Consider the following 236246-nt stretch of genomic DNA (forward strand, 5'->3'; position numbering starts at 1 on the left):
TATTATTATTATTATTATTATTATTATTATTATTATTATTATTATTATTATTATTATTTGTTCAATTTGCCTTAGAACACACGCAGGGGAACTATCAATTAAAGCTATTCCAAAATGTTCCTGTTCCATTTTTGTCACTAGCACTCCACAATTGGTTAAACATTTGTCGGGCCACCCCTACTTCGCCTGTCTGTCACGCTACTTCACGAAACCCACGAAAACTCCCCATCTGATATGACGTGTAGCGATTATGCATGATTACACCGTGCAAAACAAACATAATTATTTCGGGTTCTACGACTTTTTCCCCAGTATTATTCAGCTAATGTTCAAAATTTTCGGCCTGCACAAACTTCTCCTGTGTGTCACGCGACGTCACAAAACCGCGAAAACTCACACGTCAAAGTGCCCCGTCCCAGTGATGGAGGCAGATGCGTACCATAGGCGGAAAGTTTTCATTTTTCCGGGCGGGGGAGGGGGGGGGCGGAGGGGGGGGGGGGCTGGGGCATGACCAGTTTTCCGAAACCTACCAATGTATACCCTCTGCTAACTATTTTCTATTTCTAGCTTTAAGGCGAAAGCAATTATATCGACACTTCAAGCCAATTGTCACGGTTGTGGTCGCCGTGCTGTTCCGCATTAAATCCAAAAGTCATATACATAAGCGACCCATACCCTGTGGGTGCGGAAAAAAGCGCGTAACAGTGAGCCGAAAAGGATGGCGGCTTGATGGGCATTATTTCCCACGCGCTAAATATTCGGGTTAGTTGTAGCTCACGTAATCAAACGCGATCAAATGGGAAGGAGAGCACGCGTCTTCTCCTCTAGCCCTGTCGTAGCTGTGAATGACTGTGCGCGGCTGACGCTTATGCGGCCCGCGTGCCATATCGAATTGTTGGTAATCATTGGTGGGAGCAATGATAAAGGGTGACTAGGGATGGCTGCTAACTTCATGCGTGCTGTCTTCCTTGCCGGACTGTCTGCGCCCCTAGGGTTGCGGATCACTCACATCGCAGATCACTCACAGAGGCCGTCAGTAGTGGACATAAATATAGGCAGACAATGATGATGAATCTAATTTTCAGAGTTGCGGTGAATCGCGCGGGTCTGTACGAACCGTTCGCCTCCGCTGCCGGGGTTCTTCACAAAGCATACGTTGTGAAAGCGTGTGCTCGAGGTCATCCAGTGAGGTATTTACAGGTTTACATGGTCCGTGCTTACTATTGTCCACTACGCTTACTATTTTAATTTTAGGTGAATGTTTACTACAATTTATATGGCCACTATAACTAACGTATAGACTCGTGTAAGGCCACACTTTTCTGTCGCGATTTTGACGAACCTTTCATGGGACCGGGCCATTTGACCTCATTTTTCCAACTACGAGTATGAAATCCGCCGTAAGCCTCCGCGATCGCATCCTCTCAACATCCAGTTGCGACGCGCGAAAGTAAGCTGCGCGCGACAATTCGCTGTTGAGCCCGATCAGAATCAGCGCACGGAACGCGATTGCTTCTCGGTTGGGTGTCTTTCTTTTTATATTGGCTGTCAAGTTACGGGTGCGGCCCTTACACTAGTGCGATCCTTAAACGGATTTACGCGGTAAGAATCTTCCTTTGTGTAATTGTTTTCTACTTCGCTATCACTAATACTGCTTCGCCTTCTCGGCCAAACTGCACTCTTTTATTTTTTTAGTACTTTGAGTCCGAGTATAAGCGCTGCTGCGCATGACTTCTAGACTTCTATTTATTCTGATTTTGAGTGAATCCGGCTAGGCATCATTTCGGTTACTGAGTGAATTCTATATACAAGGTGTTTCAGCTAACAGTTTCCAAAATTTTTAAACGTGGCGTGTGGCAGATAGTACAATTCTAGTTCGTCTACTCGAAGAGGCGGGCATTACTTGCACAAAAAAATGAAATGCATAATCGACTAATTAACAAAATAACTAATTAAGTTTTAGCTAATTACCTTATGGCTCATGTTGCAATTTACAAATTCTAGCCGTGGAGTGCGGATCCACTTTGAACTAAATCTCAGGCTGACACTAGTGTCGAGATATTAATTATTATTCTTCTTTCTTCTTTCTGGGGATTTTACGTGCCAAAACTAGTTCTGCTTATGAGGCACGCCGTAGTGGAGGGCTCCGGATTAATTTTGACCTCCTGAGGTTCTTTAACGTGCACTACAACGCAAGCACACGGGCGTTTTTTTGCATTTCGCCTCCATCGAAATGCGGCCGCCGCGGCCGGGATTCGATCCCGCGATCTCGTGCTCAGCAGCGCAACGCCTTAGCTGACTAAGCCACCGCGGCGGCTGAGACATTAATTCTCTAACATTGCAGCGAAATACATAGGCGTGCCAGTCACTTTCTCGACAAAACGTCGTTTTATGCATCAAAGCACAAAAGTATGAAAAGAACAAATTAGGGAATATTACGTGCCAAAACCACGATCTCATAATGAGTCGCACCGTAGTGGAGGACTCTGGAATAATTTAGACCACCTGGAGTTCTTTAACGAGCACCTCAATCTAAGTATACGGGTATTCTAGCATTTCGCTCCATCGAAATGCAGCCGCCGTGGCCGTGATTTGGTCTCGCGACCTCATGCTTAGTAGTCCAACACCATAGCCACTAAACAACCACGGCGGGTATGCGCAAAAGTAACTGGAACGCCAATGCATTTCTCCGCAATGTTCGGGAATTAATATCTCGAAAATGATGCCATCCTGAGAATTAGTTCCTAGTGCATCCGCGCGCCTTGCGAACTGCACGGCTAGAATTTGTAAATTGCAACACGGACATTAAGTTAATATGTTAAAAACCTAATTGGTGATTTTTTAATTAGTCGATTATGCATTTCAATTTTTTGTGCAAGTAATGTCCGCCTCTTCCAGTAGACCAGCTCATAAATTATAATTGGGCTATCTGCGCCACGCAACTTTTAAAAAATTTTTGAAAGTGTTTGCTGAAACATCCCGTATTTATGGCCTCTGCATGCAAGAGGCGATGTTTCCATCCCTAATGCGTAAATGTTGTAAATAATTAGAAGAGCTTTTTTATTTTATTTTGTCGCCAGTCGTTAGCATTGCCTACTGGAAAGAGAATCGATATTGAGACACATATCACTCACGTGCTTTTCACACGCCGTTGATAGAAGGCTCTGCCGAAGGGGTCACTGAAGTCTGCAGTTTTTTTTTTTCGGGGTCAAAAAACCTCGCAAAGTAATTTGAAGTGAGGTGAACATAAATCAACATATTCATTCTCTAGGTATAGGCTATCCGTTTAGTTGGCTACCTCCTTCTCTTTAAAAAATATAATAAACTTTGTCCTTTGTATATATTTAAATATATTAATTGTGTCTTTGCATGGTGTTCTCAGCGGAAATTTAAAAAAAAATGTTAAAGTGAGGAAACACGGATGAGGTAGCCGCCGCTGGTGCTTCTAATGCGCTTGTCCTCCTATGGTCAGGATTTGCCAAAATAAAGCGAAAGTATAAATTAAAAGCCATGCACGTCCGCGCCAACAATGGTGCCATAAGCTTTTAGCCACAACAAAAGTGAAAATGTGGAGGCAACGCAAGAGAATCCTCAAATTATGTGGGTAACAGAACTCCGGCTATGACGTTTTAGGGGCGGGGGGAGTAGGCTACGGATCTCCGGGAGGGGGGGGGGGGGGGGCTCAGCCCCGCCGGGAAAATTCTGGAGAAGGCTCGAGCCCCGGAGCCCCCTCGTAGTCGGCGCCTATAATGCGTACCACCTAATATGGACATGTACAGGCTTACAATCGGAACGCTCGCGTCTCCTACTGCAAGCCTACCTCCGCTACAGTGCCACAACCTGCTATGGCAGCTGGATACATGATAACAGATCCCACAAAACACTGCTTCAATTCATACACATCACAGGCCTCACAGTACACATATACTACACATATACAGATAAAGAATTATGCCTTAAGGGCAAGTCTTTATTGCAATAAAAAAAGTGAAGTGCGTGCTCTACAAATGCATTAATATGCCGAACAAAACAGATGTTTTTCTATAAAATGCTTCAGTTAACTTCGATTCCCACAGTACTTGGGATCTGCGTAATTTGTTTTATGCAAGAGAATGGATTAGTAAATTGATCACTTTGGCTTTTCTTGCAAATGATGTCCGCCTGCGCAGATAATTCACCTGTAGGGACGTAATTGAAGTTACTTTTGTATACAGGCTTTAAGAAAAGTGTTGAAAGTAAAACGAAAGCACACTGTATAGTGTTCTTTAGGCCTCTGTACATGCTGAAATGACAGTTCAAGGTTAAATAAGCAGGTTGCATTCCGTCTCATGTTTTGTTTTTTTACTGAAATGAAAGTAAAAGAGCGAGTCAAGTTACAATGAGACGTGAGCAGATCCATGAGGGAATGCTCACACACTAATCTGCTCTCACCCTCACCGAGTGAGATGAGCTTGAGAGGTGTGTCGGCGCAACGCCACCTATAGAGCAAGATAAGGCCGCTGCACTGCCTGAAGTCTGCGACCCTACGTCATCAACTGGAGGCCGATCGAAGGAACGCCTGTCGCCTGGCGGTCACGCTTGTCCACGAGTAATATGTTTGCGTGCCATCGCGACCGTGGCTCTATTGGAGTGGCCAGTCAAACACTGCGCACAGCAGCTTTTGTTGAACGTTGTGCGCGTTAGAATGTGCCTGCAGTTGCTTCCCGCGTTAGATGAGCCATGTCACTCCTTGGAACAAATTGTCTGCCACTTCTCATGATTTCAGAAATCGCGCCATTGGCCTTCTTGCAACATGATTTGAAAAGTGCCCGAATTTCAGTAATGGTGTGACATTAACATCGCCATGTATAACACATGTTGTGTTCCGATCTGTAGGGGTAGCATCTTTTCAAACCATCACAGATGCTTATAATATCGAACTTGGTCAACTTCTCAGGCATGCTTACACTTTATAACAAAAATGACTTTTCCCCTCGACATTGAAAACAGAATGTAAAGCAGTAACACTGTTCCCTCTGACTTTAGAGCCATTGCCATGAAGCACAACCTGTCCCATTTTGAACGGCGACGTTTATTGAGTTTATCGTGAAATGGTGAAAGGCTACGAACGCGAACATTCCGCGCAATGTCAATGTAGACCGCCTGAGGGACCAGTATCAAGAACTGGTGTTTTCATTGAACGATGCAAAGACTAACTTCCTCTATAAGCTCCTTGATTTGCTAGAACTGTGGAAGGAAAGAACGATGAGCTACGACAGTGAGAAGCTAACGAAAGGGACCCATGCCGCACTTCATCAAACAACACAGGGTTTCATTGAATTCATCATATACTGCTTTGATGAGCTCAAGTTGTCTTACGTTCTTCTGAAAAAAAAATCCAACGGGCTCATTAGAAGACCGCTTTGGCAAATACAGGCAGCTAGCTGGTGCACATTATCACGTGTGCACCAATCGTCGATAAGGCAGCTTTATGAATGCGAAAAGAAATTACGACTGACGGCCGCCACAGCTGGTACTTATTGTGGGGTTGATGAACGTTAGCAGGACCTTGAGATGGAAACAAGTAACGCAAGTTCTCGCTGCAACGTAGTTGTGACTGCGTAGTTGTGACTGCACCCTCGAAGATCAAAGACATCATACCAGTCTTGTTTTACGTAGCGGAGAGGTATCCCGTTTACAATGCTTTGAAGAAGCTCAAATGCGAATAATGCAGGTAGGCGTAGACACTGAACAAAGCGGCATTGCTTCATTGCTGAAAGGCACTGTGATCTCACCAGAGTGCTACGCCAAGGTCAGCTGGTGCACTGTTTGTAGTCAATCTGGTAGCTCAAAATTACGCTGTTGTTGAATAGCTATCAAAGAAAGAGTACTTTCTAAATCTGCTCAATCAATGTTGGGTAGTGACGAATCTCACCTTAAGGTGCTGATCAGCGACGACTCATCTGATTTTGACGCCTGTGATGACGGGCATACAAGTGAAGTGGCTCTTCAATATGTGCTGTGGTGCAGTACAAGTGTACTAAAACGTTTCTGCCCGAATGAAGAAAAAGAACTCTGGATGCCGCTGCTAAATGATTTAAGGAAAGAAAGATCGAAACGTTGAAAAAATTGCTGGGCAATGCAGTGGCAGGTGGCATACATTACGGGCGGCTTAAGAAGTTCCGCGGTTAAAAATGCACCACTGTTAATACCAAAAAACATAAGCGAAAGAAATGTTGCCTCGCATATGTATAAAGTGCAATATTTACCCTCGCTAGGTACCTTGCTGAAAAACCGAAATGGCCATGTCGTCCACATCCTTCAGCTGTCCTCTGCGTATTTTTCTAGACGAAGTCTTCACCGAAATTTTGTTGATATCGAGAACAAAATAGCATGAATGTGCTTCCTGATGCCGAGTTAATCATCATCATCATCAGCCTATATTTATGTCCACCGCAGGACGAAGGCGATCTCCATGTCCTGCGCTAGCTGATTCCAACTAGCGCCTGCAAATTTCCTAACTTCATCACCCCACCTAGTTTTCGGCCTTCCTCGACTACGCTTCTCTTCTCTTGGCACCCATTCTGACAAAAGTCCACCGGTTATCTACCCTACGCATTACGTGGCATGCCCATTACGTAGCCTGTTCCATTTCTTTCTCTTACTGTCAACTAGGATATCGCCTATCCCCGTTTGCTCTCTGATGCACACCGCTCTCATTCTGTCTCTTAGAGTTAGGCCTAACATTTTCCCTTCCATCGCTCTTTGTGCAGAGCTACGGTGACTGTAATTCCATGCACTTCCTTCCAGCACGACGCTGCCACCGCCACGCCGTGACGTCACGGTGGCAGTGCTGAGGCCTTGTTCTAGGTGGTGTTGGCCGGTGTCGCAATGTCTGTGAGGGCAAGGGTGAGGGATGGAGGGCATTGTGTGGTGAGAGTGGGGCAGGGCGGGGGATTTGGACAAATTAAGGTGTTAAAAGAGGAAGTTGCGATGCACGCCGCATTGATAATCTACATTGCGCGTACTTCCGCGAGCCGCTTTGAATTTGGTACTAACCATCATAACTGCTTGACAAGCGTGGGCATTATTAAACAAGATCAAACGGCACCTTTGATGCTCAAGCACGCGTATTACTGACAAGCATGATCTGCGTGTGACATAGAAGAGAAGCTTAATAATTTTTTGCAGTTATCACTAGATTGCTTGTGTTGTCATTCAGATGACCATTTCAGCATGAATTCAATAAATTTGACTGCAGATTGAATGCTTCAGAAAATAAAAGAATGTGGCAAATACGTTTTTGCAGAAATAAAATACACGTAGGTTTCGACAAACGAGTTCTACAGTGACGGCGTGAGGCGAGTTGCTTGAGTAGACGCTTTCCACCGGCTCGCAATGCGAATGAGCCGTCCCGCTGGAATGCTGTACTCCTGAGCCGTTACACGACCTTGGGGTCAAGCAAGCCATGGTAGGGAACGTAATATCACAGCGGCCAATGTATAACAATTCCTGCCAACGAAAGCTCTTGTAAAATTCGAGAAGAGCCTTAGGTATTTCTAATATTTGTTGATGTTCCTGTACTTGTGACGACTCTAGAACCACAAAAGAACAAGACCTTTACGAAACTGCTTGCTTGGCGCAATGTCGGTTGTTAAGCGATAAACGTTTATAAACTGCGCAAAAAAAAACGAGGACCCAAGAAACACACACGACACCACGAGCGCAGTGGTGCCAACGTATAAAAGCTATGAATCAACTAGCGCGCCAGAACGTCCTACTAAGCGATAAAGGCAGGCCTCTTGAAGCAACAATGCGGAGCAGTTTATTCGTGGCTAATCGTTCAAGACTGCAACCAGGAGCTAGCAGGGATTATCCATGCATTGGGCAAGATCCACTTTGATTTGCATTATATCCGGTGTTTCCACTAAGTATGGTATCAGCCAATCTTCCAAGACTGTAGACTGGAGGCAGCAGGGACAATAGTGCGACAGCGACGGCGTAATGACGAAATTAGTTTCAGAATGACCCATGCTTTAGGCAAGAGCCACCTCGATTCGCACTATACTGTGTGTTTCTTTGCACAGTGTCCGTTACCGGCGAGTCGTCTAAGACTGTATCCAGGGGCCATCAGACATGACTGTGGTACGACGACGGGTTGATGGCGACGATAGAACGACCCCTACAGCACGACGATCATTCGGCTATATTTGGTATTTATATGCACTATGCCGGGTATCGGCCCATCATTGAAGACTGTAGCCAGGAGCCAGCAGGAACGACAAAAATACGGAATAGCCTTTTGGGAACGAAGCGCCGCTTAGCATCGCTCTGGAGGTGAGGCGACCATCTTGAGTCAGTTTCACTCAAGATGGTCCTTTCACTTGTTTCTCTTATTTTAAAGCGGGGCATTCTTTGCCTATGCTTTCGAGGATTTGGAGTGGCAGCCTGGCTGCTGTCTAATGAGTCGGTCAGCATATCGGCAGTTATGCTTCTGAATATATATGCGCAGGATATATGTGCGCCGACTGCTAGTACCAGCGAACGGGCTTATATAACCCTTGTACGGCTCACTGACAAAGTATTGTGTGAGTATTTGCAAGTCTGCACATCTGCAAAAGTCTGCACTGCCAAACGTCTGCAAGTCCAATGCACATGTTGGAATCTATGTAAAACTGGTAAATAAATTCTTCATAAGTAACGACGATACGCACAATTTTGCTTACTTTCATGCTCTACACTATTGGAAAATCCTATTTAAATTCAAACAGGCTTACACAGGACTAAACTGGGTTTAGCAGGGACCTGTTTACAAACAAACAGGTATAAACAGGATCCGCTCACAGACAAACAGGTTTAAACAGGGTCCAGTTTGGCATGCAAACAGGTGGAAACTTAACCCTACGTCTCAGAAATAAGTCTAAACAGGGGCCTGTTTGGCACGCAAATAGGTTTAAACGAGGCTTCTGACACATAATTGGTCTTAACAGGGGCCTGCAAAGCGTAATATGAAATGTTTATGTTCATCCATCACAAAGGTCAAAACATCATTGTGCAATTTTCATGTCTATGCACTACATCGCTCACCGTATGTGCCGGCATGCAAGCACCAAATCAGGTGGATGCACAGTGTGAAACGTGTAAGGACCGACGTCACAAGGACGAAGGGAATGTTTGATGCTTGTCGAGGGAATAATGGTGATGACAGGTGTATGTACGGAAAAGGACGACTGGTATGAAGCAACATTTAGGGATTCTGTACCTCTAGTGCCACAGTAAGAAGCACCCATTCTGGACATGCCCATTTTGTAGGTGTGGCTAAGAACCCAGTGGAATTAAAGTACAGAGTGAATAAATCAGAGAATATAATTGGCCATTTCAGTAACCATTTGGTCTGCTTTAAAGATGCCTGCAAGCCGACATTAGATCTAGAGCTTTTACTTAGTAATTTTTAGTTACGCAGAATAGAGCGAGACATACGTGGTCAGCATACAAGGCTTATCTGTTATATACATCCATGCTTTGTGTAGAAAACGTATGTAGTAGGACATGCCCATTCTTCCAAAGTGGCCAGAAATCCAGTGGCAAATGCCGAGTGAATAAATCAAAGAAAAGGAAGTAAATCAAATAATCCGCTAAATATAACTCACCATTCCATTAACAGATTGGCGTGCTTTAGATCTGCCTGTGACAGCTATTATCTGTATACTTCCAGCATACAAGGGTTGTATAGACTTTTTTCACGGTGATCCCGTGGGTGCCGCCATCTTTGATCCCGTGGGGAAGCGTACATTGCTTGCCTCAGCTGCCTCTGTGGCTTCAATGTTTACAACGGATGTGCATGACGCCCGATGTGATTCAGCAAACCTCTGTTTCGGCGCGGATGCCGTAGACGGGGACTAGGCGGACTAGACGGGGACAAGCCTTGGCCACAGGTTCACAAGATATGTAAGCACTTTCGGAGTACATTACGCCTTGTCCAAACAATGCGAGCAGCGTATGCGGTGCTTGTTCTTGCTTCCTCCAACATTTTGACAGCGAGGTTCCGCGGTCATCATGTGTTCATGTTTGCTTGTGCGCGCGACACCATGCTGGTTCATTGAGTTAGTATGCATATGTTTACAAGTTTATGCGGCCGATAAAACTACTATCCTTACTTCGTATAGCGCTCCACTAAGTTTCTATCGTAATAGACACTTCGCCTTTCGGGCGAAACTGAGAATTTTTTACTAATCTTTTTTTGAGGTTGTCGGTTGCGAGCTGGTCGTGTGCATACTGCGGAACCCGGAATGTTCAGCGAGGATTTTACGAGGACTTCACTGCCTTCAGCATGCCGCAGAAGAAGAAAGGTGGCAGGTGGACGTGCTGCGTGCCCGGCTAGAAGCTTAACAAAGGAGGCGTCGCGGCTAAGGTCTTGTAGGTGTGCGTAATAGCTGTACACGAAACCATTATGTGATGCGGTGAAGCGCAGACGGTGTATTGCAGTGAAAAGTGACCATCGCGCACATACCATTTTGTATGCGAACACCCCCGCCCGGCCTCGGCAGCCCCAATCCGCAGACCACCCCTGAGATCCTGCGCCATTTGATTTCTCATAATCTGAGTTGCTCTCCCGAGACCTTCCTTTGCCCGTATTATTTTTATTTTCGCATAAGTGACCTCACAACAATACATAGCTCTATTGCGGCGAAGCTTAAATCAGGCATTTTGGAACGCGTACAATCGTAGTAAAAGAGATTTGGCACTAACCGCAGCACCCTTCGTGCACAATTTATTTAGAAAGGTAACATTTTATGGCCTAGGGAGGGGAGGGGGGGGGGGGTCGTTGTACGTAAGCCTTGCGTTCGCGCGGGCTTTATCTTGAAAGCCATCTGCACAGTCTAGGTGGGCCGACGGCTCGTAGCTTTGAGTGCGTTGTGTTCTCGCCGCTCAGTTTGCGTTGCAGCGATAGAGAGCACGAAGGCCACTTCACTCGCTGCTGTTGCAGCGATTCCTCACACCAGCGTTTTGACAGTGAGTGTCCGCAGTCATCGAGTGTGATGTGTTTATGTTGGCCTGTGCGCGCTGACACCATGCTTGTTAATTTAGTAAGCGAATGTTTACAAGAGGGCGTTCTACTCCGGCGGCTATAAGACTTACTGCAGTTCCTTGCCTAGTCTGCCAAGAAAAAAACTATAAATTCGCATTCGTCTGCGCACGTCGCAGTGAGAAATGTCTGATAGTGGCTATGTCATTACCGCCGTCTGCAACACGGCAGAGCAGGACCTTCGAGATTCGCTTTCAATAATTTCAATAGTGCATTCGGGAGGTGTAGATTAAGACAAATTCGTAATTTTTTCTTAGCAAACTAGGCAAATAATTACGCCAAGTGTTACAACGAGCGATGCAGGCCAAAAAAAAATCACATCATCTCACCCTACGGGCAACCATGGTGGGATGCGAAAAAGCATCGCGGGGGGTGCGCATCCAGTTTCCGTTTCGTTTCTCTTGGCAACACAGCCCAATGAAAGTTAGAGTGAGAGAGAGAGAGAGAGAGAAATAGAAGAGAGGAAAGGCAGGGAGGTTAACCCGACGCACTTCCGGTTTGCTACCCTGCACTGGGGAAAGGGGGTATAGGGATGAAAAGAGAGAGAAAGAAATAGAGAGAGCACAGTTTCGCGCACAAAGGAACTTCGCACGAAGTCTACAGACGATCGCCAAGACCTGTCGACTTGAGGTAGTGCAACAAGGCTTTCGTGGCTTTCTGTGCCATCGACGCATACGGCCATGGTCCAAGGATCTTCATTTCAGAAAATGGTCGAGAGTCCAGCCGGTTCAATGCTGTCCTGAGGGCTTCACGCTCGACGTCGAACTGGGGACAGAGACATAAGACATGTTCAATTGTTTCTGTAGTTCCACAAGAGTCGCACATGGGCGTATCCCCAATTCCAATGCGGAATGAGTAGGCCTTTGTAAATGCCACCCCGAGCCAGAGGTGGCACAAGACTGTCGCCTCAGAGCGGGAAATGTTTGATGGTACTTGTAGCTTCAAGGATGGGTCAATTTTGTGGAGATGACACTTCGGGAGGTTAAGAGAAGACCAATATTTGTATGTCATAGCTTTGGCCACGATATGAAGTTTTCCTGCAGCGTCGGTCCTGGATAAGGGGATTGGGATTGGTCGGCCTTCCAGATGAGCAGACCGGGCGGCTTCGTCGGCGAGGTCATTACCAGCAATGCTGGTATGTCCCGGTAGCCACTGAAATATAATTTCATGGCCTTTAGCGATAGCTTGATGGTGGTCTTCTCTTATCTCATATACCAGCTGCTCATGAGTCCTGTGATAAATGGCAAAATGCAGACTCTGAAGTGCTGCCTTAGAATCACAAAATATGACCCATTTCTGAGGTGTCTCTTGCAGAAGGTATTGTACAGCAGCACGCAGGGAACCAAGCTCTGCCGCTGTTGATGTGGTCACGTGTGACAGTTTGAACTGTGTGGTTTTCGTAGCCGGAATGACAACGGCACCTGAAGAACTGGTAGATGAGACGGAACCGTCGGTATAGATGTGTATTCGGTCCCAGTAGGTCTCATTCATTAATAGCAGCGTCATCTGTTTAAGAGCTATTCTTGGGTGATTGGCCTTCTTCTTTACTCCCGGAATACTTAGGCGAACCTGAGGCTGTTGCAGGCACCACAAGGGTAATGAAGGCCTTGCTGCTGGGGTGTATCCTGATGGAAGGCAATCTGGATTGGTGACAATAACTTCAGAAGACGTGGAACGAGGTCTCTGCGAAGGCAAGAACGCCAAGTGATGATCGGGGACGCGGGAAAGATGGCGGATATGCGCCCTGAGACAATCCACTGCAACGTATGTTTGGATCTGATGATCTCTGGCGAGGACGATTGTTGCAGGTGTTGACGTGCCGCGAGGAAGTCCTAAGCAAGTGCGCAATGCTTGGCCCTGTAAGCTCTCCAACGAGCGAACATTTGACTTGCACGTATTGGACAACACTGGAAGGCTGTAGCGTAGGTATCCCAGAAATAGAGCTCTGTACAACTGAAGCATGGAGCGTACAGATGTGCCCCATGTTTTCCCGCACATGAATCTCAGTACCTGGGATATCGACGACAGTTTTTTCTTCAGGTACGAGCAATGAGGGCTCCAGGAAAGATTGCGGTCGATTATTACACCTAAAAATCGATGGGTCTTTTGGTAGGCAATAGTGTGTCCATTAATATAGACTGGGTATGGTGTCATAAGTTTCCTTGTGAATGCAACCAATGCGCATTTCTCGGTTGACACAGTCAAGCTTTGTGCTTGAAGATATGCTGATGTCAAGGTTGCTGCCCGTTGCAAACGCGCACGCACCTGAAGCCGAGTAACTGCAGAAGTCCAAAGGCAGATGTCATCTGCGTATATCGAGAGGCAGATAGTCTAGAGTGAGAGGCTGTATTGAGAAGATAGGAGACGTTTGTACGGGGTTGTTGCGTCTTTATTTAGAGATCGTACGTGATTCCTAGCGTCGGTGCACGCGGTATCTTGAAGACGATGGCTTTGTGGTCGGTGAAGTGTAGCGTCAATGGGTCTTGCTGCAGAGGGTCGAGTTTGAAATTTGCGAAGACGAAGTTTATGCACGTTCCCCTGATGGTGGTGGGTTGCTTGTGATCTTGGGAAATGCATCGCAAAGAGTATACGTCCTTCATGTGCTGCACCAGTCAATCGGTTGTCAGTATGTCTATGTTGAATTCCCCTGCGAGTATGAAGGGCGCGTGTCTGTAGGTCTTGGTGTACTCTACCATGCTCTTTGGGAGGTAAAGTTCGATATTTTCTCTTGAGATGTTGGGTTTGAGATACAGCGTCATGATGACGATGTTGTTGTCACCGTGGAAGGATAGTCTCACGGCCGAGTGCTCTTCGTTGTGCCTTTGAGTGGTGACCGGTAGGTCTAGGTCCTTTGCATTGGCGGTGAGAGTGCGTTTCACGTATACGAGTACACGCGTTCCTCATCGCTTCGGGATCGGGAGCTGCCGCTCGACGCTGCTGTTGCGCTTCAACTTTCCGAGCCCGATGTTCGGGGTCCGCTTGCCGACGCTGACGTTTACGTTCGGCTTCCCGAGCCTTCCTCTGCTCCGCGGCGGTGGCGCTGCCGCTGCAACTAGCGCCGACGTTGACGTTCATGGCGTTTCACACATCGTTGTACAGAGAGAGAATGACGGAAGAATAGCGAACGCGCGCTTTATACTGCGCCACGACACTTGCGCCGCCTACCGGCGTACCCTTAGAGAGAGAGGGAGATAGTGAGAGAGAGTTATATGCAATGATTTGCTGCGCCGCACCTGTGGTGGAGAGGGGGACAGTGGAGGAGGAGAGCGCACACCTGGGTAGGAGATGAGAATGAGGGAGAGTTGCGCATGCGCAGTATGGGTGCGGACGCCGCAGAGCGGACACTGCCCCGAGCATAAGATGCTTTCGCATCTAAAAATGCGACCTTTCTGCAAAATTCGATTATAAAAAGTTCCGGGGTGTTACGTACCAAGGCCACGATCTGATTATGAGACACGCCGTAGTGAGGGACTACGGGCGAATTTTGAACACTTAAGGTTCTTTTACGTGCCCCCAATAGACGCTACGCGAGCGTTTTTGCATTTCCCCTTCATCGAAATGCGGCCGCCATGGCCTGGATCGCAACGCCAAAGCCACGGCGGGTCAAAATTTCAACATAAACGGAGGGGGCGGTATGCGCAAAATGTTTTGTCTATGATTTTAAGAGGGAAGCGCATGTCCCCGTATAAGACCCTTGCTGACGGTGCTCTGAGTAACAAGCAACGATGAAAAAAAGAAGCTGACGTACATGATTTTTTTTTGTTCGAACCTTGAAGTACAATGAACAAATATGTGTACAGATAGGAAAAATTCAAGAAGGTTGCACATCCCTTGCTGACCTAAAACAACAACAAAACGTTTCACGATGACTGTGCCCGTCATGACGTCCTTGCATGGCGGTAGCAGATGATAGCGGAGCCGGCGCACTTTCATCGGGGATCCTCAGCTGGCTGCCGCTAGGAGTACGCCCGACTTCTGGAAAGGTCCATTGCGGGGGTGCGATAACTCGAACGCGTATTAACTGGAGGGACAATTAATGTATATATATATATATATATATATATACATATAAAGAGAGAGAGAGACAGAGAGGGTAATCAGAGGGCTTGCGGTTTGCCCACCCACTCGAGAAATAGTTCGTTCGCCACTGCGAAAACTGGGCACACATGTTGCAGGCGCGGACACACAGGTGCATTTGTGGCTATAACCCTATAAACACCAAAATCGATCGAGGACCCAATTCACAAAGCTTTTAGTTCGTATGCTGCTCTTTATTACCTGGCAGCCTTTGCTAATATATGCTATACCAGCACGTTTGGCCGGCGTCTTTTCATGCGAAGCGCTCTGCCGTAGTAAATGCTTTGTGAATGAGGACCAATGATCTGTGGTAGAGAGAACACGAGACTGCAATGGAAACCTTGGAAACAGGGATACTTTATTTCGAGCAATAGAGCCCTTGGGGCGGAGTGCTTACCCCCGCATTCTAGAACGTTCCGCCAGTCAACACTCACGCTACACCCGAGAGAAGACAATGGCCCTCGACAGAAGTGGTCACTGCGCTTCGTCCACCACCGCCATTCTTGAGAAGCGTAGCGTCTTTTTCAGACGGGGGGCGACGCTGTGCCCAACTCGGCGCAGTGGAGCAAGAGCTTGGAGTCGTGGATCGCTTTAGAATACGGCGGTTAGTTGCGTGACAGGCTTGCTCGGTCGAGAAGCCACGCAAAGCAGTCCGCGCCGCCAGGGAATAAATTAGTCGGGGCCGACTCCTCCTCGCATTGCTCTAGATGCGCGAAGGAGCGACCCATAGCGTTGATATGTACATTCGCACTCGGGAGTTCCTGCGCACGAGGAACACTGAAACAGCCTGGGAAAAACGTGCCATAACGACAAAGCCGCGCGCATGACACGTGACTGTCCCTGCGCGGACTGCGATACGCGCACTCTATACGTAAAGAAAGAACCTCCCACGAAAATGGCGGGGAAAGAAGCCCTCAAGGCGAAAAAGTATGCCCCTTCGAAGCGAGCCAGACGACACAAGTTCAAAGCGAGACACGCGAAAAAGGCAACGGAACAAAGATCGGGAGTTTCACCGTTTGTGATTTTTTTTTCTTCGACTAAACGTTTAGATTCGGGCGCTCCACTGTGGTCACCGAACACACAAAGAGCCACTACGTCCACTGATCTTCGCTGCTCAGCGCGCACATCCACGGAAAGGAGTGCTCGCCGGCGTACTTGCGCGAGTCAGAACAAACATGAAGGAGCCAAACTTCCTTCCCCCGGAAAGAAAAAGAACACGCGTTCAAAGTAAAGCTTATTGGCGCTAACTGGATCTAGTAATTGCGGAGACAGCGTGCTAGCGTTGTCACTGCCTCGGTTCAGGTGCTCCGCGATGACCGAAAGCAGCGATGACGGGATCAGGAGTTGACCAGGTTCGTGCCCGACGCAGAACCATTAGTCGAGAGGGTCAATAAGCGCGGAGCTACACCTTCCATTGCTCTCTGTGTAGTATCTCAATGACAAGGGCTCAATTATAATGCGCGAGACTAGACCGACACTCGGCTCTCGCAGTTTGTGACAATTTGCGCCGACTTTAGGCCATCACGGTGAAAGTAAAACGAGTGACGGCATTCCCTGCGTGTTCTCGGTGTTTGAACGCCCCTTCGCAATGACGCAGCAGTTGTGCGCCCGCATCTTCAACAATACACGACAAAACGTCTCGATACAGGATAAACGCTTCCGGCGTTGACGGTCGGGCGCAGTCATACCAACCACAGGCGAGTAACACACGTCTCTCGTTACGTCGCTCGGCCTGAGGTTTCTGAGTGAAGAGCACGCCACTGCGTTTCGGCTCCGAATGAACACTTTTCGCAGTTCCGCGCGTCCTCGCACGTTCCGGCACAGCACGTGGCTCGAGAACCGAGTTCGCGCACTGGACGAGTTCCACCAATTGGCAGTCTGTGCACAGCGTTCACCGGAGGCCACAGGCAGCACCGGCGCAGTTGCCGCACGAGTCCGGGCCCCGGCTGAGCGAGGTGGCCGGGTTCGAACACTCCCGGATGGGCCCCGGCAGGGCGCTGGGTCACGTCACCTGTCCCATGGGCAGGGCCTGGTGCGCGCACAGGCAGTACAGCATGCCACAGCCGGAACAGGCGGGACCGGCGGACACGGCGCCGCTGCTCACCGGGTTCACTGCACAAGAGGGAGCCACCGGTCAGCTTAACGGCTCGGTAATATTAAGGAAGCCCCACGAGCGCGTTCGTTAGTTTTACAATGTTGTCCTCCATGAACACTTTCGTAAAGGTACTTGCAAATTGTTTTTATCTTAGTGCTACTTTCACATTCGTGCTCGACCTATGATCGCAGCGACAAGTTTTGCCTATATAAGTGGCGAGTTTTCCTGGTGTAACTATACAGGCGTGCACTAGCCCTGGTTTAGCCGGCACTAGCTCATTCTCCAATTTTCATCAATTCCCAGGCAAAGGTCTTGCTTTTTACATGAGGCTGGCAGATGAAAAGCTCTTGTTTTGCTGTGTTCAAAGCCTAACCCAAAATGCGTCTGAGTCTCCTAAGAGCGTGATTTGATAGCTATGCCCGAAAACAAGATTTGCCTCACGTCCTGCTCTGGAGATATGGCCACTTCTACAGCCATGCTGTAGCTAAACCAGGGCCACAAACACCCAAAGGGAATTTCACACGAAGCTCAAAGGGTTCTGAGGCTCTAACCTATGCAGAAGAAGCATTTTGAAGTTTTACCCTCCCAGTCTGCTTAAAGACTAGTCCACATTCTGGACAAACTTCATGCAAATTGATCATCAGCAATAGTCATAAGAACGTGTAGAAAATTTCAAATTCATTTTTCTTCTTCTCACTCTTACGCAGCTTTTCCTTCTTGTGCACAAACATTATTGTACTTAATATCACTTATTCTTCGTGAAATTTTGCATGTACATGCATAAGGATTTGCAGAGTGCAAGTATCTAGGCTTTTTTGAAATATGCTGCAATATTGGTTGCGTGCAATTTAGCAAACCAATCATCAATCATTCTCTACAGTCGATATTAACAAGTTTTTCTAAATAGAGGAAATATAAAATAATTTTCGAACTTACTTGAAATGATTCGTGTAAAGGAGCATGATAGGCTATTTTATAACACTCTCCTATGTATGTATAACATAAAGTCCCAACGTTCCACAGGTACTTTTCGCAGTTTCTGGGCCCACAGAAGACGCCATACATCAGATATTAAAAAAACAACTAGAAAGTAGAAAATAGGAGAATAAACTCTATATCCTGCACAAATATGATCGAGCTACCTTTATTATTATCGAAAATACATCTCCGAGGCGCATCTCCACTTAAAAGCCGCACCTGTAGGCGAAAAAAGGAAATTCAGGTGCCCTCGAGCGAATAAGTTAACTAAGCATTCCGTGAAGGGGTGACTAAGTTATTTGTCCTTTTCCAACTACAAACCCACAGGAATTGAGAAAGTAGACTATATCATGCTACGGGGAAAAATATTTTCAAGGTTCTATTTACAGTAGGTCCGCGTAGCGTTATTAGACAGAAACCAGGGTTAATATCAATTCAAGTGCAATATGGATGCCAACGCACTGAGTATCCGATGCACATCACCTCGAAGCTGCTTCAGGGCCAATCAAAGAAACCAGGAGCGGGTTGCTAATGGCTCTCTCCCCGGGGCCACCTGTCTTTTACTCTCAGCGGCTGGGCATGCAGCCCCGTTCCTTCCTACTTGAACGCCGGGATATTAGACCCACCCACACACATATTTCTTATTCATTAAATACGCATGCTATCGTATATAGAAGAACATGCTTCTCAAAACAGGATTCTGCCTACGAAGGCTCTAATTGTGGAGGCATCAACGGATATTTTCGATTCAGCGTAGACCGCTTTTCTCGCTCGCGACGGCCTCCACTACACGGGAAACCACCTGACATAGGGGCCGTATGTTTGCCTATGAGGGCCGTTGTATGTGGACGTACAGCCTTATCCATAGCTAAGAAACAGATGGGGACGTCGGAGATGATGTTTCAAGGTGCCCTCTAAGACCGCTGGCTCAGTGGCCATTGTAACATTCGTCTATCGGCTAAGCAGTCACCGTGTGGGCACACTTGCACCTACGCCTTACCAGTGCATAACCAGGCCGCAACAGTTTGATGTCAGCGCACTCGGTATTTTCTCTGCGGCAACCGAACCAGTTCACATTCACCGGCACTTGTTCTCATCAGCACGAGCTTCCATAAGCGCGTATTCGCAGTTGTTGCTACTGGTACTCGCCGCCACCGACGCTAACATATACTGACTAATGTTTGGACTCCTTTTACTTGTAAGCATTACAAACACTCAATTACAGGCCGCCGTGTCGCGGTCACTTGGGGACGGAACTGTAAAAGCGCTCACTTTACGCCTTGCATCGTTCCGCCATATAGGGAAAAAGCCATGAGCACTGGGAAAAAGCCATCGCTTACCAAACGAACATGTTGCTACAGAGTTCAAAAGTGCTGTCGAATACGTAACCCCGATTCTGTGCGAAAGAGCACTCTCGGTTCTTATTCCTCGATGTCAATGCCTTCGTAGCACCTTTTGTAGAAGACTACGCCAAATCACCACCACAATGGGTCACAGTAGCCCTAACCTGATCAACTTGTCGAGCTGCGACATTGTGATGAAATGTTGGCCCTTGTGAAATCTGTAACTGCAAAGTATGAAACTTGTGCGACGTAAGCTTGCCACTGCGACAATCCTGACCGCTAGTGCGGCAACGTTGGATCGAAGTGGCAGTGCGTGCCGCCTTACTGAATGGAGACACACCTTACCAGTGCACCACATCCCAAGAAGTTTGAGTGCAATCGCCAGTAGCCTAGTGGATTTCGAAGCCGATGCTCCGATTCTATGCTCCGTGAAGGCTATATGTAGGGCTCCGTGTTTTCAGATAATTCCGAAAAAATCTGATAAACACTCGCCGGTAAAATCTTTGACAATTCGGATTTATCCGGTAAACTCCGATTTTAACGGCCAATATGGTCCGCTTCCATTCTATATCGAAAGGGCATGTTCTAAGCAGTCATTGGTACATCGGCCGGTTTGGCCCAACAAACTTTACCTCAAGTCATGCAACCGTATCTCGTAGACCACACCATCGAAGGGCTGCGCGACAAGCCCACCAAAGGGCTTGTCGCGCACGGAGCGACAGACGTATCACCGCTCAACGACTGTCGCAGACCTTCATGGACCTTCGCTGCTGTCGCTGAAAAGTTGAGACAGACAGTTGAGAGGAACCTTTTTGATGCACTCGCAGTACGCCAGTGAATCGTTTTGGTGTAGTGTTCTAATAGCGAATCTAAATGTGAAGCATGAGTTACCCCACGCGTTCGAAACCTATGCGCGGATTTTTAAGTTATAGTGTTTCTTGAAACTGACGACATGAGCCAACTCATGAGTGGTTTTGCGAACTACCAGAGCTAATTAATCGTAACATTGTTGAACCCCTGTCGCTTTGGAGACTTCGCACTGTCCAGTGGCCAGTGCTTTCTCACTGCGCGCTGAGTCTTCTGGCGCAAACGTTGAAAGGACATTTTCAAAGCTGAGGATCTTCAATCGAAAGGAGCGTGCTTCCATCAGTCACAGCAACCTTGTAAAGTATGATCGCGTCTATTGCAACAAGCTTTAAGATTGTAATACGCACAAACGTAGGTGTTTTGTATTGAAGTATTTGTGCTTGTATGTATATGTGTTTGTGCGTTAAAACCTTCCAGAAAACAAAAATACGCTTCGTGTGTTCTGATGTTATCGTGTTCAGATATCATTTCATCTACGATTTTGGAGTATTCATAATAACGCAAACTTTACCTCCGGATTTCGAAAAATTGGGAATTTACGAGAAATAAACTCCGATAAACTCCGAATTTCTGCCAGAAAATAAACTCCGAAAAACACCCTCCGAATTGCAAGAAAAATAAGCTCCAAAAACACGGAGCCCTAGCTATATGGTATTACGCTAATATTGTGTGTTTGTAATAGTATTATTGTGTGCTTGCCAGTACGGTTTCCTTTTTATATAGAGGTGGGATGCCTTAATGCATAGTAAAAAAATTACATAAATGGTTGCAACCTCACATCGTGCAGGAAGTGAAGTAAGGACCGTCATATTAAATCCATTTGCTGAAGTCAGCACGCTGGTTGCAGCAGAGGCCAGACCGCCTCAGCAAGGTCTCCCGGATGTGTCGCACGACATATCCACTATCGGGGCTCAGGCAACATTGGTACCTCCCTCGATTTTTTTCTAAACTTCATCCTTCAGTCTTCCATTGCCCTTGGAGCTCCCATATACGAATGCCGTGTACGAATGTCCTCGTGGCTACTTGTACGAAATTTGTTGCACCTCAGCCTTAGCCGTACACCTGTTTTCGTAACACGGTCTCTCGTTATTGCGCCAGCCTATCAAGCTTCACTCCCACAACTAAACCCTCGCGTCCTGCTTTGTGTCTTGTTCAATCCGAAGTGAACCTCACCATACCAGAAATCATTAAAAAAAGTGAGCTGTCCTTACCTGCTCTTAAATAGCTATCGCTACTCCTTTTGCTCAAGATACACTGGCCATGCATACATATTTATACTGCTGGCTCAGCCACTCTCGATAGCTCTTGTACCACAGAAATACATTGACGCGAGCTTTCAAAAGTTTTGTGGCAAATGTTGCCTGGTTATGTGGCGCCTAGCAAAAAAAAAAAAATAATAAGGGTCATCTGAAGCGTCGGCTCACAAGCTCAGCTGACAACCACGCCACCACAGCACGGCGCTGAGCTGCGTTCACGCTTGAATTCGGGGAGAGTGTAGCAGTCAGACTGAGGGCTATTTACATGTGCGGTATGCACCCGAGTTGAGTGAATAACGAGTGTCGGAAGACAAGCGCAATTAAACCAATTGATTAGACAATACCAAAAGGTTTCAAATTAATCAATGAGTGTACATTGGGCTACATGCAGAGCACTTAGCAGCCGAACAAAATACCGAGAAAAAAAAAGCTCTCGGCTTTCCGACATGAATATACGGTGTTGTGGGCACGGACGGTCGATCAGACTAAAGAGTTCTTTTGTCGCAGCCTTGCCACACTCAGCCGACCCATTAGCGCTCATAAATCGCACGTGCGGCTCGAGTGTATGAGCATGCATGGGGAAACGCGAGCAGCAGGCACACCTTTCTTGGCCTGGTTGTTGAAATACTTCTTCTGGCGGGCGCGCGAATTCTGGAACCAGACCTGGGTGACACGCTTGCTGAGGCCCGTGATCTGCGCGATGCGCTCCAGGTCCTGTCCGTCTGGGTTCGAGTCCAGGTTGAAGTTGGCCTGCAGCACCTGTAGCTGCTCCTCGGTGAAGGTTGTCCGCACTCGCTTCGTCTTGGCCTTGGAGCCGCCCCCTCCCCCGGAGCCGCCGCCCGAACTGCCCGAGCCGCACTCCTGTTCGCTGTTTTCTGCGACACAACCACAGGCATAGATGACCTTTCACCGCGTTAATACATTCATCGGGCTGCACACATACATCACCTTGATATTCCCGCACCTATGATTCCCCAGATTTACATTTTGGCACCGGCTAGGTGGAAGACCGTTCACTGCTTACCAAGTATGGAACGAGCTTATGCATCCTTAAGTGAAAAAAAAATATAATAGAAATGCTTCAATCAGTATATTCAAACCGTTAATATACATACAACAAGGACTGCCATACATTTCACCAGCTCTACTGAACCAGCTCAGCTCAGAACCAGCTCAGACTCTATTTATTGGAGTCATAAGTATACAACACTGGGTCTACCCACGTGATAGTCGTGGATGAACACTTAACTGCTGACAGGGTAAATGAACGCTGCCTCCCGTCCACTCTGCGCTTGTGCTAATAACGCGCTGCGGGTTTTCCGTAATAAACAAACACTCGCGTTAAATTTTTATGACAACGTTGCCTTCACCACTCGGAGTCGTAGTGCTGAGGCCGTGCGTCTGTAGGATCGCCCCGGTTGAGTCACAAAACTCTCCCAAGGGGTGCTTCTAGAGTTCAACAAGAATAACTTTTTCCCCCTTTTCAAACACTCTAGCTGCTCCTACCCAGATTCTGTTAGCGCCACTGAGCTGGAATTACCTCACGGAATGTGCACTATTTTGCATAATTTACATGTGAAACTTGGAAACTGCCTTTGCACAGTGCACTTGCGCGTTTGACGCAGAAGTTTTAGTGTTAACGGCGCACAAATTCCCTGTTCCTTTATCAAAGAGCACTTGCTCATTTCAATATGTGTCACTCCTGTGGAGTGCTTAAATCTAATAAAATAATAATAATAATAATAAAATAAAAAATGAGATACGTGTGACGATTGCCCTCGCAGAAGGGGCTGCGTTCTTTGAACAAACTTTTAGACTGTACAGTATTGGTTGGCGAACATATAACATCCTTCATTCCTCCATCACTGTAGTAAAAAACAACGCCCTGCGCAGCGTCTATACTTTTCGGTGTCAGCTTAGAGCGCAGGATGGCCCCCTGTGAGTGCAAAACCGTAAAATAGGCCACCTCCCGAAGTCGCTTCTCACATGAAGTCGTTTCTCAGTCGATCAGCATGTTGACGGCAGCAAAAAAAAAAAAAAAGTGTGTGGTTCACCCACGGTGAGCCAGCGATGCATTCCGCTGCGGATTAGTGTTGGCAATTTGGCGAATTTTTCGCTAGATCTAGCTGATTGCGGGTGGCGGGCCACGCAAAAACTTTGACCACCTGGGAGTCTTTAACGTGCACACAAACGTATTTGCGCTGTTCCCTTCATACTCCACGTGATACCTGTTGTAGTATGTCTTCCTCTTCACTTCACCTCCTGTATTTTTTTTTTTTACGAGCGGGTGGGCGTGGTGCCCCTTTCAGAAGACAATTGCTAGCCTACTTGTCTTTGAGCGTGCGTATACGTGTGGCGTTTATCTTTGTTTGCATGAATAATCGCGATGGCGCGGAATGCAAAAACGTTCGTGTACCGTGCGTTGGGTGCGCTTCTATAGAATCCAACCCAAGATCTCGTGCTGAACACCGTGTCTCAAGCTTGTTTAGCGGCAAATTGGCGCTTTCGCTGCATAGCCGGTGTTCTTAGAGTGCGTGCGCACAAGTTACGCCTCGTTTTAAATAAAGTCACGCGTTGAAAATCGCGCTTTCCTGTGCCCACTTTCTCGTCCTCTATAGCGCTTGAACGGTCACTAGGTTCTGTAGACCTTGAGTTTGCCGCAACAACCACATATTTAGCGGATTCCAAGAGCGCTTCAATGTTTGTTTAGAGGAAGCCTTGCGAGTAAAAAAAATGGCAACGCTAAATTTTCAGATCTGTCTCTGGCAATAGAGACGGTCTGGTGAAACGTCATAAAAGTCGTTAGACAAACTCGCTTTCGCCATCAATGTAAGCATATGTGAGGTTGTTGAATTTTGCTTGCCTAAGATGTCTTTCGCATCGCATTCTCAATTGATTGATTCTTGAGCTGCCTAAAATTGCACGTTTGCTACTGTTGATCATATCTATCGTTGAAATTTTTCTTCTTGAATTGTTGGTGGATTCGCAAATTATGCAGTGGATTCTCGCGAATTTCCACCGTCATTTTAGAAGACCCTTTGCGAGAAGAGATGTCATCACTACTGCGAACGGCCGGATGATTGCGTCTTCATTTATAGCTACGGTGCCGATTCTCAGCTCGGTTCTGCTCGTGGACTTGATTTCCCACGGATCGTATTTCGAAGGGGGCGGTGTGCGAGACTGCCGGTGTTCCCAGCAGTGGGTGTCCGATAAAGGAACCCTGGTGGTGAAAATTAACACCGAGACCTCCACTACAGCGTAGCGGGTGTACAGTTTTAGGACTTTGAGGTTTGTCCGTACATCTACGGAGGCGACGAGTCAATAGATCTTATACGCGCGCAGCGCATATACCCACCGTCGTTGGACCCGGAGGCCCCGTCGAGCAGTTCGAAGTAGTGGCTCTTGCAGAGCACCCGTCCGTCATGCAGTGCGAACTCCTCGCCGGTGGATAGCTGCCGCTTGCAGGCGTCACAGGCGAAGCAGGCCAAGTGGTAGACCTGCTCGCGCGCCCGGCGGACCCAGTCCGAGGCGCCGATGGCCCGGCTGCACTTGGCACACTTGGCCGCGAACTGGCTGCGCGAAGAAACGGAAAGAGACGCACGCTTTGTGAAGGGTTGCACGCGCGAGGCGACATTTTCGCGTGCGCCCTGCAGCAAGCGGACTCCGCCACTCGGAGATGGTGGCCCCCGAGTTCTTAAGCATTAGCTTTATTTACGATGATCCAATCCTTGATTAAATGGACCACTGGTACGAAGGAGTGCGAAGGGAAATGTACTGACGGCGGTCAAAGGAATAACGGAGATGGTGGCGAAGCGGTTGTAAAGGAGGAATGTGGTACGGTGAAGGATTGAACGAGCCAGTGGAAGACAAGACCACCAATGATGAGGCGTTGACCAGCTCTGTTCTCTACGCAACGAAACAGCAAATGGTACCCTAAATGCCCTCACTGCCACAAATACACGCCTTGAAGCGCATAATTTATTTATGAAAGCGAAGCCTTCTCCGTCTTCCTCCTGGGATTTCCGCACAGCTTCTCGGTCACTTTGTTGCCTACTAAAGTGGGCCGAACCTGGAAACAGTGTATATGACTAGTAAACTGGGTCGATTTGGCAGACGGTGTAATAAAAACTGGGGCGATACCATCGTAAACGAATAAGAGGGGATGTGGTGATGCGATTGTGGAGAAGTGAGAGAAGAAATGTAGAGTGGGGTAGGGGGGTAGCGTGCTAGAGCCACAACTCAACGGACTTGCAGGATATTACAAACGAGCTAACGCTTGAGAATCATTTTCAATTATATTGTTTCTACTAGTTTCATTTTTTGTTTTCGTTTCGTCACGCCCAACTGTATAGTGGTAATGCCTGTTCCATTTCCTCAGCTACTCATAGAGTTTTTTAAATGAACGGAAAGTTGATGACTTATGGGGTCTTATGGCGCAAGGGCTACATATGGCCATGAGTTCCAAGCAATGGTCACGAGGGGTCAGTGAAATGTATCACTAATGGTAGGTGTAACATGGTTGTATAAAGGCCTAAAAAACGTTCGCTGTAAAATACGTAGTAAATACGTAGCATGTAGTAAATGTATGTCAATGAGACGAGTAGGGGACAGACGCCACAAGGTGATGATAGGATTAAGGGGACTTAAACGCACAAAAGCAGCCAGTTTACAGGCAACACTATACTGCCTAATTAGGGCCCTTGAACGCGACGGCCTGGAGGCACGTGCAGTGCTCTAGATGTAACTATCACAAGAACAACCTCTGATCAGAGGCTGTGCTACGTATTTCTTGGACTGATAATGTGCACTGCACTAACAGCGTTTAAAAAGTTGAAAACTTACTTTGTTTCGAATAATGGATCTGTTCCAAGAAACATTGCTGTGTGTAGTGGCACACGCTGCTGATGTGCTTAAAGGATTTTTTTTTCCTCTCAGCTTGCACTTCCGAGACACTCCACAAGCGCGTGAATGATGGTCAGCCTTTCATCACATCTACCACAGGTAGGAGGTTCACCACCGTGTGTGCCGTATGTGCACCCTATTCTGAGCAGACAGAACAGGACATCGATTATTCGTGATTTTGTTATTGGTGGCGAAGCGCCTAGCCGTGTGTTAATTAGGTGGAGGTTATTAGAGGTTTAGGCATCCCACAAGCGTTGTCCGTAGCCTATTCACTTTTTTCCTAATGAAAGGCTTCGTAGCTATGGCAGGGACAGCTGTGGACGAGTTTTTGTTTATTTTTCTTCTTACTATGGACGTGGCGATTTCAGCGGCAAGCATATTACCCTCGATGGCTCCGTGCCCAGGCACCCAGAATATTATGGCGCGCTGCTCAGACACGTATGCATTGCATGGGACCGAGTAAATGTTGTTAATTACAGGATTTTTTACGCTTCTGTAGCGACGCGAAAGCTTTAGCGATGCTTAAAAGGCTGTATAAATTATTGTCTTCTGTATCTTAACATTGGTTATGTACTTTACAACCAAGAACAATGGATAGGCCTCAGCCACAAAAATACTTGTCGCCGGGTGCAGAACATCGGACTCCGCGAACGACGGGCCCACCACTGCATAAGACACGCCAGCCGGTGAATTTGATGTATGGCGAGTTGGTTGGACTTCACATTTAAAGTATAACAAGTGCTAGATAACGGGAGGGGTAAAACGACACCCTTTCGCTGACATATTTAAAGTGCTTTGTGCCGCATGGTATCGGCGGGAATTTCCACGATGCGAGCTCCTTCCTTGTTGAAAATACGAATGCCAGGCCGGGTGATGTCTGTGCCCATTTTCAACCAGTGCACGGGCACCTGCGGTAGCAGAGCTTCGAACCCACGCCCTCCAGCAACCGAGACAGTCACAGAAACATGAATCAGCGGCTTCCAGCTAAAGAGACACTATGACGTCTGCCGTTGCTTAGTGCTGGTCGCTTTATACCTGAATTAACTGAGTTCATTGTTCTTCTGTTCGCAGGTAAATGACTCCTTTCAAGCTTACTCCTGACGCTGAACACGCAACCTCGTTGCGATCACAACAAGTTGACTGGACGACCACTTCAATGGCTCTTAAGTCCACAAAGACTTCGCAATACAGAAGAAGCCCAGTCACAGGGAGGCACACAAATTCAGCCTAAGACGGATATTACACCTTTGAGCAAGCAGCCAAGGAATAAGAGAATTCACCGGAACGGGCACCTTTTCGGGATCGTACACACTGCAAGAAAACTTTTGCAAGACTTTCGCTCGCTACAGGATATCTCCGAAGGGCAACTGTTGAGCCTGCCAGTTTGACCAGCGTTGCAGTACTCCCGTTTGCGCGCTGCCTGATTGAAGCAACCTCAGAGAAACTTGTGACGCGAGACTTTTATTTGTTCATTCTTTCGCATTATTTGCGCTAAATGGCGATACGGTACTGTAGCGTAAAGGATGCCTGCATACCGCTGATAGGCTGAGCAGCGAGGAACCTCTGGTTGATGAGAAACTTTAGCTGTTGAAGAAAACAAGCAGAGGCAAAGATAATGGATGAAAGGAAAGTGTCCTGGGTATCGCAATTGTCTCATCTGTCCGTGTACACTTGAACAGCCTCAATGGCGGCAAATACATCTCCCGCCACCCAATAAAACTAAGGTAATTTAGTAATTTAGTAAATAAACGTATTTCAGTTCTCTACTAAATTAACTAGATGGAACTCTAGCGTTACGATCCTGCAGCTTACATGGGAATTTAGTGAGCACGTGAATTTGTGTGACCTTCGAGCTTACACCTTCAGACGTTCCTGTGTCTTTGTTACTACGATTTATCTGCCCTGATTGGTCTAAATTTCGATGCAACCCTATTTTTTGTATGCAAAAAGAAATAAGACTGTGTACACGCAGAATCGTTGCGAATAGTTCCACTTATAACGCAATATTTTGTTGAGAATGGTCAATTTGCAAAGTCTGAAAGCCATTTGAAGCTAGAAGGACGAAGAATGGACAAATCCCATTCGTCCCTGATACAATCGTTTTCAGGAATGCGCTCCCTGACCGCTTCGATAGTCTAAGAGCCCATCATACACCACTCTCAATAGTCTGCCCTCGTAAACCCTTCCACCTAGTGTATTTCTTTGCGAATGTATGCCGTGTTGCTTCTTTACTTTCGTAATTTTTGTTTGCTTCTCTCAAGTTGTACAAAACCGGCAATGATGTTGTTTTTCCTTGGGGTGGTTGTTAGCTTTATTGGTACGTAACCACTCGTACACATGTTCGTATTCCACGAGAACGGCGTCGCCAATTCGGAGGCCGTTGAGGATTCGGCTCACCAGCAGCGCATGTTGTGGCTGCTGCCGTCTCTTTTGTCGCCGGAGTCGAGGCGCAGTGACGGCCGACTGAAGGACGCCGAGAGCGCGCGTGGGAGACTACGCGAGGGAGCCGAGACTAAATAGCGTGAAAGCCTGCAACGCAGGCGCGAGTATAGTCTGCACCTGAGCCAGAGAAAAGCCCGAGCACGACCTGAAGCGCCCACTACGTGAATGCGGTGCTGGCTGCCATTATTTATACGAATACTTTGCGTTCTGCCGAGCAGTCTCTCATCCGCCCCCCTCCCCCGTAAGAAAATAAAAAAAAATTTTAAAGTTTTTCAGATGCTTATAGAGTGATTGCAGCGTTGCTGGATTATAGAGGCTGCACTGACATTAGCGGTAAGAATACGCGCAATGGTACAAGCCGTGAGGGATATATGCTAGCTGGAAAGACTACTTTAACGAAAGCGAAGCGACGGAGCTTTTCACGGGATGCTGCGATCGGCAAACGGTCAGTCCATTGTATAGACGTTCGCGGCAGCCCAGGTTTCAGTGTAGAACGGTCAGAATAGTCGATGTTACGACGGGGCGGAGCCATCGGGGGATCACGGCGTAAAGCAGAAGCCACGCTTCCAGGCGTGCCGTGACTCGCGAGATAGCCGAGCTGGGACCAAGCACCTTCGAAGCCCCCGGAGCGGTGCTGGCGAGTCGCTACAAGCCTCGCAGCCCCTCGGCGGCCGTGCGGGGATAGCGCTGCCGCGGCGAGGCCTGATTGCGAGGCGGCATTGATCGTGCCCGCTGGCTCGTACACGCGAAGAAGCAGCGAGGCGAGGGCTGGGCCACTGGGCCGGCGCTAACGAACCGCTCCGGGGAGAAAAGTTCCACTGGGCGCGCAGAAAGAGAAAGCCGGCGGGCGCAGAGACACGCAAGCAGCAGCGGGCAAACAGAAGCCAACGAGACGGCGGGGAAGGAACGGACCGAGCTGCGCACGGTTCCCCACTTGGGTGCAGTGCATGCTCCGAGAGTGTCACGGGCGCAAGCGATCGACCCGCCCAGAGAGTCTTTCCGCACCCACCTCCGAGCAGGTTTCCGAGCGGTAGCTTTCAAGTTGCGCCGAGTCGATCTCGACGAAGCTGCGCGAATGCGGGGGCGTTGTGACGTCAGCATGAGAAGTCGCGAGGCGTGCTTCGCGACTGCTGCGCGGAATTGAGCCGACGCACTGCAGAGTTCCCCGCCCATGGAAGCGCGATGGAAGCAGCCGTCCCGAAGAATTCGGCCAGGGCTTCTTCCATGGCCCCGGAATAGCGTTGGTATGCTGACGCTTTCGTTTAGTGCAGGCAGAGATCGTGGAGTCAGAATCAAGCGAGACTGCGATCGCAGGAAAAACGCAGGTCTGGAACGAGACGTCCGAAAATGAAGTACACTGAAGCAGGAATATATTATTTACATAAGCACGAAATCATTTGTGCACAGCATTTGCATTTCACGCGTTTTGATATGGCTAGTCAGCGGCACAGCTCGAAACGTGTTCTGTAAGTGTAGAAAGAATGCGCGCGAATGTGTCGGCTGTTTCGCTTTTTGGTCAGTGGCGCGCGGACGGGGCAATTGTTGTATAAATAGCAAAGAAATGCTGCGTTCGTAGCAACTTTTTCAGTAACACGGACACACAAGCCGAGAAACTATGAAACTATAACGTCTATATTTTTTCCCTTTCAAGGACAAAAGAAAAAAACGGATATTAGACACGAAACAACGAACATAGGACACTAAATAAATGCATACAAGCCTACCCTACAGGCATTGCAACATCATCTTTGCAAATCAGTTGCCCGTTAGCCAACGCGTACATGCAGTTTTCTCATCGTGCCTGTAGCCTTCCCAAATGTCTTGTGTGGACAGCCTCAGTATTAGAGCATGGCCACAGTGCAGATGATCGCAGATGATGAGGTTCTAGACGCACAACTCGCTCGCTATACGGAAACGTTTCAAGGTCTTACTTCACTCATTGTTCTACGGGCACAAGTGACAGAGGTTGTCAGCGACGCCCTAGCCTGAAGTTAGCGAAGGCGTGGTTTCCTTCACCCTGGAAATATTAACTGGAAGCAAGAATGGACGCGCCCTCTGCCGTCTTCCATGGAAAGCACATTCGAAGAAAAGGAGTAGCGCCATAATGTCACTGCTAAGTGCAGGCGCCAGGACTCGCCGCACAGGGCCCTGGCCACTTGATCGAAGACACGAGGCAAATTGACAGACGAGCCAAGTTTAAAGCCACCGATACAATACGACGTAACGCGCGGAGCGGCTAGGCTACGCTGGCGAAAGTAGACCCGCTATAATCTAATGTCGTGGAAGAACCAGCGCGACCGGCGTTCGGGGCGCTCTGACTGCTCTGACGCCGTCGGCGCGGGCCCACAGTATAGTGGGGTCAGCGAACATAACGAGGATCAATTCAGAACTATACAAGTTGTCCTATATACACTAATATATACAAATACATGAAAGAAATGAATAGCGTTTCTACCGTCGTCGAAGAAGGGGTGAACAAGGGGTGTATAACCAGCACATAGCAAATACAACAAGGAAAAGAAAAACCCTCTGAACAATGCAGGTTACAAGGACATACAAAGACATGTAAACACTGCAGAAAAATAACGCGACGTTTCAGCCTGGGTCAAAAAGTAATCCTACTTTATTTCTGAAAATAGGAATGGATCTGCTCACATGTGCAATGTCCACTAAACTAGGATAATTATTGCATAGAGCGACGATTTGATGCGCGAGTGATATATAGTGTCATAATTTGTCCTCGGCCGAGTCAAGTGAGGTTGTATGTACGCCATAATGTTACGTACACTGCGAATAGCGTACATGCTACTAAATGAAGAAACGTATTGCTTATTACGGTGATAAATAAAAACTTCCAGGTTGAGCTTGTAGTATTCACGAAAATACAGCACGTTAAAAACATAGAATAGGTTTTCATCGTTACCAGGACTTCTCATTAAGAGTTTTAATGCTTTCTGTTGCGCAACTAGGCGTCAACTGATGTGCATCGGTTTTATTACACGTGCCCAATGTTAAGTTGCAGTAGGTTAGATACGAGTCAACAAGAAAAAAATAGAACTGTTTTTAGACAGAGTATGGGAGAAGACTGCTTATGGCAATTATTAACGCCTCTTTATCAAGCAATTTTCATTTTAATTTATTACTGACGGGATCAGTCCAGCCTATTTCACTGCGGTAATGCACACCCAAAAAATTGCAGGAATTATTTCGCGTGATTTGCGAATTACTAAATTATAGATGAATACTGTGGTTTATTGCATTGTTTTTGGGACGTAAAATATGAAACTGGTTTTCTTATTATTCAATTTTAGTTGATTAAACACCAATCTAATCTGTAACCTGGTCCAGCCGCGCGCTGCTCAAGCTCTTTCAGGTGAGAGCCAGAGAAAAAAAAAAACGTTAGTATCATCAACGTATATAAAGATATTCTATGCTAAAGGAATGTTCACTGTGTCGTTAATGTACACAGAAAATAGGAAGGGTGCTAATATGGAGCCCTGGGGTATCGCATACTTTATTTTCCCAAGGTCAGAGCACGTATTATGCAGCCTTGTGTACTGTAATTGGCCTGCTAGGCAGCTTTCTATCACACATGTACGCGTTTCAGAAAAAAAGGTAACCGATTAAAATTACAATTACTCCATTCAAAAATGTAATGGATTATGGGTTACCAATTAGTGCCCCACTATAGTAATGGAGGAATTATTTAATATTAATCGATTACTTCAACGTTACTTTCCTCCGAACGTTTATTAGCACTGCATAGAGGTCATGCCAACTCGTTCTGTTTACAGCATAGATGCAGTAAACAGAACGAGTTGGCCTGACCACCCACCCCTTTAAGTGCGTCTTCTGCAGCTCTTCATACATTGCTTATCTGCACTAACAATTGCTTTTAAAAAATTCGTCGGTCATAGTCCCATGTTTTTGTCGTGAAGACATCAGCAGCCAAATTGAAAACTGCATAAGAGATCAGCCAGTTTGCTCGATGTGCGCGCCAAGGGGTAGGGTGTAAGGTATATGGATCTTGAGCACAATATTGTGGTTGCTCAGCATTTGGGTCCTCACTGAAGCGCAGCGCCTCAGTGCTTCGGGGACTTGGAAGACGCTCCCGGTTGGGCCAATGCAAAGCCAATAAAATTGTGATTTCGCTGATCTGATCTCCTGGCATTAGCGTCCTAAGTGGCCTTCGCTATCGAAGCATACCAGCACCTGTTCCAGTCATCGGTCAGCGTCTTATGGAGCGTTAAGATGAGCAAAGAAATACTGAGCACTCGGGTTTGCCTGTCTGAACATGCACATCCGTGAGGCTTCTGCGTGGAACGATCTCGAGCGTTCTGCAGTAGTTTTCGGCAAATTCTGGTTCTCAATCCGGCGTCGTTTGTTACAGCTTGTCCTGTCAATAAAGCAACTGTTGCATGTAATCGATTACTGAAAAAAGTCATTGAATGATTGAATTACAGTTAGCGTTACCGATCAAGCAAAGTAATGGTTAAATAAAAATATTGGGAAAAGATGTAATTGCGAACAATTAATTACACGCAATTCGTTACGAACAAGTCTCCTTTCTATTAGTACTTCCACGTTGCTACAAATTCCATATACTTCCAATTTTCGTAGTAGAATTTTATGTTGAACAGAGCCAAACGCTTTACAGGAATCAAGAAAAAGGGCAATAGTAAAGTTGCAGTTAAATGCTTAAAACCACGACGTTTTTTTTTTTGTTTTTTTTTTTTTTGTTCTTTGCAATGCGGTTTCAGTCGACTTGCCGGGTTGGGAGCCGTCTTGCTGATTAGCAATGAAATTCTTATACTGTAGGAAACGAAGTAAGCGCGTGTAAAGTATTTTCTCAGCAAACTTAGAGAAAATTGGCAGAACTGAAATTGGGCGGTAACTGCGGAGGTCTGTTTTATTGCGATGGCAAATATGTGAACACTCGAGGCGCATTTTTGCCATCCCCGTCGGCGTCATCGTGACGGTCCGTATAAAGTCCAAGGTCGACAACATCGTCGCCGCGCGCCGTATGCTGTATAGTGAAAACGTGCGAGGGTGAGCCGATAATGGTGGCTCAATCTCGCGCGCGCGATGGAGGAAAGCGGGGAGGAAGCGCGCCGTCTTTCGTCAAGGGCCGAGGGGGAGGGGAGGGAGGGGGCGCTATACTCCGGCGCCTGCTGCGTTACGCACGGCCGCGCGGGCCCTATCTTGAAAGCGATCTGCGATGGGGACAGAGTACGCCGAGCGCCGATAGCTTCGTGTGTGCTGTGTTCTCGCCGCTTAGTTGGCGTTGAAGAAAGAGGCAGCACGAAGGTCAATTCGCTCACTCCAGCTACCGCGCTTCCTCACTCCAGCGTTTTGACAGCGAGTTTCCGCGGTCATCGAGTGAGATGTGTTCATGTTTGCTTGCACGCGCCTGACGACATGCTTGTTAATTTAATTAGTAAGCGAATGTTTATACGTTTATACAACCGATAAAACTACTATCCTTACGTCGTATAGCTGTCTACTAAATCGCTATCGCAATCGATGCTACGCCTTTCGGGCGACACTGCAACTTTTTATTTTCGACATTAAATATAACAGCAACACGGGCTAGCTTTACTTTGCTAGGGAGCACTCTAGCAACCAACATCTGAATAAATATGTGAGTGAGGGGCAATGAAACTTATAATTGGAAATGGTGCCATGTTATCATCGCCAGAAGCGCATGCATCTTAAGAGGACCTATGATGGCTGCTGTTTTTGCTTCTGTAATTGGCGTCATAAATACTGAGACAGTATTTGCTACACAGATGCATGACACAAGAGAAGTGCCATCTGACAAAGAATCTGAGGCTGCGAATTCGCCGGCGTCCCAAAATGTGCATTCAATTTGTTTGTTAGCGCAGTGTAATTATAGTGAATACCATTAATCAGCATTTCTAGAGGTTCTAAACTTTTTTCTACATATAAGGATAAAATTACCTGGTAGCAGCGCACCACAGATAAGTCTGTGAACATTTCATTCATGTGCGAGTAGCCCATACACCGCCCGAGCAGTGGCTTTCGTCGCCGTTACCGTGTGGCACGCTTTCAGTACGACACAAGACGTCGTCAAAATGCTTACACAGATACATATTATATACATATTACGCTATTATATATATATATATATATATATATATATTACGCTATTATAACTTATAAGCCGAATTTAAGGTACATAAACAAGCACGTGCGTATGGCAGGCATTACCAAATCCTGACTGGGAGATTTACCAGTGTCGTTAAAAACAAAAGTGTACAATCATTGCATTCTACCGGTGATAACATATGGGGCAGAAACTTGGTGGTTAACAAAGAAGCTCGAGAACAAGTTAAGGACTGCACAAAGAGCGATGGAACGAAACATGTTAGGCCTAACGTTAAGAGACAGGAATAGAGCGGTGTGGATCAGAGAACAAACGGGGATAACCGATATTCTAATTGACATTAAGCGAAAAACGTGAAGCTGGCAGGCCATGTAATGCGTAGGGTGTATAATCGATGCACCATTAGTGTTACAGAATGGACACCAGGAGAAGGGAAGCGCAGTCGAGGACGGCAGGAGACTAGCTGGGGTGATGCAGGTAGGAAATTTGCAGGTGCAAGTTGGAATCAGCTAGCGTAAGACAGGGGTAACGGGAGATCGCAGGGAGAGGCCTTCGTCCTGCAGTGGACATAATTATAGGCTGATGACGAAACAAGCAAGTGAATGTCACTCCACACGAAAGCAGATCCAAACGAACCGATATCCTTCTGTCGGCAGCTTCGGCGTCATATACCTAAGCCATTTCGTGTACTAGATGTACGTGTATATATAGCGACGTCCCTTGTCTGCCTTCCGTAGTCCTTTGTTTTTCAGTTCATTTGTTCAAAACTCGTCTTAGGTACGATGAATCAACTAACTGAGTTAAATACTTTTCTGCTGCTCTTGAATTCCTCTCGGTCGTAAAAAATGATGACATTTAATGTACACGGCCAAAGCGCTCAGCGATTCAAACGCGATACTTGTAGAGCATGGCTGCCGGAGCTTTTTTGCGCCACCGGAGGGCGCTGGGGACACCGAGCTGATGCATTATGGTGTAACCTATAGCTACAGGCTGGCGCACTGGCTCCGATGAATGCCATGCAAATAAATTACGCCTATTTGATATCGGAACCCCCCAAAAAACTACTAAAAAATCAAAATCCAGAGAAAGACACTCCGCAGTGCTCCATGGCCGCCGTGCGCGAAGGGGCGTCTTACCGTCGCGTGGCGCTGCCGGTGCCACTGACAAGGCAAACGGGCACGCGCACCATCATAATTGTTCCTCGAACACAACCTAAATTGATGCAGTGGTTGATGATCGGATTAGATGATCAGGGTAGAACGTCCTGAAGGACGTTCTGCCTCGATGCAAGTTTCCTGTGTACAAGACACCATGCGCACATTGCAAATTTGCAAATTGCAAATTGAAGCGGGAGGGGGGAGGCGGAGGCAAAGTAGACCATTTGCCCTCCCCCCTTCCTCCAGGCACACAATTCCGCCGCTTGCATCATCCCGTGTTTCTTGAGGCCGTCTAACCCATCTTTGAATACACAAAATGAGCGCTGGTTTAAACAGTTTACTGTTTTGTAATGAGTGTTGCTGTTTTAGCGATTTTGTCGCTGCATTTATCGACTTGTTGTCTGTTTAGTGACATGGTTTTCTGTTTAGCTACCGGAAACCATTCTAATGACTTGAATAAACAATTGGCGGCGACATTTTAGCGACTTCAAAATGAGGAAATACAGAAGCTACAGAAATGGCTAGGGCGCTTGGGGGTCCTGATGCGGGTTGGCTGATGCAGCAGCCGCCGTGTGCATCGAAGGCCATGCCGCCTTTTACGTTTCATCCTGATACCGGAAGTCTGTCGCGGGTATCTAGCTATAAACTGCAGTTCGAATGGTGCAATGACAAAGAATAAAACTAAGGAACTTTTACACCCGTGTGTTACAGAAAACATATGTCACACGCATTTAGACACTCATACACGAGGCAGTTTATATACGGGGACTGATTGAAAGCTATATAGCGCATGAAGTTGAGGAGCACCTTCGTATTGCGCTTCGCAGAAACAGCGCATCGCCATATGCCCGATATAGAGAGCAAGATCGTCGTACAACTGACACACATTCAAAGCAGTTTTTTTCAGAAAGTCCTTGGGCTTGCGAAGCGTCTGCATAAGCGGATTTGATCCTCGTGTTCGCTGTCACTCCTCGTGTCACACAGGTCAGTGCTGTATACAACTGAATTTTAAGCAGAAAATGTATGCGAGCGCAAGGTGTAGCCAAATGGAATGCAAACGAACCCGCCACGGTGGCTTAGCGGCTGTGGTGTCGCGCTGGTAAAGCACGAGGTCGCGGGATCAAATCCCGGCCGCGGCGGCCGCATTTAGATGCGGGGCGAAATGCAAAAACGCCCGCGTTCCGTGCATTGGGGACACTTTAAAGAACCCCATGTGGCCAAAATTAATCTGGAGTCCTCCACGACGGCGTGCCTCATAATCAGATCGTGGTTTTCGCACGTAAAACCCCGGAATCTATCTAATGCAAACGCGCCCAATCACGCCAGTCGAGAGCGTGTGACATGCTGAAGCTGCGGCTTATATAGTCAAAGAGCCCAATAGGCCCGTATTGTCGTTCCGCTAGGCATGGCGAGCGATGAACCTTAGTCAAACATGTATTGGAGATATCTGTATGCATGAGTGACACATTCGAAGCTAACGCGTGAACGCTGGAAGGGGCTAGGAATAATCGCTTACATAAGTGTACGGCAATGAAGAAGTTCAAATGAAAGGAAGATAGGGAGAAAATATTACGCAGGCATCGGCAAGGGAGACGCGTTTATGGGACAGCAGATAAGCGGAGTTCTGCGAACATCTCCTAGACAGCGCAAGGCCCATGCATTTCGATCCATGACGTCATGTTACCTTTCCCGACTGCCATTGATAGTTTTAATGTGACGTCACAGACACAGCTACTCCTCGTGCTGGTGCACCAGCATGATACGATGAGGTCTGTGCAAGCCATCTATAGAGTCTAATGGGGATGCTCCCAACTAAGCCGCGCGGCGATTTTAATAGTCACCGCTTTCGTCACGCCAGGCATGACAATGGAAATGTCGGTCCAATAAACATGACGTCATAAAGCAGAGTGCACAGGCCTGCTTTTTCGGATGCGTTGAGTCTGTACACTTCAGCTAAACGTGACGTCACTAGAAGTTATACGCGCTGGTGTTCTCTATAGAAGTGCTGCGACTTCGTCCAGTTGGCTGTACGGCACAGAGCTTCCTAACCGCGCCTGTTTTGGAACACAAAACACAGAACAGGACACAGTCAGGACCCCGCACTAACAGTCGTTTTATTTCGGACACGCTAGCGTTACGTTTCTATGAATAAGCAGGTAGCAGTTTAACACTCGCCCCAGACATCACGCATGTGCATCGCATTCGCTTACTTTCTCCGTGCCGCGCACCGAGAGTGATAGCGCATTGTGAAGTTCAGAGCTAATGCGTCCCTTCCTTTGCTTCTCTTGGCACCGATTCTTTGACACGGGGCCTCTTCGACTTTCCACTTCTGGCTACTCGCGGACTGCCAGAACCAGCGCCGTGCATGCTGTATGCGTCGTGTTGCGTGCAGGTTGTAGACGCTCATTCCCACACGTTGCAATGCCTTTTGGGTCTATTTTTTTCTCTGGCGGTATCCACGTTCACATCTCTCGCGTATATGCGGTGATGTGTCCTTTTCCGGCAGTTAGCCAAGGCGGTAGCAGCCAGCCTGCCTTCGCTCCGCATCTCCGTCGTATGTTTGGGTGGCGTCGAAGCAGATGTCACCGATGTGTTCTAACTACGCCGCTGACGTTAACGGAATAAAAAAATTAAAGTCTGTTGTGTTACGTGCCAAAACCACGATTTGATTGTGAGACACGCCGTAGTGAGGGACTCCGGATTAATTTTGGCCATTTCTTTAACGCGCACCCAATTCACGGTACACGGGCGTTCTTGCATTTCACCCCCATTGAAATGCGGCCGCCGCGGCCGGGCTTTGATCCCGCGCCTCGGCTTTAGTAGAGCAACGCCTTAGCCACCACGGCGGGTGCGTTAATGAAATACACTAATTGAGTAATGGCCAGCCGGTGTATATATCTATACGTATTTACATTCGCTCATCGCTCTCATGATCGCGACCAATACTGCTTTTTCGTGTGACGCTTTTCGTTGGTCACAGACGGCGAGCATTTATTTCCATGCGCCAGCTGCAGCGCCAGCTCCTATAGTACATGGGCAAAAAAAAAAAAAAATAAAGCAGCATCAGCCGAAGCAACTTTATAACATCGAAACCCGAGCAGGTCGGCGCGAAATTTTATGCGTATGAGACGTATATCCAGTATCCTGTTTACCGTATTTTGTTGAATATGATGACTGAACGCCAACTCATCAACACTGGTGGGCAACGTGACCGCTGCAAGCAGTATATCCACGAGCGATAGTTTTCGGGTTTACGATCATTTGCGCGTGCTTTCGCGTCTTGGCATCGGAGGTGTCGGAGGTGGTTTGTTGCGCTGTGCAAGGAGTGAGGTTGGCGCAGTGCGTGTGCTGTGCGAAGTCGCGCGAAATCTCGCAAAAGTTATCGTATCCCCGGATGCGATCGCTTGAGAATACCGCTTCAACTCTGCGGCAAACATAACTACGTATTTCGAAGCTGGCCACGCATAAATGGCCCGGCTACGCCGAGCGCGCGCCAGCCGTGGCTATGCTGATAGCATGTTTACGTTTATCGCACGCAGAGATTTCCCGGCGTTCAACGTTGCAACCTTCGGGCCGTTTCGGGTTCTCGAGGAATTCCAGTCCACGTGACTTCCTATCAGGACCGCAACTAGCTGGCAGCAGTTAAAGTCCCTATATATATATATATATATATATATAATATATATATATATATATATATATATATATATATATGTATATATATATATATATTGCTTTCTTTACGTAGCGACAAGCTTTGAAGCACCGCCGACGAATCTCGTCGGGCGGCGCTCATTCCGGCAGCCATGTTCTTCCTAACGCTGTTCCCCCGCAATCATTTGCATGCTGCTGCGAGCAGCGTAGATATGTAGCAGCGGCCGTTGAAAGTCGCATGCTACCTAGGAAGATAATGGCGGCCGACGGAGTAGATGTCGCTACTTAAAAAAGAGCAGGAAATCTAGGGACTTTAGCTGCAGTCTGGCTGCCAGCGGGCTGCCAGAACTCCGAAAATCGAAGAACCCTACTAATACACCACTGGTTATCTGCTCCAGGCATTGCTACGGTTCGTCTAACTCTATTGCTGCCTCTTATCAACTACAATGTCCGCTGCACCTGTTTGCTCTTTCGTCCAAACCGCTGTCGTATAGTGTCTCATAGCAATACCCCTATCATTTCTCGTTCCATCGCCATAGCGGGGTGATGAAATGAGTATATTTGCAGGCATGCATGGTGTCAGTTGGTGCGGGACAATGGACGTCGCTGGGAGAGGTCATCATCGTGCAGTGGACATAAGGCCAGGCTGATGATGGTGCAGGAGTACACAGGCGTCACAGACTCCATCCAAACGCGACGGCATCCTGGAAGCGTACTCGTGACATTGCGCTCAGCTGCGGGGACGCTGTAGCGGTTCAGGGACGTTGCAGAGCCCTTTCGTATTCGCAGGGCGAGCAAATTAGCCTGAATTAACTGCCCGCGCGCCAGCATGTTGATGCGGTTCAACGCGATCCCTGCTGCGCACGAAGCGGAACGAGAGAAGCCATACCGAAGAGCGATGTGTTGAACAAAGAAGTCACTGTCAACGGTTATCCTTTGTCTCTGGACTTCCGCGTGGGGCTTCAGACATATGCGAACGTTTCTACGGCCAGTTGCACAGAAAGATTACTCGCCCTCGTCTCTAACCGCCGGTTCCTTGGCCACTACGTATATAGTTGATAAACGCCATTTTTTATCAAGGAGCAAGCAAGCAATCGAGCAAGTAGGCAAGAAGTTCCTGCCTTTTAAAGATGCAGCAAATCAGAAAAAAAAAAGCAAGAGACTTCAGCGTAGGCGCTTTGAAACTGTAAATCCAGCTTTCACATTTCGCATTCATCGTCTATTTTCCTTTTTTTTTTTTCTCCCTGTCTCCCCTGCACTTTCTTAGCGTCGGTACACGGGCTGTCGCTGTAGCAGCGCGCCGCTCGGATGAATGGATGTCGAGAGAGCGCCAGCGCGTCGGTGTCGCGACATCGACGCGTTTCGCTGGGCCCACGAGACGCGGGGAGGTGGCGCGGAGGAGGGACGCTGCCAGCCTGACACGCGCCGTTTCTTTTCCGCGTGCAGCGCGCGCTTCCGTCTAGACAGGCCCGGCTGCCAATCGAGTTGCGATGCGAGCTGGATTTGGGAGCGAAGCTAGCGCTGGAAGGCACCGACGAAGGCAGCAAAAGAAAAAAAAAAAAAACAGCGGGTACAAAAAAAAAATCGAGCGCACGTGCGACCGCAATGGAAACGAGGCGCCGATACTTGCCATATCTCACTGGACCTGTCCATTGGGTCGCGTGCTGCGTTCGGGGTGGGAAAGCGAGCAGACGAAACAATGTGGGCAAGGGCGCGCAATGGTGGGGAACGTGAGTGCCACGCCTGTTGCGTAAACGCATGAGCCACATCCAAGTGTTCATTTCTCGTCCCCAGCATTACCGAGACGGTTTCCGTTATTCGGTGTTTAGCGCGTACGTTTGGAAAGGGTTCAACTTCACCGCAACAATAGCTGCGTCAGGTGGGCGCAATAACATTTGAAGATACAAAAAAAAGTAAAGAAGCATCTTATTTTACATATACGGTTGTGCATTTCCAGCAATAAGGAGACTGAAATGGAAGACAAGAGCTTAAACAAACTTACGAAGTAACCAAGCTGGCTGGTTCGCCTGAACGACAACAAAAACGACAGCAGCTCGTGAACTGCATGCGAAGCAAAAAGAGCCAAACGCGTACATCGCTCGGCGCCTGAATCCGCGAGGCAGTAAGAACGAAACAGAATAGCGAGTGAACGAGGAAGCCGAGCAAGGCGCGAAAGAGCGAAGTAAACGAAAAGCAGGCGGCGCTGCTGGATTGAGAAGGGGGAAATGACACATAAGAAATGAATGCCGGCTTATACGTCGGCATGAGAGCAAGAATAAAGTGGCACTGGGAAACAGGCGCGCAGTCGGGAGGGGCAGAAAAGAAAGACCAGACACGCGGCGCATTGTGTCCGCAGGTGCGTATGCTAATGAGGCCGGGCAGCGGCGCCTTGCCAGCCCTGTCAGGCCGCACGCGTTTGAGGCGCAGGTGCAAATGTCTCCGCCACGCCCCCTCCTTCGCCCTCCAAAGCTGCTTCTCTCCGAGGAACGCACCGCGACGCGTCACTACGGGGCCTGGTCCAGCACGTGCTGCGCACTATACGGCATTTGGGAGGCTTCTTTAGTGACCGAGATGCGGCCAGGCACGCCGATGAATAAGAACGTCATTCGAATAACCAGGCCCATATAGGTATACCGTGTTCGGTGTATAAGATGAGGCAATCGGGATGCCTTCAGGGCAGATAATCCCGTATTAGCCAGGGGGCATCGATTTGCAGCTCACCCTTGGTTCCACCGAGTACCCGTGTATGCAGGAACACGGTACTACCACCGAGTGCAGCATGTCGTCGCTCTCGACTGAAGGAGATACTACTTTGAGTATAACGCTCTTGGCGATTCTTGCGACGAGAAAAACATCGCGCAGAAACCATCGACCATGACTGTCAGTGTAACGAACGAATGAACGAACGAACGAACAAATAAGAGAAGAAAGAAAGAAAGAAAGAAAGAAAGAACGATCGAACGAACTAACTAACGGACGTTCTCCATCCCGCCGAGAGCTCCACTACCGCAACTAAACCTTCGGACACATGAAAGCTCGCGCACAATGGCATACGCGTGTCACAGATCTACAGGGTGTTCAAAATTGAGCTTTACGGAATTTTTAGAAATCGCCTCTGGCAGGTACCATAATTCTTATCATTGAGCTGGGTTACTAGATGAGCTGGACATTAGGAGCTCGAGAAATCGAAACACATATTTAACTAATTAGGAAAACTTCACTAATTAATTTCTTAGTCAATTACTTTACGACGCATATTGCAATTTACTAATTGTAGCCGGTGAGCTTGTCAGGCGTATCTACTTGGATAGAATTTCCAGAATGGCACCAGTTTGGAAATATGCGCCATCAAACTCGTCGTAAAAATACACTGTTGTTCCGCTTACTTTTTTACCAAAATGCTGTTTTACCAAACGCTGTTTTACCAAACGCCCATGTATTTCGTCTCAGACTTTGGGAAATGATATCTCGAAACTGGTGTCATCCTGGAAATTCATTTCAAGTGGATGCGTCTTGCAAACTCACCGGCTACAATTCGTAAATTGCAATATGTGTCGTAAAATAATTACCTAGAAGTTAATTAGCCAATTTGTATTAATTAGATGAATATGCGTATCTATTTCACGTGCTACTAATGTTCCCCTCTTCGAATAACCTAGCTCAACGATATGAATTAGGCTACCTGCCACAGGCGAGTTTTAAAAATTCCGTAAACCTTAATTTTGAACACTCGGTATAAAGTTGGCGTTCGGCGGCGAACGCGCCCACAAGTAGGTTGCACGCGGCCTTTGCACCAGTGCCTTATTATAAGTCCAACCACCGACCAATGACCGCCAAACACGTAAACGGGCGAAAGAAGAAACGAAAGCTATTCGCTTTAAAAAGTACAAAAGCACGCCTTTACTCCAGAACATTTGAGTAGACAGCACCGAGAAAAAAAATGTTCACCCGCGAGTCTTCGCGGAGTTTCAGTGAAGCGCCGGTACCACTAGAGTCACGGCACGACGTACCCTCCACTTTCTTGGATCGAGGTGAAGTTCTAGAATACAGGCCTTGCGATGAAATTACTTTGTACCAAGGCGCTGGCCCATTGCAGTGCGACAGTGAAGTGGCCTTCAGTCCAAACGTGGCTATGTATACCCGACTACACGAACATTCAAACTACTTAGCGGTTCAAGCACAGCTTGGCGTTCTCTGAGACCCTGCAGATTGGCCCGATATCAGATGATATTTGAATGAGGACTATCAGCTACACCAGAGGTCACGGTTTAGTCATCATGTGCAGCTACGCAATTTAAAACTATTAAGTTCGAGGGTGATAATTTTTATTAGTCTAATTTTTAGTCAAAACCACTATGCTGTCGGCTTTACGGCTACCATAACGGCTGGCGTGGTTAACACTTGCCGCTTGCAATTATGCCATCAAACTCCGGCAGCCATTTATCAATGGCTTCGACCAGGCCAAGTTGATCGGGGATTACCGCGGCAATGGCTGAACGCATGCTGCAACTATAGCGGTGAGCGCACAATGTGGCACGACGAGCATGTCTTGCTTTTATGAACGAAGAAGCTGCGAGAGGCGATCAGCACGTTTTGCAACTCGTGTATTACGAACACTAGCAGATTTAACTATTGCGCACCACATACGAGGCAAAAGAAGGTAGACATAAGGACAAGTGCCACTCGCAAATAATTACCTGTCTTCTTTGTCTCGGATAGGTGTGCACTTGTTAAACGCACAAGTACGAACCAAACAGGCGGCCAACACATCTATTAAGAACACTAACTGTTGCTCGAAAAGAAAAAAAGTCAACATGATTCCTGCGCACACTAAGACAACCATTTCTCCCATCTGCCTGGTAGACTCCTGATAGCTAGGGAAAAAAATTATCCTGTTTGCGATGCTCTGTGGCAATATGCAGTGTGTTCAGGTCGTCGAACATTGCTCCCTTGATGTTTTTCGATAAATTGTGAAATTAAAGACATCACAAGTGGTCAGACCTGGATTCTATTGGGTGGGTGATCAAGCTCTTCGAAAGTACGCTCTCAAACTGCAGCATGGACAACAGGAGATTTATGAACAGGGGCAATTTCGTGCAGGATGAGGACGTTTCTTGTCACCAATCCTTATCGTTATTTTTTTTCACGATGGCCGCACGCAGTGGAGTGTACATTGGCATAATATTATAATGTGGCTGTGCGGCTATCTTCCAGGTAATTTATCGTCAGTATCCCATCTGCTTCGCAGAAAATCGTCGCCCTCACTTTTCTGATCGTCTCGAACTCTTTGGTAGGGTGGTACTGCGAATGAGCCATTAGTTCGCTGACACGTGTGTTAGTGCACTAATAGTCACAGACGTTGACACAAGCCCGTCGTCCTCAAGAAGCACAAAAGTGCCTTCACCGCTTTATGGGCCGACGAGCGATGTGGGCGGTGTTCCAGCAGCACCTGCACGGAAAGCGTCCGATTGTCCAATTTTTTTAGCGCGTTAGCAAGTTCTTGTCTTTCTTGGGCATATCGTGGACAGTCGCACAGCAGGTGGTCTATAGTTTCGTCGGTGCCGCAGACCTCGCATGCTGCACTGTCGGTCACTCCAATTAATGTAGAGTATGCCTTTGTGAAGGCAACTCCTAACCAAAGGCGACAGAGAAGCGAAGCTTCACGTCGAGGAAGTCCGAATGGAGGTCGGAGTTGCAGTGACGGGTTTAATTGATGCAGTCGTGTTAATCGTAAGTTTGGCGAGTTCCACTCGGCCAGTGAGAGACTGCGTGCCAGGTGTCGAAGCTGCCTTGCAGCGTCTGTCCTCGAAAGTGGAATTGGAACGCGGAGCTCTTCTTGGTGTGATGTGCGAGCAGCGTTGTCTGCGGAATCATTGCCACTGATTCCACAATGACCAGGTACCCATTGAAATACAACCTCGTGGTTATACCAACGCGAGGAGTAACACTGCGGTTCAAGACATCGCATGTAACGACCTCAACGACGGCAGAACTAACGGCTCTGCGTCGTGCAGTAGAATTCATTGATTCTGAAAGACCTAGAAAATGGGCTGTGTTTTCAGACTCAAAACCGGCATTAAAGTGCATGCAGTCAGTTCCCCGACGCGGCTGTCATGAACAGTTGACATACGAAACCGTGAAACTTCACCATCACGTCCGACAAAAAGGAGCAATGAATAGGTTCCTAATACTAGTGACCAGCTACCAATATGGATTTCGGAGAACTCTAAAATATAGTGTATTGCGTGTGGGCTTCTTGACTAAAAGGGCGGATGGCTTCTTGTATTCCGGCCACTTCTGCAGCAATGGAAGAAGTGTGTAGTCCTATAGCGCCGGCTAACGCCACCTCCATAGGTCTTCAGAGCTGCAACAGATGTCGCGCCGTAACCTATCCATCCACAAATATTTGTTCTGTGTGTTTGCACGTACAGTATTACTCGTATGAAACGGCGTTAGTTGCTTCAGGCCGGGCGTAGGCACTTGAGAGTTGTTTAGAGCGCAAGAATTGAGATGCCGCCTCCGGGTCAGTGGCGGAACCAGCTGGTGGCATACAACACCGACCACGTGCCCCCTCCCCACCCACCACTATTTCTGGGTTAGTATGGGATTTGCTCGACCACGCCCCCCCCCCCCCCCCTTCCGCAAAAAAATTCTGGCTGCGGTACTGCTCAGCGTGCCCGACTTTTGTAGCGTATCGCGGCCGCCGTCACGAAAGTGGGCAGCACGACACTCGAATAGTGCACCAGTGACGCCTGCTACGCGCCCCGTCTTACAAGCTTGGGCCCCACCTCGCTCTTTTTTCCTCCTTCCTATTCTTTGCCTGCCATCTAAGTTTCACGTGACCGCTTTAAAATCTCCTTAGGCGTCCCGCCGAAGTGCTATCGAATCTCGGTTCGGGGCACTAATTTAGCCTAATCAAGTCTCACCGCGACACTTGAAACCGCCGTCGAAACACGCGCAGACAATAAAATTGTAAAATCTTCAAATTAAAGCGGTCAGGGAGAGGAAGATGCAGTGCGGACAGGAGGGGGACGGGAGATAACGAAGTCTCTTCTCCGCGGCCCTCGAAGCCGTAGTCGGTTTCAGAGCGGGTGGCATGCAGGGGGGGAGGGCGCGCGGGCCCACCGGGATTCAATAAATGGCACGGGGAACTGTGCCGTAGAGCTCCCGAAGCCGCCAACCCGCTTTCCCGAGCCGCGCAGTACAGCTCACGTCGGCCGCTCCCTAATCCAATCTGTTCCCCGGAGCAGTCGGCAGGGCCGGAGGGGTGAGACTGACCTCGGCTTCACCCGAGGGGGGGGGGGGGGGGGGGGGCGGACCGCGCGGCGCCCAATTAGCGGCGGCCGCGTTGCGCGCGGCTCCCTAACGATTGGCTGTAATTAAGCGTTAAACGCGGCCTGTCGCCACCGCCGCCACAGTTGTGCGGGCTGGGGGCGAAAATCGTGCGGGAACAGACCGGCCTGCCTCATTCACGCACCACCGCAGGCACTTGCGTGCAGCGCGCACTCGAGCTGATCGCCGCTCGGAAGACGACGCCTCGCAAGTGTGTAGCCGAACAACAGCCTGTACACGTATCGCGCGCGGCTGAAAAGTCATGCCGCACGCCTCTTTTGGCGCGTTCTTCCGTAGCCGGCCGTATAGTAAACATTCTTGCTTTCTTTCAGGCACTTCGTCATTTGCTCGGCCACTGTCACACCGTCGTTATCGCTGACATCATGGCACGACACGTGATATGAACCCAAAATGTGTCTCCTTAGCAATCCCTCTCCCCTTTCTTTCTGTTTCAATATTTCTTATTTCTCTTCGGTGCGGATGATCCTCGGAGTATTTTGGCTTATACTCCTGTGGCGCACTACGTCCTGCTGATATAGCGCGCCGAACGACGCAGGGAACAGGAAGCCGGATTCGTTCATCCGAGGCCATTATCCATTATGTAACAATTCCTTTCGTGGATTCTATTCCTTTCTTGCCGTCCTGCGCGTACGGCAGACTGATCCTACTAATCGCTCAGACCATTGAGGAAGCACAAAAAAAAGTTGAAGTAGGATTTTTACGTTACCACGTAGTAAGTGTTGTTTATTTCGAAGTTCTTAGGATAAGGGAGGCCAGTAAATCGCTACTGGCCGCACTGTAACTGTCAAAGTTGGGATGCTGATACCTTGAAGTCGGCTAGCAGCGGGTGTGAGGGTAGGGAGAGAAATGCCACGGAGAGAGGATAGCTCAAATGACAAGAAACGGAAACTATACACACTTATTTGCAAGAGAGCGACTATGTCAACATAAAACAACTTTCTCCCATCTAATATAAGCCGTACAGTACATACTGAGGAGAGACGACAAGTGAAATGCGATTCGGTTTCGCCAGCATCAGGGAACAGGGCCAACACCAGGGACACACAGCAGACGGAAAGCAAAGTTGCGCGTGGTGCGCAGTATACGGTATCGCATCTTCCCTCACCCTACGTCGTTTTCAGCACCCATGCGTGCTTGCTTCGTTTATATAGGGACGGGACGACAAAGAAGCCGCGAGAACACCAAAAACGACCAGATACACTCAACCGACCAGCCTAGCTGTAATTATTGAAAACTAGAACATACAGACGCACAAGGGGCTCAGCGGGTATGCGCACCATTGAACGTGCATAAGAAATTAAATGGCGGCGGCAACTGTCGGTGCTTTTGTTAAGATTACAGACTAGTGATAGTCGAAACGTGGTTAAAACATCAGCAATCGACCAATGAGCCCGAAAACCTCACTATCGACCACGATCCAAACGAATGACGCTCTGTTACCACGATATTCTACGTAAGTCGAGAAATATATTAGTAGATACTCCCAATCTTAGAATAACGCTCATACTTATCAATACTGTGTCTATCAGTGGTTATAGATACAGTAAGGTATGCGACCGGGACAGTTGGAATGTTTGACAGTGCAAACGTATACAGAGTACGGTGACAAACGAAGACAAACGCTGATTTAATCCAACTGATTTTAATTTTCACAAAACAGCACACATAGTATATTTGATATTTGATATTGGCTTTATTTCACCATTTTTTGGCACACCAATACAGAAAAAAATGTACATAAATGGTGAGGATAGCGGGAAAAAAGCTGCTCTTTAGCAGCTTGACTAGCCCCGCCACCCCCTGTTTACAACGACAGCAACGGAAACAAGCACCCGGAGAACAGTTTCAAAGCAATTTTTTTTTTTCTTTTCAGGCTCATACAAACTAATGCAAAATAGTTTTCATGTTTTAAGCACAAAGAGTTCGGGATATCATAATTAAAATAGCGTTTTTTGATAACGTGCGTAAACTTTCATCTGTTAGTTTAAACTTATTTAGTGTGCTCGGAAGACAATACTGCAATAGTTGCAGTCCATAATTTGTTCGCGGCCGGGGGATATACCAATGGTTGGTGTGTCTGGTTAGGCGTGAGGAGGCGATTAAGAGTTAAATTTGCTAAAGTGCGAATGTGGCTGCCTTTCTGAATTAATTCGGACCTAAAAGCTGTCAAGAGGTGATATTCGTATAGGGTTGTAACTTTTAAAACATTGAACTTAGCAAATAATTCGGACGTGTGCGCAGTGTACGGCAAACCTGCAATGCAACGCAAGGCATTTTTTTGCAATGTGATTAAGTTGTGCAAGGAGTTCTTCGTACCGGTAGCCCAAACTAGATGGCAGTAACGCAAATGAGGAGAGAAAAGAGCGTTATATAGCATAAGCTTTTGTGGCACTGGCAGTATGCGCTGACATTTTCGCAGGATACCTACGGTTTTACTCAGTTTATTTCTTATGTAGTCTGTGTGGTGTTCCCAAGACATATACTCGTGAAACACAACTCCCAGTGTCTTTGCAGATGACGAAATTTCTATTCTAAGATTATTTATACTTAGGGAATTAAGCGTTTTGCATGATGTAGATTTGGCCCGAAAAAGAACAGCTTTTGTTTTAGCACAGTTAATACAGAGTGAATTCTTTACTGTCCAAGTGTGTAGTCTGTTTAATGTGTCATTTGCTGATGCTATGATGGTGTCGGCATTCGTTCCTGTAAAAAATAAACTCGTATCGTCTGCATAAATTACGTATTGTGCTGAGGTATCTATACTTACAATATCATTTATGAAAATAATAAACAGAAGTGGACCGAGTATGCTGCCCTGAGGTACACCATATCTAATTTTTTCTAGCTCCGACAGTTCTTTGTTTATGGACACACTTTGGTATCGATTGGTCAAGTAGCTTTTAATAAATTCTAGTACAACACCACGAATTCCGTAGCAACTCAGTTTTTGTAGTAACGTTACATGATTTATGGTATCGAAGGCCTTTGAAAAATCTACGTAAATTCCTAAAGTTATTCTTTTTGCCTCGATATTGTTTAGGATGAGTTCTTTTTGATATAGTAACGCGCTTTGTGTCGAAAGACCAGGTCTAAATCCATACTGTGAAGGCGTTATAACTGAGTGTTCTTCAAAAAATTTTGACAATCTAGTAAATAAAATTTTCTCTAGTCCCTTTGAGAATATTGGTAATATAGAAATCGGCCTATAGTTACTCAAATTATTTTTTTCACCTTTCTTATGTATTACAGTTATCTTGGCAGTCTTCATACGCTGTGGAAAGGTACCGGTACTTAAGGAGAGATTATATATGTGTGTTAAGTATGGACTGAGTAGGTCGATAACAAAATTTATGGGTTGTAGTTTTAAACCATCTATGTCCTCACTCTTGCTCACCTTAAAGCATCTAAACACATTTATTACCTCGTATTCATTAGTTGGTGTGGCGAATAGGGAATTCTGTATGGGAGGGGGTAGGTAGGTGAGAGCGTCGTCATCATGTGTGCTTTCAACTAGTGTAGTGAAGTGCTTATTGAATTTGTCAGCCAATTCTTTACCTTTGTATAATTCGTTGCCTATTTCGAGTTCATCAATAACATTCGCGTGTTTCCTTGCAGATATTACGGCGTTCAGCTTATTCCACATTTCTTTCACGTTTATCACGCCATCAAACATTGTGAAATAATAATTATGTCTCGCTTGCCTCTGAATTTTGTTCAAGTTATTTCGATACTTCTTGAAAGTGGTGAAAGCAACTGAGTCGCGCCGTATTAGAAAGACATTAAAAAGCCTATTTTTTTCTTTAATCATTTTGAGTATGGAGGCATTTATCCATGGCTTACGGGCACGCTTAAGTTTTTTAATAGTTTTATAAGGAAAGTGTTTCTGATAAACTGAGCACACGATCTCCATAAAACGGTTGTATGCTAGATCGGGCGAGGATAAGGACAACACATCTTCCCAGATTACAGAGCTAATTTCTTCTCGGAAAGATAAAAGTGAACGTGGATTAATTTGTTGAAATTTAACCTGTGGCAAAGCTTTGACCTTTTGTTTGCGATTCCGAGCCAAAACAAGGTATATAGGTAAGTGATCGCTGATTGTCATATCAAGAACACCAGAATGTATCTCGTCAGGCGGAGCATTTGTTAAAAACAAATCTATGAGTGTTGCACTTGTCGGCGTAATTCTGGTCGGGGTTGAAATCACATTAGAAAGGTAATTTGAAGCTAAAAGAGCAGATAACTCGGATCGCTTATTTGTGTTCTCTAACATGTCGACATTTAAGTCACCACCCATGACTAATGTGTATTGTAGCTCGTTAATAAATGAGAAATACTTTTCTAAAAATTTTAAGAAACTGTTTATATTTCCGTCCGGTGGCCTGTACACTACAGCAAATACTAATTTCCCGCACCTTACGGAAAGTATTTCGATGTCCGTTGAACAGACTGACCAATCGGTGATACACTCGTAACCAATACCATTTTTAACGTACAGGCAGACGCCACCTCCTCTTCTTTTCTCCCTGTTAACACTGATGAAACTATATTCCTCAATCTGTATTACATCTGCATCAGTACGGTACCAAGTTTCCGTCAGCATAATAACTGAAAACTCGAAACTAAATTTTTCAATAAAAACAAGCAGATCTTCTTCCTTCGAGCAGGCTGACTGCATGTTTATGTGGAGAAATGTTAAAGGTTGATTACACTGCACTGTTACAAGAGAATTTAGTGTGGTCGGGCTTACGTACTTCGCACTCATATTGACATTAATAAAAACAGGTTATCAATACGTACAAAACAAAGCTTCTCTAAGCACAAAATCGTTAGCACTGACCAGTGCAAGCAATCTACATTAAAGGCTACATGCATACGGGAGTGCACCTGCGCGATTTCACACAGACGCTCACTCCTATATCAGTGACACAACACAAAACGTTTGACACCAGTCATTGTCAAATGGCGGGCGCATCCTTTCTCGCGCATCCCGAAAAGGATAGCGGTCGATAGGCTATTGAGGGCTGGCGTACCCCCCTTTTGTCTTCAATTTCTTCAATTGCTTGTAATCGTTTGTCGCCTCTTTCGCCGTCCTTTGTATACGTTCGCGCTGCCAAACATCATAATATAGATGCAATCGTTTGTGTCTCTTTCACTTATAAATATTTCGGGTGGGCTAATACTGCAAGTTTCGAATGCGAATCGAGTATCGTGCCCGAACTATTCGTGTTAGAAAATGAACTATTTCATACTTTCAAATATCGAAACGAACCAGATATTTTACAACAACCCACTCTTAAAGTCTGGTTACAGTTCTCTGTCTGCTAAACCAAGGAAACTATCACAAGTGAAACAACTACAACAGGTTTCGAAGCAATGAAGTGAGAAAATCGACAATTAGGCTTTCTCTCTTTTCGGTTTCACGGCGGGAGCTTCCGTACTTGTCAAAGTGTTGACTTTAGCGAGTTGGTTATGCATTTCGAAATGGTTTTCGCGCTAGAAGACGCGGACAAAGAAAGGGGGTTGTCCTGTACCCGATGTACAACCAACAGGCCCAAATCGCTACAATTCTGTACCCCCCCCCCCCCTTTCTTTGTCGGCGTGTTCTAGCGCAAAAACGTTTTCGAAATTCATGACAACCTGTGATTTTTGCCTGTAGTCTGTCATTCAGTGTATTTCTAAGTGTCGTCATGCAGTAGTTTAATCTTTTATACGACCAGGGATATTTTCCTTACAGCGAGCCCGTATGCATGTGATCGCTGCTACACAAGTCCTTCTGCAGCTTTATCTTTTCCCCCAAATTCTGCTCGTTTTTCGTAACTATTTATTGAGCGGCAACCATTTGTACAGCAGTTATATATATCCTTAGAAGGCTTGCTTGCAATACGGCTCTAGAAATGCTAGGATGTTATTCGTGGAGTCTTGGTAATGACAATTACTAAATTTTATATTTAAAAGTGATCGTAATTATGTCTGATACTGAGCTGTCTTTTTTTTTCAGTAGCCAGTACAAGTGGGGTACGTAATTATACCTTTCTCACTTAATTAGGAAAATTGAATATTTTGACTAGCCGTACTGTCCCGGAAAAAAAGAAAACAGGAAGTAAGAATTAAAGGTGAGAACAGCGAAATTAGACAACGAACGTTACCGCAATTGTCGTAACAGCGTCCTTATCTAAGTGTATAAGCTTCGTGACTTTATGCACCGCTCTTTTAAAAGTGAAGGGTTCGCGTAGTAACGTGACCTCTTTCACGTTAAAACAATTCGGTTTCCTCGAGCTTTGTGCTCGCGTGGTGAGTGCTCGTGCGTCATTTCCACACGATGTATCGCATAAGAAGTTGCGCCCGCTGAAGTTTATCTTATCCGCAACGAATAATCCTCATCTGTCCTTGCGTGCATTAGCTTTCTTTAACGCTGCAGCCTCCCTGTACTTTCATGTGACGTGCGCCATGCACGTATGAACACCACATGGCAGGAAAGTAGCGAGCAGGAAGTGTGCGCAAAATTGATGACGATTATTGTGATCAATAATGATGACAACCACAAAGGGTGCGAAAAATATATATAGTCGTTACGGTCAATATCGATAACGCAAGACCCGGTATGGACTCGCGTGCCGTGATAACATGTATAAGGGCTCGTTGTGAGAAAAATATCCCTGGTAGTAGCGCAAAAGATGTAATTGCTACATGACTTCCAAACACACTAAATGACAGACTACAAGCAAAAGTAACGGGTTGTCATGTACGCAGACTTCCACAGTGAAACAGAGATAAAGGAAGCTTAACTGTGCATTTTGTCATTGCATTGCTTCGAAAACTTTTCTCATTGTTTGACTTGTGTTAATTTCCCATGCAATGATTACCAGACGGAGAACAGTAACCAGGCTTCTACAGTCACTCGTTGCAAAATATCTGGTTAGTTTCGATATTCCCAAATACTCAAGTTCATTTTCTCACACGAATACTTAGTTCGCAATATTCAATTTGTATTGAAAACTTGGAATATTGTCCCGCCCCTAATTTTGGAGGCTCCTTTCGATAGGCATTCAGTCTGCATTTCGCGCTATTGGTGAGCTAGCAGAGGCTCACTTTTGTTCATTTTTCCTCTGGTTGCACCTTTACTGATTCTCAGCTGCGTACGCCCTTTGCCTCGCGACCTCGGCGGCTACAGCGCCGCCCGTGTCTGTCGCCGTGGGTGCGCGCCCAACACGTCACGAGCACGTGGCCTCTTCGTCAGCGCTGCGCCCAACTAAGCCACAACCGTCGGACGCGGGGCCTAAGCTGCGCGCGCGCCTGGCTCGCAATCGAATCAGTCTCGGCGGTCCCCTGCGGCTTGGCACCCCGGCCACTCGGCAAGCCCCACTTTGCAACGCACCCTTCATCGAGTTTCCTCCGGGGGATACTGCGCAGTGCCGGCGTTTCCGGCATCGTTGGTTCGGCCAGCGCACGACCGCTCACACGGGCCCAGACGGCTAGTCGCGCCCGGTGCTCGGCAAAGGAGGTTACACTGGAGTCACGCTCGGTGTACCTCAGAAGGTGAGCGAGCGTAAGGATTCCTGGGGACACTGTACGCGATATAGGACAACACTAAAAAAACGGGCTGAGAACCACAGAACGAGCGATGGAGTGACAAGTAGTATAGGCCTAACTTTAAAGGGACACTAAAAATAAAAATAGTGTCGTCTGTATCAGTAGATTACCTTGCACAATACCAAAAACACCACTCTTGTCGCGAGAAGACGTTTGGTGATCCAGAAAAGAAGCACCAATGTGGCGACGGTGGCGACGCCGCCTCGTAATTCGCCCATCATCCCGCTGTGACGTCGTGGATTTTTACGGCGTCCGCTGGAACCAAGGCAATTTTTTTATTTGTAAAAATGGACTACATTGTGTTCTAAAGGGGCCAAAGACTGAATATGGCAAGTTTCGTTAATTTTGACTGAGCCAACGCCGCCCAAATACGGAACAATACTTTCAAACCCGTGACGTCCCACTGACGTACCAGCGTTGGGTTCGTAGCGCGAAATTTAAAAAATGAGACTTTCACCTTCATTTGCTGTTCTAATATTAAACGTATTGCAGCGAAATTAACAACAGCAGCGTTTTCAAGGACTACTAGTTATCAGGACTAAACTGATTTATTGTTTCGCTTATGTGTCCCTTTAAGATCCAGGTCTGGCTCAGACCTAGCTCACGAGGTCGCGGGATCGCGGGATCGAATCCCGGCCACGGCGGCCGCATTTCGATGGGGGCGAAATACGAAAACACCCGTGTACTTAGATTTAGGTGCACGTTAAAGAACCCCAGGTGGTCCAAATTTCCGGAGTCCCCCACTACGGCGTGCCTCATAATCAGAACTGGTTTTGGCACGTAAAACCCTATAATTTAATTTTTTTCAGACCTAGCTCAGTTTGTTAGAAACAAGTGAGAAGAATCAGGTTAACTGAGGTGCTCTATTTTTATGTGCCACATGAAGCCAAGAGACAAAGCATCGGAGAACGCTTTCTAATTCTAATTTATACGTGTATATCAGACGAGAAAGATGGAAATGAAACAAGACGAAAAAACAAATTGACCCGGGTGAAAGTTGAACCCGCAACCTACGCGTAACAAGTGCGATGCTCTACCACTAAGGCCGTCGTTCTTGCTTATTTGTATGTGTACATTGTAAAGCTAGCACTAGCAGTGTTATCCAACGCGACTTGGAGCATTGTGTCAGATGCGGAACATTCTTTCAAATAGGGACGGCACACAGTACCACGTGATACCCTACGTGATGTAGCACTACGCGACGCAATCACAGGCGCGCACGGCTGTAGTTAAAATACCCCGCCCATTACTTAGTTGACTACAAAATACAGAAACAGATGCTCTAGAGCAGCTCGAGTGTTCAGTCTGCGCAGCATCTTGCTCTTTTTGATCACAGCTTTAAGAACATCGTTATGGTGGTAAATAGCGGAGACAATGTTCACTTGCGATATTCAGAAGGTCTTAACATGGCAGTGCCCTGGTGCATAAATGTGGAACTGTGGTACGAAAACTGTTTACCTAGTCAGAGAAAACACGATTACGCAATATGATAGGCGAATTTCACAAACTTCTTATGAGTGAGAGCTTTAGGACATATTACAGAACACAATTGCCTTACACATGTACACGTACTACAGGGTTTTACGAGAAGTTATCTAATTGGAAGACAACAATAACTGGAATTACACATGACTTTGGCGACATAAAGAAAAACGCATAGACGTCGTATTTATAGACTTTAGCAACGCGTTCAATAACGCCTCACTTAATACATCGCTTCATAAACTAGGCTATATTATAAAAAAGATGCCAGTCATCCGTTGCAAGCTGACTGTGTTTTGTATGACCGGTCTTTACGGTGCATTCTGCGGCTGTCCTTACGTGCCTTTCTGTGACCTGTTTTCGGAGTATCCGTGTGACATGATTTGACATTTGCAACATTATTGTTCCTGTTCCTCTCCCCTCTCTCCCCCCCCCCCAAATTTTTTTTTACTGGAATGAAAGTAACAGAAAGATTTATTCACCTATAATGGCGACAGCTATTCCATTTCACATAATAATAGTAGCAATAACAGGAAAATGATGTTAAATAAGATGTAAAGTGACAGGTTCAGAACATCTGCAAAGGAGTTAAATGAGAGTTAGAGACGCATATAATGGATACTTATCTTTTGTTCTGTGACGCCTCGTGGTTTTGGCTTTATTACGTATTAGTTGCACACATCAAACTGAGCATCCGGCGCTAGAAATCACGCGACATACGAGCGCTACGTCAAGGGACGACCAAGGAAGAAGGCGGGCGTCGCTTACCGTACGTAATCGTGGCGGCAGTAGACGCTTCCGTGTCGCACGAAGCAAGATGGCTGCCGGTCCAGGGGAGCCCCGCACACGCAGCACCGCAGGCAGCGCGCGTGCCACGAGCTGTCGCTCACGCGCAGCAAGAACCGGTCGGCGATCAGCTCGCCGCACGCGCTGCACAGCTCCGCCTCGCTCTGCGACACACCACAGAAACACACGCGCGGGTCAGGCATGCCGGCAAAGTGGGGCCTTCGGGAGCACAGTGGCATAGTTTCGCTTTCGGGAAGTCAGTATCCCCAACTCGATGGTAGGCTTCGAAAGATCGTTGCTTGATGATTTACCTTTGTCTCATCGTGTCATTCGGAGAACTAGCGTACTCTTGGTTCCTTACGTCGCAACGTAGCAATTGTTACGTAAACTTCTTTGGACAGTAAAGTGAAACCGGAAGTCGAGCTTTAATGGTAGATTATCCTATCACGATCACAGTTATACCATTCTTACGGCGAACAGATGTTTAATAAGCGAGAAAATAGCGAAAAACTGAAGGATAGGTGCTGACGCCCCTTCGAATTTCCTGCACTACACGTTCGTGACATCGGAGATTACAAACGCAGTCCGGTCGCGATTGGTCGAGAGCGATTTATCGCTGTTAATAAAACGCAAAATGAAATACACCTTAAACGTACATAAACAGCATTTGCCAACTTTTTCAACCGTTTCAAGCGAGGAGGTGCAAGTTTGGCGCAAAATTAAATAAGAAAAAATGGCTTGACGATACATCCGGTCGTGATAGTTTCGTAGTTTCGTTTTTGGTCCATGCATCGTCGCGCGCGCCTGTTCCGCTCTAGAGTGTTAGGTTGCGTGTTGCGTGGCTCTAAAAACGTTGACTTCGAGGGAAACAGCCAGAAAATGCCTCGTGTGTGTAGTGTTGAGGGCTGTATAAATGGCCCAAGGCGCTTGCTCAAGGGCAGCGGCAGTGTTGTCTCGATTGTGTCCTTTCATGTGGTGCCGCGCGGTGAGCCCCGGCTCCCCGGCGTTCGCAATGGCTCAGTGCTCTGCCGATGATATAACGGCAAAAGAGCCAGAGAAACCCATGGTGTGCTCTCTGCATTCCTCGCCCTCGGATTATGTGTATAATCCTGCCCTCGGAAAGTATCTTGGCGTGCCCCAGAGGCCAGTCCTTTCTCGAGCAGATGTTCCCTCAATGCGGCCTTCATTAAACCCCCTACCGGTGCCCCTGCAGCAGCAAACTCGCGGCTCGGTGAGTGCTGAATGTCATTAAATAAAGCCACGAAATAACCATACCGAGTACGTGCGCAACTTTCTACGCTTGTTCTGTCGAGAACATCGTCGCCTGGCGGACCGGACACACGCCTTCCGTCGACGAAAACGAAGCTCTGCATTCCGCCGGCGCGGCCGGCGGCTCACCGCCATCGCACGCGGAAACACCTACCGCTCGAGCACGGAGGATCATATTGAGCTCGGTTTCACTGAATATCGCTGGAATGCAGTCCTGCTTCCCTGGCGAGCTCTTCGTTGCAAGGTTCAGCGGCACCAACGGTATCCATCGCGGCGAACGCAAACGCAGCGGCCATGCAGCCATGATGCAGCCAGCGCCTCGGCCGTTTACACAAGCGGTGACGTATCATGGCGCATTCTGATTCACTGAGAGCAATGAAATCTGTGACGACACTGCTTCAGCGCCAAATCTGGGGTGAGAGAAATTGAGGAAAAGATATTTGGCCTTTGTTTACGAATTTCTCCGCTAATAACTCATATTTTGCACCCAACAAAAACTGCATGCATTCCTGAAGGTCCCTCTTTTATTCCACCTGAACTTCCTGTTTCTCTTTAGTGTCCCTTTAAAGCTGCTAGCTTAAAAATCCCTCGCAACACTTTAGACTTGAATACACATATACTATCGCGCTCTATATGAGTTGCAACACGACAATAACTAAACTTGGTAACAGTGGCGAAATTAATAACTTGTGCGGCAACCTGCAAGATCGGTGACAAAGTAATTTTTAATTTATTTCAACTTCACTGGAGAGCTTGCGCCAAAGTGTGCCCTTTCCTGCCGAGCTCGTTTGAGCCGCACTTGATGGTGGACGTCACCATATAGAAGTGGAAAGCAGCGCACGAGCTGGTGCCGCTATCCTAGCCAGCATCTCTTCGTCGCTGTTTATTGCAAGCCTACCCTCGACTCAATGTTGCCATGAGCGGGAGGTCGACCATCTTGTGCAAGGCACCGTAATAGTGTGGAAAAGCCTACTTCTAGTGTTTAGTACATCCGTCAGCCCGCACGCAAAGCATATCCAATTTGATGATAACTTCGTGCCCGTATGGTGTCATTTTCGATAACTATGGAGTCAGAATGAGCAGGGAGACTCGTCCCCGCTCGGTTAATGTTTTTTTCCTCAGGTGGCCACCTTTCCTGCATAAGGATGCAGATAAGGAGCGGAGAAAGATAACCCGTGTGCGCGAAGGTGCAGATGAGAAGATACCATCGTCTTCTGTGCGACTGTTCCCGCTTCCATAACCAACGCTAAACTCTCCAGTGTGCCTTGAATAGTCTAGACGATCGACCTTATACAGAGGCAAACGTCTTGGGATTCTGGCTTCACAGGTCATCAGCCCAGAAAGCTACACGTCTTTTCTACAGCACCTGAAGGCTACAGAGTTGAGTACCCGACTGTAGATGCGCTGCACCTGGCGTAGTTTGTGCGTCTTCTCTCTGTCTCATGTCTTATCTCTCTATCTTTCACTTTCCCTGTAGCGTAGCAAACTGGACGAAGTTCGGTTAACCTTCCTTCTCTCTCTCTCTCTCTCTCTCTCTTGGTGGTGCCTGCGACTAATCCGTTTCAAAGGGGATCCAACTGCCGAAAAATGTGAACGCCTTCTACGGGCGTTGGATGACTCTATGGCAGCGCTGAATCGGGGCCCAATATCGCGGCACGGCCTGTGAACTACCGAACAATCTGCTGAATACTATGCTAAACTTCACGTCCGGGGCTCTTATCTGAATACATGGGAATGATGAAATCGTGTTTTCGGCAACCCTTAAGCCAATTTGAATAAAGTTTATTTTAAAAGAAGCTTAAAGTCAGGACGTTACTGTACAGCTGGGACGAGGTTTTTTTAACTTTGTTTAGGCTGTCGGTTTTATTTTTCTTCTTCACAAGAATTGCCGAAAATTAAAAGTTCGCAAAAAGCGATAGATTACGTTTACTCATGTAAGTCGACAATATAAAACGATAACACAATTCTTTAAACTACACCCATGGGGACATGCAAAGCGGACCAAATACCGCTGATACATTATAGTTTGGTAATAATAGTTGCGTAATAATTCGTGAAGAGGCCTTTCGGAAAGCTGCATGTAAACAGTGTAATGTAGTCGCGTAGGCTGTAAACGCGGCTGTAGACTCGACAGCCGCACATTGTTGGGATTGGGGCCCCCTTCAAAACATGCACGAAAATTCTTCGTTCACCTTGGAGTAATTTTTCGTCTCGGAGCGGCGCCGCCACTGCTCGAGCCGAGCGCGAATGACGGCGAGAGGACATGCGGTTATGTTTGCTGCCGTCTTGGAACGCTCTTCGTTGGCTTGTACCGTTGTGCGTGGCCAAACAAAAGTAGCTTAGTGGCTTTTCATGCTTTACTTACTGCGAGTTAAATTAATTTATAAGTGCTATTTTATTTACGTTTGCATCTCGGTGAACGTGTGACAAATACCGGAAACAGTTCGACCCGATCGACGTGCACTGCTGCAGTGACAGTGACAGGAAGCGCAGCACTGGAGGATAGCTGACTGCTAATTGCCTGCGTTTCTTTAACTCTCTTCAGGCATCCTGAAGTAGTAGTGCTTACTCCGAAGCAAGGGTACTTGCAAGGGTACGTCAGGTCAAGCGAGCTTGACCTGACGATCATTAAAACTACCTTAAATTGAATAGAAACAGCCGGTCAAATAGAAGAATAGTTTGAATTTTAAAGTATAAACGTGCTGCGCATTGTTGTAAGTGAGACATATAAAATATGCAGATATTGGAGGGTGCTGTTCAAATGTGCAGTTTTCCGTCCGCATGCTCCTCTCTTCCTTCTTGGTCATTTGCTTCTTCCTTCTTTGTTATGCAGAAACAAACTGTACACATGCATGGCCCGTTGAGCACGCGATTGCTTGTTCCGGCTCCTTTTCGTGAACAAATGTTAGCAAACAAATGTTAACAAAAGCAATCGTTAGGTTTGACGGGGAACTGCCACCAGTTTTGTGATATGTCTTAGAAGGCCCCAGACCAGGTCACACAGCAAATTTTGGTTATGCGCTGGAAGTTGTTACCTGTCCTCTATGGAGTGTTCTACCGCAAGAATATTTGAAATTAGTTCACTAATAGCAGAGATATAAATATTTCAAGTGCCGCGAACCCGTGACTTCAGGGTTATTTCTGTAAACTTTAATTCTTCTATTGAAGCAACAGATTGCATAAATAACAGATGTTGCGTCCACTAATCGGCCGTCACAACACTGCCATGTAAGTATAGGCGCCCTTCTGCGATTGGCGTGGACTCTTCGGCTGGGAGCGCGGCGCCCACGAAGAGGAGGGAAAAGGGCGTTTGGTTTGAAATTTAAGCTCCTTCCGCGGCGCGAAAGGCGCTTAAATACGTCACAGACACGATCGTTAGTGCGCATTATATGCACTTCGCTTGTCAGCTCAAAATGGCCTGACCTGGTGAGGGGCACTTCAAAAAAAATCTAGCAATACTGTCTGGAGTTAAGTTCGTTATTGGGCCTAGCGGTTGACAGACTGTCATTGCAAGACATTGAGAATGACGGGAGCCTTGAATATTCGTTGATGTTTCACGTATTTAACGGCCGTCACGCGAAAATCTGCGTTGCATCCGGGCGATTCGCATGACCGTATACACCTCGCACACTTTACTGCTGGAAACGCTGGAAACCCAACGTTTCCAGGAATAAATTTCACTTTACTACAATCTTACAGTGCCGCTAGCAAGCTATAGGTACACAACTTGCAAGCGACAGCGCAAGCACTAAATTTTCTTCGCTCACTGTATCCTGGGTAATTATAGCGCCCCTTCTTCTCGCGTGCCTTTATGTTAGCTCTACGCTATCCTCGAACAACCGAGCGCATTATACGTTGCTTGGACGCTGCATCCAACCTGCTTCTCGCGAAGTTTTTTCCAGTCCAGTCTCGCGAAGACGTAGCCCGCGCTGTAGCGACGTGACGAAGAGCAATGTGCAGTGCCACGCGAGGAGGCGGCGGTTCGCTCAAAGGCGACGTCACCTCCCCCCGCCTGTCGCGCGCGCGACGCGACGTGTGACACGGCGGCGCTCCTGAAAGAGCACGACGCTCCCTGCATGGTCAGCCTGGCGGCCGTCGTACGTCGTCGGCCTCCGCTGCGGGTCCTGACCACCCAACGGCGGCGGTGAGAGGCGCCTGGTCCCTCTTTTCTATACTGCGGCTGCGATGCCACGTTCGCGTTATGCATGTATACACACAAACTGCACGATCACCGAGTCGTACTCTTTCTACCATTTGCATTTACGTCACTGATCATCGTGCTCGCGGGTACAGTGATATATTCATGTGGATCTATACGCTGCACAATGTTTCCGCCTTTGTCCGATTTACAACCAGTTCCTCAGTGGAGCTCAAGCTCAAGGCGAGTACCAGCTAGTGCTTTCTGCGCATGTTCTTCAGTCCCCGTCACACCTTATAAGCATCGATAGGATTCCCTACGAGTGTTGGCAATCATCTACGTAACGCGATTCACGTGAAAGCAATCAAATAATAACGCGACTGGCCTATAATAGGTCGTTAACTGCACTAGGAAAAGCTTGGAGAACGTAAAGTGTACGTGTTATTGCCGACAAATGCTTTGTTGCAGTATATGGTTAAATCAGTATACTTTGTTTACAAATAAAATGAAGCATGATTTATTTACCCGACGTGCTAACTGACAAACGGGCCAACTCTGGTAACAACGTGCCCACCGCCACTGGAACACGAGTATGCGCGAGGATGCGTTGCAAAAGTGGATAATACGAGACTGTGCCTATACATTCCCCCAGTCCATCTATACCTGTACATACCCGGCTAAATACTACCCTACTTGATTAGACACAGTACTTTGTGCTACCACTGAAGTCGGTGATTGTTCGGCACTATGATTAGCCGAATTACCACTGAATTCCTACACTTATTGGACATCTATATGTCACGGGCCTCTCCTATCAGCAATATGCTCAAAAAGCTTAACTGCCATAACCTGACGTGATTCCGTCCCCCTAAACGCTGGATGCTTGCAGGGAGCCCATCATTTGGAGGGATCCCGTCGACTGCTTGTGAAGTCGCTGTAGTCAGATAAATAAATTACCGAATGAATGAATTTACTGGGTGAACATATTTTCACAAACCAAAGGTACCAAATATCGCGGCGACAGGATAAATGTCACCAAATAGCCACTTGGCTAGGCTTAGACCACCGTGGCGTAGACTCTCGAAGAAGCACTGCATTTGTAGCATATATGCATGAACAATTACGGGTATTTAGGCATGTTCATTGTTGGACCAGCCGAATGGTTGCTGAAAGAAGCCTGAATGCCGTCCAGAGTTGCATGTAGAGTGATTTGATTAGGAAATGAGCTGGTGGGTCAGGTTCACGCAGAATACGGCTAAGTGGAGATCTCTTTAAGAGGCCTTCGTTCTAGGCTGCTGGTGGTGGTGATGTTGATGAGGAGGCACAAAAGAAGAGACAGCACAGCGGTGAAAGCCACTTTCAGGACAAATATTGTATAGCGAAGCATTAGCCGGCCGAATCGATTAGCACGCGGATGCTTCCGACCACGACTGCTTGACTTTTGTTATAACGCCGGCGATTTACCGCTAATTCTGACCGCTGTGGAGCATGTGGTATAGCTCCACAGAAACCATAAGTAACGGTAGTTTTGCAGAATGTTGTAGGCTCGGGTTATTCGCGGATGCATTAGGAATCCAGTGTCCATCTTAAGGTACGTTTCATTGGCGCTTCAAGAAGCTATCGCAGAGACCATGCACTATAAAATCTCCTCGTATATAGCCGCGATCTCACATCATGGGCTCCGCCAGCTAACCTGCGCTTGCTAAATATTGACATGTATAGGTGTTTGTCTTTTGGCGGTGGCCGCTTTTCACCGGCTAGCAGGTGTTGGGCGTTGTCGCTAGGCGCAAGACGCGCCTACATGTATCGGGGGTTTCTAGGGCGTTAACGATGCTTCCATCCGTTGTCTCTTGTCACCGGCGCTCATGTGGTCTGATTGTGTGGGCCGCGCGGGTTGTCTGGAGTGTCTGTCCGTTGTCTAGGTGACTGTGCGCCTGTAATAGGCGCACAGTCCAAGAAATCTACGCACTGCCTTTTTGTCGGCGGGCGGAAGAAAGTCAGTGATGGCCGCCGTTTTCTGTGGGTCAGGGCACACTCCAGACTTGTTGATGACGTGGCCCAAAAACAAGAGGTCCTCGTATGCGAAGCGGCACTTTTCTGGCTTAAACGTGAGTCCGGAGGTCTTGATTGCTTGATGAACTGTTTCAAGGCGCCGTAGGTGTTCCTCGAAGCTTGAGGCAAACACAACGACGTCGTCCAAATAGGCGAGGCAAGTCTGCCACTTCAAGCCTGCCAGTACTGTATCCATGACGCGTTGGAAAGTTTCAGGTGCCGAGCAAAGACCAAACGGCATGACCTTGAACTCGAACAGTCCGTCTGGTGTTGTAAAGGCAGTCTTCTCCCGGTCCCTCTCGTCGACATCGATTTGCCAGTAGCCGGTTTTGAGGTCCATCGACGAAAAATAATTTGCGTTGTAGAGTCGATCCAAGGCATCGTCAATCCGTGGGAGAGGGTATACGTATTTCTTCGTGATTTTGTTGAGGCGACAATAATCGACACAGAAACGTAGGGTTCCATCCTTCTTCTTCACTAACACCACGGGGGATCCCCACTGACTCTTGGACGGCTGGATGATGTCGTCGCGTAGCATTTCGTCGACTTGTTGCCTTATGGCTTCGCGTTCGCGCGCCGAAACTCGGTACGAGCTCTCACGGAGTGGGCGGACATATTCATCAGGTTATGATGCGGTGCTTAGCGACAGGGGTTTGTCGAACTTTTGGCGACGACGAGAAGCAGTCCTTGTATTGCAGGAGCAGAGCTTTTAGCTGTTCTTTGTTACGATTGGGAAGGTTCTGATTGACGTCGAAAGTTGGTTCAGGTACTACAGTCGTCGTTGCAGGTGCACTATAGAATCCGTGAAGGCGAAAGCACTGCTCGCTTGTACTATTTCGTCGATGTAGGCGACCGTGGTGCCTTTGTTATTGTGCTTGTATTCATGGCTGAATTTCGTGAGCATCACTCTTGCTTTCCCTTCACGTAGCTCAGCTATGCCTCTAGCGATGCAAATTTCACGGTCGAGCAGTAAGTGATGATCGCCCTCTATGACGCCCTCCATGCCTGCAGGCACTTCGGTACCGTCGGAAACCATTACGCTGGAGCGAGGCGGAACGGTGAACGTATACGTGTCAATATGCTCCCTTGTAAAAATTCCCCGAAGAGGGATCTGCATAATGATGGTTCTCGCACTGGCCTTTGAGTGCAACTCCATTCTTGATAGCGCTAAATAAGTTCCCTAACTACGACAGAGGCTCCAAGGGTATGGGAGTATACAACTGATGGGAGTAATCGTTCCTATGCGGATAACTGTATTTAACGAACAAGTTAAATACGCCTGCGAGAGACAAGTGCAGGAACTACTATGACCAGATCCGTGATCCCAACCGCGTAGAAGTTACCGCGATACCTCCGTACGGCCTTCTATTGCGTACGGAGGTAACACTGCTCACGACCCATGCTGCCCCGCCGTATAGTTCACGTGGGAAGGCTGCATGAGTGTCTATGCACTGCGAGCGTACACCTGTAGTGCCAGGCAAGGCGATTCGTGCGATCGGTGGACTTTCACCGTTCGAGTCTACTGACAAGCGAGCACCGAATCGCAACCGCAGAGGTGTCGACTTCCAGTGCTCCGAGAGGATACGCGAAAGGAAACAATGCCTGACTGAGCCAGCCTCACGTAATACTCTCGAACACTTGCGTTGCTTTCTGTCGCTGACGAACTCTCGCGCGTTTGCTGTATTCTTCCGTCACCAAATGAAAAAACCAATCTGTATACCTGGAACTGTCGTTTCACCCCAGTGGGCGTTCCATCTCCTCATGCAATAGAACTTTCTCGTTCAATGTTCACCAAGCAATCTTTCACACACATCCCTAAGCCCTGAGTGGTCCACACGCTATATGCCATGGTGAGCGGCAGTCGCAGAACTATACCCGCCGTGGTGGCGTAGTGGCTATGGCGTTGCGCTATACTAAGCCCGAGGGCGCGGGATCGGATCCCGGCCACGACGGACGCATTTCCATAAACACACCCGTGTACTTTAATTTAGGTGCTCGTTAAAGAACCCCAGGTGGTCATAATTACCCCGGAGTCCCCCACTACGACTAATCAAATCGTGGTTTTTGGCACGTAAAACCGCAGAATTAGGTTCGATTCCAGTCGCGCAACTCGAGCCCATATAGAACAGAACCCGAGATGTGCCATCCTGCGCTCCCTCGTACGTAGCATACGCTCTGAAGACCAGCATCACGCCGTCGAAGGCCTCAGGACCGCTGCACGCAACCGACAAGGGACGACCGCCCGCTGGGTGCGGCGGCAGCTACAGCGGCGCGGCATGAACGGGCGTGCAGCCGAAGCGCGGAGACACATGTCACGAGGCCGCCGGAGCGTGTGCGGCCTGTGTAGGAAGACCGCGATAGCCGGCGCGCGCGGCCGCTTTTTGCCGCTGTCATGGGCGACGCCGCTGCCCGCTACTATATATTGACGCACGAGGGAAAAGAAAAACAAAGAAAGAAGAAAATGCGAGGCTGAGTTTCAGCGAATCGCGCGCAAGGACACGCAAGCATCCGCGAACAATTTTTGCATGTCGCGATGGCTTGCGCATATAGTATAACCCAGCTATAACACTTAGCGCTCTCAAAGCACGGGCTGTTCGGTTTTTTTTTTTTCGTTTTTTTTTTTTCGCGTCTGCCCACGTAAGTTTCGAGCGTTATGACAAATGACGTGTACATTTGCACAAAGGCAAGAATCAGATATAGGCCGCTATTTGGTAGCGATGCCTTTCCGATGCTAATGCCTTTTCGCGCTTTTCGCGCTTGGTCAGTCGTCAGACTCCGTCAGAGCGACGGTCCGCTCACGTTATCAACGGGATCAGCCGGCCATGAGCGGTGGATGATAAGACAGTTGGGGCTTTCACGAAACCATCGAGCACGTACGTACCTGTTCTGCATCTGTCTCCGACAAAACGACCAGCGCCTTTACTCCTATATATACCGCGTTCATTTTTTTTTTATTCTAGTACCATGGCCACATCTGGCATTAGCCTCAATTTCGTTGCAAATTGCGGCGAAGTGCATTTGCGTTATTCTGCTTATTATGCACTTGAGTCCCGGCATTACACCATTTTAACTTTGTCAGCCAACCTCTCGCGGATTTTGCTGACCATGGTTGCTGCGCTACGTTCCCGATTTGCTCGCACAGAGAAAACAAACAAATACTCGTCCAATGATGGGATCGCACCTCGGTCTCCCAGCGCATAAGCCAGATGCTCCAAATATTAGACTGCAATCTTTCTTGCTTACCTTTACTGACTGAGCAAACAATTACAAAATGTCGAACTTCATCGCACGGACACACTTACGTGGCAATCTCTCGTGCCAAGTACAACTCTTCGAGAAGACTGGCGCATCTGTCACATCGCGTCGTCGCAGCACCGTCGAACCAGAGCCGGTGACAATTGGTCATCGCGACTATTTGACAACACTGGAGACTGCATAACAAGCTAGTGGAGATTACGTAACAAGGCTGGGTCGAAACTACTTTCAGCCAATTTAACTCCACTCTCGCTCTTTGGACGTGGAAGAAGCGGAGCCTCTGCCCTTGTTCTCAGTATAGAAATGCTCAAACCACCCGTAGCCTCGCATTTCTTTTTCTCAGACTTCCTATCTTCAACTTCTGTTTCTATTCCCTCCTTTCTTAAGAGTAGCCAGAACGTCGTGCCCCTCTCGGTGACAGTTGCCAGCCCGCTATCTATTTCCCTCTTTGTCATTTCCACATGAGTTATTTCATATCGAATATTAATGATACGAACACGAGCACAGCCTTGTCCATGTTCAAAAAAGAAAAGCAATCTCCCTTACGCCGTTGCCATACAGGCCAAGCTTCCGTTTCGAGCTTTAGCCCAATCCGATCCGCTTCATGGCTCCAAACCAGGCCCGCAAGAAAAACTACCGTACATGCCTTAGAAATGTCGTTTCTCAAGTGGTATATCAACCCACATTTATTTACTTACTTACAATGAAACTGCAGCTCCAATAAAACGTTGGAAAATAATCGCTGTTTTTTTTATTTTATCATTCTTATTATCTTTCTTATTTTATTTTTTGTCAGCAGAGCAAGTGCACAATTTAATATGAAAAGGGAGAAAGATGCAAAGGTCAGGTTAAAAATTTCGGCCAGGACATTTTGTTTAACAATACACATTAACAATACCATGTAATGCGCAGGATGGATAACCGGTGGACCATTAGGGTTACAGAATGGATACCAAGAGAAGGCAAGCGCAGTCGAGGACGGCAGAAAACTAGGTGGGGTGATGAAGTTAGGAAATTTGCTGGCGCAAGCTGGAATCAGCTAGCGCAATACAGGAATCATTGGAGATCGCAGGGAGAGGCCTTCGTCCTGCAGTGGACATAAATAGAGGCTGATGATTTATTTATTTATTTATTTATTTATTTATTTATTTATTTATTTATTTATTTATTTATTTATTTATTTATTTATTTTTACATACTGCAGCCCTTTTAGGGCTATGGCAGGAGTGGGGAATTATACAGTTGTAGAGCGTACACAAGTTGCAAATATAAGCAGCACGAAGCAAGAACAAACAACACAAAAGATAAATCAATAATAGTCAAGCTTGAGCAAGAAATCGTCCAGAGGAAGGGAGCGAATGGCACCAGGCAGAGAGTTCCAATAATCAATGGTTAAAGGAAAAAAGCTATATTTAAACGCATCGGTTCGTGACCGATAAGGTACAATATTAAGATGGTGATATCTCCTAGATGAGGAAGGTTCCACAAATGTTATGTATTTGCTAAGGCAAGAATTGTTCGATGAGTTAATTAGTGAATGCAATAGCTTTAGGGATTCCATGATGGTGATGACACATTTTTATATACACTTTATTTTGAAAACACTAAGAATTTTGTAAATTCGTAAAAACGACTGAAGATGAAAAAAATGGTTCACGCAGCAAGAAAAGGTTAATTATTATAAAACAACGAGTTATAAACTTTTTTTTTCCCCATTCCGGGATTAAACGCCCTCCTCCGTGGCTGGGCTGAGCCGCGCCACGCACAGAGCGCACAATACACGCCGTAACCAGAGGTGCACTCGTTCGAATATGCCACCTTTTTTTCGTTGTGCAGAGGCGATGTCCCATTTGCAGCCCACCGCTGATCTCGCACTCTGGTTGGCGGCGCCTTCGGGAGCGCCGGCTCATCTGTGCAGCGCGAGCAGCCGCGCCTTCGTCTATAGCAAACGGCGAGACGGTTCTGACACGCATCGCGCGATAACGACGCGTGCCAGTATCGTGTAGCGAGTCGTGCTCGAGACACGGCTGGTCGACACGCCGCCGCAGACGTGTGTGGGAACTGCCGGCCAAGTCGCCCAGCGTGAAGGCTGCGAGCATGCCGCAGAGGCCGGTCGACAGCGCTGTCCCACGCCGTCAAGCCCAGACGAAAACGGAGACGCCGCGATATGTCGTGCATCCGCGCGCGAGGTCGTCCCCTCGCTAATTTCGCCGTGCTGTCCTCTGTGTTTAGGTTTGATTGGGAGCACGCCTCCTCCTCGCTGCGAAGTGGACTCGTTCGCAAACCATCACGTCGGGGTCCCCTTTTCGGTCGGGAATACCGCTGGAATCCGAAAACTGCCTCACTGGTGTACACGAGCCGACCGGAGCCTCGGCGCCACCGACGAGGCCTAGCGCCGACGTTCGTCTCGAAGCTCGCTGATATCGCGGCGATTCGGACGGCGCTGCACCCAACAACTATTGCCGCCCTCACACGCGCATACGAGAACGCAACACTCGGTCGACCGCGGTGGCGCGGGGCCCCCCGCGGTGCCAGCGTCTCGGCCGCCGACGGGTGTCGGCACGGCGTCGTTGGCGGCGGCGTACTCGGTCGTCCGCCAAGAAGAGCGCGGCGGGGGATCGTCGCTGCGGCCCAAACGTCGCGCGCGTGTCAAACGTGTCAAGTCGGGACGCGCCTCTTCGAACTGCCCTGGGTGGGCCCGCCGCAGTGACATCTCGAGAACGGCGTCGCCCGCTGTCCGGCCCGACGAGCGCCTCCGAAGGATGCGTCCGACGCTGCGCGGCGGCGCGTTTGTGTGTACGCCGGCGCGAACGGGAGGAAAGAGAAAAAGGACAGCGTATATAGGGAGGGGGGGGGATGTTGGCACGCCACCCCCCCTGTTCCACAGGAAGGGCTGCAGAAGGGACCACCGCGCCGCTGTTCGCCGCATTTGCGTATGGGCGTCAGGAGACACGCGAGAGGTGGCGGCGAACGAAGTGCGGGACACGGCGCGTTCCAGAGTCGTCGATGAGACAGGCAGGCACTCGCTGCTGTCGTCCGCCGGCCATCTCGGCAAGAAGTGCCCCGGGCGTATTTGCCCCTTTCTGTAGAAGCGAGCCATGCAAGCAGAAACTCGCCAAGGGTTTCGCATTCGGGGACGCAGCCCGCTTGAACATAGCCCAACGTGGACCAGTCCCAGAGACAGCTGAGAAGCTATGCATATGTACAAAGCGCTTCTACGAAAAAAAAATACACGACTACGTGAGGAACCGCCTTTTGGATCCGTTGGAGTGGCGCAGAAGTCTGGTAAGTGGTTATTATGTCGAGCCGAACTCGGATTACAAGGAAATATGAATTGCGTGGTGGCCGCAACCTCGGCACCGTTCCATGATAGGCTTCTAACATTTGCTATGAACTAGCGTCGACCGTTAGGCCCAAGCGCTATAACCAGGCCTCCATATATCCAGCCGCCGCCCTGGCCCTGGAATACGTGTTGCTGAACAGTCCGCATACGTCACAACTCCGTAATCACCGACGGTCCCCAATCGATCACCTCTACATATGGCCCGCACTTCATTCAGATGAGCTTAACGTAGGTTGTCGGGTGCTTGTATGCACAAAATATCTCTCGACGTTATACGACTGAATTGTGGAGCAATCAAACAGCACTGCCACATATAGCAATTTTGGTGCGCATTTCGGCGCGCAGGCGGTAAGCAGAGGAGACTATCCGCACTCGATGCACGAATACGCTCTCAGTAAGGAGCAACATCTCAGCAGCGAACCAGAATAATGGAGGTACGGAAAAGGCCGCGTCGTGATATGGGAATGGATGGATACCAGTCAGGACCAGGAGGCTTTCAACTGCATATTTATTTGGCAGTATACGAGTATATGCACTCGAAGCCCGACCACAGACGGTTGACTGCATTCCCCCTGTGCATGGGGATTGTGTGCATATAGGACAGAACATAATTTAGTTTCGTTCCATTAGGCACTGCTATCTTGAAAGCAGTGAGCTGACCACACGAGGGTTTTCTCACCCCCTGCTTATAGCGCATTCATGCAACGCTGATGGCATCGGCGTGAATACTCCGCTGCTTTCAAACTGACAGCAACAGCGTCATATTTGGACAGTGCATTATATGTTGGAACCCTGGAAATCTATCGACTGTGCGAGTTATTTGGATTTTCATTTACGTGTGCGTTAGAGCAATGCATTTCCAACAGCGGAACCCATTGGCGGCTGTGCTGTCATTGAAGAAGAAATTCTGCAAGTGGAACAACTAAACAACAAAAACACGCGATACCGGCATGCCAGCGCGCTTGTTCAACCTTTCACCACTTGCAAGCACATGCGATATAGAAAACTGCCGAACCGCCCTCTGGAATAGCCGGCTGAATTCAGCCGGCGAAAAAGGACAATGTGAAGGTGTAGTATATCCCGGTAACATAAAACGTCGCAGAGGGCAACACTCTGCAACTAAGTGCAGTTTTACGGATTCAGGTTACTGTGAAATATATATATATATATATATATATATATATATATATATATATAATCGCGCCCCTGAGCTCAATGCATCATGCGCTTTCCTTTCATTTGATGCACATATGAAAACAGAAAATGACATCGAACACTTTGAACGCAAGCAACAGAAAACACTTATATTTCGGGAACAAGTTGTTACGTCAAAACAAAAGCACGCGATACCAAGGTTGTCGACTTCAAGGACGCAGGACCAGAATTCTCCGGAGTACCAAGATTCGGAGTCCAGAAATCGTCTACACTCAGTGAAACGCAATGATTGCCTTCGCGCTAGTCAACAAGAAAAAAAAAAAGAAGGGTGAAAAACAAGACAAACAAGAAAAAAAGATATAGCGGGCCCCTGTTCAACTTTGCGGAGTCGAAACTGAGTTTCCAGCTAAAGTATATTCGTAGGACTTCGCTGAAACCCGGAACCGACGACTCGAACACCAGGCAATGGTTTCGGCGAGCAGTAAGTGCGACCTTGGTAATATCGCACAGCGCACGTTACTTAACTCTCACCCTTATCACTCCCTCCGCGAGCCCTCTGTACAATGCATGTTTAAACGCGCTGCAATTTTTCTTCCATGGGGGACGGAAAAATACAAGAAGCATGACGTCCGGCTGCCACGGCCTCTGACTCCGCCCCTCTTTCACTTTGGGGCCTATCTGTGCGTTGGCTCTCGGGAAGTAGGCCCTCCAAGGTTGCCGCACTTTTCAAGGCGTTGCTTGTTCCGTGGTAGATCTTAGTGACGCTCTCGTCATGACCGGCTTTTGGCACCCGCTCTACTCTTCCACAAACGCGCTGGATGGCTAGAAATTACCGCTTGTCTGTCGCGTGGCGAACGCCTACTCCCCACGAGCCTTTGCGTTATATTTTTAAAGCGATCAGCATTATTTGCTAACTTTAGCCACTTTGAGTCAACCTATCTAGCCTCTTACACCAACCCGTGATCCAAGCTGCCTATAGCTTGGGCCACTAGTTATCTGCTCGTGGACATAACGCCGTCGTATGGTCATTCCATGGTCGTCATCCCACTCTCGTCATACCGTCGTCTTCTCGCTGTCATCGTACCATCGTCATCATTTCAGAAGCGTCCTTGAATGGTCGTCACGCCGTCGTCGTTCTATCGACGCCATTATTTCTTCGTCATTGCATCGTCGTCGCTGCGTTGTCGTGATACACATAGTCGTCATTTCGTCACTGTCATGACCGACGCTGGCGAGCGAGTACGTGTCGCTGAAAAGAGGCCCGATCCCGGAGACAGTGTATGTCGCATGTATAGCGGAAACAATGGTAATTTCAGAATGGCCACTACGCATTCTAAATAAAGGTGTCTTCAGCCGTAAATGTGTGTTGCTACATTGTTTCAATGCTAATCGCATAATCGTTGACCGTCAATGTGGGTTCGGCCGGAATTTATTTACGACTAGGCTTCAAAGGTGTCACGGGACAAAGCCTCCTGATCCTTTCCCTTCCTCCATGCTCAACTGGTTCCTCAGGTAGATGTGGCCGTGTTTAAAAGTTGCACTTTCGGCGTTTACCTTTCCAGTCGATTCTATATAGTTGCAGTAAGAGAGCTTCCCGCCGAAACGGCCCACAGAGGGCCTCGGCGAGGAAGGTACGAATTCGCGCGAGGCGTGCTCCCGGGACATGGAAGCGTTTTCCCCGTGGTGTCATCCTCCGCCGGGTTGACGAGGCGGAAGCGCCGCCTCTGGCGACCGCTGTGGGGCGCGCACGGACCGCCCGCTGAGGCCGCCCCGACACTCGTGGGTGGTCACGACGACGGCCCGCGTCCCCACTGTGCCAGCCTGTCGGCACGTCGCCGGTTGGCGGCGCGCTGGCACTGCATCGGCGGATGGTTCGCGACCGCGGTCGTGGCGCGGGAGCGAGGCGCCTGCGAGCTGACGACGTAATGCCCGGGCACTCGGATAGCTCTCCCATGTCATCTATCCGGGGCGCTTGGGCGCCAAAACGATCACCAAAACGATCGCATTGGCGGTCCAGCTACTTTTGTACTATACTACATATAACGACGTTCTCTTGAGAAAATTATTGGAGCGCCAATGCATTTCTCCGCAAAGTTCGGGAATTAATAGACAGTTTTAGCAGAGCGTTCGCGGTGCGCTCCGCTCAGACCGTCGTGTCCTAACGATTCGCGCACAGCAGCTCAACGGAACGCTAGCGAGAACGCTAATGCGCGTGCGCACACGCTCATACCGGCAGAGGAACGAAGAACGCTGCCCACGCTCCGCTACGAAGCCATTTCAGCGGAGCATTAGGGTGCGCTGTTTTGGTTGCTTTGTCGTTTTACAGCCACGCTGAGAGCGCGTGGCTGGCGTCTCGGGAAAACGCGCTTGTCAAACAAGCCAAATCAGCGCAGTTCATGCAGTCAGCTCTGTGCGTGAATTGTTAGCGGAGCGGAGCGTAAGCAACGGTCTGGTAAAACAGGTCTACTATCTCGAAACTGGTGCCATCCTGAGAATTCGTTCCAAGTGGATCCGCCTTGCGAACTGCACGGCTAGAGTTTGTAAATTGCAACATGGGTCATAAGGTTATTAGCTAAAAGCTTAATTGGTTAATTTTGTTAATTATACTTGAATATGCATTTCAGTTTTTTGTGCAAATAATGTCCGCCTCTTCGGGTAGACCATGGTAGGCATGAACTAGAATTGTGCTATCTGACACAGACAACCTTTAAAAATTTTTGAAAGTGTTCGCTGAAACACCCTGTATGTCGGTACTCTGCAAAATGTATGTAGAATTGTATGCTGGAAGAGCAATACAGTTCACGACATTTGTTCAGAACGTATTTCTCGAAAATGGTACCACGCACAAAGTTTCTAGCAAAATGGTATATATGCAGTGTACTGGCTTGACTTCCAGTCTGCCATTCACACATTCTGCCTAGTGAATATATTATGCCGTAAAATTCTATTAATTGTTAATACTAGTGCCACACAACATCCAATTCTCTCCATCGTGTTCAGTTATGAATCATCGGTGCACATACTCAACAACGAGTAAACTGGCTCGCCCCACACGCATTTCAGAGACGTGAGATACAGAGCGTTCGCGAGCGTTGAATTGCGTCTGTGGTTGTGAGCAAGAACGGTAGTGAGTACTGATAACTTTGACTGGGCATGAGTGTGAGCAGGAGTGAGTGCCAGTCAGAAGGCGACTTAGAGTGAGCGACTATCGGCGAGTACCGGTGCTCGTGATCAGATGCCGATCAGCGTGACTATGACTAGGCGGGTGAGTGCATACGAGGGGGGATGAGTATAAGAACGTGAGCGAGTGCCGGCGAGTACAGGTGAAGCTAAAGTGGGCGCATAGCCTGCGAAAATATTGGCGACTGAGTACGTGCCAGCATCGGCCTAATCTGCTCACGTACCTATGGGAATAAGCTTTACTGCCATACATTTCTTGCTTCAGCAACTTTGGGTGTCCTCGTGGATATTGCCATAAGTGCATCTTGTATGTCAAGATTACACGACAATTTGGTGTCATGTATCGAAAATACAGATACTGATACACGTCCTGCCGAATGTATCACGATAAAGATACAAGATACCCAAAGAGTATCTTAAGATCTCAAATACATGCATCTTCGATACTGCCCAACTCTGCCAGTGCCCATCATACGAAAATCAGAGGCTCGCCCTGCGGACAGCTTCACGGCAGTTGGATGACAGGTCTTTTCAGAAGAGATCTTGTGACCGTGGCTTCGTGCTTGTGCGACGTGCAAAGCCTCAAAGGCGCTGCTGCTTTTCTTGAGATGAGCCAGCCTGTATGACCTCTTGTGATGAACTGAACGATGAACGCTTCATTGCGTGATTGTCAAACTACTGATCTCATCTTTCAGCCCCCTTTCCCTCTTCCTAGTGTAGGGTAGCCAACCGGGCTCAGCCTGATTAACCTCTGCGCCTTTTCTTCATCACTTCTGTCTCCCTCCTGCAGCCTATTCACACTCCGACGAAACGCTATACTGTCTGCACTCAGTGTGCTCCAGGGATCATCGTCTTGAGGGACACGTACTCGGATCATAGACCACATTGCCGCCTGTGCGTCTCGCGTTATGAAGGTATATTTAACCATGTTGCGAGAACTGGTCCCAGCGAGATACGTTATTATTACTTCTTTGTGCCGTGTTTTGAGTGTATGCTTGTGGTGTGCCATGTGCGTATCTATTAATTTCTCATCGTTTCTCATTACAAGTGGCATGCTGTATGCTTGGCAGAAAACAAACAGCTACCATAGGAGTGCGCAATTTTCGGGCAGAGAAATTTGAGCCACCGAACAAGGGGAGCCCCTAAAGCTGGCTCATCTCGTCCCTGCTTGTCAAAATTGCCGTGTTGCGGCTACCCGGAGAACTCCGCGCTATAAATGGCTTAGAACATGCCATATACGCGGATGACATCACCCTTTGGTCGAGAACGTATACGACTGGCAAGCAGCAACACTCACTGCGAGAAGCAGTCGATCGAACCAAAAGCTACCTCTGAGCGCGCGGCTTGCAGTGCGCTTCTAAAAAGTTCGAGTTGCTGGTTCTTAAAGTCAGAACACGGAGCAGATCACCAGCGCACGAACAACCCGACCCCAATATCACCCTAAATGGGGCAGACATACCGAACGTGTAGTCGGTAATTGTTCTCGGCCTCGTGAAGACGGGTTGGGTGCCGCAACGCTTCCCAAATTGCAGGTCTCACTCATGCAAGTGATGAACCTCATCAAACGGGTCGACAATAGGCGCTACAGCCTCAAAGAGCAAGACACGCTCTGAATCGTGCAGGCACTGGTAACCAGTCGAATAACGTATGGTGATGCCTATCTCGACCTCAAAAAAAAAAAAAAAAAGACTGAAATGGAGAAACTAAACACTCTCTATGTTAGGAAGAGTTGCGCAAACAAAAGGACGAACTCAGACGAAAAATAAAATGAAAAACGAAGTAGACGGAAAGAGCGCTCACATACGAAAAGCAACCAAGCTCGTCATTAGAGTTTCTGAGAAAGCTTCGATGGCCTGCCTAAATAAACTGGGACTCCATAATACGTGGGAATAACTACAAGACGCCCACAAAGCAAATCAAATCCAACACCTGAAACTGACCCAAACGGACCAAACCCTACTGCACCGTCTTGGTTACAGGCCGCCGGTAGAAGAAATTGAAGCAAAACAGCGAATCCCAAATCGCTTACGGGAATCCATTAAGGTGGCGCCCATTCCCCGAAATAAGTATCCCATCCACCACAAAGAGCAAAAACCCGCTGCACGGATGAGGCAAAATATCCGAAACACTCGATCGGCCTTCGCCCTGAGTGCCGCAGACGCCCAGGGCAAGGAACAAGCTGCCACCACGGTAACTGCGAGGAACCCCGACACAGCGGAAGAAGTGGCAATCGCGCTCGCCATTTCCCCTTGCACTGACTCAGCCGTGATAATCAGTGAATGGAACGCGGCGTGTCGCAATTATAAATGAACAAATCTCGAAGAAATCCCTGAGCATCCTTGCCGAAAATTCTAACCGAAGAGGAGAATATCTTCCAGAGACATACATCGTCTGGACTCCGGGACACGAATCCCTGCCGGGGAACGAAGCGGCCGACGCCGCAGCCCGAGAGCATACAAGCCGGGCTTTCCTGCCAGAAACGTGACGAGGCTGAAAGACATCCCGAAGAAATACACCAATATTCAACAGCACCATATACTCGAACGAATAATGTACCCACTGCCTCACCTGAAACTCAACACAGTTATGCTGAGATGACTGCAAACGAACTCCCATGTTAACGGTATCCTATTGCACAGCATGTCTCCAACGCAATCCCCGTACCTCTGCAAGTTTTGCGGAGTACCGGATGCCCTGCGCCACATGGTAATGGAGTGCTGGAACCCGCGATACCCCCGCAAAACCCGAAGCCGGAAGATGAAGAAACAGCTGAAGGGAAGACATAAGAGGACAATGAAGTACTGTGAGAGGTCGTGCTGTCTTGACCAGGGCTAGATGACTTTAGCGAAAGGTGGTGGACCGGGCTAGGGTGGCAGCGATAGCTCACGGATTCCTGGAATGAGGAAGCCGGCCACCAGAGGGCGAAGAGAGATTTCTTTTTCTGTATATCTAGTTCAAAAATAAGCGTTTATTTCGCTCTCTCTCGTGTCACTTTGATATAGTTCGCGCTCCCCACTTTTGAGGTATATTCATACTGTCCTGTCTCCTTAAGCTGATTGATATCCCTTCTTCGCGAAGTGCCCTTCCCCCTAATAAGTCCCCAGCCAGAAACCACACGTGCACCTTCCTTTGTTATATTCGAAATGAACCATCCGCTGGCCTTCGAAAGTGGTGCTTTGTTCAGTCGCAGCAGCTGCAGAACATCAAAGCTTTCAAACCGAAATTGCGTAGGCGCCTTGTTGACGGGCTTAGTGTGTGTGACGTGGGCATTAAGGTCCAGCAAACGCTTACGAAGCATTTGTAACAGCTGTCTTTACTCTTAGATGTCTTTTTATAAGGAATGTCCCAGCTAGCATGCACCAAGTTTTCAAAGAAAGCGAAGTCTTTTATGCGGATGCATAACTACGTGTTGTTAGCAGGAACCTGAAGTAGCGTACAGTGTTGTTTGCATCCTTCGTAATTAGTTAGTCTGAATTGATTTATTAACTAAGATGTTAATTACTATACTTTCGGCAAATATGTCAACACTGTGTTTCATAACAAATTAAAAAAACATCAATTTCGATTGTTCGCGGCGTACTATGTATTCTGCGGCTCTTTTCTCCACGTTCTAAACAAAGCCCGCGAAAAAAAAATGAAATATGATGCACGACCCGGCTTTCAGCTTGTACGCCGCCGTATGGATGCTCCCAAACACGACGCGAGCGACCTGATTTCGCCCGTGTAATGGACCACTCCGGTCATAAATATGGAATGTCGAATTTTACCAGATGTCTAGTTATATCGCTTCTTTAGGGTTACAAACAGGAAAAGATCACGCTCCTCCGTCGACCTCACTCACACACGCGCACGCACGCACATGCTCACAGATACTCCCACACAGCTGGACAGGGAGAGTAACGAAATGACCGAGCCAATGCTGCTCTCCATTGCAGGTACCTATTTCACCTTTGACGGGACAGAGCGGCTGTCGGAAGTGAGCATGCTCGGCCTGACACCCACCGTCACTCCTGCAGTGGACAGACACGTCGGATTATTATTTCTTAACACGGTTCTCGCGGGCGTACATACCGCTCGTACTTTTATGTGCACATGCCACGGATCGTTTTATTTCGTCCTGCGTCCCATGTAGGATCGTGTACGCTTGCCCCCGATTGTACTGCGTAGTTACAACCGAGCGCGGAAACTCAAAAGAGTGAGTAAACCAGCGAAGCAGGCGCCTTCCGCCTTGGCTGCGGTCAACGTGCGAGTATTCAAAACGGACGCCGCTTCGCACCGACAACTTCGCGAGGGGGAGTTCATCGAGAGACGTCGAGTCCGACCACCGCACAAACCCCTTTTTTTTTTCTTTTCTTTTTTTTTTTTTTACCCGCTTTGCTCTCGAAGAAGGGGCAATAAAAACGGGAGGTCGGCTCTTGTGCGAAGCTGGACTCGCACTGCGGTTTGGTGCTCCTCATGCACGCGAGTCGTCGAGAACTGACGGGGAAATTCAAAGCCAGCGACGAAGTTCTGGCCCGCTCCGGAAGTCAGTGAAAACGGAAAGCGAAAAGCAAACTCGCGTAAGCACAGTCGTATGGGTGGGGAGAACCGACGGACACGGGGAGAGTGTATAGATAACCTGATGGCCGCTGTGATCTACAGGGGTAGAGTTCGCGGGAGCCCTCGACCGCAGCACTAGTATATACATATATATGTGCAAAAGAAAGCCAAGGGGTGTTCGGGAATATACATGTCGGGTTGATATGTTCCCGAGCGACGTCCATTCCAACGCACACGGGCGCTTTCTTCTTGCCTTGCCTTTTCGAAATGAATGGTCCTGTAAGAACGTGAAGGGCAACTTGAGTGCAGCGCTGTCTACGCCCGGGTAACCCCTCCTTGTCATCGTGGTCGTTTATTGAAGGAAGCTCTACACAAAAGCCAAGGGCCTCTTCTTGTGCGCCGTCTGACATCTCGGCAAAGCTTAGCGTCGCTGCAGTTGCGTGCAGTAGAGCGAGGCGAGTTAGGGTGTGCATGGTTGCATATACTTTCCCTAAACGATGTCAACCTGACGCCCGTGTCGTGAAGGCAAGTTTAGCTGAACTAAGCACTAAATTATCAATCTCCGCACAAGTGGCGTCTAATGAATAGACTCTACTATTTGCTATCTGCCACACGAAAAATTTCCGGCCCTTTAACTTAAGTTTCACCAGCGTCGTGGACATCTCCGACGCTGCGGCGTGCGTGACATATTTGACTTGGCAGAACTGAAGCCGTCCTCCTCTGTCGCATCCGAACGGTGCCAGTGGAGCGTGGTCGTGCAAGACAGGACGCGCCACCTTTGTGTGTGTGCTGTCGAGATATTGGCAATATATTGACCGTCATTTTTAGAGTGTCCCGAAGTTGACATGGAACGCGAAACATCCCAGACCCAAAAAGCAACCGTCGTTCATTATCTTGAAAAAAAAAATTGGGCTAGATGGCTATAGTGTGGTTAAGGTTTCACCAAAGTATTTTCGTCGAAAAAAAAAATGTTTGATCACGTGAGCGCTCTTTGATGTTTCCGCAAAGAAGCAATAGTGGGTTGGAGGTAAATTTTTTTTATTCAAGTCTGAAACAAGGCACAATAACAAATTTTATATTAGTGCATTCTAGGGGCTTCCTTCTTTCATATAATGTGATAACTGAATGCATTTTAGAATTTTCCACGTTTATTTGGCTCAGTAAAAAAGCAAGAAATTTTGCGTTTTCAGAAATTTTTTCCCTAAACTGCTCAAATATTTAAACTACATATTTTTTCTCCCTTTTCGCCTGTTGCTATAGTGTACGCTAAATTAATTTGAAATGATTACGGCACATATTTCTTGAGAAAAACGTGGCAAAAAATGGATTTTTGCGGGATTCAGGCTACATTGAAGCCTTTCAGGCCCTCCAGATAAAAATGTGTCAGATAACTCAATATACGCACCGACCTCTTAGCTTGTGATTTACAAATTTTTATTCGAGTAAATTTAGTTTGAAGCGAGAAAATTTTTATTGAAGTTAACAACCAATATCACCAGTAGGCACTGCGTACGTGCCGCCGCTCCCCTCGTCGTCTGGTCGTTGTCGGCTGCGCGTTGTCGTCTGCCGCCCAGCAGACGGCGGCTAGTATATGGGATGATCATTTTTAAGATCTGTGGAATTTGTAAAAATCGCCTGTAGCAGATATAATAATTCTAGTCCTTGAGCTGGATTGTTCAGAGGCGGACAATACTTGCACGAGAGATCGAAACGCATATTGAACTAATTAACAAGCAACTGCTAATTACCTTCCTAATTAGTTACTTGCAATTACTTGCGCATATTGCAATTTACGAATTGTAGCCGCCGAGTTTGAAAGACGCATCCACTTGAAATTAATTTCCAGGATGACACCAATTTTGAGACATTTCGTGAAGTGTGGGACGAAATAGGTGGGCGTTCCGGTTACTTTTGTGCTTCAATGCGTAGATGAGCATGTTGTTAAAAAAAGTCGCAGTTTCGCCCAAAAGTCGAAGCATTGATTGCCTTAGCAAATTAGTGGACAGCTATAGGACGTAAGTATAGTAGTTTTATCCGCCGTATAAACTTGTAAACATGGCATACTAAGTAAATTAACAAGCATGGTGTCACGCGTGCACAAGCAAACATGTGCACTTCGCACTCGGCGACCGCGGAAACTCGCTGTCAAAACGCTGGAGTGAGGAAGCGTGGCTGCAGCAGCGAGCGAATTGACCTTCGTGCTGGCACTCGCATCAACGCGAACTAGGCCGCGAAAACACAGCGCAGGGCGGACTCTGTCCCCGACGCAGATCGCTTTCGAGATACAGCGCGCGGCCACCGAGGCCGTCCGGAGTAGAACGGTCCCCTGCCCTCCCTATACTCCACACGCTCCCCCAGGGCGAGTGCAGTTTTGTGCAGTTTATGGGAAAAAAATTATGAAAACGCAGCATTTCTCGCCTTTTTAGTGAACCAAATAAACGCGCAAAATTTTCAAAATGCAGTCAGTTATCACATTATATGAAAGAAGGATGCACCTAGAATGCTCTAAAATAAAACTTGTTATTGCACCTAGTTTCAGACTTGAATAACAAAAAATTTACCTCCAACCAACTACTATTTCTCTGCGGAAAATTCAAAGAGCGCTCACGTGATTAAAACTTTTTTTCCACGAAAATACTTTGGTGAAACCTTATTCACACAATAGCGATCTAGCGCTTTTTTTTCCCAAGAAAATGGTCGCTTTTTGGGCCTGGGACGTTTCGCGTGAAATGACCCAACATAAAGTCTTATTGGATGGACTCAAGCGCATACTTGCCCCGCACGCAAGTCTAAGAGGCATTTTTTTTCCTGCGCGGACACCGGATATTTAAGACCCAAGGGTTTTGGTTCCTCAAGTTACTCCACGATGCACATAGCTGGTTTAGGGTTGGTAACATCGATGAATGATTAATCGATTAATCCATGAAATGTATCCCGCAAAACGATTAATCTTCATCGATGTCCACCTTTCACATAATTCGCTTAATCGATTAGACAAGTTCGATTAATCGTTTTCGAGTTTGACAGGAATGGCGCGAAAATTTTGAATTCGTACTGTAATGGGGGCGCACGAGCAGTGACTGTGTGGCTGTGGTAGAGTGAATGTCGACTGTCATTCCGAGTCCCGAGTGATGCCGAGCCGAGTGCTTCCCCTCTCTTCCCCCACACCTCACACGCCACCACATCACCCGAAGCCAGAGGCTTGAAATGCCCTCGCAATTGAAGGCGTATACTGTAGCAACGCAGTTGTTGATCGTCGTGCCACTGCCAGTCCCCTAAAGGCGTGGGACAGCATGCGCGTCGCTTTGGAGTATGTATATGACATGGCGATCGAGTTGATGTCGATCCAGCAAATCTATATAGCGTCCGAGCGTCTATTCTCACATGCTGGTTTTGTGGCCATTCAAAGAAGGTGTCGGTTTCAACCAAACATCCTTTGTTGACATTCCTTTGCTCTGTGGAAAAGAGCATGTGGTTTAAAATCCTAAAGCAGTTATTTTCTTTTCCCCTGTGCATATTGCAGTTTCTTGCATATTTCAGTTTGATTTCACCTTTCACTTTTGCCATTTTCCTTATTTCTTGTTTACCGGTACTGTATAGGGATTCAGTAGTGCAACGTATCTTATTTAATTCTGCATTACGTGGCTTTTTGCAACATATCTTGTTTATCTGTTCAAAAGCCACTAGTGCGAACTATATTTAGTCTTTAACAAGTTGAATACTACTTTTATCAAACTTTCATGCACTTGTGTTTCAAACTTGGTTCCATGGCACGTCTCCAACATTAAAATAGGGTCCTGCAAAAGTAGATAACTGCGTTTGAACCTTTTTAAAAGTACCCGGCAAAAATTTCGATTAATCAATTGATCGATGAGAAATCCTGCATCGAAAGCGATTAATGAATTAAAGGGTGAAATTATTAATCGTTAATCGAATAAAAAAGTTAATCGACCATCCCTAAGCTGGATGGAGTGAGTCCTGTAGGCGGGCTAGCAAAGCGATGGATGGCGAGCAGCCTCCTGCATCCCAGTTCAAGCCCGTCCTGACCGATAGTTTCCTGCGTGCATTATGACAGATATCATACTCTGCACTTCACTCGATATCTGGCGCTCGGTCGGAGCAGTTTTTGGCCGACAGCTTTTGGAAGGTCCGCCTGCAGCGAGGACCACTCCTCCAATGACGACGACGACGTCAGTGACTGCATGCGTACTCTCCTTGCAGATGTTTCTGGGAAAACACACTGATATGATTGAAAGCTGCTTGTATTCAAACCTAAGGCGAATCAAATCTTCGTCACTAGATGCCGAAGATGAAACTCGGGAGTCGACCTAGATTTGAAGATGCTGTTCCAGCAGCCGTTTAAGTTAAGCACATGTGTAGAATACGCGTCATATGATTCATGGTATGCACCTGACGCTGTAATTGTCAATTGCTTAGGGCGTGCTGCCAGCGGGGACACGGCACCAACTGGCGGACTGAGAAAGAGCGCACGCTTAACCAGACCGGCCTCACCTACCATGACTTGATTTGAGAGGTTACTGGATAAATGGACTGCAGCGGGCGCGAGGAAAGACTTTCCTGCCAAGCTCGCTACGCAAGTTTCCTAAACGTTTGGCGCTTCGAACGCAATGGGCGGATATGAGGGAAGCACAGTGCTCAGCAACTGAAACGCGATGCTCGGACCACATAGCGGCCTGTGCTTTTTGCGCCATCCGTGAGCGCTGGGTGATCGCCGAGAGATCCAGTGGAGACACACTGCTTTGCACAAAGGCTCTCGCTTTCATGTGATACAAAAATGTATCAGCTCGGTACCACCAGCGCCACCGGTGGCGCAAAAAGTGAAGCAGTCACGTACTCCGAGTATCGCGTTTCAATCTCTGAGCACTGTATACATAGTGTCAGGAGAAAAGTGTTGTCGATGTATATATCACAACAATGAGCATTGTCTTTGCTTGCTTTTTCTTTCTTTCTTTCTTTCTTTCTTTCTTTCTTTCTTTCTTTCTTTGCAAATGTCACGCAACCATGCATGTGAAGGACATATAGAACAAATGGCGCATGAAAAAGCACAGCTGATCCCTATCGGCTTTCAGATGGAGATATTTTCTGCTTTCTTTCTCTGTTTGAATTGAATTCCACCCGCCGTGGTTGCTTAGGGGCTATAGTGTTGGGCTGCTAAGCACGAGGTCGCGGGATTGAATCCCGGCCACGGCGGATGCATTTCGATGGGGGCGAAATGCGAAAACACCCGTGTACTTAGGTTTAGGTGCACGTTAAAGAACCCTAGGTGGCCCAAATTGTTCCGGAGTCCCTCACTACGGCGTGCTTCATAATCAGGTCATGGTTTCGGCATGTAAAACGTCATAATTCTTGAATTAAATTCTGGGGTTTTACGTGCCAAGACCACGATTTGATTATGAGGCATTTTTCTTCTGTACGGATCACCCGATTTCAAGTTATCGCCTCAGATTCAAGTCCGGCTTATAATCGAGAAATATAGTATAAAAATAATTGTTTATGTTTGTTAAAAGAAATTGCTTTTGGCGCAATATAAATCATCATGCTTGTTAAAATGTCTGATTCTACGACCGAAAAACTACACGAGCACTCTGCGCGCATGCAATATTTTTCACACTCAACGCCTGCAGCAGCATGCCGTCCTGGTAGCCACGCTAACATTTCAAGCTTCCCACTTAGACTATCTAGAAATGCGCATACCAACACGTTTTCGTGACATTTGTTTGCACGTTTAGGCACTAAGCACGCCATTTAATTCCTAAACTGGCAAGCAATGTTACTAAACGTGCCGACAGGCATATTTCGAAAATAGTTTGTGCGTCGTGAAAGGCTGACTTGTCGAAAACTGCGGCTTGACACATAGTCGCTGCATCAATCGCAACAAGTGTCAACGCGGCCTTTACCTACATTTACAGGAACCGCTCGCGTTTTTCATAAACGCTGCGGCGGCAAACAGCGACTACCGATACTCACTCGGAGCTTGGAATGCGCGAGCATTTCGGCCGGGCATTCCACCCTTCAACGCGGCGACAGGCCAGTAGTGCAGAAAAGACGGTTTAGTTGAAGCGAGAAGACTGCGTTTACGACGCTCTTGCGGTTCACGAGACGACGCACGATCGTTTACGGCTAGTTTGGTGTGCTTCCACGAGATGTCGCGACCTTGGCTTTCGGCGACGCAAGCCAGCTCGCGCGACAGCTGGCTGTGTTCGCGCGTCGTCCGCGCCACTGCGAACAGAGCGCGCAAGTGGCGCTGCCTCGTTCGCACGGAGCAGTTACGTCTTCCTCTGCATAGGCTGGAGGGAGTGCCTGGTCCCCAAAGGTGTCCCAATACCTACCAGAGTTCGTGGCTTGGTATTGACATGTGTCACAGGACTCCCCATTTGATTCCCTTAGCTCAATGCCATGCGAACATCGATCAAAAGCCCCCGAGTCCTGAGTAAGTTCGGATAGCCTCGCGTGATCTCGACAAGAACGCCCCGCAAACCTGGAAACCACTGAGATAACTCCAGTGCCACCGGAATAGTTAAGCCAATTGGTTAGAATGCCCGGCTTGATAAAGCCGGATGATTTGTCCAAGGGACACTTAAGAGAAACACCAAGTGAGTTTCGAGTGTTAGGGCATTTAAAATCTATTTTCATTAATTTCGGGGTAAGAGGTTGATTATTAGAAGAAAAGTCGAAAGTCAAAGTTCTAAGTTTTGAGATGTGCTCCAAAACCACGACGTTTTCTTTTTCTTTTGCATTTTAATTGTCTGATGAAAGGCAGGGCTGGGCGTCGATTAAATATTTTAACCCGCATATTCGCCACCTCTTCATTAATTAATTATTCGATTAATGAGATAATATTCGGTTTCGTGAATTTATGTACATAAGCGAAAAAAAATCAAAGCCGGTGGTCTTAGCTAGGGTTTCTTTCTGTCCTGAAACTGACTGCAGTAAATGCCCGCGGTTGCCTGATTTTTTCTCAAGTGACCCTTGCCGTTTCGGAAAACCTGGATGCTTGACTCACATAGGATAGTCAAACGTAGCGACGCCCCCACCGTATACCAAAATGCCCTTTTGCATACAAGGCGGTAAACTTACCTAGAATTACTAACTTTACCCCTCGAATGTCGAATGAAAACTTTCCTGCGAGATTTCCCCTTTTTTATGCCTACGCATCCATGCTTGCGCCTTGCTGGAAATTTGCAACAACACAGGCACACAGAAAGTTTACAAGCGTCGCGATGAGTTCATCGGCCGCTATGACGTTGTATTGCCAAGCTCAAGGTAGCGGGTTCAAATGCCGGCGCTCTTTGGCCATATCTGGCCATTGCGCCAATAAAATCCACTAATCGTCAATCATTATCAAATACCGACCGCGGAAGCCGCATTTCTGTGGGAGAGAAATGCAAGAACGACTGTGTGCCATGAATTGGGCGCCCGCTAAAGATCCACAGGCGATCAAAATTATTCCAGAGTCTTACACTGCAGCGTGACCCATAATCAGGTCTCACTTATGGTGAGCAAATCCCCAGTATTTAATTTTTAAATGAGTTCAGGCTGGCTTTTTTTTTTTTTTTTTGGGGGGGGGGGGGGGTTTAATTCAGCAACTCTTAAACTCTATAGCTCAAAACGTCAGAAGGGCGGCGTTTGTTTTCGTTTTGAGCCACGCTTCCCCTCTCGTTCATGCATCGAAGGGGAGTAAGATGCCTCTGGTTATCTCCCCCTTTTTCTGGCCAAGGAGAAATTCCGCACACACGTGTGCACACAAGGAGGTACAAGAAAACTGAACAGTTCGACAGATTGTGCCGCAAATGCAGCACGCATGCGCAGTCGGAACTCGTTCCCTTCGTTGTTATTGAGAAACAGAAGCGGGGCCGTCAATGGCGGCGCTTGCCTGATTTTGGTCCTGTGAGCTGAAGCGATTACTCGCGATAAAAAAAAATGTCGCAAATAAAGGTTTAATCGAATAATCGGAAGGTTAAACGATCAATCGCGCATCTAAAGGTTCCTGAAAGTGCGTGAAGCCTTTGGGTCATTTTCAATATAGTCCATGTCTGCTGATCAACTAGCGTAGACCCGAGCGGGCGCTGGCAAAATGGATGACGTCACAGCAAGCTGGCGTGCATCAAGGTCACCTGCCCTTCAATCTCGCGTATTTATTAGCTTCTGTGAAAACCAGAAAAACAGTTCTGCGGGAACCGGCAAGGTGGAGGACGTTTCATGAAAGGGAAAAAAATATCCATCAGATAGTATATCGCACGAAGCAACAAAGGAAGCCCATATACAGGAATATATACAGGTTTCCTAGGAAGCTTCGCAGCTGTAGAAAACTTCTTCCTGATTCGTCGCTCTACCTTCTGAGTTACCGAGGAGGTTAGGAGAACGCACAACGAGGCCCAATTAATCGACACCATGAAGCACTGGGACAGTCAACATGGTCAAATCGAGCCGTGCCGAAAATGTGCAACATGGATGACGGTTCATGAGAACCCTTTCATAGATCAAGTTTCATGAGAGCTCTTTAATGAAACTTGTTTAACACTTGACGTATACATTCGTAGTAAGCTGACCATCGGCTGCATACAGCCACTCGGAAGGGCCGTGTTTCCAGGGCATCGCTTCACTTACCACGCCTTGGTGAAATTGAACGAGCGCTCACGCATGTGACCAATTATCAGCCGTCAGCGAATAGCGATGTGCGCGTTGTTGTGGCAGAGCATTCATCAGCGAACCGTTTATAGCGAGCCGGAAGGAAATAACATTTTGCACTATAACATACACCATTTGCTTATAATTCAAAAAAAGAGAGACACCATCTGTCGCATGCAAATCGATCACTCAGCTGAATCCACAAAATCACAGCAGTCGGGAAGCGAGCGAGGTTTCGGCCCCGCATTGCGTCGGCACACCTCTAAAACGGCCCGCGCAAAAGGCATTTCGAGCCCCGGTGCGTATAAACCGCGACCGCATTCAGTGCGCGAACTGCGTCTGTCGGGCCTAGCCGCAAGCGAACCGCGGGCCGCCGCTCTGCTTCGCGGGGGCCCCTTTTGTGCGCCGGCAACCCAGACGGCGCATCGATGCCGCCATTGACACGACTGGGCCGCCGTTTCTGTATACCACGCTTTCACATCTCTCCGACGGTTGCGGGGCCGCAATGAGAGATGCCAGGGACCGACGAGGGCCACAGGAAATGTGTCATCGTAGTCATCAGCCTATTTCGTGCACAGTGCAGAAACGAAGGCACCGCCCTACGCCTCCCAGTTACTTTTGTCTTGAGTTCTGAGTCCTATGCCCAGTTCTCTGCCGTCCTCCCCTTCTATTGTCGCCAATTCTGTCAAACCCGTTTCACATGCAAGCGACTGCGCGGCGGCAGTCGCGGACGCTGAGCGGCACCGCGGCGCGCAGACGCGGCTTCGTTTCACATTTACTACCCTCTTCACGCGGCGCCCGCCGCTAGGGATGAGTGCCGCTTGCGGAGAGCGCCCGTGAGCAGTGGGTTTCCGGGGTAAACGGTACTGGAGCTTCATGCTTTAACGCGTGTGAGATGCACATTTCCTTGTTTTCCAAGAGCGATCTGAGTTCACTTTCTTGTGTAAAAATACACAGTCATTATTACTAAAGTTCGGTTTCAGTTCCTGTTCTAATGCAATGCATACCTATAGGCGACTAGAAGTGTAGGCGGAGAGCATAGTATAAAAATTTGGCGTGAAACGGTTACAAAACGGGTCTGTCAGCGGCTCTCGCTGTCAAATGCCGCCAGGCATCCCGGGATGCCCGCCCGGACCACAAACATGCAAAAAGCCTTGTTACTAGGCTTTTCCGGATTTTAACGAATCTCTCATTTCATTTTCTCCTCAAGGCATTCGAGCAGCAAGGCAGCAGCCTCTTGGTACTAGCAGATCTGGGGTAAGTTATAACTGAAGAAGCGCAAAACCAAACCTTGAGCACGCACGCCTAAACAGTCAAACACAAGAAAGACAGCTGCGTGTGCCACGAAAGAGAAACGTGGACTGCCGCTTCGTCCCCTGCATCCGTCTCCATATATGGGTCTTATCACACACACTCAAAAAAGCGAAGGTAAGGAAACTATACAACCATCAGTTCGTTCGTCATTCGTTGTCGTCTCCTAGAAAAGCGTCGCCAGCTCGAGCTCGCGAGCTCCACCGTCTACCGTCCCTGTCACGTGCTCATTGCCGTCAATGCTCACGGACTCTCCACCATTGGTCGCCGCTGTCGCCGCTCGCGAATTTTTCGACACATTTCTATCTCGATCCCAGCGGCGTGCGCCGGTCGAAAATCAGGTTCTGGGCGAGGTGTTTGCTTCCGCGAAGGCCACCGCACCGCTTCTGGGCCAAAATCGGTTGCATATGAAACAGGCCACCCATTATCTGATCTATGACATTGCATGTCATCATCATCAGCCTATTAAGGCGAAAGCCTACATGGACACCTCATGTCTATGTTGGCGGTGCCCTTGGCGAAACTGCGCCGTGACGAAAAATGGCCGACGTCGCAAAGAGTAAAACCACGTCAACAAATGCTCGGATTGACGTCACATTTCTCAGGAAGGTTCCTGTAAACAAAATTGATGAGTGGCTCTTCGAACAGAAACTTTGTTACGTTTCAATCTGGGTGGAGATGAACCCTGGTCTCTGGCGTGCGAGGCGAGCACGCTTCCCTGAAGCCATGGCTGCTCCATAGTTCTGGCTTACTAAGGGTGTGCCTAGTGCGTGCCTGATTGCATGCGTCACGTGGTCACAGAGGCGCGCTTGCCACTGTTCGCACGTTCGTCGTCGTTTTCTTCCACCGCTGGCTCCGATGCCGCGCATCATTCCAGCGTTCCCCTATTGCCCCTTCCTCTGCGAAGGCGGGGACGGCGCATGGCCCACTGCCAGTATATAAGTGCAGCGATTTCGGCAAGTTTTTTTTTTTCAAGTTTTTCTATGGTCACATATTTTCTTAAAAGAAGGATAGCTTAAGTAAGTATTTCCGTCACACACTCGGTATTCGTTTTTCTTTGAAATGCAACAATCCTAACCAAATTCGTCATATTGCATGTTGAGAAAAACGCGTTGCCTGTTGGCATTTATATAAATGGCTCCTTAAGTACCTCTTAACGTACGCTTATCATTTAGGGCAGGGGTTCTCAAGCATGTTCGTTCCAGGGAACCCTGCTAAGCTCCATGAAGCGCCAAGGAACCCCCCCCCCCCATTTAACCGAATTAAAATGTCCTAATTAACCGAATGTCGAATTACCCAAGGTATCAAGAAAACAATAAATGAATGCTTACTACGTCAACAGGCTTTTATTTACTGAATGAATTAGCAAATCTTGTTTCTATTTTGCACAAGAGCAGTGCGGCACCCGCCGCGGTGGCTCAGTTAGCAAAGGCGTTTCGTGGCTGAGCACGAGGTCACGGGATCGAATCCCGGCCGCGGCGGCCGCATTTCGATGGAGGCGAAATGCAAAAACTTTTGCCCGTCTACGCGCTTGCGTTGTAGTGCATGTTAAAGAACCGCAGGTGGTCAAAATTAATCCGGAGCCCTCCACTACGGCGTACCTCACAGTCAGAACTGGTTTTGGCACGTAAAACCCTAGAAAGAAGAAGAGCAGTGCGGAAGCTGAAGTTCTCGTCATCTCATGACTTATTTGAGCTAGCAGCGGCGAAGGCCTCGCGACATCTTTCGCAGCGCGGCCGCGGCGCGCGTCATCTGAGACACGCTTTTCACTACCGCGCACACATCCCGATTATTTTTTCGCTAGTGAGCTGGTCGCCAACAAATTGCCCGCCCATCGCGATGTAGCCGGTGCTCTTCATCTTCGACAGCTTTGCACTGAGTCAAAGCGAAACTACTGCTTACCGCAACCGCTGCGGAGAAAACCGCGGCCGTTATCGACGAGATCATGGTCGGCGACCTTGCGGTTCAGAAGGCAGGCGGCCGACGCCATAGCCGACGCACTCACCAAGTCAAAACGAAACTACCCTTTGCTGCAACAAGTGCGCACGAAACCGCGGTCGCTATCGACGCGATCATGGATGGCGACTACGCCGCTGCGAAAGGCACGCAGCCGACGCGCGCACCGTCAAAACGAAACTACTATTTTCCGCAACCGCTGCTGCGGATGAAACTGTGCTGGTTATCGACGCGATCATAGATCGCGATTACGCACTTATGAAGGCACGCGGCTAGCAGCCAACGCTGTGTTACGCGCGGCGATTAACGCAAGAATAAAGGCTTTGAGGACACAATTAGGCACGAAGAGTTCCGGCGTTGCTGTCAGTCACGTATAGCGTACGATTGCCGCTGAGGACCATACCAATGAGGACTGCATCGCTTCGTTTTTGGACGCTAACGCCGTTTTAGCTCTTTTGCGGCGCGCACTTGTCGTGCTCCGCGCCCCATCAGTTTTTTTTATTCCTCCGAAGTATAACATCAGTGCGCACGCTATCGGCACCTACCCTATCTACAAACGGGAGAAATGCGCACGGTGGTAAGTTAGAGCCTCCGAGATTCAAGTGCGAAAGCTTAGGCGCGCTGCACATGGCTGCCCGTTTTCGGAGAATGGGTGGCTACAAGCTGCTTGCGGATTTATTGCGCAGTTCGCGCGTTGCCGTTACGCACTGTGATGTGCTTTTTGACACTCGGGCATAGGTAATTGAGGTTCTGTGGATCAAGCGCACCTCGTGTTCGCCGTTTTCGCCACTTGGCGAGCGCGGGACCACGGAAAATTTATCAGTGGCTCGCGGAACCCCGAGCACGGGCCTGCGGAACCCCCGGGTTCCGCGGAACCCACTTTGAGAACCCATGATTTAGGGCTTCATCGCTCATTGCGCGAGCCCTTAGCGTCTCAAGAGTTGCAGCTAAATACAATATCGCTGCTAGAATGCATTGACTGAATATTTTGTTCTTAGTGATATCAGTAAGCTGCTGTTTATGGCTTTAGAATGTCTGCTAGGCGCACTACAACTCATTAGGGCATAACAACTATGGCGGCGGGATTCAATCCCGTGACTTTGGGCTTAGTAGTCGAACTCCATCAAATCAACCATTTGGACAGTTGGGTGAGTTAAGTTAGCTGGCAACTCGTGAGGCAGTCAGACAGCTTTGGCGTTTCTCGTCACCAGGTAATATGAAGTAGGAAGCGATCACACACACGGGCACGCACACACACACATACAGAAACGTGCATTTTCCCCAAAAAATTTGAGGAACATGACAGCCGAAAGCTTCCCTTGAGCCAGAGTACGGCCTATAACCTTCCCTCGATCGACCCCTCTATAAATGGGGCGTGTTGATGCCACGTCATACAACCTTATAGTTCCTCTAGCTGCACCTTCCCATTCACAAATGTGCGCTAATACCAAAAAAGAAAGAAAGAAAGAAAAAAAACAATTATTTATTCATCTTCTCTACCATGAACCAGCACTTGTACTTCCCTTTTTTTCCCTTCATTGCCTCTGCCTTTGGTCGAACCATTTGGCCTTGTGACACGATAGCGATGAGGGCGTCTTTGAAAGCGCTGACGAACGGACATTCAGCAAACGCGGTATCAAGCCCGTAACTGCTCTCTAAACTAATATTCCTGCTCAATTTGGGACCCTGGTCAAGCTAATTTATCAAATATTCTAGAATCACTTCAGAACAGGGCCGCCCGTTCCCTCTTATCAAATTATGCGCGTCACGTAAGCGTATCATCGATGAAACTGACGCTCGGTTTGCCAGACCTTGCAATACGTCGTAAGTTTATGCGCTTATGCCTCTTTCGTAAGATTTACTACACTAATCTTGTTCTTAAAGATGTGTTATTGCTTCACGCATCCTATATTTCACCTGGCATCGATCACCGAATGAAGATGGGGATACCACCATGCAACTCCAACTCTTACATTTATTCATTCATATCACGCACTGCCGACGACTGCATGGAACTACCTTCCCGCCTCCATCGCTGCCATCTGTGACACCATCAATTTCAAGATTGCCAACGGCTTCTTATGTACTCACCACTCCTATCTGTAATGCCCTCGGGACATGAGGGTATGTAAACAAATAAATAAACAAATAAATAAATAAATAAATAAATAAATAAATAAATAAATAAATAAATAAATAAATAAATAAATAAATAAGATGTGTACTAAGGCTACTCAACGAAAAGGCATAAATTACGCTTTCGTAGATAAGTTAGCCCTTACTGTGAGCGGAATTCTGGTAAGCCGCTAAAGTCGCAAAGGCAGGCTCGAATTTCCCGCGTTCGCTGCTCGTCAGGTCATGAGATGTGGAAGGTGTCTCCCTAGGACCAGTTAGTTAATGAGGATTGATAAACAAAATTTACAGTGCGTTCTCAAGGAACAAAAGACTCAACCAAGTGATTTGAGAGAGATTTTTCTTAACGAATCCGTGACGTTTACTAACACAATATCGGCCTATAGCTGTTCGAGAAATTCAAAAAGGGAGATATTGCCCTTGACTTTCTCTGCTAATAACCAACGTTTTCCCTCCAAATAAGCGCCAGTGGCGCCCTGAAAAACAAAACATTTACCACAGCGAACTACAAGTAAACTAAGTAAGTGTTGCTCCTTACTGTCCTTTTAGCCGCGGTTCCGTAGAAACAGAACGCGCATCAAAGCGCCAGCCTCAGAATGCACGCATTTTGAGCAGCTCTGATGAGCTGCTCAAAATGGCTGGCGATGTTGGTGTCGGGATTCAGAAAGTTTCAAATGTCGATGTAAGCACCACTGTGTTATCGATGCACCGCAGCTTTTTTATGTCTATCATGTGTAGCTGCGAGAACTTGCTGGGTACTTCCGAATTCGTTTTTTCGGAATTCGCATATATATATATATATATATATATATATATATATATATATATATATATATATATATATATATATATATTGCTCACCGGGCCGTAGATGGCAGCGCGCTATTGCGCCTGCCTCGCCAGATAGAGGTACAAAGTTTGGACGATGGCTTATCGTGACAATTGTTTGTCGGAACTAGAAAAACGCAATGCAGAGCTCCAATGCTCACGCCGGCGCGTTTAGCCATGAGCAGTTCGGACATGCGCACGCCAGCATTACCACATAGCTCTACGTCGGTTCTGCAACAATATAGGTCGCCTGTCCTGCAGATTGCGCGCTCGCCCATTCAAAAGAGATATACCTGCAGTCCACGCCTATAGGTCGATGAAACCGCAAGTCAAACACACATCATGGTCACACTTTGTGGATACGTTTTGCTAGGCGATCACGTGGAGAGGTTAGAAGCACGTATACATCCTGCTGCTCATTTCACTAGTATATATGGGCTGAGACGCCATGATTATAATGAAATTACTCGAAAAGAAATGTTAAGATGCACAAAATGAAACGGAACCAAATGGCGGAAGACGTGATGTGCCATAGCGTGCGATTGACAAAAAACAAATTTAATTACAACGCATGCCCACTCAGTACAAAGTAAGAAAACAAAAGGGGGGGGGGGGGGGGCGAGGAGCTATAGGCGGTCGAGAGGCCATCACTTTTCCAAAGAGGGGGAGAGATAGTTACGACAGAACGATGTTCTCCGCGTCTCGAGAGATGCATGAACAGTTCGCGCGCAGACCCGGTAGCGCAAAAAGGAGGGAGAGGCAGTAAATTTTGCAGCAACCGCGGTCGCGGCCGTAACCTGCGAATGAGATTGACGTATATGCTCGCTTTTATTTCCCGTTAAGCACAACTCGCCGCGGGTCCTCGCTCGCGCAGAGGCACGCGCGCCGAGGCTCTGCGTGTTGTCGCTATACTATACACGTGCACGTAGTACACACGCCGTATGCGGAATTGTAGCAGCGCGCCATTTGGGCGGCAAGTCTCCGCAGCTCGTCGTCGTCGACACATCCGCCCCCGCTGCGCGAGTGGATGCATCTCGCTACTCGGGGTCCACAAAGCGGCCCCGTTTACGGCGGGCCGCGAACATGCGAAAGTGGCTCGTGCGTCGATGCCTGCCACAATAGCCGCGCGCCCGTAAACGTCCGCCGGCACAAAACATGACGCGTGGCCGTGTGTGCCCTTTACGCGCGTGTCCCGCACTCTTAACTGCGCCATCGTTTCTCGGTGCATTTGCCGTCAAAACGGGCCCGCGCCCGAGCGCGTTTCTGTCTAAACGGGAGCAGTAACTCACACACGTGCGCACGCGAGCCTTTTCACTACGGATCCATCTTTTTTTCTTCCCGCGCTCTCTCTCTCTCTTTCATTAGTTTTTTTTTTCGAGTTATACGCACAAGATGAACGGTCCTACTTTTGTGTCCGTCCACTTTTAAGATTGCCTACGTCATTCTGCCTGCAGCAGCGTGCCATTAATGCACACTGCACATATGCGCCGGCACGCATTTCATAGACTATATACATGGCAATGGGAGAAATGCCCGCTGTGTACGCATCTCGGTCTTCGAAAGCGTCACACACACACACACACACACCTATTCGCACTTAATGCGGTAGCCTTTATTCTTGGATGATGTCAGGTAAGTCAACCTGCGCGAATTTTCCCCGCGGGATATGGGCACGATGTCGAAGAACGCACAGCGACTATCTCCGAGAATATCTGTGCGCTTCCGCAACCATCGACGCTTCAACGGCATATACACGCAACAGAAGGCGATTTAGTGGCATCAAAAGTTGGTGACGTAAGCACCCGCATAACAGAAATAAAGAGCGGTGGTCTGAGAAGACAGGTTCCTAGGACGTATGTCCCTGATAGCCGGTTTACGGAAGAGCAGTCATGGCGGTGCAGCAGGTTAATTTTACCAATAGCGCTCGTGCATCGTTTCGTTTAATACTCGTATATATGCGTTTCGAGTTCTTTCGCTGGTAATTCTGTTGACAACTCCTGTTGGAAAATAAAGGATTGATTGTTTTACTGATTGATTGATTGATTGATCGGTTGGTTGATTGACCATGAACCAACTACACAAGCGGAACGTGGCCACGCGTTCTCTGTGACGCGTGTCTTCTTCTGGGCCGGTATTTTGTAGCGATGCCTTTCCGGTAATAATGCCTTTTCGCGCTTATCGCGCTTTGTCAGTGGTCAAAGCGACGGTCCGCTCGCGTTATCAACGGGATCATCCGGCCGTGAGCGTTGGATGATAAGACTAGTATAATATAAGTCATAAGGCATCACTACAAAATCGCGGCCCTGATCGGCTAGCGCGCGTCTTCTGGTGTCCCGTGTTCACTTATCCGCGAGACGCGTTGGTGGCGTCGCGCTTCTATTACATCACGGGCGCTGCATGAGCCTCCTTACCTGATGGGCCCGTGATAAGCAATTTGCTCGCGCGTCACCAATACTGTGGCACATTTTCGAGTCGACACGAGCGGCGGCGATCATTCTGGGCCGGTATTTCGTAGCGATGCCTTTCAGGTAATAATGCCTTTTCGCGCTTATCGCGCTTTGTCAGTGGTCAGAGCGACGGTCCGCTCGCGTTATCAACGGGATCAGCCGGCCGTGAGCGGTGGATGATAAGACTATTCCAAAATAAGTCATAAGACATCGCTACAAAATCGCGGCCCTGCTGTACGTATACGGAAACGCACGTGTAAGTAGCCCATGCATGTATATAAAGGAACCATGGCACATGTACGAATATCCGAGCAAATCATACATCACACACAGCGACGCTGTATAAGGGAGCTCTCCGACATTTCGAAAGTGCCTGCGGAGTTTGGTGTACCACTTTTCGAAATCCGAAACAATGACTTTTCAAACGCTTCACTATATACAATGCGAGTCTTCTCAAACACTCCACTATATCCGGGATTCACACTTCTGTACTTTCTGTTGCATACGACGCATGTTCCTGCCTGATGCACCGACTCTACCATTATTGGCTTGCGGCTTCGCGTGCGACGGGCTGCGTTGCTGATGGCTTTTCCTGATCATCCATCACTAGAGACCGGCACTTAATGCAAAATGCCTACTTTTTCCCTTACGTCCTTATTTACCATGCCTGTTTAACATATAAGCACGAATTTATGGGTCTAGAAACATTTTCAGGAGACTTTTATTGCGCTTATGCCCATTTCAATGTGGGTGCTTATATTGGATTTTCAGAGCCTAAAGATGACTTTTTCCGTGTTTTTGCCTAGCTTTAACAATGTTATCACCCGCTGGGGAACTTGGTTGAAGGTCAGCGGAATGTTACCAACAACACTTCGCTGGTGCAAAGGCTTTTATTAACAGCTTTGCAGCAGAGGAGACCATCGCCGTGAGAAGGGCCCAAACTGCGTTATATGTACGCTACGAGACACTTGAAGGTGACTTAATTAGCGTACTTGTGCGCTCACATCACGTTTTTAGACATCATCGAGAAATTTGAATGCTTGGGTGCAAGTCTGACCCGGAATGTGGAGCTCATTTTGGATGTTAGGACTCTCTCGCACAGGAATCACGGGTTTTCAGTACAGAAAGAATTGCCAAAGGGTTTTGACCGACAAACACTATGGAATTCCAGAGGGCGCTGGATCATGGAAACGTTCCGAAATGCAAACATGAGCCCTTAACTTCAGTGGATCTTTAGACTTCCTTTTCTAGAAACATATCAATACGCGGTACAGTAAATTGTGCATATCCCACGCACTTTGTGTATCGACGTTATGCGAGCATTTTGTAGGCAGTTAGCTATATGCATTCTTTGAGGTTCCGCAAAGCGTTACCACGTCGACCAACGTGTTTGTGTAAATCCGGTATTTGTGTATGCGACGTAATAAAAATGTGGTTGATCCCTCTTATATAGGAATCGGTATAGAACACGAAAGTGAAACGTGTCTTCACAGAAGTAGTGTAATGTTTATTGCACATTGATATATAATGTCTATTGGTGTTTTGTGGCTAAAGCGCCCTTAGGCGTTGATGCACCCACGCTGACGCCTGGTGGCACGTCTCCTCCATCACGACTACCAACGTCGATGACCATGAGCAACCGTCGTGCATATGGAAGCTGCACTACGCTGCACACGCTAGCACAACGCGAAAGACGAAGCACGTAACTGACACACTAATACAACGCGCAAGACAAAGCACGTAACTGAATCGTCACCGAGTCAAATCAGCGCGTACAGCGCGTCGTAATTGCAGCCTCCGCGATCAACTTCAGAAACATTTTCAGAGCTAATTGCGGAGGCCACGCTCCGCTGTGCTGAGTACGGTGAACGCCACCTAGTAGTGCTTCTGCGAGAACGCGTTGGTAGTGCTTCTTGATGCCAGCGTCCCTTCGAATGCTGGCATCGAGGCGTCGTAGTGCTGAGACCACCGAAGCGTTCACTGTCGGTACGCGTTAGTGTCATAATGCAGTACTTCTCTTTTCTGCTCGTAGGCGGCGGCACCGCCCCGAGCAAGAGCGCGGGTACACGGAGGAGTGTTAGATATATAAGGCGCGTCTGTGTAGCTCTCTGCAAATGCGTTTGTGGCGCAATGGGTTAAACGCTCGGCGATCTATCGTCGCGGACCGAGAGGTCGTGGGTTCGATTTCCAAATTTTGCATGTTTGTGGAACTTTTTCTTCTGGTTTCTTTCTTTGTATTATGTTCGTGTGACGTATTTCCGTGACGGAAATACGTCAGTGAAGTCTTGGTGGACCCCGGCATAAAACACTTTCGTGTTAAAATGAACTAGAATTAACGCAAGAGTGTGTGTCACGATAGCAGCAAGACGACGACGACGACGGTAACGACGATGCCATGATTTCTACGAACGATCGAATGTATGTGACCGAGCGGCATAAAGGTACGAAATGGGTGAGAGACGCAGAAACTAAATGTTCAGTGAGGAGCACACGTGCTATCACTTGTAGGACACAAACGGGTCGCCGCGAAACTGTGGCACAACCTGTGTCCTTTTATAGCCACATGGACGAGTGACGTGGTGCGCTGCTCGTCTTGGCCAAGCCGCGATGATAGTGCAATTAGGTGCAGCACTGTCGTACTCGGACATTATGTGCACCAGAAAAGAGAAGGCCTCGATGTTTGATTAAGCGGCCTGCCAAGACGATTAACCAACGCAAGTATATTAGCCATCGGTCAGAGTTAGTAGACAACTTGGTCCACTGGCTCGGCACAAGTTCTGTAATGGTAACAATGTCATGCTGTGCATGTACGCATGCATGCAATAAAGTGATGTCATTCTCGTCATGCATGGCATGACATTCATGGGAATCATGTCATGGTTTGACATACAGATATGCCATGATGCCAGACATGCCATGATTGGCACTCATGCCAATAATGTTATGACGTGAATGTCATGACATGTCATTGATGTAATGCATGTATGTCATTACATGCACATCCAGTATATATCCAGGTAAAGAAATGCATGTCATGTGATCCATGTCACAAAGCGATTGCCGTTCATGTTAGGTCCATTTTTTAACAAGTTGTGTATGCAGAAACCCATGACATAAATGAAGTGACGTGGCATACTCACATGAATGGCAAGACATGTATGTTATGACGTGATTCTCATGAATGACATAAATGACATGAGGTGGTGGCGTCGTGATAGTTCCTTTAACTGGATATCTATCAGGATATGTGTGACGAGACATGCATGCATGAAATGACAAGAATTCCATGATATGACATGCTAATTCATCTCTTGTCATTTATGCCATGTTATTCATGCTAGCTCATGAAAGCATATGTCATGTCATTCCTATATAGATACATATCGAGCTAAAGAAACGACCATAACACTACCATGTCATTCCTACCATCTGTGTCATGAATATATATGTCATGTCATTGATCTGATGACATGTCATTCGCTTTATGCATGCATGTATGGTATGTCCCCCATACCTATTCTAATATACAGGGTGTCATACGTAACTTGTGCCAAAATTTAAAAATATGCGAGTGGCCACGTAGCTGGACAGAACCGTAATGTTGTTTGGTGCAAGTGAGACAATTTCTTGTTTTTCGCCTAATTACATTAGTGAGTTACTACAAATAATTAACTTCTAAATTATTATAATAGGAGAAAAATTGGCAATCAGGAATTGCAGGCCAGGGCCAGATTTCCACTTTTCTATAGTTTTGCTGCGTACAGCGAGGAAAACCATGTCGGCTTGACAAAGCTTGGTGATGCACATGAAGCTACTTTGCAAATATAACCTGACAGAAATGGCAAATGGTAGATTAAACAAAAAACAAATTGTAGAACGCATGCCGACAACGTGTAAATATTTGGGAAGGAGCTTTGGATGAAAATGTTTGAGCAATAATAATTTAGCGGTAAAGTTCTGTGCGTAATCAAACCAACGTGCATGGAAACTATACACACGGAATATATAATTGCGTGCGCTTTAATGATGCCGAACGCGGGGCATCGACATCTATGTACGCTAACAAGCCACATAACCGAAGATATGAAGCATACAGCGATAGTGATAACGATGTTTAAAGTTGACTATTAAGTATCGATGTGCATACGTTCGCGTATAGACGCGAAGCTTTCACCTTGAAAAGTGCACTCGGTAAGAATTATCGGCGCTTCGCTGGAAACGGCTGCTTTTCGTAGCGGAGGCTATCGAGAGAATGCGACGAAACGCGAAACAAAATCTCCCGAGACAACGGTCGCTTTGTGCGCGCACTCTGAGAAACGAGAGAAATGGCTTCAGGGAAAAGCGCGATGCCTCCGCATTGAATGACGGCCGCGAAACTGGCGCATAACTTCATGGAGGCACTTGGCAGCGTGATTTATCGCGCACTTCCCGCTTGGAGTGAGAGAGAGAGAGACAGCACGAAAATTCAGCGTTTATACGCTGCACGCCGCGCGGCGACTCATATGCGCGGATGAATTGGAGCTGAAGTATACAGCGCGGTTGTCAAAGTTATCGTTTTTTCGTTCTTGAAGACGTATTTTTCCGGGTCAGGGTTACGTGCTGGGCGATTCTTTTGAGAAGTTAGAAATGCTCTCTCTCTCTCTCTCGCTCTATATATATATATATATATATATATATATATATGTATGTATGTATGTTCAAAAAAAGGAAAAAAGACGAACGTTTATAGCATATTTCCTGACTGACGTTTCGGCCGGAGGACCGGCCTTCGTCGGAGTGCATGTATATATATATATATATATATATATATATATATATATATGCAATTCAACACAATCTATGCACACTAGTCTGTCGAGGACAAGCACTAGCCGCCACCCACCTGTTTGGTTGTCTAAAAAATTACGGATTTCGGAAACAGAACGAGGCCTGTTGCTGAGATTGCAGTAAAGTAGGCCATCAAAGAGCCGGCTATCCATTTCATCAAAAGTAAAAACCCAGCGACTAAGGAATGCAGGCACAAAAAAAGAAAAAAAAAGCAGTAAGAAAAAATAGCGGTGGAATGGAGCATCGCTTAACTCCGGCATAGCGTGCTACATGCATATGCACGGACACCGAGAAGTATGCTTTGCATTAAAAGAAAAAAAACTGCCTAGCTGCTTGTCTCTGTTGTGTAATTCGCGTCTGTATTATCAACACAATGTGATTAAAAAGGTACGAATGAGAAAGCAAAGCCTGGCACCTTCTTGTGTTTTGTTCAGTTTTTTTTTTCATACCCCGAAATTGACCAGCAGATGCTGGGACCCTTGTGCGGAGCGTGCAGGTGCGCCAATATATCTGACCTCACTTATGTATTATACACAACGCGGGGCCCTCCGTGTGTGCGCCCGTTTCAGCGTGGCGTCAATCGGCGCCGCTCGTTCCACTGACGCTCTTGGCTACACGCGCAAAGTGACACTCAGCATTGAGCGGACTCCCTCCCTCGGCGCGCATACAAGCCACGGCAGCCCACATAGAAGTAAGCCGCCAAGCGTGGCCGTGAATTACGGCTCGAAGACGTCGATCGTGCCGTATGCAACGTGCCTTTCGGCCCAGTCGCGTCCGGGGGGCCTCTGTATACCCTTGCCCCAATACCTGTGCCTCGAGAACCGCCCGCTGTTTTATGCCTCCATTCTTTCTTTTTTTTTCTCTCGAGCTGTTTAATTTCGTTAAGAAAGAGTCCACGTGCACAGCGTTCGGACCGTGCATGAATGACAGCGAGCAAAAATACTTTGAGCTGCTTCTAGAACGTTTCCTCCATAGCTTCCTCCATCCGACCTCGCCAAACTCTTTGTAAGCTTATGACCTCAGTATCGGTCATTAGTAGCTTGCCAGTCGCATACGACCTTCAAAGCAATATAATAATAATAATAATAATAATAATAATAATAATAATAATAATAATAATAATAATAGAGTTGTGATTAACATTGTCAATCCAGTACAAATCCAGCCTGTAAACCAATACTGCTTGTGTGCAACACTGGACAATCCACGGGTAATGCGTCCAGAGGACTAAACTATAGACACATATCACACTCATACAAATAAACATCCAGTTGCTGCATGTGGAACACATACAGAGCAAAAAAAATAACAAAAGAAAACCATGCTGTGTAAGTGATAGCAGTTACCGCAAAACTGAGCAAGGCAAGACACCGAGTCAAGTTCACAACTTCCTTCTTTGTTGCCATAATAAATCCTAGTTCCTCCGTAGACAATCAGGTTGTATGCGTAGACAACCAAACGGTCATTAACGTTTTGCGCGAGGGCGCATGTGCCCCCACTTTGAAGATTCGCGATGCGGGTGTATGAAGCTCGGCGATAAAAGATGGCCCAGCGCCAAGAATGAGGTCAGTGGAGCAGCTATCACGGCGGATGATGGATGACCTAGATAGTAATAGGCGGGCGGCGCTGCGGATGACGTCATCGGCAGAGATGACGCGGTGGCAACTCGCACAGATAGCGGGATGTGGAGCGGATGTATTCAGCGCCCGACATAACTCGGCGCTTGGAGAGGCACGTAATCAGTTCTGTATCGGCGCATGGATAAGATAAACGGTCAGATAAACAATAAGAGAATAATTAGATAAACAACGACGGCAAAAATGAGACAGATTACGCTCACGTGAAATACCGGTACACTTCGTGGAACGAGGGTCGTCTTTCTTTTTATTTGTTTGTAGTACGGTAACGTCGGTAGCGCATCTAAAGGGTTGAAACTAGCCGTTACGTAATAACCACGAGTCCATTTTCCGAAATATTGTGTTTTCTATATGTCGTAAATGGACGTGATTTAGCCTTTAGATTCTTGAACTCAGATAAAATAGTTGTTCGCATAGGATATCGAATTGAAATTGCTGCTCCACAAACACTATCTCCAACTTTGCAACCGAAAGAGACTAGTCTGGCCATGAAAATTTGGCCCGTATACCAGGTTGTATGCAATATTGTTTTAGGATACGGTTAATAACGCTCAGTCTGCGCGGAGACGTAAACGTAGGTAAACGTATCTTAAAAGGTCGTACCTTAGTATGACCCTCACCAAGACTTCTGTAGAAAATGTTTCTTATGTTTACTGTTCTTGATGACCATAAATCGTACAGACGGACACGCACTGATCGCAGATGTTTGGCAATTTCTTCAGTGTGGATGTTCCAGGATATGGAGTCATCGAAGCTGAAGCCAAGATAGTTTGTAGTTTTGAATAACTCAACCGGCAATCATGCACAAGGACCACAGTCAGTGTGATGAACTGCCGTTAATGCTATAATTGCCTTGTGCGGACAGTGAAAACACATCAGCTTTGTCTTAGATGTATTAATGAATATTTATATTTTTTCTTCTTGTTGATCAGTTTTGACAGTTCAGAATTCGCTGAACTGTCAAAACTGATCAACAAGAAGAAAGTAAGGGATATTCGAAATTATAACGTGGGAAAAATTGAGGAAGCCATGGACGCAGCATGAAATCAGTAAGAAGAAAACTAGGCATAGGACAAGGCAAGATGTATGCACTGAAAGATAAGCATGGTAATATCATCAGCAATTTCGATGACATAGTGAAAGCAGCAGAAGAATTCTATACTGACCTGTACAGTAGCCAAAACAGCCAAGCTTCTTCCATTCGAAATAGTGATGAACCGGATACAGAAGCTCCTTCTATAACTAGCGATGAAGTTAGAAGGGCCTTGAAAGACATGACCAGGGAAAAGCGCCTGGAGAAGATGGAATAACAGTAGATTTAATCAAAGATGGAGGAGATATCATGCTTGAAAAGCTTGCGGTCCTTTATACGCAATGCCTCACAACTTCAAGTGTACCAGAGAGCTGGAAGAACGCCAACATTATACTTATCCATAAGAAGGGAGACGTTAAAGAATTGAAGAATTACAGACCCATTAGCTTACTTTCAGTATTGTATAAAATGTTCACCAAGATAATTTCCAATAGAATCAGGACAACACTTGACTTCAGTCAACCAAGAGAACAGGCTGGCTTCAGGAAGGGATATTCTACGATGGACCATATCCATGCCATCAATCAGGTAATCGAGAAATCTGCGGAGTACAATCAACCTCTCTATATGGCTTTCATAGATTATGAAAAGGCATTCGATTCAGTAGAGATATCAGCAGTCATAGAGGCATTGCGTAATCAAGGAGTGGAGGAGGCATACGTGAATATCTTGGCAAATATCTACAAGGATTCCACAGCTACCTTGGTTCTCCACAAGAAAAGTAGAAAGATACCTATCAAGAAAGGGGTCAGGCAAGGAGACACAATCTCTCCAATGCTATTCACTACATGCTTAGAAGAAGTATTCAAGCTCTTAGAATGGGAACGATTAGGAGTGAGGATCGATGGCGAATATCTCAGCAACCTTCGGTTTGCAGATGACATTGTCCTATTGAGCAACAATGGAGAGGAATTACAACAGATGATTGAGGACCTTCATCGAGAAAGTGCAAGAATTGGGTTGAAGATGAATATGCAGAAGACAAAGATAATGTTCAATAGCCTGGCAAGGGAACAAGAATTCAGGATCGCCAGTCAGCCTCTAGAATCTGTAAAGGAATATGTTTATCTAGGTCAATTACTCACAGGGGACCCTGATCATGAGAAAGAAATATACAGAAGAATAAAATTGGGTTGGAGTGCATACGGCAAGCATTGCCAAATCCTGACTGGGAGCCTACCACTGTCGTTGAAAAGAAAAGTGTACAATCATTGCATTCTACCGGTGCTAACATACGGGGCAGAAACTTGGAGGTTAACAAAGATATTTTTACTGAGCACTCCAGTCAAATAAACAACACACATCAGTCTGTAGAATAGTAGCAGTCTCATATCACGCGACATTTAGCCGGACGAAGGAGAGTATTCCTACACAATATAGAAAGCTGATTGCAAGAATTAGCGGTGATGAGTGATTATGGACATCAAATGACAGGTAAACAAGCCATTATTCCGGAAAGTAAGAAGAACCGCCCGGTATAATGAAATATTCTTTTCGCTAGGCTCTAATATTTTCTTAAAGGTCGTGGGATCGAATCTCGGCCACGGTGGCCGCATTTCGATGGGGGCGAAATGCGAAAACACCCGTGTACTTAGATTTAGGTGCACGTTAAAGAACCCCAGGTGGTCCCAATTTCCGGAGTCCCCCACTATGGCATGAGTCATAATCAGATCGTGGTTTGGGCATGTAAAACACCACAATTTAATTTTTTTAATTCTATTATTTTCTTGAAGGGTTCCCACCAGATTTGGCCATTTTAAACGGAGAAGCACCTCGTATGCATCACGCGCTGACAATCGTGTCTGCAATGTATTACAGCGCTGCGCATTCCCCGTGAAACCAGCTGAAAATTTCAAACCAAACGCCGCGCGCTCTGTCTCTCGGGGAAGCTGCCAGAGAGCCAAGGTAATACCCCTGTCACACGGCACATGTAATGTCATTTGCAGTAAATGACATTCATACCGAATGTCATTGCAGTCTCACGTGCTAAGTCTACACGGGTAAACAAAATAGCATTCTCAATTGATGGCAATGTTTATCGGGAGGCTGCTCTGATAACGAAACCTTACAAATCGTTCTGCTTGTTCGCATATTTTCACTATATTGTTAGCAATACAATGGTAAACATTGGATGGTTATTTGAAAATATCTTACATTTCGTTTTAACTTTTCGATTTTGTAATTTTTTTCCAAGCACCTGTGGTCGAGGTTACACAACTAGCGCGTGAATGAGTTCGGGAAACTCATTCAATGGGCGAATGCCATTAGCTGCGAATGTCATTCACTATGCCCGTGTAGACGCAACAAAAATGGTGTTAACACGTAATCTCATTCACTGCGAATGACATTACACGTGCCGTGTGACAGGGGCATAACACGCACGAATGTTGTGACGTAAAACGCACTGCTAGCTAGGTGACTCACCATGACACGTAACTTCGGGTAATCATCCAACGCCGATGGCAAAACACCGCCGCTGGAAGTGCGCAGTGCATCAAAACAGGAAGAGGTAAAAGAAAAATTACCGACGATTACGATTCCCTAATGGGAAATTTGAGCGCAGCTCTATGCGTGTTTTCTTTTTTTCATTTCGCGATATATTGGCTGGAGCGGACAATCTGTCTCGTGCGGCTGCGAAGTGTGGCGCGACTGCCTCGCTAATAAGGAGATCGCGAGAGGCAGCGCGTGGGTCACGCGTGGGCGCGATTCACAGCAGCCGCTGCAGACAGACCTCCGCTCATGCAGCGCTTTGTTTCCATACAGACGACGCGCGCTACTCTGGCGCTATCTCGTAGCCATCGTCGCCGCAGAGCCCGTCTTGCGCGGCATTATACGCTTTTCTTCTCACGCTTTCGACACACCCTCCTCCTCCAATTTCCTCCTCGCGTCTTTCATCTCCTGCTGCGCTCCGCGTCAGCTTTCACCCTTCGCTGTACAGGAACAGGTGCCTAAGAGCAGCCCTGCAAAAAACAAGGAGGCGGGGCTCGACGCGTGACGATGGCGCGGTCACTCGGCTCCGGTATGGGAGGAGGCATGTAAGGAACATCACTTGCGGACGCTAGTCGAGGCTGAGAGCGACGTTTTGTCGCCATTGGCAGTGATGTTCGCCTACTGGCGGCATGGTAACCAGACGCTTAATTGCTTCCATTTCCTCCAATAAGGAACCGATTTGAAAAAAAAAATGATTTCGGTCAAACGCTTCTCAGACAGCGTTTTACAACTTCCAGCGTCTAACCGAAATATGCAATGGGGGCTTTGTGAGGGGCCCTTTAACGTCAACCGCTCACGACCGGCCCTTTCCTGTGGCCAACGTGGCAGCACGTTGAGCTAGTCGGTCGTGGTATTTTATGTCCGTACTTGCATGTCCTTTTAGAGGCGCACTTTGTGCAACTTTGCGCGAGGCTAGAGAGCCAGCTACCAGCACAATGGCTCGCATAACATTATATACTCAGATTCACACTACTCGGGTCCCTGGCGAAGTAAGATAAGGAAAGGATTGGAACAGAATCGCAACAACATGCCCACCCAATTGTGTTGGGGCATTCAAAGATATTCTGGCCCTAAATCCGGCAGGTAGCAATGGGCGCACTGGTTCATAACTGCCCGCCACACTCTGTTGCGCAGATACTACTCGGACTGGCAGCGTGACACAGCGGTGCAGCAAAACGTGAGCGTGATGGATAACGTACTGTGCAGTTTTGGCATGATATCATTATAAGCAAAAATTATCAGGACATCACTCAAGCCGTCTCGTTGCTCGCAGTGCTCACTCAGTTTTCATCGGGTAATAACTCTCGAAAAAGTGCACTCATCCGATTCGCCTGCAAGGGATGGAACTCTGCAAAGAATGGAAGTAAATTCTAAGGAAAAGGAATTCCAAATAGCGGGTTGGAAAAGCAACCAGCCAGCCTCCTTAGTTATGAGACTGGCGTTGTGCTGAATTACATCTCATTGACCAGCGCGAACTCCCAGGTAGACCACACGTAGTATACACAACGGATGGCGAAGTAGAATTTGTAGAGAAACAACGTGTCGTCCTTTACAGTTTGATTTTGCCCTGATTTTGTGACCCCAGAACGCATATTTTGAGTTCGTGGCGCATGGTCAATGGCCACAACCACAGTGAAATTGAGGCGACGACTGATCTATTGCAAAAATTTCATTGCAATATAACTGCATTGCTAACCAAAGGAAAAAGGCAGTGTGCCACTAGATAGAAAAAAGAAAGCAATGAGTGAAGTTTCGTACCCTGGTGGTCATTGAAAAAAAAAGTTGCAGTTTCGTCCATAATGCGAAGTAGTCAGGCATGGCTGGCGCCATATTCTGCACAGTAAGCCTCGCATTGTTTTGTACGGTATGGGTTGGAGTAAGCATTCTGAGCTGCACGCAACAAGTTCGTTTATTGAAGAAGAATAAAACTTTATTGACGGACGAATCTAGTCCGAGTCGTCTTTAATTGTTAAGGTGGCACTCTCTGGCGGTGGCGAAGTAAAAAGAGGCCGGACGTTTTTCTTCCTTCTATTTCCTATCGTGCCTCTCACTTTTTACCGCTAATTTAATTGGCTTATTAGTATTATCCTTTCTTTACCTTAGTGCTGGTGTATGTAGAATCTGCAGAGAACGTAGTGCCAGCAAGTCATTTTAACGAGCGTTGGAGAGGCTAGATAGAGGGACTCTTCTTTGCGAAGTGAACGACATGTAGAATCTCCGACTGGCGATCTGTAGGCCCAGAGCTGGAATCATCGTGCAGCGCTGCGTCTTCATTTCTGTATGAAAGCACTTCGGGATTCCTGCAATGGTCATAACGACTTCCGCATGCATCAGAATGACTAGGAGAGTAAGCCCACGACAGGTATCGCTGTAAAAGAGCAAGTGGTGCTACATAAAAGTCACACTAATTCGTGGATATTTCTGAATCAGGGTACACGGAAGCCCTAGCTATTTTTTCTTGCGAATTTTCGCAATGATTTTGGTGGATGACTATTTGCTGCCTGTCTTCTTTTTTCAGACAAACATTGAAGAAAAAGTCGCAGCTTCCCCCAAAAGGCAAAGCGTTGATTGCAAATTATTACACAGAGATACAAAGTAAGGTTAGTTGTTTCCTCGGCCGCATAAACTGGTGTAAACATTCGCTTGCTAACTAAAATAACAAGCACGGTGTCACGCGAATACATCTCACTCGGTGACCTAGCATACTCGCTCTCAGAACGATGGCGCGATGAAGACTGACAGCAGCGGTGAGCTTGCAGCAGCTGCCTATCACTTCAGCGCCAACTAAGCGGCGAGGACACAGCGCACACGAAGCCATCAGCCATCTCGGGCAAACCTCATTGATCCTAGGGATGCCTATAGTTTTTGCACTCCTGTCCAAAATTGCCTTCAAGATAAGGCGCGCGCGCCGCCGCGCCATGGCCGGAGAGCAGACGCGTGTTAACTGTCACAAGGACCAGGTGTCGCGAGTCGTTACATGGTGCTGCGTGACAAAGCGGCACATAGATGCCATGCTTCGCTCACAATGCGTCAAAACGGAGACGAGGTGAAAGGCGAAGGAACGCGGTGCATCATTCTGTGCTCGGCTGGAATGACAGGCCAGAATCTCGGTTTTGGTATAATAGGACAGATTTAGGGCACCTGCAAAAGTTGCGCCGCACAGGTGAAATGGCTGGGCAACGAGAACGTTGGCGCGCAGGAGTCTTATCAGAGGAGGGCGAACGAATCTGGGTGAACGTATAGCTGAACGAACAGAATAAATGTAGCTTATTGTATAAAGATATTTGAAGACATAAATGCACCAGAAAGATTTAACCCTGTTCGGCCCAAACGCAGCTCAATGAAATTACAAGTTGTTCACCTTTATTTCTGGCAATGAATGTCAAACTTCTATAAAAAAACAATGGAATGCTATTTCAGTAAAAATTGTATAGTAATTATTGGTCTCGTAATCGCTTTGCTGAACTATCCTAAACTGAAAATTTGCTCTAGCGTCTCATAAGCGCTACAATTGGCCATCCAGTAAATTTTCTGCGCTTAAACCAATTTTTTTCTATATATATATATATATATATATATATATATATATATATATATATAATCTTTATATATATAATCTGACGAGAGCACTTGTTTGGAGGCACGCCACGAAAGAATCACGGTGAAGGGTAGGGTGCCAGGGGAATTGGTAAACAAGGTTTCGCTTTAAGGGCCCCTAACCAGGCCGCATAGCAAATTTGGGTTATGCGCTGGAAGTTGTTACGTGCCATCTAAGGAGTGTTATACCGCAAGAATTTTCATTGTTAGTTCATTTATAGCAGCGATAGAAATATTTCAAGTCCCACGTACCCATGATTTCAGGAGGCGAGCGTCACCGTCAACATAGACACTCTCTCCACTGGCCCCGTCTAGCCTCCGCAAGCGAAATTGCTTCCCTGCGTTCTCCCAGACCGGAGCTGGAGACGAATACGTCATTGGCCCCGCCTTCTTTTCTCTCTCTCTCTCTCTCTCTCTCGCGTTCTTGCTGAGTAGCACACTTCCGGTGACGGTCTGGCGCGCGAGCTGTTGCGTTTGTCTCGTTACGCGCAGAGGACCATTTTGCGCGCTCTGCACGATAACGCGGGATTAGCGGTATAAGTCAGTGCCACAATCGCGAGCGCTGAGGCAGACGCGAGAGGATGAAAGAGCATGACCGCGGCGCTGGAACACGGTAGAAAATGACACAGTTTAGTTCTCTGCACGCGCGACTGTACGGCGTGGGTACAAGCAGACATTCCGTTTGTATGTTTCAATATTTCTCTAAACATTAATTCGTCTATTGAAGCAACAGATTAAACAAATAACTGATGTTGCCTTGACTAATTCTCGAAGTCATGTGTAAGTGTGAGTGACGTCACAACACTGCCATGTACGTAGGCGCACTTGTGCGACTGACGTCGACCCTCCGGCTGGGAGCGCAGCACCCGGGAGGAGGTTTGGTTTGAAATTTAGGCTCTTTCAGCGGCGCGTAGGGGATGAATACTTAGCAGACACGATGGTTAAAACTCATTGTATGCACTGCACTGCACTCAGCTCAAAATGGCCAGACCTGGTGAGGGGCACTTTAAAAGCAGCAGCGGTGCTCTCAGACATTCCGCAAAGGAGCTGAACGCGCTCGACGCCTGACCTAGCGGCTGGCTTTGATAGGGTGTTATCTTTGGTATGGCCTCGAAACTCCTACGAACAGCGAGCCTCACCTCTAAGCGCACGACCGCTTTTGTGACGGCGGTAAGCGACCTGGCAAAGCCCAGTTATCAAATATCGCAGCGCTAGCTAATCGATTTGCAGCATGAGATCAAACCGAAGATTAAAATTAATGTACCAGCCACCTCGAATGCGTTCGACGTGTTCTAAGTAATGGAGCGCTGTACTCGGTCACGATTCCGAATATGTATAGGAATTCATATTCGGAATGGATTCGTCAGTTATCATCACCGCTACCATCTTTCTCCCTCGGAGGGTTTGACAAGCCCTGTTTCGAACAACCGTCAACCTGCAAAGGTGGTTCATGAACGTGTTCATTAACATGCTATACATTCGGAGTAACTTTCGTCACCTCGTGAATACAAGAGTTCAACTCGTAAACTCTCCAAAGCTTGCAAAACGCGTCACTGACCTCACCACACAACAGACTAGGGGTCGAATTAACGAAGCTTTCTGTTCGTGAGCGCTCTTTGCCATTGGCCGGCCGCCCTCGCTAATAGTGCGTTCAAGGTTGACAGTACGCGCCACCTTTGAGACTAAATAAAGTCGCAGTTTCGCCCGAAATGCGAAGGATTGATAACCACAGCAAACTATCAAACAGCTGTATACGAAGTAAGGTAAGTAGATTTATCAGCTATTTTAATTTGCAGTAATTACTAAATTAAGAGGCAAGCTGTCCCCGCGCGCACAGGCAAACATGAACACTCAAAACTCAATGACCACGGACCGCAGCTGTCACAGTGCTGGCGTGATGAAGAGCGGGCGGGCGCATGCTTCACGCTGCCTCTAGCTTCGACGCCTCCTCGAACTGCAGTAGCTATGGTGCCCCCCCCCCCCCCACCCCCACCCTCCCCTATTTTTTTTTACTTGCAGCCGTCGTGATGATCCACTCGGAAACATCGTCGAGGCTATCGAGGACGGGATAGAGGTGAAAGTCGAGGAAGGCAGCAGTTAGCGTGTAGGCTAACTAGGAACTTTAACGTGCTACGCCTGAGGGCGCGGGATCAAATCCCAGCCACGGTGCCCGCACTTCAATGCGGGCGAAACGCAACAACGCCCGTGTACCGTCTACTGGGTGCACGTTAAAGACCCCCAGGTGATGAAAATCAATCCGAAGTCCCCCACGGCGGCGTGCCTCATAAGCACATCGTGGTTTTGGCAAGTAAAACCCCACAATTTAATAGCGTGGCAGGAAATAGGCGTCACTTCCGGAATTCGCCGTCACCATGTCGCATGCCTCGTTGGGATAGCGTCGACTCGTGAGGCGCACTCCGTGGAACTGAGTGCGCAGACGAAATTTAGGGACAGAAATGGCTGATAATCACTTGAGTTCATGCTAAAAAATATTTTCTTTTGCCTAACGCGCTTAAGCTGCTGAAGTGGGCGATATAGTGGGCGTGATCGTTGCAACGAAGTGACCTGTATAAAGAAGGATTTCGGAGGTCTCAAGCGCTTTGCTATGAAGACGTTTGCTTTATAGCGTGCTTTGTTCGGAGCAGTTCGACGAGTCTTAGACGAACCAAGTGACGCTGCGTAAGTGCCGTGCAGAATGAAGACGATTCTCAAGCCTGCAGCGTTTCCTTCCGTCTTCACTGCGCACGAAGCAGCGAGAAGACGCGTGGGATCGTTTCCCTGAAACATGGAAGACGGGACAACTTAAGAGGAAGCTTTAGCTCGGGCCCAACTCCGATGTCGCGTGTTCAAATACATGTAAAACGCAGAAACGCTTTTCTGAAAAAAGCCACCGTACCGAGTTTATTGAAGTTTCTTGTATTTCAGAGAGAAAGTCGAATTATAGGGACTGCTAGAAGCGGAATTTCTATGTAACGACTGAACGTTTGAAAAGGAATTTTCAAAAATTGGCACGTCTGAAAAAAATAAAGCACGGAGATTTGTCCGCTATAGATGAACTATCCGATGTAATTTGTAGAACTGTGATTTCCTTTTTCATTTCTGAGTTGCAGAGTTGTAAACGTTATAGTTTCGTTTTCTGATAAATTGCATTTTTAACAATTCCTAATACAACATTTACTGACTGACTGAATAAACTTTATTAAAACCAGCAAGAGGTGGTGCCTGGGCATAGGCCTCCCACGTGGGGACATCGAGGTGCTGCCTCTTCGCCGCCTCGCAGGCTTGCTGGGTCGCCCAGAGTTGGTCGTCGAGGTTGGAGCTACGCAGGGCAGGGTGCCATCTCGACGAGAGGGCCGTGGGGTTAGTGTCGGGGTATTGTTGTGTACAGTCCCAAAGCCTGTGTGGAAGTGTGGCTGGCTGTGTCTTGCAGATATGGCACGTGGGATTGGGGTAAATGTCTGAGTAAATCTTGTTGTAAAGGTGTAACGAGGGGTAAGTGTTGGTTTGTAGCAGGCGGAAAGTTGTAACCTGCGCTCGGGATAGCTTGCTGTGCGGGCCGGGGAAAGTCCTACGCTCTAAGTAGAAGGATTTCACTACATCATTGTACCGTGTCAGGCGATCCCTACCGGTGGGGGCAGCCTCCCCGTCTCCCGCGCGATTAACGAGCCCTCGCGCTAGGGAGTGGGTAACCTCGTTGAGGTTGGGGAGGTGCGGTTGGAAGGTGCCTACATGAGCTGGGAACCAGACGAGTGTAACCTGATGGTCGGTTGAGCGGGGTGCTACAACATTTACGGCCTAAATCAAAAATTCGCTACCTGCAGTCACTAGATTTTAACTTTTCTTTTAAATGCAGCAATTACCTCATCGAATTGGGTGCAGAGGTTGCCGAGAAAACCGCTTTCTTCTTTGCCATGTATTTAGATAGGAGCTACAGAGCTAAAGCTGCCTCTTAAAAAGCAGATGGTTCTGAGACGGTTTTGAGTTTCACGTCATTTCTACCGAGCGGTAATGGCGCGGTTTACTATTAAGAAGGTCAATCTTTAGCGGGCTTTTAGCGACGCATTCCTTCTCGTATTCCAAACATAAAACTTCTGCGCAGATGCTGCTTTGCATCGACACTTACCGAAACGACGTTTTTTTTTTTTTTTTTTATGCCTTCCGAAATATTCTAGTTGACCTTTAGGAAAAAGAAAATAAGAAAATAAGCCCGAAAGAGATGAGGATGCTGGCACCTGACCACAGGATATATGCCGGTCAGTTTCGGTGCCGTCCAGTGTGCTCGGTCGATCATCTCGCATCATTCGAACGCGCGGCGGCGCCTCCGACGTGCGCGGCGACCCACGCTGCCCCTGGCGCGGCCAGATGTGCGCGCCTCGCGACCGGAGCCCGACAATGGGTCGCGCCCCAAAGTTGGCTGCGCGCGCCCCTTTCGCGAGCGATCGGTCGGCGATGCCGCCGCGATCGGCTGCCCCGCTTCGACATGTTTACGAGTTCTGGCCGGAGCCGTGGCGGCGCTCCCTTGTCGCGGCTCGCGTGACAGCGGCTGGGCGGCGGCGACGCGTAAATCAGCCTTGCCGCGGAGACACGGCGACAGCAGCGGGCCGCAAGTGCGCGACACGCGCACTATACCCCCCCGGCTTTGATCTCTCCCACTTGTGGCTGTCCGCTTTTTTTCCCTCGCTTTCTCGCGCAATCTACTACTTCGGTGCCGGCCCTCATTGCCGCCGAGAATGTGCTCAACGCGGCCGCCTTCACCCTTCCAGCGTGCCCGGCGCGCAAACGCTGCCTCGCGCACTGGTCTTATACTGCGCTCACTCCGGCTGGCGTTTTTCCGTCTCGTATATAGCTCGTACCTGCTCCCGTGCGTGGCAGTCTCCGTTGCTGCCAGATTCGGCCGACTCGTGGCACTTCTCGCAGGTGCACGCCCGCGCGAACAACGCTCGACGACCGCGGATGGCATGCATCGGCGACGCGTGCTCCGCCGGACGTGTCAATGTGTCGCTGGCACAGGCACGATCCAGTTCGCACCGATGTCATCGAGCTAAAGGCGTGCGGTGAACGATATGGCTACGTTTTCTGTCTCACAGCGTCCCGCCTCTGACACTCACCCGGGCACCGGCAGAGCTTGCCGCGTTCTTCAGTATAGTGGAGCGTATATCATCATCAGCAGCAGCAGCAGCAACAGTAGCCTATTTTTATGCCCACTGCAGGACGAAGGCCTGTCCCTGCGATCGCCAGTTACCACAGGGGAACATTTAAGCAGCCTATTAACGGGGAGGGCACGATCGATGCCCATCTAATGTCGGACCCTTCGTGTCCCATAAAAGAGAATGAAAGAAATGCAAAGGCAGCACACTTTGTAATTCAGCCTTAAGAAACAACATTTTTTTTTTTTTTTTTTTTTGCTCAGAAGTCTGAATATATACTTTTCACACCCAAGTGTGTGTTCGTGCCTCTATAGTTGTTGCTGTGATCCAGAAGCTACCGTAACTAAAACTCGGCTTACGACCACCGCCATGCCGTGCTGACTGCCTGCATTAGGAGGGAAGTGACGACAGCCGCACCTGTCGCATCCCATAAGGAACCTTGCCTGAGGATGTGTACCACCGCGCGTTTCCTGAGAACAATAAGGTGCACTGCTGCCGTATATAGTGAACGTATAGGTATTCGGAAGAGCCCAGACCAGTTCCAAGAAAGTGTTTTAGCACTCCTACACCTTGCCATTGAGCACTGCCCCCGACGCCAGTCAAGGCATCATGGAGACTGGAGTATCCCATTCTCTATATGTATACTCTAATGCCCATAATTTTAAAACTAAAGACATGACCTGTGCACAGCTCTAAATCAGCTGGATAAAAAAACCATCCACCTTGAACAAGATCTTGTGACCATGGCCTCGATTATCGCGGCTACAAAAGGCCACAAAAGTCCAGCTGCGATTTTTGAAAACTACCGGATTGAGTGACCGTCGCTGAGAGCAGAAATCTGTTGCTACGTCGGCGATATCCACAGCGGACTTTCTATTCTTCTCTTAATCTTTCTCTTCCCTTTCCCCTTTTCCCTTCCCCCAGTGTAGGGCAGCCAACCGGGCTCAGACCTGGTTAAGCTCCCTGCCTTTCATTTACCATTTTTTTTCTCTCTCTCTCTAACTGTGCCCGCGAACCAGAAAACCGCTCAATGTACGGAGGGCAGCCCGCCCGGTATTGCAAAAGGAAGGGTGCCCTCCTTCAGGAATGCGTAGAATGGGTGAACAAGCACAGAAAGAAGACACGAAATAATTCCGCAGAAAATGAAAAGGAATCAAGCGAAATGAAGACATGTTTGCTTCATGCTAACATCATATTAAAACCGCCAGAAATGCCCGACTCTGCCGCCAACTTGAGTGCAGCGATCCGTCTCGTGCTTTCTTTGTTCTCGCGTCCTTGTCTTAACGCGCCGCTATATCAGCAAAAATTCAATGGCGATGTTCGCTATCGCGCACTGTTCTATTAACAATGTGACACCAAATTAGTCCAGCAACGGACGTGGGGTGATTGGAAGCAAACACGCGTTTTTGCTTTCTGGCATAGTCTTGCTTTCCTTGCAGAGACAGCTTTGCTTCAGCACCTAATTTATGACCACTCAAGAATACGACTGGTACGTTTCAGTTTTCCCATGGAGTCCTTAGTTCACAGCAAGGCAACCATGTGGGAACTCGCACGGCTTGAGATGGACAGGAAAAGAAGACACGCGAACTGTACGGATATTCGCATCGTTCCTCGCAGGGATCTACGAATCTTATAGGCTACAGCATCTCTTATGATCCCTAGGAAATAAAAATAAATCTGAAGGAAGGCTACACCACCTAAGAATCATAGCAGGCTAAGAGATATAGTAGGCTAAGACCAATGAAAAATAATAGCATACGGGTTGACAATCCCTCTGAAAAAAAAAGTGCGATAGTTACTTTTCAAATGTTAAACTTTAGAACCACCTGAGGAACCTATTGCTCGTGCGCATCCGTTATCTTAATTTTTCTTAACAGAAATGCCAGCCGATAATTGTGTGATTTGCTTCATCGACGCCAAAACAAATGATTCTTTCGGAATGGATCATAATTTTAACGATGCAGGCACCAATGTTCGATAACTTCTACAAGGCCACAGGCGCAACTAGCGAAAAGCTGCAGTAGTTTCGTAAAGCTAGTGGACATATGAAGATACACGCGTACTTCCCTATAACAGTGTCCGTGAATTTGAAGCGACTAGTTCTATCCCGTCCAGCCATCTTAACAGCACTTGTACACAAGCGCATGTCTAGACCCGTCCCATTGCTGAAAACGAACGACACTGCCTCCAGAGACAACGCAGAGAATGGCACCTTCTTCCTCGGAGCAACACCGTCAGTGCTTTAGAAGGGGAGGCGTGCCGAAGGAGCAGCAGTATCGTGTTCAACTGATATAGTTGGCTAATGGCAAAGGCGAGTTTGAACAGCTGAACTGAAAAAAAAGGGACGAAGGGAGACGTAAACTTTGTTTGAGTTCAGGTATTCAAGCTCGCCTTTTGAGTTCAGGTATTCAAGCTCGCCTTAGCGAAAACCCAGTTAGCTTTTCTGCCATCTTGTAATGAGGAAGTTCTCCGTGGGCCTATTTCTAATGTGTTGTATATGCGCAGGCAGAAATACAGGAGCATGGAAGGCACACAAGACGACCCACAACGCTGTGTGTTGCCTCGTGTGCCTTCCATGTTCGTGTCTTTCTGCCTGCGCTACAACAAATCAGAAGATGACCTTCCAACAAGCCCATATAGCTACCCTCGTCGGCATACTGTTCTACGTGGCCGAGAACAAATAAAACTGCTCGGTGCCGCACTATGCCTTCGCCCGAGTTCCTTTGACCTCCTTGTTGTATGCAACCGGGTGCGCGAGGTATTTGCGATCACTTTTCCTTATCGCCATAGACACCAGTCGGCTCATCATATATAGGCGTGCGGCTTGTTGTTGGTTGAACTCTTATCATTCATACTGCGCAGTTTGTTCAAAGATGGAAGCGTACAGGTTGACGCAGGAAATGGAACGTCATGAGGTCCTCGTCGCCCTGGCCGCAAACCACAGCGACTTGGAAATTGCCGCCTTTCTGAACGTAGCGAAGTTATTCAGTTAAACAAGGTGCGAACAGAACTGTGTTCTGGCGGTGACGTGGCATCAGTGGCGAAAAGGAAAAGACACGGTCAGCTGTCAGACGTCGTCGGAACTCCCGATTTTCTCCGGCGGCTGCAAGTCATCGTGAGTGACGACCCAGGGAAGTCAATGCGGGCCATTGCAAAGGAGCCCCAAGTCGCAGAGTCGACTGTCAGGCCCGCTGTGCACGAGGACTTGAGGTACCATTCCTCTGTCATGAGGAGGGGGCAACTCATGTCCGATAAAATTCGGGAGAATCGTCTGCTCCGGTCCAAGCGCATGCTAAGCTAGCTGAAGAGACCTGAGGAGCCTGGAATGCCCCCCCCCCCCTCTGTTTTGTTTGTTTTTAATAAAAAGAACTTTCACAAAGACCAAAAAGTTAACCGCCGTAACGACAGGTGGCTTTGCGCAAGCGCTGATGAGGTGCCTACAGTGATGCACACAAAATTTCCGTCGTCTGTGATGGTGTTAGCCGTCGTCAGCAACGAACGTGACGTCATGCCGCCACACTTTTTTTCCAGAAGGACTCCGCGTTAATGCTGCCGCGTACGTGGAGGTGCTCGCCACCGTTGAAAAGCCCTGAATAGAGACTGTTTCGAAAGGAAGACCTTATGTCTTTCGGCAAGATTCGGTTCCCGCCCACACCGCCTGCGTCACCCAGGAGTGGCTGGCTGACAACTTCTACGACCACGTCACTCCCAACTTGTGGCCTCCTAGTTCTCCAAATTTAAATCCGCTCGGCTACTATGTCTGGGGTGTCGTTGAGAGAGAGGCCAACAAACAGCCACATAATACAAAAGACTCGCTTACGGCCGCCATAGCTAACTCAATGGCCAAAATCTCTACGGACCGCCTGACCCATGCACGCAGCCGTTCCCGAAGCCGAATTGAATCCGTTATTGCTGCGGATGGCGGATTCATTCAGTAATTGTGGAAATAAACCGTAAGAGAAGTATTTCCCAAAGATTGGTGAAAATACGTCTATTTTTGCTGGAGATATTCTTCTCTGTCCTGAAGCCAACATTGTGTTCTCAAATACCTCGCGCACCCGGTATATCTCTGATCCCGACATCCCTCTTTCAAAAGGCCTATCCCCAAGTGCGAAGGTTGTTTTAACCAAAGCCATAGGAGGACTTGTCATGACAGTCGACAACATCGCTTTATATTTTAATAAATATTTCTTAACATCAGCTTGACAGTGGTTACGCCAGCGCAATAGAGAGATTTATGCTAGGGGACGCGAACGACTTAGTATCCGGCTGAGTGCGCAAACCTCTTGGGTCCCCTACATTGAAGATCTCTAATGATTCCGAACGCCCGCAATCACGCGCGCAAGGGAAATGCTATGCATGCCCAAGGGACAGTAATTGTAAGTGTGCATTGCCTCGTGTTGGAATGCCAAGAACTAAAGACGTTCCGGGACAAGTACGGGCTTAAGGCTGTGACGTCATTGGAGGACTGCATGGTTGAGGCCATGGGCTAACGTCAAAAAGACAGCCCACCATCGAGCATCGCATATGGAGCAATACTTAGAATAATCTCCCTTCACTTTACCAACTTCCCGAAATTGGCCTCCAGCCATCATTTCAATTTATTATTCTCTCTCTCTTCAACCATCACCGCAATAGCTACAAGGTACTTCTGCCCCCCCCCCCCCGAATATTTTCTGGATTTTGAGCATGTAGTGCAAAGAATGCTCATTTTCTTATATTCAGGGGCATTTTCAATAATCCGATGTGGTCAAAATTAATATGGAGCCCTCCGCTACGGTGTCTCTCACAGCGCCAGTATTACCTTGAGATCACAATATTATCTATCTATCTATCTATCTATCTATCTATCTATCTATCGGTCAGTCGGTCGGTCGATCAGATTTTCATAACGTGATAACATTCGTCAATAAATGTGATGCTTTATCAGTTCTGGCAGATGCATGCAAAGCAGTATGCTTGTTTAAGAGAAACATGGCAGTCTACAAAATCGACAACCTAGGACACACGACACTTGACTGTCAGAAGTATACTTTACTGTAGTTATTTGACAGTTAGAAGTACAGATTTTATTGCTGTAATCATGCTAAAAGTTGCGGGGATTGCGTCTTAAGTAGGGTTTCCATTGAACTGGTTTTATTATTGCGGTAGCAATTATACGGACACTTCAAGCGGATTTCTGCCCTCGGCGTCGCCGTCGTCGTCGCCGCCGTGAAGTTCCGTATGAAGTCCAAGGGCGATAAAATCGTCGCCGCGCGCTTTCACGGAGCGAACACACGGCGGAGAGCAAACGCGACTTTCTCCGTCGCACGAAAGGCTTTGGGGGTATGGGAGGGACGGAGGGGGGGGGGGGCGACGCTGTGCTGCGGCACCAAATGCGTATCTTGCAACCGGGCGCAAGGGAAACTGGCGACGCAATCTCCCACGCGGAAGGAGGAAAGCGGGAAGGCAGCGCGGGAGGGGGGGCGACATCTACTCTTCTACCAACTGCGTACTTTGCGCCGGTGCGGGCTGTCGCGCGCACTGCATCTTGAAAGCGATCTCCAGACGGCTCTGCCCTTTGTATGCGCTGTGCTTTCGCCGCTCAGTTTCCGTTGAAGCGATAGACCGCACGAACCTTCGCTCGCTGCGGCTGCCGCGCTTGTTCACGCCAGCGCTTTGACAGTGGTTGTCTGCGGTCGTCGAGTGTGATCTATTCATGTTTGGTTGTGCGCGCTGACACCACGCTTGTTAATTCAGTTGGTAAGCGAATGTGTCCAAGTTTATGCAGCCCATAAAACTACTATTCCTACTCCGTATAGCTCTCTACTAATTTGCTATCGCAATTGATACTTCGCCTTTCGGGCGAAACTGCGACATTTTTAATACCCTCCTTGTATCCCCGATCAAACTGACATGCGTATGCGAATAAAATCTGGGTGGTAGATTTTTCTGGGGCCTTAATGGAGGTAAAAATAAAATTGCCGCCTCCATTCCACCCTGCGAAATTGAGATGTACAGCGAAGCTCTTCCGACGTTAGACAAGCGCCATCACCACAAGATATCACGAACGAGGTCCACGACCTCTTCGGGCCCTTTCGGTTGGTGCTTCGACGCCATGGTGCACGTTCGAGGCATCCATACGCTTTCGCGTAACCCGCGTTCTCGAAGTGAACGTCTCTGCAATTTTTAAGTCTTGCGCTGATGTCGATTTTGGTCGTAGCACACTCTGCGCGACCGATGAAACGGACAGAGCGCCCATTCATCAAGGACAGATCCATCTTGCGCACACGTTCGTCACGCGCGCACGCAGGTGTGCGAGAGTGCAGCATATATCCTCACTCTAGTAGACCCTCCGCCTGGCGCAAGTGCATTATTGGACTAATTCAACTTCGCAAAGTAAAGTGCGTCGCAAAATTTTTAAAGTACGACTTACACAGAACCTGCAGACATGATAGCATCGGATTGTAATTTGAAAATACGAGAAAACACAATTCTGTTACGCGGAAACACAAAATTACACTAGCTCAGGAGACGAAAATTTTTCTTTGTCGACGCGACAGTGTACACGCACGGACGCAGAAAATTTGCCGGGGTAGCCATATACAGCTTCGCTGTAAAAAAATATCGCAGTTTCGCCCGAAAGGCGAAGCATCAATTGTGATAGCAAATTAGTAGAGAGCTATTCGGAGTAGGGATAGTAGTTTTATCGGCTACATAAACTTGGACACATTCGCTTACGAACTGAATTAACAAGCGTGGTGTCAGCGCGCACAAGCAAACATGAATAGATCACACTCGGTGACCGCAGACAACCACTGTGAAAACTCTGGCAGCAAGCGCAGCCGCCGCAGCGAGCGAAGGTTCGTGCGGTCTATCGCTTCAACGGAAACTGAGCGGCGAATGCAAAGCGCATACAAAGGTCAGAGCCGTGTGGAGATCACTTTCAAGATACGGTGCGCGCGACAACACCGACAGCCCGTACTGGCGCAAAGTACAAGCGCAGTTGTTGGCAGAGTAGAAGCTGCCCCCCCCCCTCCCTCCCACGCTGCCTTCCGACATTCCTCCTTTCGCGTGGGAGTTTGAGCGGCCAGTTCCCCTTGCGCCCAGTTGCAAGATACGCATTTGGTGCCGCAGCACAGCGTCGCCCTCCCTCCCTCCTATACCCCCACGGCATTTCGCGCGTTTGCTCTCCGCCATGCTTTCGCTCTCCCTGATAGCGCGCGTCCCCCGCGTGCTTTTACTCGTACATACTGCGCGCGGCCACTGTTTTATCGCCCTTGGACTTTATGCGGAAGCTCACGGCGACGGCGGCGACGATGGCGACGCCAACGGCAGAAATCCGCTTGAAGTGTCCAATAAAACATGCGCTAGTCGGCCACTCTACAGACTGACCCTTAAGTCCGGCCCTGCTGCTGCCGTATCAGCTGCAGACTCTCTTCCTTCCCGCGTCAGACGCAAAGGCGGTAAGGCACAGAGGATCGCTGCGCATACTGGCCACGCGGGCTGATAAATATGGGAGGGCTCTGCATTCTCACTTCACTAATCAGTGAAAAAAAAGGAGCAGCCCATGTTCTGAGATGTCGCGTTTTGGCATTCCGAGCCGCACTCTCACTTAACTCGTCAATCTTTTACAACGAAGCTGTTAGGGGAACTTTTTATGCGGTGCCTTGCTCGGTATAAATCCACAACGCAACCGGCGTCGGTGTCCTGAATGTTTGCTTTGCAACATAATTACAAATAATTTAGCCTCTGTGCACCTCACACACAACACCCTCCCTTTCTTTTTTTTAACCAGTAATCTGTAATTGTTGTTTCTCACGTTGTGTTCTACCGGCTTCACGTTTGAGGTCAGCCAGGAGTTCGTACAGCTGCGGTGGCAAATAGCAGCGTAAATAGCAGCGTAATACGTGCCTTACGGCACATATTGCAATTCGCAAATTCTAGCCGGGGAGTTCGCGAGGCGGATCCACTTGGAACGGATTCTCGTGAGAATACCAGTTTCGAGATATTAATTCCCGAACTTTGCGAAGAAGTACATTGGCGGTCTGGTTACTTTTGTACTTTAATGCTTGCAAATACGTTTTGTAAAAAATACGTGGAACTACAATGCGCTTTTACCGCAGGTCCGATAGCGCAAATCTCCAACATGGTGACATCCACAGAATTATTTCCAAGCGAATGCGACTTGCAGTCTCACCGGCTATAATTTGTGAATTACAATATGCGTCGTAAGGTATTATCCTAAAAACATATTTAGTCAATTTGAGTAATTATTCAACTGCGCATTTTGTTTTCTCGTGCGGATAATCTCCGCCTCTTTATGTAATCCAGCTCAAGGACTAGAATTCCGCTATATATCCACCACAGGTGATTAAAAAAATATTTGGCCTTCTCCGCAGAAACACCCAGTATAACTTGTCAGACAGATCGTGCCGTTAGCAAGGGCGATTATAGCGTATGTTGATCTGCAGTGCGCATTATTGTTCTCCCGTCAAGTAATTGAAAAAAAAGGACGTCTTATAGTATACGGGGTGTTTCAGCAAACACTTTCAAAAAGTTTAAAGGTTGCCTGTGGCAGATAGCACAATTCTAGTTGATGAGCTCGTCTACTAGAAGAGGCGGACATTACTTGCACAGAAAATTGAAATACATAATCAACTAATGAACAAAAATTCACTAATTAAGTTTTTGTTTGTAAATTACAATATGACTGTAAGCATATAGTGCTGTCACAACAGCCGCAGTATCTCTGCATTTTTATTGTGTACATGGATATCAATGCGTCCTTGTAGATACTATTCGGATTGCGTGTCTCATTGGTTTACGCCGAACACAGCAGTATACGATGCAGACCATACTTGTATCTTGTTTAGGTTCTATTTTATTGTCTCGGGCTCAAGGTCACCCGACGCACAGCCAAAGTGTGAAGGTTGCTTTAAGTGTTCGCTACTTTCTCTCGCCTTCAAAGTGAGCCAAAGCAGTGACAAAAGGGTTATAGCCTACGTGCTTGTCGCTGTTCCTCCAATCACCGTACACCTGTTTCATTCTGAACTTTCTTTTGCTAACACGTAACCAGATGCACTGCAAGTCCCCGTTTCACGGTGTTAGTTGTTCCGTTGTAAACATGCTATTTTACGTAGTCTTTCAGAGTTGTCGCAACTCTCATGTAGCTACGTCTCACTAATTGTCTATAGTGCACGTTGAACTGTAAACACGGCTTTTACTGCCTGATAACCTCACTTAGTATCAGTTTACTTGAGTCCAACGCATTCACTGCACTTGCTACACTCCCGCCAGACACTTCCCCCGGAGCTGCCGAGGAAGCTGCCATTGCACTAGCCATCGTCAACCCAGAAGCACGGTATGTTTTATCAGAGAACAAAACTGCAATCCTAACTTTCGCAAGAGGCCGAGTCCAGGTTCCTGCTTTTAGCATGCTGGGCATACAGGACCTTGTTCCAAATTTGGATAGTTTTCCATAGCCTCCTATATACTTCAAATTTCGCGCGCTATTTGGAGAGCGTTTCCGGCTGCACACGAAAGCACAGCTCATGTATGGATGCTGGCAGGGGCGTAGCCAGGGGGGGGGGGGGTTCAAACCCCCCCCCCCCCGAAATTTTTTCCGCAACCCCCCCCCCCCCCCCACTTACCCACCCTTTTTTCTCGTCGCTTCGCGCTTACATAATTCATGAAACCGGTGCTACTATCACAATTTCATTCCTGGGCGCTTCCGTTTGGGTTGGTAATTTACAGAGAATCATGTCTGAATATGGAAAAAACTGTCACAGTGTTTGTTAAGGCTTTGACACTCTGTGAAGTTTTCGGGCGAGAATGTGGCGGCCGCATTCTGAAGCAACAAATGCGCAAATGAAGCAACAAATGCGGCAGCCGCATTTTAGATGGCGAGAACGCTCGAGGCCCGTTTACTTAGATTTAGGTGCACGTTAAAGACCCCAGGTGGTCGAAATCTCCGGTATACATTTCCGCCGCTTCCCTTCAGGTGCCGGTTAGGCCGCGCTCGCGCAGGATCTTAGGCTACGTTCACACTTGGTCTCGAAGCTGTCGGAAGCGGCAAAATCTTGCAAAAATCCGCCCGCCTAGGTGGCAAAACAGGCAGAAAAACAGGCTGCGAGCCAAATTGGTCTCGGGCCGATTTTTTCGCCATGGCAAAGCGGAAACGCGGCGGAAAGTCGTTCTGCTTCACTGGAAGCTACACTAGCATGTAAACAACCGGTAGTAAAATTGAACATGGCACCAAAAGTGTAGGCTGTAATGCTGATCGACGCGATCAAGTACCAGCCCTTGCTCTACGACAAGAGTGGCACTAAAACGTACTGTCAGCAATACTCGCGATAGTATTCAACGTCGCGCGACTGGAGGTGCGGCAACGAAGCCTTGGCGTGACCCAACTTCTCGCGCTTTTGCAAAGCCAGGCGAACCCACCACCGCCGTTTCCGAGGTGTCCGCGTCTTCCGTTTATTCATTGTCAATTTCTAGAAAACAAGTAGGTAGAAGTATAAAAGCCATTTCTTCTTCCACTTCCATGGCAGACAATAGTTAGGCAGATTCCTCGTGGCGCTCCATAATTCTCCTCGCACGTGTACGGTATGTTGCAGAAGTCGCGGGGTGCTTTTCTCGTCGCGACGATAGATTGAGAGCGTAGGTCTCACGTAGGACGCGCTGGCTTTGGCGAGCCCCAACACAAGGGCCAGCCCGGGTTTTAGCTGTGGTGTTCCCGTTGCCCCTTTGGGGTCCTGGAGGCGCCGACAATACGAAATGATGAAATGTTATTACAACTTGTAAATAAAAGCTATTAGAGAAATATTATCACGCCTAGGCACCAACCTGTGACTCAGCGCTACAGCGCCCGTGTGAGGAGAATTACGGAACGCCAACGAGGAATTTACCGAAGGTCGCAGATGACACGCGAAGTTGCGTAAAATGATCACTTTTGATGACGGTACGTGGGTCAATGAATGAACATACCGCTCGAAATAATGCGATAATGAGCGCCACCACGCCGACAAACGTACGCAGACTAGATGGATCTGGACGAAAACGGCAGCGGCGGCCGCGGCGGTAGCAAAACAAATGTGAACAACTTGGACAGGCACGGAAAAAATTTCCCGGCCGCTTCGGCCTTTCCGCCCGCTTTGGCCTTTCCGCCCGCTTGCCGCTTCCCAAGTGTGAACGTAGGCTTAGTCTGCGCGAGAAACGTCTCTTGTTCGCGAGTGCGCCCCTATAGAAGGATGGTAATTACTGTTGTGTTGTTGAATCCCAAACCAGCTATTACAGAAGGCTGGTAGTTGCTGTTTTGTTGTGGAATCCCAAACCAGCAATGTACACACGAAGGGGTTGATGACAGCAGTGAAATTCCACCGACTCGCAACAGAATGCACGAAACAGACAGCCGACAAGCATGAATTACTGCTGTGCGCAGTACAGCGTGAGTAAATTCTTGTTGCAGGCGCTGACAGTTCTCGTCGGAGTTCACGCGTCCTGAGAAATTGATTATGTGCACTATGCACTGAACAAGACCGGAGTTCATTCCTGCATCACTAGTACACCAATCAGTCGAGATTCTGTGAGGTACAAGGCCGCTTCCTGTTTGCACCGGCGTAAGTGAAGCAGAAATGAGTTGCACGCACTACTTAAAATGCGTACACATGGCATATCTATGCTGTGCGGTGAAATATTCTGTACAATTCTGAATCTGTTGACGTAAAGGCAATGACGGCTGCACGCTCGCACAAAGCGGAAGACACAGCGGCCCATGCACTTGCCGCAGGAAATGCAACCCTCTCGTATGAGGGAGCAGGGCGACGAAAGCTTCGAAAAAAAAAATCCTTACGCGTTTTTGCGCGTATTTAAGTTTTCTAGCGCAAAGACGCAGCGAACAAGCTATTGCTATGGGAGTAGGTATAGCCTGGTCACACGTGCATTTTCACGCGTATAGCCGTCCTTGACTTGTGAACTGCACTTCGCCCCGACGAGGACGACGCCATATATGCTTAACGGAAATTAACAATTAATGATGTCTTCTCCGATCGCACGGGTCGTCTCAATGATGCGTTTTCGAAGACTGGTCCATTCAGTGGCGCGATGAGAGACCGTTGCTCCAAACGCCCACTGTACCTGTCGTCCTTACTGTATTTACTGAGCTTACTTTACTTTTTACTTAATATCTGCACAAGCACACACACACGTGAAGGGGGGGGGGGGGGGGGGCGGTGCCATGTCTTTGATATACATGTATAGCGTTTGCTTAAACTACCGATATTTATTATCGATCACGTGACGCAGAGGAAAGCAGAAGCTTGCCCCCCCCCCCCCCCCCCGGTAAGGCCGGTGAACCCCCCCCGAAAAAAATTTCTGGCTACTCCCCTGGATGCTGGGATTGGCGTATGGAATCGATAACCTCCGAACCTCCGGACATTATTTGAATGAAGGGCTATGCGATTATATTTATTCTTGAAAAACGGGGCTTTCCTGTAAAAACCGTGGCTGTTTCCAGCTCTCTAAGGGCTCTGGGTATTGATATCTGTAATTGCTGGACTTAATTACAATAACCGATTATGCATGTTTGCAGCGGAACTTTACCTTACCAAGTCCGGAAGGCATTTGTGTTCTGTAAGCTTCTTGAGCTATGGAAATTTATTCTCCGGCTGAGGCTTCGAAAAAGGTTAAAAATTATTTTTTTATTGTTTTCGCATTGACCACTCTCGACTGCACCGAGAGGGGCCCAACCTCGTGGTGAAAATGACTGCTGTGAAGCATTCTAATGTCTGCACTTGTCTTTCGGTGGCAACGATAACTGGAAGGACTGCCCTTTCAGGGCAGATATATCTCGCATCGATAGGATAGACAATACCAGTAGAAACGCTTATGCTATTTCGCGGCTTAGACATGCGGGCATCACGCAAAAAAAATTACTTTAGAAAGCATGGCAATTCAACAAGCTACCTTCTTGTAGTCAGGCTATAAACCCTAGGTATGAACTGGCGGCTGGGATTACAACACCAGCACCACGTGTAAACAAAATACCTTCGTAGATATGCGGGTACGATCTGGGAAAGTCATCCCCTTTTGATGATAAAATTACCTTTAGCATTGCGATGCACGTGCATTGTCTCTCATTTCCCCATGTGGGTCTCAATACGATCGGTTAGAAACATTTCATAGAAAGTTTCAGAATGACCTTCGGTATTCCACAGAGAACGGTGAACTGCAATGCGTTTCGGCCGCCAATTACTTCGTACCCGGCGGGGTGGCTCAGTCAGCTAAGGCGCTGTGCTGCTGAGCACGAGGTCGCGGGATCGAATCCCCGGCCGCGGCGGCCGCATTTCGATGGAGGCGAAATGCAAAAACGCCCATGCGCTCGCTTTGTAGTGCACGTTAAAGAACCCCAGGTGGTCAAAATCAATCCGGAGCCCTCCACTACGGGGTGCCTCATAATCAGAACTAGTTTTGGCACGTAAAACCCCAGAAAGAAGAAGAATTACTTCGTGGCCCCTCCTCTCAAAGAGGGCTTATACACACTCGTGCCGACTAAGCGAGTCTGTCACAAGGCGAGGTCTCCTAAATTGCCTTCGGAAACGTTACGGAGAGGCGCGCGTTCACCACGCTCATCATTGTTGGTCTATAGTTGGTCTGTGAGCTGCCAAACGAAGGCCTGCACCACCATACGAAAACTTCGATTGTCATCTGACGATTCCTCAGAGCAACGCCGAGCGCATTATTTCTGTCACAGAAACTCAATTTTCGGCAATTGAACAAGTGGAGTGAATGTATATCATCAACATCTTAAAAAGTATTCACCGGCGGTTCGGTCCATTAGGAACACGAAACAAGCGCAGTACCCTCAAGGAGCCTCGGATCGGTGTAATGCAAGGATTCCTTTCGCTTGATTCTATTCTCCGTTGACGGCCCGCTGATATAGTTTGAGCGGAGCGCCGCTTGGGCCGCTGACGAAGCGAGAAAAGAACAGCATTGGAACATGACATCACACCGACCCTGGTGTGCTCGCATTGGCAACGTCGTCTCGTCGATACGTTCGCCATTGAATTCGCCTTGAGAACCGTGACGTCTTGCAGGGCGCAGCGGGTTATGCCGGAGAGGAAGCCCGCTCTGAAGTTGTTTTAACAACGGTTTCCTCTGGGCAAGTGCATGCGCAGTTCGTTATGCATTGCCAAAGAATCACTCAGCTCCGGTTTCAATACGAAGCTTCAATGACGTACTCCTCTCGTACGAAGGCCCCTATAGATGCCCGCGCGTCTACTCAAACAAGCTGTCGCCAGTCATTTTGGATCTGTGGCAATTAGTGGTCACCCCAAAGACACGCACGCACACACGTACGGACACACACACGCACTCGTACATAGACACGCAGACACAATGACGAGTATTTAGCGATGAACTGCTAGAATCGATGACAAATGTAATAGACGCATTAACACACTTCGTACAGTTTGCACCTATATATGTGCAGACGGCGGCTGCTTTTGTTCGGCTACTGATAAGCTCGCCAAGTTGAAACTCAGGAAGCACGTGCATCGACCAGGGAGTTTTTGCCGCAATCGACCACACTGCAGCCGCTTCAGTTCTTCGAAGCTTTGAAAGCAGGGGACGCATTCTTGGATGGTCACGTTAGGAGATATAACTTTCAGTGGATGCTGATTGGCTGGTTGAGCCATACCGGTTGAGCTGGTTGGCTGGTTGAGCATAACCAATCGAATTGTGCAACGTGCCGTCTCAGGCGAGGCGCCGTAGTTAATGTGATATTATCGCCGAAAGTGATCGTCCGAGAATACGTCCCCAATTCACAGCCCTGAATTCAGAGCTTCCTGAGCTTTGCTCATGACAGTATTGAAGCATCAGCATCGCTTGAATGGTGCCTACTGGAGCATTGTTCCTACAAGGTTTGACCGGGGTATGCTCGAGCCCCAATGGTTGAGTTATATAGACCCTGCTCCTCCAGTGTCAACGTAGAGTGTTTTTTGTCGACAAGCCTTCACTTTAGAAACAAACCATTTGAGGCAAGGTTTTCTAGCGTTCATTACAGAGCCGTGACTAACTGTATCCCGGGGAACATTCACGGAGGCTGTAATCTTCGATTTTTAATTGTAATGAATACTCCTTCAATGTCTATAGCCGTAGCCCAATTCAGCTGGCACTTCATATCCATGCCGTCGTTACATAGTGAGAACTGAGAAACCGATAAGCATTCAAAGAGGCACGCACGCATTCAAAGCTATACATATATACTGATGGTTGCCGAGCTGCTATACTTCGCACAGCATGAGTGGCCTAGGCGTACTGATAGACTGAAAACTCTGTACTCGTGTTATTTGATGAAACCAAGCCAATTAAGGATATGTACGCTTACTTTGATTCATTCAGAAAGTTTACGACGAGAGACATACTCGGCACACGAGTGAAACGGGAGGCAACACGAGCTTTTTGCAACGCTGCAAAGATATTGCGAAATATCTCTTCAAATGTCTTTAACGCGCGCGTCACCTCCTCCCACTGTCGTGTGTCAGCGCCGCTTGTTGCCCTATCTGGACGTTACTGACGTATTTATTTCTAGACAGGTGGTCACTTGTGGTGTTACGGCCGGGGCTGGCATGTCACTTCGGTTCAGCGCCGCCTTGCAGAAGACAAAGCGCGCAATACCTTCCCCCATGAGTCCACAATTGCGTTTAAGAGCGAACACGTGACAGCACTGCTCGCACGCTGTGCTGCTTTCCGGCAGCACTACGTGTCACATGAAGGCATGAGCAAATCGCCCTCGTTGCAAGTTGTCAAACTATTACTTGCTCTACATTGAAGCATGCGCAGTACCTGATCACACAAGGACATGAATGTTTACAGTTTTTGGGATGTCACTGAAGATTCCTGACATTTTCATGTTGGTGTAGGTATGCGTGTGCCAGGGATAGTGAAAATCGGTATATTGGGCACTGTATATATGTTCTCGAATTAAACGAATACCATCACGTTGTAACGAAAGCGTCGGCTGTAGAACAGTGGAGTGTATTACATCGATGCGCCTTCACAGGGGAAGCTGACTATTTCGAAAGGCTAGCCGATGTGCGTGTACATGCCACCGGGCGGGCTCGGTCAACCCGACCTCTCACCGAACCCCCGTCGTGTCGGGTTAGCGTGAGCATGGCTCGCGGTCACCGCAGCTTTCTATGGATGATCCCTAAACGGCACTTTGATCATTAATTAGTGTGTGTGGTGAGCTAATAATGATTTCGTTCGATGCTCATTCGTACCAGTTTGCGTGGTTGCAGACCGGCAATCCACCACTAAACAAGTATCGCCCTGAATTAGATGAGATTCCAATGCACAGTAAGTACAAGCCAAATGAAAGTCAAAACAGACACACATAGACAGTCGGTAGAAACGAAGCGAAACACCAATAATATTTAATGCAAATAACACGACAAAGGCGGGGGGGGGGGGGGGGGGGTTGTACTGTACGGCGAAGAAGAGTAATGCACGGCGGTTTACGCACTTTTTGGCCATCGTGTAACTCGCCTATAGTACGCCGCGTTCCATCTCATTCACAAAGTATGCTTGCATACTTTGCAAATACCGCTTTAGCCACCTCTACCTTGATGCTCACTGGCACGGAAACGGTGTATGAAATGGCGTCGGCTGAAACATTTACGGCACGCAAATAAACGAAGCGTATGTTTATACGATATCGTCCGTATATGGTAGAGATTTTGTTCGCATAAACGTACGAGGGGGGGGGGCGTTATCAGTGCGGCCATCAGCTGGCCCCATCGTCCCGGTCTTCCGAGACCGCGGGAGGGCTGCGCGCATCAACCAGTCCCGCTGAGTTTGCGGGAAAATGTCGCAAGTGGATTTAGGGGAGGAGAGCTGTGAACGTGGACGACCTCCTTTGCATACAATCAGCGCATGCAGCTGTCATCAACACGTAAGCAAAATATTTTCAGCTGCGGAACAATTTGTCACAGACCAGCGCACCGACAAGCGCTTTCCTTGAGTTCTATGGACGGCGTAAAACTGGGCACAGTGCAGACAGACATGCAAAATCACAGTGACTTCTCAATGCCTCAATTTCACGGATACATCAGAACAAGAGATGTTAGTCTACGTCGAGTGTTACGTTCACATGATGCTCAGATATAGCCGTTAAGTAACTCAATTATATCTAGAATATATATAACATATAAGTCACATGGATATCTAAAACTAAATATATCACCGTCTTCATATCTAAAATATAAACACGGTGACTTCTACAAAGCTACCAATTCTCAAATTTTTATTGCTTCTATTGCATGGCAACCGGCTGGCTTTTTACCTGAAACTTAAGTAATATCATCCCAAATTTGGACGTTGTTTTGACAGGTCTACAGTTGACAACAATCAGAGTAAAATGTGGACGAGTGAAGAACAGGAGGCGCTGGTTGTCATGTTACAGCATATAAGGTGACGCGCGGAGCTGAAGTTAAACAGTGTGCATATTGGTACTTAAATTTCAACAACATCGATTGCTCCAAACTTAATAAAAATGACAAAATGGTTTCTCCAGTGAACATGGTATTGTGCACTCCTTAAATGGACACCAAACTTTTCTTAAGCCGTTCTAACTGCACTACTTCTCACTTTACGGCAGATAAATGGCTTAGATGACTCGTTAGGCAAGCATCCGTGGATTAAAAAACAAAAAACAGAAAGATACAACCTCGACAGGTTTCGGTATAAAAAAACGCATGAGCAAGCAGTAAAGGATTGCGGAAGATACTAAATGGTTACGCGATCCCTCTTAACCTGTACCCAAGCTGTGTACATCATATGTGTACAGTTGCTGTCGGCCTCAATACCCACGGTAAGTATGGTGTCGCTTCTTGTAATTGTTCGTGTTCTGCCGAGGTAATAGATTAGAAAAGCTTGGAGTCGAGCAGACATCCATGGACGTTGAATTCACTATATATATATATATATATATATATATATATATATATATATATATGAGAAACACAACTTCGCGGTTATCTTAGGTTTATTTACCCAACAGTTTCGGTCGGTGGACCGATCTTTTTCAAGGTCGGTAAAGTTTCGCTGGGTCAGAGCAATTTCCGGCAGCTTTTGCAACGCTATCACAGCTAGCAATACTCCCGCAGTTTCACCTGCTGGAAGAAGATCCCGCCCTATATATATATATACTCACGACCGCAGTTTTACAGTACGCCTAAAACTACGCGCCGTTCACAGCGAAGTGATGGCTCAAATTCCAACACGCTCATACCCGACAAGTATGCGGCACTGGGCCCGTACTCACACACGAAAGTACTTGCGCTAGGACTGTCTGTAAGAGCAGATTCTAGCCAATCGTGATGACAAACATGCTATCAGCCAATACTACCGGCTATTATAGCGAGCTGTCTTATACGTACGAAAAGATCTGTGAATTATATTCTGCGGTATTATACGTGCCGAGAACACGATCTGATTATGTGTGGGGGCCTCTGGATTAATTTTGATCACCCGTGGTTCTTTAGCGTGCAACTAAATCCAAGTACACCCCCATTGAGACGCTGCTGCAGTTGAACCTGCAAACTCGACTCAGCAACGCCACGCTCCACTCTATGTAGCTACCACGGTGGGTACTTGTTGCATTCAGCCCCTGATCCGGATAAGCAGTATTGTTAACCGCGACTGCTTATCACCGTTATTCTACCATGTATACGTGCTGTGACGGGATTCAGGCTCTATTGAATCGTACAGCGCGAGAAACAACACACCGCCCGTGTTGTTACTTGCGCTGTGCAAGTCAATTCGAGGGTCAATCAGTACCAGCTAGCCCTGTCGATTGCCAGTTCTGTCAGCTACAAAAGCTGGCCAGTTTCGCTGGGTCAGAGCAATTTCCGGCAGCTTTTGCGAGGCAATCGCAGCTAGTAATACTCCCGCAGTTTCACCTGCAGGAAGAAGATCCCGCCCTCTCTTGCCGACCGCGACGCGTGTGACCTCAACACCTCTGCGTATAATCTCGCCGGGACAAGCTGTGCTCTGAAGAAACAATAGGTTTACTTCAGCCGTGCTGGGGTCTATGTATACAGGCAACCTGCAGAGGAGGGCCCGAGTTCGCAAAACTTCTTCGTAAGTGTAATTTCCCATTGGCTGGACGCCTTCACTAATATTTCCGTCATAATGATTGACTCGCATCTGTTCTTACGAACTGCTTTAGGTGAAAAATGTTTTTGTGAATATTCATACGCCGACTGTGTTCGTTTCCTTATCCGGTGCTTCGACTGAGAATCACCGGCAGCGAGCTTCTGTAAACTCGCTGCAAAGTATTCATTCACTGCTGTTTTTGGACAGCGCACATAAGGTGCATGGAGATGGAGTATAGCATATGCGTAGGTATATATATATATATATATATATATATATATACGCTCGTTCGTTCACGTCATGCCATGTGATTGGCCCCTTCTCTTTTTGCCTGTACTGCGAAAAGTGAGGGCAGTGCAGTGGCATCCTCGTGACGTCACGTTTCACAGATCTCCCACGAGACTTTCTACTGTGCTCGAGTCACGGAGTCGTGGTATGGCGAAAAGTGTGAGTCTAGTATACGCAGTCTATATATAAGTGCACGATGAGTTCTTGACAGCGCTCAACAAGATCACGAGTCGTCCCGGGCTAGCTCTTATAATGATCGGCGCTCATGCAGGATCAGTATTCTCGTATATACACACACACAATATATATATATATATATATATATATATATATAAAAGCCCTTTTTTAAAGAAAGATGGTCGAACGCGATGCTTTCGCCCATGCAAACTGAATCAAAGTCAAAGTCCAAAGCCAACGACCACGCAACGAACCCAAGAAATGCTGCGCGACCCGATGCGATGCATATGTGATTTGATTGCTTGTTTAGGGTTGCATTTTTTGAAAGTTGAAGTTGACTGAAGACACATTTCGTTAAGTTGAATAGCCTTTATTTTAGATCATGTAGCCGTTGATTGCACGCACACACTCACACTATCACGGACTGCATGTCGTTGCCGCTACACGGGAACGGGCACGATCGCGCTTAGGTTCGCGCACGGCCGCCTCTCCTTCTGCCGTGCGCTGCACCCGCGGCCTACCCATGGTGACGGCCGGCAATGCATTGCGTGACGCGCGTAATGCAACCGCGATTTGTCTTTCAGTCATATCGTGAGTGGCTTCGCGCTCGCCCAGTCAGCAGCAACGGGTCGTGATACGCAATCCGCAAGCTCAAATCGCGATTCGGTCCGTGGTGCAAGTCCAAGACGGCAATTTTGTAGCGATCGATGCTTTCCAGTCGATTCTATGCCACTCTTACCATCCACTCTTCACGGCAGGCTGGTCCCGCTGATAACGCGGGCAGAGCGTCGCTCTGACCACTACGAAGCGTTTTTGAAAAAGGAATAGTGTAAGAAAAGACATCGCTACAAAATGGCGGCCCAGCTTTACATTACCATGCCCTAGTCTGGCCGAGTGCCATGGATTAAGGAGCTGGCTTTCGGACCGGACGGTTCCGGACTATACAAAGCACGTATTAAAGGTTTGTACGTGAGTAATGTAGAAGGGGGGCGGGAGGGGGGGGGGGGGGGGTCAACATCCTCATGTGCTGGCTTTGACTCGTCATATTCGGACTGTCGCATTGTAAAGGCAACGAACGGTTCCACTTTATATCAGTGTAACTTGTTAACCAGCACGACGACTCTATAGACTCGAAGAGAGTGAAAACACTGGAGCCCTCTGTGCAAGCTCGCTGCATGACTCGGACAACAATTGTCGAGATTGAGGGAACGTAAGCGCATTTCGTTTGCAAGAACTCAAACGTTGCTGTGAGGTCTTGCTCACCGAAGCGGCCTTCGTACGCGTGCAAGCGCTCACAACCCCTTATGCGAAACTCTAGTATGTCTGAAATAAACTGATTTCTCGTCTCCCATAAAACTGGTTCTACATTACAGAGCGTACGATGCGACGACTCACTTTAACCGCAAGAAATTTTTCGAGCAAGGCTCCTTACACCTCGGAGCGAAAGGTTTGGCTTCGCAGCGCAATGACAGTTGTACGAAACGGCTAGTGGATTGGTTAAGCGTTCTCGGTGGTTAAGGTTCTCTCTCACGTGGCACCACATCCGGCTCGCACGATCCTCAAGGAAAACAAGCGACCAGCGTCTTTCTTTGAGAATCACGCACCACGTGCCGATGTAAGAGACGAAACACTGTGCTTCGAAAGGCCCCCCCTCTAACGGCAACGCCAGAACTCGCTCGACGAGCCGCTCGCCAACCACCAACTCGACGAGCCGCGCGCGGCCGCGGGAACCGCAGCGCAGGTGTGTGAGCTTGCGCGCGCCCGGCGGCGCTCGTCACGACGCCATGGCGACGCTTCGTCAGCGTCGTCGAGGTATCCACTCGTCAATGCGAAGCTCTGCTACACAGTCGCCATGCTGCGAGCACACTGGGGTGCCTCTCACCTTGATGACGCTCACGGTGACCTGGTCGTCGGCGCTGGAGCGTAGCATCCGTTCGGCAAGCATCGCCCACGCTCGGGCGCGAGACACGCTCCGACGGCGGCGAATCGCGTCGTCTGCTGCCCCACTGGCGTCTGCTCGCGCGTCGCGGGGCGGAGCCGCCGGCTAACCCCGCCTCCCATCAAGTTTCCGAGGCGGAGCTTAAACGGAGCTCCGCCCACAGAGGGGCTGTCGTGCCCTCGGCGCTAACCGCACGGCTACGCCGGACGCGAAACGCCCTTCCGAAGAGAACGGACAGCTTCGGCGTTAGCCCACAAAGCGGAGGGAGGGTGGGAGGAGGGTTGCAGTTCGCCGCCGCCATTTTGTCTTTTTCCAGCGTAACCACTGCGGCCCCTCATAGCGATGCTGCTGCTCGTTTCCTCTGCGTTGAGCGGCGCCTGTCGCGCGCTCATTAGCCGAAGCGCTCGAAGCGTCCACGTGCCGCGCGCGCCTGCGAGGCTGATTTTCCCGCCGAACACGGACAGGCGGGAAGACCCGTTCGAGTGTTGTCTTTCTTCTTCTCCTCAGACTTCGGCTGAAAAGAAAGAAACAATAATTTCTTTTTTTCCAGCTGTGTCTTCGGAGAAACTCGATCTAATAGCAGGACGTCGATCGCTCTAATTTGCTGGCACTCGCCCGCGCGGGCAATTAATTCCCCGGGGGGGTTGGGACGTTTGTTCCGCCCGGCGCGTCGTGTACAGACTGGGTGACGCTTAACGCTCAGTTTAGGAAAGGAGGAAAGGTGCGGTGCACCACGAAGGAAACGGGTTCGGCCAGTAAAAGCGAATGCTGGGGGGGGGGGGGGGGGGGAGGCAACAAAAAGAGACGCATTCAAAGCTGTTGCTGGCGCTGAAAGCACGAAGCTTCTTGCCTGTTGCGTGCAGATCACGGAGCTTGTGAGGTTGAAGGCCTCACAAGGTTGAGGGTCATTAGAACATGACGTGTGCCTTCGCGCACAATACTGATTGTAAATATTATTTCTTTGTCTTTGCTAGCTCCCTGGGCTCCTGCTGCTGCATTTAGTTTACGCACTTGGAACGCTTGCCTACTCGCTAATTTATAACTATATATATATATATATATATATATACTGCGTGAAATATTTATAGTCTACTGCTTATCAATACTGCGCATGGAAAATTAATTTTGTTTTACACAATTTGGCTCACTCTCCGCGCGGAGCAACGTATACCGTGCATGGAGCAGCGCTGCTTCACGGTCCACATGTGATCACACTCAACGATGAGGGCGACTGAATTGAAGATACGCCTGCTGCCCTCACCTCGGAACACGCAGTCGTTTGCTGCATTGGCTGGTGCAACTATATATAGGTGCAATGCATCGCTGCACTGTACTATGGAGATTATATGGGGAAAAGGAGTTCAAGTAGCTTCGGCCTTTTTAACTATATACTGTCGCAGTAAAAGAAATACCGGTGGTTCCTTTCGGTTACTTGATACGTACATTTATCCCCGAGAGGTTAATTATTATCGACAGGTGGTTCGAATGCGACTAAAGTTTGTAGACGCAGTGAAACGCGAATATAACAAACTGGATAACGCGAATTATTCTCGCTCTGCCTAAAAGACAGAACTTACTCACCGATAATCATATACCATAACGAGATTGGCATTGGATAAATCAAACTCGGGGCGGATCCGCTGCCCAGCGTCATAGAGCCGCTTGCGAGATTGCTCGTCGAAGCATCATATCGGACACATATCGAAGCGAGATCGAGTCGCGTGTACACGTGTGTTACATGCGCTGGTGACACGTGATCACACCGTGAAGGGCCTTTCTGCGGTCAATGAGCTATACGCCGGTACTGTGCCGACACTGAAGGAAGCGCAATGGAGCAGGTCTGCAGGACCTTCGTGCACCAAGAACGTCATTGTTATATATAGTAACGCTCAGAAACAGTTGTAGACAGCGGCAAGCATTACTGCCTGCTACGTGTAGTTTTCTATGCAATATTTAGATTCATTACTTGCTTCTTTTCTCCACTGTAGATGAAATCCCTATATAACGAATGAATCACGAGAGCTCGTTTAAATTCGTTATAAGCGAGATTGAGTATATCGAATTACCTCGTACTTAAAACTACTTTTAGCGCGTCAGGCTGCTCGCTGCAGCTCCATGGATTTCATTGCGTGTGCTGATTTTAGGGTTCTCATATAGGTCATTGCTGCCGTCTTGTCATTTCCGTTTGGAATAAAATCTACCAGCAGCAGGATAATATAATCATGTCACGCTTTCGCTGTATATGTCCTCGTCCTTAACAACAGCAACTTCTAACTGCTATTCCTAGACTACTGGTAATGCTATACTACTATACTACCCACCACAACTGCTCCTGCTTTTACTGCTTGTAATATGCTACTATAGTACTACCACCACCGCAACATCTGCTACTCATATAGTATCATGGCTATACGCTGAGAATTATGTTACATTGTGTGGCTCCGCTCGTGCTAGCTTAAAAATTTTACGCGATAATTTTGTCTGACGCAGCAAAAAGAAAGAAAATAAGTACGTTGTCGAAAGAAGACAAGTAAGGACAACGGATGATTCGGCACGATCTACCACCCTCTCAAATTTAATGCTGTTATACGGGGAGTGCCCCACGTGGCAATGGGCCGCTCGGTGGCTCAAACGCGATTTGAAACTGACCGAAACGAGATTTGTCATAGAATGAGGAGAGGTGGAGAAGTCCTAGGTGTTCGAGTTAGTCATGTTTTTTTTTTCGTATAGAAGGTTTTTGTGTGCACTTATAACAATGAAGTATTCTATGGCTATTTTACCGAGAAGGAGTCAGGAATCTGAGGATCGACTGAGGAGAACATCTCAGCAACCTGCAGTTCGCAGCTGACGTTGTCTTGTTCGGCAACGGTGAAGATGATTTCCAACAAATGATTAACGACCATAGCCGACAAAGTGAAAGATAAGATTGAAGATAAACACGCAGGCGGTAGACAAAGCCAATGTTCAATAGTCTCGCAAGAGAACGAGAATTCGGGATTGGCAGTCAGCCTCTAGAAATTGCTCAAGGGTACGTTTATCTAGGCCAACTACTCACAGGTGACCTTGATCGTGAAAAGGAATGTTACAAAAGAATAAAAATGGGTTAGAGCGCATGCGCTAAGCATTACCAAGTTATGTCTGTCTGCTTGCTGCTTTAGTTGAAAACAAAAGCATACAATCATTGTATTCTACCGATATGAGGCATAATGTTAACAAATATAGTTGAAGTATATTGGGTTAAAGTAAAATGCACAAATATTAGGTTAAGGTAAAAATGTTAGGTTAAGTTAGGCTAAGTTAAGGTTAGAAGTTATGATAGGTTAGTTAAGGTAGGAAAAATGTTGGAGTTAAAAATGTCAGGTTAAGTTAGGTTGAGTTAAGAATAGGTCAGGTTAAGGATAGGTCAGTTAGGCTACTAAAGTTAAGTTAAATGTCAAGGTAAAATCTGTTAGGTTAAGGCAAAAGAGGCTGGAAGGCAGCGATGTGGATTAGGGAGCAAACCGGGTATCCGATATTCCAGTTGACATTAAGAGGAAGAACCGGAGTTGGCCAGGTCACGTAATGCGTAAGGCAGATAACCCGTGCTACATTAGATTTACAGATTGGGTTGTAAGGGAAGGGAATTAGCGCAGTGGAAGACAGAAGGAAAATTAGGCGGTGTCATAAAATTAAGACACTTGTGGGCAGAAGATGAGGTGAGCTCACGCGCAAGACAGGGGTAAATTGAGATCGCTATAGGAGAGGCCTTCATCCTGCAGCGGATATCCTTTAAAAAGCTTTTCGCTCGTAGGGGCCCCTCGAAAATGACCAGCCACCTTCGTTGAAATATGTCCAGAATGAGGATTGGGGTAGGAATCTGCCGTTACGAACATTTCTAGCGTTAACAAATTACCTAATAAATAAAGTAGGCCTGTGCACCCACCGGCATTTCTGAACCCGGGCCCGCTGCTTGCATCAAAATCCCGGCTTAGCCCGACGCTAAAGAACCTTGAGCCCACGCGTCCCGGCTCTGTGTGAAAACTTTGAGGCCCGCGCGCGCGCGGCCCGACACTGCGAGTACTTTGTTGCGTGGACTTAATATTTTTGAAGTTCATAATAAATGAAATATTATTTGCTTTGTTGCTCAATAAACATACAAAGCCTACTATATTCGAAAAAAACATTCACAACGACATCGTAAGTTATCACGCAAGAACTAAAAAGTTGTCCAGTGATTCGGGCTTCAAACGAGTATTTGAAGATTTCCAAACAAATTATGCTTGTCGTGCTCGAGGACCATTCCGCCATAGCGTCCGTGTTCCGGACTCGAGTCGTGCTCTGCACGTTGCCCTGACCACCCGACAAAAAGATACAATGGTCCGAGCCCCTCCCGGGCCCGAGTCAAAATGACGTTGAGCTGCTCGAGCCCGTGGGCCGGGTCACCGTGCGCACATCTAAAATAAGGACCCCGCATTTTACCACGCTCCGCGCCAAAGCTGTCTAGCCATGTCTACTCTGCAATAGGAAATCATCATCATTGTTATGAAATGCAATGGAAGTTGTTCCGAAGAAAAGACGGCAGGGCAACACAGGTATCGATCCTGGAATGTTTTTCCCTGAAAAAAAAAAAAATCTACGCACGCAGCCACTACATCGCGACGACGAAGAGGAAGCGCGAGCAATTCAATGCTACACGGAGCGCTCGCTGTTTTGTGCTCCAGAATGCACGGGAATGATAATCGAGGGAAATCGATGACAAGATGACAAGGGTATCGACGCGAACAATTGCAACTACTTTGTTCGACTAATCACAAAACTAAGTTCACCACGTACACTTCTGGTGTATGTGAAATGTATTATTATTATTATTATTATTATTATTATTATTATTATTATTATTATTATTATATTATTATTAAATATGATAACGCACATGTAGAAAGAACCAAAGGGGCAAATCTGGAGGCAGCAGGCTGGCAACTGCCACCGAGAGCGGCATAACGCCTGCGTATACTCACCAGGATGACAGAGATTATACGGAAACATAGAAATGCACACAGGGTGGCGGGAAGTAAAGAGGAAAGAATGAACTAGATGAGAGGACAGAAATATACGACAGGCAAAGCAACAACAAAGAATAGCGTGCGGCAGTAGCAATAGGAACAAAAGAAGAAAGCCCTTTAAGGCTGTGGAATGATAAACAGTGTACAAAGTGGTCCAACGTTTTAACGACAGAACAAGACAGCACGCAAACTATGCAAACTATTGAAACGGTAGTCATGCCGCGCACTGCTCATTCTATAGTGAACACGCGGGCACTACGCTGTGTAGTATATACAACAGGTTCCTCGAGAATGCAAAAACCTAAATCAGAAAGAGCAATTGTAAAGGTTGCACTTTATAGGAAAAGTCGAGGATAAGTCATCGCGGCATCATGTACAGCCTATATAAATAAGAGATCTAATTTTTTATTCGATAAATACTCTTGTAGCTGCATCAGCGTCGCCTCAATGTGCGCATGCCTGACAAGCAGGATCGTTTTCTTGTGTTTTTTTTTTCGATAACACTATAAATAGCTGTTATTTTTTCAGAAATAAATGTAGTTGCCAATCTGCGCTATAGTTCCGTTGTGTATATGTTTCCTCTCGTCTCATCAAGCTGCTTCAACAGGTTCTTCGGTCCCCCACTAGCCAGCCAATCAACAATCTCTCATCACGCAGCGGCATGACAGCTGCCTGTGATGCATACCGTATATACCTATATGTGAAAGTTGCGCGAGTCTCTTCGACCTTTTCCTTCTTGTCTTCCCCTTCCCCCTCTTTTTAAATTGTATACTCGCATCTTAGTACTGTCTGCATTGTAGGACAGCGAATAATTAATACATGCCGAGCATGACAGCAGTCGCTCATGCTCGGTGAAGAAGCACGTATGCAGGTGAGCGAAATAAAAGACGGCCTAATAAGGTCGCTTTATTCATTCATTTAGAGGTAGAGAACGAGTAGAAGTTTGTCCACTGCATGAAAATAACACCACCGCCAGCCCATCCTCCCTCATGCATATATATAAGTACTTGCAGCTTATAGTGCAGCGCAAATACTGGAGACTGACATTTAGGACCACTTCCTTTTTTAGCCAAAACGGCGACGATATTGACACGAAATGGTTCGCTGAGATCAGTGACCAGTGTATTATATTTAAATTTCCTTTTTGAAGGAGCAGTGTTGTCTTTATAATGAAAGGCGGGATTTCACGCCATCTTCATTCGAGAATGTGCAGTGCACGTTCTTTTGTTTTTTACTTCTTCAGAACTGCGAAAGATTGAATTGCCTCTTTGGAGCGTGGCTGACAGACCTACACACCTAAATAGCACCACAAATGACACTAAACAGTCAACCAGTCAGGAAGAAATTGCTCACGAAGTTTCTCGTTACTGCGTTTCAAGCACTCTATGACATATACCGTATGCTCAACTGATCGATAATCTGCTGTTCGTGGCCGTGTAGCTAGGTTTCTACATCCCACAAAAACTCTTCATACGTTTATAAATATCCTCAGATGATGCAACACTGGTGGTTGGACGTGGGTCCTGCAACCGATCAGAAGATGCACGAGCAACTAATAGAACATTAGTCTATAAATATATATATTTTCAATTCCAGTGGCGGTGCAGGGTGCTAGCTAAGATGGCTTCTCTGCACACTCGTCCTGTAGCCGGCTCCCGATGGGCATGACTTGTAGAATAAGGGCACAGCTTCGGTTAATCGTCATTACCAGCATATATTACGTCCATGCACTGCAGCACTAGGCTCTCCCAACGATCTCTAATTAAACCTGCCTCTATGCACAGGTTGAGTTACTGTGCGGAAAAAGTCCAGAGTTCCGTTGAGGCGTGAAGGGCTGTGCGAGCATTTCATGAACAAATCTATATAACCTCGTATCAACTTTCGGCATGTTATTTGAGAAGTTGAAGGAATCGAAAGAAAGCTGCAGAAAGAAAGAAAAAAAGGTAAGCTTACAAGAAGAGACAGATAGTTTCCACGAGAAAAGGCGTGGTTTGACAAGTGCGCTCTACCGGAAGGGAGCAACGACAACAGAGAAATGTATACCCACTCACCCCCGGCAAAACATCTTTATCCGCCCCTATACATACCGCGAGCTGTCAGGCCGCGGAGATAGCATCTCGAGATAAGATCGGCACTGACCTGACCACCGCGTGCACGGGGACACAAGCTGGGGAACTCGCTCGCCGCAGCTCCCTCTCCCGCTGTCCTCTTTACACCTGCATTAAGGGAGAGTCAACTTTAAAGGATGAATATACACAGAACTTCATGGAGCAAGGCTTTGTCCTCTACATCGGATGTGTATTTTCTTTTTGTACTTTGGTTTTCGGCCAGTGCCTGTAGAGGTCACATCCGCAACGTTGATCGTAATTCCAATGCAAGTGAAAGTCTATATTATTTGTCTTGATCTGTTCTAGACTGTGCGTGTATGACTAACTTTTTTTCCTTTCCTTTTTTTCCTTTCTTTTTTGTCCACCAGCGGCTGCCGTGCTGAAGTGAGCTGAACAGTGGTATATAGTCGCGAGATTTGTACATATATAGCTGGGAGACGGAAGTGCTATATCGAGCTTCGGGGCAACACTTGGTGATCGGACTTTGCAGGGCGGATGCTGTCGGAGGGTTCCGTGAGGCTGTTTCGAATTTGTAAGACACGTTGCACATATCGGGCTTAGCGCTGAAGGGCCTTCGCAGCAGAGACCGGAAGTAACTCAGTCTATTCACCGGGATCGTCGCGAAATAGGTTTCTTCGTTCAGACGGCCAATGGACTGTCTACAGCCACGTCACTTTCACCATCATGAGCCACGGCAAGACGAAGGCCTCGCGTAGTGATCTCCAATTACGACACCCGTTACACAGCACAAGCTGCAGTAAAGCGCCTGACCTTACCGGACAGGTCTTTCCAGCTGGCAGTACAAGGCAGATGGTTACCATATGGTTAATTCATAAACTTGGCGCTGCTAAATCCTTATATTGTGGTGACATTGCTCGGGTCATTGCCGCCGCGGGAATCGCTACAGAGAGACCTAATATTTCAGGCCATCGTAGTTTACCATTTCGTCTCTTCACAGTGACAGCTGCTCTAATATTAAAGTTAATATCGCTGCTATAACAAAAACAAGCTGACAGCTCTGCGGTGAACAGATAAAGCTGTCCCTGAAATTAACTACCGGACATAACAAGCTTTGGCGATTGGCCATAACAAAAATATAGAAGAAAGAAAGTGTGCTTTTAGGGACTTGCTTATGTCAATTGAAATTCGCAGTGGCTACCTATAAAGTTAGAATGCTGAGCGTCTCCTACTTTTCCTCGAGCTTTTCCACTTCCACAGCCACTCAACGAAAGCGAAGAATGGTCGGCACGCCGAGCACTCCCTCTCTCGCCGTGCACATGAGCGACCAAATCAGGTCGCCAGCATCGCGACCTGCAGATACCCGCCCCTCCCGTAGCGTTGGCGAAGATACATCGACGATGCCGGGCGCACAATAATGCGCGGTTCACGGAAACTGGAGCTGCACTGTATCGCCACCTTCTCGGTTTCCCCAAAAATATCCGTATACCGGCTCCGACAGAGGAGAGCTAAGCACGCGCAAAGCGCAACGCGCGCATTCGGTGTGTCGGCATGCGAATCTCTCCAGATATCTCCCGCAGATGTGGTACTACATGGGCGCGCACACAAGAGGCGAGTCATTGTCGCCTCCTCCCTCAGACCCGAGCTCTCGCACACACAGACGGGCGCACATGCGGTCGTGTCCCACGCAGCACGCGTTCGCCGCGCATAATAGGTGAGACAGACTACCCTCCCCGGGAAATCGCGAGTCCGGGAGATTGGACTTCTCCCCACCGGGGGGGGGGGGGGGGGGGGGGGGGGGGGGCTGCGCCTTTCACTCCCGGAGCTTTCTTCCCTCTTCGAGCTCGTCTGTCGCCAGGGGTGAGCGACGCGACGAGGACACGGATCAGCGCTCTTTCAGCGCCCGCCCGCTGCTGGCTGTGTAAGGGACGCCTTTTCTCTAAGCGTGGCTTCCTCCCCTCCCCCGCTGGCTTCGACTTGCGTCGGTTTCCCGTTCCGACGTACCGTTCTATACAGTCTATTCCGTCTTGCGCAACAGGCGTGTTTGTTTCTCCCTTGTCACTCTTTTATTTCCCTGAAGCTTTGCGTTCGTCCCAACATTTGAGCGGGAGTTGCTTTTACGCTCTTCTCTCTCTCTCTCACTGTGCGTGTGTGCCTGTGACGCACCGACGAATTCATTCCACTGTTAAATAGCCGAAATGTTTCACTTCACCCGCCACCATCCTTCATTCATTTAGCGATTTAACGTTGAGGAAAAATCCGGCGACATGCTATCCTTGTTTCACACGTTTCCGATACATAGTCAATCCATAAATCAACGATTCAATCAAGTCATGGTAGTGCGTTCGCTTTCTACAGATGTATCATTTTCTTTTTCTCGCTTGCGGCACGGCATGTCCTGTTTCTTCCATGCTTCCTACTTGCTGCCGTCTTTGACTGCGTGCCATAAGAATTTTGCTAGAAAAGCAAAAATTATATTTATATATATAGAAACGATCGAGAGAGATAGAGAGAGAGAAACGAAGAGGGAAAGGTAGGGAGGTTAACCAAGGACGTGCCCGGTTGGCTACCCTACGCTTGGGGAGAAGGAAAGGGGAAGAATAGATAAATAGATAAAAGAGAAATAATAGAGTAAGTCATTCGCAGAAGTAGTCACAGAAGAATCTCCGCTGTCCCAAGCGTTCGTACAATCCAGTATTCTTCACGAACTGCAGAAGGGCTTTTGTGGCCGTTCGCATGCCAGAATGCATAGGCCATGACCCAAGGATGTTTTCTTCCTAGAGTGTTCTGTTATCTAGCAGGTTGAGTCTAGCTTGGAGAGCACGTCGTTGAGTGTCAAAGGATGGACACTGTCACAGAAGGTGCTCGAGAGTCTCGCCGCACCCGCACAAATTGCACGCGGCACTGTTGGCCATCCCTATTAGGAACGAATAGGCGTTGGTGAATGCGACGCCCAACCACATGCGACACAGTAAAGTTGTTTCGCGACGGGAGAGTCCAGGTGGTAGGCGAAGTCTCAAGTTAGGGTCAAGAGAGTGCAAGCGTGAGTTGGTGAAACCCGGTGAACCCCGTTGTAGAAGTGTGATGTGGCGAGCAAGTGACTGAAGCTGCTGCGCAGCATCCGTTCTTGAGAGTGGTATAGGAACCCGCTGATGTTTTTGATGAGCCTAGCGTGCAGCTTCATCTGCGCTGTCGTTGCCAACTATTCCGCAGTGGCTCGGAAACCATTGAAATACAAATAACCAACTGCGACTATGGGAAGCGCTGCGTGTGTTTACGTAAAAGCATTCCAGCTATATCCTTGAAAAACACTGCTGCTGGCTGGTGTGCGTTCACCTTCGTCGCGTACGGTAGCAAAACTATGTACTGCGAAATATCTTTATATTTTTTTAATGCGTAAGCATTCTCTGGTGAGTAACCCAGAAGAATGTATGCATCCAGTGACGCCTTATATCTGCAAAATAAATGCATAATTCGCCAAGTTAACAGATGCAATTGTTATAATTGTGTAATAGCAGATGATTGGTAGCGCTAGAAAAAAAAATAAAGAGACTACGTACGTCGCCGTCGACGCCTCAAGGTCGCAAAAAAAAAAAAGAAAGCTGTGGAGTGGCAAAAAAAAAAAACGGTTGTGACGGCGTTCCGGTTCAGTTGATACGATATATCTGCAAAATAAATGCATGAGTGGTGAAGTTAACACATGTAATCGATATGATAGTGAAATAGCAGATGATCAGTAGCGATGGATAGACATTCATAACCTAGTTAAATTAGTAAGCAAAACGAAGTAGCAGCCAAGCTAAAGAAGTGCTTAGGCATTAGTAGACAATTCTAAGAATTCTGTAGCATTTTTATTACTGACTTAATCTTGTAAATGTTCTATGCCCTTAGCTGGCTTCTTTTGCAGATGACAACTATACTTCTCGCTGGAAGAAGGAATGTTGGCTCCAACAGGCCAAGCCACGTTTTACCATTTAATCATCCAGAAGTGTCAGCGATAGTGATGGCCGTGCGAGGAGCAATTTCGCATGTTTCTCAGAATAGTAACAACTTCTTTAAAGATGTGGTTGTCGTTCCTGAAAGGATGGCGTAATAATTACATAACAGATCTAATCAGGGCCTGAGTTGACAAATCTTTTCGTTCGGAAGAGCTGTTTGCCATTCGCCAGCAACGTTCGATTTAATATACGTATGTCCAACATCACGATTCGCTTAAATATGCTGTTACGAACAGTTCTAGCATAAGAATTTTTTGTGACTACGGATAACCCACCGCGGTGGCTCAGTCAGTTAAGGCGTTGCGCTGCTGAGCACGAGATCGGGGGATCGAATCCCGGCGGCGGCGGCGGCATTTCGATGGAGGCGAAATGCAAAAACGCCCGTGTGCTTGCGTTGTAGTGCACGTTAAAGAACCCCAGGTGGTCAAAGCTATTCCGGAGCCCTCCAATACGGCGTGCCTCATAATCAGAACTGGTTTTGGCACGTAAAACCCCAGAAAAGAAGAAGTGACTACGGATAGTGGTTTTTCCCGAGTCGTATGACATTATAGAAGGTACAAACTGCCCTTGTGATGGCCCAAATGTATGATATAAACATCTACAAGACGTCCTTACAGCTATAGTTGACAGTACAGTGTGGCAGATGTAAAATTTTGTATTGAATGCTACGATAGTGGAGTGTCGGTCACTTTATGCACAAGTATATAGGCCACATTTACGCATGAAAAAGCGTAAAGCGGACGCAAGTATGGTATAGGCCACATCGGTACTTGACCAGAGAGCATGCATGCCAAAGTGCAGCGGTGAATCTGAATGTGATCTTCCTTCATTCGTAACAATGACTTAAAACAATCATTTTTAATACGAGGCCAGACACAGGACCATTGTTATTAAAAAGGCTTATAAAGAAAAGGCGGCGTCGTTGCCCTGTGTTCGATCTCATATAGAGCACGACAGCGGTGGCATCTCGTCGGGCGCTCAAAGCGCTGATCATGGTGCCGGGTATTCCACTCTTGGAAGCTGACTCCATATAGCTCCGCCAACTTGCCTACCAGGCAATGTTAATTCAACTCATATAGGTCTTGGTGACTCCTCTCTCACCAAGCCGCTTCTCTGCTGACTACGCCCGCGAACTCGTTCATATATGTATATATATATAGCACTGTACAACTCTCTTGTGTTGGGCTTCGAGTGGCCGAAACACTGCAGAGTCACCGAGACCCTCCATGGTCTTTTGCAGATGTTACCTGCAGTATCACTTTACCTAAGATTATTCAAAATGCGCCATTTTATCTGCCGGAGCTAAGGCAGGAGACGGAAGGTGAAATTTCAGAGCGTCCCGTCAGAGCGTCCCGAAATTAAAGGCAATTAGAGAGCTGACGCTTCTGTGCGTTTAGCACTTTCATATGGCCCAGAATTGAGAGCCCTGAAGAACGTGCAACAAGCTAAGGATTTAATTCGTGACTATCTCCGGACGCTCCACAATACGGCGTTAGCCGCGAAGAGGCTAACTTACCTACTGTCCCGCTTTAGAACTTCTTGCCTTCACACATGCTTGGTTACCTAATACTGGACGATCGGCTACCCCGTTTTGTACCTTATGTGGTTAAATGGGTGATTTGGAACACTTGGTCTATAGTTGTGGCCATAGTTCTAGTTGGAAGGAAAGGCGTTGGTGTACAGAAGAGCTAGGGGTCCTGCACATTCGAGCCTCGAAGACGTGTTCCCTGAAAGGCTCGGAGTAACCAGAAAAGGTGTTCTCCGGCTTGCTGATCCTCTGAGACACTCAGAGTTGATGAACGTAAGCTGACACATCCGTGCTGACAACGTAATAGATGCTCAGGCGGCAAAAATTGTCGGCCAAGCATCCCAGGCTCATCGCGCGTTCTCCAACACCACCACCGACATTAAACCAGTGAGTTGATTCTTTGAGCTTAATATACGAAGGGGCGGGCTGTCGCAATAGTTTACAGTGATAACGTTCTGAAGGCGCTGGCTGATTCATGTGCGCATATATCTTTCCTCGAGCGGGTCATCGTCCTTTTGATTTACTTGTTGAACTCGATACGAGCATCGCATCTTTCCTTGTTCCTTCACTAACTCACAGACTGACATCCAGAGTTAATCGATCAATTGATGCAATAAACGCCAGGTCGTTAGCATTAGTGCATGACGTCTCGTGCACGCCCCTGTTCATTGTAATCATTGTGCGCTATTCTTTTGACGGTGCTCTCATGGTACACTGGAATCACGGCGGAGCTAGCCAGTGGATGCACCTGCATGCAGTCCAGCGCACGTGGGCCGGCCTGGCAGGAGTGCTGCGAGCATCCAGGCGGAAACCCGTGGCTGGCCACGGGGAGAGAGATGCTTGTGTGCAAGCAGGCGCGCTTTCCTGTGCAACTAGCGAGTGACCTCGCTGCGTGACTCATCGCACCAAGTACACGTGCGTGGCGCTACCTTTGACCGCACTCTGCTGCCGGATAAGCAGCACCCACCGCCTCAAAGGAAGGGACAAACGGAAGTTATGCACAGCTAAATAAAAAAATAAAAAGAAATAAAGTAAAAATAAAAGAGGAACTAAATGACCTGCTTTCACCACCGAAGCATCGCGATATGCCATAGCTGCAAAAGTTCGCGATGGCCCCTAGAATGAACCTTGCGCGTTGTAAGCTGTCTGTATGCCGAAATTCAAAAATGGGAATGGTAGTTCTGGTCATTAAAGGGAAACTGAGACATCCACCCAAATGTAGCAATTTGCTACAATGGAAACCCAACCGGGTTCCTCGAAATGAAGAAAAATTCGTCCTGGTCAGGGACTCGAACCCGGGACCACCGCCTTTCCGGGGCAGCCGCTCTACCATCTGAGCTAACCACGCGGCTAGCAGATGGCAGGGCGAAGTCGAATTTGTCGACAACTCGAAGCAAAGGGAAGTGTAGGACGTAATAGTTCAGCGGAAATCCGCTAGGTGGAGATGAGTAATTAAACGGAAACTGAGACATCCATCCAAATGTAGCAATTTCCTGCCTTTGCTTCGAGTTGTCGACAAATTCGACTTCGCCCTGCCATCTGCTAGCCGCCTGCATGGTTAGCTCAGATGGTAGAGCGGCTGCCCCGGAAAGGCGGTGGTCCCGGGTTCGAGTCCCGGACCAGGACGAATTTTTCTTCAACTGCGAGGCTTTCTTTCGAGGAACCCGGTTGGGTTTCCATTGTAGCAAATTGCTACATTTGGGTGGATGTCTCAGTTTCCCTTTAATTACTTATCTCCACCTAGGGGATTTCCGCTGAACTATTACGTCATAGTTCTGGTAACAACGATTCTTCTGATTATACAATGTTAGCTAATTGTTTCGCGAGTAAGTTTGGTATCTGTGATGACTACGGCACTTGAGGGAAGGTGGTTCCATTCCTGAGATGTACGGGGGATGAAAGACTTAAAACATGAATCTTACTACGGCGATCGACGCTGTTTGAAATCTACTGAGGCCGCAGTATGAACTCTTTATGAAGTGTGGTGTGATAGAAACCTTTATTAAATAGCGAAAGACGGGCGAATTCGCAGCGGTTAGCTAATGGAATAAGTGCTAGGCTAGTTTTCATTGAGGTCACACTCGCGGTACGGTTATAGCTGGAAAGGATGAAAGGAACAGAGGAATTTTGTACTAGTTCAAGTGAAGTAATAAGGTTAACGTGACTAGAATCTCATATTGCAGATGCATAGTCAAGTCTCGAGCATAATAGAATCTTGTAAAGCAGTAGTTTTAAAGTAGACGCTGCTTTGAAAAAGCTAGGCCATAAGTATCCGATCATGCGATTAACATTGCTAATGATGTTCTCTACATGAATTGTCCGATTTTGGCTGTTTGTGACGTGCAAACCAATATATTTATATGACATGACGAAATCTAAGGGGACATTGTTAAGGTGGTAGGTGCTAGCATTAGAACTAGTTCTGTATAAACGTATTATTTTCTATTTGTAAATATTTAATTCCTTTAGCCACTTCCTGCAGCAGTTAACTATACATTTCAGGTCAGCTTGAAGTGCATTAGTATGATCAGCGATAGTAAATTACCGGAAGATACCACAATCGTGCGGTAACTGATTTGTGTTAAAGAATATTGTAACAGTCAGATCATTATTATAGATAAGAAATAATAGTGGTCCCAGTACAGACCCTTGTGGTACACCTGATTGAACTTCGGTGAGTGGAGAGTTATAACCGTTCGCGGTTATTAATTGTAACCGATTAGCAAGGAAATGTTCTTTCCATTTCAAAAGGTTACGGTCGATATTTCGCAAGCTTAGTGTAAAAAGCAGTAGTTCATGGCATACTTTATGAAATGCTTTACTAAAATCCAAGAAGACACAGTCAGCGCAGGATGAGCGTTCCAGAACGTGATGCAACTGATGAATGTAAGATAAAAGTTGAGTTTCGCAAGAATACGGTTTTCAAAAACCGTGCTGTGCGCTAGTGAAATATGAGTTATACTCTAGAAAATTAGCGAGATTCGAGAATATTGCATGCAACAATAATTTGAAACTACTTGTAAGGGATATGGGTCGGTAATTAGGGGAATTTCTGACGCCAGATTTATAGATGGGAGCCACGTTCCCAATTTTGCATTCCATTGGAAGTTCACATGAGTTCAGTGATTGTTGGAATATTTTTTTCCAATCATGGAACTGAAGACGCTAGTACGTTAAGGGAATTTACTGTTAATGCAGTCGTAGCCAGGACATGAATGATACGGTAAACCATCTATTAATCTCTTAATTCCAGGTACTACAACAATCGCGGAATGCATTGGTACGTATTCGTACTGGTATGCATTAGGAAGTTCAATACTGCAAGGTTTCGACAACCAACTGGTAATTGAATCATTAAGAATTGTCACGCACATGTTCTTGGAAACAACATTTACACACGAATCTTCTGATCAAATAAAATTGTGTGTTGCTGGGTTAATTATTTCCCAAGACATTTTCGGATGTGTTTTTAGTATTTCAGGCAGTGTACTAGACAAATCTATGGCAGTTTTTAGAGCTGCTATATTGGTATCTGAAGCGAATTTATAGGTTGCCTATAGTGCGCATCAGAAAGCGATGATTTCACTAAACGATAGAAACGCTTTTTCAGCTTGCATAAGCGTTTTAGGTGACCAGAGTACCATGGCGCTCGAGGATTTGAAGGGATTGTGCGCTTTGGGATGTATTTCTCTGTTAATTTGTAAATTGTACGTGGGAACAAATCCCAGTTAGATTGAACTGAAAATCATCATATAAATGAGATAGCTCATTATTTATTAATACGAAGCTAGCTTTCCGAGAGTCGCGTGTGGTTTTTGGCGTTTAGTCTTTTGAGGAGGAGAAGCGTTAAATAAAAAATTTAACAAGACGTGGTCACGAATTCCAGGTAAGTATGTGATACTGGAAGCGAGGTCTGAATATGTTGTAATAGCAAGTAGAGGGTGTTAGCTATATTACTTGAAATCCTGGTGGCCGGAGTAACTAATTTCGCGAAAGAACGAAAAAAAAACGGAGCACAAATTAAGAAAGTCGTCAGCTTGTTGCGGAGAATGGCGAAAGACGTAATGGCAAGGTATTCGACATTATGTTTGGAAAGTTAAAATCTCCTAGCAAAAAGAAAGGGCAAGAAGGAAAACGAGAAGATATGTTGATAGTGTCATGCAGTTCGTTAATAAATGTGGATGGCGAAGAAGATGACCGATAACACCTGCCAAGAATCAATTTGGAGCAACCCAGGGTTAATACAACCCATGTTATCGCTAGAGCGCTGTTAACTTGGATAGGTGATGAGGATGTGTCTTTTCAAAGTGCAAGGAGCACGCCTCCTCCTCTATACGCTCGGTGCGGTCGCAGTGGCAAACAGTAAACTGGTACTCTTCATGAAATATCTCAGAATCAAGTGCGTGTGCGGGTTTTTCCTTTATCTACTTTATTTTATCTTACAATATTATACTTATGCGTGTAACGACAAAGTAGCGATCTTTTTTCCAGATATTCGCTAAATTATGTTTAATAATTACTTTGCGGCGTAGGTTATGTGGAGTCGAAACCAATGAGCCCTCGAGGCCAAGTTAACAAAGTATTCAGAAACTATAGCTAATTTCACAACGTACCTTCCTAAAGTTTGCCTGAATTGAATTGAATGAATTGGCGCTTTCCCTATACTATTTTATAAGAAATTCATTCTTACACACTACGCAATAGCGCTATTTGTTTGTTCGTTTGTTTGTTTGGTTTATGGCGCGCAAGCGGCCAGGCGCTATAAATATGACGCGCCAGCGACAAGGAAGGATATAAATTAATACTTTAAAGTAATATAACCGAGTGTGGTTTCAACACTCTGGAGCTTTTTTTAAAGGCCAGTGTCCTAAACGAAATGCAAAACGTTAGCCTGCGAAGCAAGTGCTTTCTCCCACAACAATAAAGTGGTGCGTGAGGGTATTGGTTGCCTTTATAACCCGTGAAAACATACTTGTATTTCAACAGCACGGCATGCAATTGTTGTCTTTGTAATTGAAAGTGGTTCCTGGCCTTCATTCCATATGGGTGGTCGTTGTTCTTTCCTCAACAGACGGCTGTGCGTAATATAACTGTGCGCTGTACGTAGGCAACATAGGACCGCTTCAATAAAACACTATTTATAGATGTAGCTACATGTGGAACGACTATTTGCACAAGGCAAAGTGATCAAAAGAAGATGGACGTTTGGGTATAACACAACAATTCCTTTTTCTTAATTCCATTCCTTTGTCATCATCCACCGCTCCAAACCGGCCGATTTGGTTTTAACGTTTGGGCCTCCCGGGAACCTTTATTGTGCTCATATAAAGCTTCAGTACTGTGCATATATAAAGTGTATATACATGTATATTCAGAGTAACCACTGAGAGGTTATGGTTCTTACAGCGTTTCTCACGAGTGTTTTCGGGGGGGAAATGAACTTACGCTGCATTATATGCTCCTTCGCTCCGTGAGCTTTCCGGCAAGGCACATGAAACAGCGATTACTGCATCCGTGTTATCGACAGTCAAACGGGGGTCAGAACTGCGCAAATCAGCGCTGTCGCGCTTACGTGTCGCTGGAAGGCTAAAATTCTGAGAAATAAAGCGTTGTATCCAGCCTTGCTCTCGCGGGGTATTATTGTTTGTGAGCAAACCCATCAGAGCTATTGCGCTCTTCACAGCGCCAAGCGCGTCAGTACTCACGCAATGGTTAATATAACGTTAGGAAATGCTTTTATTAAACAGGAAAGAAAGTCCGTCTTGGGAACACAGCCACCCGATGTCTTGCATCTTCCACACTGACCGCTATAAGGTATAATAGTATAATCAGCACTCAAATTAACGTCGCATTACGAGCGCAAAGATAATTGTCGCCGCGTGACCCGTCTGGCATACGCGGCCTTGTCCGCTTTTCGCACGTCACCGCGTAGCGTATCAACTTCCCCGCAGTTCACCCCGCACTCGCGGTGTTGCCTTCGCTCGCACGCCTCGATGGAGCCGCGTTTCCCCCCGACTGGAAGCGTTTCGAAACGCGCACTTCCTTCCTATACCGCAAGCGGCGTACACCAGCGTGCCCCGACCGTCACAGCCACAAATCGGCCACCATACAGCACCGCGGGCTGGCCCCCCCTGTATGTGTGGAGCCCCGACTCGAGAGCGTTCGCGGGTTGCCACAATGGCGGCTGCCGCGGAGGGGGGAAAGAAAGGAGACCTTCTCCCCATTGTGGAGCGAGGCTCCGTTGCGGGCGCGTGGGCAGCCAAGCGTCTCCTCTCCCGCACCGGTCTCTGCAAAGAGATAGGGAGCTCGCATGAAGTGGCGCGCCCATTGTCGCCAGTCTATCATGTCGAGGGCTCGCACGGCCGAGTCACAAAGTCGAGCGCCCGTGTTCCCGCCCGACGCGCAAGCACAAGCGCCGTGGGAGGGGGGGGGGGGGTTCACATGGGGGACAGAAGGGGGGGGGGGGGGTGTCGTCGTGCCCTTGGCTGCTGCGCGGAGCCGGTCAAGGCGGTGTCGCGCGCGAACAAAACCGGCGAACGCAGCCGCCGTTGTAGGGACGACTTGTTGCCCGACGACGACTTGTGTTGTTCGCCGCGGCGGCGCCTGCGTGGCCATTTGTCCGCGACAGTGGCGCGCGCAAACAGACAAACGCGCCGTGAATGCGGCACTCATGTAGCGCGCCGTGCAACACGCATCCCTCACCCCCCGCTCCTTTGTGCGCGCCCAGCGAGCGTCCCATGATGGAGGCGACGGGGCGTGCGCCGGGAAAGGATGCGGCCCGGACTGTCGACGCGACAGAGCGATCGAGGTTTATACTGCGAACACGGCCTGGTAAAAAAACGACGGGCAGCGAGGTTGGCTAAGTCACGCACGGCGGCTGCGAGGACGGTGCTTATAAGAAACATTGTCGCTGACATCTGATAGCAGAACGAGGAATTCTGAATGTCCTGCACCGTCACGAGTTCGTATTTCGGCCGAAGACATAATCGTGAGACTCGGAGACTCCTTGAAGGGCTGCGCGATGGTGCACTGCCAGTCATGATATGCGAGTGTGCAAGCGAACTCCAACTTGTTTCCCTACTCGTGTTGCATATGGGTTCATAGACGGGGAGAAAACATGGACTCAAGCAGTTTCCCTATGTCGACGGTTGCGCGGTGATTTAATTCGAACAAACTTGGTAGTGTGCATTCGTAACTGACCTGTCACACTGCGTAGGTGCATTCAGTCAGTTTGGACGTTTTATTAACACCGTCATCAGAACCTTCTTATCAGGCACTTCGCAGCCAGAAACTTGCATAGACACCTGTTGAAACTGGAAGCCACGGAGCAGATGTCACGCTTTCATTACCACCCGTGGCAGCCGCAGTTGCGGAAACGCCCATCTACTACTACATTTTCCCGCATTTAGCCGGAACTACTCGAGGATAACGCGTTTGTTCACAGTTTTCGTATTTCAAAACTTGAGTATTCTTGTCTTCACGATAACTTGAAACGTGTCTCAGCAGCTGCAGCTTAGTAAATTTGCATTTGAGCAAAAATTTTAAAAAACACAGTATTTCCTCGGAATTAATTTTAACGCAAGTCGCCTGTGGAACAACGTAAGATGTTGCCACGGGGTTACAACGGGGCGCCTGTCTACAACGCGTGAGAGATTCAGTAATTATTAGAATGTTTTTTTTTATTACGACAGCTACTTCTTTTAACGTAAAAGTTTTGTGTGTATCATATGTGTGCTGAAAGGTATGTGTTGTTGTAATGTGAATTAAATTACTAAAGTAGTGTACTGCGGTATCTGTTGTCATGTACTCAACCATCATTGCTGGTCGTGACATTTTAGAGGAGGCCAACTTGCAGTGGGAGACGGGAACGTTTCCTCTGCAATCATGGACAAGTTCATGCTAAGTGGTTGGCATCTGCGTCCGTCACTGGTATAAGAGACATTCTGAGCATCTTGCACCCATTGGAAAGAGCGCCCAGTTCCAAGTACAGATGACCGCTGGTGGAAGGGCCACCCCGGCCGGCAGCCTCCTGAACCAGCAATTAGTGTAAAACAGTACATTATACGGCTTATTTGAGGTTATTAAAAGGTAAAATAACGTTGTAGAAGGTGTTTCTTTCTGCTCAAGTCTGATCTACCACCTATACGCATGTCCGTTTATACTAACAAATAACGGCCTTCCATAACCGGTTTTGCAAGGTGGGATCACTCTGAAAAGTCAAGCAATATCATTACATATGCAGCATAAAAGGTCACTATTAAACCACTGAAAAGCACTGTGAGCATGATAAGCGCTACTCCCACCTAATTCATTTCGCTATAGAGGGCGCTAAGTAAGTAACTGACAACCAAATGAAATCACGAAATAAATTCAGTGATTAGAGTAATGAGTGAGTCTCATTAGGTCTGGCGAAGTCGTGGGGACAATAAGGGCTTGCAAATAGTAATTTTTGAGACCGAATCAAGTACGAACCGAATAGTGCCGGGCGCGAATACAATCGGATATGAAATACTCTTGGAGTATATTTTTAGAATATTGAACAGACATTTCCACCATTAAAATTGTTGCGATACAGCGGATGCTTGACACATGGCTCAAGGGAAGACGAAGACGGGCTTCTGGGTTTGGCACGAGCTGATTTCCACCTCGGTCTGTGGCTGCGCAGCTCTTGTAAATACATCGTAATTAGTTCCTTTGTTTGTGTCTCTCGGCACGTAACAATACAAAACAACGTTGACATCCTCAAGTATTCACTACATCATAAAGTTTCCGTCATTAAATTGCGCATTATGAAGTACGTGTTATCGAACGTTCTAATGCAGCATTATAAGAAAATAAACACGTTTCTTCTGAGCATGCGAGGTCCCGCATTATTGGAATGAAGTATTAAATGGCAGTATTATGAGCCCGTTAACGTCTTTGCGTACCATCGGGACTGCAACCCAAGTGCGCGTTGACTGCAGCGATGGTCGATGGTACAAATATAATAAAAAAACACTCTTGCAATCGTGCGCATTAAGATACAATTGTAAGAGAATTGCACTGTTGATAAATAGTACCAACCACTACCCATTGCGTAATGTAATGTTGGACGGAAATTTCACTGCGAATGATTGCAGTTTAGCTGAAAAAGTCTGGCTCCCAGAGCGACGCAGCGTGATAACGTAACTAAAATTTGCATAATTTTTGCTTCAGTTTTATGATGAACCGTGCACAGCTGGCAATGTGAAGTATTCGAAAACTATTCGAAGAACTATTCGCATTTGCAAACAGCGATTATTCAGTTCGAGGACCAATTCGGATGGGACAATTTTCGATTCGTTATTCTAAAGTGTCAAATATTCGCATACCCCTATAAATAAAAGCCTGACAACGCACGCCTTCTTCAATTTCTTCTCTTCCCATCTATTCCGTAATACTTCGAAATGGGTCTTGAAGGAAGTAAAGTGCAAGGCAATGGCATGGCTTTATTGTCTATTTCCATCCAACGCTGACCGCTTGAGGCGCCTTGTTCTTAATGTGTCCGTCTTCTGTTTCACTGCGATGTGTTCAGTGGAAGGCCACTTCTTGCCTACGGCTTACTCCTCGCTGTTCTCGCCGCTTGGTTCAAGTACCAGCGCGGTTCACGCCGTCCTCAAGCTTCTTGCCATTCACCTCCTTATCAGCCGGCATGTGGAAAAGGAGCGCAGAGGAAAGGGGGATATACCCTGCAGAGCAGCGAATGGCCCCGGAGCAGCGCACAAAAGCCTCCCACGGGGCACAGCGACTTCCTAGCGGCGTCTCCCTTTTCCCGTCCCGTTGTAGACGCATACACCATGCGGTAGTTTGTTCACTTGAGTGAGCTTCCAGGTTTTTCGCAGGAGTGACCGGAGACGCGACTTCTCTCGTTCCGGTCTGCTGGCCCTCTGAGACGGCGCGGCGCGGTGCTTTGTCGTCGCGAGTGGCGCGAGACACTCGCGTCTACAAGTGGCCGTCGGCGGCGCAGTTTCGAGCAATTTCTAGGAAACCGTCAGGCCCAGGGGCAGCAGCTCAGACATCATAAGAACAACGTGACTGATTTATGAGTATGGAAAGAAAGACAGAACGAGAGGAATAGATGAATGAATGAAGCAAGGAAGGAACGAGGGAAGGAAGGAACAACCAACCATAGTGTCACGTAGTAGCGACGGCGATGACCACAGCAGCAAAACTGTTAATGATGAAACTAACTTTTTATTGGGCGAATTTGTGCCCACGAAAGCAAGCGACACGCAAAGCACAACGATCGCGGCGAGCGCAGTCGGCGGTCGTCGAAATCTGATCAGCGGGTGAAGTGGTCGGTGACAACAACGTTCGGTTGCTCAACGAAGACACTTGTAAAACCAACATCAATTGGTATACTGCGCGGTTGGCTGCATAGTTTCTCAGACAATCCTTCACGGAAACGAGAAGGGTTATGTTCATTCGCTATTGAGATAGGCTATTTATTCCACTCATCAAAGGCAACTGGAAGAAATGATTGGTTAAAAGCGTTAGTCGAACCAGGTAGTCTTTGTACGCATGAAGAATTAAACAAATGACGCGAAGTTCGACGGGCTGGAAAAATTACTGTTTTCGCAATTTAAAAATTAATCAATTCACAAATATTATCACAAATATTATAATTAGATAAGACGTATCAATGAGAAAATTGTAGAGCGACATGAGAAATTCCCGATGCAGCTTTCTATTACTCAATACGTGCTACATAAAAGTGTTTTTCCGGGCGTGAAAGAAGCCTGCGAATACACGCAAGATTGCCGCGGGACTGGCAGCTCGAGGCACTTCGCGTGTATTCGCGGGCATCTTTCACGCTCAAAGAAACACTTTTATGTAGCACGTACTGAGCAACAGAAAGCTGCATGGGAATTTCTCATGTCGCTCTACAATTTTCTCATTGACAGTTTTCATCCAATTCTAACATTTGTGAAGTTGATTAATTAATTATGACTAGTCATCTAATTAGGCGGAATAAAAAAATACTCTGAGTATCTCCAAGCGACGGCAAACAACATTACCTTGGTTCTGTCCAGCTACGTGGCGATTTGCATATTTTTAAACTTTGGCCCAAGTTAACTGAAACACCCTCTATATCATACGAATTTGAACGTCGCCGGCGGCACATTATCAGGAGATAAAAAGACTCAAAAGAAATGCTCCTAGACGAATTTTTTTTCAGGCAGCACCGGACATACACCAGACATGTTTAACTGCAACTTTGGTGCTTGTCTATTACAAGTGCAACACATATGGCACTTTCCACTTCGGTCTTCAAATGTGCAGTCAGGATACTGCGCTTCAGATCCGCAAATAGAAAGTTACTCACATGCACCAATATAATTAAAAGGTTGCACAAGAAACCACATCGGAAGGAACAATTCTTAGGCGTTTAATTAATGCTGATTCAATATTGCAGTATGAGTGGAAAAATTAATGTCCAGAATAGAGATTCGCAATTTAGTAAAGACCCTTGTTTGAACTCTGCAAGAGTTACATCTCGATGTTATTGTCCGACAGGCCGGCATGGAAGAAAGAAACTACAGGAGCGAGTGTCACGTGACAATCTTGAAGCCTAGTCATAAAAAAATATAACTGCGAACTCACGAAAGAAAATGGACCATAGTCACGTGACAGGCAAGCGTTAGTTCTTTGCGCCTCACGTGGTCGCCCATCCGCCCTGCATGATGTGCTGCGTACGTGCATGCGTCTGTTCAGTGCCATGGAACGTTTACAGAAGGAAAGCCGTTCCCTCTGCCATTCCTTCGTAAACATAACGAGCTACCGTTACAGTTCCACCGACCCTTAATGGAACGGTGGCGTTCCTCCGTTCCTCTCAAAAGGAACTAGTTCCAGAAACGCCGTTCCGTACAACACTGGTCCTTACTGAGCTGCAGAACGGTTTTCGCCCAAACCGGCGGCTGGAGAACCCTGTTCATCCTCACCCAGTGCACAGAAATCGCCAGGTTGGAACAACGCTCCTTATAATGTTGCTTTTTAGACGTCGAGGGAGCCTACTACAACGTCCTTATGCTCCACTTTTTTTTACTGTTTGGCGGAGAAGGGACTACCAGGACCGCTTCTGTCTACCGTAAGGCACCTGTATACGGATAACGTGGTCATTGGCAAATTCGGATCGGTATAATCGTACCCCGTCAGGGTCATGAGGGGATTGCGCCAGGGAGGCCCGTTGTCCCGGCTACTGTACATCTCGTACGTGACCAGCGTCGAGCGGAAACTTCTCAGCTGCAGCCTCGGCTTCAGGTTGCGGTATAATACGGCTGGTGTCAATGACAATTGCAAATTGCCAGGCCTGGCCTTTGCTGACGACCTGGTGTTGATGGCAGAGGGTCCGCAAACCTTCAGGCGCTGATTGACATCTGCCACCCCGAGATAACACGCCTTGGGCTCCACTTCAGCTGCAAGAAAACGGCGATTGTTCACCTCGCGGGACCAGGTACAGACGAAGCCACTATACTGCTGGGTGATGCAAGAGTGTCAACATGCCCAGCGTATAAATACCTAGAGGTGCTGCCATCGAGCGACCTACACCTCTATGGGCAACGCGATACCAGCCTTCGACTGAAAGCGCTTCGTGCCCAGTGCGTCCTCCGTCGACGGATTCTGTGGGGTTGCAAGCGGTACCAGATGGTGCGCGACCTATGGAAACTGGTGCATGTGCCGGGGTTAACTTTCTCAAATGCCGTGGTTTGCATGTCGGCGCCCACGCGGGAGTGGATTGAACGGAGACAGCGCGAAGTTGGCCGGGTAGCTCTCGGATGCCATGGCGCCGTGGAAAACGAGGCTATACAAGGCGACCTAGGGTGCTCAAGCTTTGAGGCGCGCGAGGCAGTCAGCAAGATCGCTTAGCGCGGCCGACTACTCCGTATGCCTTGTGAACGATGACCGCGGTGTGTGTTGGACTACCTGTCTGCGACCTGTCTGCGACCTGTCTGCGCACGCCACGGGTGAGAATTGTTTACCGCATCAAAAGTAAATACGGGTTCTTTAACTGTCCACTCAGTGCGGACACATCGGCGGCGTGGGCGCACCTGGAACGGCAGCGAGTGAAGTGTGAAGAGCCAGCGCAGTGGCAGCGGGCGATGGCGGCGAAGTTGACGTTGGCCGTCTACCGCCAACACAAGAAAGAAATCTCAGCGGTGGACTTCTACGACAACGCCTTAGGGAGCAAGCTGCTCTTCGAGGCACGAGCCGGCGCCCTCCGCACACCAGCTCGCCAAAGAATAATTAGTGACGAGGTCCCCAGTGTGGTGTGCCGTGCGTGTGGCAAAGCGGAGGAGACGATAGACCACGTAGTCCTTCTGTGTGACGCGATCGGGGCGCCAGCCGCTGAAGATCTCACCATCGGCGCAGCCCTCGGCTTTGAAATTCCCGGACTTGTGGGCGATGCCGATTGTGCTCTCGACAAAACTCTGGTAGCATGGACGAAGGGGGGCCTCGAGAGCTAGAGAGCAGAAACTCTCAGGTGTTAACGGCCCACGTTGGGCTACAGTGCACGTGAGATTGGGTTCACTAAGTATTCATAGACTTGTTTCTTTCCTTTTCCTTGTCGTTTTTTTAAAGCAGTTCTTTTTGGATAGGGCGTGGTATTGACCACTGAGGTAGCCATGCCCGGCTGCTACAAAGGGCAGGCATCATCATCATCATCGTCAAATTGGGACTTCGCGTGCCTAATGCGTTTTGGACACGCGCGCGTCGGGGCAGTAGCAAACAATTATTAAAGTAATAAAAAAGGTGCTAGGGCCTTCACATTTTAATAATACGACTTATATTGCCCCTGAAAAAACGTCTTCCCAGCAATGCATTTCTGTTTAAAAGTGAAGCCGACTTTAAGGGGATTGGTGTAAGCTTGGTCTTTGTAAGCTGGCTTTCTCACGTTCTGTGTTGCGGTAAAGCCCACTGAACCAGAAATGTGATGCGAACGCAGCCCGATAACGCTATCGCGTTCCACTCTTAAAGGCGAAGCTTAAGCGCCCTCCAATATTTTTTGTAGAATATTCTGGTAGGGAAAGGCATACGCAACGACTGTATACATGTTTTGAGAGAGATTTACCTGGAAAATACAGTTTGCGTTGAATGGGAAAGAATGAGGAGCAAGGAGCAATCGATATCAACAAAATTAAGTTATGGGGTTTTACGTGCCAAAACCAGTTCTGATTATGAGGCACGCCGTAGTGGGGGTCTCCGGAAAATTGGACCACCTGGGGTTCTTTAACGTGCACCTAAATCTAAGTACACGGGTGTTTTCGCATTTCGCCCCCATCGAAATGCGGCCGCCGTGGCCGGGATTCGATCCCGCGACATCGTGCTCAGCAGCCCAACACCATAGCCACTGAGCAACCCCGGCGGGTTCGATATCAACAAGGGACTGAGACAGGGGTGCCCTCTATCCCCGCTGCTGTTTCTTATGTGCATGGTAAGGATGGAAAGGACGCTAGAGGGGATCAATATCGGCTTTAATCTCCTGTACGAATAGGCGGGTACAGTAATAGATCCACAGCTTCCAGGTTTGTTTTATGCGGACGACATTGTGTTGCTAGCAAGCGAGCAAAGTGATATGCAACGTCTGGCTAATATCTGTGGACAGGAAGGCGAGAATTTAGGTCTGAAATTTAGCGTTAAAAAATCAGTTTTTATGGTATTCAATGACAACAGTGAACAGACAGTGCAAATACAGAGCCAGGAAATACCTCGGGTAAAATAATATAAATGCCTTGGTATATGTATAAACGAAGGCAATAGATATATGGAAACAGAAAAAAAAACGATAACAGCAAAGGGGAAGAGAAATGCATCCATAATGAAACACAGACCGCTGTGGGGATAGAATAGGTACGAGGTACTCCGGGGTATGCAGAAAGGTGTAATGGTTCCAGGACTGACATTTGGAAGTGCGGTTGTTTGCTTGAAGTCAAGGGTACAATCAGGACTCGATGGCAACCAAAGGTCAGTGGGACGCCTAGCATTGGGCGCTCACGGGAAGACTACAAATGAAGCTGTACAGGGGGATATGGCATGGACAAGATTTGAATTGAAGGAAGTTCCGAGTAAAATTGATTTTGAAGAACAACTGAGAAATATGGAAGAAAGTAGATAGGATGCAAGAGATGTTCAGGTATTTGTACTGGCAAAACATTGACGCACGGTGGAGGAAGCGAACTAGAAAGCTGACCAGCAAGTATGCGACTGGTATGGTAAGCAACATGGCAACGAAGAACGTCAAACGCAAAGTGCGAGAGGCTGAGACAATGTCATGGGTGGCGGCAATGGAAAAGAAACCTACTATTAGTAACTACTTAAAAGAAAAAAACGAAATCAGGAAAGAAACAATTCATGAAAACTCAAAGGGAAGCTCTTTACTTTTCCAAGCGAAATCGGGATGCCTTAGAAACGCACTTATAAAGCTAGATACTACAAGGAAGAATAAACATGTGTTTGCTGTGGTAAAGCTAGGGAAACCATGGAGCATGTTTTATTAGAATGTGAAGATATCTGCCCAGTGGTCGATTTAGGTACCAGTGGCCTCCTTGAAGGCGTTAGGTTCAGGGATAGCAAGGGGAAAGTAAACAAGTCCGCAATATAGATTAGGAAGAGGCGATTGGAAGATTGCTTGAAAAGTAGAGAAACGATAAACAACGAAGACGTACAAAAGCAAAGTTCCCAGTAGTGGTTCAGAAAGTTTGGTGAGGGGAATTCTTCGCGTTTTTTTTAGATAGGTAGGACATTATAATAGCAAGAGCTTGGTGGCACAACTCACGGCCCCATTCCAAAGGGGGCGCTCCTAGCATCCAACCAACGATCCATCCACGGTAGCGGCGGCGCCGGCCGTACGGGGAACAATAACCAGAAAGCTCCCCTTCGCGCATAGCGTTTCCTGGAAGCGTTTCCCTGTAAAGATTACGGTTGCTTAAGCTGCAGGTACAGGAAGTGGCAACTGTAGCGTACGAAGCAGGGAGTGACGTCATTACACTTACACATGTAAAACACGAACCCGCCTGGCAATTGAGTTCATTTGTGTTGTGTTAGCGCTATGGGAAAGTTACGCATAGTTAGGTCTTCCGAAGAGCAGCTTGAATACTATGAGTGACGAAAGGAACAGCAACGTCAATACGAAAACGACGTCGAGCTCATGCTCGGCAGGACCCATTTCAAGGCTATGTCGCATTGGTACATCGGATCAAGTGATACCACAGCTTCGCTGGCCAACTACGTTCACAGCGTGGGTTGGAGCCCAATTTATTCCTTTCAAACTTATTTTGTTATCTTATACATTAATTCCTTTAGCGATTCGTCTTACGTGATAGACAGACGGACGGAAGGACAGGTATTTCTCGTTGGGTACGCATAGAAATGCTTACGTATTAAAAAAAAGCGTACTTATGTGGACGCTATTCTGAAAGAGGAATTGACCTCAGCTGTTGTTGTGTTGGACTTTACAGCCTGTAGCCGGCAGCGCCCGCTTTCGAAAGTAGGCGGGTAAATGCCCTATTTTGCCGATTTGTATGTGGCTGCTATTCGTCAGCATTATTTATTTTAAAGCCAACCTTTATTCAAAAAGCCAACATTAATTAGCCAACATTATTATTTATTTTATACATCTTAATTTCAACCACAGCTAATTTCCCCGATGCTTTCCTTGGCATGATTTTTGTTGGCTTTATATGGTCATGATTACCAAAAGCGAGCCCATCGGTTTCCCTCCTTCTCTCGTTCATTCATAGCGAGTATCTCGAATCTGGTAGCCTTGATCTCATTAGGTAGCATACGAGGGTTTCTTAGCCACATGCCTGCTTTTCTAAGTTCACGTGTTACGTGACGCCATCGGGCAAAAAAATAAAAAGAAAAAAAAAGTATGTATACCACCTCCGCCCCCCACGGTTCTGAGTGGCACTGGTTAACACTCCCTGGGTCAGATCCTGTAAACATAATAATATAAGTTAGTGTACGGATTGATAGCCGTCGGCGTAGCGCAATTTGTAGAGCAACGTACGCGTAATGTGGAGCTTGTGGGTTCGCCTCCCGCCGGCGACACGTTATCTACTCGTCCAATTTCATTTCCATTTTCTTTATTATTTTCTACATTTCAATTTGAATCACACCTAATTTCCCCGATGTGTTCCTTGGCATCACTGTCTGTTGGCTTTATATCGTTTGACGGTGGCAATGCGTTGTGTCGCTCTATACCTAGATTCAATGCTAACTGTCATCGTTAGATGGGTTCTGCCGCAATCCTTTGGTATTATTGGTCACACCTCCAGGACACGAAAGCGGTAACGGGGACACCAACGCTAGAACAGATGGGTTCTGCCACAATCCTTTGGGATTATTGGTCACACCTCCAGGACACGAAAGCGGTAACGGGGACACCAACGCTAGAACAGATGGGTTCTGCCGCAATCCTTTGGTATTATTGGTCACACCTCCAGGACACGAAAGCGGTAACGGGGACACCAACGCTAGAACAGATGGGTTCTGCCGCAATCCTTTGGTATTATTGGTCACACCTCCAGGACACGAAAGCGGTAACGGGGACACCAACGCTAGAACACGGACTGGTTCATGCGTTCGGGCTCGCCAATGCCTGCGCGAGTCAGGGGAGTATAAGATCGGCTGTCTGTGATAGCGTGCAGGCAATTTTGTAGGCGAACCCTCCTGGAACGCTCCGGCCTCGGCAGCCCCATTCCATGGGCCACGCTGCTTCCAGCTTTGATCCTGCCACTGCCCCTTGGGTGCCCCGGAGAGCCTGCGCCACCGGCTTTATCATATTCTCAGGTGCTCTACCAAGGCCTGCATTTGTCGGTTACTTGCACTCCCCCCCCCCCCCCCCCCCTGCAGAAGTACTTGTAAAAAATCCAATCTATCGTCGAGTTGAAAAAAAGCACCGCGCGAGTTGTGCAACACCAGTCCGAACTTTGCCGTTTGTTCGACCCCCGGAATTTGTTTGATTGGCGTAGAGTTTAGTGCGAAAGGAAATGTGCTACTCATGTCACTCGGTGCGAGAATAGCCGCGCGTAGCTATTTAGTACACTGTAGCACAGAAAAGGGATGAGACACCATGAACTCATCCCTAAGCTGAGGGATAGGCTCTGTGTTTGGCGTGTCGTAGGCACCAAATTCTGAAGTAGTGGCGCCTGCTGAACATCCAAAATCAAATTTGAACTGCGGGCCACGCTGACCATTAGTAGGCGGAGCGTTGCGAGCACCACCCTTGCTCTGCCGTAGCCTTCGCTGTGCAAGGCATTGAAGAAGGATCGCGAGGAACGCGGAGGGGATTAAAGGCGATCTTTGATTGCCAATAACTCCGCTTCTGCTGAACGTATGTAAGTACTTCTTGTTGCAAAGTATTTCTGAAATAGTGTAATTTAACGTGAAGTGCATATCTCTACATCGATAAAAAGTGATTCAGGACCAACTTTAACAATGTCTGCTTGTGGCTTGTTAAGGGGAGATACGGGTCGGAAAAATTGCATTTGCGTTTCCAAAAATATTTTAGATTTTGACTGCAAAATTGCGCTTCAACGTTCTACATTCAGGTGTAAAAAGTCAAGGCGTTTCTCCAACCGCAAGGCTGCGAAAAATGATCCTAATAAGGACATGGCGGCTGTAGACAGCCTCATTTTCCCAATAAAACTCTACTGATGAGGCTCAAAATCACAAAATTTGCCTAGATAGTGAGCTTTCCTGGTGTAAGAGGCTGAATCGGCACCAGCTCATTCTTCAATTTCAGGCAGTGCTCAGACGATGACTGCGCATCCTATATATAAGAGGCTAAGACCGGGATAAGCTGCAGGTTTGCGAGGAAAAGAGCTGTCGGAAAAGGGCCATATCCTCTCCACCAGATGCACAAAGATGTTCTGTTGCTGGGGGCGAAGCAGCGTACAAGAAAGAAAGAAGCACATGCTGCAGTTCCTTACACGCTCGAGGAATCAGCGAGGCGCCACCTGCTAGGTTTCCCGATCTAGGCAAGAGCTCCGTTCGAGGAAGATGCCCCTTGGAACTCCTGAATATTCTGGCGTAATCTATAAGATACGGCACAAAGATTACGACGAGTGCTATACATGGTGATAGAAGCAACTTCAACACACGCGCGGGACATCAAAGAGACCAAAGAGACGTTCAAGGCACCGAAAGGTTGGACTCCTTGCCATGGCATCATCATCATTATACTTTCTCATGTCTACAGCAAGGCGAAGACCCTTCCCATCGATATCCAATTAGCCCTGTCTTGCGTCAGCTGACTACTTCTGATTCCTGAAAATACCCTAGCCTTATCACACCAACTCCTCAGGGGCACAATCAACCCTCGGGAGTGCTCGAGTACGTTTCTCTTCCCTTGGGACATATTCTGTTATGCGCTCGTCATTCGCCCTGAGCATCACATGACCTGCCAAACGCCACATCTTCATGTTATTCTTAGATAAATTTTCTGCAACACGCGTTTCCCTTCTAATTCACACCGCCTTCCTCAGGTATCTGAACGTTACGCCTATCATTTTTCGTTCCATCACTCGTTGACGGAATGCCCCTAACAACATTCCTTGAGTGGCGTTCTGATCAGCTACAATAACGACAGAAAAGCAGTCATTATCACGTTTGCATGGGCAACTACGGCCATATCCTTTTGTCCACACAGTCAATAAACTGGTCGCTGGCTTTTCTACCCGAGATGTGAAGTGGCATTGTGAACGACCACCTGCATTATAATCGCACATTCCATTACGCTCTAAACGAGATATCGCCTGTTTATAACCCTATAAGATTAAGCGGCTCCTCGTTTAATTCTCGAACATCAGTTACCATCGTTTAACGAGTGATATATATATATATATATATATATATATATATATATATATAATTTATTTAAGGGCTGGCAGAGACGCTGGCCTGAGCTAGCACCCTCTCGCCTGCTCCTCTGCACAGGAGGAGGGGGAACAGGGTCGTAAAGGTGTGATCAGGGATTATGATGACATAGAAGAGGGATGCACAACGATGAAGGCAAGTTCAAAATTCTGGTGATTATCATGAAAGTCCAAAAATGTCATTCCGAAGTGTCTTCCGGCTTCCTGATCTTGGCTGGCATGGGTAATTCAATTCAAATGTCACGAAAACGCGTGAAGGAGAGGCTGGTGTGTGGCCTTCTCCAGCGTCAGCAGCACAGGTTCGAATAAAACACTTTGTAGTCTGTAAACAGCTGCGATAAGAGGTGTCAGTGTGGCGAGGACCTGCACAGCGCTTTTAGCGGCCGGAGTCTGGAGGCCGCAGAGATGTCTGTTAAACTGCTTTCAAACTGCTTTTAAACATCTGTTATCTGTTTACTTGTCACTTGTTGCCATGTATGTATGGTCTTCTGGGCCCCGTCAAGCTGTATTCTTGCAGCTGTTAGCCCAAGAGTCCAGACAGAATATTTTCTGGTAAATAAAGAAAATTGAATTCAATTGAATATACGCACATTGATTCTGGCAGGTGCTTCAGCAATTTTCTCAACCCTTTCCGTCTCATTATTTTCATCTGCTTGCTTGCCTATGGCTTTGCCGGCTTGGTTAGCCCTAGCATCCGCTTGTTGACGCAGAGGACCACCACGGAACGATGCCATGCCCGCGGTTCTAGACGGCAGACAGGGCCACTCCCTGTAAGCCGGGGGCGAGAAATAGTCCCCTTGGGCTCTCAGGGACCTTGCATTCGCAGTAGGCACGGCATCGTTTAACAGATTTTAATAAATCGTTAGGCTTCATGCTATGCGATGGGGCATAGCCGCTAAGAAAGGCCTCATAACTCTAAATATTCTATGTGACATGGCAGGCCATCAAAAGAAAGTGTAAAACACTCATTTCTCTTTTATTTTAGCCTATTTATCGTACTTGCTAGGCATTTCAGCCGAACAAACCACGAATGATGCCGGCACGCCCATTCAGTGGCCGCTACGGAGACATTCCACGAGTCACGAGCACGCCACCGACGGGGCAGGCGAGGTGAACGCCAGTAGCGCACACACGCCGGAGGAACGCTACGAAGGCCGTCGGTGAGGCGCAGAACAAACGGGCGCACGTGTTCCCCATTCCTCTGGCGCCCCCGAGCGAATCCTCCTCGTTTGCTTGTACTGCGCACCAGCTGAAGCGATCGCAGGGGCGCCAAAAATGAAAAGGAAGAACTAAGCCGGCCATTGGAAAGTGAAACAAAAATTACACTCGGCAGAGCAGGGGGAAAAGAAGCGAGCGATGCATGCTGCCAGCAGGAACAGCGGAGCGCACGCGGCCGAATCAGAGCTGCGCGAACAATGCGATTACACGCTTGCTGGGGTCGCCTGGGGACCTCTGGGCGCTGTTTGCCGTCCGGTCGCTGACAAGCGGCGCCTGTCGGCACAAAGGGCGAACCAGTTCATTTCTGGTTCATTTGCAGCTCGCCACCTCCCCCCCTTGGGCACACGCAGGCGCCCCGAAAGCGGGCGGCGCGTTCTCGCAGACAGACACATGCGCCCACCGCTCCAGTTTCGGTGCAGCGCTGAGAGAGGCCGCCGCCCGGAGAGTGGCCCGGATCAACAGCAGGCCTGCACCCAGCGCCCGTCCCGTTTCCGTGCACACCACGGGCGACCTCTCTGCGCTGACATTGGAGCGCAGTATGGACAGTTTCTATGACCCGTGATGGCGCGCTCCGTGAACTTGATATAGAACTGAGCGATGAGACGGTCCTATAGTCACGCATATATAGATGATCCCTGAAGGTTCCTAATTTTATTTGTAGCAGTCACTTCTAATATTCTGTATGGCTGTTTGTCGTACATCTGACGCGCGCGCGCACACGAACACGCACGCACACGCGCACACACACACACACACACCCACACACACACACCCACACACACACACCCACACACACACACCCACACACACACCCACACACACACCCACACACGCGCACACACGAGCACACACGCGCACACACGCGCACACACGCGCACACACGCGCACACACACGCACACACACGCACACACACGCACACACGCATACACACGCACACACACACACGCACGCACACACACACACACACACACACACAACCCAAAGGATTGAGTAAAAGCGTGCTTCTCCCCACGAGATGTGCCATTGTGGAGCAGCCAGCTTTGACGACAGGTTCTTGGCGGGCGCTATGCGCGTACTCGCGAACTGTTGCCATGATGTGGAGCAGGTACGACATAAAGCATTCCAAGATGAACAGCGCTGCGCTGAGTTGCATTTGATAGTGACCCTGTTCGGGATCGAGAAGTCTGATCAATATGCCGCTGCGCGTCAACAACATACTTTGTTCGATTTGCTTGAGCAGCATGCACCTAACACATGCACATCTATACCGACGGCTCGGTTTCTTTCACCAGCACCGCTGGTACTGTGGTTCTCCCGTTAAGACCATCGACTATCCGAGTGAAGACCTCGCTTGGCATGGCTTCAGTTTCTTCTTCTTCTTTCTGGGATTTTACATGCCAAAACGAGTTCTGATTATGACGCATGCCGTAGTGGAGGGCTCCGGAATAATTTTGACCACCTGGGGTTCTTTAACGTGCACTACAACGCAAGCTCAATGGCTTCGGTTTATTGAGAATGAATGAAGTCATATCTTGTGATTCGAAAGCATCACTATGGCGACTGCAGTCAGACCTACGACGCTGCTGCCCTAGTTTAAATAAAGGAGCTTTATTACAACCTTGAAACGAGTGAGTTGTAGCGCGGACAGGGAACAGGGATGCGAGAAGGCACAAAAGAATACACACACCTAGCGCTACTAGCAAGAGCAGTCTTTATTTTCAGCCCCTAGTTGCTAGTATCGTTAAGAGTGTGTATTCTTTATGTTCTTCTCGTTTCCCTGTCCGCGCTGCAACTCGCTCGTTTCACGATGAACAACCAACAAGCATACATCGCCGCTCTCATTTATCACCACACCACGCATCGAGTCCATGAAATTATTTTTTATTTGTTGCCTACCAACTGGTGGCATAATTGGCAATGACCGCGCAGTGAGCTTGGCGGCAGCGCTCAAAGCGAAAGCTTTCACGGACTAAGCCTGGGCCATGTTATCGCAGCGATAACCGCCTTTTAGTGTCGCTGCCTTGCTCACTTGGTAGCTTTTTTCGCGTGTCTGTACCTTTGGGTTGAACTTGTTAAGTTACGGAGATAATGCACCAAACCCTGGCCCGTCACAGCAAGAAATGTTACAACAGCTGCTGTCGGGACCAAATAGCATGACGGTTATGATGAACACTGTCTTATCAAAGCAAGAAAAGAATTGAAAAATGAATAGCTAGCTAGTCAGAAATGATGGGCTGTGTCGAAGTGCAGATGAAAACTTTGAATCAGCTGAAAACAGGTGCAAATTATTTAAAACTGAGAACAACTCGGCTTGAGAAAGATTTGGGCATTTGCGGTTAACAAAATTTGCGAACATGAAAATAGAAGCCGACGAATTAACTTAATTGTTTTCGGCCTAACTTAAGAGTCCAAGGAAACGTCTGCTGGTCTTACTGAAATGATAAGGAAGGGCTTGTTTGAAGGGGAGCTGGAAATAAAAGTTAGTGGCATAGAAAAATGACAGACATTAGGTAAAATCGAGCGACAAGTACGGCGTGACCACGGCGTCAAGGCGCCAGTGCGATGGTGACGATAGAACGACCCCGACGGCGTGACCACAACCGCATAAATACAACGCAATGACGTCGATGACACGACGACGATGTAATGACAACGGCAGCGTGGCTACGATCGCACGCAGACAATGACATATGACGACGCTGTAACGGCAACTATATGATGACGATGCAGTGATGGCGATAGTGGCAAATAATCAATGACAACGACGACGACGACGACGGCATGACCATGAAGACATCACGATCGACGATCACGAACGCATGACGACCAATTATGACGGCGCATTGACAACCATCGCATGACCGAGACGGAATGACGCGGACGTTATGACGATGACGGTAAGACGGCTGCGGTATAGCGACGAGTGCATGACCACAATGGTGCCACCACGACACAATGGTGGCTACGGAACGACGACTGAATGTTGTTGAAGGCGTGACGCCGGTGGCGTCTTGACGACGACATGACCACGCAGTGATTACGACAGAGTGAAGACGGCGAAACGGTGAAGATGACACGGCAACAAATGAATGACCACAGTGGAACAACGGCCATGGAATGACGACGACCGCGTGTCGGTAGCAAAACTCACGCACCTGCTTACGTGCATCACTTGCGACCCCCCCCCCCCCCCCTTTGGCCACCTCAGTTTGCACTAGGTCCGGTACCGGCCAATCGGCAAAACACCAGAAGCAACAGTGGGAAATTCGATTGAAGAGGCAAAGATGGCGTCGCTTTAAGAAGTACCACATCCTCGTAGTGCAGTATAGTGCACCACCTCGTAGGCCGGAACGTGCTGCCGAGTAGCCTGCTTATTAATAAAACTATGTCACTTATAAAATACATTCAAGGGAAACAACTTTACACTAGACAACATTGGACCATGCAGAGCGCCGTGGGGAGTCATGCCCAGTTTACGCAAAAGTATACCTTAGTTATTTATTCGTATGGGTCATTATTCGCTTTGTTATTCTTGGGAAAATACCGTATTTCATTATTTTATTTATTTATTATTTATTTCAAAGTACCTTACAGGCCCCAAGGGGAGCATTGAGTTAAGGGGGGGGGGGGGGGGGGGGGCGTCGTCAAGCAAATGACAGCATAAAAGCACGCATGCCTTCTGATGCAAAATTTGATGCCTTCTGATGCAGAATCTCTTTTGTTTTTCTTTGCAAAGTGCTCACTGGTCGCTTCGCCTCGCGAAGCATCCTTCTCCCCTCGAATAAGTGCGCCAGTGCAGAGCATCAAGCTTTGCTCAATAGCTTCATCTCTGATGCAGAATCTGCGGCCGTACAGCTGTATGTGAAGGGGTGTTTGTGACAGTTTGCATCAAGCGGACAGTACATGACATATCAGTAGGGATCCACAACCATGTTCGCCTAAGGGTTCCTGTAGACAGACCAAGAAAGGCAGAATGGATATTTTCCGCTCGAATAAATATGTCCCTTAGGAATCACTAGCACAGTTATGATGCGGATATTTAACAATGGAGTGTTTGCCTCATTATTAATAATTTATATTTATCCTAAAAGCGTAGATACAGATGCAGAGGTTATGTGCGAAGATCTGCGTTGCTTCAATTACAATCTGCGAAGCGACGAGGAAACCTGAATAACACCATTCAAGAAACGGCAGGTCCACTCGAAGAGAAAACACAAGCATTGATTCTCTGATTGACTTAGTGGTTCAACGCCCCCATTACAGAGAGGGGCTATCTATCATACACGCCGTAGTCGATGGTGCCGCTTTAATTTTGGGCTCCTGAAGTTCTTTAACGGGCGCGCAATCTTAGCGCACTAGCGATTTTGCACTCCACTTCCATCGGTATGCTGGCGGTCGAAGCCTCATGCTCAACAGCACAACGCCACAGCTACTGGTATTTTAGGGCAGGTGAGGCAACGATCAACCGATAAGGTGGTACTTAATATTGCAGTTGGTACAAAGAGAGAGTCGAGGCGTGTTTAGGAAGAGGTGGAATACGTCATGAAGAACTCATAAACAAGGAACGTCTGCAGCAGCCGAAGTGATTGGGTGAAATGAAGAAACAAATAAAAAACAGCGACTTCATGCAAAAGTAAGGGACAGCCGTTAGCTTATGAAGAACAAAGGCGTCTTCTGGGCTATTCCGTAATGTAATCTGCTTCTAGGAATTGCAATTACATGTAAGGTTAAATGTAACGTGTAAATAATTCTTTACTCCTTACATTGAACAGCATGAACGGAGGTCGAGGAGAACAATTGAAGATGATGCAAAGAAACACGGCAATGCTAAAATAAATGATGCACGTTATTAAGCGATACCGAAAGAGATTGGTGTTGTAACTGTCAAAACTGACGTATTATGTGCTTCGCATAATGTGCTTCGCAATTATCTTGCATATAGCTAATTTGTTGCATTGTTAAAAAAATGTATGGGAATGTAAAGATGTATGGGAAGAATGTATGGGAATATAAAAAGGGCCAGCCCACTTTAGCCTTGTTTCTATTTCCTACATTAGCCAGATCTTGGAAAAGTACCTACAGTTTCGAGGCATGGTATGTACGGTAGCACCAGGTAATATTGCATGTTACAATAATGCCAAGATATGTATGTTCAAAATTACCAAGATAAATGTTCTCGATATATAAAAGTCAAACTTCTGAAAACGCAGTGCTTTCCAGACGTATGCGTCAGTTTAAAATTAGAAACGACCCTTCGCGGTAGCTAGTGGCTATGGGGCTGCGCTGCTGAGCTCTAGGTGACAAGTTCGATGCTGGCCGCGACGGCCGCATAACGATGGTGGCGAAATGCAAATAAAAAAGCGCGTGTACGTAAATTTTGGTGCGTTTTAAAGAACCCCAGGTGATCAAAATTAATTAGCAGTTTCCCATAACGCCGTGCCTCACACTGAAATCGTGGTTCTGCCTCGTAAGACCCCAGATTTTAATGGCGGCTTCAGTCGCCCAGTATACACGCAGGTACCGATCTACTTAACGGAATCCAAGCGCTCAGTATCTATCCAATCAATACAGGGACAAGTACAGTGTGCGTCGTTTTATCTAATAAGTTGAAGCCAACAGTTCGCGCTTTGCGCTGTATTGTTCTCATATATATATATATATATATATATATATATATATATATATATATATACATAAATTATGGCAATCACTACGGTGAGGGGGCCCGTAATAATGACCTGTACACTAATATGACGGGCCCCCTCATCGTTTAGTCGCTAAAGTAAGGGGGCCCCGTTTATATGCCACCGCATGCTATGTGCACATAGTTTCGCTAGTCAGTGGTTGGGTGCAACGCAACGGGTCGGTCGCTTCGATCTCCTTGGTAGAAGGCCTCCGTGTCAGACGTGGTGATGAAGCACAGGACAAAAGAACAAAGACGGCGGAAGTGAAACGAGATGAGCAATAATGCAGCAACGTTAAAAAAATAAAAAAATTGACACTACGCCATTCGAACCCAGGACCCCACAATCACGTGGCAGGCGATTGCGTTTCCGCGGCGCCATGAAACCGGACGGGAAGCTCCTTTATTACGCTTCGGCTGCTGTTACTCCGTCACTAATGTTTAACTCCGTAGTTATAGTGCTACTGCTACAGTGAAGGGCCCCGTCACTATAGTTAGTTCCATAAGTTATATATACAGGGCGTTCAAAATTAAGCTTTACGGAAATCACCTGTGGCAGGTAGCATAATTCTAAATATTGAGCTGGGCTATTCGATGAGGCGGACATTAGTAGCACGAGAAATCAAAACACATATTCGACTAATTAACCAAAATTCACTCATTAACTTCTTAGTTAATTACTTTACAGCACATATTGAAAGTTACTAATTGTAGTCGGTGAGCTTGTCAGGCGAATCAGCTTGGAATGAATTTACAGAATGACACCAGTTTGGAGATATGCACTATAATACTCTCCGTAAAAATGCACTGTTCGACTTACGTTTTTACGAAAATGCTGTTTTATACATTGAAGCACAAAATTAACTGGAACGGCCATGTATTTCATCCCACATTAGAGAGCTTTAGAATTGGGGATCCAAGCGGCTTGGGGACCCAAGAGAATTGCGGGCCGCAAGTGCGCATGCGCAGTACCAAAGCCTGTCTTGGGTTCTTTCGTTCGCGTTAACCCAAGACCCTAAAATCGGAAACTAGCGTGGGCCCCCAAGCCGTCTTGGGTCACCCTCGCAGGTGACGAGAAATCGCGAGATAACCAGGAGAGCCGTACGAGCCGCAGCCATCCAAAGCCGTTGTCTCTCAGGCGGTAAGCATGGCTGCTCCGAGAGACACGTACGCGCGCGCGCACTACACAGCAGAAAATGACATCCGTATATTGCGTGAAGCGCTCGCAACGAACCCTTTTCAGGACGTTAAGCTGTGCCCACAAGTTGCGAAAAATCTGGCAGAGGGTACGAATATAATATTCCCGCTGCGATCAATACGCAAACTTTGCGAGAAGTGTAGTGCCACCGGCCATATCGTCGGTAAATCGCTTCTGGCAACGGGAGAAATAGATCTTCGATGTCAGCCCAACTCAAATCAGCGTACAGCACATGATCGCAGAGCAAACTTGCTGTCCTTCGACTGATTTTTGCCATTTTACACAGGTGAACTCGCCGTTTTGAAGTGGATTACAAAAAAAAAAAAACACCATTTACGACCACTTCGCTGCGCTTGGCTTTGCCTGACTTAAAATAGTTTACCTTATTCGTAGCACTAACAAATCGATTACGTTTGTGACATTTTATTGTTCGCTCATTTTGCTCAAAATGCCTTCTGTTCGTTTGCACTTGCAAGAAAAGCTTTTCTTCTTTGTTGATTTCAAGCACCTTTTTTATTCTCGCCACTGCGGAGTCTCCAGCGCTCGACCAAACGCATTCTGCGTTTGACCCAATTCTCAAACTCTGCTGCTCCTCTAAACCCAAGAGCAACTAACGCAACGCGGCTTGGTGGCCCATAGTCTTGGGTCCCCAATTCTAAAACTGCCTATTTTGGCAAATAATATCTCGAAACTGATGTCATCCTGGAAATTAATTTCAAGTGGATGCGTCTCGCAAGCTCCCCGGCTACAATTCATAAATTGCAATATGTAACATAATTAAGTAACTAAGAAGTTCACTTGTAAATTTTTGTTAATTGGTTGAATGTGTGTTTCGATTTCCCGTGCTACTAATATCTACCTCTTCGAATAACCCAGCTGAACGATAAGAATTATGCTACCTGCCATAGGCGATGTTAAAAAATTCCGTAAAGCTAAATTTTGAACAGCCAGTATACGTATATACTGCATATTTACATACGTACATTATTTTTTCACGACTGGCTTCAATAAATATCCAAGCCTTCTTCTTTTCTTTCTTCCGTCAAATGTTCTGTGATGACTCTTCAACCCGGTCATGTTGATATTGCATTTAGATCCAATACACATGTCAGAATCAAAGTGAACGGAATCTTTGTTTATTTGTGATTTGTGATTCCTATGTGATCCTATACGAAGACTGGTTTGTTGAGTTCTATGTAGGAATCGAAGTGGGATGTTCCAAGTCTGGAGGATTGGCAAAGGATGGGCAAAAATCCTGGGTGTATAAAAAGAATTGAAAGAATCCGTTAAATATATTTCTCCGTTCCATTAACAGATCGCTGTTGTCAAGGTGTGCCTGTGAGCCGACAGTATCTGTTCAGGCTTTATGTAAGAAGGTAATTTTTTTTGTTACGCAGAACTAAGGTGGGCATACTTGTTCACCATACTAGGATTACATAGGGCCGTTTGCTGTTACTTTAATGCGGCGCCTAGCAGCACCTAATGACATCCAATGACCCAAGTTGGCAGTAAACGGCCAGAAACTGACAAACCGCAAAGCGGGGGAAGACAAAATCAAAGAAAGCTATCACAAATGAAAAATAAAACAACGTATGCGCACATCGTCATAGGAGAAGCGAGCTGCTGCACTGAGGTGGACTGGCTTCCTCACTTGCGGGGAACTTGATGTCCGGACAATCCAGGACTGTGGCAAACTTGGATCTTCAGGACTTGAAAATTATGCCAAGCGTGCTATTCAACACTGAAGACGTGTGGACAGTACTATGTCCCTCAGTGCACACCTTGTACCAAAATAACACTTTATTTAAATATACTTTCAGCGTGAATGATGCTGATAAAAAGCAATCTCGTTGCGAAATTTGTTGGAAATTAAAGCTGCAATGAGTGTAGAAGGATATATTGCATATGTTAGAATAAAAGCGGATGTTACTGCATATTTAGTTATTCGAAGGAAATGGCATCCAGGTTTTTGCACTTACGCGAGGATGAAAAACGAGGAACAATGGCGAAGGTACCACGAAGGGAAAGAAGGAACTCGTAATGAGCGAAAAGTAAGAAGCTCGTGAAACGTCGAGACATTCCTACCGGTCGACACAAGCGAGCGGAGGGGCCCTTAGAGAGCGAGCTCAGCGAGAGCTCTGCTGCGCGGAAATATGACGGAAAACCGTGCCTGACGTCACGGACCGGAAAGGCATCGGGCCGGGAAAAAAGGAGGACGTGCTCAGGAGGGGAAGAGCGCGCGCATTCGAAATCACGACGACGAGCTGCCGGCTGGGCCGCTAGGTGCCGCCACTTCTGATGCCAGAGGCCTTGGCAGGCACGGACTGTGATTGAGTTAAGAGGGGTTCGCGCAATTCTCCCCCTCTCCGCCAGAGGGGGCACCACGACTGCCTGCGCTGGCGTGTGATTGAATAACGCGGCGGCAAACTCCGCGCCGGCTGATCTCTCTTGTCCGCGATGCTGCTACGTTGGCGCTCTTCGGTTTCGTATTCCGCTACATGTGCGCGGGCTGCAGACGTTGGCCGTGAATAACGCCGGGCGCATAACTGAGTTAGCTACCGGCGGTGTTTCTTTGCTTTCAGTTTGAACAGGGAAATCTCTATGCTGCGTTGCAAGGACGTCGCCGATTGTTCCATTCAGGCTGTTGCTGCCGCTTTCCGGACGGCACAGCTTTAAAAAGCCGCGCTAGTTGGCCTTTCGTCTAACACTGCGGGATTGCTTTTCTCTATTGGTGTTTCTTGTTCTTTCTCAGGGGCGGGGTGCGAGTTGGCGTCATTCAACACGGCGCGTAGCCTGCTGCAGCTACGGGGCGTTTCATGCTCCAGTATGCGATGTCCAATTCCGCAGCCTCAAACGTATAAAAGAAAGAGAATTTGGAGCCCAGTGGGGATTCGTATTATTTTGTGTGGCTGTTTTGATTTTAGTCTTTCTCCCTTGCGAGTACCCCAGGCTGCTGCGTTCTTGTTTTTCTTCTCGGATAATTCCCCTCATTACTGTTGCCTTGTGCACCTGAGACCTGTTTCAGTTCTAAGCGAAGATAATCTCCCGGACATCCGCAAAGATGGGCAACTACAAAGAGTAGATACATACTACCGGGCACCGAGTGACCTTTTAATGTGAGGCCACTCTTAGTGCTCGACCTATACATGGGCGCCGACTGGCCGCATCACGATCGCCTCTTATATAAGGCCCTGGTCTGAGTACCTTAGTGCAATGGCTCATAACGTGTATGTGCGAAGTTGCACCAAGTAAAGCTGTATTCACTCGACGGTCCAAATTACTCGGACGAGCATGACGTGTCTGAGTTGCAACGAATCCTGAAGCTCGCCTGCGGTGTCTGTGTGCGGCGTAACTTGGCGGCACTTCACTACGTCACACTTGTCCGCGGCATTCGGACCGTCGTGTGAATAAAGAGCGCACGCACACAGCTGCATTTTATGCCCTTCCGCCACAGTCCGAGGCTTTTTCTATTCCGCAAAAGCTTTCTTATTCGTAAAAATTGTCAACGAGACCTTTTTTTATATTTTTAAGAACTTCATTTCTAATATTTCAAGAACGTTAGAACGAAAAGCTTTCGCCATTAGATAATACAAGTTGGCAGAAAGTTGTACTCCGGATGGGGATAAGGAGAAGGGAAGAGCGCAAACGACGTGCATATGCGCTCAACCAATTTCTGTCCAATGAAACAGGCGTCTCTTTGCCAACGTTGCGTCCCGGCTGCCCACAGTCAGCATTGAGACACGGTCTTGTACGGCAGAGGGATACACGCTTATCGTATCAACTGCAGATGCATGGATAGAAGTTCTATCAATTTCCGTTTTCGGGTGGACATAGCGTACGTTACGTTTAGCAGCCGTTACCTATAGCTCGGAAGCTATCATAAGTGGCAGAGGGACACTCTATCTCACTGCTGATAGAGATCTCTTAAAGCGGGAACTCAAATTTTACACATAACATTCGTTATTCAAATCTTGCGGCAACACATGTCGGAAGCGGTGAACTCTAGGTGGTGTATGTCCAATTATAGCGCGGCACAGTAACATCAACAGAGCGTCGCCGTGGCTGTGGCTACGACTTGAATATCGAAATGTGCCTGCATCGGATTTCTATAAATGATTGACGCGATAAGAGAACACGGTCCCTGCGATGCTTATCCAAGGCTACACAGGGCTATTGAGGTGTCACTTGGGTTGGTGCAGGCCATTGTTGATAATGCTCGTATCTCACTCGGATTGCTAAGTGTCAAGTATATATATATATATATATATATATTGTTACGGAGAGAAAATATATGTATTTACAATATATACAGAGGGTTGTAGCTCTGTGGCCAGGGTGACACCATCTACCGAGCTCCGAGACACTTGGAGACACTTCAGCCTCTTCTTCCCCAACCAACGTCATTTTGTCCACAGCGGTACAAACTCGTACGTGACATGAACCCCCCGGCGGCAGAAGCATCGTCTCGATGCTTCTTAGGGTGTCGAATCAGCGTGCGAGTTATAGGGCTTTAGTCGCGAAACGTGCACGATATCAGTTCCTGGGGTGGTAGAAGACTTTGAATTCACAGGTGAGATCTCATATGTGAGGCTGGCGACTTGGCGAAGAACTCGGTATGGCCCGACGTATCGTGGCAGCAGTTTTTCGCAAAGGCCGACGCGACGGGAGGGTACCCAAAGCAGAACAAGGGACCCAGGGCTGAAATGAGCGTCCCGACGATGACTGTCGTAACGGTGCTTCTGGATAGTCTGAGATGCCAGAAGACGGTCACGGGCAATACGACGTGCTGCGGCCGCGCGAACAATGGCGTCGTGAGCATAGAACGTGGTAGTGGTGGCGTCAGAAGGGAGCAGTGAGTCAAGAGGCAGGAGAGGGTGACGGCCATATAGTAGATAGAACGGGGAATAACCAGTAATATCGTGACGCGACGAATTGTATGCAAACGTCACGAAAGGTAAGGTGCAGTCCCAATCCCGGTGATCATCACTCACGTACATGGAGAGCATGTCCGTAAGTGTACGGTTGAGACGCTCGGTAAGTCCGTTTGTCTGTGGGTGGTAAGCCGTCGTGAACTTGTGGGACGTTGAGCAAGAACGAAGAAGGTCGTCGACAACCTTAGAAAGAAAACAGGGGCCTCTATCGGTGAGTAGCTGACGTGGGGCACCATGATGTAGGATGACTTCATGGAGGAGAAAATCAGCCACATCAGTTGCGCAGCTTGTAGGGAGGGCCCGCGTTATGGAATAACGCGTGGTATAGTCCGTCGCAACAGCCACCCACTTGTTGCCCGAGGATGAGGTAGGAAATGGGCCAAGGAGGTCCAGGCCTACGCGGAAAAATGGCTCACTGGGGATATCTATAGGCTGAAGGTGGCCAGCGGGAGACAATGGAGGCTTCTTGCGGCGTTGGCAAAGTTCGCAGGCAGCGACGTAGCTTCGAACAGAGCGATATAGCCCAGGCCACAAAAATCGTCTGCGCACACGGTCATATGTACGGGAGACACTCAAATGACTAGCGGTAGGCGCATCGTGTAACTGCGAGAGAACTGTCGAGCGCAGATGCTGGGGAACGACGAGGAGCAGTCCTGGAGAACAAACATACGGAGAGAAGCGTCCTGTTGCTCCGAGGTAATGCGTTCGATGATGGATCGCGAATATGGGTCACGACGCTGCTCGTCGGCGATGCGTGAGAAGTCGGAGATCGACAAAACGCAGGTATCTGTATCGGTTTCGGTGACATCCGGTGGGTCGACAGGGTAGCGGGAGAGGCAGTCCGCGTCCTTATGTAACCGCCCAGATTTGTAGGACACGGAAAACGTGTACTCTTGCAGGCGTAAATCCCAGCGGCCAAGACGGCCTGTCGGGTCTCTAAGTGAGGATAGCCAACATAAGGCATGATGATCTGTCACGACGGTGAAATGTCGACCGAACAGGTAAGGGCGGAACTTAGCAATGAACCAAACAAGGACCAAGCATTCACGTTCTGTTATCGAGTAGTTTCGCTCTGGTGCAGAAAGAAGACGGCTAGCATACGCGATCACGCGATTGGTGTCCCGCTCTCGTTGGGACAAGATAGCGCCAATGCCATGGCCGCTTGCATCAGTGCGAACTTCGGTGTAGGCATGCGGATCAAAATGACCCAACACGGGTGGATTGGTAAGGCGACTGATAAGCGTTGAAAATGCTTCAGCCTGGTCGGGTCCCCAACGAAAAGTGGTGTCCTTTTTCAGAAGGTCTGTGAGAGGACGAGCGATTTCGGCAAAGTTCTGGATAAATCGCCGAAAATAGGAACACAGCCCTAGAAAACTGCGGACATCGGTAGGATAACGCGGAAGGGGAAACTCCCCAACGGCACGAACTTTGTCAGGATCAGGCTGGACGCCAGAAGCGTCAACCAAGTGACCAAGTACTCGTATTTGGCGGCGGCCGAAATGGCATTTTGCAGAATTGAGTTGTAGGCCGGCACGTCTAAAAACATCAAGGATAGCTGAGAGTCGGTGAAGGTGGCTCTCAAACGTCGGTGAAAAAACTATGACGTCATCAAGGTAGCAGAGGCATGTGGTCCATTTGAATCCGCGCAGAAGAGAGTCCATCATGCGCTCGAAGGTAGCAGGGGCATTACACAGTCCAAAAGGCATCACTTTAAATTGGTAGAGACCATCTGGGGTGACGAAGGCGGTCTTTTCGCGATCTCGTTCATCCACTGCGATTTGCCAGTAGCCGGAGCGCAAATCAATCGATGAAAAATAACTGGCACCATGTAAGCAGTCCAGCGCGTCATCAATACGCGGAAGCGGATACACGTCCTTTTTCGTAATCTTATTCAGGTGACGGTAATCGATACAAAATCTCCAGGTATTGTCCTTCTTTTTAACCAAAACGACAGGTGACGCCCACGGACTGCAGGAAGGCTCGATAATATCTTTGGAGGGCATTTTGTCCACCTCCGTTTGGATCACCTGGCGTTCAGCTGCTGACACACGGTAGGGCCTCCGGTGTATAGGAGGAGCGTCACCAGTGAGGATGGGATGGGTGACGACACGGGTGCGACCTAGCGGGCGATTTCCAAAATCAAAGATGTCTTCGTAGGACATCAGAATACGGCGAAGGGCGTCGGCGTAAGCAGGCCGTAGGTCAGTAGCTATCATGGGCGTAAACTTGTAGTTGCTTGAAGTAGGACGGTCGGAAGCTGCAGCAGTGTCGAATCGTGGTTCGGGCGTAAGAACAGCTACTCCACACTCTTCCAAAGGGGACAGCAAAGCGAGAGATACACCCTCAGGAAGCACTTGCAGACACGAACCAAAGTTCAGAAGGGGAAGCCACGCTCGATTGTTAACAAGAGTGACAATGGAGCTGGGTAGTGCGATTTGGCGTGCCAGGAGAACGTCGCAAAGTGGGGACACCACGTAAGGACCATCTAGAAGTGGAGGAGAAGGCGACATGAGGACGTAGGTCGCAGCATCAGGTTGCAGGCGAACAAATTCAGCAGAACGAAGTCGGGACTTGTGGTCTTCGGTCGGGTAGGCAAAGTAATGGGGCAGTTCAAGGCGAAGGGTGCCGGTTGCACAGTCAATAAGTGCTGAATGAGCAGTCAGGAAGTCGATTCCAAGAATCACTTCGTGGGGACACTCGGCCAGTACAGTGAACAGGACTAACACAGGACGACCGGCAATGGTAACACGGGCGGCGCACATTCCCATCACGGCTGTTGTACTGCCATTAGCCACTCGGACGGCAGGCGACTCGGCAGGTGTCAGGACTTTACGGAGACGGCTACGAAGATCTGATCGCATAACCGACACCTGAGCGCCAGTATCGATGAGGGCTTGAACGGGTACATCATCAACAAAAATTTCAACGAGGTTCGGTCGAGCAGCAGGGGTCAGCAGAGGTTTTGCAGTCCGAGTCGTCAACGCAGCCTCACCTCCGGGGGCTGCATTGCTTAGTTTCCCGAGAAGCGGCCCGCGTAGGACGGGGGCGAGGGGCGTCGAGGTGTAGGCGAGCGGGACTGACGGCGTTGCGGCGAGGGCGAGCGGCTAGTGGTGCTTCCCCGAGAGGGAAGGCCTGCATGGTATGGTTCAGAAAGGGGCGACAGAGACCGAGGGTCTCGGTTGAAGCGGCGATCAGCGTATGGTCGAGGCGAGGAGTACCAGCGGCTACTACGGCAGTGGCGGGAGATGTGACCGACCCGGGAGCAAGCAAAGCAAATCGGCCTGTCATCCGGTGTTCGCCACTCAGATGGGTTCCGATATCGAGTCGGGAACGACTGGCGAGGTGCAGCAGAGGCAATGACAGGAGTGGTAGGGGTGGGACGTGGGCGGACGGCAGACTGGATGTCCATGTTGGCAATTTCTTGGCGGACAACAGCTTGAATGAGCGAGATGGTCATGTTGTCGTGCGTATGGGGACAGTGGACAGTGAGGACTTGGAGCCATAGCCTCAAGTACGCGGCGGATGACCTGTGTCAAGCTTGGCGTGGCAGGCGGATGTGATGCCGGAGGGTCGTTGCAGGAGGAAGTGGCAGCCGTATTGGGAAGTCGGTCTAAGCGTTGTACGATGCGTTTGCTCTTCGCTTGCTCAAAATTCCGGCATTCCTTTATGATGGATTCAACCGTTGAGCAGTTCCTGCAAAGCAGGAGGTTGAACGCATCGTCTGCGATGCCCTTCAAGATGTGTCCAACCCTATCGGCCTCTAGCATGTCCGCGTCCGCTTTACGGCAGAGAGCCAGAACGTCTTGAATATACGCGACGTATGATTCGGTTGGTGTCTGGACACGAGACGCTAGCTCTTGCTTGGCCTCCATTTGACGTCCCACAGGCCTTCCGAAAAGATCGCGTAGCTTTTCTTTGCAGGAGTCCCAGCTTGTAATTTCGGTTTCATGCGTCTCGAACCATACCTTCGCGGTTCCTCCCAAGTAAAAGATCAGGTTGGCCAGCAAATGTGTGGCATTCCACTTGTTGTGCTTACCGACGCGCTCATACGACGTCAGCCAGTCTTCGACGTCGACCTTGCCAGTGCCAGTGAAGATTCCCGGGTGACGTAGCTGGGTTAGTACCACTTCCGCCGGTGTCTGAGCGGCGGAGGCAGCGTCAGCGTCGGAGGCAGCGTCAGTAGCCATAACAGCGGAACCGATGTGACGCCCGCTGCGAAGATCCAGGGCCGGCTTGTGGCGAGATTACCCCGCACTTCTACCAAAATGTTACGGAGAGAAAATATATGTATTTACAATATATACAGAGGGTTGTAGCTCTGTGGCCAGGGTGACACCATCTACCGAGCTCCGAGACACTTCAGCCTCTTCTTCCCCAACCAACGTCATTTTGTCCACAGCGGTACAAACTCGTACGTGACAATATATACTATAGGACAAAAGTTCGTGGGGCCGCAACAATCATATGTGGACGGATTACCAGCGAAGCTGTTTAGGCCACATGCATGGGCTGCATACATTATGAAATCGTATATATATATATATATATATATATATATATATATATATTATATATATTTCAAACGGCACCACACTACATCAACGCAAGCGCCGCCGCGGTCGCCGCACCTCCCATGCATCTGCCGCAACCGCTGCTGCAGCCGCGCCGGCACCTCCGATACCCGTGACGTTATAACCACAGAAGCGCAGGCCACGTGCACAATCGGCTCCATTCCTGTCCAATCGTATCGTCTCCATTCCTGTCGCCGATACGGACGCAAGCCGCCAAGTTACCCCCCGTGGGAACGCATGCGGGGAATGCATACGGGGGCTGGAGGTAAACAGATTCGCTGCAAAAAATATTTATTGTATAACTATGCCAACATAGCGACTACATTGACCGCACTCAACCCAGTTCCCTCTACTATAAAGAGGTATATCGCCACTCTCATACCCGTTTGCGATGTAGTCAAGATGACCTTCGTTGCACAGTGTCATGGTACTAGTGTCATAAATAGTCTTGCTGCACTGCTCCAGGAATCGATCGTTAAATTTCAGTGGGTGTGACGGCTGAGGTTGATGACGACGTGATGATGTAATCGTAACTGACGGCCGACCACGTCTCCAAAGTCAACGGGGGGGATGGTCGCGAATATAAATGACGGTAAGGCTGATGAAGATTATGGAAACGAACCAAGAATTTTGACGGCAATGGAGGTGATAGCGGCATTCGACGACTGCAGCTTAGCGTCGATCTTGCATTTCGCCGCGGAGCATGCTTCAACCCTGGTGCAACAAGGTTGGCTGCAGTTGAAAATTGTGTGAGACGAAGTGGGCAGAAAAAAAATATTGCAATTATTTCACCAGGTCTCACTTAAATTCACGTTAAGTAAACGTTTTCTTTTGTTAGATTTCTTTCGCCTGCTCTGTTGTCAGTGGTACGGTGTGTCACCTTTACAATGAAGGGACCTATATAAGGACCGATTTCGCAGGTTCCGATCACTTTGTCATAAAGGCGTTCGACTGTAGTGGTTGCAGCGCACACGGCAATATTTCAAGACTTAAGAGTAATGTAATCTTCCACATCCATACAAACAGTCGCTAATAGAAATCTCGGCACGTAAACTACAAAAACTGGTAATGCAAATACACATATAGCGGTAGGAACGTCATATTTAGAACTTGAGCGGTGAGTAATGATCCCTTTTCGTAGTCAGAATTTGCCATTCAGTGGATTCGTATAGTTGCACCTTTCGACGGAGCCGAGTATCATTGTTGCAGTTGTTTGCCGCGTTCTCATTGAACGACTCCCCTGGCAAACTGTTGGGCTGCTTGACTACACGTATGGCTGCTGTAAATGTTGAACGACATCGCATCATAGTGATATCAAATTGAGGCTACACGATATCGTCACGATTTGTCAGAAACGCCACCTGGTGTGATTGGTTGTACGAGGTCACATACAATGTGGTACGCACGTATGCTCCCCGAACAACGTGAGAAGGTGGACTATAGCTCTTCAGACATGCAGTTACATTCACATTCTGAACGCGTTTTTGTTTTTAGAGTACTTCAAACAGGGCTGCTGATGCTGGAATATGACATGAAATGTGACAGCACACAGCAATTATTTGAACTAAAATATTCATTTCATTTTTGAGACTTGATTTCATTCCTCCGACTTTTGAACGCGGTACTGTTGGTATTAGTGTGATTCGGCACCCAAAGAACATTGACACATATGCTTAATGCTGTCGTGTCAGGCTCTCCTTCCAGTAGCGAGAAAGCAAGTTGGCGATGGTGAGTCTGGGCATTCTCACTGTGTCTTCACCATCTGTTGTAGCATACATTATATGTGTTACGTGTACAGTAACAAATTCTTGCGCGAATGGGGCTTTTCCGTTTGCTCTTGCAGCCGATTTAGTGCTGGGAATATATTTGAACAGCCTATAAACTGCAATAGAAAATACTAAAACCTTACATGTCCTTTCAAGTTACTTGACGTGACCCTAAGTTTGATCCTAGCGCTAAATTTAAACTCATGCGCATGATTACACCAAAATCATCTGGCGCACAAAGTGTGAAATATGGCCCAGACCATCGGAATTAACTATGAAAATCATCTTAAAACCCTGCCGTTTCCTCCAGAAGAAGACATTGCGTTTCTAAGTTATGTTCTGATATAAAAAGAGACGGCCCGTAATTTTATTTATACGGTTAAATTCGAACCAATGTTTAGGTCACGGAATTAAAATAGAACCGAAAATTGCCGCTGGTAGGTGCCGAACTCATAACCTCTGCATAACGCTTGCGGGACTACAATTTAGTGGACGGAGGGATTGCCGATGCCATAGCTCAATTGGTAGGGTACCGCACATGTTATGCTCAGGTTGTGGTGGCGGCTTCAACCTGTAACACTGTTGTCTCCCACTTCTAGTGTTTCCTTCCTTAAATATGTGGATATTGTCATTCATTTAACCCTCTTCTATATTTAAACGTTCAGTTAAATTTTAAAATAATTTTCGCGGTTGACAGTTGACAAGAACTTTATTGAAAGGTCCTGAGGAAAAAGACTTGGGGGAGCCGAAGGCACCTTTGCCGCCTCATTTCACCGACAGAGCGTAAGAAGAGGAATTGTGTAGTGGCCACACTAGTTTTCAAAGACTGCTCCCCGAGAACGCACAGAGTCGTGATATAGCGCCGCAGTCTCTAGGCCGCCGTGCAGACAATGGTCCCAAGCATCGTTGTCTCGCTCTGCAGCAACATTGCCATTTGAGAGAATGGTTGGCTTTCCCTGTATGGCTTTTTAATCTATCCGCCACCTCCCCTTGCGCGTGTGCCAGAAACGACCAGAAAGAGAGGGAATAGCTACAAGGCTTCGAGAGCTAAGATTCCGGCGTTTGCTTTATAGATATGCCGCTTAATTCTTTGCCGCGGCGTCAGTCATAGAAAATAGATAGCATCCTGCACACTACATTAAAAAAAGCAAGTAAAAAATAAAGAATTAAAATAGTGATCAACTGTAACAATACGTCACACACACTTAATACTGTGACCTCTGTTTTTATTCAAAGAACTCAAAATCATTTTGATCATATTGCTTGTTTGTTCTGACTCAAAACTCGCATTCCTTGGTCGAATGAAGCGCCCAGTATCTTAGGTTGCCTGGTATATCCTATAAAAATGAAAGAGAACCGTCGTATGGAACCTCTTCGATGGAGAATCCGGTTGTTGTAGAAACGTGGAAAAATTTCATTGACGGTCAGCAACTAGGGGCGCAGAGATAGACGGCAAACAACGGCGGCAAGTATTTTACACCAAAAGGTGCAATCTTTGTGCAAGTTCTAGCGAAAACAAAGTAGTAGTATAGCTAGAAATCATACAATTAGCGCAGACACCATATGACAAAGATGACTTGAAGTGTGGTGCGCGCTTTGAAAGGAGCCAAGCTTACAGCTAATAACTAAAAAAACATAGGAAGTGTTCATTGAGATGATATAGGCCTTTCTGGAGTCCCATACAAGCCTCCAGCTGGTACAAGCAGTATTCAAGACAGCTGATGTCGCTCCCATGACTGCCACGAAATAGTAAAACGAGAAATGCGCTGACATTCACGAGAATAGTTAGCTCTCGCAGTTTAGCATTCTAGCTAGCCTATCTGGGACCTTCACTTGCGCGCGAGGAAGAAACAACCAGAAATAATGACAGAGAAACAAACTTAAACGTTGGAACAAGTTGGCTTTTAAAGTGAGCTTTCCGCGATCAGGGCTTCACCGAGAGAGAAGAGCTGTCACGCAAAACGCACTAACTGCCTACACTAGCACGACTACTTGTAACGAGTTTTACCGATGAAAAAAATAGATAAATAGAAAATCACTACGGCGAGGAACGTCGTCTCTCGCCCAGCTCCCTTCGCCGGTTGTCCCCCGGCACTTCGACATGTGTTGGGCCGGCGCTCGTCACCTGATCACGCACCAGCGCAAGCCGTCACAGAGCAACCTGCGCGCGCTATTCCCGTCACGCTCGGCGTCCCTCGTCGGCGTCCGGAACAGACCGAATCGAAACGGAGAAATATACATGACAAAAGAGAGACAGTTCCGTCGTGCGTTCTCCCTTCGCCAAATAATCGCGTTATCCCGGGAGGGCTCCAACCCCGGGGCTCCGGTTTTTGGCGTCGGCCAAGCGGGAAATCCAGTTACAAATGTCGGAAGAGAGCTTTGGGCGGCGGGGGGCGACAACCCTGCGTTCCGCTTCTTGCAGGCGACACGCTCGCGAAGCGACAGACATGACATACTGCCGACTCTTGCTTCCGCAGCGCCAATGCCTAGCGTGTTGCCACGGTGATATATCCTGTCGTATAAGGCCGGGAGTGTATCAATGTTACACGCGTACATGTGGCTCGGAGACAAAGCGTATTGTTCACTCGGGATATTTGGAAGAGTAATTAGACTGCTCAAATCCCTCGCGCGGTTGTCGCATGCTGCTTTGGTGCTTGAGTGTTTCTCGAAGAAAGTAAAATGACTCGGCTCATGTTGAGGAGCCGCCATGCGCCACAGAAAAGCGCGACATTACTTTTCCAGATGTGCCCTTGGCTAATAACTTAGCTTTTCTTACGAAGTGTGCTGCAGTAAATGTCCTTAGCATACGTCGTCTCCCGACAGCGCACTCACCATTACTGGGTGATGGGTGGGAATAGAGTGCAGGGAAAGAGGGCCGAAGTGATTTGTCCGAAGTGATTCCGGCCTGTAGGCCTACAGTGTTAATCGTTCTGTTCTTGTGTATCATATGCAGCGTGCGTACAATATTGGTGAACTATCTTTAACCAGTCAGTTTAGCTGCAAATCGGTTCGACTATCTGTCGGAATGGAGCCGCTGGTTCCGTTAGACGAAAATGAAAATTGCTGCAATTGGTAGAAGTTGACATACACGAGAACCAGATTACCAAAACGTCACCGTATTCGATAATTAACTTCGGCAGAAACACACACACACACACACACACACACACACACACACACACACACACACACACACACACACACACACACACACACACACACACACACACACACACACACACACACACACACACACACACACACACACACACGCACACACACACACACACGCACACACGCGCGCGCGTGCTATTGTAAATTTTCTAAGCACCCTGTACGGGGTGTCAGTTGACATCTGACAGAGCGCAATCAATGCCACAAAGCCTGCCCTACGTATGATGTTCAGCATTTCAGGCGCTAGTATTGCGACTCTTTGGCACTTGGCCGCTAGAGTACACCAACAATTCCCTGACAATACGAGCGGAGCAGTAAATTGATTTTTCGTATTGTGGATAAGAAAACAAATCCCGCAGAACGCATTTCACGAGGATCGTCGACGTTAATGCGATTATCATTCAAGCAATGTAGCGACGCACAAAATTGCTCATGACACCTTTGGCTAAAATCGGTAGTGGTCATCCTGACATTGCAAATGCTTCGGCTATATGTGACTCACTATCTCCGAGAGAGAGAGAGAAAAAAAAAGGTAAAGGAAAGACAGGGAGGTTAACCAGAGGTTATCTCCGGTTGGCTACCCTGTACCGGGGGAGTGGTAAAGGGATGCGAAAGGAAAGAGAGAGAAAAAATAAGTAAAAATAAAGAGTTAAAAAAGGAAGCAAATAAAAGAAAATCACACACGCACACAAAACAGAACTGTTTCTGTGGGCACTGTCACGCAGTCTGCGAAGGCGTTCTCGTGTTGCATAGTGTGAACGTTCTATCCTACGTAACACAGTGCAGGGTCACAATTTGTCACTGAGTCCGGTGTCTTTCAAGTAACGCAGCAGTGCCTTCAAGGCGGCTCGAGCCGTTGTTTGTGTAGGCCAGTTTCCAATGATGTTTTTTTCTGTTATTGGGCGTTTGTCCAGTTGATCTATCGTCGCTGAGAGAGCTGCTTTCTGCGGGTTGAAACGAGGGCACTCACCAAGGTGTGCGATTGTTTCATTACACCCGCAGAATTCACAAAGTGGGCTATTGGCCATTCCGATAAGAAAGGAGCACGCATTTGAAAATGCTACTCCAAGCCATAGACAGGCTAGAAGTGTGCAGTCCCGTCGTGGAAGATTGAACGGAATACGGAGCTGTAAAATAGGGTCCAGGGCATGAAAGCGTGCACTTGTAAAATCGGATGAATTCCATTGCGTCAATGTTAGCTCACGCGCAAGCGCGGAAAGTTTTTTCGCTGCGTCGGCTCTCGAAAGAGGAAAGGCAACGCAGTTGACACCGTCATGGGCAGATCGGGCCGCTGCGTCCGCTCGAACATTGCCATGTATGCCACAGTGACTAGGCAACCACTAATATATTATATCGTGCTCTTCATCAACTATGCGATGGTGTACTTGTCTTATTTCTGCGATGAGCTGCTCATGTGATCCATGGCGCAGTACTGTGAGTAAACTTTGGAGGGCTGCCTTGTAGTCAGAGAAGATTAACCATTGATGGGGTGGTACGTTCCTCCAGAATGAAATGAAGAGCCACACGGAGGGCTACCAGTTCACCAGCTGTCGCTGATGAGACATGTGACGTCTTTAACTGTGCCTTGACGGAGCTTGCTGGAATCATCACTGCGGCAGCTGAACTTGTAGGTGTGACTGAGCCATCAACATAAACATGTACGCGGCCACTGTGAACCTCATGTAAAAGTCCTAACGTGGCCTGTTTCAGGGCAAATGACGGCATGTGAGCTTTCTTCGTGATTCCTGGGATGGTGAGGCGTATGTCAGGTTTGTGCAGGCACCATAACGGTGAGAATGGTCTTGCTGTAGGCATGTAGTTCGATGGCAACGAGGTACGATTGGCAGCAATTATATGACTGAAAGTTGTGTGTGGCCTTTCTGTAAGTAAAGATGCAAGATGGTGGGAAGGTAGTCGGGAAACGTGCCGAATATGCGCCCTGAGAGCGTCGGTGGCTAAGTACGTTGATATTGGGTGATCTCGCGCTATGACAATCGTTGCCGCCGTAGACGCACACTTCGGAAGACCGAGACACATCCTTAGGGCTTGAGGTTGTAGTCCCTGGAGTACACACAGGTTTGTTTTGCAGGTGTTGCCTAGCACCGGGAGGCTGTACCTTGCGAAACCGAGGAACAAGGCATTATAAAGCTGCAGCATTCACCGTACCGATGTGCCCCATGATTTTCCACAGAGGAATTTGAGGAGGTGTGTTATGGTCGTTAACCTCTTCTTTAGGTATGAAACGTGCGGGATCCATGATAGGTCGCGATCGATAATTACCCCTAAAAAGCGGTGTTTCCGTGCGTTTTTAATTGTTTGCCCATTGACACTTACAGAGTAAGGCTTCATTGCCTTTCGAGTGAATGTAACAAGGCAGCATTTCTCTGAACACAGATCTAAGTTCTGTTTTCGTAAGTACAGTGATGTTAACGTAGCTGCCTTTTGTAGCCTTGCTCGTACCTGCAGTCATGTTACAGCAGACGCCCAGATGCAGATATCGTCAGCATAGATTGATACTCCAACGGTGTTGGGCAAGCATCTAACTAGGCCAACGAGCACTAAGCTAGTTGAACACTGTCGGGCTCAACACCCCACCTTGTGGTACTCCACGGAATGTTTGGTGGTGAGTCGTGGCGCCATCCTCGGTCCTCACGAAGAAATGTCTGTCGGTCAGATAGCTGCATAGCCACTGAAAAGTGCGGCCACCAATTCCGGCTTCAATCAGAGCCTCTATAATGGCATAATGTGCTACGTTATCATAGGCGCCTTTTATGTCAAGGAACAACGCCGCAGTGAGTCGTTTCAGACGTTTTTGATGTTGAACAAATGTGACCAAATCGATGACATTATCTATGGATGAGCGCCCACGCCGGAAGCCAGCCATAGCATCTGGGTACACATTGTAATTCTCCAGGTACCATTCCAGGCGTCAAAATCATTGTTTCCATTATTTTTCCGATGCAGCTGGCCAGGGCGATGGGGCAGTACGATGACGAATCTAACGGTGATTTACCTGGCTTGCGAAGTGGTACCAAGCGGCTGCATTTCCATTCACGTGGAACCACACCGTTGCGCCAAGACTCGTTGTAATGGTTTAGCAGCATGAGTTGCGCCTTCTGGCCAAGATTGCCGAGCGCCGTATAGGTAACGCCGTCTGGCCCAGGTGACGAAGAGCGCCTGCAAGTCGCCAGGGCCGCTTCAAGCTCCTCCATCGAAAACATGACATCCAATCGGGAGTCCCGAGACGCAGGAGTGACGCACGGTGTAAGTGCACATTGGGGCTGCAAGCCAGCAAGTCTTGAACAAAATTCTTCAGCAATCTCAATCTCTCTGCAACCTTGGTGCAAAGCGAGAGATTTGAAAGGAACACGCTGTTGCGGTGATACGCGAAGTCCAGGCACGGTCCTTCATATCTGAGATAAGCGCTGACGTGGATCCAACGACTCACAGAATCGTTTCCATTTTTGAGATTGGAGCGCATCGATGCAACGCTGAATCTTCTTTTGCATTCGCCTTGCCTCTCTGAGATCGTGGATGGATTTAGTTCTCCTGTATCTTCTTTCAGCCCACCGGCGAATCGCTCGTAATCGCTGCAATTCGGCTTCAAATTCTTCATATTTCGGGAAAGGCTGAAAACCGCGCGTAGTCTCTTTCATGGCTTTTTAAATTTCGTGTTCCAGACTAGAATGGTTTCCTTCCTGACATACTTCCTCCATGTGTGACCGAAACGCTGACCAGTCAATTCGTTGGAGAGTCGTGGAGGAATATTTAAATAGTCCCTTGATCTTCAGATACGTTGGATTGTGGTCGCTGCCATGTGATTCGATGTCTGAGAACCATTGCACTTTTCTTTCAAGACGCCGAGAGATCAGGGTCAAATCTAGGCAGCTGCTGTATGTAAACCCTCGTAAATATGTTGGATACCATCGTTGAGGCAATAAAGGTCGTGCTGTGTTGCAAAAGATACAAGCCTCTTTCCCCAAGAGTCCATCTTCAAGGTCCCCCAAAGCGGATGGTGAGCATGAAAATCTCCGGTGAGGATCGTAGGGCCGGGTGTCGTGGATAACACGTCGTGCAGTCGTTTAGAGTCGAAGCGACTTGAAGCAGCAATGTAGGCAGCGACGAGAGTGAACGCAAGCTCCTTCGTCTTTATGATTAAACAAACGTACTGGTTGGTATCGTGAGGTGGCATTGGGTGCAACATGTATGTCAGTTCACATCTAATATATACAATGACCTTGCTCACATCACCACAGGTAGAGCACATAAATGCTTCATATCCATAAATGCGGATGACATTTTGAACGTTCGGTTCACAAATTACGAGGATGGGAAAACGGTTTTCGAAGACAAAGTGTCTAAAATCTAAAATTCTTGATTTGAGGCCCCGGGCATTCCACTGCAATAGAGGCTTTCTTGACTTCCTTGTGGAATGGCAGCGAGGAGCGGGCCATAGTGCTATACGAAGCTTTCAAGCACTGGAGTCAACGTATCCAGTACTTGCAGAGCGCTACGAGCAGCCGGAGTATCCATGTTTGTCAGTAGTAGACACATGACATTCGTGAGCGACTTCAGCATAGCAATCACTTGCGAATCCTTGTCTCGCATGTGGTCAACTGCAGCGACGTTGGACTGCAAGTGGCGAGTCATGTGCTGTGGCTCTGGTTTTTGGCATGTCTTCGGCAGCGCTGGCCACTCCTCACTTGATGAGGTATCAACAGCATGGCTGCTTTTTCCGCTGACATTCGTGCTCTTATTGGAGACAGATGCAGCAGGAGGCGGCGCTGCAGGACGAGTCATCTCCCTCGAACCTGAAGGGGATTTCGTGAACTTTCCTTTTCGGGAGTGATGTCGCCTTATTGCAGCAGAAGCATCTCTGTGTGATGATCCGTCTCTGGCCATTTTCCTCAAGATTTTCTGCTCTTTCTTTAGGCGTGGACAGTCTTTTGAGGATACAGCGTGCGATTCTTGACGATTTGTGCGCTTGAGCTCCGTTGCACGGCAGGTGTCAGCGTCGTGTTCGGAACATCGTGGGCATACCGTTGAATTTCGGCAGACAGCACTTACGTGTCCAAGTCTTTGACATCTTTTGCACTGAAGTGGTTTTGGTACGAAAGGCCGTACCACATGACGAAAGTGTCCGACCTTTACGTGTGATGGTAGGCAGTCACCTTTAATGACGAGCTTTACACAGCTCGAGTTGCCAAGGCGCCGAGCTTGCAGTAAGGCAATACCATCTGTCGCAGGTTTGATTAAAATTGGCAGGTCGCTGTCGCTAATCGATGTATCAATATCGTAAACCACACCAGCCGTGGTTTCGTAGTCCTGCGGAACGACATAGTGGACATTATAGTTTCCCAGAAGCTTTACGGGTATCCAAGCATTGATTGCGCTTCTGTTGTGAACATCAATAGCCAGGACATTCTTTCGATTATTAATCCTGATATCTTTAATCTCTCCTGGGACAAGAGCCTCCAGAGAAACGGAAACCGCTTGTCGATTAAGGCGGTTGAGGTTGTCCACAGGCCTGTCAGGCATAAAGAGAAGTGTGTGCGCCGATGGCCTTCGCTGTGGCAGGACAGTTGACTTACTTGACGAAGACCGTTCGCTGATGTTTCTTCTCTTGGCCTTCCGGTGTATCACTCTCTCGAAGCCTTCATCATCTGAGGGGTCATCGCTTGAGCAGGAGTACAACACAGTGTCCTCACTGCCAGCTTGACTTGGAGGGCCGTTTCTCTTCCTCGGGCCGGTTCCTGCCGTGGTAGTCACGTCCCGTCGGCGTTCTGTTGACTCCACTTCCATTGCCGTAGCCATGGGAGCGGCGTCTCCCATTAAACCACGGGTAATAACCGAAAATACTGCAGCGCGAAGGAACACTGATCTGTACCACTATCTCCGATATCAGCACACTCCGCTATGGCAGTCGCTCGCTAGGGTAGGCTATGACCGTGACGGCATTATGACGATGGCATTACGGCCTAACGACCCACGCTAGTAGACAACTGGGGTCACTCGGTCACGTAACAGACTAGATAGATAGACTGAAAGTGCCAGAATTAAGTAGGCAAGGAATGCCAATCGCATTAAAAAAGTCGCCGTTTCACCCAAAAGGCGGAACATTGACAGTGATATCAAACTACTAGACAACTGCACGAAGGATGGCTGTATTATCGGCCGTGTACATCGCAGTAACCATTCGCTTACTAATTAAATTAAAAAGCATGGTGTCCCGTGCCCATAGGCGAACATGAATAGATCTCCCGCGTTGGCCCTGAACACTCGCTGTGACAACGCTGTTATGACGAACACCGTGAACAGCGGGGAGCAAACGCTTCTGCTGCATCTCGCTTCAACGCGTCTCCGTAACTTGCGATTATGTGATCTCCAACACTAGGCGCGTGGAAAGACAGCGCACACGATGTCAACAGCTGTATGGCTCTCCGAGCTGTTGCACCCGCCGGAGATTGCCTACAAGATAGGGCGCGCAGCCAAGTTAGGTCAGCTGCCCCTCCTAGAACGTGCTCTATTGCGTGACCTTCGACACTGGGCGCGCATCAAGCCACCGTCCTTCTTAGCTCAGCCTCGCCCGCTTTTCCTCACACCCACAGCATATGAGGCGCTGGGCACGATAGTATCTTATCGCATTTGGACTTTAGACGCAAGCTCACGACGACGCCGACGGCATAAAGTCGCCTGGAGTGTCCAACTATCGCAATAAAAAGGACCTATGGCGCGAGATTCGAGGAGCGGGGAATAATTCTATTGACCATTGGTCGTCTTTCTTTGGGCCACAGAGTTTCACTTTGACATCTCTATTCTGCTACGTGCATGTGATAATTCATTGTCAACTGCACAGACCAGTCACAGGCTTTCTTTCACCATGCAGGAGCTTGCCACCTTCACTTGTGCGTGCTGTTTCCTGGCCTGGCTATGCCTCTGTAGATAGACCTATATGTTTTCCGAAGCAGCCTACATGGAGACCAGCCGCAACTAACAGATACGTCTGGCCGTCGCCGCCTTTGCCGCGCAGGGCTCTCATTTTCTCGTGGGAAGCCACATCGTCGCTGTCTTCATCCGCCATGGGGTGCTACTGTGAACCATCATGTTGCCATCGCCAAATTCCGACATATAGCTGAATTCCCCATCTTCTCAGCTCGTATTGGCCTATTTCCTGCAACGGACTCTCTGATTGGCTGAAAGTGCCGTCATAACACAATTTGACAATATGTCGGAATAGTACGATGTCCGGAATGGCACACCTACTAAAATAGGACAACCGCCCACCGCTGCGTTTTGTAGGCTCGGCAGCTGTTCCACGGCGCAAATCAGTCACCCGATTGCCTTCGCCATGCAGGCTAGTAAGCCACATTGTCTTTTTACCAACAAGTCTAATCACCACACTTTGCTGCAACTGCGGAGCCTGCATTGTTGTGTCTTTGTGGTAATATAGTGCATACAGGCCGCACACACTTCGCTTATGTCATCTGATAATGTAGCACATAACCCAGATCCCGACACTGCCGCTATACTTGCGTAACGGCAAACCACTGGTCCGGCTCAGCTAATGAACAATATGAAATATTTGAAGGCCTAGTTAATAACAACGGCTTGAAAATCCGAGGACACATAAGCACTTCTGAGTTGTGAATGCGAAAGCAATAATGTCCAATTGAACGCCGCTGAGCGGTCCTTCGAGTGATGAACTCCTCGCGGGCAAGCGAGCGCTTTGAAACTAAAGTCCCTATATAAGAAAAGTACCGCCATCTACTCTTTCCTCCACCGCCTCCTCTCCTAAAGCGCTTGCTTTTTTATTTACTTTTTGCTTGCGAAAGCCAAGTCGACGGTGGCGCACCTAGAAAGTCCACGTTGAAGCTTTCAGGCCGGGCGCGCGCCGCCGCCGGCGACTGCGGCTGCGCAGAGGACTTTCAACATGGCTTTGAGGCGGAAAAAAAGAAAATATAAAGAAGTGAAAAGCGCGCGCAATCATCGTCCAATCGGAGATACGGGAGAGAGAGAAGCGGCGTTTATGAAAGGATGGCGGTACTTTTCTTATATAGGGACTTTATTTGAAACGCTTGACCGTCCTAGGGAGCACAAGCAAGGTAAATATACTTGGTAGCGAAGCTTCCATAGAAGCCCATACGTTCAAAACATGGCGGTCCATCTGCGGTTCATGGCGTGCGTCTAAATGTCGTACAAAAATCCCTCACGTGACTCGATCCTAGGCACCTAGAGACACGATCATTTAGGGACTTTTGAGAAGGCGCGATGGTGGCGCCAAGTTACGACGGCGTGAGATGGCGTGATCGTTCTCAGCGTGATCGTTCTCTGGCCCGCGCCGACCGCGCGTTGTTCAACATTGCGCATAGAGTTTCATATGTTTTTTTATTTAGAAACTCTATGACATTGCGTGTGTGATTGTGCTTGCGTTGCTTGTGTATTGGTTGTAGGTTCTGTGTTAGTTGCCGGAAAGCCGTGAGTAGTGCTTGTGTGGCAGTGCGGCTGTGGCCTCGGTGAGCTCTGGCAATACAGGACCTGCGTTGTGTGATCCGTGTTCCTTGACAATGCGGAGGTGGTGACGATTGAAATGTCGAAGTGGCGTAGCGCCTCGGCAGTGCAGTTCAGCGAACCGCGTCCGCCTTTGCATAACGGACGTCGAGGGATGGGCTGGTCTCTACAAGTAATAAAAATGTGACTGCGTCGACCGCCCACGGTTCAGCGCTGAATGTGTGGTTCAAGTACTGTGCTTGAAACGAATGGCGCAGCTGTGGTGGCAGAACGCCATGAGGCCTCAGTTTGTGCTCTTTGCTTGAAACGAGTGGTGCAGCTGTGGTGGCAGACCGCCGTGAAATCCGTGCTGTGCAGACGCTCGAAATATCCTATTCACGTCGGCGTCTGGGCAACGGCCAGTTCGCGAACCGGCGCCCTGGAGCGGCGCCTCTGTGCCCGCCCTATTCGGTAGCGTCGACGCAATAATATTTACGTAACCAGTCCTTGCTTGACAGACGCCGATGGCGAAGGTGCTGCGATATGCTGCCCTCCAGCTTTGCAGTTTTTCTCACATTAAAAGCATGTAGCATATATACATGCGTTATAAGACAATGTCTACCATGAGAAGATTGTCAGGAGTGCCCCAGTACTGCTCCCAATCTGGCATTCCACGCTTTGCATGCCCTCAGTAAGCATGATGACAATATGGGCCCATTTTCTTCAAAGTGAGCTGCTATTCTGTTTGCAAAATGGGGAGGCTAGCTAAGCTGGTTTGTTCTTTGTGTTTTGTCAATTTGATGAGAAATTCTTGGCAATGTTCTTTTAAGGTGCTTTTAAAAAAAAATAAGCCTACTAAAAAACTGCACCATTGGCAGTGTTCTTTGGTGGTGACAGAAAGGTGAAACTGCAGACGAACAAATTGGTCATGCCCGCATTTTTGGAAAACTTAAGAGCAATATCGGCACCCACAACCATACAACTGTGATTGAGCCATGGATGGCCACATGCTTTCTGCACAAATTATAGGCCCTTACGCAACATCAGTGAAGAGCCAACAGGCCAACGTACTGTGTTCCCTTCGACCTAGGCAGTCTACAGTTCATTGTTGTCGCAACAGCTGATCGCCCCGCAAGTTCACAGCCTGTGCCTTCTGCTGCTACTACGGTCAACTCGTCACCCATGCACAACACTTCTAGTTGCCCTAGTGGTAGTGCCGTTGCTTCTAAATATTGAGTAACCACACATTGTAGGCTACAAGGGCTTTGTTGCACTGCATCTCATCTCCATGTGTGTTGTGTTGCTGTTTGCACACATGTCCTTGTTTGATAAGTGCTCTGAATTTTTTTCACTACTGCAATGTCTTGACTGCACTGTGGCAGTGTTGTATGCACTATCGATTAACCTCCATATACACAAGTGCTTTGATCATCAATCTTCAAAAAAATACGACCTTCATGCTGCTCCTTCCTTCACAAGAAAGCTTGCATATCAAACATTATTCTTGCCTCAACTAGAATTGGCAGGTTCAATTTGGTCACCTCACCAGGCATATCTAATCCGCATTCTTGAGCACAGCCAAAACTGTGCTGCACGTTTAATTGCCAGGGATTACAACCAATATTTGAGCGTATCTAACATTACGTTGTCATTGTCACTACCATCCTTTGAATCATGCCGGAATGTAGTGTCGCTTTGTCTGCTACATAAAATCATTCATAGTGAGCAGTCCTCCACCTTGCCTCTTGTTTGTCCATCCCACACATCTAGGTGCTTGCACAATCGCCTTAGCGTCCAGCACATTTTTGGTCGAGCTAATGCCTTTGACTTATCTGCTTTGTCACGTGCCATTAGGCATTGGAATGGTCTTCTCGATAACATTGCTGACATTAACAATACTATAACCTTCAGACAAAAAATCAGTAAGTTTGGGTAGTTTCAAGTGTTTTTATTTCTGGTGTATGTAACTTTTTTTATGTAATTATGCAATCGTACTATTCACTGTATAACCCAGCTTTCTAATGGCCGACTTTTACTTCACGATTTTATATTTTCTGTTCTTTTCAATTTATCGCGTTGATCTTGTGTCGCTGTTTATATTTCTAACGTTGTATAACTTTTTCGCTCCTTTGTTATGTGATGCCCTCCCCCCTCCACGCAATACTCCTTCTGGAGCCTGTGACGTAGATGAATACATAAACCAGATGGCAGTACTGTTTCTTGTGAAATCAAAATTCTGTATATTGTTGTGGTTTTACCAATAGAAGCTCTAAATTGTAGATTGTTCTCCTGCATTGCCGGCAACGTATCCGTAACAGGCCAGTTGTGTATATTGCCTAGAATTACCGTTCTTAGACCCTGAAAAGTGTGGAATATCCTATCTTCCTGTCTGTCCGGGTCTTTATCCATTTTTCTGTAAACTTGGGTCACTGGGTGATCCATGGTATAAGGGGTAGAGCACTGGGGCTGTTGTGCTGAGGACACCCAGTTTGAAACAAAAATAGGTCACGAGGTATGGGCCGGGCCGCTCATCAATGACAAAAAAAAATTCTTAGGTGCTGGGCAGATTCGAATCGAATGTCAAGCACCGACTTAGCGGCAACCCTCCTAACAGGCGTAGCATGTCCAGAGGGACTCGTGAGAGAGGAGCCCGGCTCACACATGACTGATCTCTGTGGTGGCAATACAATGTCTCTACATTGTTTCAATGCTATCGTATTAGCATCGGCATCATTGTGAAATGGGTTGTGCCAGAATTTTTCTTTCTAAATTTATTCGCCTGTACCTATGTGCCACAGCTGAGCTTCTATCTCAACATTAGTCGATCTCAACTGAAGTAATGTATATATAGCCTTAGCTATAATTTCTAATGAGCATGACTGATTCTCACCAAGAGTAACACCGGCTTCAATTCCTTCACAATCTGCACATGCATTATCAAATATGTTATAGTGAAGTGAGTCTGCCACAACTGAAGATCGAACATGTTTTCAGTTTCAAGCAAACCATGCCAGTCAATTTCATGACAGTGGCATTACAGAATTCACAGGCATTCAATTGCACAATGCATGCTTATAGGCAATTTTATATTCAGTTCATGGCAGTTGCCATCTTGGGCTGTCGTAATCTAAATGTTGTGCATAGTGACGTCAAGTTTACTTAATCCTGGGACGCTAAAAACACCTGTGCACTGACTCTAGGTTGTTACAGCCAGAAAAATGGGTATGTGAGCAGCCATGGTGAGGGCACCCCAAAGCTCCAGTAAATATGATGCCTGCATGCGCTCACCCCCCCCCCCCTTTCTCCATTCAGTGCAGAGTAGACAACTGCGTCATTTGCAACTGAACAGAAGTTACAAATAAAGAGTTCCATAGAAAATTTTACTTTATTTTTCGTTAATTGTACATAATGACGGGAGTCTGCAGTCAGGCATTCCACTCACTAAGGCACATGGAAACAAAACAGGAAAACAAAAATGAGTAGCTCATGAAAAATTAAGCCCTCGAACATGCAATATACATCCATCACCTGTGCACCATCAGCCCGATTACAACTTTTCTATTACTGTGCAAATATAGCTGTAGCCATTTGCCTTTGCACACTCTTCTTTCAGTGGTTTATGGGTTCAATTCATTAGATATCTTTAGTGGCACACCTAATTTCTTTTTTGAGAAGCTCAATCACCACATACCTGTGATGCTTTGTTTCCCAAGCACCAAATAATGCCAACAACCTCATCACGTTATCATGGCAATCTCTTAAAAGTCACAATTTTATTTGGTCATTTTGACAAGATTGCCAAGCTGATTAAACATGAATTGCACTGAATCCTTCTATATAATCTCAACTCTTTCCTTGATCGGCACCAGTATATCAAGCTTTAAGTTGACAACTTGAAGCATCACTTTAATATTCTTCACAATAGGTAGGTTATCCTTATGTTTGCTTGGATTGTTACACATTTTTGATGGCAAGCGCCATAACACTTCCAGATTTTGCGAGAACTTTCATTTTTCAACTTCTATTTCATCAGTGACTCCACCACACCTACCGGTGTGATAGTTTTCTTTGCATACAAGGAGAATGTTATACTTTCACAAGCATCATCCAAATGTGGTTCACGTTCAAGGCATTCACCAGACATGGTAAAGCAACATTTGGCGGCAATTGCAGCAAATAGAGCAATGTAACAGTCAGAAAAGCAACCAACCTGCGATTGTACAGCAAAATCCCATTTTTGCAGCTACTCTGAAGCCATTGCTGTAATATAATATGTAGAAAACATACAGCCTAAGCTAATGATCAAAGAACTGCTCAGTGACAACAGAAATTCAGACATGTGATCAAACAACCGCTCAGTGATCCACAGATCCAGACGTGATGCTGCAGCAACTGTGGAATTCCTTTAACGTGTTTTCACAGTACACCCATGTGCACAAGAAATCTAACACTATAGGGTATACCCAGTAGCGCACCCAGGATCTCTGCCAGGGGGGGGTTGACAGTTTGCCAATGCCATCTAAACAGCACCAATTTCAATTTCTTCACGGGAAATTGTCAAAAAATGCACTTTTTGCGTACTCGCGACGATTACGCCTCTTACATCTTAGTTGCAGTACTCAACGGCGCAAGGAAAGAAAAGGGGTTATACAAAAGGGTGGGTTAACTCGGCCTCAGGGGGGGGGGGGGGGTTACAACCCCCGTCGGTGCGCCACTGGGTATACCATTTGGGCAGCTGCTTTGGTGCTGCTACCAATGCCAAAGTCCTGCACCCCTCAGTCAGTCAATGGGCACTAAAAGTACTGGATTTGCATGTAAGTAACACGACCACAAATATGATGCAACGAGCGGCTTTTGGTCTCTCCTAAAGAAAAATTTATTGTGATTATATGTGTCACGAACCCGAATATAATGCGAGGCGCGTCCTGAGGCTGGAAATTTCAAGGAAAAAAAGGCAATATCCGTGCAAGTGAGCCATCAGGTATAGGGTGTGTCCTTCTACATTGAGCTTATTCCAATGACAAAATTCAGTGAGGCACCTGACACAGCCACCAACTCCACACCCCCTCACCACACATTCGTGCTGAGCCCCAACCCACACGATGGACTCCCATGTCTCATGTGAGCAGTGAGTGATAATCCTAACAACATACAGCTTGTTTGAAAGCAGAAACATAAGGGTTCTGCAAACGCCACATTCGAGTTGAGGCTATATTCACAGCATAGCTGCAGTGCACGCTTGCTTGCTGTAGAGACTACCATCATAATAAACATGCACGGCATTCTTGACATTGTAGCATCGCCTCAGCGGGTTAAGATACGTTTTGTTGCCCTTTTTGCACAAAAGCACGCGTCTCAATTGTGCGAAATTAGGGCACCACAGCTGCACCACTCGTTTCAAGCACAGTACTCAAACCACACATTCAGCGCTGAACCGTGGGCGGTCGACGCAGTCACATTTTTCTGACTTGTAGAGAGCAGCACATCCCTCGACGTCCGTTATGCAAAGGCGGACACGGCGACGCCACATCGCGGTTCGCTGAACTGCGCTGCCGAGGCGCTACGCCACTTCGACATTTCAATCGTCACCACCTCCACATTGTCAAGGAACACGGATCACACAACGCAGGTTCTGTATTGCCAGAGCTCACCGAGGCCAAAGCCGCACTGCCACACAAGCACTACTCACGGCTTTCCGCCAACTAACACAGAACCTACAACCAATACACAGGCAACGCAAGCACAATCACACACGCAATGTTGAACAACGCGCGGTCGGCGCGGGCCAGAGAACGATCACGCGGAGAACGAACACGCCATCCCATGCCGTCGTCACTTGGCGCCACCATCGCGCCTTCTCAAAAGCCCCTAAATGAGCGTGTCCCTAGGTGCCTAGGATCGAGTCACGTGAGGGATTTTTGTACGACATTTAGACGCACGCCGGTTCATGGGGCTTACCGCCATCGGTGTGAGGAGGGAACACTACCGGCGGAAGAAAAAATAATTTGACGTCATATCCGTTAAAAACAGAAGTGACGTCATTTTGTGCTCAAAGGCGCGCAATTTGTTTTCGAAGGCCTGCCATTAGAGCTGTATATTCAAATGCCCCGCCATTCGACTTAATGGGCATTTCGAGCTTTCAGCGCGGAGAGCGATGCAGGAAAAGTTCAGCCGTACAGGTGTAGAAATCGCATTGCTGCATGGAACATACTTTCTTTGGAGGCCGACGAACGCTTTGGACGTATAGTGCTCGTCCTTTCGTCGGACGCCAAGCCCGTCGGCCAGCGCTGTCCCACGAAAACAACTGAAGGGAACAATTATCGGGCGGTCGCAACTACTTTTAACTGAATAGGTTAGGAAACAATAAAACCACACGCGTCACCAAATTCAGACAAACGTCGACAAGCAAAGCAACACGACATGTGAGGGGGGCGTGAACTTTACGAGCGCGCCTTTCTGCCCACTTCAAGAGCTGCATTGCATTGCAAGTGATAGCGGCGTCAACTGCCGCCGCTATCGGTGGGCGCTCTTATGGTGGGCGCTGAAAAAAGGTATTTATTGATAATGATCAAGTAAAATAGAGTTGTTCTTTTTTCGCCATGCGTATATAAAATTGATTAGGAATTTTATTTTCGTTGAATGAATCTAACTGTATCTCGCTTTAATTAAAGAACGCCTTTATCTTTCCCAATGTTTGTTCCCTCCAAACATAGTCGCGCTTCAATCGCTGCTCTCATAACCACCCTTGCTGATGTCGGTGACAATTTGTTCTGAACCGCTTTTCGCCCGAAGCTTCGCGACCATTTGGATCGACCTTGGCACAAGGCCGGTGCACTTCGATCTGTGACGTCATGCTACCTTGCGTGGCTGCCATATAACCTAATTGGGACGCTGCCGAATAAGCCGCGGTGATTTTGACGTCACCGCTTTCGTCACGCCGGGCTTGGCAATGGAATTTTAGGTCCAAGTAGCATGACGTCATAAAAGAGAGTGCTCAGGCCTGCTATTTAAGATGCATTGGCTTTCGCATTTTGATTTGCCCTTACCGAGGTACAGTTAGAACGCAGGCGAGAGCTTTCGCACACAAGGAACTCGGGGTAACACCGGCTTCCGAGAGCGAGAGTGACGTGGCGTCGCGGCGAATCCCTCTTCCCTCACGCAACACCTGCCGCGCTATCGCGACAGCAGGTGTTTCCTTTTTCCCGAGGCATCCTTGACGCGGCATTGCAGCCAATGGGAATTTAGGTGCCGTTTTTCGCTTGTCCAGACGACAGACGCCGGCTTTTTCGCTCAATGAGGCATTTGACGCTTTCCCATCAAAACAATAACTGACTTATGTAAACTCATCACCACATTCGAAAGCCACCACCATAACTTTCCGATAATTCGAACAGAGGACCGACGTGCCATGAGGACCGACACCGCTCGGAATGCTGGACTAGTCTGGAACCTAGAAGCCCGGCTAGACGGTGCCGAAAACAAGTCGCCTCGTAACCATCTTACATATAGTATCTCGGATATGAACAAATCTGAGACGTTTGCGCAGTCGGCAGACTTAATCCTACGACACTGTCGTTAGCTTTGTTAACGCTCGTTTTGCCCACTCTGCGACTAAGTCGCACTTCTTGTATCAGTGAGACCTATATTTTGACACCGTTTGCGACTCACTAAGACGCTCTGGAGGCGCGAAAGGGCTGTTTTTTGACCAAGGTGTCAGATAGGTACCCACGTACGCCAAACTCGTGTGAAGTCACCAGAGCAAACCTTGTGGCCAAAGAAGTTCAATAGCGATTAGCGCAAACCTGTGTTACGATAACACAGTGTTCGTATACAACTAATATCTGAATAAACTCCTATCACGCAGAAGTCTGCCAAATTTCTTGATCTAATACTAACCCCTCATCGCGACAGTCTAACAATTCATGCTACTTTTGGATTCGCCGTTTCTCGTCCCCTTTAGGGTAAAGTTTACTTTATTGCAATAAATGAAGGAATGCGGATTTTTATACTATTTGTGCTTTATACTATTTATGCTATTTGGTTTCCATAGCCTATCAATCCATGAAAGTTAGGGCATCTTCAAAAACACAATTGATGAGCTCGTTAACAGGTACATTCTAACGCCTAGCTGCCATGGCACTCAGCATTAAAAAAAGTCACAGGCCTGCGCGGCACACGCAGCACAGTCACAGCGTAAGCTGGTGGAGCGGCTCAAGAGTAGCTCCAATTTGGGCACCACGCACAACAGGGTCTTCGCGGCAGTCTGTTCGCCTCGTTTTGACGAAAACGATCTGAACTGTCCGCCCGGCGTCGACTTACTTGTCGGGCGCGCTGCGTTTTTTGGCAGTGGCGGCAGCATCTAGAAACACGTCTGATTCTGTGTACGCTGCTGCTGCAGGCTGTTGCAGTTGCCGCATTGGAGCCGTGCTGACTTCAACCATACCTGAGCATCTTCGGATCTACTGCCTTCCTGTGGGCACTCTTATCGTCAGCGTTTTTCGACGAAATCTGCTCGACCGTGCCCCGCTTCTAGCTTCGCGACTCTGACGGACACTATTTGCGCAAGCGCAGTTCGACGCATCGCAGCCTGATATAGTAGGGCGTCTCCCAGTCGGCGGTCTTTTGGCAGTGGCGGCAGCATCTGGAAACACATCTGATTCTGTGTACACTGCTGTTGCAGGTTAGTGATTTTTGGCATATTCTTGTACTGCTGCAGTTTTATCTTATGTAAGCTGTCACTGCTGCCACTGCTGCCATTGCTGCTATAGAATGATACCACAGGCTTAACCTGTAGTTGCTTTGCAGAACTTTCTAGCTCCTGGTTGTTCTTTTTTTTGTCTGCTTGTGCCTTTACTACACTATGCCCGGCACTTGCTTGTACCTGTGCAGGATGAAGGGTCTGTGAAATGTAGCGAGTGTTTACACATGTACCACTTCGGGAGGTGTGCTGGCTTGTTAGAAAAATCATACAAATCTAAATCGGAAACGGCAAAGTAGGCCTGGAAGTGGGTGACATGTACGAGCATGAGTCCGCGGGGTAGTCACAGCGACGATGAAGTTGACGTACATTCAGTTCTTGCATCGATCAACGCGAAACTTGAGGGCTTGCCGGCTTTAATAGGAAAAGTAAATAGCATGAAACAGTCGGTTCAGTTTCTATCCCAGAAATTTGATGAATTTCAAAGAAAAATAACTAAGCAAGACACTGAAATCAAGGTGCTAAGAAAGAGGGTAGGAATCTGGAAGAAAGAGAAAAGGTACTTGCATCTGCAGAATGTGACCTTATACGGCAGGTGAATGATCTTGAGTTCCGAAGTGGGCGACTGAACTTGGAAGTTCACGGAATCCCTGTTGTGGAGGGTGAAAACTTGATAACCTCTCTAAATGAAGTCGCTCATAAGCTTAAAGTACCTGAGCTTACAAAGGCTGATATCACATCCATGCATCGGCTGGTCGCTAAGCAAGGCAAAGTACCAGGAATTATCCGCTTCACAAAACCAGAGACCAGAGACGCGTGGCTCAAGAAAAAGTACACCCTTGCTGGCGACAACCCTCGAATTTTCTTTCAAAAAAATATTACTCGGCACAGCAGGGAGCTTCTACGGGCTACGAAAGAAGTGGCAAGGCAAAAGTGTTATAAGTTTGTTTGGCACTTCAACGGCAAGGTCCTTGTTCGGAAGACCGAGGGAGCTCTTGCAGTTCACATTAAGGATAAGGATGAACTTGAGGAGCTCTAAACAGTGCAGTTGGTTGCGATACCAGAAGGATGTATGATGAAGTGGAGTATTACTTACCAAATGATGTAAATTGTAGCAACATTTACTACAGCCTCCATAAAATGTATCCACCTAAATACACGATCTGTGAGAAACAAAATGTTGTGCTTGGAGGAGCTGCTTACCGAATTTTCTTTTCAATTTTCGGTTATCATGCTAACCGAAACATGGAGCACTTCTGAAAGTGATATATTTAGGTTGCCTAATTATAATACTTGCTATTTAAACAGGTCGCACTCTCGAGGGGGTGTAGTAGCGTTGCTGATTGCAGATGACGTTGAATGTCAAATCCTTCATTCTTATACTGTGCTTTCACCTGACTATGAAATATTGTCACTATGCACTGGTAAGCATGTATTTTCTGTGTGCTATCGACCACCGAATGGTGATATACCGGCGTTTATAAAGTTCTACGATCTATTCCTTGCGTATGTGGTTCAAAATCATAATTCCAAAACTTTATTAGCTGGTGGAGATTTCAACATTGATATGGTGTTCAAAAAGTCAGTCATCGAATTCTTTCAATATGATTATATTATCGAACGCTTTTGCCAACTTAATCACCACGCCTACTAGGATTACGCCTCGAGGCCAGTCAACTCTGTATTTATTTATCACTAATTCCTTACAACCAAACATTAAATCCGGAGTCTTATCTTGTTCTATCAGTGACCATTTGCCGGTGTTTCTGTGTGCTTAAATAAGCGGATTAAGAGGAAAAACGTTCCCACCACTGTCATACCAATTAATTATGGACTCTACTCTGACATCTTTTTGTGATACTCTTTGGACAGTAGATTAGGATGTGATAACTAACCTAACAAATGCCAATGAGGCTTAGAATATGTTCTAATACATTATCCCTCCTATACCACAAACAACAGCTTTCCTTCCAGGACACGTAGGAAAAGTAGAAAAACCCGGAAACCATGGATTACACCTGATTTACGCGATGAAATGAAAATGAGGGACAAGCTATACAAAATTTCCTCCACACGCGATCAACAGATGACCTTGCCATATTCAAAAAGTATCGAAACAAGTTAACTAAGAAGTTACGGCATGCACGCACAGCATACTACTCATCTTTCCTAGACATCGAAAGCCGTAAACACAGTCTACTATGGTCGAGGTTGAACCGACTTTTGAATCGTAGTGATTGCCACAGGCCTTTATCGCAGTTACAAATTAATGGCAAAGAATTATCAGGTATTGAACTAGCTGATGCATTCAATAATGTTTTCACAGATATGGCTAGTACTCACGCTACGACCTGTCATGCTAGTAAATATATTTGCACTAACAATGAGAACACAATATACCTTCAGCCCGTCACACCGGATGAAGTTGTGTCAGTTATAAAAACCTTAAACAATAGCAGTAGTTGTGACATTGACGGTTTTCAAGTGTGCCCAATTAAACATGTAGTTGAAATTATTGCCCCAATACTCACCCATATTTTTAACATGTGTCTGGAATCGGCAATTTTTCCAGTGAAAATGCAGTCTGTGAAAGTAATCATTCTATATAAAAAAGGAGATCGTAATGACTTGGGAAATTACAGGCCGGTGTCCATTTTACCAATCTTTTCAAAGGTGTTTGAAAAAATTTTGCATTCAAGGATGACAAAGTTCATTGAAAAACATAACCTGTTAGCACCACACCAATTTGGTTTTCGTAAGAAAAAATCAGTCGAGTTAGCATTAGTAGAGCAGAAAGAATATATATTAACAGAGTTTGAAAACAAAACTATAGTTGTTGGTATTTTCGTAGACTTCTCTAAGGCCTTTGATTTAGTTGACCATAACATTTTATTGGAGAAATTAAACTATTATGGAATACGAGGGCAGGCATTATCTCTTCTCAAATCTTACTTATCTAATAGAACACAAATTGTGAAAATCGACACCTTTACTTCTAAGGCTAGAGCTGTCCATTGTGGAGTGCCACCGGGAAGTATTCTAGGGCCTTTGCTTTTTAATATCTATCCGAATGATATCGTCAATATTAACTCTCAGGCAAGGTTTATTATTTATGCGGACGACACGAGTATTTTTTTCACTGGTAATAATATTCATGTTCCTATAGAACAATGTAACAATGCAATGAAATCCTTAGAGGAATGGTCGAGAGTGAATTTAATGAAGATAAATGCAAACAAAACAAAAGCAGTTATATTCAGACCGAAAACCAAGCAAATACCTGCCCATCAAGATCTTGTATTATACTCAAGGAGTATTGAAATAGTCGAGACTTTCAAATGTTTGGGTGTCATCTTTTTAGCGAACATGTCATGGGACAATCACGTCAAATACGTTCTAAGCAAAATAAGTAGAATAACTGCTGTAGTAGGCCGTATGAGATTCATTCTTTCCACACGTATTAAACTCTTGCTGTACAATTCACTTTTCCAATCACATTTAAACTATTGCCAATTAGTATGGGGTAACACAACATCCACCAATCTAGAACATATTCATCTGTTACAGAAGAAGTATCTCCGCCACGCATATAACGCTTCCTACACAGCATCGACAATAACCCTCTTTAATAACTCTGGTGTGATCCCAGTTCACAATCTCGACAGATATCGTCTGAGTCATGTATATAAACTGGAAATCCATCGAAATATCAGCAACCTGCGTACTCTAGCCCAACTTCAGAGAAAAGCTCCAAATTACGTTACAAGACACTTTGAGGATTGGTTAGTACCAACACCACGTTCAAACTATGGGAAACAAAGCCTTAAATGCATAATACCAAGACTGTTAAATTACTATAATTCGATCCGATTTGATCTTTTTACGTCATCATCCAAGGAACTGAAACTGATGTATGCGGTTTCGATGTAATATCCGGTAGCGTTATGTATTTGTGTTTTTTGCATTTGTTTCTTCACATGAAGCAAAGTGTGAGTGAGAAACATGTCATTGAAGTTATGTATACAGCTATAATATGTATGTATATGTATGTATATGTATGTGCGCATATGTTATGCTGCCTCCCTGCAGAAACAGGGATTGTAGACACGTCAGGCTGTTGAAGGAAAGCTTTTTTCTACAGTCCCCCCTCTACAGGATGGCAAATAAACAATTTCATTTCAACTTCAATTTCATTAACTAGATGGCGCCACCATACTGGCGGAGGCTCGGCAGCTCGGGAGCGCGTTGATTACGCGCCTCGTCTGAATCGTATATCGTCGTCTAGTAACGTTGGTCGTCTGCGCCTGCGGACGCTGCGCTTGCAGGCAACTTACCTAGATGACGCCACCATACTGGCGGAGGTTCGAGTCGTCTCACCCTGCGTTTGCCTTAAATAGGGTATTTTCGACGGCCCGATAGCAAGCGCTTGCGTGGCTCAGTGGTAGAGTATCCGGCTCCCACGCACCGGGTGCGGGTTCGATCCCGGCGGGAATCGGGTACTTTTTTCGTGTTTCTGGCGATAGCGGTTACGCGGAGGACGCCGGCAGCGGCATCATCGCCACCCGAAACGGCTATTGGAATGAGACCATAACAGCTTACGGGTTGTAAAAGCCATCGTTCGATAAACTACTGTAACGGCTGAAAACAACAAGAAACGTTTCAGTGAGTGATAAAATGGAGACCGAGCGGAAGCGCTCTAGGGAGAAATACTATGCTGCTAATGCCTCTTATCTTACTGCTATCTGTGGCACAAAATGCACTTTTTTTCTACACTCAATGACCAAATATTTCGTTCCCTGACACTAAAAAAATTCTGGCGCATAATAAAAATACGCAACACGCTTATAATTGTCCTGAATAACGAATAGAATGATGTTGTCACCGATGATGGAAGTGCTTAATTGTTTAACGAGGCGTTAACCTCAGTTTCTACTAAAGAGTGTGATAAACGCACTACCTCGTTAAATACTTGAGCAGTATACAATCGTCCATGCGGGCAATTTCCTTCTCAGCAGATGGCATATTCTCTTTGAGCGAAAATATTAAATTGACATGACCTGCTGGAGTGGACGAAATCAACTTAAAGTTCTTCAAATGCTCAGTAGGTTTTTTAAGCATTTTTTCTGTTCTTGTATTCTCAGTCCCTCTCCTCGGGAATGCTCGAACAAGCGTGATGCTGTGAAGTAGAATACACCTCATGAACGGAACGAATAATCGTCGCATGAGTCTTCTGGTTGCCAATCGCGTTAAGGGAAAGAGCTGGAATACTCTTCTGTGTGGGTGACAACTTTTGAGCGGACAACACCGGTGGGCTTGGTGGACCTCTAGATTTTAATGGACTACAAAGATCCATGCCAACATGAAGTAGGTCAGCAGGGCGTCGCCATTAAAGGACCCCTCTCCAGGTCACATATATAGTAAATTTTGGTTACACGCTGGATGTTGTTACGCGCTCTCTAAGAAGTGTTGTATCTCAAGAATTTTTCAGATGACGTCATTATTAGCCCAGATAGAAATATTTGAATTGCCGTGAACCCATGTTTGAGGAGACGAGCATAACCGTCAACATAGACACTCTCTCCACTTGCATCCGTCCAGCCTCCGCAAGCGAAATTCCTTCTCTGCGCACTGGAGAAGGAATAGCAATAATAACTGGAGGGTCGCGTGACGCAAACGTCACAGGCTCGGCCATATTTTTTTTATCTCTCGCGCGCTTTTGCTGAGTGGCTTTTGCTGGTGCGTTTGCCTCATTTCGCGCAGCTGACGATCTTGCGCGATGTGCTCGAGAACACCTGATTAGCGGTATAGGTCAGTGCCACACTTACGAGCGCCGAGGCAGGCGCGAGAGGGTGAAAGAGCATGATCGCGGCGCTGAAACACGAGAGAAAATGACATAGTTTCGTTCTCCGCACGCGGGACTCCACGACGTGGGGAACAAGCAGACGAAACGGAAGTACATCTATCTTGCTACGGTACGAAGTAGAACAAAACTCCGCAGACATTCGGTTTGTATGTTTTATTATTTCTCTAAGCTCGCCTGTTGAAGCAACAAATTAAACAAATAACTGATGGTCCCTTGAATAATTATCGAAGTCACGTGTCACTATGAGTTACGTTACAGCACTACCATGTACGTAGGCACACTTGTGCGATTTAATTATTTATTTATTTTACCCTCAAGCACACAGAGCTTCACAGAGGGGAATACATAAAATAACCATACACAGTATCAAATGTAACCACATCTACAATATTAATAACAGCTACAATACATATGGGGAGGCAATGTTAGGCTAACACAACAGAAAGCTCGAATAAAAGTACAATGCGAAGTACAGCGTAACAAAAAAAAAGGAACACATCACGGATCATCAAACAAGTAATTGCGTATGGTTGCACAAAATAGGTCATGGTCACAAATGAAAACAATATCGGAGGATAGGTGGTTCCAGTCATTGGACGTGCGTGGGACTAAAGAATCTAACAAAAGTGTTAGTGCGGCAAGTAGTAACGTGTACCTTGTGGTGGTGATCTAAACGGACTGAACGATAAGATGGCGTCATACGAACTCAGCTTTCAAAACTGGATGATGGCGTATCTTATGCAAAAGCGCAAGACGACATGCTTTGCGACATGAAACAAGTGACTGAAAGGAAAGAGGAAAGGGTGCGTTTCATCGACGTGATACTGCTATAGTGAGATGGTAGTTAGATAATATAAAATGTGCTGGGTTGTTCTGTATCATTTCAACAGAAAAAGGTAAGTGTGACTGAAAGGGGTCCCAAATGGAGCATGCGTATTCAAGTTTTGGGCGAACTAGTGTTTTATACATTGTTAGTTTCCCACTTACAGGAGCACGACTAAAGTTATGTCGTAAGTATCGTAGCATGCGGTTACCCTGTTAATAACGTAGTTAATGTGATGTTTCCAGCTTAGATCAGATATTACATGAATTCCCAAGTATTTATAAGTAACAGATTCTAGAGTAGCATTATTTAGGGTGTAGATAACAGGAGGTCCGTTAGTGCGTGAAACGCATAAAACATTGCATCTGTTAGTGTTTAGTTTTATGTGCCAAGTTCTGCACCAACGAGCAATATTAGACATATCAGTTTGCAGAGAACCAACGTCTAGGTTACTTGAAATTTCGCGTTAAACAACTCAGTCATCTACGAAGAGGTGAACTGAAGAGCTTACACAATCGTGTAAATCATTAATGTAGATGAGGAAAAGTAGAGGGCACAATACCAGAGGTAACAGGAGACGACGGTACGGTAGAATTATTGGCAACGATATGCTGCGAGCGATTAGTTAAAAATAACTAAATCTAAGTAAGGATTCTGCTGTAAATGTTTATGATCCTAAGCTTGTAGAGAAATAGGTGGCGGTTAATCTTGTCAGAAGCCTTGGAAAAGTCCAAAAAGACACAATCGATCCTTGAACAAGGATCTACGTAGAATGGCGTGCAAGGAATGGGTAAAGCAGAGCAACTGCGTTTCACATGAGAACGATTTCCTAAATACATGCTGTGACTTGCAAAAGAACGAGTTATATCTAGGAAGGTGACCAGATCAGAGAAGATTATATGCTCCAGAATCTTACAAGGTATACAAGTGAGAGAAATAGGTCGGTAGTTAATGACGAATTGTTTGCTTCCTGATTTATGTAGCGGAACAACCTCCGCCTCTCTCCAAGCACGAGGCACCACACCTTAATCCAAAGATGGTTGAAATATTTTACACAAGAAAAGAGATGAGCACAGTTTTAGTTGTTTCTTTAAGAAATATTGAATTCATATTGTCAACAACACAAACCGAGTACATTCGGAGTGATTCAATAAATTTTACAATGCCATGAGCTGAGACCTCTATTGGAAACGTAGTTTCCTAATTGCGCATTGACAAAGAAACAGACGTGCTAGTAGACGAAACTGAAAAATTGCGGACAAAGCTTTCATTCAAAAGTGTTGCACACATCCCGGCAGGTACGGAAAGGCCATCAGGGTCAAGAAGTACAATTTCATTGTCGTTAGTATTTGTTACAGTTTTACAAAACTTCCTTGCGTTACTGACAAGCATTGAAGGTAGGGTATTTGACAAAAAGTTAGCTTTAGTGTCTGAAACTGCGAATAAATAAGCTTGTGTAGCACGCTCGCGTGCTCTTTCGATTAAAGTTTATTCTCTCTCTCTCTCTCGGCAAAAGCTGTTCGGCGGTTGCTAAGCGTGCCTACACTAAAATGGCGACCGAAAGGCGCGAAGCTTGGTCTTGCCAGACATGTAGGCAATCTGAAGCAACAGGTGATGCCTCGTTCTCACATCAGTTGACGTCATTGAATCAAAAACTGGATTAGCTCACAACAACAGTTGGAGCACTTGCAGTTAAAGTAGAACTACTGAATTTCAAAAGCACCGGAGAAAAGTTGGCCGTGACTGTAGGAGAAATTCAGAAGTCTATCGAGTTTTTTTCCGCAAAATACGACTCCGTACTCTCTGCGGTGTCGGATAGTAAAGCTGAACTTGGCCAGCTTCGCGCCCAGTGCGAAACACTGTCCTCGACTGATTCCGGTCAGGCTACAGTCATCCACAGCATGGCCACAGAGATCAATGCTCTTGAACAGTATACGAGAAGGTGCAATTTTGAAATCCATGGTTTCCCTGTTGAGCGTAATGAGGACCTTCTATCGGTACTTGGCCAAGTGGCAGGAGAGCTTGGTATAGAGTTTCTTGTGTTCCAGCTATCCTCGTTCAAACACAGAACATAGCAGTCAAGCAAAAATGGCTGGATGCTCGCAATGGTCTCCGGAATCTTGTTTTGGATGGCATGGATCCAAACCCTCATTCATATTTCAATGATAATCTGACGCGTGCCAACCGGGACCTGTTTCGTCAGGCTCGCATGAGGGGAAAGGAAAAGGATTACAAGTTTGTCTGGATACGCAACGGAAGGGAGCTGGCGAGAAGGATTGAAGGTGCCCCTCTCATTCGCATTGATACTCTGAATGACCTCGAAAAACTTGTCTAAATATGGATGTTGCCACCTCACTCTCGTTTGGTGGCTTCGGAAGTTCATAACCTTTTTACTTCTAATACCGGTAATGCTTTCGCAGCCATCCATGTTAACATCCGTAGCATCCGAAAACACTGGAATCATTTCTGTGCTTCGCCTTTGCTATCTAGTTGTGACGTCTTTGTTTTGTCAGAAATAAATGTTTCCGCCGATACCATTGCTTCTTATTCTATACCCGGGTATCAACTATAATTATACACGCGCACACTACGTAGGGGAGGGGGCGTTGCCATATTGCTGAAGGATATGTGGTCTGTATCAAAAATACCACTTTCCTTTTCGCAAGCTGAAGTGGTTGCTTTGCGACTATGCTGATCTGCGTTGTCAATAGTTGTGCTGTCTATTTACCGCCCCCCTTGTTGCAATGTACGCTTATTCCTATCAGAACTTGACACAGCATTATCGTCCCTTTCTCTTGACGAAAACGTTTGTGTGCTAGGAGACATCAACAATGATACCCTCCGCCCGACTCTGCCGCCGGTCGCTGACTATCTCGACCTTCTGTCGAAATGGGGATTAGAAGACGCAATACACCACACAACGCCGAAGAATTTTTATCTGGAAAGTTGGTCAAATCCTGCATTGACCATATTAATGTCCGATGCTCCGATCTTACGGCACATGCAGCTGTGGTTGAAACCAAGCTCGCCGATCATTATTTCGTCTGCTGTCGTCTCGTAGACTAGTCTAAACCTTCGAATGCCAACAGCACAAAAAAGGAAATTTCCATTGCTGATACAAGACTCTTTGACGAATGCATCGCAAAGCATGACAGGCAGTCCCTCCTATACACAGTCTATCCAGCTAACTTATACGACCGTTTTGTCCAGGTAGCTCCAGACTTATAGGAACAAATGTACCCACTCTATAAATATCAGGTTGCGTCGAGAAGAGAAAAATGGCTGTCGCCACAAATATTAGCGGTAATTAAGGAAAAAAGACCTTATGTGGGCCCAAGCAAAACGGGCTCCTAACCGTCCTGAGCTGCTGCTGAAATTTAAGATGTGTAGAAATCGCGTGAATTCCATGATTCGGTTGGAAAAGCGAAACCACATGCGCGACAAATTCAATACGGCTCGCTCAGACATGAAAAAGACGTGATCTCTCGCAAATGAATTAAGAGGGGCGCCTAGACGTGGTGGTCATCAGCTATCAATTATTTCCCATTTTTCTTACCCGCCGTGGTTGCCCAGTGGCTATGGTGTTGGGCTGCTGAACACGAGGTCGCGGGATCAAATCCCGGCCAAGGCGGCCGCATTGCGATGGGGGCGAAATGCGAAAACACCCGTGTACTAGATTTAGGTGCACGTTAAAGAACCCCAGGTGGTCGAAATTTCCGGAGTCCCCCATTACATCGTGCCTCATAATCACATCGTGGTTTTCGCACGTAAAACCCCATAATTTAATTTCCCCCTTTTTCTTCAGACGGGGCAACAGTTACAAATGAATTTAATACATTCTTTTCACGCGTCTCTGGCACTGCTAAACCGCACCCTGATTTCTGCACTCTAAATGACAGCGTATGCCAATCCGCGCAGCTTCCTTCTTTTTCGGAATCTGATGTCAGATCAATTCTTTTTAACTTAAAATCTAATAAATCACCTGGCGTTGACGGCATTTCTGTAGACGAGTTGCGCAGAAATTTTGATGCTATTAAGTGTGTACTATTAACATTGTTGAATCATATTGTAGCCAGTGGTATTATTCCTACAGACATGAAAAAGGCCGTAGTAATGCCCCTGTTCCAGGGAGGTGCACCAAACAAATACGGAAATTATCGGCCAATCTCAATTCTACCGTGTATTTCTCAAACATTAGAAAAACATCTGCTGCAAGCGATGTCTAAGTTTCTAGATGCCAATAACATTATTTCAAGTACGCAGTACGGTTTTTAACCAGGTAAAGGCACGCAGGTTCTCTTGGAGGACATTTCAGATCTTATCAATTCAGCTTTCGAAGCTAACCAGGTTGTCTGCGCTCTCTTCCTAGACGCTAGCAAAGCTTTCGACAGTGTATGCCATAGCCTTCTATTATCTAAACTCTCATTGGTTGGATTTCGCGGGCCTTTTTAAAGCTGCTGAGTAACTTTTTAGACGATAGAACACAACTAGTCTCCATAGGACAGCCCCGAAGCAATGTAACCGTAATTAAAGCCGGAGTACCTCAGGGATCTATAGTAAGTCCGTTTTTTTAATCTATATATAAATGACCTCGCCGCTGCTATTCCTGCCGTTTTATTCCAGTACACGGACGACACTGTTATATTGTCTGAACATTCTCGTTTTTCAGGTGCTATCTCCCTTTTACAATAGTCAACGAATAGCGCTATGAACTGGTTCTGTTTAAATGTGATAAAAGTGAATGTCTCCAAAACACAGCTTATTTGTTTCCACAATCCCTTGAAGAAAGTTTAAACCTTCCACTACTGGCGCACCCTTCATCTTGTTCTCCTTGCACCTGTACACCCGTCCCATTCGTTTCATCTGTTAAATACCTGGATGTCTTACTTGACAGTGACTTCGCCTGGAATTCCTACCTAGCTTACGTATGCTCAAGGCTTCCTGCAGTTTCAGGTACCTTATACAAGATTAGATATTATATGCCTTTATCAGTTCGTAAAATGGTTCTACAAGCACTGGGTTATAGTATACTTCGTTATGGAATTACGGTGTTCGGTCACTGCGCGATTCGATGGAAAAACAGAATAAACTCTATCCTTCGATCTATTCTGAAAATAATTAGCTACGACTTAGGATTACCTTCAGGCATTGACCTCTTCGAGGCTTTAAGGTGCTCAAATTTTAACGCCCTTCTCAAAGAAACGGCTATCCTGATGCATTTTTGGTCAAACAAGTATAAGGTCGAATATGTTCCTGCGCGCTGTCTTCGTCCTAAAGATCGCTTTCGGGTGATCCGCTGCTCTACCAGATACGGTCAGCGCACTCGTAATTACTTCATACCCTCCTGTCTCAATTAACTACCAGCAAGTGCCTTTCGCGTGAAAACAAAATTTAAACTAAAGCAAAATCCTCGTCGCATTAGTATTTAGTATTTTAGCCCTCGGCCTTCCCTTGCAGGTTCACTCTAATCATAGATAACTATGTGATATGAACGCCTTAAGAGGACGACATATGGTTTGGTGACTGCATCATACAGGTGCCGAAGTGTAAGAATATACTGTGAAGACAGTAACTTGTTAGTTTGTTTTTTATTTGGGCGTCCTGTACCCTACTGGCGTCATATGTATTTTCGTATCATGTGCTCTTTTCATTTTCAGATGTTATTACTGGTCTCAGGGCGAAAAAATCGACGGTTTTTCAATATTGTATAACAACATAATCGCCATTTCGTTGCTTTGTATTGCGAGTGCCACCTCACACTACATTTCCTTCTAAGTTACGTTTGTTCTCTTTGTCTTTTATTTCCGTCCTCGTTGCTGTTAGGGTTCTTCCTTTTTTTTTCCTTCACTTGCTTATTCCTGCCAAAAAACGTTTTTGCATATTCTGTTGTGTCTGCAATATAGCGGTTGTGTAAACGCTGCCTGTCGGCTGCACCCTTCAAGCCCAATGCGGCTTTGGCAGGCCTATCATGTATTGATGCCAATGAAAGTCTGCTAATAAAGTATTATTATATTATATTGTATTATTATTATATTATATTACGACTGCGCATTATCTCTATGTGTATTCAAATAACTAAGATGGGCTAGTTGGTTACGAGTTCTATGTATCTCGCTGTGTCCCGTTTAAATTTGCGCCGTTAAGCAATGTTTCACGATATCTCTATATGTGCATGCGAGTACTGAAATAGTTATTGTTGCTTGAGTCAATGTTAGAGAAATATCTTGGGGAAACACTCCGTGTCGGCCCTTACGCAGCTCATCGCCGCCTGATAAGTGGCACTGTACGTTCATTTTCTTTTTGTTCGGTGATGGTTCAGTTTTGGAAGTGGCAGCAGTGCCTCCGATGCTTGTGCCCAGCTGACTCAGCAAGGGATGCTGCAAGGCAGTAGTTACATGAGTTTACCTTTAACGCTTTAATTTGAGCAGGCAACGGCTGAACAGCCGACCATGGTGTTGCTTGGCGCCTGCAACTGGGTAATCTTCGAGTGTGAGAAAGCCGGACTGCAAGCGCATCAATAGTCTTCAATGGCGAAGCGGTGGCGGCGGCTGCGCTTCCTCGAACCGGAAACCGCGAGCAGACGGCGCATCACAGAATCCCTCGCTCTTTTACGGGTCACCTAATAAGCGCGGTGTCACGCGCGCACGAGTAAACATGAACACATCTCGCTCGATGACCGCGGAAACTCGCTGGGAAAATGTTGGAGTTAGGAAGCGCGGCAGCAGCAGCGAGCGAATTAACCTTCGTGCCGTCTCTCGTTTCAACGCGAACTAAACGCCGAAAGCACACCGCATACGAAGCTACCATCACTCCACGCACTTTGTCCACATTGCAGATCCCTTTGAAGATGAGGGCCGCGCGGGCGCGCACTTTGTGCACGTCGCATATCGCTTTCAAGATACGGCGCCTGCGAGACCGCGCCGTAAGCAGCAGCCGCCAGAGTTGAACGCCTCCCCCTTCCCTCGCGCGCGCGAGATTGAGCCGCGATCATCGGCTGAGGCTCGCAAGCACATACAGCTTATAAGCGGCGCGCAGCGACGATGTTATCGTGTTTGAACTTTATACGGAACATCACGGCGACAATGTATATATATATATATATATATATATATATTGCCATGGTTACACCGTAATAAAAATGATGGGATTTTAAGTATCAAAACTCTGATCTGGTGAGGCCGGCCATAGTGGGGGGCTCCACATTATTTTGACCACCTGAGGTTCCTTACCATGCACATAAATCCAAGTACACGGGCATTTGTGCATTTCGACCCCATCAAAATGCGGCCACCGCGTTTCCCGAGTAGCCCTACAGGTTGTTCCAGCGGGAGCTATAGGGTGGTATCTTTCGCCAGTATTTTATTGTTTCATTGCTCTGAAATTGGCGTGCCATAAGTGTGAGATAGTAGGACTCTTACTGCGGCAATGACTGACATTTATTGTGAATGATCGTGTCACATGCATGTTTGCATGTATTCTCTTTTTCTCAACGCACCTTTGACTAGCGGCTAAGGTTGTGCAATCGCGGAGCCAGTATTAGCGGCGAGAAGTTGGAGTGGCGCCCTCTACGAGTGACGTCACGGCCAGGACGGCGCTCGCTCGGCTGCTGGGCGCGTTCGTGTATGCTTGGGGTATCGGTGGCTCGAGCCGTACTTATTGAATGATATGTCGGCTTCTTTTTACTGTTATGCCTGAACGGCAGTTTCTTCTTCAAAACCGCGAGTCGTGAAAATTTGCGGCGTGGATATTGCAAGGTATGTAGCATTGAAAGGGTCTACTGGTTTCGCAATGCGTATATGCGCAGTGTCTGTCCATAAACTTTCCGTAAAAAGAATGTCTGCAATTTCAACGCACGAAGTTGTGTATGATGCTCCGCAACACACTTAACATTCCCTTAGTGTTTAGCTATAAGAGACATTGCATTTTACAAGAAAAATCTTGGTATTGGTATTTATTGTCAATATTATAAATGCGTGTTAGAAGGAAACTGCACAGCGCATCTTTTATGATGATTCTTATTACTATGGTCAGTTGTTCTAGTCAAATATGGCTACTTTATTAATGCATAAAAGGAAGAGTTAGGCGCGCATTTTGGGCATGAAAACGTTTGCTAATACTTTCACCGTTCTCTGAAACAGGCACCCAGAAAACGCATTGCTTTTGGCTGTTAACACGACGGCGCGTCACGTATAGTATGTATATACTTCACGAATACCATAACAGCGATCATCTGAAAGAACAGTTTCGTGGTTAAGATCGAGATCCTATCAATTGCAAGCGAGAAAATGTTTCATAGTGACTCTCAGTTGCCCCTATCGACATCATGGCACGGCCCTTACGCAACTAAATCTACTGACTGTGGTTATGGCGAGGCACGCATTATTCGCGAAACCCATCAGTTCACTAGAACTTCGAATTGAAACCATGAAGCAGTTTTTAAGCCCTAATTGCAATGCCTAAGGTATACTCGAGGCTATACAGCGCAGCTTAGGCTGCGCTGAAGAGGAAAATTCAAACGCCTTCTGCCTCACCATGTCTCGATCCTGCGTTGTTTAACTACACAAACTGATAACTATTCGCTTCGTGAATACATAAAATAGAACTTCACATACCCGCCTCGTAGAGGAGACACCACAAGCCTCAAATGAATCCACTTGATTTTTGACCTCCACAGGGGAATAATGATATCTTCAATAAGCCTCATACTGCTAATGAATGAGGCTTCGGCTTCTTTCTAGCTGCAGCCATACGGTCCAAAATGCTTATCTCACTAAAAAATTTGGGCCGAGCAGCCTGTGTCAGTTCGCCAAACAGATTCGTGATGTCTGTTCCTCGAGAAACAAGCAGCAGTAAATTGCACAAGTGAGTTGAACGTGTAGCACGGAACAGTGAATAAATATTCATACATTCCTTTGCGTATTCTGCAAATAGCTGTAAGCCTCAATTAGCTTTACTTCAAATTACCGCCACTTGATATTAACCGGTGAAGAACGGCCTAATTTTGATAAGCAGTTAAAGGAAAAAGTGGTGCTGGTTGCATCTAAACTTCACTGTCAGGTCCTCGTGCTACTGCCGAGAGTTTCTATGAAGAAATGAAAAAATAGATATTATACCATGAGCTATACTCGTCATAAGCAAACACGTTTTAATGGGTTAAAATCAAGGTAAATGTAGCAGTCATATGGAGGTATGGTATCCTAACTGGATTCTTATGTGCTACGTTTATGTGTTTATACTTTTATTAGTCACGTGGTATTTATGCTTTTTTACTAGTCTCTCAATCTGCAAAGTATAGATTCGCGTATGAAAAACACGCAATGGGCTTGTCTTAACTCCTTCGGCTGGCACTGCAACATTGTCCTTGAGAAATAAATTGTTGTCTAGGAAATAAGCTCTTTAAATAAGTTTGCGCGAATTAAGACGTCGTGAAATGTACTTGAGATGACCGTCATAAGTATACAAGCTCAGGGAACGACAGCGAACAAACGGAAACACTGCAGAAAGCACCCGGACGGCGCCCGAATGGCAGCAGACGACAGGCGCGAGTCCGTGCCCTGGCGTCACGCAAGCGGCGCTCGCAGCGCCCCTGTAGGTCGTTCTCGGGGCTATTATTGTCGACGTCAGCTCCACCCTGTCGCCTTCCGAGAGACAGCGCCTCTTGGAACTGATACACCAGTTCAAAGATTGCTTTTCGACTAGGTCAAAGGTCAAAAAACACCACTGACTAAGCACCGTATAATCACGGATGTTACCACGAGGCCGATTCGACAGAACCCCTACCGTGTAGCTCCAAAGGAACGTGAATAGATTGAAAAGCAAGTGACGAAGATGCTCGAGGATGACGCGATACAGCCTTCGAACAGTCCCTGGCCGTCACCCGTGGTCTTAGTCAAAAAGAAAGACGGCAGCTTGCGCTTCTGCATTGATTACCGCAAATTAAACCAAGTCACGAAGAAAGACGTCTACCCGCTGCCACGCATAGACGATTCGCTGGACAGGCTGCGGCATGCACGTCATTTTTCATCAATGGACCTAGGTTGTCAGCGATCATCATTCTCTTTGTTGGCTGACTAACCTGAAAGCCCCACATGGCCATCGGGTGCGCTGGAGTCTTCGGCTTCAGGAGTTCGACATGACCATAATTTACAAATCAGGGAAGAGGCACACTTTCTGCCTTTCGCGGTCACCCGTCGAGTCCGCAGGTACCGATGACATGGACGTGGACGCTGCATTTTTGGGAGTCGTCGACGCCGTCGCCATTTCACAGGAGCAGCCCCACGACCCAGAGCTGCTGCTACTTATTCATTTCTTGGAAGGCCGAAGTAAAGACGTCCCGCGACTCTATGCCAGGGGACTGCCGTCGTTTTGTCTGCGGAATGATGTTCTCTATAAGAACTTTTCTGCCAGCGTCAGCACGTACCTGCTTGTCATACCGGTATCACTTCGAAAATAAATACTAAATGCATGCCACGATGAAGCCACCTCAAGTCATCTAGGCTACACGAGAACATTGTCCCGACTCCGACGCAAGTACTATTGGCCAAAGCTACCCGCTGCTGTGAAACACCATGTACAAACATGTGCCGACTGCCAAAGACGCCAAGCACCTCCCGGCAAGCTTGCAGGTCTCTTAAATCCAGTCGAGGTACCAGGACAGCCTCTCGCCCAAGTTGGAATGGATTTCCTGGGCCCTATTCCAACTTCTACAGCCGGCAACAGATGGATCATTGTCGCAACCGATTACCTAACGCGCTACGCGGAGACTAAAGCTACGCAGCGGGGCACAGCAGCCGAAGCAGCTCATTTTTTCATCGAAAACGTCATCCTTAGGGACGGCGCGCCAAAAGTAGTCATCACAGACAGGGGAACTGCCTCCACTGCAGAACTCCTTGACTCGGTTCTCAGACTACAAGCCACCGGAAAACAACCGCATATCATCCCCGGACCAAAGGACTAACTGAGCGCCTTAATAAGACCCTCGCGGACATGCTATGCATGTACGTCGACGTGGAACACAAGAACTGGGATCAGATTTTGCCTTACGTAACCTTCGCATACAATACCGCTCGACAAGAAACTACTCGAATGACACCCTTCAGCTTGGTCCACGGTCGCGAAGCCAAGACGACGTTGGATGCCATGCTGCCGCACGAGTGTGACGACATACCTACCGACGTTAACGAATTTACTCAGCACGCCGAAGAAACCAGACAGCTCTCCCGCGTACCTATCTGCCATCAGCAAGACCAAGATGCACAACGGTACGATCTTCGACACAGGTCCGTTCTCCACACTCCCGACGATAAAGTATGGGTTTAGATACCCATACGCCGTCATAGCTATACTTTCCGAAAAACTGCTAAGACGGTACTTTGGGCCGTACAGAGTGATCCGACGCCTGAGCGACGTGACCTACGAGGTCGTTCCTGACATTGACAATAGCTCCAGTCGCCGCAAGCATTTACCCGAAATAGTGCATGTGGTGCGGATGAAGCTGTATCTGTCGAACTAAGTTTTGTTTGTTCTTTTTTGTTATTTTGTTCTGCCTGCGTTAATCTGTGCCTTTGTACACCACCCTCATACGCTTAAGTTGCGCATCGGGACGATGCTTCATTCGGAGGGACGCAAATGCCCCGCCTGTACTCCGATGAAGAAGAGGACAATGCGAGTATGCATGAGCGTTTTTATCAACGCGCAGTGAAGAAGTCCCGGTAGCGCGCAGTATTAAAAAGGCGACCTGATGCTTCCTTCGGAGGGACGCAAATGCCCTGCCTGTACTCCAATGAAGAAGAGGACAATGCGAGTATGGATGAGCGTTTTTATCAACGCGCAGTGAAGAAGTCCCGGTAGCGCGCAGTATTAAAAAGGCGACCTGCTGCTATTCCTCTTGATCAGTGCTGTGCGACCTGTTTTTGACGTTGCGACAATATATGTATCTTCTCAATGTTGTAGAGAAATTGAGTGGAACTGTTTCATGGCCTTATAACACTTAACTTTGTCAGCAACAGTATCCGTGACTCTGTGGCGGATGGTGCCGTAAGGCTAGGCTTCAGCGTCTTTTTTTTTTTTTTTTCTTGCAGCTTAGTTGAGCCCCTTTAAAAGGAAATTACACCTTGTGATGAAAAAAAAAACATATTGTAGCTAATCAGGTAGTTTTGTGCAATGCTTGGCAGCCAGTTTGTGGCAAGCTGCTTACAATCTTTGAATGCATGTACACCCGGCGACAAAATATTATGGACCATGAAATTTTAGAAAAAGCTGAATATCTCCGCAGCCTCACAACACGGCCTGGTATTTGCATTTCGGGCCACGACTAGAATACGCTAACAACATTGTCGTATGTAGTTTTACTGGCTACTGATACAAGCTGCTCTGGAATTTAACGTTTGCCGAGTTCCTGTGGTCCGTAAACTTTTGTGGTCGGGTGTACATTGTGCTAAACATACGTTAGCCCGGTTAATTCGAAAGCATTCAAGTTGTGCAGCAACTGTGACGGCTACAGAAGACAGATCGAAGCCTTCCAAAATCCCATTCTTCGGATACGTCAGTAGGCACTTCTGCTGCAGCACTGTCTCTCCCTTGGCAAATCGCAGGCATCCCTGCTTGTTGAGCATCGCTGCGTTGCTGCTGCTGCCTCCATGGGAACTGTAGAATTAGACCTTCCTGTTGGGCTTCATTTCGCTGCAGAACACGTCCTCTACAGTGCACACACAGCGGAATTCTGCTGTAGAGCTCTATCAGTCCAGGATAGCCCACTCGCAAATTGCTGTTTGCACGCCGCCGCACGGAAAAGAGACGCTTTTTCCGGCATTGATTTGTGCCCCGAATTGCATTGAGGCCCGGGCCGAAACACCATCGCTGAGCTCTTTTTTTTTTTTTTATGGCATCCCGAATAATTAAGGCGCGCTAACACGAGGGATCTTTGCAAAGAACACATGGAACGGCGTAACCTATGAACGTAATGACTCCGGTTCTATCATTCTCTTGCTTTTTTTTTTCTTTACTCGAAGACTCAAAACGCCTCCTTGCGTATCTCGACAGCTGAACGGTCCCCACGTCCCTGACCGCAGCGCCCCATCTTGACCTAGCGGAGGGATCCGCAAATTGAATGAACAGGATAGAAACAAAAAATACCATGGAGATTTACAAACCCGGCAAGAAAGAAATCAGGAGAAAAATCTATATGATAACGCAAAGGACAGTGTCTTATTATTTGAGGCCCGAGCTGCCTGCCTGATAAAAACACATGGGAGCAAATTTGCGCCACAGGATGAGGCATGTGTGTGTTGCAAAAGAAAAGCCCAGAAACGACCCGGCACACCGTAATAAAATGTCATGATATCCAACCAGCGAGACTGTAGTGTCCACCTTCCAGAAGTGTTAGATTCAAAGAAGATGGAAGAATTAACTAGTCAGCTGTCGAGATAAGTAAGACAAGTTTAGAGTTAAGTAAAAAAAAAAAGCAGGGAAGACATTGATAGGACCAGTCATTGCAAATGAAGGTAACGGTACAATATAGTGAGATTAAACATGAAAGTTAGATCTAGATCAGATACGCAATATAGTAGATGGCGATGGATGCAGTAAAACCTGATTAAATCAAGCAGGCTAGGTGACCTTATGGCTCCGCCCTGTTTCAAAGGGGATGCCAATAAACAGCAACATCAACAGTCAGGGCTAGTACTCGCGTCTGTCGTCTGCTACAGTCGGGGCTGCATGCGCTTGCCTCCCAGTGTTTGCGATGGTCTGCTTTAGTTCTCTATGCTAGGACACTTCTGGCGCTCCTTTGAAATTACTTTTATTGCGATAGCAATTACATGGACACTCCAAGCGGATTTATGCCATCGGCGTCGTCGGCGCCATGAGGTTGCGTATGAACTCCAACAGCGATGAAATCGTCGCCGCGCCGTATGCTGTGCGTGCGAGTGACAGCGCGCGAGGGACGCGTGCTTTCACGGGGAGCGAACGCACGGCAGAGAGCAAATTAACGCGACTTCGTCGAGCGAAAGGCCATGGGGGAACGGGAGGGAGGGGAGGCGACTTTTAGCTGCGGCACCAAATGTGTATTTATATAAACACGTTGCGAGGCGAGAAGGTGGTAAAGGCTTCAGACACTGCTCGAACAGTGTCTCGTTCTGATCTCGTCGAAAACCTCCGAGCCGCCGCCAGTAGCACCCGCAACAGTCACCAACGCCGCGATCGTTCGGTGCGAACGCGGGCAAAATGTTGACGGCGTCGACAGCAGTTCTGCGCGTAGCTGGTGCTGCTACATTCAAAGTTTATACAGCTGATAAAACTACTATCCTTACTGCGTACAGCTCCCTACTAATTTGCCATCGCAATTGATGCATCGCCTTTCGGGTGAAACTGCGACATTTTTTTCAGCTGGTTTCGTTCATAAAAATTCACGAGAAACAGCTCAACACTCTGGTTCTAAAACACAACCTTTACAGTGCCGGCCGATGGAGCTCAGTCCAGCGTGCTGCGAACTTTCCCTGCGCGGTCTAAACATTCGATCGGCAGTTTAGGCGGATAATCAAAGCATAAACATAAAAAACACTATTTAAAAATAGACAGAGGCCACAGGAGTATTTTCTGGGGTGCAACCCGCTAGCTTTTTTTTTTTTCTTTGCATGACTTTTACCATAGCACTTATGGTAAAATATTGAATTTCAACATTTGTTGACTGGAACGTCTGGCAGTAGCCTGAGGACTTAAACAGCACTCAAATCGAGATTCTTCCGGCGCCGTTTTCTGCATGAACTGCTTACCAAAAATAGATGAGCAACATGAGAACAAGAGCAGGAGCCAATGATTGAAAAGTCGACTTGTCTTTCTCCAAATTGTTTTAAGCTGGCTATAAGAGACAGTAACTTAACTGAAATGAACCGTTGTCAGCATACGAAAAGGCAGTGGCCAGTACTTACGTCTTTTTAATACTGCACGTTGAACTTTCGTCTGTGATTTACAGGCTTATATTGGGGTGTGCGTAGGTTAGGCGGCTGTGCTTGTGTTCAAACACGTCCTTTCCCGAAATTTTAGGCACACTCCCTTTAAACTCTGTGGCTTCCTCGGAGCACCCTTTTTAAACTTTTTGCAAAAAAAAACACCCAACCTAAAGGACTTCTGGCTACAACCACAACTTCCAATGAATGGAATAATCTACACCGGCATCAACATTTAACATTCAAGACCCCCTTTAGAAATGTATTAAATAACATTATCGTAACACTGCAATCTTGCCTTTGTTATTGCGTAAGTGTATTTTGTTTTGTTGATTTTTAATAATGCCTATTTATCTTTTCACCATATTTTTTGTATTTTTTATGCATTTTGTGTATTTTTGCCATTTTCTAGTATACTCTACTCCTTCTACACATGCCTTTTTGTTTCTGCTATATTTGCTGAACTGGTTTTCTTTTTCACCCCTCCCCTCTATAATGTACTCACATGTATCTTGAGGGTATCAAATAAATAATACCGTCGGGTGGTGGGTAGGGGGTGACAGAAGACATACAGGCAAGACATACAGGCCTTGGGTGCCACATGACCTAGATACATCCCTGAGTGCGCATCATTCGATGTACCGAATGTGCCCCCCGAATGCCAGTTTTGTGTAGGCACACAACTCTCCTTACAGGATTTTCACTTCTGGCTATGGTCCCTGCTTTTCTCTACATTCTTTCTGCCTCTTTCCTACTTGCAGCGACATGGCTCAATACACACAATAATTTGAAATTGAGTTTCACAGAAGCGCACGTAGCTACACAATAGCTCCTGATATTTGCTAGGTTCATGAGCAGGGTGAACAAAGGGCCAAAACATTTGTAGGCTGTCATACGTGGCCAATCTCCAGCAAGCAGGTTTCCCCGAATAAGAATCTCTGTACTTCCCTAAACATATGTCCTAGATTGGTGATAAGGCAAATTAGCACAAGAAAAAACACACTTAAGGGAAGAGAAAGACAAGTGCTACTTGAAACTGTTTAATAGCAGGAAACATGTCACATATGTATGACCTTATCAAGGATGCGCACAATAAGTACCTATACAGCACTATCGCAGGCAGAGCACAGTGTACATCAAAGACAGTTGCGCAGTAAGTTATATTCCGAGTTCAGTAGTGCAAATGAAGGCTCACTTATACCACAATCTCCCTTCCTTTTGATAAAATGGGCTTCCAGAGCAAGTCTTGAAGTGTTACTGCGGCTGCCCAGAATGGCTGTCTCACAACCACACTCAGTAACCTGGCCTTGCGAGTCCTTGTCCTCCTTTAGAGCGCAGCTCTTTGGCGCCCATTCCTGCGTTGAGTGTCGGCATGCCTCGGATTAACCGAGCGAACAAGCACAGCGAAGGGATGAAAAAGCCAATGTGGAGTGCAGCGGGGGATGAAAGGCGGTGAGAGCGCGTGGAGCAGTGGAGGAGGAGGGTGCAGCGGTAGCATGAGCAAAGTGGAGGCAGCCACCATGCCCCACCAGATGGCGCTCACGTCCGCACATCCGCAGCACCGGCAGTGCGGGAGAAAGAAAAAAAAAACCAGAAAGCTCATCTTCGTGCATAGCATTCACCGCAAGAGTTTCCTCGTAAATATTATGGTTGCATAAGCTGCAGTTGCCGGCAACTGTGTGGCCAGTTTATACGTATATTTGTAACACCGTGCATCGTGGCTCTGCCAGTCGGTGTGGTGATCGGTGCAATGCCTTAATAAATCGCGAAATGAAGACACGTATTGAGCTGCGCTCAAATTTTGCATTAGGAAGTATTGTAATCGTCGGTGATTTTTACTTACTTTTCGCGCATTCCCCCGTAAGTGGGGCTCGTTTCTCGGAGAAAAACATTTTAGGCAGGAGCGATAACACTTCAAGACCTGTTCTGGGAGCCTATTTTATAAAAAAGAGAGACTGTTGTAGAAGTGAGGCAACAATTGCACTACTTACCTCAGAAAATGACTTCTCACAAAATTATCTTTGATGCGCACATGTTCTTCCTGCGATGGTGCTGTACTTATTGTGTGCATGCATGGAAGGTGATATACTGGATATTTTAACGTTAACAGAATCTTTAAAAACTGCCTGTGGCATTTGGCCAGATATACTTATTGAGCTGGAATACTTGAAATTGTATACACTACTTACACTGGAAAATAATAAGCATATTTGACTAATTACCAAAATATAACTAATAAGCTTTTTAGCTAATTATGTCAGCACTCTTAATGCAATACACGAATTGAAGCCAGTGATTTCTCAAGTCACATCAACTTGGAACAAATTTTGAAAGTAGCACCAGTATTGAGATAACTGCAGGCAAACTTGCCATAAAGCTGCCACTGTTGTTCCACTTACTTTTTTACTAAAAACACCTTTTTATCCATTCGAGCTCCAAAGTTACTGGAACAATGCATTTCGTCGCAAACTTTGAGAATGCCTATCTCGAAACTGGTATCATCCTCAGAATTCGTTCCAAGTGCATATTACTTTACAAGGTACTGGCTACAATTCGTAAATTGCAATATGTGCTGTACATTAATTAGTTTAAAAGTTAATTACCAAAATATTGTTCACTAGTAAAATATTCAGTCATTTTTTGTGCAAATAACGTCTGCCTTTTAGGGTAATCTAGCTCAAGAAGTACAGTTGTCTACACGTCACGGGTGATTTTTTAAAATGCGGTTAACGATAAAATAAAACAGCCCCATATATGTGAAACCATTGCTGCTATTAAAGTTTTAAGTAGTGCTTGTCTTTGCCTTTGCTACCAGTGCGCGTTGTCTTTTGTTGTGCTAATTTCCCACATCAGCAATGCAAGACCAATGAGCCCAACAATTAGCCCTTCTAATGTCTTAAAGGGCAACTCCGGCGATTATTCGATGTCAACGGATGTCGCTGAAATTCGCTGGGTCTGTTCCTCTGAATACCTCCGTCATGTCCTAAAAAAAGCAGGCTTGAGAGTTGCACAGCTTTTTTACAAATTACTTTAATTTATTGCCTCAAGCACCCTACCTTACCCCCTCCTCAGTTATAGGCCACATTGAGCATGACGTCAGGAATGGTCCACACAGAGCATGCCGGGATCATGCAGACGACAGCGACGAGAGCGTGCAGGAGTCGACGATCGTGAGCTAGCGCTTGGTGTGAGATGTTGCTGTCGTGAGAAGTTGCATTCCCTGTGGACGGGCAAGTGATACGGGGTGGAAAGCGGTGTTGCGTTGTTGGCTGCACGAACTTCAGCCCTCGCCATCCGCAAACACAGTTTGAGCCGATGCCGATGGCGTTCAGCCAAGGTTAAGCCTATCACAGTGGCCAAGTTCGTGCGTCTGCTGCTGGCGGACTGATATGAAGCTAATTAAGCTATTAGGATGAGGAAAGCTGCTTCTGTAGTTCAGTTTTGACCATACGGATTTGAAATAAACCATTCCTCATTTCGTACAGTGCACAGGCAAAAAGCTAAAAGCGACAACACGACGCGCAATCAACATCCGTATACGTTGCCATTCTCGAATGCGGCCAGTCGCACTCGCCGGCGCTTCCCTAAATGAAATGTGACACTACGCAAATCCATGGGTGTATTATTACCCATTGTTATGCTGACTCATTATTTAGCTTACGAGGTGCACTGTTTGCCTCGTATCCCAAATGGGCAGCAAGCGGAGGCCCCTTCGATACAGCATGCGTAAACAACCGTCTCGTTCAGCTGACAACGATGTCATACTTCATGACATCGGCGTTTCCGCGAGAAAACTCTAATGAACGATCATACTTCTCTAAATGAACGATCATACGCGCAATGTCCCAATCTATGTCTACTTTACGGAACACTAATTGTGAGCATGAAGAGAATACGAAGAATAATAAGCAGGCTGCACAACGCTTCCCTACTATACGGTCTCCCGCTCGCTGTTTCCGAAGGTGCGTGGTCGCACGTATCAGCGTGACCCAGAGTGATGTAACGGTGCTTACATGCACAAAATCTACGTGTTTTGATATGTTCTGACATTAATTGATGTCACCGATGAGCAGCTATCTCAAGCGAATGACGTACAAGTGGTCGCTGTACCTGCCGATGTAAACAAATGCATCGGTCGGTGCTTTGGACTGTCTGCGGCGTTCTTGTGGGATACAAATGCAGAAAGTCGTGCTCCACATCTTACAGTGAGCATGCGAAGCGGTTCCCTGAGAGGGATAAAACACCTAAAATAGCAAGCAGCGCGTATATCAGTGGTTAGGGCTACCCTTGGTCGATATGTTGCGCATGGGTGCTGGCTCTAGTGGTGGAGGACGGCAATTCGTGGCTAATGAATTCTTCTGAATCATAACTGCCACTGTTTGACAGATCCGAATAGGTGGTGCAGCTTACATGCAATGTCACCCGAAGGTCCCCGAAGGTCCGGCGCGGTCACGAATAAGCTGAGCGTCTGCTCTTCGCCGGTTTTGTTCACCCCGCGGGCGAGACTGGCATGCGTTGCGCGCCTTCCCCGCCGGGGATACATTCGTGACGTCACATGCAGAGGTTCGCTCGGCTGCTTGCTCAGGTTTCGGTTT

General features: G+C 47.4%; 1 protein-coding gene across 1 annotated transcript; it reads right to left on the reverse strand.

Annotated features, from left to right (window-relative positions):
• Positions 1–15507: 15507 nt before the first annotated feature.
• LOC119437502 (LIM/homeobox protein Awh-like) lies at positions 15508–137790 on the reverse strand. The gene is made up of 5 exons (XM_037704509.2): positions 137708–137790; positions 57160–57341; positions 25037–25254; positions 22284–22556; positions 15508–17254 (listed from the first exon to the last, which is right to left on the reverse strand). Exons 1-5 carry the CDS (start codon positions 137768–137770, stop codon positions 17145–17147), a joined length of 846 nt encoding a protein of 281 aa, XP_037560437.1. The 5' UTR covers positions 137771–137790; the 3' UTR covers positions 15508–17144.
• Positions 137791–236246: the final 98456 nt, after the last annotated feature.

Source organism: Dermacentor silvarum, chromosome 1 (assembly GCF_013339745.2).
Source record: "Dermacentor silvarum isolate Dsil-2018 chromosome 1, BIME_Dsil_1.4, whole genome shotgun sequence".
Lineage (NCBI taxonomy): Eukaryota > Metazoa > Arthropoda > Arachnida > Ixodida > Ixodidae > Dermacentor > Dermacentor silvarum.

Coding starts and splice junctions, on each gene's coding strand:
- LOC119437502 (XM_037704509.2), bottom strand. CDS start 137,770: ATGCTTGCCGAACGGATGCTACGCTCCAGCGCCGACGACCAGGTCACC. Junction 57,342..137,707: donor TCACCGTGAGCGTCATCAAG/GTGAGAGGCACC, acceptor GGTGTGTCGCAG/AGCGAGGCGGAGCTGTGCAG. Junction 25,255..57,159: donor TGCCGCCACGATTACGTACG/GTAAGCGACGCC, acceptor TTCTTCGCGCAG/CCAGTTCGCGGCCAAGTGTG.